Source organism: Sitophilus oryzae, unplaced genomic scaffold (genome assembly GCF_002938485.1).
Source record: "Sitophilus oryzae breed Bouriz unplaced genomic scaffold, Soryzae_2.0 scaffold_41_pilon_pilon, whole genome shotgun sequence".
NCBI lineage: Eukaryota > Metazoa > Arthropoda > Insecta > Coleoptera > Curculionidae > Sitophilus > Sitophilus oryzae.
In genome coordinates this window covers 1938045-2221887 of record NW_022146996.1, presented here as the reverse complement: position 1 = coordinate 2221887, position 283843 = coordinate 1938045, and the positions used below count along the sequence as shown (strand labels likewise).

Genomic DNA, 283843 nt, shown 5'->3' with positions numbered 1-283843 from the left:
TAAAAGAAAATGCATTCTCTACGAAAACTTGAAGGGATAGGTAAAAAATGGTATAATAGAATTTGATAGACAATTTAATTGTGCATCTGATTCTCCTAAAATATATAGGGCATTCCATTTAAATTAAAGAAGTTATTGCCGTTTGAAGCTAATAATTATTTAAAATAAATTTTAGACACTCTGTATAAGGTAGTATTATTTTTATTATTGCAACACAATAACTGATCAATAAATAAACTTCATTAAATATTTAGTATTAAAAACATTGATACCCTTGGAGAAATGAAGCTTTAAAATTTTTACTGCAATTTCACAAAATTGAAAATATTTCAAAAACGGTAAGGTTTAAGTATAATAAACCTTAATCAAATTTACCTTTATTTTAATCGTAGAAACTAAAAATGTAATAATATACAGGGTGTCCCATTTAAAAAAATACAACTTTGATATTTTTTATTTATTTGGGACACTCTGTATCTTGTAAAAATATTTTTAAATTGTAGCTCTAATAGTCCTTCAACGAACCCCAAACTTAGAATTTGTAAAAATATCATCGTTTAGCCACAATACTCCGTGTCGTATGTGGTGAACAACCCTGTATAGGAGTGGCCCGACCAAACGTGTTTTGCGCTTTTGTTCGATTGTATACACTCGATATTTTGTTTCTAGTTGCAAGAAAACGCTTTACACGCTAAAAACTTAAACGCTTTAAGCCGGGGCCCCATTAGGCCACACGCCACGCCCACATTTAACACGTCACGCCATCCCACGCTACCACACGTGTGATGGACGATTCGTCTTTCCTAGTTCTCATGTGTACAGGGTGTCCCATTTTAGTTGAAATCATACGGTATCTCCGTTATTCGTGAAGAAAGAAGGGTACGGTTTGCACAAACCTGTACCACTTTTTTGTCAAACGAAAGATGCCGTAAACAAAATTTTCATAGCCCTCTTCGTTTCTGAGCTACAGGGCCTTTTTAAAAATTTTGCAATTTGGGACACTCCCTGTATCTCTGTTAATTGTTAAAGGTTTTAAGAAGGTGAAAACTGTTTATTGTAGAACTTTTTACGTAGAATACAGTGGCGTAGTCTGTTATTCTACGAAAAGAATATTTTTAAAGATATGAACTAAAGTTATGCTTTCTTAAACGGAATACCCTATATATTTATAAATTATATGATCTGGCTTGCCATAAGGTTCTCAAAAATATATATCACTCTATATTTATTTTCACTATTTAGTGCAATATTTAAAAAAATATATTAAAAGATCAAATTTATTAGTAGGCCATGATTGATAATAAAAGAAACTAAAGAATTATTAAAAGTATACTGTTGTCTGTCTCTTGTTTTATTTTAGAGCCACTACTAAATTCTTTATATATTAGGGAAACTTAAATCTCTACCGCTGTTCCCAAAACTTGGAAGCTATCGTCACAAATTAACTATCGTATCGGGACTTTTAAATATTTCTTTAGCTAATTTATGTGAAATATACTTTCAGCAAGATGGGGCTTCCCCTCACAACTTAACTTACAATGAAAATATTAGAATTTTGTTAAATTATTATTTCTCAAATCAATGTATTGGAACCACTGGATCCATATGATGGCCTCCCTTATTCCCGGATTTGTCCGTTCCCGATTTCTGATTTTGGCGATTTTTGAAATATTAATTAAGTATATCATGGCAACTAACATAATGTCGAACACCTGGAAAATGTTTTAATAATGCGAGCTTAGAAAAACAGACTACGTCACTGTATTCTACGTAAAAAGTTCCACAAGAATCAGTTTTCATCTTCTCCATATCATCCAAAATAACGGAGATACGGGGGCTGTCCCAAATTGCAAAATTTTGGAAAAGACCGTGTAGCTCAGAAACGAAAAGGGCTATGAAAATTTTGTTTGGCAGCATCTTCCGTTTGACAAAAAACTGGGACAAGTTTGTGCAAACTGCATCCTCCTATCTTTACTAATAACGGAGATCGATACCGTATGATTTCAACCAAAATGTGACACCCTGTACTCTCTTTCCCACGTCGCAACACGTGGGCTCACGTGGGATAGCGTGGCGTCGCGTGGCGTGTGTGTCCCGGCCATTACTCGCTTTCTGTGTGGTCTGGACCATAGACTTCGGAAAACAAAGTTTGATAAAATCACAGAACTAGCAGAGTAACTAGATAAAATTTAAATAGATCGCAACTGGCAATCGGTTCGGAAGTAGTTAATTAAGATGTAATTTATCTGATTAACAACGTGTAGTTTTTCTGCAAAAACTATGTCTTTTCTTGTTCATTAACTACATCAAAACTACTTTAATAAACTACATTATTGTTATTACGATAAAAAAAAACAATCCTATATATAAAAATGTGGCAATGGTGTGGATCCGGTGGATGACCTTGAAACGAGTTTTTGCTCCATATAGTCACAGACACTACGCATGCGCACATCTTCGATGTTGGCAGATTGCAAGTTATTTTGGAATTATTTTCAGTTGAAAACAAATATGTGCTTTTCAGTGTTTTTTTTTATCAATATATACCGTACGATCGAAAAAACGGTGTTCAGTTGGCTGAGAAATGACGATTGAGGACATTTCCCATATAAAATGATAGCGATCTTCATTACATAGTCATCGCTGACACTATTTTTTTTCAATCATAGTACGCGGTATATTATTTATATTATTATTTTAATATTTCGCACAACACGTGAACGCTTTTGTATTATGTATTGTTATAGTCAATAAAATTAAATAGAAATAAAACTCTAGATTCCTATAATTAATCTAATTGCTATAGATTATTATGCTACGTTTAAAAAGGGCTTTATTAAAAATTCGGGAAATTAAAAGGGATGTGTCCAAGTTTTTTCTTTTTTTTACATTTTTAAATGCTGTAGCTCCATGTCATGTTGATAATAGATTTTTTTAACATTCCATCAAAACTACGGAGGCCTTAAAAGGCCTTTTAATCTCCGTAATTAAAATTGTAGAATCAGCTTCAGCAACATATTAACAGTTACCTTGTTTAATTCTGCTTATACATATATTGCATTAATTTTTCTGCTACCTTAAGATTTCTCTATTCTTACACCTAATTTATGTGATTTTCTTAGCATATATGCTTTACAAACCATATTTTTCCTAATGGAAGGATGGAATAGGATAGGCAAAATTAATATATTTTAACATTTATTTTCCAGACAAAGCATAATATAGTATTAAGATTAAGATATAACAAATATTATAAGAAAGATCTTAATCTAAGTCACAAACTAACTAAGTCTTAATCCAGTCTTGTATAAACACAGGTATAAAACTAATAAGATCAAAACTCATTAACCTTCGCCATATTGTCAAGATTTGGCATTATAGGAAACAAGAAATTACAGTAAATTAAGAAAAGAATATCAAAGTACACGATATTAAATACTGTAATGTATTCTACGATCAGTGGCGTAGCTAGCATTGAAAGGGCCCTATATCACGAATTTCGCCGGGGGCCCCTGAGACAGAACCAGGGGGGGGGGGGGTAAATAAAATAAAAAACTTACCGTCTGATCAGAATAGCTTATTATTTATTAATAACTTTTACTTACAGGAATAAAATAAACAATATTTCCAACAATAAACATAAATATCAAAACAAAGAACGTATGGTCTTTGGTAAAATTATAACTACAGAAATAAAATAAATATTCGTTCCAAAAACCAACAACAAACAAACATAAAAATAAAAACAAGAAAATATTATGAAACTAAAATCAAGAAGGGTAAAAATAATTATTAGGTATATAACAACTTTATTTTTTTATTTTTGGCAACCGTTTGATGTATACGGGGACAGGCAAATGCGTGATGGCCGCGTGCTCTGGCTGTAGTTGATACGGGGTTTTATTAAAGTATGACCAAAGTTTGCATAATTACGAAAAATGTTGATGCTAACATGATATTTTGATTTTTTTTTACTGCTCGGTGGGCCCTTCAGGTTAGTGGGCCCTGTATCATTGATACAGCTGATACAGCGGTTGCTACGCCACTGTCTACGATACAAACCATCTCCCTTCTAAAGAGAAAAAAATAAAACATAAAGCTTATTTCCAGAATTCCATCTTATCACCAGATCACCACACTCTTCGATAAAATATATGTCTAAAATTGCTATTAATCCACTAACTTGATATTTTTAAGAAATTATGATACAAACATTATAATCAAAATATATTATATTAGTAACATTATAGGTAAAATGTTACCTCTATCTCCCATTGACGTGTACTGTTCTATAAGACTCGTCATGGTAGTACTTCAATACATCAATACATATAATCAAAACTATTGTTGCCTGTAAATAACTAAAAATTAAATAACTTGAAAGAAATAAAATAATTCTAATAAGTTTAAAACCATTATGAAAAAATCCGTAAATGATAATTTTTAATTCTGATGTAAATATATAAATAAATGTTATTATTATTACAATTTTATATATCATTCCTTAATTTTGGATTTCAAGATAAATCTGAAATTATAAAATTAATTATAGAATTTGTATTATTATTGATTAACACTCAAAAAAAAATTTCAACTGCAAATAATTCGAAAATAAACTGCAATTTGGCAACATCGACGATGTGCGCTTGCGTAGTATCGATGATCAAATGCAGCAAATATGGGCTTCAAGGTCAGCCACCGGATCCACACCTTTACCAAAAATAACCAAAAAACTAGTTCTGGCATGTAGTAAATGTAGTTTATTAATTACTACGTGTAGTTTAACAAATCTGCTGCACATGCGTAGTACCTATGAGCAAGTAGTAAATAGACGCTCTCTGTGACGTTCGAGATTAGACAGCACATTTTTTTTAACACAAAACTATGGGAGGTAGAGGTTTTTCTTAAAGGTTTTCCCGTATAGGACCTTTACGCTCCATACACAAAACCAAAGTTTGCATAAAAAAGTACATTCTCATTATTAGTTCTTTTGAACCAGTTCGTTCGCGTCCGATACATCACTAGGTGTCACTAGTTTTAATGGAGGTCAGCCACTGCTCTCTTTAATAGAACAGCCACTGAGATTTTTGACGTCACGCTAGTTAGATATTAGGGATTAATAAATATGTTGTAGAATACATGGAAAACAAAGATGGAAAACATAATTATTGCTCAAAGTTTTTGTTTATATTTTAAAAATAATGTATTATAGTTTACATGAAATATACATAAATACATATACAGTTAATAATACAATATAGATACTTATTTATAGTAATAAATAGATTGGCAAATAAACTATGAACCATAAAAATTCAGAAAATGTATTACAATATACAAATAATGAATAGGTACACAAGTTCATATTATTATTTGCATTCAAATTAAAACAAAGAAATATAATTTTTTTATTATTTTTAGTACCAAACATCCTTATCAACCTTTATCCTAAAGATTTAGTATTGCAATTATACCAATTTTATTGTTATTTTATTAATATTGTATTCAGACTTATCACAGGAAGATCACTTAAATATGTGATATTGGTATTATAAATAATCAACTATTCATTAGAAGTTATTACTCAAAAAATATGTTATGCTTTACATATAATATCAAAAACAAAAACACGTTCTTCTTTTAAAATTTTACCATTCTTGTCTTAACAAAATTTTTTTTTAATTTTGAATTCAAAATGATAATTCTTTCCATGATCTTTAACAACATATCTTTATTTCATGGACTAGTTAAATTATTTCAATCTAGCACCAAAAACACACTCCACTTAAGCTGAGTCTTAAAAACACACACAAATATCATGATAAATAAAAAACTTATGGGCCTAAAAGTGTTAAATCGCTTACAAAACGTGTAATTTTTTTGATTTTTTTTTTCGGAGGAACAGAGAGTGACCATATGTATATCTGGTAGTAGTTTATGTTATTTAAGCACCACAGTAATTAGTTTTTTGCACTGCAATAATAAATAATGCTGAAAATCAACCGGCAAAAGTGAATACAAAATCTGACCGAATATGTAATGATGAACAGCTGATGACCAGGGTTCGGAAGTAGTTAATTAAGACGTAATTTACCTGATTATCTACGTGTAGTTTTTCTTCAAAAACTAGGTCTTTTCCCGTTCATTAACTACATGAAAACTACGTTAATAAACTATGTATTGATATTATAAATAATTTTCCTTTGTATGAGGTGTAATAGAGATAACATGATATAAATATTATATTTAAAGCCATATTTATTCTGTTTTCTTAAATACATTATGTGTTTTTAAAGCTTCAACTTATTATAACCTCACCTCAAACCTTTGATATTTGAAAGTTACATACATAGGTTACATAAGCTACACCCTCTACATAAACTACATTAACTACATGTAATGTAGTTTATGTAGTTTTTCAAAGTAACATGTAGTTTTCCGAACCCTGCTGATGACGTAAACAAGAGTCTGCCGTGGCTGTTCTATTAGGGTGCAGCCACACTATCCTAAAAACGGCGTATCGGCGTAACGGCGTAATGACCTTGAATAGATTTCCAGTAATTCTATTGGCTGAAATTTTTGACAGATGAATTTGACAGATAAAATTTCTGACAGATGAATGTTTCAGCCAATAGAATTACTGGAAATCGATTCAAGGTCGTTACGCCGTTACGCCGATACGCCGTTTTTAGGATAGTGTGGCTGCACCCTTAGAGAGAGCAGTGGGTCAGCCATTGACGTACGTCCACGGGCATCTGTCAGCTATAATGTCAAATCAGGAAATCAGCTGTGCTGTCAGCTGTTCAGCCGTTCAGCCTACAGCGATGGTGTCTGTTTTGTGTCTGTAAAGCATCATCTTTACAACGTCCAAAAATAATGTATTGTTAAACAGTATTAATTTTAAATAAAATGACAGATAAATGTCATAGTCGTGCTTTCGCTAGACAGGCTATGCTCTGGTCTGTTTAAAATTATTTGTGATGGAAGTTTTCTCAACTGCCTCAGACATTCCTTCGTCGTATTTATGTGCTTATTCAGTATTTAATCAAAATGTATCAGTATATAACTTTGGGGACGTATTAGTAACAAAAGATCACAAAACAACTGGTCAAGTAAAGATAATTTCTGGAGGAAAGACATCCTATATTGATTATGTTGGAAAAGGAATGCTTACAGCCACAGTACAAGGTACAATATATAAACTTCAGTTAATGTATATAACGTATTTTTATATGAAATAGTTCTTAAATTATTTAAACCTGGTAAAGTAAAATTCATTACCTCCTAGAAGACATTCAGGTGTCAATGAAGAATTCCACAATTTATTGTTTTTAATATATTCTTTAAGAATTGCTCATCAGCACATAATGCATTGCTGAATATTTGGGCATTTAAAAACAGAAAATCGTCCTCAATTAATTGATCTATTTGAACAAGCAGAAGTGCTTTTAAATTCAAAATCTGTATTGGGCATCAGTGTTAAGACTTGTGTAAAAAGAAACTATAGTCTGTCCAACAAGAGGGTCCATGACAGTGACAGTTTCGTCTATCGTTTTAATACATAGTTAATTTGCATTTTCTCTCATCAGAACTCCCCTGATTCATTGGACAGACTATTGTGAAATCAATGATATCTAAAAAATATATATTCATTATTCCATCGAGAAGCAGGTATTAAAGTAATAACACAATATAAGATTAAAACTGTGTTTAAATCTGGAATAACTCTAAGAAGTGGGTTACGAAAACCAAACTCAGAAATATCGAGACAAGAGAAAGAATGCATTGTAAATACAGTGATTTGTAATGGGCCAAGATATTGATAAAGGAACCATACCGCCAAATGATTAAAAACTGTTTGTCCTTAAGATGAAGTATACTACAGTATACCAAATGCAAAAAATATATTAGAAACAATTTAAAAATTAAAATAAGTAATTATTTAGTTTGTTAATGAAATATATTTTTTAAGTTAGTGTTTATGTATTTGATTATTACATTTCTTTCATTGTTTATTTTTTTTTATTTTATTTGTCTTGTTATGAGCTTTTCAAAAATATAGTATAATCTACAGTATGTCACCGGATTGTCTTTACAAGAGGGAAAACTTTTTTATTATTGAGATTTTGAGAAAAATGCATTCTTCATAAAAAAATTTGCTTGTTCTAAAATGGTTAATCCCGTTTAAACTTTTCCAAATGTCCATACCACTTTAGAGAAAATTAGAAAAAACATAGTTTTACGTGAGGATTCTCCTCACGTAAACTAACACCTTGTTGTATACCTATAGACCTTAAAAACTATTAAACCAAATGCACTGATTATTGCAATGGAAACTATATTACGCATTAACTTGGTAAAAAATATCTCCTATACTTTGTTCGGATTTGATTCACGCCCGATTAAAACAATGAGCGTTTGTTGGTAAAAGCTCGTGCGCTAAAAAAAAATATTTTTTTAAATTCAACCCCGAAAAGGGGTGAAATAAATGAATAAAATTATTTTTTCCAAATTTCGGATAAACAGTAACTAAAAAAAGTTGAAGAGCGTCTGATTTTACATAAAAATGGTCTCTATATTTTTATTGCTCAAATCAAAATTAACCGAGATAGTGTGGCTAGAAGCTAGGGGACAGCTTTTATTGCAATTTTTTCCTTACAGCAGTGGTTTCCAACCTCTTTGTTGTGCCCCCTTAATTTTTCTAACAATCTAATTTCATAAATACTCAACTGATATTATAATTTATTTAATGGGCTACAAAATAGTATACATTATTATGTAAAAAAATACATAAAATAGTATATTATTCAATGAGCATATAATGGTGGCTAGGTGAATAACTATAATAAATAATTATATGAGCGTAGAATACTTACACTTTATCCAGGTTTTATTTTTAATGTTTAAAAAAATATTGAACGAGTATAACGAGTAAGTAAGATAGAAAGAAAACATTGAAATTTTCTTTAACTAGGGAGCTAACTAATTTAGCTTTAACTAATTAAAACTGCGTACAATCGCATTCCAAGCTGGTTTGGATCGAGCACAGCTCTTGTTTGGTGTTTGGGTCGAGATATCCGTGGAAGCGGTGAATAATTGAAACCATTATTCACTAGTGAATAATGAATATTATTATCATTTCATAAACTCATGTATAATAATCAAATTATAGACTAGTCGTGGATAAAAATAATTATTTATTATAAGAAATAATCATTTTAAATGTAATAAAAACAAATCTTACAAAAATACTGGTAAATTTTTGGTTTGCATTCGAAAATGATATTTGGGAAACAGCTGCATGTCCCCCTTGTAACCGTCTCGCGCCCCACAGGTTGGAAACCACTGCCTTACGGTTTCTCCGAAATTTGAAAAAAACTTTATATTTTTCACCCCTTTTCGGGGTGAATTTAAAAAAATCTTATTTGAAATTTATAATTTTCCAAGCAAATTGAATAAAAATGTTAAATACCTATGTATATGAATTTTTCAGCAACTTAAATTTCTATCATCCCTTACCATCTAGCCACCATATTTCGGTTAATTTTGGTCTGAGCAAAAAAAGTATAGAAATAATTTCTATGTAAAATTCGGTTTCTCCGAAATTTCGAAAAAATAATTCTGTTTATTTATTTTACCCCTTCTCAGGGGTGACATAATATGAATTTGAAAAAAAAAATTCACAATTCGTTTTTAGATCTTTCAAAGTAACTCATCAAAAATTCAAGTTTTTACCAAAACTTCGTATTTGAAGGCCTATTTTCTTGGATCATTTAGAATACAATACACCTCATTTATACAGAGTGAGTCTTAAATAAGTGCAAATATTTTTAGGGGTAGTAGATATATTTCGACCTCAGAAACACGAATATGAGTTTTTTTTCGCGAAAAATAATTTGAAATTGTTTCAAAAAAACTTGAATATTTTTTAGTTAAAAAAACATAATTTGTTGGTAATATAGCAACATAGGTAGTAGCAAAGAATATTATAGTTTTAAGAACGCTCGTGTGGAAGCTTTAGCGATTTGTCACACGGTGGCGCTTTTGAAGATAATCGAAGCCTGAAAATGTTAATATTTTAAATTTTGAGGACTACGCGCGGCGATATTTCGTACGGTGTTGCCAAAATATATTTTATTTCTCGAAATTTAAAGAAATATGTATTGATTATATATTTCGTATTCCTTAGTACATGAGGCATCCTAAGGAAGGCTATAAAAACGTAGCTATCAAAATAAAATTTTAGATTTTTAATTTTTAGCCGACCATACCAATAGGTATGGTAGGCTATTAAGATCTATTAAGATCGGCAAAAAAAAGTTTTTTTAATTTCACTCAAAATGAGTTATTTGGGTCATAAATGACCTAAATACAAAATATTTTCATGGTGTCTGTCTGTCCGTCTGTAACACGATAACTCAAAAACCGCTAAACCGATTTTAACCAAATTTGGCACAAAAATACTGTGGCACCCGAGAATCTGGCCATTAGTTTTTGGTGGGTGTGGGGGGTTGGTAAGGGGGTACGGGAGGGGGTTAAAAATTTTAAAAAATCGCAACTCTAAAATTACAATTTTTTTGTATCTGCTAATATAAATTACTTCTATTCCAATAAAAAATTAACTAGTTTTAGGAAACTGGAGAAAATACGGAGAATAAAAATTCGTTCTCTAAGATGAGCACTACTAAGTAATTTTTTAAAATTCGATCCATAAGGGGGTGTAATTAGATAAAGGGGTGTAATTATACAAAAAACAAAATCTGTATTAGGAGTATGAACTTTTGAACAGAAGTAGCGCATTTGAACATTGATAAGCGATTTTTGGAAATTTATATCCTAAGGGTTGTGAAACTGGGGGTGAAATTGTGTACAAAAAATGTAGTTCTAGAAGTATGAAATTTTGTACAGAGTTTCCTTAAGTGACGAAAGTGAGTACCTAGAAGCTAATTTTTGACATTTATCCCCTAGAAATATGGGATGAAAATTTGTACAAAAATTTGTTACAATCGGTTTTAAAAGTATGAAATTCTGCACATACGTTCCTTATGCAACGTTATTTAGCACTAAGTAGGACTTTTTGGAAATTCGCCCTCTAAGGGTGTAAAATAAGGGGTGAACGTTCTGAAACAATAATTCTGTTGAAGGAATATGAAAATTTGCACAGAAGTTCCTTATGCAGCGTAATTTATTAATTAGAGTGATTTTTGAAATTCATTCCTTTAGGGGGGTAAAAATTTGTATAATTTTTATGTAAAATCCGTTCTAGGACTATAGGAGTATGCAATTTTGTACAGAGGTCCCTTATTAATAACCTGTATGCCAAATAAAAGATTATTTTTTTTTTCTTTTTAAAAATAAAAAAAGGGGGTGGGCTACCCTTATCACTTAAGGGTATAAGAATAAATAACAACCTATTTTCAGAGCTACTCAATATACATACAAAATTCCATCAAAATCGGCCAAGCCGTTTCGGAGATGGTAACAAAAGAATAAAAAAACAACCGCTATTAAAAAATAGGGGATGATGGTAGAACGGTAAAAATTTAGTGTTTTTTGTATTTTTAATGCCAAATAAAAAAAATAAAAATTTTTTTTTTTTTCAAAAAATAAAAAAAAAATGAGGGTGGGTTACCCTCTCGGCTACCCTTATCAGTTAAGGGTATAAAAAATAGAACAAGCTATTCTTAGACGTACTGAATATACATATAAAATTTTATCAAAATCGGTCAAGCCGTTTCGGAGATGGTAACAAAAAATTAAAAAAAAACAACCCCTATTAAAAAATAGGGGAAGGTGGTAGAACGGTGAAAATTTAGGGTTCTTTGTATTTTTTAATGCCAAATAATGTAAAAATAAAAACATTTTTTTCTTTTCAAAAAATAAAAAAATGAGGGTGGGTCCCAGCTACCCTTATCACTGAGGGTATAAAATATAACAATAAATAATAGATAACAACCTATTCTCAGACCTACTGAATATACATATAAAATTTCATCAAAATCGTTCAAGCTGTTTCGGAGGAGTACGGTAACTAAAAACTAAAACTGTAACACGGGAATTATATAGATATTATATGTATAAAAACTGCGAAGTGCGGAGAGCGGAGAGCGGAAAGACTGATTATAGCAATAGATGAAATTTAAAACTATTCAAGAAAGTACACACAAAACAAGGCAACGCCGCGCGTCTATTCGTTCAATTCCGAGCAAAATAGCAAGGCTCCACGAAGTTGGGGCCTCGCTCGCCAAAGCGAGGCCCCATCGACAGGTCGGATTTTGATGCGAGACGAGACTTCTAGGGTATTAAGATATTCTTTAGTAGTAGTTTAAATTTACAAGAAAGGAAATCCAGAAAATATCCAGTGATTTTCAAAATTTAAGCAAAAAAATATTTTTTTTTGGAAAGGGATAGCCGGATTAATATAGGAAATCTGCCCCCGCGTCTTTTTTGAAATTATTAATGGGTTAGTTGCAATGACTAAAGAATATAAGGACATGTAACGCCCATATACGGGCTGCATCAGAATTTGTGTCCTTAGACACCATTCTTTTGATGACAAACAATGATTCATCATCTGGTCACCAGCGACAATTTTAGCGATTTTTAATAGTTTGTATGTAGTGAACTTTTTATTAACTTTATTACAATGGTGATTAGTTGTTCAGCTTTCAAGTGACAAAGCAGCAGCTATAAGAAAGAGCCGGGAGTTACGTTTCATAGGTAAATAAACAGTCCACTCCACCTTTTTAGCGTTTTCTTATTGAATTCGATAATTATTTTTCTGATATTATACGTACTTGATGTGTACTATACATCGGTACTAGTTTTATACCTTTTGTTAACATTTTAATACGTTTTTTTCGTCATTAATTAGTATGATACCATCGTATACACCATAGGCATAGTCAAAACATTTATCAAAAAATATAAATATCTCTTCAAACAGCTAGGTTAAGAAAAATATGTGCCACGGCACTGTTTGATGACATCGTCACAATTTGCTCTCGGGTGTTATTTGTCCTTGGATTCTTTAGTCATTGATAGTTGCAATTTAATACATAAAATGACATCAACAATAAAATCTAGTTTATTGTTAGGTTACCTAAATAAGCGAAACTTTAGAGGAATACGATTGCTGGTTACAGAAAATCCCAGTAGATGCGTTATAATGCGTCAGCTTGTATCAGCTTGACGCGAATTTTTGAAAAACCCAGTCTTTACGTAATCATTGCGTAGCAATATGAATTGAAAAAACAGTTTTTTTTGAAAATCTCGAAAACCGTTTGAGATAAAGAGCAAAAAATTTAGGTGAATTATTTAGATTGAACACCAAATCGATCCCCTGAGTGCAAGTCAAAAAAGCCGCGGGGGCAGATTTCCTATATTAATCCGGCTATACCCTTTTCAAAGTAAAATAATTCGATTATTTTGGACTTATTTGAAAAACGGTAAAAAGAAAATATATTTCATTTATCGAGATTTACCAGCCCTGAAAATATTTGCCCTTATTTAAGACTCGCCCTGTATTATTGTTATTTAGAAGGATTACCCTTAAGTTACAGCGTAATTTTTATTTACAGGTCCAAATAGTGAGTCCCCGACGCCAAATGTAATTCTAAAAACAATAAGAGAGCTAAGTTTGAACCATATTAATGGAATTTTAGTAATTATATCGGCACATTCAAAAGATTCCTTAAGTTTCGGATTAGCCGTCGAGCGGGCTATTAACGATGACCTTCATGTCAAGTTTTTAAGTGTATCGGAAGACTGTGGCAAAAACGCATTAAGTAGGGAACAACAGAAGAGCTCAAATCAAAGCGGGATGGTTTTGATCTATAAAATTGCCGGTGCCCTTTCACAGTGTAATAAATCCTTATCCTATATATTCGAATACTGTACTAGAGCTGTGCAATTCCTCGTCAGCGACAGCAGTACCATGCGACAGGATTTATTTCCGAAGAAAATTAGTTACTGTCAAAAATCTTCTTCAGATATACACGGAAACAATTTTTTACCTACATCTGGTATGACTAAAGAAAATTTACAGGAGGTATTGACAGAATTACTTAGCAATTTGATCAAAAATAATAAATTCGTGCTTAGTCCTGGGGACATCTGCATATTATTAATTAATAACCTGGGAGCATTCAAAAGGCAAGAAGAGTTTGTAATCATGGGAATAGTAGCCGCCTTTTTTGAAGCTAAAAATTTACAGGTTGTCAGATTGTATATTGGGCGATATTTTCGTATTAATGATAATGTTGAACTAAATATTTCTTTGTTGAAGAATTTCGATGAAGACCTTGTGACATACTTAGATGCCTCGTGTAGTGTGCCAGGTAATTTTTAGTTTACAATTAAAATCATTGACACACTTTACAAAATTTCTGAAACTGAAAATTGAAATTGGTCAGAAGACATTGTTGAAATTAAAAGACCTTAAATAAAAAGTTAATAAAACGTTGTATTTTCACAGCGCGCAGCAATTGATTTTTTGACAATATTTTTAAATTTCTGTGTGACAAACTGCGACGAAAATGATATAAAAAAAATAAAAAAATGCAAATTTTAAGATTGATTTTAATAATACAAAAATGTTTCTGATATACCCCAAGTTATAACCCACTAAAATTTGGTGTGTATTCTATAATCACAACCAGAGATATAATACATATAATAAGCCGCTTACACATTATAAGAACTTTCAAAAATAATGTACAGGGTGGGTCAAATTCGACGCTTTTAAATGGAAACACCCTTTTCTATAGGAGATAGACAAAAACTAATATCGGTGTCTGGAGCTCAATTTTTGTCAAAAACATGATGGTGAAAACCGCTATCGATATCTGTTACCGTTTCGGAGTTACGGTTTTTCAAAAATATGCATTTTTAACAAATCGCTGTAACTTTTTTGCTATGGAAAATTTTTTTTTTTTTATGAAAACATTTTCAAAGCACCTTTTTACGTAGAATTTAATGGTTTAAGTATAATTTTCTTAAAATTAATAATTTAAGAATTATCAACAGAAAATTTGATTTTTTATATGGGGCACCCTGTATATTTTTAATTTATTGAAAATAATTTAAAATTACCTTTCCAAAAATATAACACACTTGATATTTTGCTCGATTCCTCTTCGAGATATAGAGTATATAAAAATTCGCCCGCTTTAAATAAGTAGGCTTTGAGCGGCACCGGCTGTAATGCAAAAAAATTCTAGCTGTGAGCATCAATTAAAACGAAAATAATATGTGCTATGAGAGATGCAGAATTTTATAACAATTTAAAATATATTTAACCAACATCAACACATTTAAACTATATCTAATAACAATAAAAATAAGTAGCAAACCAAGACATGAGATTTTGCCGTGTTTGAGTTCGAGAAATGTTCGACATATCGACCGGCTTCTGTTATGGACAGACGGGGTAGTTTTTGAACATTTCTCGCGGAATTCGTTAACTCAGTGGGGGTAAAAGATACCCTTTCATAACTGCTAAGTATTTTAATTCTTGTCTAGATTATACGAAATTATACGCAAATATATCCATAGGATTAGATCCATGGGCACTAAGTCAGGCGGCCTCGACGGCCAACGGCTGGGATCTTGGTTAGCTATCTAATTATTTTTGAAATTGGCTGCAAAAATTTGCTGATAACTTCAGCGATCAGAGGCGGTATGTCGTTTTGCATTGAAAAATATGTTTTCGAGTTCCATTAAGGGCATATCATCAATAAGGGGTCCAAAGCCTACTAATTAAAATGGCGAACTTTTAAAAATTCTGTATTTCGAAGGATAACAAAATATCAAGTGTGTTATATTTTTGGAAAGGTAATTTTAAATTCTTTTCAGTTAATTGAAAATATAGAGGGTGTCCCAAATAAAAAATCATTTTTTCTGTTGATAACACTTAAATTATTAATTTAAAAAAAATATTCTTAAACATATAAATTAAATTCTACGTAAAAAGGTGCTTTAGAAATGTTTTCATAGAAATACAAAATTTTCCATAGCAAAAAAGTTACAGCGATTTGTTAAAAATGCACATTTTTGAAAAACACCCCGTAACTCCGAAACGGTAACAGATATTGATTTGCGGTTTTCACCATCATGTTTTTGATGAAAATTGAGCTCCAGACGCCAATATTAGTTTTCGTCTATCTCCTATAGAAAAAGGTGTTTCCATTTAAAAGCGTCGAATTTGACCCACCCTGTACAAGGTGTCCCATTTTGGTTGAAATCATAGGGTATCTCCGTTATTAGTAAAGATAGAAGGATGCGGTTTGCACAAACTTTTTGTCTCATTTTTCGTCTCACTTTTTTGACAAACGGAAGATGCTGTTTTTATAGCCCTCTTCGTTTCTGAGCTACAGGGTCTTTTTGAAATTTTTTTCAATTTGGGACAGCTCCCGTATCTCCGTTATATTGTAGATGATATCGAGAAGGTGAAAACTGGTTCTTATAATAGGACTTTTTACGTAGAATACAGTGGCGTAGTTTGTTTTTCTACAAAAAAAATATTTTTGAAAATATAAACTAAAGTTATGTTTTTTAAATGGAACACCCTGTATATTTATAAATCATATGATCCGTCTTGATATGAGCTTCTCAAAAATATATATCATTCTATATTTATTTTCACTATTTACTGCAATATTTAAAATATACAATTTTCTTATTAGTAGGCCGTGATACATAACAAAAAAAAATCAAAATGGCATTTGCGAAAATAGTCATACACGTATTAAATTTTATTTGGGATTGAAATATTTTACTTTTGAACTGTTACCACTAAACACTGAACCTCTGAATATATTTTTATTTTTTTTGTAACGGGATAACGGGATAGGGTTTGGAAATATCTAAAAGATTGTTGTAGTTCCCACGTTATATTTCATATTTCAAAAATCCCGAAATACTCGAGAACGGACAAATCCGGGAATCAGGAAGGGCATCGTATGGTTCCAATTCATTGATTTTGGAAATAGTTATTTAACAGAATTCTAATATTTTTAAAGTTGTGACGGAGAGCCCCATCTTGCTGAAAGTATATTCTACGTAAATTAGCTAAAGAAATATTTAAAAGTTCCGGTACGATAGCTTCGAAGATCTACAAATAGCGGTAGAGAGTTAAGTTTCCCTGATATGTAAGTAATTTATTAGTGGCTTCTAAAATAAAACAAGAGACAGATAGAAGTATACTTTTAATAATTTTTTAGTTTCTTTTATTATCAACTAGCGTGTACCAGCGACTTCATTCGCGTCGAATTAATCATTTGTAATGGTGATGATAAAGCAAAGCAAGAATTTCCATTAACATACAAACTGGATAAAATTTTCTCACATTTATGTCAGCATGAGAAAAAACAATATGGCGATATTATTATATAATTTGGTAATTGAGGGGTAGTTTCATCTCGTTGGAATTTGACTTTCGAAAAATCCGTTTGCCAAAAATAAGCTTTTTACGTTAAGCAGTTTAAGCAGAATCGTGGTTAAGAAATTACCCAACTTTTTGGAACACCCTGTTTGATTTTTTAAAAAAATTCAAAATATGTAAAAAACCCATATAAATTATGCTTGTCCAAGCGTTTTCCCGAAAGACTAACCGTTTTTTAAATAACAAATATTGTAATATTTGAGGGGCGTTTTCACCTTCTTGGAATTTGAGATTCGAGAAACCCCTCCTTATCGAACCTCTACACCCCACAGTCAATCCGTTTGCCAAAAATCAGCTTTAAACGTCAAGCAGTTTAAGCAAAATCGTGATTACTCAATGGTCATATTTTATGAAACACCCTGTATAAATTTATAAAAAATCTTAAAATATGTAAAACAACAAAATAAAATATACGTGTTTAAGAGTTTTTTCCGAAAAACTCACCGGTTTTTAAATAAAAAATATTTTAATATTTGAGGAATAGTTTCACCCCCCTAGAATTCGAGTTTCGAAAAATCCCTTCTTATCGAACATATCTCTACACCCTAAAGTCAGTCTGTTTTCCAAAAATCAGCTTTTTACGTCAAGCGCTTTAAGCAGGATCGTGATTAATCAATGACCAGATTTTTCGAAACACCCTGTATACATTTTTAAAAAATCTTAAAATATGTAAAAAAAACAAAATAAAATATACGCGTTTAAGCGTTTTTTCGGAAACTTGACTGTTTTTTAAATAAAAAATATTGTAATATTTAAGGGGTGGTTTCACCCTCTTGGAACTGGAATTTCGAAAAATCCCTTCTTATCGAACCTCTACACCCTAGAATCAACCTGTATGCCAAAATTGAGCTTCTTACGTTGAGTGGTTTGAGCAGAATCGTGATTAATCAGTATGTCAGTCACTTAAGGATTTTATATATTAGTATAGATCATGGCCTACTAATAAAATTATCTTTTATTAAAATTTTAAATATTGCAGTAAATAATGAAAATAAATATAGAGTGATATATATATTTTTGAGAAGCTTATGACAAGCCAGATCATATAATTTATAAATATACAGGGTATTCCATTTAAGAAAACAAAACTTTAGTTCATATCTTTAAAAATATTCTTTTCATAGAATAACAGAGCACGCCACTGTATTCTACGTAAAAAGTTCTACTATAAACAGTTTTCATCTTCTCGATATATTGAACAATAACAGAGAAACGAAGAAAGCTATGAAAATTTTGTTTACGGCATCTTCCATTTGACAAAAAGGGGGACAGGTTTGTGCAAACCGCACCCTTTTATCTTCACTAATAACGCAGATACCGTATGATTTCAGCCAAAATGAGACACCCTGTACACTTCAAATGAATATTTTTTGTAGGTTGGTTTCCGGTTTATCAAGATGCTCCCATTTTAAAAGAAAGTGTAATTCAAAGCTGTCTTCGAAGAAAGTGCCGATTATCTCCACCAATCAAAGGACCGAAACTAAGAGATAGATTATCCAATGTGATTCAACTATGCCTTCAGTTTGCATGCGATGCTTTAATATCATGCGAAAAAATGCTTAATAAAATAGATTCTGAAATAGGTAAAAATATACTATTGCCGTGAGCACTATTGAGTCAACGGAAAAAATATTTAAGGAAATGGTGATACAGGTAGTAAAATGCGCTCGATAGCTGAAGTGCTGAATAAAAGGTCATGCAACCATAAACTTAACTTAAGTTACCCGTTTACATTTTTCTTAAGCTTAAGTAAGATTTTGGACCACACTGTAGGTGGAGATATAGGATGTGTGTATAGTATTTTATTTGAAGCTGTTGCAAATAAGTTTGGCGACTATAGGGAAGATGACGAAATCTCATTTAATATGTGGATTGAAGCGATGGAAAATGCCTGTAATGCTCTCAAAAAGTAAGAATATTGTAAATTTTTAGTAAAATTTTGAATTCAAATTATACATACTCATTCGCCACGGAGTATTGTAGCCACATGATTAGATTTTTAGAAATGGTGAGTGATGGGATCGTTGGAGAACTACCAAATCTACAATTTACAATTATTTCCAAAAGGTACAAAATGTCCCAAATAAATAAAAAAATTCAAAGTTAAAAGTACAGGGTGTTTCAAAAACATGTGCCATCTCTCGTTGGGAGATTCCCCACGTAAAAATAGGATTTATTTTTCATATTAACGTAGGTCCGATTCGGCTTTGTTTCTTAGCTACAGGGTGTTAAAGTCTTAATATTTTTTCGATTTATTTTAATTTTCTTTTATGTACATTTAGCGTTTCGAAGGAAATTTTGAGGGTAAAAGTTACTATAAATGCGACATATTTTAAAGCTGAAAAAGTGTCGACATATTCACCAGGGACGTGCATATGGGTTATCACTGGAATGTTTTTCTAAAAAAAGCATGTACGCCACTGACATTTTTCTCTCTTGTTAGCGAAATAGTGTAAGCAGTTTAATACCGATTAGAAGTTGTCTCTTGATATTTTGTCGATTTCGGCCTCATTGATAAGATAAACGCAATTTTATTAATTTGCCTTGATCCAAGTCTAATAACAGCCTTTAAAAAAATAATATCCTTAACTTGCCAAAGTTTTAAATAAGTACTCATTGACTCCTCATCAAAAAATATGGAAAAAAGTTCCTATAAACATGGGTATGGAAATGCATAGTTTTAGAGTTACAGGATGTTAGAACTTTTTAAAATTAGGTTTTTTGTAATTATTTTAAATACCATTATTTTTTTATTTGAAATTGATGTAGGTTGGGCTAATAGTATACTAATTAATAGTAATAATATTTAATAATAAATTAGTTAAAAGATATAATTTATTAATTTTATTTTTATTTTAATTTTAATAATTATGATTAATAAAATTGCATTTATCTCATCAAGGACGCTGAATTCGAGAAAATATCAAGATATAACTTTTAATTGGCATTTAACGGCCTACATAATTTTGATATCAAAAGAAAACAAGTCTGTGGTGCACATGTTTTCTTTTTGAAAAATATACCAGTGATAAACCATATGCACGTCCCTGATGAATTTATCGACATTTTTTAGCATTAAAATATGTAGCACTTATAGTAAATTTTACCTTTTTTCTTTAATCCTATCGTTTTTAAATATTTACGATATTGTGAAAATACAGTAACAATTTTAATTCTTCATTTCTCTACGAGCATTTCTCTACCAAGTTTTTAAAATCAAATATTATACTGAAGTTTTTCTATTTACTAAATTTTGTGTTGCAATAATAAAAATAATATCTTATACAGGGTGTCTAAAAATGTATTTTAAATAATTACTAGCTTTAGACGGCAATAACTTGTTTAACTTTAATGGAACACCCTTTATATTTTCCGAGAATCAGATGCACAATTTAATTGGCTATCAAATTGTATTATACCATTATTTACCTATCTCTTCAAGTTTTCATAGAAAATGCATTTTCTTATAATTTAGACCTCAATATCAATCAATATACCCATATACAGGGTGAGTTTCGTATGATGTTCTCTATGGGTATCTCGGAAACTATTGGAGATAGATAGTCGGTTAAATGGGGAAAGAATTGCAGTTTTGTGGGGTCATAAATATGCGCCTTTCAAATTTTTGAAAAAGTTCATGGCTTACTAGATATTTTGAAAAACCAAATTTTGGCGATTTTAAAAATTTACACTAATTCCATTATAATCTATTTTAGACAAACAGGTTTCAGATAAAAGTTGTAGATAATCACATCCCTAATGAGTTTGTGTTTTTTTTTTCTAAAGCCTATCATTTTTGACATATGACACAAATATATATGTTTTTTTAAATGGAAACCATAGTTGGCCATGACTTCATGAAATGCGCCATTTTTCAAGCTTTTCAGCGATATAAGCTATAATATGTTTTTCTCGAAAAATTATGAGTTATAGCCAATTCTTATAATTTTTAAACAATTTCACTTAGTTAGCCATGGAAACAAGTTTCATAGTCGTTGTTATCAGAAATGTCAAACTGTCAAATCCAAACTTTTTAAATTACAATAAACAAAAATTGTAAATATGAATTTTTCAAATGAAGAAAAGCATGTAGGATTATTAGTTACATTTTTCTTGGTCATACATTTTTGAGGATACGTTGACCGGTGAACGTTACTTACGCTTTTTAGGGAACGGTTTTCAAGACATGTATTGTTAGAAAAGTTAAATTTAGAGACTCACACATCAATAGAGTGGTTCCAACATGACTTTCATTATGACACTCCCCCCATAATGAAAGAAATGTTAAAAATTATTTATCATAATTATGCAAACTCAGGGATAGGAAGCGGTGGGTGGACCAATTGCATAGGCCTCCTCGATCATCTGACCTATCCATTTTCGATTTTTTATGCGGTAAGGTTAAAACACGGTTTACAAAAGAACTTATGAATTAGGAGAGGCACTCGAAGAAGCGGTACGAGAGAAGTTTAATAAAGTCGAATCGATAGGTACTATATTATTACACTTTTAGTTTCTACGATTAAAATAAAGGGAAATAAGGTTTGCTGCACTTTAATCTTACCTTTTTTGAAATATTTACATTTTGTGAAAATGCAGTAACACTTTTTATGCTTCGTAGGCAGTATATTACACAGTTTTAAAAAGATGCATTTATGTACTCAAAACAATGGCGGATTTTTTGAACATTTTCTAAAATAATTTAAAGTGTACTGTACGTCTGCTGGATCTGTGTCTATGAAAGGAATGCGGACAAAAAACAAATAAACAACAATATATTTGATACGTCGACTTGACGAGTACGTCACCGCAAAATCGCTCCGCCCACTCATTTTATTGGCGACTTGCAAATTTGTCGAATTTTTATTGATGGGACGCGTCGTCTAATTTTTTACGAAAAACATGGAGAGAATATCGTTTCCCCTCTCACGGATACCTCGTAGCTACAGAACGGACAGACGTACTGTATGTATATAGTGATGATAATTTTTAAGTTTTAGTTTGATGTAATGGAAATTGTAAAGAACTGATAGCTTATATCGCTGAAAAGCTTAAAAATGGCGCTTTTATGAAGTTATGGCCAACTAGGGTTTCCATTTAAAAAAAAACATATGTTTGTGTGATATGTCAAAAATGATAGGCTTTAGAGAAAAACGGAGAACACAATCTCATTAGGGATGTGATTATCTACAACTTTTATCTGAAAACTTTTTGTCTAACATAGATTATAATGGAATTAGGGTTAATTTTTAAAATACCTGAAATTTGATTTTTTCGAAATATCTAGTAGGTAAGCTGTAATGAACTTTTTCAAAAATCTGAAAGGCGCATATTTATGACCCCACAAAAGTGCAATTCTTTCCCCATTTAATTGACTCTCTATCTTCAGTAGTTTCCGAGATACCGATAGAGAACATCGTAGAAAACTCACCCTGTATGTTATGATATTTGTAACGTTATGGCCGTTTAAAGCTAGTAATTATTTCATATACATTTTTAGACACTCTGTATAAGGCAGTATCAATTATTTTATTACAACACCCAATTTAGTAAATAGAAAAACTGCAGTACAATATTTGGTTTTAAAAGCTTAAATACGCCTAGAGAAACGAAGCATTAAAAGTGTTACTGCATTTTCACAAAATCGTAAATATTTCAAAAAAGGTAAGATTAAAGTGCGGCAAACCTTATTTCCCTTTAGTTTAATCGTAGAAACTAAAAGTGTAATAATATACAGAGTATTCCATTTAAAAAAATACAACTTTGATATTTTTTATTTATTTGGGACATTCTGTACTTACTTTACTTTTTCGTATCCGGACCATATAGGTACATAATGTACAATTATAATTTAAAATTCTTTAGCCCAGTACCGGGCGACGTCTAGAGCATTTTCATCGGCGTTCCATAAATTTTCAAGGGTACATGTATGAGGGCATCTTATGCATGACAGCAGATGCTCCATATTTTGGATTTCGCCGCATTCACATTTTGTGTCTTCGTCCGTAACAAGTCCCCATTTCGCTTTGTTGGTTTTAACAGGCGCTACTCCTGTTCTGATGCGGTTTAGGGACTTCCACGTGACCCAATCAAGATGTTGGCCTGCAGAATGTTCTTCTTTAAGAGTATCAAGCGGTGGATCTTCTTGAACAGTTTTTAAAAAGTTTTTCCGAGATCGGAGTTTGCTTGATCCTTGGAACTCGCCAAAAAGTGGATGGTGCTCGTCGAACATCTGTTTAAACTTTTCAGTGTGTTCAGCCGCTTTGCGGCGCTGTGAAGGAGCTGCAAATCCGGAAGCGCTGTAAAGTTGAGATAAGCTTGTTGCTTTCATACACCCTGTTATTCGGCACGTTTCATTTAAAGCAACATCAACTTGTTTGGCTTGGCTCGACCTATTCCATACAGGACACGCATATTCTCCCGTGGAAAAACATCAAGCCCGTGCAGTTGTTTTTAAGACAGATGGATTTGCGCCAACTTGCTTCCAGTTAGCCTTCTTAAAATGTTATTTCTAGCGCTGACTTTCTGGCGAGTTTTCTGACAGTGATACCTATATGTTAGGTCCTGTCTAGTATCACTCCGAGATACTTCGGCTTTTCTGTATGCTCCAGTTAGCTACCTCTCCAGAAGATATTAAGTTTTGTTGCAGCGTCTCTATTGCGTAGGTGGAAAGCGGAAACCTGCGTCTTGGAAGGGTTGGGTTTAAGTGAGTTCTGGTCGTAGTAACTAGCCATTGTATTAAGTGCACCTTCCAGTTTTTGTTCGACGCTGTGAAAGCTGGTATCTTGTACAGCTATTGCCAGGTCGTCAGCATAAAGAAAATGTTTTGAGTATGCAGGGAGAGGTTGATCGTTGGTATATATGTTACGGTTAAGGTCCGATGTCCGGTTAATGTCGACATTACCCGGTTAATATCGAGAATAACACACAACAAAACAACCAAAAACATAACCTAACCCAAACATTAACATGTTAATGTCGACATTAACTGGACATCGGACTTTAACCGTAACATATATTAATATATATGTTACTGTTAAAATTTAATAATAGCATTTGCGCTAGAACGCTCCCTTGGGGCAGCTCATTCCTTTGAGTTCTCCATCTGCTCTTACTATTGTTCAGAGTGACATAAAAGCGTCGGTTCTGCATCATTGTCTCGACCACTTTTACCAGGTTATAATCCTTAATTGTAGCATATATTTTAGTTAGAAGGTGCTTATGGATGATGGTATCATATGCGGCGGTTAAATTGACAAGAGCTAAGACCCCCTGCCCAGTGCATGATTTTCCCGGTCTAAAGCCCGCTTGCTGAGGAATAAGTTTCGATTCTACGATTTTCTACATGCGTCTGAGAATCATTCGCTCGTAAAGTTTGTACAAATGACACAGCAGGGAGATCGGTCTATAGCTACTGGCCAGTTCTGGATCTTTAGCCGGTTTCAGGAGAGCTACAACTTTAGATTTTCGCCAAGATTTCGGGATTTTGTGGCTGTCGGTGCATTCTTGAAACAATTTCAAAACCCACATTTTTGTTGCTGGGCCGAAGTTCTTAATCTGCTCGGTACACAAATCATCTACGCCTGCTGCCTTCCCGTTTTTCATATTGTTTAAAGCGTAATTGAGTTCTTTTAAACTGTAGGGATTCTCCAGGATGTTAATCTCGCTTTCTCGATCTCTCTCTAATCTTGGTATTCTAGTTCTCTTTTCGAGCTTTCCATTCTTCAGCAGCTGGTGGGCAATCTGGTTAGGTTTGATGTTACAGATTTGTTTCCTTTCAATTGGGTCGCCATCAAGTTTTTTTAGGAAATTCCATGCGATCTTACTACTGTGAGTCATATCAATTTGCTCTATCTTGTCTATCTATCTTTGCTGTCTGGAATTACTCAGTTCTTGCATTAACATGGGGACACGGAAGGAGCCTCCCCGATTGCAATAGTGTATCAAAATTAGTAAACAAAAGTACTATTGTTGGCGTCCCCTGGAAACGTCTTGTTTTAAACGGCCAATCCTTCCACCACCGGATCGAAGTGTACGAACCAACGAAAATGATATTAATTTGTAGCTTTCGTAGTCCTCCAATGATTCCATCACTCACAATTTCTAAAATTCTAGTCATGTGGCTATAGTATTCCGTGTCGAATCAGGTGAATAACCCTGTATGCATTTCTAGGTATGGAGGTGCTAATATCGACCAGTACACAGTCTACAATCCTATATCTGCATGTTTAGATACAATGAAAGCACATTCAAACAAGGAGTGTAATCCGATCGATGTTTTCAATCTCGGTGTTTCTAAAGCAGAGGACGTTGCTTTACAATCTATTAAGCCAGGTTGTAAATACCCCAATGCAGAGGCGCATGCTGTTGGAATTTGGTTAAGAGCCACTTACGAAGGAGTAAAACTAAAGTGTTAAAATCCTGATTTATTCAATTTTTAAGTTGAAAATTAATTACAATTATTTTATTTGTATGTCAGCTGATTTACAGGAAGAATGTGATATATTGGTAATTATTTATTACAATAAAAATAATTATAAAGTTTATTTTAGAACGTTTGCAATAAATATTTTTTAGATTGTTATATTATGTTTTTTTATCTAACAGATAGACATACCTTTAAAGTAATACAATTCTATAATTATTACATATCCTGACACAATTAATTTTAATAGGCGATTACCAATTAAAATCAAAATAAACGTAAAATAATAACTTGACATGAATTCATTATTGGATAGTTAGTTACCGGTAGAGGCTAAACGCTTCCTTACAGCAAGATCCTACTGCAAACTCAAATTATGCGTCCAGTTCCAGAAGTGATTTATAAAATGCTGATAACTGTCCAGAGTCCAAAGCGTTATGTCTAAGATCCGGCTACATGATTATTACCCTCATCGTATTTTTAATCAAAACATAATTTTTACGAACATTTATGAATAGGAGAATACACTTTTCACAGGGTGCCTATCAAAAACTTGCCGCAAAAAGGGGTTGCCCCGGTTCAAAGTTTCTACTACGAGCTCAGTAACAGTGCATCGGGCATCTGTAGCTCCTATAATAAAAAAACTTATTTCATTATATTATACGTTTAATCATCATCAATCATACAGGATGTTTAAAATTCTACGTCAAACTTTCTAAAATATTGTTACGGATTCCGTGAGTCCACTAATTTAAACTCACGATAAAATACTTAATTAATTTATTTTCTCACTTTATACTAGTGATGGGATCACTCGAGCGAAAATTCGCTCGAGTACTCGATTATTGAAATAACCGACATCGCTCGATTATGAACGAGCGATGCAAGTGATGAGTACCAAGCGACGAACGCAAGCGATGCTAGAATGAAATAAATTAAAATCCGATTTTAATGTGACCTACTCGATAAAAATCCGAGCGAATTTTCTACATACATTGCAGGTAGCAAATTTATACGACGCCGTATATACCGGGTGCGTCTCAAAAGTGGCTCACCCCTATTACTTTTTTATTTTTTAGATAAAAAAAATGAGATTTGGTATGTTAGTATATGACATAAATTAGGATTGATTGACGTATTCAATTGTTTTCTGTCACTTCCTGTTTCATCGGAAATGACTACAATTTTTGATTTTTAAATGGTACCCTCGGTATTTTTTTTACTTTATTCGATAGAAAATTACATTCTAAATAGAATGACGTATCATATGTCAACTTTTGACATATTCGCTTAAAAACAAATTGTATTTTAAATTTCAATCTAGAGTGCCATGGCTGTGTTAAAAACACTAATTTTTAATCAAGGAGCCTTGGAAAAATAGATTTAATCATCTAATCTTTTTAGTGTCTTGCCCTGGCCGGTTAAAAGATGCCCAAATCGTATTTTTGATCATATCTCACTTTTTTTCAAATGGAACGAGGTAGATCATTAGCATATTTCGAAAAAGAATTTTTTTACGAATAATTTGGTACCACACACTTGGTACTTCCAGTCAAATTGTCGTTATGAACCGCATGTTACAATTTCAAATAAACCATATGCGAAAATGTCAAAAGTTGACATGTGATATGTCATTCTATTCAGAGTGTCATTTTCTACCGAATAAAGTAAAAAAATACCGAGGGTGCGATTTAAAAATCAAAAGTTGCAGTCATTTCCGATAAATTCATCCTCGTATATACTCTAAGTTTGCACAAAATTATCAAGTTTTTTATTCTAGGAGCTACAGATGCCCGAAGCACTATTGCCGGACCTGTATAGAGTATGACACTGTAATAAGAATAACTACTTGCTTACGAAGTTGCGCAAGGTTGATTGAGTTAGTGGACGGATTTACGTTGTCTCGTTCCTTTTCGCTTAGCACTGGGCAATTTCCGTTCCGTCTCGATTTTTGAGCCCAAGTCGGACTTGAATCTAGAGAGACATAAGTGTTGCGTGGTCACCTATTGCCGTTGCGTCGGTTTGATAAATTTAGTTGTTTGTGTAGCAAGCGGTTTTTATAATATTTTGACTTTTGGAACCTTTGGCGTTACAACAGCAAAATAAAACACTAAATCACCACTATACACCAAAACACTTTTACTTTTGCACTGGACGCGCGCTTCGCTAACCATGTTAGCATCATCACCAGATGATTAACACTAAATTAATATCTATAAATTGAATATTGTTATTGGGCAAACTAGAAGATCAATATTAACTAGATTTAGAGAACATATGGCTGAGATAAGATATGGTAGACCGGACAATTCTTGCGTTCCTGAACATATTGTTGATAAAGAACATTGTATAGATATTAATAATTTAAAATTAATTAAACAAGTCGCAAGTTAAAGGCAATCAGATGCATATGAGACTTATGAGAGCATCAAAATTAATAATTGTAAAGATAGTATGAAGAGAGACAATGGTCCATTCCATTTCTCGTTCCTACTGCTCTAGTTCGGTAATTAATTGTTAGGCTCGGTTGGTTTTGACACGCTTGACCATTTTTTTGGCACGCTTACTCGGAGCCAAAAGAACGAGTATATAAACGCTCAATTTGTAGATATTAGTTTATTTTTGATCATCTGCTGATGATGCTAACATGGTTAGCGAAACACGCGTCCAGTGCAAAAGCAAAAGTGTTTGGTGTATTGTGGTGATTTAGTGTTTTATTTTACAATCACTTTAGTTAAAATTTGACGAAAGAATAAAAACAATTAAGAGTCGAAAGTTTTGAAGCAGGTGGTTTCTATTTGGCAAGTAGACGACAAAAACACAGTCTTATCCATATATTTGATATGGGAAGTGCCAACAAAATTATTTACCATATGAAATATAATGGAAAGACTGATTTTGTTGTTTATTTGTCAATTGGAAAAATCTAAAGTATAGTACGTCTGTCCGTTCTGTAGCTACGGGGTATCCGTGAGAGGGGAAACGATATTCTCTCGATGTTTTTCGTAAAAAATTAGACGACGCGTCCCATCAACAAAAATTCGACAAATTTGCAAGTAGCCAATGAAATGAGTGGGCGGAGCGATTTGCGGTGACGTACTCGTCAAGTCGACGTATAAAATATATTGCTCTTTATTTAAATATTTTTTGTCTGCATTCCTTTCATAGACACAGATCCAGCAGACGTACTGTAACTGGGCTAATTTATTTCGTCTTCATAAGCTAAACGATTTTGATAAATTTTAAGAACTAAAATAATGACTTAGATATTATGTATATATACATATATAATCGAAATAAAAAAATAAATACATATTTAACAAAATAAAATACATAGAAAACATATATTAACATTAACAATAAATGCTGCACATATTGATTATCATTGTTTATTTAATCATTTGTCTAAAATCATCCAATTTATAAATACTTGTGGACAATCTTCCAATGGCATTTAAGAGCGAGACGATTTCATTCCTCTGGATCTGCATTTGTTTTTTGTTTAGTAATTTGTCGTCATAATCGAAGTGACCACTAAATAGTATTTTTAAAGCTGTACCCAAGCCCTGAGTTTGTAGTTTACCCCATAACCGACATTTGTCACAACCAACGCAATCCATTATTCTGGTAATATTCCTGAAGTGCTGCTTAAATTCGTATTTTAGTTTATTGGCTTCTTTGCTACCCCTGAACATCGTTGTTTCATCGAAATGATTTGGAAAGCTCTTTATTACTGATAGTAAATCTTTTACTGCCATTTTAGTGTCATAGTCTTCAGAGGTATTACCTACAATTAAATTGAAAATTAATTACAATATACCGTGCTGTCAACTCTTACTTTTGGGTCGTTATTTACATATACAGGGTGGCGCACCTCATTCGCCTCGGTTGATTATACGAAAACGGAAAGATGTAGAAACAAAATATTTTATGGGTATATGCGGGGAGGGAATGTGCACAATTTAAAATTATTTGAAAATGTACAGGGTGTTTCAGAACTAAGATCCATACCAAAGTTATATTTTTTCTTATGGAACACCCGGTATTTTATTTCATTTTTGGATTCTTGGGCCCAAAAAAAGGTATTTATTATAAAGGTTAAATATGTTTAAAATCTTTGGTTTTTGTCTGAAGATAGTCTGATGTCTGAAGTTTAATTGATAATACCGCGAAATACCGTTAGAGTAATAGTAGTTGCATAAATTGTGTTGTAAATAGTATAAGTTGTGTGTACAGAGTGAGACAAATAAATTCGTTAAGTATTTTATCGTGAGTTTAAATAGTGAACCCACGGAATTCGTAACAATATGTAAAAATGCATGCTACATTAGAATAGACTATTAACACCCTGTACATTGTTTTTCAGAACTAATTCCTGTGCTGACTTTTAAGCCAGAGAAATAAACTTTACTGAAAAATTTAATTCCTTCGTTTAATGTATACAGGGGTAATCAAGACGGCTGGTGTCTGCAATTTTCTGGCTAAAGTTAGTAACTTTTTTCAAAATCGACATTACTTTGTGGACATCATTATTTAGATTTATAACAGTTTACTTAAATTTAGCTACAATATTTTAATACTTATTAAACTTCATTATCCATTATTTTATCAAGAAAAATAGCGCAGTATCTGCTGGCGGAATGAATGGATATGTTACTAATGATTTTATTTTGTGAGGAAAATTGTTTCTTCGCCTCAAGAGCCTATGCTCAAAGATATCCAAATAGGAATCTTCCTGATAAGCGTTCCTTGAAAAAATACTTTTCTATTTGGCAGAGCTATGGTAGTGTGGTTTATAAAAAAGGCAGAAACCTGTCGTTGGAAGTAAAGAAAATGAATTTGCCGTAATTGGCTCTTTTATAGAAAATCCATATATCTACGAGTGATCATAAAATAAATGAGAGAACTATTTCTTCGTTTTTCTTGAAAGAATAATAAATACATATTTAATAAATATTATTTAGTAAACTACTGTAGGCAAATTAAATAAAAGTAAACTGCTATACATTTAAATAAAGTCCATAAACTAATTTCGATTTTGAAAATAGCTACTAACTGTCACTAGAAACTTGACATCAGCCATCTTGGTTCCCATTTTATTGAAAAATGGCTCTTTATTCAAAATCTGAGCTAGATAGGTATAGGAAACCCTATACCTTTTATTATAAATTTAAATCTGCTTCGATTTATTAAAAAAAATACAGGGTGTTGTATTTGAAATAACGAAGTTTTTATGTAAAATAAATATTTAAAATCGACCAGCAATTTTTGATACCCCTGTATACATTAAACAAAGCAATTCAATTTTTTAGTAAAGTTTATTCCTCTAGCTTACAAGTCAGCACAAGAATTAATTCTGAAAAGCAATGTACAGGGTGTTAATAATCTATTTTATTGTAGCATGCATTTTCAAATATCTTTAAATATCTCAAAAACCAAAGATTTTAAACATATTTAACCCTTATAATATATACCTTTTTTTGGGCCCAAGAATCCAAAAATGAAATAAAATACAAGGTGTTCCATAAGAAAAAATACAACTTTGGTATGGATCTTAGTTCTGAAACACCCTGTACATTTCAAAATAATTTTAAATTGTGCACATTGCCTTCCCACATATACCCATAAAATATTTCGTTTCTACATCTTTTCATTTTCGTATAATCAACCGAGGCGAATGAGGTGCGCCACCCTGTATATGGAAGTAAATCGCATATATGGAAGTAGATCTTATTAAGTTGGAGTGAGAGAAATACGACGGTGTGCTGTTGCGGCGTTGCCACATTTTCCGGACGCCTTTCCCTATCAAGTAAAGTAAAATCATGATCGCTAACCGCTTATTATTAAAACACTTTTTTTCGAAAAGATAACTAGATAAAATCATTAGATATGTTTCGCGAGCATCTGAAATGGAATTATAAGGATATCGTTAGGGTGTCCATTTTTTTGTCTGCCACATACTGTCTATAGCTAGGGTTACCAGATGAAAACTTATCCACCCCGGGCAAGCCTTTCGAAAAATCCGGACAAATTCGGACGTCATAATTTTTTAGCGATATAAGAGCAAAAATAGTTTATTGTTTTATTAGTAGTAAAAATGATACTTTTTGTGGTGAGTCTGTGGAGTGGACGTTTGATATACAGGCGAGGCACAAAAAATCATTTTTACTTCGAATAGAACATGCTATTTTTTTCAAACGCCACAAATAATTTTTTAAACACTTTCAAACGTTCGAAATAATATAAAAAGATTTAAAAGTAATACCTTGTAAGTAATTATACGTACATCAAGAAACTATGGTTACGCTCGTTGTGTGTGTGTGTGTGTGTGTGAATTTGATACTATGCATACTATGTCAGTTTTAATATATTTCGTACTTTTGTGCTTAGGCGTAAAAGTGATTTACTGTTATGCCTAGACGTTATAATTACTTTTTTATATTATCAATCACGTCTCAAGAATTAATACTTTTGTGACATTTGAAAAAAAAAATACATTTACAACTTTCAAAACTTAAAACTTACGAGGTAAAACAATGAATTTGCACTGCTGAATTTATTGACGATTTTTTAATTAACTAAATTTATTAAAACTAATATATTATTTTGCATTCTCGTGACATTTCTCAATGGAACATTAAAATCCGGACGCTTATGAGAAATCTGACCGAACTTAACCGGACATAGTAAAATCCGGATAAGTCCGGATTAATCCGGACGTCTGGTAATCCTATCTATGGCAAAAATATTAAGAAAGTTTTTGAAAACAACTACAAACAATTATTATTTCTAATGGATTTGGAGATATCGATTTTTGAATTCCGAGTTATAATAGCGCGAGCACTGTCGAACACCAACTCAATTCCACTTATTATAATTTAAGGTTTCTACTTGCACTTAAAATTTACTAGCTATGGGGAAAATTACAACGACTCGTTAATAAATAAACAAAGTACCACGAGACGTAATAAATCGTTAAGCTGAACTCTTGATGTACACTCTTCCCTAGAATTTTAAATACTGATTGGGTCCGTGGTTCGACCGGTTGACCGCGACGAATCTCTTTGTATTTTGTGATTTTTACTGTTCTCTTTCTTCAGTACGTTAATAACCGCATTGTACTCGTCTTACATATGGAAATCTCGACCCAAGACTAACCTTTGCCAGCCCGTAGTATAAAAGTATTATACTATATTACGAAAATATTAAAAACTATATTACGAAAATCACTAAATGGGTATCAAAACTGTAGTTGTTAAAACAACACAAGGAACTCTATAAGGTGGAGTAACCTCCCCCTACTCTGGAGCTTGGTAGTGGATCAACTACTAGACAAATTACCTCTAGCGGAAATACACTGTATGCATATGACGCAGTCATGATCGCTCTCAATGAGAGATGGTGCAGGATTGCAGGCCGAGTCATGACCGCTCGGGGGAAACATAAAGGCACCCTGATATTATCGAAAGATGACTCCAAAGATGATTGTCCAAAGATTACTCAAAGTATCACTGAGAGAAGGTGCAGGATTGTGCAGGCTGGGCATCAACTCAGACAAAACCACCAGAAAGTGAAGCATGAACCACTTTAAAAGAATCCATCTAGATGGAAAGAAAATACAGGGTTGCGCCTCTTATACGCCGCGGAAGCTCCAAGAAGAACGGTAGTTTATATCGAAATGAAATTTTGGCAGCATATGTAGGTTAACTGAAAGCATTTTATAAAAATATATAGAATTATACAGGGTGTCCCAAAAAAAGTTACATATCAAAGTTGTGTTTTTAACACCCTATAAATATTAATTGATTTTCGGATTCTAGGAAAAAAATAAAGGTGAGTTTTATTAAAGAAGCATATACCTAAAATCTAAGGATTTTGACATATACAGTGCTCGCTGTATATTATAACTATTATAACTCGGAATTCAAAAATCGATATCTCCAAATCCATTAGAAATAATAATTGTTTGTAGTTGTTTTCAAAAACTTTCTTAATATTTTTGCCATAGATAGGATTACCAGACGTCCGGATTAATCCGGACTTATCCGGATTTTACTACGTCCGGTTGAGTCCGGTCAGATTTCTCATAAGCGTCCGGATTTTAATGTTCCATTGAGAAATGTCACGATAATGCAAAATAATATATTAGTTTTAATAAATTTAGTTAATTAAAAAATCGTCAATAAATTCAGCAGTGCAAATTCATTGTTTTACCTCGTAAGTTTTAAGTTTTGAAAGTTGTAAATGTATTTTTTTTCAAACGTCACAAAAGTATTAATTTTTGAGACGTGATTGACAATATAAAAAAGTAATTATAACGTCTAGGCATAACAGTAAATCACTTTTACGCCTAAGCACAAAAGTACGAAATATATTAAAACTGACATAGTATCAAATTAAACGAGCGTAACCATAGTTTCTTGATGTACGTATAATTACTTACAAGGTATTACTTTTAAATCTTTTTATATTATTTCGAACGTTTGAAAGTGTTTAAAAAATTATTTGTGGCGTTTGAAAAATATAGCATGTTCTATTCGAAGTAAAAATGATTTTTTGTGCCTCGCCTGTATGTCAAACGTCCACTCCACAGACTCGCCAGAACATTTTTTTGTGGATTTAAATCATCATATTTCAGTTCATTTTCAGTTCTACCTCCTAAAGTAGCTACAATAATTTCCCTCATGTTGTTGACACCTTAGACTAAAACTTCTGTCTTACTCTAAGGTTGACACTAGTTGGTCGAATTTTGTAAACAGTCTTTAACATATCCTCAAAAAAAAAACAGACTAGATAAAATCAGGAGCTATTAATAAGTATTCTATTAACTGGTGAATGCACACTGCATTCACCGACTAACAGAATCATATCAATTCTCTCTGATGTAGGATAAGTTTGCATTTTCGGCAAATTTCTGAGAAATTTTTTTGTTTTAACTAATACAAAATGATAACTAGTTGTTAAAGTTGGACTAATTAGGTAGCTATGTTGAAGTAACGTCAGACATATCACAGTTGGATTTTATCACACCTAGATTTTATCAAATAATAAAGATCTACTCAGATCAAATCATTTAAATGAAAATATCTAGGAAAATCTTTGTTTGAGGGGTAGGCAACCTTAACAGTATTTTTAAGAGACACGAATTCTCCATTGAATATCGGAATAATATACTGGGTGTTCCATTTAAAATAAGAGAGTAACATGCTTTTAAAGATGACCAATGTTCAATATTAATTTTGTCTGACCCTGTATAACTTTTTGGATCAAGTTTTAATTTGATTTAAAGTACAATAGTTAATTTAACTACATATTAGTCTATACCAGGTAAATTCCAATTTAGGTAACTTTTATTGTAATTTAAAAATTGTTCTTTATTTCTAGAAAATGTTAAATATGTCAAAAACCTTACATTTTAGTCATGTACTTCTTTTATAAAACTCACTTTTATTTTTTCCCAGAATCCGAAAATCAATTAATATACAATATAGGGTGTTCCATTACAAAAAATACAGCTCGTGTGATATGTAACTTTTTTTGGGACACCCTGTAGAACTGCGTATATTTTTAAAAAGTGCTCTGAATTAATCTACATATGCTCACAAAATTTCATTTCAATACAAACTGTCGTTCTCCTTGGAGCCTCCGCGGCGCACGGTGGGGTATTAGCATGAAAAAGGTGATCGAAATTCGAAAAAGCAAATGTGTTTAAGATTTCCCAAAAAAAGATAAATGATAAGTTAAATCATCTCTGCCATGAATGGCGTTGCTATGGGTGTGTTTAGTTGCATTCATTTGTTTCAACGAAACGTCAAAGTTGTTACTTCTTACAGATAAGAGGTAAATGGCTAAATTTTATGTTTAAAATTATAAATTGTTGTTGTTCTTGTGCTCTTTTTACGTTTATATTATTGTTTTGAATGAAAATGGCTCAGCAAGCTGGAGGTATGTATTCTCCAAAAACGTATTATTTATTTTGATATTCTCTATACTAACGATTTTTTTTGCAACTAGAAGTTAGGCGTTCAGAAAATTTGATTAAATTTGTGACATTTTTATTATACTTAGAGATTTAGTTGCGCATTTCGAAGAAGATAAAATGAGAAAAACATTCTTGGTTTCCTCTAATTTGCCAATCAGTGATATACTAACGCAAGGTGTAAACCGCGATGGCATTGTTGTGTACAAAGCGATCGCATTAGTGCCATTAGCAGTATAGCACAATTTGGCATTAGTAGCGACTTTAGTGGCATGGGCATTGCTCGCGGATCAGTCGTAGCATTAGTAGTATTAGTTGCGATATTACTACTGGCATTAGTGGCATTGACCGTCGAAACACTGGAACAGTGATTTTTCTTTCTTTTTTTAGAATCGACGAATTATCCTCTATTTTGTTCATATTATTTCCTCTTTAATTGAAAATAGCTATAATTTATATAAGGTCTACATAAAAAAATTTCGATCAACTATATGTGTCAAATACCAAACTGTGCGGCGTATGAGAGGCGCCACCCTATACTGCCCTCACAGGAAGTCAAATTTCTGGGAATAACCCTGGACAGTAAACTTCCACGGAACAGGCATATTAAGAACATTACCAGCAAAACTACAAAGGCTCTCATGATATGCAGAAGACTGGCGGGAAATAGACTGGACGTTTTGCCCTGGATGTATACCATGATAGTAAGACATATGATTACCTATGGAGCAGTTGCTTACACTAGTTGGTACACAAAACTAGAGCAACGCACAGCAAGGCAAACCCTGTGCAAAGTACAAAAGACTGGCATGCACCTGTATCACAGGTGCCATGAGAACATGCCCAACAGCAGCAATGGAGGTGATTCTAGACCTAACACAACAATGATTAAGGTACATTCAGGCTGAGAGCGTTGAGCGTCGAGTCGCGTTTGCGTCGCGTCCGCGTGTCGAAATGGAATCAATTCACTTAAGTTAAATTAGACTGTTCAGGCAGACAGCGTCGCGTTTGGCGTTGCGCTAGCGTTCGCTGAGCGTCGGGGTTCGAGTTCAATGGGGCGGACGCGACGCAAATGCGACGCGACGCTCGACGCTCTCAGCCTGAATGTACCTTTAGAATTGTCATTAACGGAAACAGTACTAGGAGAATTGTTAGATCAGGGGCTAGGAACACCCTCCAAAAGAAACTCCCAGTGGATCATATACCAAGAATGTAAAACTTTGAGAAAGATTTCACTGTAGTATTGAGCAATAAAAAGGATTGGAAGAGAGAAACGTTTGCTCAGCATGTAAAAGATCATATACATAACATCATAACGTTGTATACTGATGCTTTCAAAACCAAAGCAGGGAAAGGGATAGGAGTATTTTTATGTCAGAGTTGGCTTGAAAATGAAGAACGCTGTCATTATATGGTAAATGTCACCGATCGTTATTTCCAAGGCAACCTGACGACGTTTTTTTCGATCATATGTTATTACGAGTAGTAAACCAGTTAATTATGAAATTCGTTTAAAGTTTATTAATCTGATTCTAGTCTTGCATTTTCGCATTTATTTACTATTATTTGTAAAAGATCATAAAACTCGTCAAAAATTAACACTAATTGTAGAAAGCTTAAAAAAGGATAAAACCTTTCGAGACAGAAATCTATTTCCAAAAATTATTTTTTTCAAATTTTAAAATACACCATTTAAAATAATTTGTACTCAATATAAAAATATTTTACAAACTTCTTAAGGTCAACTGGCAGTAAGCACCATTAAGAGATGAAGAAGAGTATAAACTAAGTAAATGATATCTAGGGCTTGACCTCCCCAAAATTATCATCGATTATCATTCCCCAGCCATTTTTGACACCCTTTTTTTCGATCGTATTTTATTTTACTTACCTGTATAATACTCATGCCTTTCCAAGTAAGGTGCTGCTTTTGATATAGCTCTAAGTTCAATCAGATATATAAAGTACAAATTGCGTAACCAATTAGGGCCTTCATTATTTGTGGTTTCTAGTGAAAATCTTCTTTTAAATTCTTCCAAATTAGGTCCCCATTCTCCATGTGGATTCTTCAAAGACAATCCATTATGACTGGATAATAAATAATTAGCAGATAAATGAACATTAATGCTAGCATGTAAACCTGATATAACTCTATAAAATACTCTTTCTTCCAAGCACATATCATTAAGTCGATCGCTTTGTATGTAAGAGTTAAAACTAAAACTCTTTTTAGGTCTAAAACAATTTTCTAAATAAATTGCTTTCCAGACTCTTTGTGCTGACAACCCAGCATATCCTGTATATCTTTCAGGATTTAAAAGTAAATCAACATATTCTGCTTCTTCATCCTTGTCATCTATTACACAAAAATTATCCTGTGCGTCATCATAAGCTGCCCACTTCTCCATATCATGCTGAGCCTTTTCACTTATGGTTTTATTTAAATAATCAAGATTCATAGACTGATCGGTACAATCGTGAGCTTCATTTTCACTATACTTAAAGGACATATGTTTTATATCACCCTTTAAACCGATAGGTATTTCGTCTTCTTCGCATGATTCTACATGACAATAGCGCATAGCACAACGATTATCATCTGCCCAATATGGACATGGCCTTTTCAAATTGACTTTAAAAAATCTGAAGAAATCCTTCTCTAATAAACTTCTTAGTCTAGGGAAAATCTTCACATTATTAAAACTATCTACTGTGTCGATGCTACATGAACACTCATCAATTTTTCCTTTTAATTGACAAAAACATTCATTGGAATTTAATTCTTGATGTTGATTAAAAAAACAGTAACACTGACTAAATACTCCCACATAAACTATCAATTTCAGTGTATACACATACATTTTTAATATCAATGAATCTCATCGCTCTCATTGCCTATATAATGATGAATTGACTAGATAAAAGTGATAAGTATAACAGTAAAAATACTAAAAATTGAAATCCCAAAATACACGTAAACCAATACATGACAAAATTGACAAACAGCTGATTGTTAGGAGCACGTGAACTACCAACTAGAGATGGGCAGAAGAGGAATAGCAGACGAACTGGGGGTATCGATATTTTATATTCACATTGATATTATGTAGATAATATCCTTGTGATATTTATTTTTGACTAAATATATAATAAAATTTCTAAAATATATAATAAAAACAGTTATTGGGCTAACGATATAGTTTATTAAAATAAACTTAGTTTGAATTGACCGCCAGAAAATATTTTGGCCTACGGTGTTTTTGCTCTACTCTGGACTGGACTTGACTTTTTTTCTGGAATTTCTTGGTTATGTGTTTGTGACATATTTTTATTTTTATATGTAGTTTTAAATGTAATCAATGGAGACTGTTGACATAATAGAAAACGAAAATATTTGTATTACCAGAGAAATTGAACCTAACGAAATACAAAGACTTGAGGTAGGGTTACAACAATACATTAAAATTGATAACACTATGCTAAATACAAATGTCGTCCCTGTTTGTAGGTTGTAGGCGAAGGAAGTTTTGGTGTTGTATACAAGGGACTATGGCAAAATAAATTGGTGGCTGTCAAAAATATAACTAGAGATGCCGAGAAAAAAGCGTTTCTGGTGGAAGTTAGACAACTTTCACGAGTTGACCATAAAAATATAGTAAAATTGCATGGAGCGTGTACGAAAGGACTGAATTTTTTCCTTGTAATGGAATATGCCGAGGGTGGTTCATTATTTAATGTATTACACAAATCAACTTTAGGATATTCCTTAGCCCATGCCATGTCATGGATATGCCAGTGTGCTAAAGTAAGTCATTGCAAAGACAGGCATTGTAAATATGTTAAATTGTTCATTGTGAGGTACTAAAGGTTCTGATTATCATAACTTAAATAACAACTTATAAATACGAACATAATTGTATTCTGTTTACTCGTTACCAGCATGAAGCGCTTTTCTCAGAACTATGTTCTGTTTTTGTGTGATCTTTGACACTTCAAACAACCATTGACAGCTGAGCTAAATTTAAAATTGACAGCTGTTTAACTTTTGTACTAATCTGATTGGTTCTTTTGACGTGTCGCTGGCGATAGTACAAAGTTTTGAGCTGAGAACAGGGATTGAGGGAGGACAACTCTATAAGGCCCTGTCTACACATAACTTTTTACCTGCCACTCTTACCTATTTAGTCAAAACGTATCGAGTAAATCCTTGTGTGTCAACGAGAAAATGAACCGTCTTACTTGAACTGAATTAAAGCAATATAAATTATTTTAAGTTAACGTCTCCTTTTTGCTGCTAAGGCTACTCTGGACGGGATAAATAAGGTAGATGGTACCATACAGTACATAAAGGTGTAGGTACCATACAGTACATCATTTTTGAGATTTTATTTCATTTTTATTTATTTACATAAACTAATAAATTGGTAAGTATATGCCGGGTGCGTCTCAAAAGTAGAATGTAGAATGAGTAATAGGGGGGGGGGTTAATCACTGCAACCTTAAAGATCTATTGTGCCCCCCTTCCTTGAGTCATCACAGTCTATAACCCATCATACCCCTGTTGTAGAGGGGTCAGGGTATTTCCCATCCTTCTCTGAAAACAGTTCTTTCTCCGAGGGTACACACTCTTCCACGGTTGGAGTTTGGTCCTCCGTGCCGCCCTTCACAGTCAAGGAGCTTGCCTCCGGCTGAGGAACCCGTGGGGTGGAGGCTGGAGGATCTGTCTCCATTTTCTCCACCTCTTTAACTTGGTCTCTCCTTAGACCTGATACCGGTGTTGTCCCGTATCTATAATAGAGGATATGTCCCTTTTTCTCTATTGCCTCCTTGGATTTGGGGTCAATTCCTATTGTGAGGACCTGACCATGACCCTTCTCCCTCGAGTTGATGACTCGCCAACTCGATGTTCTGACCCTGGATAAGGCTCAGCAGGTAGGTGGTGCCCTTGATCCTCGCCAGAAAGACCGTAATGGTCGCCCCTTTAGAGATGTTTTCTCCCTTCACTGCAACCAGTTCCGGCCCTTGCCAATTTTTAAGCTTAGGTGTGATTTCTACCAACCAATTCGCCGATTCTTGAGATACACAATCTATGAGAATTATGCCCACCCGAAAGTGTATCTCCGCAAAACGCAGCTAACCCACATTTTGTAGATCGTTGCGTTGCGATCCGATCGCCGCTACTTTGTCCAGTATAGCCTCTTCTACAGACGTTTGCTAGTCGGTGGTCAGAGCAACATCTGGGAAATCCTTTGACAGCACCGTCATTTTCACTTGTCCAGCAATCGCGGCAAAGCTGGTGATACGTCCCTGCTTGCCTCCCGGTGTTGGACGGCTTTCCATCCTGGCTTTTTTCTCTCCCTGCCGGAGAAGAAGTGAAAGGTTCTCGCTCCCTTTCTTGCCCTTTGATGGAGATGAGTCAGGTTGTTTCTTGGTTTCTTTACTCTAGAGGTAGGCTCTAGACCCTTGCTGGAGAAGGTGGTAGCTTGGGTGCCACTTGCGGAGGATGATCCCAAGCAAGTGTCACCCGCCCTTATTGTAGTTTCCTTTGGATTTGGTTCCTTGGAACTTTCATTTGTAATGTTCCCAGTGTCGCTAGGGGGCTCCCTCACAGCTTCACCGGTGGTGTTTTCAATACTAGATCTCATAGTGTTCCCACTAGTCGCTAGGGATCTCCGCATGTAGAAGTAAGGGGTAAATACAATGGGGTGCCCCTGATGCCCTAAGGTTTAGGCCAGTAATGGCTAGTCCTCTAGCTAGCCACGCATCCCTTTGACCTGGTCCCGCTATCGTAGGATTTAGGATTTTGGTGAGGTTGTCTCCTCTTTGTCCAGGCGGTTACACCCTCTACCCGCGAGACATGACCATAGTTAGTAGAGGATGCCTGGTATGACGGACAGGGGTAGCCCCGTCCGGTATCGTTATATGTCTTGGTGCAATTTCCTGGCCACGACACTACAGCCAGGGACAAGACGATGAGTGAGATGCTTGTTAGACCAAGCCAAGCGCTAGGGGGGATTCCCCCCAGCACCTGACCAGGAGCTTCTCCACCAACGATAAGGTCTTGCATCTCCGAGGGGAGAGAAAGTAACTCACCAATATAACTTTTATTTTTGCAGATAAAACAACGAGATTTGGTATGTTAGTATATTACATAAACTAGGATTGACTGACGTATTCAATTGTTTTTGGTCACTTCCTGTTTCACCGGAAATGACTACAACTTTTGATTTTTAAATGTCACCCTCGGTATATTTCTATTTTATTTGATAGAAAATTACACTCTCAATATAGAATGACATATCATATGTCAACTTTTGACATATGACTTTCGCATATGATTTATTTGAAATTGTAATATGCGGTTCATAGCGACAATCATTTGACTCTAACTACCAAGTGTGTGGTACCAAATTATTCGTAAAAAAATGTTTTTTTCCAAATATGCTAATGAGCCACCCTTGTTTCATTTGAAAAAAAAATGAGGTGTGATTAAAAATACGATTTGGGCATCTTTCAGCCGGCCAGGACAAGACACGAAAAACATTAGACGATCAAAACTATTTTTCCAAGGCTCCTTGATTAAGAATTAGTGTTTTTAAAACAGCCATGGTACTCTAGATTTAAATTTAAAATACGATTTGTTTTAAGTAAAAATGTCAAAAGTTGACATATGATATGTCATTCTATTCAGAGTGTAATTTTTTATTGAATAAAGTAGAAATATGTACACCGAGGGTGCCATTCAAAAATCAAAAGTTCTAGTCTCGGTTGTAGTCATATACTAACATACCAAATCTCGTTTTTTTATCTGAAAAAATAAAAAAGTTATAGGGGGTGAGCCACTTTTGAGACGCACCCGGTAGACAGTTAAATTTACAAAGAAAAACAGATTCTGTAATTCATGTACGTATACATGAATAATGTACGCCGTCTACCTTGCCTACCCTGATGAGCCCCCACTGATGGTCTTTTGTTTTAATTGATAGGTAAATCGTTATGTATAGATGGGGCTTTAGAGCAGTTTAATTATTTATTTTTATTTTTAATGTGTTTCTTGATATGTTTTATTAATTTTTAGGGAGTAGAATACCTGCATGATATGAAACCAAAACCATTAATCCACAGGGATTTAAAACCTCCAAATTTGTTGTTAATAAATGGCGGAGTTAATTTGAAAATTTGTGATTTTGGTACTGCTGCCGATAAGAATACTTATATGACAAATAATAAAGGATCGGCGGCTTGGATGGCCCCAGAGGTAAAATATTTATATTTGCATGTAAATAAAATAATTATTCTCTTTTCAGGTCTTTACATCCTCCCGTTATACGGAAAGCTGTGATGTATTTAGTTGGGGCATAATTTTGTGGGAAGTATTATCAAGAAAGAAACCATTTTACAATCATGCTAGCTCAGCTTTTAGTATTATGTGGGCGGTGCATAAAGGTAAGAGGCCACCATTAATTAGAAACTGTCCACCGTCGATAGAAAAACTGATGACAAGTAGCTGGGACCATGATCCTGAAAAACGGCCAAGTATGAAAGAGGTATAGTATATAAATTAATAGAAAAGACAATTATGTTTACTGGGTATTTTTCAAAAGTCGCTCAACTCTATAACTTTTTTTTTACATAAAAAAATGACATTTTGTATGTTATTATATTATATAAATCAGGATTAATTGACGTATTCAGTTAGTTTCAAAACCCGTTTTTCACCGGAAATTACTACGACTTTTGATTTTTAAATGGTACCATACGGTAATCATAAAATATTTTCCGATGTATGTCATCAATCATATCAAAATTGACATTAAAGCCTACAAACCTGACTAAATGAAATTTTATTTTTATAATGTGTTCTTTTTTTATAAATTGGATTAGGATCGAAAGAAATCAACAGAAGTCCTTTGTTTTAAATTTGTCAAATTTAAAAGATTTAAGATTATTTTAAGTTATTTGACAAATTTAAAACAAAGGACTTCTGTTGATTTCTTTCGATCCTAATCCAATTTATAAAAAAAGAACACATTATATATTATTGGATCGACAACAATAAAAATTATATTTATTTTTATTTTTTTATTTTATCTAAATAATTTTTAAACATAAAAATTATTTAGATTGGAAAACTGTATGTCAGCGTTTTTTATTGTGACACTTTCAAATGTTGTATTTAAAATTCTAACTATTGGGTTTGATTTTAAAACAATTGAACCAGCAATAAAAACTCCGTCGGCGATTTCAGTATTCAAAATAACAGAATCAGTCTTTAGTTGCGTGAATTTTTTAATATACCTAATGACCTCACGCCTAGGTGGGATTACCAAAGATTCCTCTTCTGGACTTGAAAATATTGGCAATGTTGTTTTTTCGTTAAAAATTTGTAGTGTTAATGTTCAGTTAGCATAATCTAATTGACATTGATATTTCGCAATAAAGTCTCGCCATAAAATTCCGTCAGCTGGTATTGGAAAATTTTGCCCAACTATATAAAACGAGTGATTTATTACATAATTATTATTAAAAATATAGGTGTTAGTTGTGCCTAAAGAACTTGACGAGCCATCTGTAATACCTTTAATATTGCTCATGTTATATTTATTAATAAATTGTTTAGGAGAAATTTTAAAATTTTTAAATCAAGATATATCTGCACCTGTATCAACTAATAAAGTAATTTTGCGATGCTGTAATGCTGGTTTCGACTACAACAAAGTTCGAAAGTGATAGGTCCATATGGAATATTTTTAAAGCGACCCCAGTGGACCTGTCTGGGGGTCCTGTATGTTTCCCGACTCTTTCTGAGTGTAATGCCTGACATATCTAGGAAACATTCCTCTATGATTAGGCCTAGAGTTTCCTCGACCTCTATTATATTGACCATGATGATTATGGTACTGATTTGCATTTAAATACCTCTGGGTTGGTCTATAGTCACTATTATTATTAGCATAGTTTCCTGAGTAGTGTCCTCTTTTGCGACTTTGATGCCCTCTATGATGCCTGTTTCCAGCTCTGTAACGCTGATACTTTCTTGTATAAAAGATTGTGCTAGTATCTGGCATAGTATCTCCACTAATAGTTATAAATTTAGAGATAGCTTCCTCGCAGTTGGTGAAATTACCAGCCTCCATTATTAGTTTTACTTTCTCCGAATCGCTGTTTTTTTCTTAGAGCTTTGACTGTCGTATTTGTCGTATAGGATTTAGCTACTGCTATGGGCACTCCTTCATTTATATATGCTCTTTTCAGGGTTTCTGCTAGAGCTTCAATCTCTGTGGCATATCTTGTGGAATCTTTATGTTGCTGTTTTAAAGAAAGTATTTTTGCCGTCACCATATGAGAACTTTCTGTTTTAATGCGTGTTCGTAGTTTATTAATTATGGTATCCAGATTATCGTTATCATCAATTAAATCACGTGCTTTTCCAACCAGTCTCGTTTTCACATAGGCCACCGCATTATTTTCGTGGTTTTCGCAATTTACGCGCAGTAAATTTAAGGTGTCTATAACGGACTGTAATTTACTTGGAGAACCGTCGAATTCGTTGGAAAACATTTTACTCGCAAAATTGAAAAATTTTGTTTTTGACATAGCCATGTTCTCAAGTTTTATTTTAGGAAGATTTTGTTCTGGGATTGCCTCTGATTCAGAGGACTCTTCTTTTTCTTCACTTTCCTCGAATTCTTCGTCAAATATTTCTGGATTTATATATTCCAAATACGAAATTGGAACTTTGTAGGGTACTTTTAAAACCTGATATGATCTTATGACTCTATCTCTCAACGAAGTAAAAAGTTTTTTAATGGTAATTTCCTGTTCTTTATTATGTGATGGATAAACAAATCGTACTAATTTAACAAAATTATTAAAGTGCTCCAATAAATTTGCTTGAACTTCATTTTTAATTGCATCAGTCTTAGGTATTTCTTTTTTAAGAACGCGTTTTGATTCGTTTCTAACGAGATTACTTACACTTAGTAGATTGGCAAGGATCCCTTCCCAATGATCAGACATAAATTATACAAAAGTAAGAAATAAAAAATTATACAAAAACAAAACACAATATCCCTTATTTAATATCAAAAACAAAAAAAAACTTCTTATCCTTCTAAACATAACAAAAAGTAATTAACTAATTTATAACTAATAGAATTTTTTTTTAATTAAAAAAATAAAAATGTACCTTTTTGTTTAAAATAGCGAAGTCTTTTTTTTGTGTAGGTAATAATTAAGTATACGTAAGAATTTTCATATTGTAATAAATTCATGTAATTTAGGTGTAAAAAATAAAAATAAAACGTTCACACCGAGTATAAATGTTAAGAAAAGGCTATAAAAACAACGCAAAAAATTGTATATTCACATACCATCAACACTGTCCATCAATAAGTACTGCTCGCACTAAACATCTACTGCTTGGGTTCGAAGGACCATACTTCTGGATAAATTCTTTCGGAGCCCCCTTCGGTACGCTTTATATAATTTTAGTAGAAGTAAAATTACCACAACTGCTACTACAATGTACAGTAGTACACGAACATCTGTTGGCACTTGTGTGCCCTCCTGTTCTAGGATGAAGTTGGAATTGACCACACCATTATCGGTTAGTTCCGAATGTTTAGAGTTAGTCTTTCCCATGGTAAATTAGTTTATTTTGTTTCACTATTTTCACTTTTTCACATTCACTTTTGACTATACTGTTTAACTAAACTTATTTAAATTATTTAAATTAAGGTCCTTAGACAGGATCGCCATGTGATGTCTCATTCCAATACGGGAAAAATCAAACACATGTTCACCCTTTGAATACATTTATTCGAATTAGCTAACCTAGTTACAAAAGATGGTATGCTATGCTTTTGTTGTTGCAATAATTAATGAAATATTAAACAAACAATTGGTCGCGCTACATTCTTTTAAGAATACATTTTCGAGTTTTTATATTGCATTTCTTGAAATTGTATGTTGAAAATATACCCAATCATTTAAACAGTTGAAGCAAAGCGCTCGTAGCTTTCTGATAAACTGTTTTGATCAAGAACATGATAATAAAGGTCCATTATTACCTTCGACTGCAGTCAGAGAAGTAAGTTTGATTGGTAAGCACATTATACCACTTTCAAAGTTATTTCTACTTATTTCGATTTGTAGCGAGCAGCTGCTGCCTTATGCCGGTTCCACATTCTCGCTGTTGCTCGGCGAGAAAGCTCGAGAACGAGTGTGTAGATGGGACCGCTCGCTATATCTCGCTTTGTCTTTCCCGGCATCGCCGGTGCTCCGTCGAAAGTCGGTTTTTTGGGCCCGAGTCAAAGGTGCTCGCGAGAATACCGAGGATGAGCGAGCACAATAGTGTACGTTCCCGGGTTCTCGCATTAATACGCATATTACCGCGAGATTTCGGTGGGTTCAGAGGTTGTGTTGTGTTGTGATATAAACAAAATGGGAGTGGAATAATGAAAAAGAATTAAATTGCAGCAACAGCAGCAGCAACTTCTGCGTCGGCTATCTTCTCGCGTTCTCGTACGGATGATGGATTTCCCGGGAGTTCACAACTGCAACTGAAACATTCGCTAATTTAGCGTGAATGTGTATGGTCGTACCGAGCACGAATTTCTTGGCCGAGAAGCTCGGCGAGACACAGCGAGCGTATTCGGACGAGAATGTGGAACCGGCATTTAAATATTTCTACTGTGAATGTTCAAAATCAAAATCAAGTTTATTGGTGACAATAATAAATATACACACACGTCAATAATATAAAAATACAAAATTTAGACAATCATTACACATTTGTCACTTAAACATTGATAATAAAAGGTAAACCTATATAGAAAATAAAAACTTATAAATTAAACATTGGAATCACTTTGACATACAGTATCAGATAAAAACAATTTAAAATAATAAAAGGCCTTTCCCAATAGGTAATTTTTTATCACTGTTTTGAATACGTTAGCCGGTAGAGTTCTAACCTGAAATGGTAGCTTGTTATAGAAGGCTGGCGCATAGTGCAGTGTCGCATTAAAAGATCTATTCTTCTTCTTCTTCCTTCTTCATACTAGGCGAATCGCCTGTTTGGTTTCGTCGTCTCTACCGGTCAGACTGACCAGTTGTCGCTCCATCGTTTTCGTGGACGTCCTAAGCTTCTGCGACCTAGCGGTGATTTGTCGCGTGCAACTCTCACTATCCTTCTGTTGTCCATTCTGCTAATATGCTCGTTCCATTCTTCCTTTCAGCTGAGTACCCACTCATTTACATTTCCCACCTTGCATACAGACCTCCTTCTCCACCAATTTTGCCAGATTTCGCAAAACAAAAGTTCCTGACGTCAATTTCCTAGCTATGAGGTTTACGTGATCATCAAAGCACAGTTTTGAATCTAAAGTGACCCCCAGGAAATTAGCTTCACCCTGGTGATCCCTGCAATCAAGTGGCCTTAAAGAAAAGATTATGTTCTTAGTCTTTTGGCGATTTAGGTTTAGGCGACTTGCCGCAAACCAGTCCCCAATGCCATCCAATTGTTCATTCTTCAGGTCTACCAGGGTTGCATAATCCTTAGATCTTAGAAGGAAACTAGTGTCATCAGCATATACAGTCATCTCAGGGTGTTGCACTGCACATTTAATGTCATTAATGTAAATCAGGTAGAGGACCCATAATGGAGCCCTGGGGAACACCAAACCTCATCACACGTTCCTCCGACATCCTACCTCCGACATACGTTACCTGTCGTCTTTCTGTCAGGTAACTTCCAATTAATTGACAACCATCTGAGTCAACACCATGCTAGTGCAGTTTCCGGACCAGTATATCATGAGAGACACCATCGAAGGCGCTAGAAAGGTCGCAGAAAGTGGCGCTCACAAACTCTCCCTCCTCAAACCCTCGCAGAATGCCCTCGCACAATCTACCCAGAGCCATCACTGTTGATATCTTCTTTCTAAAACCGAATTGCTCTGAGATGAATATGTTATTCGATTCAAAATAGTCACACAGTTCGTCTGTTAATAATACTTCAAACACCTTAGACAGAACTGGTATCAAAGAGATGGGTCTATAGTTGTCTGGTACATCTGGATTTCCTTTCTTGAATATTGGAATAGTCTTACTGATTTTAAATGAGTCTGGATAAGTGGAACTTTCTATTAATTTGTTGAAGAGTCTTGTTAGGGGGCTAATTAGAACGTTCTTCAGAGATTTAATGAGCACTGGCGTTAAGTTGTATATATATATATATATATATATATATATATATATATATATATATATATATATATATATATATATATATATATATATATATATATATATATATATATATCTATATCTACTATGTTTGCTTTTTAATTTATCAATTGCGGATCTGACATCATTGTGGCTACACTTTTGAAAAGCAAATTTAAGGTTGGGGTCTCTAAATTGGCGTCGAAGATATATATCAAAGGTGAGACTGGCCTACGACAAGCTGTTCAGCAATTTCTGCAAAAAAGTTGTTAAAAGTATTAGGATCTAAATTAGTTCTCTCATTGGTATTTTTAAGTTTTCTTTGGGTATTAATTACTTCCCATGCAGCCTTACCCATATTGTCGGCGTTTTTAATATCATTTGAGTAAGCGTTTTTTTTTGCTTCGATTATTGCATTTTTATATTGAAGCCGGTATTCTTTGAATTCTTCATGAAGAAGAGGGCAATTTGATTCCTGGCGCATCTCATCCAAAACTGCCAGCTCATCCCTCATAAAACTAATTTCCGTGGTGAACCAGCCTGTATTCTGACTCTTCCGATTCCCCGTTGCTCTAGGTCTTCTTTGTCGTTCGGGAAAAGACATATTGAAATATTTTACTATATGATTTAAAAGCAGGTTAGATTTCTCATTTACTGAAATATTGCGACCAAGGAATTGCCACTGTTCATTTTCCAACAAGTTATATAAATTAAAAATCCCTGCCTGAGTTATAGGGCGAAATAACATATTTTGTGAATCTAATTTGTGGCTGTCCCTAGTGGGCTCCGTTTGAAGACTTATATCGATCGCACAGTGATCGGAAAGTAGGGGATTAAATACCTTTACTTTAAAATTAGAATTATAATTTACACAAAAGTTGTCATTAAAATTAACAAAGACATTATCCAAGCAGTGATTTAATCTAGTATTAACAAAAACTGTCTGCTCAAATCCAAAGGAATTCATAACATCAATAAATTTAGTTTTATTGGAATATTCTTTTTCTAAGTGAATATTAAAATCTCCGTTTATAATTATCTTTCTATTAAAATCAAAAGTATGCTCAAGAATGCGAGACACCACCTCTAAAAACAAATCAAAGTCTCCAGAAGGAGGTCTGTATAAGGTTATTAAAATAACACCCCAGTCCAAGAGATCCACACCGCACACTTCACAATGTCTCTCCCTTGAGAATCCTTCAAAGCTATTAAGAGTCTTTACCACAACATCCGTACTAGTGAAGATTGCTGCACCTCCATGCCTATGCTTTTGACGACAGAAATGGGCTGCACATTGAAAACCCTGTATTCCCAGCTGCATGATCTCATCCTTTAAAAGACAGTGTTCTGTAAAGCAGAGTGCATTATACTTTGTGGGACAGTTGCACAAGAAAGCCTCAATTTCCCCCGTCTTGTTCCTAATTGACCATATATTTATATAGAAAATGTTAAAGCAAGGTTTCTGTAGTGTTATATTCCCATTGTCACATTGACTTAAATTATTTATAAAAAATGACCTGCACTGCTCAAAAAATCCTTGTGTTTATCAAAAAGAAATCTCTTTATTCCCACACCAAGGGGCCAGAACTTAACATCATATAGATTGTCCTTCAAATGGAGGGCGCTGTAACGACAAATGATTTATATGTGTTACGGTTACTTGGCAATTCCTTAACACTGACGTTAACATCAGTAAACCCTGGCTTGGCTTTTATGTAGTTCAGTATCATATCATCAGTTGCGTGTCTTTTAACACGGTTTATGTAGATCCACGCTCGTCTGTCAACTCCAGTAAAACCGGTGGAACAGTTCTCTTCCGAGACGGGGGCATTACCTATACGTTTTTTGTAAGTTTGTTTACTTTTTTGGGGTTTTTGTGATTCAAAAGCATCATCTTTAACCTTAAAATTAGTATAATCTCTGTCATATTCACCATCTTCTTTAGGATTAGTTGACCCTTTCTTAGAGATCACGCTGGTCTTCCCGGATAATCTGGCACTAGCTGCTATCTGGCTATAAGTCGCTGGACTTTTCTGCTGACTTGGGCCATCGGTTCCATCTAACTTCACACTTGTTTGGATTTCTGGTAGGATCTTTGGTGACAGTGTGCACTTGAGCAAGGCATGCGCACACTGGGTCTTAGAGAATTTGGCGGGTTTGACTGTTTGTTTACTTTTTTTTCTTGTAAACCTTTAAGTTCCTTTGAAAGATTTTCCATCTGATCCTCCATGTCATTCAATCTACCATGTAACAAATCTTGGTTTTCCATCATTTGCATGAGAAGTTTATTCAGCAAACTATTTTCCCGTATCAGGGTCTCTTTATCATTATCGGCATCGTTATTTTGGAAACACGTGGAGCAGATGATTAAATTATAACCCACCACTTTTGCACCCTTAACTCGCACTAAACATGCCGGGTGAAACTGTTTACCACATTCGGTACACTTTAATTCTCCTTTTAAGGACCTTTTACAGCCCGAACACACGTTATCCGAAATAATTCCGGGATCGTCAGATTGTTTATCATTATTGGACGCTATCAAACTGAAAATTAGTTAAAATGTTAGTGACTACTGTTAATAAATAAATTAATTACTAAAATATTAATTATTAAAATATAAAGAAACCGTGAAAATCTTTAAAAATTATATAATAAATATATTGTTTCCCAGTTTTACATTAGGATTCATTTCATAAATCCATCACACCTAGCAGCGCTGTTGCCATCGCTTGTCACTCAGAGTTGATCACGTGCATCGGAAATTGTTTTGTGATTACTTTAGGTATTTTTACTAACTAGGTGCCCGGTGGCGTAGAGGTACAGCAGTCTACCAATCTCAAGGTTCGAATCCTACACCCGGCATTTCATCAGCCGACTGTTTTTAATAAAATAAAAATAGTTTGGGTACCTAAGTCGACTCAGACTTAAATGAGTACTTGGGATTCACAATCCTGAGGTAATAATAGGCGGTTGAAGCGTAGTGCTAGCCACATTACCTTCCTTGTATACCGAACGGCTCTAGCATGGCAAGCTGTATCTTGCTACTCCCAAGGCGTTAAACGCTATATACGAGAGATATTATTATATTTTTTACTTTGTTTGATAGAAAATGACATAGTATATGTCAAATTTTGACATATTGAATTAAAAAAAAAATATTTGTAATTTCAATTCAGGAGCATTTTATCAAGGAGCGTTGGAAAAATAGATTTGATTTTATAATGTTTTTCGTGTCTTTTCCTGGCCGGTTAAAAAATGCCTAAATCGTATCTTTAATCATACTTTATTTTTTTTTCAAGTGGCACAGGGCGGCTCTTTAACATATTTGGAGAGATATTTTTTACGAATAATTTGGGAATACTTGGTATTTTGATTCAAATTGTCGTTATATCGGGTGCGTCTCAAAAGTGGCTCACCCCCTATAACTTTTTTATTTTTTCAGATAAAACAACGATATTTGGTATGTTAGTATATGACATAAATTGGGATTGATTGACGTATTCAATTGTTTTCGGTCACTTCCGGTTGCACCGGAAATGACTACAACTTTTGATTTTTAAATGGCACCCTCGGTATTTTTTTACTTTATTCCATAGAAAATGACACTCTGAATCGAATGACATATCAAATGACAATGAAAGCTATTTAAATTCTTTACAAAAAGTGTATTCACCGATTTCGTGCATCAACAGGTTAACGAGATACAGGCGCTTAAATACAAAGTATATATTTTCTAGTGGTTCATTTAATACGAGAAACTGATTCTATGTAAATTTGAATAATTTGTCAGTACAAATTTATGTTTTTCTTGTGCTCGTTTCCACACCACCTGGCGGTAGAGCACTCGGCGCACTTTTTTTTAAGTGGTTTTTCCTATAGGCCTAATCCTAATCATTGTGTCTTACTTCCTTAGGCCTATTTAAAACGACGTACCGACTGGCCTACTTGTTGAGAAGGCATTTTAGGCTTGGTCACCATGTTTCTGCGCTGAAAACTCGTAAAATGGTTTATTATCATTCCCTTTGGCCATAAATTGATATTTTTTCACAAATACAATCTTTACAATTATTTTTATTATTAAGGTATTCAATTATTTTTTCACTAGATATGTCAGGGGCTATACCCAGAGAGTCATCTCTAAGAAAAAAATTGTCTTCATTAGGCTCAGGTCGGCTTTTTTTGGTTGTGCGTTTTTGTTTTGTTTATTTTTAACTTTAGTCCAGTTTTTTTTGATTTTATTGTATTGGATTTGCAATTTTTTAGCATTTCATCTTACCTTTTGCCGCTCCTTCACTATACTATATTTGCCGCTCTCTGAAGCGGAGGAACCAGCTTGCCCTTCGATTTGGATTTCGGCTATATTTTAGTGCGGTCGTGGTGGTGAAATGTTAGTGTGCTGTAGGTTATTGTCGTTGTAAGTGTAGTGTAACCCCTGGTGTTCAAAGGACGCCGTAATTTTTGACACCGTAGAAACTCTTTAGCATTATCAAACGCTATAAAAGCGTACATCAAATTTACTCCGATGCGTTATCAAACGAAACGGCTTCCATAGGCAAAAAGTATTCACGCACTTTTTTCGATCGATTCCGAAATCAGCTAATGAGTCGCTCTGAGAACGAACAGCGCGTTGAGCCTTATTTTTATCGGTTTGCGCTACTTTGGATTTGACATTTTCTAGAATTCCCGCCTTGCATCGTTTTGTGTACCTATTTTGTTTACCACCCTCAGAGTTTTTCTTTTATGTAAAAAACTTTTTCTCTTAGTAGTAGTGCGTTTGGTTCAACTTTCGTTTAGCTGAAATCTGTTATATAAAAAATGACTTTATACAGGGTGCTACAAATTCGAGGTACGATCATTGGTATCTCGGAAACCGTAAGAGATACGAAGATGGTTAAATTGGGGCAAAGTTGCGCTTTACGATGTTCACCAAGATGCGATCAAAAAAGTTTTAAAAATTTCAAGAATTGCAAAGTTTTTTGGAAAAAACGGATTTTTTGAAAATCAGCATTAAATATTTAATCTATTCATCGTTACAATATTGATAAGCTTTCAAATTTAACAATGACGTGGAGTAAAACATTGAATATGGAAAATCAAATGCAATAAAATAATAACAAATAATATAAAATTATTAGGCATTACTTGACGTGATTTGTAAAAGTGAAATTAATTCATTTCAATATTTACAATTCATTTACAATAAAGAGTACAGAAGGCATTCGGAAGTATAAGAAGAAGATATGTTCAAAGAGCTATAAATATTGAACGAAAAATACATTTGTACATTAGGGGACGGTGGTAACCCTTTCGAACATGTAGAGCATTAGAAACTAGTTTGTAGAAGTTGATTTATTTATCACTATGATTAATATTATGCATATAATTAGATCGTACACTGAGATTTAAAATTCACAATAAAAAAAGTTAAAATTGCTGACCTGGATATTATTTATTTGGATCTTTCAATTGGCTCGATTTTCCTTATTCAATGTTAATTAGCGCTGATCCATATTGTTGCGATGAATATAATTAGATTAAACAATTTAAAAAAACAGAGTCAAACTTGAAAATATTTTAAATAATAATTAAATAGTTTTGTTATTGTTAAAGTAGCTAAAACAAAACAAAGTATTAAGTGTGGCATATCATTATACTCAGGAGACAGAGTTCTTTCAAAACTTGAAATAAAAAATGCAGGTCCGTATTTAAAAAAATTAAGTTGGCCCCCGTATCTCACAAATTATCAGTTAGTTTGAAAATATAAAAAATACTATCAGATAGCCCTAATAAAGTAGCCATGAGAATGTACAATTAGTTTTTTGATTTTCTAAACAGCAACGCCAGAAAAAAATTAAAATGATTTAAAAAAAACCGTTTTTTCCAAAAAACTCAGCAATTCTTGAAATTTTTAAAACTTTTTTGATGGTATCTGGGTGAACATCCTGAAGGCGCAACTTTGCCCCAATTTAACCATCTTCGTATCTCTTACGGTTGCCGAGATACCAATGCTCGTACCTCGAATTTGTAGCAACCTGTATAATGAGTTCTAGAAGGCGTTAGGAGTACAAATATACAAAAATTTTATGTGGAAATGCGACATTTTCTTTTTTCGGACTTTAGTATAGCCGAAATCTGTTACATCAAAACTAGTCTTCGGGGTGTGTTTTAGATATTTTTCTAAACATAAAAATACAAAAAAGTGTCTGCGGAAATTTTTTATTTTTATTTTACATAAAAAAATGCTTTGACTTTAGAATAGCCGAAATCAGTTACATGAAAAACGAACTTCTATTTGTTCTATACGAGCTTTTACGAGCAAAGAAATACAAAAAAATTCCTGCGGAAAGTGTCAATGTCATTTTGTGCACTTTGTTTTTCATACATTTTTTAGTTTAGAAGCTTACGGGACCCGGGAGCGATTAGGGGTGTTGGGTGGGGTAAAACATCTTTCGGAGGAATAACAATTCTTGTAGAATAGATAATATAGGTTCTTGTAAACCTATAAGTACCTCGGAATGTTGCACTTATTCTTGTTTTTTATTAAAGCTTTACGTAAATAGGGCTGATTCAAAACAAAAAATCATTGGATCATGCAGTTTTCTTTTATATTTTAATAATTAACTGTGATTTTGCAAAAATATTATTGGATTGGTTAGGATTTGGGTTGCTTTGGTTATCTTTTCTTTGTGGAGGGTGTTAAGCTGTGGTTTTTATATTTTAATAATTAACTGTGATTTTGTAAAAATGTTATTAGATTGGTTAGCATTTTAGACACTTAAAAGTTTTAAATGATTTTTTTTTGGTTCAAAAGTGCTTCATCCAAGGATTTTTTTCTTTTAAACTGTTCTATAAGCATAGGACTTTCTGCCAAAAAAAAATGCTAAATTCGTGGGTACTTATACTTTACAAGACCCGATAATATAATAAGGAACAAATGGAAAATGAAAATCAAGCATTTCCGTAGGAAATTTTTTATTTTCCTGAGTTTGGAAACGCTTCTAAAAGGCAAAAATATATTTATTTTTTATATAACTGATTTCAGCTATTCTAAAGTCTAATAAATTTCCTTAGAAAATGAAAACAGCTTATTTCCGCAGGAAAATTTTTGTGTTTATATGTTCAGAAAAATATTAAAAATAAAACGCAAAATGTATTTTTTTTATAGCAGATTTCAGATATTCTAAAGTGCGAAATTTGGAAATTACGCATTTCCGCAGGAAAATTTGCGATTTCCATGGTTCACAGTAGCTTTTTAAAGACAATTTTTTTTCTAGTAACTGATTTCAGCTAAACGAAAGTTGACCCGTGCATTTTCTTCCAAGGTTTTATTTTTACTTTGCATTTATTTTACCGGGATTCTGAGAGAGGATCTTGCTAATTAACACCACAAACTAAGGCTATTTCCTTGTTTTTTTTTCAATTATAGTCTGGTTTGGGTTATCTGGAGTCTTGGACATAATTACTGCGTTTTTGTTGGAAAACTGATTGCTTCAAACATGCTGGATGGAAAAGACAACCACGCTGTTTACATTTCTAATCATTTTTCAGTTTTTTATTACAGTGAAATCATACGTAAAAGTATCTGTACCTCTGTGGCCGAATCATCTCTTCAAAATAGTTCTCTGAGCATTTCGCTACTTGCACTCTTAGAAAATCAACAAAATAAAACAAAAACCAACTTGTTGAATAGTTGTATTTAGATATTTTAAATAGTTTTTTCTTTGTTCTTTGTGTTTTTTGCTTTCAACGACGGGTGGAGATATACTTCCCGAAACGTTAAGCATTTTTTGTCCGTGAGGCAAATGGTTTATTAGCAAATTACCGTTGACAAGTTGGTCTCTTCAACCAATTTTAGAAGCTGCAGTAATTCTCGGTAGTTTTTTAATTACCCTGTAAAAAATATTTCTTCTCTACTTGCAATAAATATTTTTTAGTTCACACTTCATTTTGGAAGAAAAACACTTTTTTATTTTGTGCTGATAATTATAAATTGTTTAAAAAGAAATAGGTACTTTTTTTTAAAAAAATGTATTTAATTTTTTAGGTATCTTTGAAGATGGATCAGATTTGTTCACTTTTGCCGGGAGGAAATGAACCGATAGAAGGCACGTATGACGAGTATGTAGATAGTGTAGATTATGAAGACGAAATTGAAGAAGTTTTTACCAATAGTAATATGACTACTTTAACAAGTGCTAATAATGTGAGAACTCTACCTCAACCAACTCCAAATATCGCCACTCCACTTACAGTGGAAGTAGATCCAGTATGTTTATTATTAAACTTTATGTTTTATTTATTATAATTATATTTTTTTAGATCTGCTGGGCTACGGAAATTAACAATCCAGATTTTCTTATTAAAACCGGCCCTGGTTTAGACACATGTATTCCCAAACCCAGTAAGTTTTAAAGAACTTTTTGGAAATAAAGAAATGCAAAATAAAGTCAATTATTGTTTTTGGAAAAAGAGTGTACTTTAATGTGTGGATAAAAACGTTTGTTTTTTACTACATCATTTCAAAATAAAGGGTGGACAAGAAAAACAAATACAGGGTGGACCAAATTGGACACTATCCTATATAGATAGACAAAACTAATATCGGTGTTTGGAGCTCAATTTGTATCAAAAACATAATGGCAACAACCGCACATCGATATCTGTTACCGTTTCGGAGTTACGGGGTGTTTTTCAAAAATGTGTATTTTTAACAAATTGCTGTAACTTTTTTACTATGGAAAATTTTATATTTGTACAAAAACATTTCCAAAGCACCTTTTTACGTAGAATTTAATGGTTTAAGTATATTTTTTTTAAATTAATTATTTAAGATATCATTATTTTTTTATCTGAGACACCCCGTATATTTTTAATTTACCGGAAAGAACTTAAAATTACCTTTTCAAAAATAAATATAGCTCACTTGATTTTTCGAAATACAGAATTTTTTGCCACTTTTAAAATTAAAATACCGGGTGCGTGTCAAAATTGGCTCACAGCTATAACTTTTTTATTTTCTCATATAAAAAACGAGATTTGGTATGTTGGTATATGGCATAAATTAGGAATGATTGACGTATTCATTGTTTTCGGTCACTTTCTGTTTCACCGGAAATGACTACAACTTTTGATTTTTAAATGGCACCCTAGGTATATTTTTATTTTATTCGATAGAAAATAACACTCTGAAGAGAATGACATATCATATGTCAACTTTTGATATTTTCGCATATGGTTTATTTGAAATTATAACTTGCGGTTCGTAACGAAAATTTGACTCAAAATATCAAGAGTGTGGTATCAAATTATTCGTAAAAAAATGCTTTTTCCAAATATGCTAATGAGCTACCCTCTTTTCATTTGAAAATATTGAGATATGATTAAAAATACCATTTGGACATCTTTTAACCGGCCAGGACAAGACACTAAAAACATTAGACGATCAAATCTATTTTTCCAAGGCTCCTTGAATAAGAATTAGTGTTTTTAACAGTGCCATATTTAAAATAATATTTTTTATTAAGCTAGAATGTCAAAAGCTGACATATGATATTTCATTTCTATTCAGAATATCATTTTCTATCAAATAAAGTAAAAAAATACTGAGGGTGCCATTTAAAAATTAAAAGTTGTAGTCATTTCCGGTGAAACAGGAAGTGACCAAAAACAATTGAATATATCAATTAATCCCAATTTATGTCATATAGTAACATACCAAATCTCGTTGTTTTATCTAAAAAAATAAAAAAGTTATAGAGGACACTTTTGAGACGCACCCGGTATAATATTGAAATTAGAAAAAAAATAGAAAAATATTGGCTTTAATATTCCAAAATGTGTTTATACATTTATCGAATTCAGGGATATACTAAGCCCGTGCTCTGACAGAAAATTTTTATTTGGTTATTTGGCTCTCACATTCAATCAAATAGTTGATGAGTGCGGTTCCATAAGAAAACATTGGTTACAAACTTGGAATTAAATAGTCGGCCGACTAAAAATTCTCCGTCAACTAACGGGCTAAAAGTTATTTTTTACAAAAAAAAAATATTTTAGATTCAGAAAATACAGTCCTTTTGGATTCATTAGATTCCCCATTAAGACCAGCTACACCAGACTTAACTAATCCCCTTTCCGTAGAAAAGTACGAAGAGCATAAAGGACTTGCTGAAGAGTATTGGAAGGTAAGTAACCTAAAAAATGAAAGTCACTAAATTATTTACTAAACATAATCTAGGTATATTAACCTAGATTATGTTTAGCTTGACAAAAATCCAAATTAATTCTTTTTCGTATGTTTATCCACACATTGTTTTTCTCATTACATTTGTAGGGCTAATTTTAAATAATATAAACTTTTCCATTCGACTAGAGTAGTACTGAAAATTGATAGTAGTTTGCACCTTTCGTGGAGCGCAAAAGAGTGTCATTTACTCTCATCACTGCCATTTGAATTTTTTTCTACTCTTAATAATATATGAAAAAAAAAAGCTTGTAATTAACTTAGAAATTTATAATTTAGAATATCTGTCTTCTTAAAACTAAAAAAAATCTTTCTTGATATTACAGGACTGGTATAGAAATCAGTGCGACTCACTGCAAATAAAGGGCTATTTCAAAAAAGGGCAATTTGGGAAAGGTGATTTTTTTATACCTGTATCAACATACATTAGGAATTTTAATTTTGATAAATTAAAAGCGGAACTCCGTGGAACTCAAATACGTTTAAAATAAAGTATATGGATATTGAAGGATGGCTATAGAATTTCAATGCATTTCCTACATAAGTCTATCCTTGGTTTGTAGGAGGGTTGACTAAACAAGGATGAACCTATGTCTTGAACATTCGACTCGATTTTCTGTCCTCCTTCAATACTGGGACGTAAATCCTCTCATTGCTCTTATGGGGAGGCCGTCGTATATTTTATTTAAACGTATTTGGTGGAACTCATTACTATAACCACAGAATATCTAGCTACGCAACAGAAGCCTCGTTACATGTATAAAATCGTAGGTCTCAAAAGGAGAAGGCTTTAAAAGCCTTTCTCCAAATCAGATATTTTGATGCGGTAGTTTCACTACTACATAACAGAGGGCGATAAATTTAAAAGAAAACAGTTTTCTACAAACGAAATTTAAAAGAATTTTATGCAGTGTTGCCATTGTGTAATTTATATTGTAATATTTCCTGATAAAGCCTAGCTTCAAATTTGCTACATCATTTAAACATATTAAAATAGATTAGAGCTCTTTTTTCAAACGTTTAAGTATTTAACTCGCCATGTTAGTTGGAGTTAAATCTTACGAGCTGAATTAAAATAACTTCCTGACGTTTGATTCTAACTGAATCCTGAATTTTGATTGTAATTCGGCGACAATATAATAATTATTGTTCTACTATTATGACACCACTTCTTGACGTTCGATTGTGTTCATGATCGGGAAAAAATGATGATGTATGATCGGGAAAAAACGGCGTTAGCGATGGCTATGAAATGAAAATCGCTGTCATTTTATGTGTAAATTTATATGGGAAATGTCATCGATCGTCTTTTCCCAGCCAACTGGACGCCGTTTTTTTCGGTATCATACGGTATTTGATATATACTTGCGTATTTTTCATGACATTGCAATATTATGGTACCATGAAGCATATCAAGTGATACCGTAATATAGTACCATATTACGATACATGGCGTTCGATTGGGCTTAAACTTGGTATATTACGTATCTTCAGTGACATTGTAATATTATGGTACCATGAAGAATATCAAGAGGAACCATAATAGTACATAGAGGTACCATATACGATACCATTTCCTGGCGTGCGATTGGACTTATACTTGGTATAGTAGGTATCTTCGGTGACATTGTAATATGATGGTACTATGATGCATATAAAGTGGTACCTTAATATAGTACCATATTACGATACCACTTCCTGATGTTCAATTGGGCTCATATTTGATTATACTTGCGTATTTTTGATGACATTGCAATATTATGGTAGCATGAAGCATATCAAGGGGTACCATAATGTAGTACCATATTGCGATACCATTTCCTGGCGTTCGATTGGGCCCAAATTTGATATACTTGTGTTTCTTTATAAAGATTTGTTTAATTAATAATTTTAATTTATTTTATGAATTTTAATTTATTGTACGATGTCGTGACGGCAACTTTTATGCCTAACTAATATATTATTAATTGTACCTGTGTCACTTTTTAAAATCTACCTAGGTCTATATAAATAACGTGGCAAACAGAAAAAAATTGTCATTATAGTATTTTTTTAGTCAATTAACATTTTTTGTACTGCATTTTAATAGATCATTTCCATTATTATTAAACGTATATTTCATTACTAACGTTTCAGCATTAATAAATATCACTATCAATCGCCCTGTATATTATTAATTTTAAAGGTGGTTAAAGTTATTTTCTTAGTTAACATAATAAAGTAGTGTATATTAAAAATGTATTTTGAGAGCATATGATTTCTAATAATATACTTAAAATTAAAACTATTTTAAAAGCCAAACGAATAATTAATATAAGTGTATCTGACAAGAAACGAAGAATAGAAAGGAATTATTATACACCAGAAAAAGATTGGGATGCCAATTAAAGTCTGTTTGAATATTGGCAACTGTGCATTTTTAGCCGAGCTTCAAGGCCGTCGACGTGCCGTCGATCTACGTCGATCCACGTCGATCCAAAACCGAAAGTTGAAAATTTCCAATTATATTCTGATTACTTTGAATAAGAAGACTAAGGAAGGAGCATATCAAAAATCTTAGGTACACCGCGATGGGCCTCAAATATGGCCGACTTAAATTTTATCAGTGTCGTTCTAATTTTATTTAGAAAATGTAAAACTATGATGTAGGGTAGACGTGGGGTAGACTCAATAATTTGTTGTTTTATTTTACGTTGTGAATAAATGTTGGTAGTTATTAAAATTGTTATAAAAATATATAATTCTAATAAAAATAGATAAGTTATAATAAGTATTTATTAACACAAACATCCGATACGCTACTGAAGCAGGTAAGTCAAATTAACGTATCTAAATTCTTTGACATCTAATCATGATCTAATCTTTGACAAGTAATAAATAAAAGCTAAAATTCAAGAAAAATATATAATTTAGTTAATTTAAGTGAATTTCATAAATGATCGGTTTACTACACGTATGTATATTATATAGTCACTTACTAGCGAAAAGTTGTTCCATTATTTCACTCAATTTTTGCCGAGATCTACCGCACGCTACACAACCAACTATTAGAGTCTTTTTCGATAAATCGCGATAGCGTTACTGTTAATTTAAGTTCTGCCACAATTTCCATCTAGATTTACTACCTTTATACAACTATCAGTAGTAGAATAAATAATAAATAACATAAAATAAGCTCCGTAAAGACTGACAAATCCACAAAATTTCAAATCAAATTCAAATGTGTCAAATGAATCGTCAAACAGAACTGTCAAGGATCCCCACCCTAGAGAGCTTTTATGGTGACTTTTCCGCCCACCATGCATGAATACATGGATAGCATTATGCTCCTTCCTTAGTCTTCTTATTCAAAGTCTGATTATGATATTGTCGCGCCATCTAGTATTTTATTTGTGCAATTTTAGCTCTTTCATTTCGAGTATTTTTCTGTTGCGTAGCTAGATATTCTGTGCTATAACTCATTATGAAAACAAAATTATAAAAAAAACACAAAATAGTGTGTTTAAAATACATTTTTTTGACAAAAATCGAAATTACAAATATTTTTTTGTATGTTCATCCACTCACTGTTGTTCTTATAAAATGTGTGGACCTAATTTTAAATGTTATATTTTTTTTCCGAGCAACTATAACGGTGCAAACGCTACCGATAGTTGATGGAGTCCGCACTTTCTGGGGAGAGCGTTGCAGAAACGTGGAGCGCAAAAGAGTGTCATTTACACCCAGCACAGCCATTTGAAAATTAATTATCATTATGGATAATATAGCTACAGACATGTGGTACAATTAAATAACATAACAATATAATAAATTTGAACTGTTTTGAATGTAGATAATTAGGAATTAAAATATGGCTCTAAAAATATTAAATTGGTATTAATAAGTCTTTAATAAATAGTATACAGGGTGCTATAAATTCGAGGTACGAGCATTGGTATCTCTGTAACTGTAATAGATACGAACATGGTTAAATTGGGGTAAAGTTGCGCTTTAGGATGTTCACCAAGATGCCATCAAAAAAGTTTTAAAAATTTTAAGGATTGCTGAGTTATTTAGAAAAAACGGATTTTTTTGAAAATAAATTTTATTTTTTCCTGTCGTTACTTTTTAGAAAATTAAAAAACTAATTGCACATTCTCATAGCCACTTTATTAGATCTATCTGATGGTGTTTTTAGATTTTCAAATTAGCTCATAATTTGTGAGATACAGAGGCCAACTTAATTTTTTTAAACACGGACCTGCATTTTTTATTTCAGATTTTGAAAGAACTCGTTCTCTTGAGTACAATGGTATGCCACACTTTATACTTTTTTTTGTTTTGTGTGCCTTAACAACAAAAAAACTATTTAATTATTATTTAAAATAATTTCAAGTCCGACTCTGTTTTTTTTTAATTATTTAATCTGATTATATTAATCGCAACAATATTGATCAGCTCTAATTAACGTTGAATAAGGAAAATCGAGCCAATTGGAAGATTCAAATAAATTATATCCAGGTCAGCAATTTAAATATATTATTTTTAACTTTTTTTATTGTGAATATGAAATCTCAGTGTGCGATCTAATTATATGCGTAATATTCATCGTAGTTATTATAAATAAATCAACTTCTGCAAACTATTTTCTAATCTTCTAAATGTTCGAAAGGGTTACCGCCTTCCCTATTGCACAAATTTATTTTTCATTCAATTTTATTTATAGCTCTTTGAACTTTCCTCTTATACTTCCGAAAGCATTTTGTACTCTTTATTGTAAATGTTGAAATGTATTGATTTCACTTTTACAAATGACATGAAGTAATGTATTCATTTATATTATATATATGTATTATTTGTATATTAGTTTTTATTATTTTAATGTTTACCCCACGTCATTGTTAAGTTTGAAAGCTTATCAATATTGTAACGATGAATAGATTAAATATTTAAAAAAAGCAGAGCTGCACTTGAAATTAGTTTAAATAAATTGTGTTCAAATGTTCGAAACAAAAAAGTATTAAGTGTGGCATATCATTGTACTCAGGAGACTGAGTTCTCTCAAAATCTGAAATAAAAATGCAGGTCCACATTTAAAAAAATTAAGTTGGCCTCAGTATCTCACAAATTATCAGCTAATTTGAAAATCTAAAAATACTATCAGATAGCCCTTATAAAGTGGCTATGTGAATGTGCAATTAGTTTTTTGATTTTCTTAAAAGTAACGACAGGAAAAAATAAAATTAATTTTCAAAAAAATCCGTTTTTCCCAAAAAACTCAGCAATCCTTGAAATTTTTAAAACGTTTTTAATGGCATCTTGGTGAACATCCCAAAACTCAACTTGGCCCCAATTTAACCATGTTCGTATCTATTACGGTTACCGAGATACCAATGCTCGTACCTCGAATTTGTAGCACCCTGTATATAAATTGGATTGGTAATTTAATATTATTGGGTAAAATAATCAGTCCAATTACGCCAGTGTCATAAAGTGTTGAAAAACAAATGAAAGAACTGTATATTTCTTTTTCTGGTCGCCGGTAGTGCCGGTTACGATTCTTGTTTTTATGAAACGTAAATTGTGCATGTGGTTCGTTCAAATGAACGAATCGCAGGAGTCGATTCAATATGAGAAATTAAAAAGAATCGTAATGCTAATCACTATTGGATAATGAAGATGCTTGTAAAGTTTGTCGCATCTTGTATATTTTATTTTACAGATGCAAACAGAGCTAGTGTTGCTTCAGCAAAAGAAGCAGGAGCTTCTACATTTGCAAGTAGAAGACGAACAAAGACGAAGAAAATTGGTTGAGTTACAAAACGAAAAGGAATCTCTACAATTGATCAGAGATTTATTTAGACAGCAGAACGAAAATGGTGATATGCCAAGTCAAGCACGAGACTCTGGAGATGGATGGGTTATAGTGCCTAATGCAGAGAGACAATCATAACTTTAAATGCTATTTGGAATAAGAATTTTTTTGGAGTATTCGGATTTTTTCAAGTTTGATTGTATAAACTCGCGTTGTTATTATAATTAAGAAGTTTTCTCTTACTTTTAATTTAATAAGTATTAATGTGATACGGATTGCTCTTAGTTATAGGTTTTTTTATTTTGACTTTTTTTATGAAAATTTTAAATTGGGTAGTATAGTTTTCAAAATATTGTTTATGACTGTTGCATTGACGATTAAACGTTAAAGTTAAGATTTAATTTAAGCAGTTTGATAAGGACAATTCAGTAGAATTATCTATAATTAATTGTATATACTTCTATTTTCACTCAATATTTAAATATATGAAAATATGATTAAGTTAAAATTATATTTGCAGGAAGTAGATCAATAATAGATAAATTAATTTTGTATACATGTGTTTATATTTGTTAAATAAAAAAACCTTTATTGTATATCTAACTTACTTATTTTTCATACTGATGAGTATGGTTTCCCTAGTACAGCGGCAGAGGTGCAAGCTCACAGAAAACTTAAGTCTTTTTGATTTAAATCATTTTAATGACTTAAGTCATTTGATTTTAAATCATTCATATATTTATAAAGTAACCAAATTGTCTCCAAACTACATTCTGTGAAGCCGAGCCGGTGAAATGGGTATGTAAATCCTCTGAAAGAATTTGTATATATGATATAAGTCGCTTAGTTAGGCCTGCTCAAGCGTAGTGCGCAAGCCTGGATTTTGAATTATCGATGGGAAAACTAGACCAATAAGAGACTAGCACACCAGCTGTTCATTCTTACGGCCTCCTCTATAAAACCGTCCCAGATACTGGCTTTTGTCAAAGCCCTGGGACTGTATGATGAGTTATGACTCAAGAAAGGGGGACACAATGGATCTGTAAGGTCGCAGTGATTAACCCCCCTCCCACTCATTCTAATTCTAATTCTACGGCTTCGTCCAACTTAGTACGACTTTCGTTTGAGCTCCCCTTCGACAATTGGCTAATCCTCAGAGTAAGGGCTAATCGATAGTCGGAATTTTGGAGTTGCGCTATTGCGCCAGTGTCTGCCTAACAAATGAATTTATGTGAAATATACATGGACCGGTTATCTAGTTGTCTCTAACTCGGCTTCAACACATTGCAGAGATAGGCGATAATCTGTATATCTATACTAATATATAAAATCCTTAAGTGACTGACATACTGATTAATCACGATCCTGCCCAAACCACTCAACGTAAGAAGCTCAGTTTTGGCATACAGGATGATTTTAGGGTGTAGGGTTCGATAAGAAGGGATTTTTCGAAATTCCGGTTCCAAGGGGGTGAAACCACCCCTCAAATATTACAATATTTTTTATTTAAAAAACGATCAAGTTTCCGAAAAAACGCTTAAACACGTAATTTTAGTTTGTTTTTTTTACATATTTTAAGATTTTTTAAAAATGTATAGGTACAATGTGTTTCGAAAAATCTGGTCATTGATTAATCACGATCCTGCTTAAAACGCTTGACGTAAAAAGCTGATTTTTGGAAAACGGATTGACTTTAGGGTGTAGAGGTTCGATAAGAGGGGATTTTTCGAAACTCAAATTCTAAAGGGGTGAAACCACCCCTCAAATATTAGAATATTTTTTATTTAAAAACCGGTGAGTTTTTCGGAAAAACTCTTAAACACGTATATTTTATTTTGTAGTTTTCCATATTTTAAGATTTTTTTGAGAGTTTCATAAAATATGACCATTGAGTAATCACGATTCTGTTTAAACTGCTTGACGTTTAAGCTGATTTTTGGCAAACGGCTTGGCGGTGGGGTGTAGAGGTTCGATAAGGAGGGGCTTATCGAATCTCAAATTCCAAGAGGGTGAAAACGCCCCTCAAATATTAAATATTTGTTATTTAAAAAACGGTTAGTCTTTCGGAAAAACGCTTGGACACGCATAATTTATTTTGTTTTTTACATATTTTGAAATTTTTAAAAAAATCACACAGGGTGTTCCAAAAAGTTGGGTAATTGATTAACCACGATTCTGCTTAAACTGCTTGACGTAAAAAGCTTATTTTTGGCAAACGGATTTTTCGAAAGTCAAATTCCAACGAGATGAAACTACCCCTCAATTACCAAATTATATAATAATATCGCCATATTCTTTTTTCTCATGCTGACATAAATGTGAGAAAATTTTATCCAGTTTGTATGTTAATGGAAATTCTCGCTTTGCTTTATCATCACCATTACAAATGATTAATTCGACACGAACGAAGTCGCTCGTACACGCTAGTAAAATATATAAAAAACTTAATGTGTTAAAGAAATTGGATCCAGTTCGTGTGATTTGCATTAAAAAAAAATACAATTTTATTGTCAATGATATACAGTGTGTCTACGAAATAAGTTGACACGAAGAGGAAAAAATAAGTTACTTTTATTTTAAGACAACAAGTCAAATAACCACCCGATGTAACCACCCGGTATAAGATCCGGCGCGGCGGCAATTCGCGGCAATTAATTTATATGCAATGTACTTTAAGCAACAAGTATTATTATGCCGTTTAAGAGGATTTGAAAGGGAAAGTAGTTAAAAGTCTTAAAGAGTGACAAGCAAAAATGTAAAAATACTATTTTTGTTGCCTTCAAATAAATTGCCATAAACTAATACTATGTATTGGCAACATTAATAGTAAGGTTTAATTAAGTGCAAAAAAGAAAAAACAGTTCTTTTTACCTTCCTTTCGAACGTCCATTACAGAAAAGGCAACATCTTTTATCAATTTTAATAAAATAAGTAATTAATTGGCGTTATCTGAAAACTGTTTACGTCAGCTTGATACCAGTAGCAAAAATGTGACATTTCTAATAAAAAAGCGCTACACTAGGCTTACTGGATTTTGTTATTTATTATGTATCGTTTACAGGGGAATATAAGAAAAGTAATTAGGAACAGTCGTTTCATGCAAACATTTTGAAATTAATATTTCTAAGTAATGACCTATCTGGGAACCACTGTGCGTTGTAGAGATAGGCGATGATCTATATATAGTTTATATGTATATGAAGTCATTTTTCGCAAGCTGACTTCAGTGGCGGCTCGTAACCCGTGTGACTGGGTAGGCGACAAAATTTTAGTTGCGTCTATTTGACCCCCCCTAATTTACATAATACCCCAGCCCAGTTTGTAAATATATGTTATCTCTGGGTTAAAAACATAGCTCAAAAATATTTAGGACAAAACTAAAGCAAAAATAACAGCATTCAACGTAATGACATAATGATTGACCTAATGTACAGGGTGGTCGGAATTGGTCTGTTTTAACAGAGAAAACCTATTTCCTGACTAGTTAGAGCAAAACCGACATATATGTCATGGGTTTGATTTCTGAGACACGTTTAATAACATAAACCGCCTGTTGATATTTTCACTGCCAACTGAGATACGGGGTGTTTTTGAATTTTTTACTATTTTGAAAATTGCCCATAATTTTTGTATTTCGCGCAATAATAACATTCTGTAAAGACGTTCTTAAGGCACTTTTTTAAGCACAATCCAGTAGCGTAGTCAGTTTTTTTCTATGCTTGCTCTTTTTGTCAGAAATAATAAAAAATATAATTTGTTAAATGGAAATCATAGTTGGCATCATGAACTTAAAAAAAATGCTGGCATTTAACCATTTCGAACGATATAAAGTTATGGATACCTATTTCTAAGAATGAAAGAAAATATTAGATTTTTATTTATTGTTATTAGGTTTTTCATATTTGTATCGAAGTGTGCCTTGATTTTCTGTTGACCTAGTTGTCTAATTATTTTTTATCGCAATTTAATATTGTATATTATTATTTATCTGCGTAATTAAAGACTTTTGAAAAGGTAAATTAACATGCGATATTAGTTTTAGTAGTTACAATTGAAATCTATACAATAAACAAAGAACAAAGCTAAAAAGCGTATTTTTTGAGCAACGAATATAGTTTTCTAAAAAAAATTATTAAGATTTTCAAACTGAGTACCTCTTTGTTGAATACATAATAAACATCTTTTGCGCACAGAGTTACAGCGATTTATTAGGCGAACTGTTGTAATAAGTCCAAAAGCTTGCCTCGTTCAATGATTCTCCTCTTATAATATAAGGTCTTTTAATTTCCCCCATAAAAAAGTCGAAAGAAGTTAAATCACAGGACCTAGCAGGTCAAGATATGGGGCCCTTTGTTCCAATCCGATTCTCTCTAAATTCTCCATTTAATGGCTTTTTAATTGTAATTGGTAAAACTAATATAGAATGTTGATTTTTCTTTTCAAAAGTCTTTAATTTTGCAGATAAATAATAATATAGAATATTAAATTGCGATAAAATATAATATTAGGCAACTAGATCAACATTAAATCAAGGCCCGCTTCGATACAAAGATAAAAAACCCTAATATTTCTCTCATTCTTAGAAATAAATACCCATAACTTTATATCGTTGGAAAGGGTTAAACATCAACATTTTTTTAAGTTCATAGCCAACTATGATTTCCATTTAAATAATTATATTTTTTATTATTTCGGACAAAAAGAGCAAGTATAGAAAAAAACTGACTACGCCACTGGATTGTGCTTAACTTAAAGTGCCTTAAGAAAGTCTTTACAGAATTTGATTATTCGGCAAAATAAGAAAATTATGGGCAATTTTCAAAATGGTAAAAAATTCAAAAAGACCCCGTATCTCAGTTGGCAGTGAGAATATCAACAGGCGGTTTATGACATTAAACGAGTCTCAGAAATCGAGCCCATGACATCTACGTCGGTTTTGCTCTATCTAGTCAGGAAATAGGTTTTCTCTGTTAAAACAGACCAATTTCGACCACTCTGTACAAGTATAGTTTTTATTAATCTATTTTATCTATTTTTTTATCTAGTACTCGGATCCGCAAGAGATAAATAAAAGTAATTATTGAGACATATGAGTACCTATCTGCAAACCTTATCTCTAAATGTATAACAATGATATCTAATATTTCATAAAATAAAATTCGAAAAGATATTTGACTTAGCCGCTTTTATTAACATATCGAATTGAAATAGCACAGATACTTTTCTGTAATATCTGTTGTATCGTCTTCTTGCACCGAATAAAATAACGCGCTTTTTTATTTCGGATTTTTTTATTTCTGTGGCATGTTCTGAAATACAACGGGTTATATCATTTTTAATAATCTCGAACAAACCCGAAAAATGTTTCCAATTTGCTTTAAACGTTTTTTGAATTTTCATATAAAAGTTTTAAATGCTACGTATAATCTTAGCGTATAATGAATCATATGAAATATCCCCTTAACGAAATGTGATATATCTTCTTATGAAATATCCGGAATATCCCCTCAACATCTCAGCCTACCGAGCCTCCACGACTTCATGCGAAGGCGATCGGAGATTTCGCCTAAGTCCCGCCTTAGTATGATACAACTCCGACTTACGTCGCGTCGCTACCGCACGATGAGTTAGACAGAGACAGAAGACTGCCGTACGCCGTGCATCGACTCTGATAGTAGGCGATGTAGAAATCGCCGAACAAAGGCACTCCAACGGTCAAAATTATTTTGTTTTCTAAGTGTGCGAACACAGTGCAAGCAGGTTTGCCGCTTACTGGTAGTCAGCGCCAATCTGGGCACCTATTCTTGACATCGTTCGCAACTTTGCGTATATGCATCACGTGTATTGTTATAAACAGGGTATCCCAGAAATAAGTGCAAGTATTTTAAAGGGTGGTAGATCTCAATAAAAGAAACATATTTTCTCTTTATCGTTTTTCAAATAAGTCCAAAATAATAGAGTTATTTTACTTTGAAAATTTCCAAAAAAAAATATTTTTTGCTAAAATTTTGAGAACCTTCTTCTTCATGTGCTTTCTCCTCATCGGAGGTTGGCGACTATATCAAACCATCTCCTATATCAAACCACTGGCGCAAATTCCGCAACCAGGAAAACCGTTTACGCCCGATGCCTCGTCGTCCTTCAATCTTTCCCTCAACGATCAGCTGTAGTAAACTATATTTGTTATTTCGAAAAATATGACCAAAATATGCTGCTTTCCGTTGTTTTATTGTAGTCAATAGTTCTTGGTCCTTAAACATTCTTTCCAATACTTCGAGATTTGTTTGAGAACCACTGGATCTTTTCTGGATTTTCTTTCTAGTAAATTTAATCTACTACCTATGTTGCCATATTATCAAGAAATTATTTTTTTTAAATAAAAACTAAAAAAATTGCAAAAAAATTCCAAAAATATTTTCAAAAAATTCCGAATTTTCAAAAAAAAATGATTTAGAAAAAAACCTCATAGGCGTGTTTCTGGGGTTGAACTATACTACCAGTTAAGTTAAAATACTTGCACTTATTTCTGGGACACCCTGTATATGGTTACATAGTAGCGCCGCGCCGCGCCGCCTCGCGCTTATAACCTTGAAAAATTAAAGCGTGTTATCAAATCGGCTAGTTCACAGTGAAAGCAGGCAGGCACCGTCAACCAGCGTTCATCGGCGTTCTCGCTTTTACCGGAACGAAAATTTATTTATTTCTGCTTTTGCACGCGCCGACGGCGCACAGGGGGTATTAAGAACTAAAAGTTGGCCAAAATTATGTTTTATGATTTTTTTGCTTTTTTGCTAGTAATATTAATTATTAATTAGAGGAGAGGTTGCTAATATGGAACCCCATTTTGTTTTTCCTACACAATATTTTTTCCTCTACTCTGAAACCCTTTCCACCGATCAAATAGGGCCATTCTGTGCAAAACCAAGCAATTGGATGAGGATGCTAGAACAAGAAAGTAATTTGTATATTATAGACGATATTTGAGCGAGGATGGGTGTTAATAGGGTAAAGACTATTTCCTTTAAGAATCTATTTAAATCAATGTTTTTTTGGCAGTGGCAAATATTGGCAAGATTTTTGTGCATATTCCAATGCTGGAGACTTTAAGCATTGAACGGATACTAATTTCCATGCGGAATATTGCCGAATAGTCTTACACCTTATAAAAATGCCACTGATTTTTTAAAACATTATAAAAAAATAGAATAGAAGGAAACGTTTCAAAATAAAAATATGGCATAAAACAGAACAGAGCAAACAAACAAAGCTGGCTCTGTATCCATCATGACAGTTATTATAAACAATTTGCAAAAAAAGCACTACAAACATTTTTATAATCTTAGAAATATTCAGAATACACTCAAGATAATTCATACATTTAACTGAAATATATTATTTATTTGACAGTCAACTTACGACTTAAAAAAGCTAATAACTAATAAACGTGCTTACATTTAGTATTTATAGATTTGTATTCAGTTAAGATAAAAAATGAAAATAAAAAAATATCATTTTTGGCCAGGTTTATAGACCAAATACACCTATGTGCGGCCCCGGCGAGGGGGGCGCGGCGTTTGAATATGGTTTGGTTAGGTTAGGTTAGTTAATCAGGTAAATTTCCTCTTAATTATCTACTTCCGAATCCTTCTCGCATCTCCGAAATAGCCATATACAATACACGTGATGCATATACGCAAAGTTACGCATCTGTGTATTGTTATATGGCTTTTTAGGAGATGCGAGATGCGAGCGATATTTGAAGATGCGAGTGGTCAAGAATAGGTCCCCAGAGACGGCGCTGGTTGCCGGAAAGCAGAAACCTGCCTCCACTATGTTCGTACCCTACGCAGCGGCACAGTCAGCCTACGCCAGCTGTAGTGAATATTTTAATATACAAGACCACAAATATTAAAATATTATTCCCATATAACACACAATATCCGCAGGATATTCATAGAATGTTGGAATGTCCCATTATAATATCATCTTGTAAAAACATCTATAGGATATCCTCCAGACATCCTGAAATCCTGTAGATGTCTCAGAATAGAATATTTTATGGATATTTTTGTTGTATATCTAATGTACATCCAGCTGAGATATCCAAACATGCTCATGATAATAAAATATCCTAACAATATCGTCTAGATATTTAGGAAAAATAAATAATGTACTACTTTTATATTACATAAAATGCAATAAACCATACAGATAGATATATATTACGTCAAGGCAACAAAATATCCTGTTGGTATCTTCAGGATAATCTGGATATTTATGAGCTTGGCCACTCCCAGTAATACAGAGAATTTAAAATGCCCGCGCAAAAAATTTCCCACAATCCATCTCGACAGTTGTTTTTGCATCTTGCATTATTCAGTTCTTTGATTTAGTGAAATTCTAGGTGAATTCGGTGGTTTGTCGATATAGGATGGGCTTAAAAATGACTGAAACTAACAAAACTGGTTGAGTTTGACTTAGTTTTTTCTTATACTCATAGTTCTAGCCTTGTTCTAGCAGAAATTCTATCCTAACCTCAACTAATGTCGAAAAACGACGAACGACTCGAGTCTCACAATGAAAAATTTGTGACGAAATTATAGGTAAAAATTTGTTGAAAAGCGCTTGTTCTTTATCCCTAAACCCATTTTCGTGTTTGATCTATTCGAACAGAAATCCTATTTTTGTGTTTAAATTGTGAGTTTCTGGAATGTGTGGTGTTAGAAATTATACCTATGTCCTGTGTGCTAACTTTGATGTAAACTGTTGCTGCTAGACATAAACTGCTAGACTCCATAAAGGGTAGTAGGTATAATCTGGTATAATACCTGATAAATACCATGTGATAATACCATACGATTGAAAAAAACCGATTTTCAAAATGACTTGTCATTTATTCCGAAATAGAAAAAGATTTATATAATAAATCATTAAAAAGATTTACGTGTTTTTTATAAAATGCTCATGGCAGATTTTCTATATATTTTTACGATTTCATATATTTTTACGATTATTATGATATTAAACTTTTTAGGCGGCGCCAATATAGCAGAATATATATATATATATATATATATATATATATATATATATATATATATATATATATATATATATATATATATATATATATATATATATATATATATATATATATATATATATATATATATATAATATATACCACTAGCAAATAAAACGTTAGTTTTTCGGAGCCGGGTTTGGTTATTTGTCGTGTTACGCGTGTGTAGTGGGTCTGCTGTCTTTCAAGTGAATACCCGACTCCGTTATGTAGCCCGAAAGACGAACGAAAAGACTTTTTCCGTACCATCTTTCACCGTACATGGTCAAAAACGAAAGAATATGGGGAATAATGGGATCAAATATCATCAAATCTACGATTGTTGATGATATTATAACCAAACAATTGATATGGTACGGACATGTACATTGTACATCAGACGATATCAGTCGACAGGCTCCCAAAACAACTGCTGAAATGGATGCTCCAAGGGAGAAGAGGAAGACCGAGAACAAGCTGAAGAGAAGGAATAAGTAAGGAAATGGAACAAAGACAGCTTGCTGATCACCTGTGGCAAGATAGAGAGAAGGGACGCGGTTAGGAACCGGTAAACGTCGTAGAACCGTTGATTGAAGAAATAAAAAGATGCGCAACCTTATGGGCGATTTCGTGGCACAAGACCTGTCCGAGATGTAGCTGGCGTTACCGTCAGCCTGTCCGAGAATTCCTTTAGCTCTGCGCCGCTGCGCGCTGATAGTCGTTTACAGCGCAGCGGATAAAGAATACTGCACCGTAGCAGACCGTAGTCGATAGAGTGAGTGGTGGCCGGAGACAGTGTTAAAACTACTGATTAATCTACAAATTTACGGATTTTGGGCATAGTACGTTAATAATACGGATTTTCTATCATTAAACAATTTAATATAATACTATATGATTAAGCAAAGAACGGCGTCAGAGTTGGCTTGGAAATGAAGATTGCTGTTATTTCATATGTAAAATATTATGATAAATGTCAATAATCGTCATTTCCAAGTTAACTAAACGAACTTTTTTCGATCATACGACATAATATTCAGTATCTAGAAAAGAATTTGTATTTTTGTTGTTTATTCTATGTTAAACACGAATAAATTTTCAATACATAAACGCGGATTCTTCATCTAAAGATATTTTCGTCAAACGTATTTCATATATTACACATTTAATATGGCAACACTGTCGCTTTCAGATCCACACCATCTTCGATATGCCTTCGCTAGCCGAATTAGAGAAAATAAGTTGTTTATGCGTTGACCGCAGCACGATTGGTGTCTCCACCCTCAGCATTTGAGAGGTAAGGGGAAATCAAATCAGCCTTGTCACGAATTCGTCCATTATGTTGCGTATTTTCCCAATTCTTTCAATCAACGGTAGAACGTTGTAAACCGAATGTATATTTACATCCCTGTACTGAGTATCTTAAATAATTAAAAAAATACTACTAAATAATAATTTGTATAATTATAATTAAAAAATCGACATAACAAAAGAATACGATAGTTTTAGATTGAATCATATAAATTTATACGAAATTTAAAAAAATATATATATACAAACATTTCATAATAAAAATTGAGCAAATTCTTCTTAAAGCTTACACATATACTTAAGTGGTATTAAATAAATAAGTGAATTTGTTTTATAATCTACAATAAGTCTTAAATACATTTTAAACACTATTTTTATAAGTTTCTAATTGTCTTTATTTAATGTTAAACTTAATATAGGATTAGTGGCGAAATATGAGAATGCATGATCTTCGTTTTATAGCCAATACAACATATTATCCACTTAAGTTATCATTCAAAGTAATGATACATATATGTGGGCCGATATGTTGTTTAAAAAATAAAAAGTACAATAAGATTTCTAAATCCGTCTTATGTATTATAAGGTTTTATGAGAAAAATATATACAAATGTATTTATATACAAAGTCTGGTCTCTATCATAAGCACATATACAAACACTAAATATTTAAAACACCTATTGCCTATTACATAATGTTTCTCGTCATTAGAAATATGCGATACTATTTTTTTAATATTTTCATAAAACATACTCTTATTGAATTACTAGTTTTCAAAAATAAAATAATTTACGTGTAATTTGGAATTTATTTAGAAACTAGAGAATGTTTTTTTATACACTCAGATGCAAAAAAAACGCAACAGAGAAATTTTTGGTCAAATTTAAAATGTAATTGTGTGTTTTAATTATTTTTGTTATTTTTAGCCATATTTTCATGAATTTTTTAGCAATCTGTGTACAGTACGTCTGTACGTTCTGTGGCTACGGGGTATCCGTGAGAGGGGAAACGATATTATCTCGATGTTTTTCATAAAAAATTAGACGACGCGTCCCGGAGAGCGATTTGCGGTGACGTACTCGTCAAGTCGACGTATAAAATATATTGCTGTTTATTTAAATGTTTTTTGTCCGCATTCCTTTCATAGACACAGATCCAGCAGACGAACTGTATAGTTATATCAATTTTAATTCGTAAACTAAGTTTCTTATAAACTTTAGTACTTGGCATATTATACAGGATTAATCGAGGGGTTGTTTTTTTACCTTAACTTTAAAACACCCTGTGCAATAATTTCGTGTGTAAATTTCCCTAAAATATGATTTTACGGTCAGAACCATGACTTCTGAACATTTTGTTTTTTGATTCATGTCAATACATCTTTGGTTAATTTTTAAGAGCGAAATGATCACGATGATTTTGCAATTTTTTCAATTATCATTACATTTTATAAAAAAAAACGTTAAAGACTAACGATACAGTCTTGGTTTTAATAAACATATTAATAACGTTAACAGAACTAAAGATATTAAAGAAAGCATCTGTAATACTTAAGTATACCTACAAACAGAAAAAAAATGTAAAAAATACCCTAATGCTTTGCGTTGCTTCCCTTGGCTGCTATACCTCACAGTGGTTCCCCTTAATTAGCTGCGCGGTCATAACTGTTAGATATCTAGATATAGCTTGACACAAAGAGCTTGACAGCACTTTTTTAATAGAAATTGATAACAAATCCTAAATAAATAATAAAAAACTAATGTAATATGTATTTAAAAAAAATGGGCTCAGTTCGTGTGATTTGCATTTTAAGTTCTAACTATTTGGAAAGGTATACAGATTATGTTTGCACATATGTACATGTTTTTTCATATTGAAGAGGTCAAATTTATTTTAAATGTTGAAAAAATAAAAGAGACAGTTGTTTCATTTTATAAATACAATTTTATTGTCAATTGATATGCAATGTGTCCACGAAATAAGTTGACACGAAGAGGAAAAAATATGTTACTTTTATTTTAAGGCAAAAAGTCAATCTTTAACCACCCGGTATAAGAACCGGCACGGCGGCAATTCACGGCAGCCAGTGGCAATTACTTTATATGCAATATACTTTAGGCAACAAGTATTATCATGCCGTTTAAGAGGATTTGAAAGGGAAAGTAGTTAAAAGTCTTAAAGAGTGACAAGCAAAAAAATTTTTTTTTGTTGCCTTCAAATAAATTGCCATAAACTAATATTACTTAGGTTTAATTAAGTGCAAAAAAGAAAAACAGTTCTTTTTACCTTCTTTTCGAACGTTTTCAACAGTTTTTATCAATTTTTATAAAATAAATAATTAATTGGCGTTATCTGAAAACTGTTTATGTCAGCTTGATACCAGTAGCAAAAATGTGACATTTCTAATAAAAAAAGCGCTACACTAGGCTTATTTGATTTTGTTATTTATTATGTATCGTTTACAAGGGAATATAAGAAAAGTATTAGCAACAGTTTCATACAAACATTTTGAAATTAATATTTCTAAGTAATGACCTATCTGGGAACCACTGTGTAACGGTCTGTAGTCCATACTGTCATTAAGGCTGCATATATCATATTGCGTTATGCTTTCCCATTCTTCTTTAAGAACCAATAAGCGAAGTTCATTTAATGAAGCTGGGACCGCTTCGCGACCTCTAACCCTCCTACCAAGCATGTTCCAAACGTCGAACATGATGGGCAGTTCATCGTAGTATATAGTTCACAATAATCACTAAAGCCGGCTTGTCATATTGAAAAATAACTTCAAAAAGAAATGATAATTGAAAAAATTGCAAATTGCTGGTGTCAAGTTCATTTCGCTATTAAAAATTAACCAAGGCATATATTGATATGATCCAAAAAACAAAATGCTCAGGAGACATGGTTCTAACCGTAAAATTATATTTTAAGAAAATTTACATACGAAATTATTGCACAGGGTATTTTAAAGTTAAGGTAAAAAAACAACTCCTCGATTAACCCTGTATAATATGCCAAATACTAAAGTTTATAAAAAACTGAGTTTAAAAATTAAAGTTGATATAATTATATACAGGATGCTAAAAAATTCATGAAAATAGGGCTAAAAATAATAAAAATATAACACTTTAAATTTGACCAAACATTTTTCCGTAGCGTTTTTTTTTGCATCTGTATTTATACAGCATAAAGGAAATGACCAAAAAATTCATTGAAAACTAAGTAGCATTAGAGACGTATATCTAAGAAGTTTTCAAATTACTGCTACTCCCTACTATTAGTATCTATAGATAAGTTATTTAGCTCAAAATTAAAAGCATTTTCTTTTATGTTGTTTGAAATAGCTTATATTGAGATCATATTTTTTCTAACTTCCAACTTCTTTTCTAACTTCAAACACTTTCAATTCGCCTGTGATAAACAGAAATATCAATTGGTATTCACTAAAAAATCATATTAAAGTTAATTCAACTTCGAAACACAATATAACTTCGGTCTGAAAGTTTTCAAGAAACACCACCAGAATCCGATGTATGTCCTCCATTTCCAGCTATCATTTCTGAACTGTTGCTAGAGTTGTGACAATGGGTACAATGCAAACATACGTTACATGCACCAAGTTTCTTTGCTAGAATTGATCGAAACTTGAGGGCGGGTCCTAATTTCATTCCCATAGTGTTGGTAAGATGCTCTTCCGTTAGTAGGGGTAGCCCGCTACCATCAATGCTTTGATCACGGAAATTCTGAAAAAAAAACATAGTACGTTTAGTATAAATATACAGGGTGTAAACGAACCAGGGCGTAAAAATCAGGAGGTGATCGGTTTTACAAAAATAATGGCGACTTTTCCATAAGTCCGCATTTTTATAATTTAAACGAATTATAACCAGATGCTGTTGGACGGTGGATGGTAATATCGTTGATTGAAGAAATAAGAAGATGCACAACCTTATGGGCGATTTCGTGGCACAAAACCTGTCCGAGATGCACCTGGCGATACCGTTGTCGCTAGTCAACCTGTCCGAGATTTAGTTAGCTCTGCGCAACGTATAAAGAATTTTTTACCCTGTACTTACTTTCAGTCGACAGAGTGGTCGGCTGCCGAAAAGTGTTGCCAGAACTACGGATTAATCCGTAGATTTACCGATTTTGGGTACAGTACGTTAATAATACGGATTTTCTATCATTAAACAATTTAATATAATATTATATGATTAAACAAAGATATATTATTGCAAAAAATAGGGCCAACTAAACGACTCTTACTGAAGAAATGCAAGATATTAGATTGCATTGTCAAGGAAGGAAGAATATGTAACATTTCTGTTCCATACGTAACATTCCATTTGCTGTTCCAAGATTCAATATTACAGAGGTTAAAAAATCAAATAATGAGCTTTGTAGTGAAATGGTACCAAGAACGAATAAAAAAATCAAACCATGTACGAAATAAAAAAAGTAAATGAACTTAAAGAGAAAAATAATTTGTGTGTAATGTGACTGAAGAGTATAGGCAGAGACGAACAAACGTAGAGAACAGGGCCATGTAAGTGAAATATTCAAAATGGTTCCAGCAAAAGTTTCCCAATTATGACGGGTGATGGCGCTGATCGTCAAGATTTTTGGACAGGGATTTTGCTTACCGACAATACGACGTGAGCTACGACCAGACCGGACCAATCAGAATGATCAGTCTTTCTTGGATATTTGCCGCGGAAGTGTGTGTTAATTTCTGTTGTGATAAGTGTGGTTGTGTTTGCAGTTTGATTTTTCGGTTTTGATATTATGTTAAAATTAATTTTGAAGTATTGTATCACCTGTTTTTATGTAATAGTACTTTTTTTAGTTCTATGATCTGATATGTTATGATTTGTTAATGTTTGTTTAACAATGTTATACCAAAGAGGTTATACTCAATACCAATTTGCATAGCCTAACTTTTTTTATCAATAAACTTTGTAGATTTTCAGATTATTTAATTCCTTTTGTTTCCGTTTGTAATTTTATTTTTAAGACATATTATGTGATTGTTTCAGATAATATGTTTTAAAAATAAAATAGCAAATAGCGAATAAAAATAATTAAAATAAAAAAGTGTATTTTACAATTCTCCCCGGCACCGCACCCCTTTGGCTAACCTGTAAATGTCAGCTTTGTCGAGAGATGGCGTTACGAAAATGGAACCGATTTATTACAAGGAACTTGGTCTTCTTTTTCGTTAGTATATTCTGTGGTAGAGAAGCGACAAATACCGTCGGCACTACTGAAGTAGGGGGGACCAAGTTTTGTGACCTTCAAATTGGCGTACCTGACAGATAGCATGTTTATAGTAGTTTATGTTTCTAGCTACACTGAGAGAAATTCAATGAAGGCAAAAGAAATAAGAAAAGTTGTACACTGAAAAAAACATGTGTTCAGTAAAAAGTATATTAGAAATATTTAGGAATCATATTGAATAGTAACTCTTTTTTAAGATTTAACGGTTTTCCGCGATTTATGGATTTACTGCGTTCTAACCATTTTCTAACATATTCCTTTTAGAGAGACATTTTCAAATCATATCTGATAATATTGTTTGTTTCGAAATTAATATTTGAAAGTGTGTTTTTAAGTAAAACAATTTTAAGAAAAATTCGAATATTTATCAGCTGTTATCACAAGCGTTAAACCAAACTAAAAAGTAAATAACATGATACAGTTGAGGGTTGGAACTGGGGTATTAAAACAGCAAAATAAAACACCAATTCTCCATAATACAATAAAACACTTTACATCAGTGCATCAGCAGATGATTAAAAAACATAATATCTTTATAATATGAGAACAGAGGTGGTAGATTAAATTTGCAAGAAAGAAAACCCAGTAAAGATTCAGCGGTAACCAAAATTGTTTTTTTTTAATTTTCAAAGTATCTCGGTTATTCTGGACTTGTTTGAAAAACGATAAAGAGAAAATATGCTTTATTTATCGAGGTCTACCAGCCCTGAAAATATTTGCACTTATTTAAAACTCACTCTATATATTAAAAAATCATATTTTACATAAAATCCATATTACATTTAAAGATAACACAACTCAAATCAGGGCCGTATCTAGACCAAAATTTCGGGGGGGGGGGTACAAAACTGCTAGGAAAAAAGCATAATAAAAAAATCGCTTTGGGCTACACTCAAATCTTAATTGAAAATAAAATGTTAAAAAAGGAACAGGCAAAAATTATTAATTTTAAAGGATAAACTGGTCTTTTCACTGGAAAAACGATTGACTCGATATCGATATTTATTTCTCTATGTACGCTTAATAGAGCAAGTCCTGTCAATCGCTCCTGACCTGTAGAGTTACGTAGAAAGTCCTTCAATCGTCTTATGCCGCAACCGCACATGCAGCATTTAGCGAACTCCGAGCGCTCGTCAACTACCGAACGCTCGTGATCGGACTTCGCCTTTCCATCCACACATGCGGGCTCTGATAGCAACAACATAGAGACGAGCGCTCGTTCTCGTCGCCGAACTCCGACTTCCTCATCCACACACATAGGAAATCGGCGAAACCCCGATCGGAGATCGCCGAATACCGCATGTGCGGTTGCGGCATTAGGGTTGAAAAAGACCTTTCTGGTGTAGCTGTTGACACTGGTAGAGTTGCTAAGATCATTAATAAAATGTATATATTTGGAAATATACACTGGTTACACTCCGATTATCGTTTCGATGGCGTTTTTAGGTCGGTCGACTGCAGGTAGTTGCTTCCATTTTTGCCGCCACAAGTCTAGTTCTGCCGCTAAAGTGTCATAGTCCAAGAATTCTTTGTCTAATAGCAGAACAATAACAAACGTTAATCACGTTAATGACCAGCAAAACACACAATATTCAAAATCTTGTCCTTGTCAAACTTTTGCTGTTTTAAACACTTGAATGTTGAAAGTCGAAAATCGAAAATGGCATTTGCTTTCAAAGTGGAAAAGTGAGGTTAGGGTGTATAATGTATATTCATCAATGACTAAAGAATACAAGGACAAATAGCACCCGAGACCAAACTGTGACCATTCTTCCAAACAGTGCCGTGGCACATATTTTACTTAACATTGCCGCTTGAAGGGATATTTATATATTTGATATTATATGTTTTCACTACGCCTATGGTGTATCGAGTAGTATCATACTAATTAATTACGAAAAAAAACGTATTCAAATGTTGACAAAAGGTACATAACTAGTATCGACGCATAGTACATATCAAGTACATATAATATCAGAAAAATAATTATCGAATTCAATAAAAAAACGCTAAAAAGGTGTAGGGGACTATTTATTTCCCTATAAAACGTAACTTCTGGCTCTTTCTTACATTGCGCCTTTTACACTTGAAAGCTGAACAAATTACCATTGTAATAAAGTTTATACAAAGTTCACTACACACAACCAACTATTAAAAATCGCTAAAATTGTCGCTGATGACCAGCTGATGATGTCGTTATGTCTAAAAAGTTGGCGTCTAAGGTCACAAATTCTGCTGCAGCCCGTATATGGACGTTACATGTCCTGGTATTCTTTAGTCATTGATATTCATCCATCTTCTTATTCTTCTTTTTTGTTTGGTTCTTACTTACTTACTCAATGATCATTACTTTTTAAAAATTTTCGGCCATAATTTCGGGGGGGGGGGGGTTTGAACCCCCAAAACACCCCCCCAGATACGGCCCTGACTCAAATTAGCGCCGCTATTAAATTATATATGCGATAAAATATTTAATTTTCTAATAGTTTTCTTATCTTTTTGTTTTATTTTGAGGTCCCTATTCGTATATTTTATAGTATAGAATATTTTCAGCCAGATAAAGAGTTTTAGAGCATAGTCTTTTGGAAATTGAGGACATGGGTGTTCCAAATGTTCTTTGTTTATTATACTATACAGTTTTTGTGAAATTGATGGCCCAGTACGAATATTCTCAAAATTAGAATTAAGTAAATATTTTTTCTAATTCATTTATCCATTTATATAACAAGGCTTTTAATTTAAGCCCCCTTTTCACAAGGGGGCAATTTATTAATTTTGCAAAAGGCAGTTTTTAATAATTAAACCCTAAAAACCTGCATCTATTTTAAGTTTTAATAATATTTAGTCCTGAAAGTTAGTTTCTTTCTTTAAGTACTATTATAAGATAAGGTAAGGATAAAATATAGATTAATTAATTCAAAAAAAGATTATTTACACAAATAAAAAAATAGTAAGATTTCAGGACTTATCATTAACAATGGCAACGCTGGTCGTATTCCGAAAACACGTTGAGATGACAGTTAGCATGTTTACCTCCCACTCCAAATTTTTAGGCGGGATTCGTTTTGTAGAAGTGTCTAGCCCTAGCAGTCAACTTGAGTCAACTATTAACCTTGACCAATCAGGTTGGTTAGCGTGGTTATGTGGAGTGTGTTAATTCATTTGTGTTTGTCAAAAACTCTAACGTGATTGGTCGGGCTTAATAGTTGCCTGCTAGGGCTAGACACAAGTCGTTTTGTCGCTTCTCAACGTTTGTTCTTCTCTGGTATAGGCTTGGTGCATTCTCCGCCGGTGCTGCCACCATCGGAGAATATCGTAAATAACTAGTATATACAAATACACCGGTTTAAATAGCGAGTAGGTATACGAAAAAAATATATTATATAGTTATTTTAAAAGTATTAGGAAGTACCGTATGATCGAAAAAAAAACGGCGTCCAGTTGGCTTGGAAATGAACATCGTTGACATTCCCCATATAATTTTGCAAATAAAATGACAGCGATCTTCATTTCATAGCCATCGCTGACGCCGTTTTTATTCGATCATACGGTATAATTTGTGAAAATTCTAAAAATAAAAAAGTAACTTGTATTATAATTAATTATTCCAGTTAAAAAAACTTTTTAGATGAGTTCAACTGCGGTAGCCAGCATAGTTTTCATCACCGGTTTTGATAGTGGAGCATAATCGGGGCTATTTAGGCTATAACGAAATTTTTTAAAGGTATATAATTATAATTTTAGAAGATGTTCATAAAGCATTTAATCAATAGTTGGTTATGTATGTCTATTTAATTTTTTGAATATGTAACGAGCACTTTGTTTACTCACTTGTTTCGTCGAACTGCTTGAATCCATTTTTGCTTTTGATCAAATTGGGGCCGGTGTGAGAAACTATGAAGCTATAAAATGTTGTTTCGGGAGAGTTGAATACATGTTGAATATTCGGGAGAGTTGAGTTATTGAATGTTGTTGCATCCAACAACGCCCTCATTACGCTCTCCTTTACGCGTTAACATTGGAAATTTTATTAACATTTTAGTGTTAATGAGTGTTTTATAGTCTCAATAACTGCACTAGCAAAAAACTAAAATACTTAAATAATATGACAAAACCACGATTTCAATATTATTTTAATGCGATCAACGGACGGCGGACATGATAATTTAAGGTTTTTGCCGTTGTAGCGTTGTGGTCCAAATTTGTTGAAATCAACTGAAATGCACCAAGCCTATAAGCCAGAGACAAATTGAAGAAAAAACACTTCACAAGTAGGCATATAACGTGTCGAACACGTTAAGACTTGAACGGTTATAAAAATATGACAAAATAGAGGGGGTTCCCCCGAAAATGGTGTTGAAACGTTCTATACTTTTTTAATCTTTCTATAATTAATAGTAATTTTTGACATGCTTTATGTCATTTAATAGTACATGACATCTATAAAGATTGATCTCGCCAAAAGTTATCATTAATGTCATTTCCCAGCCGTCTTTGACAGCGTTTTTTTTTCAATAATACGGTATTTATAAAAATTACATACCAAAAAAAAAATGTATGCACATATATGTTAGCATACATTATTTACAATAAGATGAATATCCTTTTTTAAACATTCAAGAAAATCTGTAGCGTGGGCTGCTTCAGTGAACATTGACGTGCACGCGATGGCCAGGTAGAAGTATAATTAGGAACCCTCGGGCACGTGCTTGCTACTTGGATGCCTTGCATTCGACTTTTAGCTTCTCGGTTATTTTCTATACCACTTTGTACCACATCATTCACTATTTAATTTGTAAGGTACAGTGTTTGATATAACGTTTTACAACTATACAAGTAATACTTTACAAAATTAAAGATTGGATTATATTTTAATTTATGTTTTGTCGTATTTATAATTGTTAATTGAAATATTATACCATACTATTAAAAAAATGGCGTCATAGTATTCTTTGACAGGAACAGGACTATCGATTAAAATTGATATAAAAGATCATAAGAGCGAAAATCAAAAATTAATAGTTAATGATAATAAAAATTTGTTATTTTAATGCAAGAAGGTAATTGTTTCTTGATATGTCAATCATTCACACGCAGATGGAGAAAGGGGTGAAAAAATATTTTCACATCTTTCTCCATTCAACCAAACCAAACCAAAGCTAACCTAACCGAAATTATTATCGATTGTTGTTTCAAATGCAACTCTGACGTCGTTTTTTTTTTCGATTCTGATCTACTAATAAATAAATAAAATATTATGTTGATATTGCAATATAACGATAAGATCGAAAAAAAAACGGCGTCAAAGCTGTCTTGGAAATGAAGATCCTTGATTTTATATGTAAAATTATATAAGGACTAGGGTTGCTACTTTTGTCCTTTTTTGAAAGGGATAGACCTTTTTTAGAGCAAATTGTCCTTTTAATTTTTTTTATCTAAAAAGCCCTTTTTATTTACGTATTTTCCCTGAAAAAAATTAATACAAAAGTATTAATTTTTGCGACGTGATTGCAATATAAAAAAGTCATTTTAACGCCTAGGCATAAAAGTACGAAATTATATTATTAGACTGACATAAAGTATGCATAAACCTATGGCATAAACATTGCATAAAGTGTCTAATTCAACCAGTGTAAACATAATTTTTCGATCTATAATTACTTACAGGGTATTACTTTTAAATATTTTTATATTATTTGCAACGTTTGAAATTGTTTAAAAAATTATTTGTGAACGTTTGAAAAAAATAGTATATTCTATATTTATTCGGAGTAAAAATTGCTTCTGTGCCTCACCTGCAGGAGCGCAACTAGACACATACATTTAGGGGGACTCAAGAGTAGAGGGAATAGGCCGATTCTAGCGCAGAATATATGCGCAGAAGATACAGATACACCCCTCCCCACCCCTCATTCTCTGGTTGCAAAATCCCCCTACCCACGATCGTCACTCTATCCTGACCCGAAACGTTTTAAAAGTATTATTTTTTGTCATTTTAACGACTATAGGCATAAAAGTAAAGCATTGTTACGCCTAAGCACAAAAGTACAAAAATATATTATTAATCTGATATTAGGTGTCAAATTCAACGAGTGTACAAATCGTTTCTCGATTACTGTTTGTATTATTTGCAATGTTTGAAATTGATTCAAAAATTATTTGTAACGTTTTAAAAAAATAGTGTTTTATTCGGAGTAAAAATGTACTTTTTGAGCCTCTTTGTAACGTCCGAAAAGTTTACGATGGTATAGCTTTACGATAATCCTTCAAATGTACAGCATCGTCAAAAAAAGTATAATTTCTACTCTTAATAAAACATTACACTATTGTTCGGAAATTGTCTTAAGTCGAGAATCAAAATAGTATTATCTAATGTCAAAATGTCATGTGTAAAGTACTTACTACAAATCAAAATGTCGGTATGAATTTGGAAACATACCAACGTTTCAAAAAAAAAAACAACATATTTTCTGACAACGATTATAGATTTTCGAGAATGAAGATATAGTCTCTATATCAGAAGAACCTAGTTCTGCACTAGTCGGCGAATGATATGTACTCGAAAAGCGAATTTTTGTCACTTATAAATAAATTTTAAAATAAATTCCTGCGTTTAGCGGTCTTATGGATGCACACGAAATTACTTCAAAAATCGGTTCAACATTTAAGTTGATGAATAGATATTTTTATATAGTTATATAAAATTTACAACTATTTTTCGATTTATTATCTGTTATAGAAATATTTTTGATAGTTTTCTAGAATAGATTTTTATAACTTTTACAGTTATTTTTTGATTTATTATAAAGTTTCAATAAAATTAATTTTTTGATTTAAATCACATGATTAAAATTAAAAAAATCACTTGATTTAAATCATGCCAACCCTGGTATAAATATAGACTTTTATGTTTAATGTTGGATCCTGAATACGTACCTGAAGTATTGACATTTTCACATGAATCGCTTCGTATGTACGGTGAGTCAGTTTTTCTGCAGTATTTCAAATCGAATACCCTGTATTCATTAGACAGATTTTTTATTCAAATTAATATTTCATAAAGTACTTTCTAAATCTGAAATGGATATTTATTGAATAATCTTGAAATTAAAAAAAAATTAAACGACAGTGTTTGTCTGCCTTTGTTTTTATTAGGTGTTTTTATAGTGCAAGAAATCCGGGAGGTGTTTTTATAGTGCACCAAACCCCATAGTGCAAGAAGTGCCCACCGGCAAGAAAAATCAAGATTTTGTTGAAGATGTCTTTATTAAGTTCAAAATATTTCATTTTACTTGGCGGATAAGTAACTACATATATTTGATATCAATTTCAACTTTTAGTTACGTAATCGAGGGCGCAATTTTTAAATTCATTGTTGCCAACCATGAACGTAGTCGGCGCCATGTTGACTAACTGGAATATAAATTTCACGCCGGAGATTCAGGTGGTAGCTCTGCTATAAAAAATGTCAAGTTGCCGCATTTATTTATTTATTTCATGACATTGTCATACGTTTTGACACTTTAGTTTTCTATTACGAGTTTTTGATTTAAATAAAGTGTTGTGATAATTTAAGTTTAAAAATGTTTACTAGCAGACTTTGCAGTCGGACAATGTTCTTTTTAGAACTCCTTTTAGTGCGAAGTGGTACAAGATAGCTTAATATCCGTAAAAAACTCAACGCAACTTTATTAGAATATTTTGAACGAGAAAGCGGTAGTAATGGCCCTTTATGTCCCTGAAGTGCGGTGAAGAAGGTCAGTTTTGTTGATGCAAATAATAACTGTTTATATATTTATAATTAATTTATTTTTGTTTCCTAAACTATTTTGATTAAAAGAAAATATATAAAAGTGGGCAACGCTGTGCCAGTCAAGCTTAACCACGTGACTAAAAGTACTGTAATGTACTGTAGATTATACAGGGTCCGGCAATAGTGCGTCGGGCATCTGTAGCTCCTAGAATAAAAAACTTGAGAATTTTGTTTAAGTGCAAACCTAAAGTATGTACCAGGATGTATTTCAGGAAAATATTTTAACTTCTATAGGGTGGCTCAAAAAAGTATGAGTGGACCTGGATGATTTTTTTTAAATGGAACACCCTGTATATTATTGCATTTTTGGCTTCCTTTCAGATCACGTTACATAACCCTAAGATATGAATAAATATATTTCGATAGTTTCAGAGATATTAAAAAATAAATCAAAAATATATATTTTTCAGCCCTTCTTAAAAAAATTATTAAAAATACAAGAACTTTTCTGAAATCAAATTTACATTAGGTATTTACATTAGATGGTCTGTTCTTACTTTGCTATAAATATGAAAATCTTAAATTATACAGGATGTTCAAAATTCTACGCCAAACTTACTAAAATATAAAATAATTTTTCTTCGTTTTTTTAAATGGAACACCCTGTATATTATTATTTCAATAGACGGAGAATTAAAAAATGAACATTTTTTTGTATTTAGAGTATTTCAAAATTTTGAACGGTTTCGCAGATATTTGCGGTTTTATATTTCATATGGCATTTTCCACAGTAAATTTTTATCAAAGCCAACCAATGATTTTTCTCTCATATTTTACCATTGAAAGCGCCATATGAAATAATAACTGCGTGTATTTGCGAAATCGTTAAGAATTTTGAAATACTCTAAATATAAAAAAATGTTCATTTTTTTACTCTCCATCTAATAAAAAAATAATATACAGGGTGTTCCATTTAAAAACACAAAGAAAAAATATTTTATATTTTAGAAAGTTTGGCGTAGAATATTCATATACATCCTGTATGATTTACGATTATCATATTTATAGCAAAGTGAGACCAGACCATCTAAAGTAAATACCTCATATAGTTTTGATTTCAGGACAGTTTTTGTATTTGTAATAATTTTTTTAAGAAGGGCTGAAAAATATATATTTTTGATTTATTTTTAATATCTCTGAAACTATCGAAATATATTTATTCATATCTTAGGGTTATGTAAAGTGATCTGAAAGGAAGCCAAAAATGCAATAATATACAGGGTGTTCCATTTAAAAAAATTATCCAGTTCCACTCACACTTTTTTGAGCCACCTTATAGAAGTTAAAATATTTTCCCGAAATACATCCTGGTACATACTCTAGGTCTGCACTTAAACAAAATTCTCAAGTTTTTTATTTTAGGAGCTACAGATGCCCGACGCACTATTGCCGGACCCTGTATTATTAGAATAATATATTAACACCGATTTTGGGTACAAAAATTATTTATGAAAACCTAAGTTTGGTTACGTTCATTTATGTTATAAAATAGAAGGCGTTCCATTTGAAGTTGTAAACAAATCTAGTTATATATTACTTAGTTTATAAACTATATAACCGGGTGTTTCTCAAAAGTGGCTCACCACAATATCTCTTATTTTTTTCAAATAAAAAAGGGTTTTGGTGTGTTAGTATATGACATAAATTAGGATCGCCTGACTGACTGACGTATTCAAATTGTTTTCGGTCACTTCCTGTTTCACCGGAAATGACTACAACTTTTTAAATGACACCCTCGATATTTTTTACTTCATTTGATAAAAAATGAAATTCTGAATAGAATGACTTATCATAAGTCAATTCTTGATATTTTTAATTAAAAAAATAGCATTTTAAATTTCAATTTAGAGTGCCATGCCCATAAATGTAACGACAATTTGACTCAAAGTACCAAGTGTGTGGCACCAAATTATTCGTAAAAATGTGTTTCCCAAATATGCTACTGAGCCACCCTCGTTTCATTTGAAACAATTGAGTTATGAAGACGATTAAAAAAAAAGGATTTAGTAACTTTTTAACAGGCCAGGACAAGACACGAAAAACATTAGACGATCAAATCTATTTTTCCAAGGCTCCTTGATTATAAGTTTGGCACTCTAGATTGAAATTTAAAATGCAAGCGAAAATGTCAAAAGTTGATAATATGATGTGTCATTCTATTCAGAGTGTCTTTTTCTATCAAATAATGCATAAAAAAATATCGATGAGACCATTTAAAAATCACATGTTGTATTCATTTCCGGTGAAGCAGGAAGTAACTGAAAACAATTAACACGTCAGTCAATCCTCATTTATCTCATATACTAACGTAAAAAAAAATAAAAAAGTTCTAGGGGTGAGCCACTTTTGAGAAACACCCGGTAGGTATAGTGTTTTATAATATTTTAGAGGAGAGATTTCAATATTTAGAATATTTAGTCTTAAAATGGCCATATTTGAAACAACTCTGTATATAGCATTCATTGTGGTATTTTTGGGTTTGAAATTTTATGGCAATCCAACTTTAGTTCAGAAATATACTTATTTGAATCACTCTGTATATCTAGAAAAAAATATGTGCGCTACTATTCAGCCCATATTTTATAAAAATGACTAAAGTGAAAAAGTTAAAACAGAAATCTTGGCAAGGAGCATTTTTGGGGTATCGAGATTGACCTCGGTATTTTTTGGGGTATTGTGATTGCCCTCTGTATTAATGTACGTTAATTATGTGAGTCAAAATGTACCATACGATCGAAAAAAAAAACAGCGTCAGAGATGGCTTGGAAATGACGATGATGTTATTTTATCTCTAACAATCACCATAAAAAATCATTGCTTGTCATTTTTTTACGATCATACATTATCTCATTTTGGTTCAAATTTCTCCCACATGTATTTAAAGTCTTTCTGATTTTAATGAATAAGTTTTAGTTTTATAATTCCTCAATTTGGATTCTTTTTCTTAATTCATGGCCATTGTAAAAGTGAGTGACGCTCAATTTAACAAGCTTTTAATAACAAAAAAAATGTATGTTATATGTAACAACTGTTATTATGGCAAAATTGGCAAACTAATATACATTAAACAATATTTATGTTCAATCACGTAAAAAGCGGCCAAGAAGATGTCGGAATCGGAAGGTATTAAAGAGAAGAATTGTGCATTGCACAGAAATATTACAGTTATGTTACATTTTATCATGTATTCAATAATACTAAATAATTTAACTGAATATTCATCAATTTCACGCTCCAAAATTGTATGAAATTGATCACGAAAATGATTTACTTTAAATGAAACGTACGTGCGATCAGGGCACTTTTGTCTTGGTAATTTATCCGGCGAACGATGCAAATAAATGCATACATTTTCTTTTAAAATAACTTTTCATAAAAGTAAAACAAATATACAGAGTGGTCCGAATTGTATTCCGGAAACTTTGGCAACATATTCTGCACATAAAAATAAGTAAAAAAGTTCGTATAAATGTATGTCCTAAAATGCTTAGTTTCGGAGATACAGGGTGTAGAAGTTTCATTTTTATTTCGATTTTCTCCAAATAATTTCTAAAAAAACGTCAATATTTGGATGAAAATTGGTGTCTGGGAGGTTTTTGACATGAGAAATTTGATTTTGATGTCAATATGACTCCTATTTGTAGGGGGCGCCACCTACATGTGTTTTAACTGGTTTGAAGAGTTATAATTTTTCATCCGTACCTGTATAAAACTACTGAGTGAAAAAATGTACATTTCCGTGATTTTTTACGTAAAAAATGTCTCTTGGTAAAAATCGCTATGAGCAGCCGTTCTCAAGATATTTAGAATGGAAATATAGTCAATACATGTCATTATTGACAAAAAAATAAACACGTTGAGTAGATAATTATTTGACTGAAATAATAAATTTGTGAAATTTTTATTTTTTTAAATTAATCATAAATTTTTCTGCGAAAAAATGATGATAAAATAGTTTCTGTTGCACTTTTGGCACACAAACATTTTAAATTTTTGATTTCAGTCTGATATACAGGGTGGTCCGAACTGTATTCCGGAAACTTCGGCAGCATATTTTACAGATCAAAATAAGTAAAAAAGTTCGTATAAATGTATGTCCTAAAATGCTTAGTTTCGGAGATACAGGGTATAGAAATTTTATTTTTATTTCGATTTTTTCCAAATAATTTCTGAAGTAACGTCAATATTTGGATGAAAATTGGTATTTGGGAATATTGTGACACGAGAAATTTGATTTTAATGTCAAAATTACTTCTATTTGTAGGGGGCGCCACCTACATGTGTTTTAACTGTTTTGAAGAGTAATAACTTTTCGACCGTACCTGTATAAAACCACTGACTAAAAAAATATACATTTGTATGACTTTTTATGTATTAATATGTTAAATGTCTTTTGGTAAAAATCGCTAAATAGTCAATACATGTCATTATTTACAAAAAATAAGCACACGTTGAGTATAGTTATTTGACTGAAATAATACATTTTAATTTTTTTAAATTAATCAAAAGTTTTCCTGCGAAAAAATGATGATTAAACAGTTTCTTTTGAACTTTTGACACAAAAAGATTTGAAATTTATGATTTCAGTCTAATAACTATTTAGTCAACATGTGTAATTTATGTCAATGATGACAGGTATTGATAATTTCGATTCCAAATATCTCGAGAACCATTAATCGTAGCGATTTTTACCAAGAGACCTTTTTTATGTAAAAAAAGTCGTAAATATATATTATATATATATATATAAGGTCGTTTTATACAGGTACCGACGAAAAGTTATTACTCTTCAAAACAGTTAAAATACATGTAGGTGGCGCCACCTACAAATGGGAGTCATATTGACATCAAAATCAAATTTCTCATATCAAAAAACACCCATCTACCAATTTTCATCTAAATATTGACGTTACTTCAGAAATATATAGGAATATTTGGAAAAAATCGAAATAAAAATGAAACTTCTACACCCTGTATCTCCAAAACTAAGCATTTTAAGACATACATTTATACGGACTTTTTTACTTATTTTTATCTGCAGAATATGCTGCCGAAGTTTTTGGAATACAGTTCGGACCACCCTGTATATACGCCACAAATTCCAGTATTCAAATAATCGAATTATAATTATTTACATTTTTCTAATTTTTATTAAATTTATTTTTGGAGTGGTAGATTATTATTATTATTATTATTTCATTCCATTCTCTTCTCGCCTTCTTAATTGGCGGTAATAGGTGAATCCGGGTCTCAACAAGAGACCTTATTTTATTATTATTATTATTATTAGAAAAATCAACAGTAGGCGGGTAAAACCCGATGAGACTATTGAATCACATAATCACATTTATCTATCACAGATCTGGTCAAAAGAGACATATTTTCTTTTTACCGCTTTAACAAATAAATACAAAATAAGGCAGATATTTTACTTTAAAAATTTGGAAAAATGACTTGGCTTAAATTTTGTGGACCCCTGGATTGTTTCCATATTATTAAGATAATATGTTTTTTTTGGTATATTGGCACAATCAATATATTTTTACTTTATTCGATAGAAAATGACACTCTCAATAAGATGATATTGTCAACTTTTGACATTTTCGCTATAAAAAAATCGTATTTTAAATTTCAATCTAAAGTGCTCCATGGCTGCGTTAAAAACACTAATTTTTAATCAAGGAACCTTGAAAAAATAGATTTGATCGTCTAATGTTTTTCGTGTCTTGTCCTGGCCGGTTAAAAGATGCCCATAACGTATTTTTTATTAATATCCCAATATCTTCAAATGAAACAAGGGTGGCTTATTAGCATATTTGGAAAAATCATTTTTTACGAATAATTTGATACCACTCACTTGGTATTTTAAGTAAAATTGTCGTTATGAACCGCACGTTACAATTTCAAATAAATGTCAAAAGTTGACATATGATATGTTATTCTATTCAGAGTGTCATTTTCTACCGAATAAAATAAAAAAATACCGAGGGTGGCATTAAAAATCAAAAGTTGTAGTCATTTCCGGTGAAACAGGAAGGGACCAAAAACAATTGAATACGTCAATCAATCCTATTTTATGTCATATATACTAACATACAAAATCCAAATCCAAATCTCGTTTTTTTATCTAAAAAAATTAAAAAGTTATAGGGGTGAGACACTTTTGAGACGCACCTGGTATACCTACTATACCTAAAACATTTCCACTTATTTAACGCGCACCCTGTATAAAGCCAGACTGCAGAAACTTTTTTTACAAATTTACAGAACATTTTTGCAGGAGAGCTGTCCCGTGTGATTAAAAACTTTTAGGATCCAGCCGGCCCTGATATTTAAAAAATAAAAAAAAATCTAATGTAATTTCCCATACGTGGATATTGAAAATCTGCAAACTTTTTGATCGCATTACATATAATAGCAAAAATACTCGATCAAGCAACCGTCATGGCTTACTGCTTGCGGATGTCGACTAAACAATTGAATATCTACCGCAAAAGCGTTCCGGTCAACGCAGCGCGATCCGATTCCTAGATACTTATGACGTTTTTTTTTCGCCGCCGAACAGAGGCGAACAACGCCTTTGAACAATTCCACCTTTACTAGTAACACAACTTAAAAAAAGAGATCGACCGATTAATCGGCTTCGGCCACATTCAGCCATTATTTAAGCCTTCGGCTAAAATTCGACTTCGGCAAGAATTAAGCAAAAGTTTTTGATCATCATCATCATAATTCAGCTTATTTGGTTCACTGCTGAAGCCTCCCTTAACTCTAGCCATTTCTTTCTATTTTGTGCCACTTGAATCCAGTTTCCAGCCACTCTCATAATATCATCTGTCCATCAACTAGGAGGTCGCCTCTGCTTCTATAGGCCTCGTGTCTTGGTCTCCATTCCACAAGTCTCTTTGTCCACCGTCCTATCTGTTATCCTAGCCACATGTCCTGCCCAATTCCGTTTAAGATGTAAGACAGATATCACCGCTATCATAGCTATCTGAAACAATCCGATTATATCCGAAAATGTATGGGAAACCCCGAATTTTCCTAATTCCTTTCTTTTTCCACTTATTTAAAAATATAAACAATACAACAATAATAGTTGCCAATGACAAAGATGATGTGCAATATATGCTAAGAAAACTTATTGAAGAATACGAAGAATGGGGCTTGACAGTTAACATAGCCAAAACAAAATATCTATCACAAGAAGGAAACTTGAACTTGGACAACGGTCACGAAATTAAGCAGTGTCAAGAGTATGAGTACCTGGGAATTACATTTGATAACACTGACGGCAGAGAAATAGAGAAAAGGATTTTCAACGCGAAAAAAATAATCGGATGTCTAAATGAAATCTTATGGAGCAAATCAATAACAAAGCAAAGAAAATTCAATATATATGAAACCATGATAAAGAGCAACCTCCTGTATGGAGCAGAAACATGGAGAATAACTGAGAGATACAAGAAGAGGATAGAGGCCGTAGAAATGGATGTCATTCGAAGATCAATGGAAATTTCAAGACAACAACGAATAAGAAATAATACCATAACACAACAAATGGGTATAGAAGGTACGATAACACAGGATATAGAGAAAAAGCAGCTGATCTGGTACGGACATGTAGAGCGAATGAAGGACACTAGATGGCCCAAGAAAATAACCAATTGGCAACCAAAGGGCAGAAGAAAACAGGGAAGACCGAAACTGGAATGGCAAAAAAGCGTACACAAAGGTATGAGTGAAAGAAACCTGTCAACAGAGGATTGTACGAATAGAACAGGCTGGAAATTGAGTGTCGGACAACGTAGAAAAACGTTCTAAACCGACTAATATATATATATATATATATATATATATATATATATATATATATATATATATATATATATATATATATATATATATATATATATATATATATATATAAACAATACAAATACATATACCCATTGCTACTTTACCTGCTCAACAAGTCTGTGATGTTAGATTTGCTATGTGACGTTTTTCGCAACTATCAATATTTTTTTTTTAAATACGGACCCGAATTCTTTATCTCCATTAACTACTCTTACTCCTGTTTGATTTCGTATGATTGGGTATTTTATCTCTAAGTGTGTTTCTCAACATGGACCTTTCCATTTTCCATACCTGTATTCTATGTATGTTCTTTTTGGTCAAAGTAAGTGTTTCAGCTCCATACGTGAAGACAGGCAACACACTGGTTAAAAACTTTGCTTTTTAAACATATTGGAAGATCAGATCTCAGTATATGATTTAGTTTACCGAATGCCGCCCACGACAAACCTATTCTTCGTAGAATTTCGTGTGTCTTATTATCTCTTCTAATACCAATCTCATAAATATCCTCTGTATATAAAGTATTTATATACAGGGTGGTCCGAACTGTATTGCGGAAACTTTGGCAGCATATTCTGCAGATATAAATAAGTAAAAAAGTTCTTATAAATGTATGTCCTAAAATGCTCAGTTTTGGAGATAGGGTGTAGAAGTTTCATTTTTATTATTCTTCAAAACAGTTAAAACACATGTAGGTGGCGCTCCCTGCAAATAGGAGGCATATTGACATCAAAATAAAATTTCTCATGTCAAAAAACTCCCAGATACTAATTTTCAACCAAATATTGACGAAATTATATGGAAAAACCCGAAATAAAAATGAAATTTCCACACCCTGCATCTCCAAAACTAAGCATTTCAGGATATACATTTATACGAACTTTTTACTTATTTTAATCTGTAGAATATGCTGCCGAAGTTTCCGGAAGACAATTCGGACCACCCTGTATATGCACTTGTTCCAAAAGTATGTTATTAATGTTTAAATTTCCACTCAGTACTAGGTTTGTCATGTATTGTGTCTTTGTCAAAAAAAGTTTTTGCCGAAGAAGTTTGAATATGAATTTTATTGCGCCATATACAGGGTGTCCCAGTAAGAATAATAAATTGTAATTGGTAATACTAATACGAAATGTTGATTTACCTTTTCAAAAGCCTGTAATTATGCAGATAAATAATAATATAGAATATTAAATTGTCATAAAAAATATTAGGCAACTAAGTCAACACCAAATCAAGGGCCGCTTCGATACAAAGATAAAAAACCTAATATTTCTCTCATTCTTAGAAATAAATACCCATAACTTTATATCGTGCGAAAGGGTTAAACGCCAGCATTCTTTTTAAGTTCATAGCCAACTATGATTTCCATTTAAAAAATTATGTATTTTATTATTTCTGACAAAAAGAGCAAGCATAGAAAAAACCGACTACGCCACTGGATTGTGCTTAAAAAAGTGCTTTAAGAACGTTTTTACAGAATTTTATTATTCCGCGAAATACAAAAGTTATGGGCAATTTTCCAAATGGTAAAAAAATCAAAAATACCCCGTATCTCAGTTGGCAGTCAACAGGAGGCGGTTTAAGCCATTTAACGTGCCTCAGAAATCGAGCCCATGACATATATGTCGGTTTTGCTCTATCTAATCAGGAAATAGGTTTTCTCTGTTAAAACAAACCAATTTCGACCACCCTGTACACCGCACGAATGAATATCAGTGATATACATACAGGGTGGCACCTCTCATACGCCGCTGAAGCTCCAAGGATAACGGTAGTTTATATCGAAATTAAATTTTGGTTGCTTATGTAGGTTAACTGAAAGCATTTTATAAAAATATATAGAATTATACAGGGTATCCGCAAAAAAATACACATCAAAGTTGTGTTTTTTCTAATGGAACACCCTATATATTAATTGATTTTCGGATTCTAGGAAAAAAAATAAAGGTGAGTTTTATTAAAGAACCATATTATACCTAAAATCTAAGGATTAGGATTTTGATATATTTCACATTTTATGAGAATTTTAGTTGACCATGTATAGCCTGATATTTAATTACAGTAACCATTGTATGTTAAACAAAATTGATATTTGACCCGAAAAGTTATACAGGGTGAGACAAAATTAATATGGAACATTAGTCACTTTTAAAAGCAAGTTATTCCTTTATTCTAGGAAAATCTTTGTTTGAGGGGTAGGCAACTTTAATAGTATTTTGAAGAGACATGAATTCCCCTTGAATATCGGAATAATATACTGGGTGTTCCATTTAAAATAAAAGATATAAAGGCGACCAATGTTCAATATTAATTTTGTCTCACTCTGTATAACTTTTCGGGTCAAATTTCAATTTTGTTTAACATACAGTGGTTATTGTAATTAAATATCAGGCTATACAAGGTCAACTAAAATTCTCACAAAATGTGAAATATATCAAAATCCTTAGATTATAGGTATATGCTTCTTTAATAAAACTCACCTTTATTTTTTTCCTAGAATCCGAAAATCAATTAATATATAGGGTGTTCCATTACAAAAACACAACTTTAATATATAACTTTTTTGGGGGACACCCTGTAGAACTCTATATAATTTTAAAAAGTGTTCTGAATTAACCTACATATGCTCACAAAATTTCATTTCAATAGAAACTGTCGTCCTCCGCGGCGTATGAGAGGCGCCACCCTGTACATATTATACGATATCGGGAAGGAGTCTGTTCTAATTCAAACTCAATCCAAAATTATAACCTGTGTTGAATTTAAAATTATTTTTTTCAGTCACTTAGTATACATTGTCAAACGATAGCAGACTACCGGTCTTTTAAAACGTATAAAATTAGCACAAACCTGCGACCTTTTCTATAACACCATGTGTGCTACCTGTTGACATTTTTAGTTATTTATGAACCTATGATATTTCCTTCACAGTTGATTTAAAGATCAAATATATTCACCCAGTAAATTATTTCTATCGGCTTAAAAAAGAGAAAGATGTTTAAGAACTTTTCGTTCTTCCAAGGACAACAAATAGCCCATGATCTAGAGGCAATCTAGATTAGAACAGTAGTTGTTTGATTTCCAATTAGGTCTACTTATGACAAATTCAGCAAAAGGTTAAATTCAATTCAAATATCAGAGAGATGATTTTTATCATTTAATTAGAATTACATCTTTTTGTATGTTAACGACATAATATTCTTATGCGTTATTTGTACAGGGTGGCGCACAGGGCCGGCGGAAGGGAAATATTGAGACCGGGCGAGTACCCTACCTAGCGCCCCCCAATACACTACTCAAAACAATTATTGCATATTTGGATAAAAGTGATTATTACATATTTCTAAATGAAACATGCATTTTTCTGCCTTTCACTTGTGATTTTTTTAGAATAATTAGGGTACGTACTGATATGTAATTTTTAGTCGGCCGACTGGGGTGCGTCTCGAAAGTGACTCACCCGTATAATTTTTTTATTTCTTTAGATAAAAAACGAGATTTGGTATGTTAATATATGACATAAATTAGAATTGATTGGACCACTTTCTGTTTCACCGGAAATGACTAAAATTTTTGATTTTTAAATCTCGGTATATTTCTACTTTATTCGATAGAAAATGACACTGAGTAGAATGAAATATGTCAACTTTGGGCATTTTCTTTCAAAAAATATTATATTTTAAATTTCCATCTACAGTGCCATGGTTCTGTTAAAAATATCTACTAATTTTTAAACAAGGAGCCTTGGAAAAATAGATTTGATCGTCTAATGTTTTTCGTGTTTTGTCCTGGCCGGTTAAAAGATGCCAAAATCGTATTTTTAATCGAAAATGTCAAAAGTTGACATATGTCATAAAGTAGAGGGTGCTATTTAAATACCGAGGGTGCCATTTAAAAATCAAAAGTTGTAGTCATTTCCGGTGAAACAGGAAGTTACCAAAAACAATTGAATAGGTCAATTAATCCTAACTTCTGTCGTATACTAACTTACCATTTCGTTTTTTCATCTGAAAAAATAAACAAGTTATAGGGGATGAGCCACTTTTGAAACGCATCCCGTATAATATAGAGTTATAAGAAATAGAATTCCAACTTCGGCAGTCTCGTCTGGTATAAGTGATCTTTGAAAATATTAGTATTCAGTTTCAAGCAGTTGCATTATTTTTCTATAAGAATTTAAGAAAAATTTCTTTTCTTTTTCACAATCAATTATTTCGTGCAGAATCAGTTTATGATCAGATATAGTTTTGTCGGCTTCAAAATGAGGTTACTCATTTTGAAGTGAAAGATGCATTCTTTTGTCGTGCCCTAATCAGAAAATTCTACGATTCTGCTACCATTTTCCGTGTATTACTACACATTCAATTCGGAACAACCAAAACCACCAAAAGATTGATATCTTTTCCCACTACTGTTAATAAATTAATTTAATTAATGAGGCAAACTTATTAGCTTTATTTTATAATAAGGATATCGGGATCTCTTTAGCTTCTTGCGAATAAATATTTACCTCATATAATTTTAGGGTATATCAGCCATTAATAACAAATAAAAGGTGAGGGTAGTAGAAAAAGTGCGATTTTGAGCAGTCAGTCTAAAACTATCAATTTTGCTGGCTCTTGACCCAAAATAGTTCGTTTAGAGAAAATGTATAAAAACAAGAATTATAGAAAGAAAGGTTATTTATAAAAAGTTGATAGCTTTTGAGTTATAAGTAAAATAACACGAACAAATCAGATTTATATTTTTTTATTTTATTTTAAGATTTTTCCACGAAAATGGATTCGCAAATCGAAAAAACATATAGAATAGAAGAAATCAAAACTATCCGGAAGCCTTTGTGCTAAGGATTTTTTGAGCATAATTTCAGTAAATTATAATAGGATACGTCTAGGATATAGTAGTGTTTATAATGTTTAATCAGATATTCTTCCCTATGTGGTGTGGCAATTGCTAATATTTTAATGTGGAAATTAATAGTACCGATTAATTATTGATCTGATTATCCATTACTGTTTGTTTAGATTACTTTTTTTAAATATTTTAGTTGCTGTCGTGGCGCCCCTCAAATACGGCGCCCGGGGCGGCCGCCCGGGTCGCCCGGCCCTTCCGCCGGCCCTGGTGGCGCATCTCATACGCCGCGGAAGCTCCAAGGAGAACGGTGGTTTATATCGAAATGAAATTTTGGCAGCATATGTAGGTTAACTGAAAGTATTTTATAAAGTTGTGTTTTTTCTAATATAACACCCTATATATTAATTGATTTTCGGATTATAAGAAAAAAATAAAGGTGAGTTTTATTAAAGAAGCATATACCTAAAATCTAAGGATTTTGACATATTTCACATTTTGTGAAAATAAGGAGTAAATTTTAAATTTCGATAATAATAGCTACCTTAATTTTAGTTGACCTTGTACAGCCTGATATTTAATTACAGTAACTATTGTATGTTAAATCAAATTGAAATTTGACCCGAAAAGTCAAAATTAATATGGAACATTAGTCACTTTTAAAAGCAAGTTATTCCTTTATTTTAAATGGAACACCTAGTATATGTTTCCGGTGTTCAATGGGATATTTATATATCTTCAAAATATTATTAAGGTTGCCCCTCTACAAATATTTTCCTAGATATTTTAATTTTTATGATTTTGCGTCAGTAGATCTTTATTATTTGAAAAATCTAGGGTGGCTATGTGATATACCTTTTGTTAATTTAACAAAAATTAAAGATTGTAGAGTAAAATACTCAACGGTAATAAAAAGATACACGTTTAAAACATATCTTAATTATTACAGAATTAAAACTAGATATAAACCTATAATTATGTGACAAAAATTAGCTAGATGACATCAAATGCTCAAAATGCTTCTTTCCTGTTAACTCCATAAAATGATTGTCTTCTCAAAAGGATCTTTTCATTTTAAAAGGCATTATGTGGAGGTCTACCTCAAAGAGCAGCTACAATAATTTCTTTTTCTATATATATTAGACTATCAAAATGTTGATCTAATAACAATTTGACGTTTATACTATTACGCGAAAAGCAACTTTTTTCCAAGCCTACCATGACTTCACTGAATCATCGTTTCTTGTTCACTATTATTAATATCTTAATTATTAGATATTAATACATCTGGTATTATGGTATTCTGGTATTTCGTCGATTTTAAAATAAACTAATTGTTTCTATCTTATTTTTTTGTTAGAATGGGCCTAATCAAGTGGGCTACTGATACTGTCTTGTAAAAATAAGGTAATTAAGGGCTTATATTTTGGTATTTATTATAATTTTGCTAATATCTTCGGTTTGAAAGAAGATATCAAGATGCGGTTTTCGCTGACTTTCTAAGCTTTTACTACTCTTTACTATCAGCTAAAATAACACATACTATCGTATTTAATTTTTTTGAAAAAACGCGCTGTTTGTAAAATTGTAAGCAAGCGCCCACTAGCGTCTACGTTCAAAACACTATTATTATTATTTTTATGGTTTAATATAGAATAAGAAACACTCTTTTAAACGAGCCCTCGTTTGTTGGATTTTAATCGTCCAGAGTCCGGAGTTATTAACATTTAAATAAAGATAGATCTAACCTTCCCCCACCACTTCATTTTAGCAAATAGGAGAAAATGGTTTAAACAAAAAAAAATCCAAAATTTACTGAAGATTATGAAACATATATATTATTTATAGTACCTATTATCTAGGCAAAATTATGTAAAAAATCTATTTTCTTATTTTCCATAGCAGTTGCGCCACCTAGCGGCCGTTTTACAAACTTGAAAATAATTTTCAGCAATTTCTCATAGCCCCTTTAGATATAAATATTTTTTTTCCGTAAGCACTACGGCTAATACTTTCCGAGATATAGCCGAGAGCTATTCTTATTGGGACACCCGGTACAATAGTTAATTTAACTACATATTAGGCTTGAGTATATAGTATATAGTAGGCTTTCAGTATAGTATAGTAGGCTTTCAAAGTATTTACATACTTTGGAACTTATCGTATGGCATACTAGATATATAGATCTAAGATTCGCTATTTATTTTATTCAAAATAATCAACATTTAAATTTTTTGCATTTTTTTTAACTTCTATTCAAAAATACCTTCATTTCCTCTATTATTAAAAAATACGTAGAAATAATATTTTTTCTATTAGACAAATTTCATGTAGGACAAATTCATATACCAAAATATTTCTAACCTGAGTATATTCGGAGCAAATGTCTATTCCATTAACAAAATTTGCCACGTCTTCAACTGTCCAACTACTGATATCTTCCTGTAATTTGGGACTTTCACTTTCAGATCTCTTCTGTAGGCTCGGTGAAGTAGCTGGGTGGGCATTACAAGGACTGCCCAACGACGGCGTTTTAATCCGTGCTCGTTTTGGGGGCGGCGCGGCGGAAGATAAGTCCAACGGAGACGCACTGTCTTGTCGTTTGACATTTTTAAGCAAACCCTAATATGAAAAAAAAAGTATTAATTTTATTGTAACAGAGAATTTGCACATTTTTTAAAATTACGAATAATTAATTCGTCGTGTCTCGAAACAAATGAAGGGTTAATCGGAACCTATGTTGATATGAAAAATCAATCTTATTTTTACGTGAGGAATCTCCCCACGAGAGATGGCACATGTTTTTTGAAACACCCGGTATATTTTTATTTTCAGAACCATGACATAGAAATAAAACTAAAAACCTATATTTCAAACAAAAATATTTTATAACAACAAATAATGATATATAGAAGGGGCATTAAAAATATGAAAGTACATTATTAAATTAAACGATGAATTTGCTTTTGCCAGATATTTTTTGTGCGAGAAAATCTAAAAACAAAGATCTTAAGACAAAAAAACCTATAGCGGAGGACGACATTGTTGATGGTTGTTTTCATTTTGAAATCCACACACAGAGAAAGGCTATTTTAATTTGGTATTTTGTTTCTTCACATCTAGAAACAGTGGCTGCTGAAAACGGGGACATCTTGGACACAAATTGCAGAAAATGTTTCGAAACATTTTCTCTAAAAGTTTTGAATTCGCATCGAAACATTTACGGCATGAAACGGCTAGTGCCACCACATTGGAAACAGATGTAATAAACCTATATAAAATATAAAAGTTTCGAAAATGTTTCTTATTTGTGGCATACCATTTCCATTTTGTGTCAAGAAACAGACCTTATTATTAGAAACATTACCTAAAATGTGTCCGAAAATGCTACTTGGGATATTTACTTAATATGGATATTGTTAGTAAGTAGTAAGGTGAGTTATTTTAGTGGTGCATATAGAATACATGTAGGTACAATATGTATAACAAAGTTTTATACAATACTCCAGTAATCCGGATACCTCATTAATTCGGCTGTAGCTGTTCCGATATTATATGTCCAAATTATGTGATATGTGTCATTATACAGGGTGTCCCAGTTCAAACGAAACAAAGCAATTTAAAGGCATTTCTGGTGTGAAAAGGACAAAACGGTGAAACACGTCAACTTTATTTTTGAAGGGGAAATAGATGCGACTATTTTTGAAGCCCCTAATTCAAACCCCACGCGGGGGTGACATTCACCCTTAAAATCTTAAATGTAATGCGGGGTCGAGTAGCACATCATTTGAAAGGTTATTAAAGCCTCTTTTCAGCGCCGTTTCATTTTTGGAGTTTTTGTCACATTTGTTAATCGGGCTGAAAAATAAACTTTTCATAAATTGATGATGCTTTGATATTTGATTAATTGTACAGAAATCGAAATGGTGTCTAAAATAAGAAATTTAGATTAAATCAACAAGATTTTGCTTAATGAATAATACACAAAAAGTAGTACAATGCTTTGAAACAATTGTGGCGATTTACTGTTCCGTAGATGAAAAATGTACATTCATCCGAAAAGCACATGTTGAAAAGAAGACGTGTACTAGCCGATAAGAAACAAAAATGTAAAGAAGTTTTTGGTAGGTAAAAAATTGTTTTTATTAATATCTTATCTTCTTTTGAGGCAGTACTGCTAAATATTTTTCATCCTGTCATTCAGTTTGGAAGTATTCTTAATATTTCGTACGACTTACTATTCTTAGTATTATCGTAAGAGTATTTAGTATTATTGTGAATTGACGTGATGGTTTATTCTACTGCAGATAAAGTTGAGATAATTGAAACTTTCTTTAGTCATGACGGATGTGGCGATAGAAGGCACAGTTATAGAATGACCGACCATCCAGATAAACATTCAGTCAATAGAAAGTACGTGGTGGAATTAGTAGCTAAATTTACAGAAACTGGAAGTGTTCTTACAAAGAAGCGAGAAGTTCCACCTGGTGTAGTTAACAATGAGGCGATGCAAATAGTAGTGGGGCAAATCCATGCCGAACCAAGAATAAGTGTTAGACAATTGGCAACAGCCACAGGTATAAGTAAGAGTAGTGTTCACAAGATACTAAAGTTCCACAAATTCCATCCTTACAAATTTCATCTGGTCCAAGAATTGAACGAAGATAATTACGACAGACGATTAAAATTCTGTGAAGAATTAAGTGAAATGCTCATTGCTACTCCACGTCTTTTTTTCAACATGTGCTTTTCGGATGAATGTATATTTTTCCTCAATGGAACAGTAAATCGCCACAATTGTCGCTACTGGTCTGATACCAATCCTAGGCAATTTTGTGAGGTTCATACTCAGTACTCTGAAAAAATTAATGTGTGGGCTGGAATCTTTGGCGACTCTTTAGTTAGCCCGTTCTTTGTGGATGGAAATCTAAATGGAAATATGTATCTGGATCTTTTGGAAAATGCCATAAATCCCAGCATTCCACAAATAATTGAGAATAAAGATCATCTATGACGAAAATCAACGTGTTTGAAAAAGATGGAGCTCCTCCACACTATGCTGTACGTGTGCGGCTGTATCTTGATGAAACATTTCCCGGTCGGTGGATTGGAAGAAAGGGACCCTTTCTTGAATGGCCAGCTAGGTCACCGGATTTGTCTCCGCTGGATTTTTTTATGGTGATCTCACAACAGAAGTATTCGCCACGCAACCGGAGACAGTAGAAGTATTACGTCAAAGAATTGTACACGAGTGCGCGGTTATAACACCCGAAATATTACAACACGTTCGAGAACGCTTTGAACAGAACCTGTATTCGTGCATGGAAGCAGGGGGTGCTCAATTCGAACATTTAATCAAGTAATTGTTTCAAAGCAGGGTACTACTTTTTGTGTATTATTCCTTAGGCAAAATCTTGTTGATTTAAACTAAATTTCTTATTTTAGACCCCATTTCGATTCCTGTACAATTAATGAAATATCAAAGCATCATCAATTTATGAAAAGTCTGTTTTTCAGCCCGATTGAACCAAATGTGACAAAAACTCAAAAAATAAGACGGCGCTGAAAAGAGGCTTTAATTACCTTTCAAATCATGTGCTACTTGACCCCGCATTACATTTAATATTTTAAGGGTGGATGTCACCCCCGCGTGGGGTTTGAATTAGGGGCTTCAAAAATAGTCGCATCTTATTTCCTCTTCGAAAATAAAGTTGACGTGTTTCACCCTTTTGTCCTTTTCACACCAGAAATGCCTTTAAATTGCCTTGTTTCGTTTGAACTGGGACACCCTGTATGTGTCCTTATATGACATGTGAGCGAAGATCGACTATTAAAAATCATGCAAATTGTCTATCATTGTCTATCTGCTGCATGCAAAATGGTTCACCTACTTGTAGTTCCGCTTCCTTAGCTGTTCGAACCATTGCTAGTAGAGTTTGAGTCGTTGACATGTCTATTAGAGGAGGAAACATAGCTGTTGCCGCTCCAGAAAATGGACTGAGGGAGGAGGCGAAATCAGATTTCTTGTTTGCTATGTCTGCATCTTTCAATGTGGGTGTGGTGTTTAAGTTCGATAACAGTGCAGTTGGGAACGTGATGGAGGGAACAGAAGATTTAAACCGCGGATCTACAGGCGGTGGAAACCCATTCCTGGTAGTACTAAAAAAACTGAAAATTTCAAAAGCATACATTACTACAATATGATCGAAAAAAACGGCGTCAGCGATGGCTATGAAATGAAGATCGCTGTCATTTTATATGTAAAACTATATTGGGAATGTCATTGACCGTTATTTTCAAGTCAACTGGGCGCCGTTTTTTTCCGATCATACGGTACATTAATCGCCCATTTTGTAAAAATAGTCATATTGAATCGAATTTTTGGGAACCTTTCGATTTTAAAGGGTTTATTTAATTTTAGGTTTCAATTTCAAATTATGTAGTGTCAAGTAGTGTAAAAATGATAATAGTTAAATAAAATGATTTTAGTTTTTTTGTTTTTTTTTCTAACTTACAACCGTTTAAATACAAAAGCATTTCTTCTATAGTATGTTCCTAAATTTTTCTTATTGACATTTTGAGAAAAATGCATCATAAAAAATTTTTTGCTTGTTCTAAAATGGTTAATCGCGTTTAAACTTTTCCAAATTTTCATTCCGTTTTAGAGAAAATTAAAGTCGTTTCTATGGTGATCTCATTTCGATTTCATTATTTGATAGACTGTTATTGATAGAATTTATAGCTTTGCATATTAACAAAATAATAATAAACAAAATATATAATTGTTTTGGGTCGCGACCGTTGTAAGCGATCTGGCGCTGCTATAGCGGTTGCTAAGAGCATCCGCAAACAATAACAAAAATAATTTTCTCTTGCCAAAGTCAGAATCCTCAAAAATTATAGAATCTTTTAAAATTTAAACCACCCTCATTGAAAAAATACCGAAAAGTGTTTACAGCGTCCATTCTCAAAGTAATTATTGCTATCTTGTGAGTTTAATTTAAATTTACTTACTTAAACCCGTGATAATTGTGAAAAAGTGACATTAAAAACTAAAAAAATGTTTTGTGAACTGTGTACTGCAAAAACCATCGCGGATCGTGTTGGTTTCCAATGTTTCATAGGTATTTCCATAGATTTAGGAAGAACAGATATCACATTATGCATTTTAACCCGATCAAACATTCGGAGGTTGACTACGTACTGTAAAAATCAACTGAGATAGAGAAGGCGACATTGCCACATATCAAATTTGCGCCTATCTACTTACTTTGATTTGCAGAAAAGGTGACTTTAAAACCTTCACCGGATATCAATAAATCTCAATTTCTTAATTAAATTAATAGTTTATTTTTAAAGAAGCATGCGTAATAATATGGTTATTAACCAGAGGATATATGCGTTACTATTAAAAGACATGTTTACTGTTTAATGTGCTGAAACGTCTAGAACTACTGGCAACGTCGCTGCTAGTCTTGCAGAATGAAATGAGCCGTCCGTCCCACCACCCCTCGCGACGGCCATTGGTCCGTTATAGCGTACTACGTTTAGCTTACGGTGTGTTTGAAGTCGGAATCAAGTCCGAAGTGAACTTTTCAGTGTTTTTCAGTAGTTTTTGTTTAATGTACTTTTGAATCTGCGAATTTTCAATATGGTACGACAGTGCCAAATGTGTGGACAAATAAGCTCAAATTACCCGAATTTGTCTTTTCACAGGTAGGTATTGTTTCCGCCGCGCCGTAATCGTACATAGGCGTCCCACAAGGGAGCCTTTCACAATTAAAATAATTTCTAATTATATTTGTTGAATTTTGATCTATTAAAACAAGAACGTAGTAGCCGGTAATTGAATTATAATTCGTCTCAATTACTACCTAACTGTTGTAGATCATAAAAAATTTGAATATAAACGTTACATTTGAAACTTTATTATAAGCCAGAAAGTGACATTTTTTTCTTAAAATTGCGTCTTATTTTGGTCATTATATACGATATTCTAAAGGAATTTTGCTTAATAAATAAACAAAGGTGTTTACCCGACCTTTTTTACATTTTATTAGCTTTATTATATCTGCCCCTTCGGCCTTGTTTAGACAATTTTTTACCACCGTACAAATACATCTTCCTAGAGTTATTTGTACGGTGTGTTTAACTTTTTTTAGAATGGGACGAACTGTAAATAATTCTTAGGCTACTAGTTTTATACATACCTATATCAAAAAAAAGCTTTTTACCTATTACGTTTTTGGTTTGTGATTTTTATTTCAATTTTTTACATAAGATGGGGGCCATTGTAACGCACATTTTCAAAATTTTCTTGTCAACATACAGGGTGATTCAAACCGCAATACATATGCTTAATACAGTTCATGAAGATTAGGACATTTAACTAAAATTTGAATATCTGATGAAGCTACCTTTAAAAGTAATGGATTTGTAAATAAACGTAATAGGTATTTATTATTATGCGACAGAAATCCCATACTGTAGCACATAGATTTTATAATTTTAATGATAAGTGCCTTCTATTGCGAGACTAAAAGGCAATTGCCTCGTATCAGAGCCATCATAATACAAGAAGAAGACCGAAAGTCAAATATTGTCTTATATTTAAAAAAAAACACAATTTTCTCATTAAATATTGATTTTAGGTATAGGAAGTTATTAATAATACAAGATTAAACAACTATTACACAGTACTTCACAGGAAGCTATCGATTGCGAACTAACTAAATCGTTACTAATTAGGTACTAATTTTGAAAAGTTCTTTTTAAGATAAAAAAGGTAAAACTAAAACCTAAACGATCATTTGAGATTAAACGGGAAGTTCTAAATAATGTTGCCTATTCTAAACAAGAAAAATTTATTTATAAGTTAAGTTTTATAACATTCCTAATTAAATTTGGGCGAAAAGAATATTTCTGTTTGCTGTAGGTAATTTTCTCAGGGAAAATACGTAAATAAAAATGACTTTTTAAGTTAAAAAAGTCAAAAGGATAAGTTATTCCAAAAGGACTGTCCTTTTCAAAAAGGACAAGTGGCAACCCTAGGTATTTCTGGAATGGAAATTTAATGGCAAATCTACAACTTTGGTTTGAAAATATGTTCCGGCCACCTATGTTTACAAAAATGTCTAAAATGTGCCTAAATGCCTCCATATTCTGAAAAAAAATTGAAAGAAAAGTCACCAACCACAAACCTAATATAGAACTGTTTCGGAAGCCTGAGTCACCCTGTAAATATTCAAAAGTAACTGAAAGTTTATATAGAAGTAACTGAAAGTTTAAATTAAAAATCGACGTAGGAGTGATTTTCGAAAACTACTAGCGTTTCAACATAAGTATATGTGGGATATTAATTGTATTATTATATTAGACCTTATAACAAAACTCATCTGACGAAAAAGTGTTAATGTAGTATATTAATATGGGTAAAAAATTTTACTAATTACTTTACTTTTACTTTACTAATTAAATTCGTTCCAAAAAACGATACTCCACTGGCCATTAGAACAATCCCAAATGCGCCTAGTTGCCGGGGTCGGAAATTTTAGACTTCTCTGTCTCTTCTGTCCTTGTTTGACACATTGGAATGTTTGATACACTACCAACGAGTATTTATGAATGAGATGTTCGGTCTATCTTTATAATATCTTTGGGTATTTCACATACATGTCCTTATATAAAATAAAGTTTCTTGTATGCAACACACTCTATTTTATTTATAAAATTAAAAGAAAATAATAATAAATCTGAATAAAAATAATATTTGGTTAGGTTAGGTTAGGTTAGGTTAAAATAATAATAAATTTGAATAAAAATAATATTTGGCGACATAGTTCCGGAAAAAGCCGAACCGATCCGAAATTATGAAAAGCGAAAAAATGTTTACATTGTCCTTTAGGCACTTTCCAATCTAAACTTGTTTCATTTATCTGTGGATATTAATTACCGTCATATTATTTGCTGTTTTAAAATGTTAAAGAAGCACAAAATTTATTTAGTTCAATACTACTGGAAGGGTGATAATAGTTATCGGAAAATGTGATAGTTTAACAGCAGCAAAAAATATGGCGTTAATCAAAATTAATAAGAACCGTGTATGTAAGAATGAAATCGAATTGATTTTACCTTCTGATTTTTAAGATAAACGGGATTAACCATTTTAGAACAAGCAAATTATTTTATGAAGAATGCCTTTTCCTTTAAATATCAATAATAAAAAAAAAATTCCTCTTGTAAAGACAGTCCGGGGACATACTGAATAAAAGGCATTTGATGGCAACGAAACTATTACAAAAGTAAAAATATAATAAAAGTATCCCTAAAAAAGTCAGTATGTAGAAAAGAGAGAGAGTCAAATATGTCAAAAATGAGAGAGTCACAAAAACAACGTTTAAAGGCTCTGCTATCGTTTATATAAAATATGCGGAATTCATTACATTTTATTTTGTTACTTTTGAGTTGTGACTAAAATTAAAAATATACATGCTATTAAGTTGTCTCATATTTATCTCTACTTTTTTCTCATTATTACCTTTGTGAGTGTTTCAAATCTACTCCTCTAAAAAATAGCTTCTGATACCAACAGGACTTCATTTAAACGGATATGCACGCGATGACACGGGGCCGAACGCTTACTACTTCATATTGAAGTCACCTGACAAAAATTAATAGCCAGTTTCAAAAGTTTTAGACCTCGAAACCTGACAATGGATTTGAAATTTCTGTTTTTCTATGATTTATCAAAAAAAGATTAAACAAATTATGGGGATGATCTGTGTTAAATATTTCTAACAAGAAAACCAACTGAATATAAGTTTTCAGTAGCTTTATTGGAATGTCTCATTTTATATCTAAATATGGCGTGTCTCATTTTTATATTACTTGACCCTATACAGGGTCCGGTAAAAGTGCGTCGGGCATCTGTAATTCTATAGTATAAAATTAATAAAGAACTTGGGAATTTTGTTTAAGTGCAAACCTAAAATATGTACTAGAATGTATTTCAGGAAAATATTTAACTTCTACAGGGTGCCTCAAAAAAGTGTGAGAGGATTTTAAATGTTACACTCGAGGGGTAAACAGCTGACCCAAATTCTGTACACTAAACCTCCTAATAGCTAAATAATTCCTGAATACCTCCTGGGAATTCCTAAATACCTCCTGGGAAATCCCATATATATTTTTTGGGAATTCCTGGTACTATTGAGCATATGAAATTTGTAATTAGTTTCAAACTTTACAGAAAGTTGAAAAAAGTATCCAAAATCGACTCGATAAAAAAGAGTTTGGTTTGGTTTGGTTTGCTCATTAGTTTTTTTTTTACAACAAGGGGCCGTCCTCTGCCGGAAACACTGCGACCTGTAAGGCCTATTGTGTTTTTGCTTTGGTCATTAGTTTGGTCGATTCCTATTTTTAAATCATCTATCTCTTCCTCTTGATTTTGAAAAATACATTCTTCGGCTATTTGCGAATCATCAATGACAGATTCATTTTCATCACTTACTGCAGATTGTTCTTTTGAATTTTTTGGTATAGTGGTCGAGTTCCATGAAAAATTTTCAACTTGCATTCTCAGCTTTTCAGTTACAGCAAGTGCTTCCTGCAAAGAGTCCATCACAATATTCTCAATGTATTGATCAGTTTTGAAAGACATTTTCAATATCTTTCACCTCATTATTTGCACTCTGCGCTTCAATTTGTGCATCGTTTTGGCCCTTAGAACGAACTCTCTCAAATTTTTTCTGCTCTCTTGGGAAACACATTATAGCTCTTAAATCAGTAATATTATTAATCGATCTAATTCTATCCAATCGTTGCAGTATGTCTTTAATACTATAATTTACTACCGTAGATTGCGTTGTTGTCATGGACCTTGGGGCTCGGAATATTTTCTCACAGCTTTGACTGCTAAACAGCAAAGGAAGCAACATATCCTCCGTGAGGTTTGGATTTTCTCGAAAATGTATAATTAAATTAATCAGAGCATGAGCGTTCAACTCGATGCATGTGTAACAGTTACTTGAAATAAAATGTTCTCTAATTTTCTTATTATTCATCATTAGCCATTTACACCAAATAAGTAAAAAAACACACAATACCATAAATTATATAACCTTCTTTTTAAATCCAAATTTTCTTCCAAATAGGAACATATAACTAAATTCATCATTCTTAAATTTATTGTTATTTTATTTATTCCTTGGTTCCTACACCATCAGCAACAGTATTAAATAATTCAAGGACTTCAATGGAACATATTTTTTGAGCTGCCTTAAAATTCATTTTATCTTCCAATTTTAAATCAGTCCTAGTCCGTAGCAGTTCAGTCGAGAGTTCAGTGTTATTTTGCTTTCAGATAATAAGCTTCTTAATTTATGTGTTTTTTTATAAAAAAAACAATACACCGAGCAATATACCAAATATTGTAATCCTCGCCAAACTAATTCAAACAGAAACAAAAGCGCGGGAACCATTATGACGTCACTGGATACTAATGGCATCTGTTATATGTCATTATTATTAATGAAATGTCTATGTCAACTTTGATTTTAGAACCCACCGACGCGACGCGACGTCATCAAATAATGACAGGAAAACGACGCGTTTGCAGTAAAAACATGAATTTTTAATCGCTTATGTTTCCGATAGATCTAAAAAATTTCTTCTTGTCTGTGGGGCTTCTATAATTAATTATTTGTAAGCTTCATTCAGAACTTCGCAATTAGTGGAATAAATTAGTAGTTTCAATTAGCGTAGAAGTTTATTCCTTTAATTTGAATGTAATCATTCAGAACGTCAAAATTAGTGGTAGACATTTTCAATTAGTAGGAAAAGTTATCAAACTTTTTACTTTTCCACTAATTATACTTCAAAATTTGCGAGAAATGTCATTTTGGTCTTTCATAATCTTCCATCAAGAGAAATTGTTATAGTCTGTGAAACGATTAACTTTGAATTTGATAGTTCCCGCGGGCTTTCCTAGTGCTAATTTTATTAAGTTAGCAACTTGCGGCCATGATGATGCAATGCCGTCTCTAATAGAACAGCCACGAATTTTATGACGTCACTCTAGTTGGATACTACGGATTAATAAATATGTTGTAGAATACATGGAAAACATAATTATTCCTCGTATATGTAATTTTATGGATTATATGACCAATAAAATAAATAATCATATGACACAACACTGATGAAGGCTATAAACGTTAGCTATAACGTTTTTTTTTAAACCAAAAAAAATTATGAAAACTTAATCAGCGTTTTTCCCGAACCTAAATCCCAAGAAAATCAAAAATTTTAGAATAATTTTACATATAAAATGACAGCGATCTTTATTTCATAGCCATCGCTGACGCCTTTTTCATGATATTGTATTATTTGCAAATATAAATTTTTCAAACATTGATGCTTTCAAAATATACATATAAATTTTGTGAATGCAAATAATAATATATCACTATTAGTAGATATTGAATGTTTTTTGTTAAATTGGATCGATTTTCAAATCCCAAAATTTAAAATATATTTTACATTTTACCCATTATCTTATGTACCTATTCATTATTTGTATATTGTAAAACATTTACTGCATTTGTATGGTTCATAGTTTATTTGCCAAAGTATTTATTACTATAAATAGGTATATATATATATTGTATTTATTAACTGTATATTATGTATATTTCATGTAAACTATATCATTTTTAAAATACAAACCAAAAATACGAGGAATAATTATGTTTTCCATGGATTCTACAACATATTTATTAATCCGTGGTATCTAACTAGCGTGACGTCATAAATCTCGCTCCGAGACTGTTCTATTAGAGACGGCATTGGGCTGATATTTAGAAATGTCAAAAGCTGATGACATTTTAGTTTTGTCAATTATGACATTTCGCGTCAATTTTTGCAAGAAGAGGAAGAACTGTCACTTGTTTTATTATTTTCCTTTTCTATTTCATGAAAGTAAAAAGAGTTACCTATCTGATTCGTTCAGGCACTCATTTTAAAGAATATCAGTAACTGTTTGGACAGAGGGATTTGGTATTTGCCATGTTGGTAAAAAATAACGGTCAAAATTCAAAGTTATTCATTTTATAGACTATAGAAAAGCTAAATATTAGGCTTTCTCTATGGATACAACTGACTAACGAAAGCTGTTGCTAGGATATTCTATTAATTTTAATTGTGTTTTTAAACATTGTGAATGATCGTAAACTAAAAAGTATAAAGTGTAATTGAAACCACTAATTTATTCCACTAATTGCGAGGTTCTGAATGAAGCTTTAAGTGTTTTAATTCAAATTTATTTGTTATGCACTGAGCCTATTGTGTGATTTTAATTTAAACGAGGTCAATATTCGTGATTTAATGTGTATTTCTTCGAGCTATCTCATCCTAGATCTCCTCCATACCTCCTGGAATTCCATCATAAATCCTGGGAAATCCTGTATACTTCCTGGGAAATCCTGTATACCTCCTGGGAAATCCACATACTTCTTAGGAAATCCTATATACTTCCTGGTACTTCCTAGGAATTCCTGCGTACTTCCTTTCGAATGTACACCTACCTCCTGCAGCTGTTCACCTCTCGGTGTTCACCTCCTGCAGCTGTTCACCTCTGTTCACCATCCTAAAATATGAGTAAACATATTTCGATAGTTTCAGAGATACATAATAATTAATAAAAAAAATTATATAATTTTCAACATTCTTTAAAAAAAATTATTACAAATACAAGAACTGTCCTGATATCTAAACTATATTAGTTATTTACTTTAGATGGTTGGGGCACCGGGGGGCACCCCATTGTATTTTACCCCTTACTTCTACATGCGGGGCTCTGTAGAAGTGGACCGACTGTCCCTAGCGAGTCATAGGAACACTATGAGATCTGGTAATAATAGTAATAAAAACATCACCGGTGAAGCTGTGAGGAAACCCCCTAGCGACACTGGGAACAGTAACAATGAAAGTTCCAAGGGGCCAAACCCAAAGAGAACTACAGGAGAGGTGGCTGACACTTGCGTGAGACCATCCTCCGCAAGTGGCATACAAGCTACCACCTCCTCCAAGGGTCGGGAGCCTACCTCCTACCTCTAAACCCAACAGGCGACACAAGCTACCGTTTCGTCTACCCGGCCTGGCTCGTAGCTCCTCGACTGTGAGGGACACGGGTCTCCGTAGGAAGTCCTGGGACTGTATGATGAGTTATAACTCAAGAAAGGGGGACACAATAGATCTCTGAGGTTGCAGAGATTAACCCCCCTCCCACTTATTCTAATTCTAATTCTACTTTAGATGGTCTGTACTTACATTACTATAAATATCGTAATCTTAAATCATACAGGTTGTTCAAAATTTTACGCCAAACTTTCTAATGTATAAAATATTTTTTCTTTGTTCTTTTTTTAAATAGAACACCCTGTAGATTATTTTTTTATTGAGAGCTAAAAAATTATAATTTTTTGTATTTAAAGTATTTCAAAATTTTTAATGGTTTCGCAGATACACGCAGTATTATTTCATATGGCTCTTTCAACGGCAAAATACGAGACAAAAATCACTGGGTGGCTTTCATAAAAATTTACTGTGGAAAATACCATATGAAATATAAAACCGCGAATATCTGCAAAACCGTTAAAAATTTTGAAATACTCTAAATACAAAAAATGTTCATTATTTAATTCTCCTTGTGTTGAAAAAATAATATACAGGGTGTTCCATTTAAAAAAAACGAAGCAAAATTATTTTACATTTTAGAAAGTTTGGCGTAGAATTTTAAACATCCTGTATGATTTACAATTATCATATTTACAGCGAAGTTAAGTACAGACCATCTAAAGTAAATACCTAATATTGTTTTGATTTCAGGACAGTTCAAATAATTTGTTTAAGACTGAAAAATATAAATATTTATTTATTTAATAATATCTCTGAAACTACCGAAATATATTTACTCGTATCTTAGGATTATGTAAAGTGATCGAAAATAAAGCCAAAAATGCAATAGTATACAGTGGTTCAATTTAAAAAAAATCATCCCGATACACTCACACTTTTTTGAGCCACTCTACAGAAGTCAAAATATTTTCCTGAAATACATCCTAGTACTAGTACATGCTTTAAATTTGCACTTAAAGAAAATTCCCAATTTTTTATTCTAGGAGCTATAGGTAGATGCCCGGCGCACTATTGCCGGACCCTGTATATTATATTGCTTGTTACATTATTGTAATTGTGCCAATAAGATTACTTACTCGTTGGGATTAGTATGGTTGTATTTTGCAGCAAGGCACCTCATAAAATCACTATAGTTCCTCCCTGTCATAGCACCAACCAGTGGGTAATCTAGAGCCGGAGATGTGTCGGAGTGAGTTGCTGAACTTGGAGTTCCGCTACGGGATTGTGAAAAAGTATCGGGTGTACTTGGACTCAGTCTGTAACAAATGTATAATTGCTCATAATTTATAACATTAAAAAGTTTTCTTAAACGGCCTCTACATTACCCGCGAAGTAAGCCAAAGTTGGCAGAAATCGAAAGTAGTATAGCTAGTGGGATACTACGCCAATTTTTGCTCTATGGCATGTTTTCCATCAGCATCGATCCATGAGCCGAAGAAGTATTGAACTTAATTAATTTGAAGGTTATATACGGGGTGGTTCAAATTGTATTCCGGAAATTTCGGCAGCATATTTTGCAGATAAAATTAAGTAAAAAATGTATAGTATGTCCTAAATGTTTAGTTTCGGAGATACAGGGTGTAGAAGCTTCATTTTTATTTCGATTTTTTCCAAACAATTACTGAAGTAACGTCAATATTTGGAGGAAAATTTGTGTCTGGGAGTTTTTTGACATGAGAAATTTGATTTTGACGTCAATATGACTCGGGGGCGCCACCTACATGTGTTTTAAATGTTTTGAAGAGTAATAACTTTTCTTCCGTACCCGTATAAAACTACTGAGTAAAAAAATGTACATTTCAGTGATTTTTTACGTAAAAAATTCCTCTGTGAAAATCGCTACTAGTAACCGTTCTCAAGATATTTAGAATGGAAATAATCAATACATGTCATTATTGACAAAAAATAAACATGTTGAGCAGATATGTAGTTATTTTACTGAAATGATAAATTTGGAAACTTTTATTTTTTTAAAATTAATCATAAATAAATATATAATATATAATATAATATAATAAAATCAATCAAAATCAAATTTCTCATGTCAAAAAACTCCCAGACACAAATTTTCATCCAAATATTGACGTTACTTCAGAAATTATTTGGAAAAAATTCGAAATATAGATGAAACTCCAACACCCTGTAAAATCTCCGAAATAAAGTATTTTAGGACATACATTTATGAACATGCTGCCGAAATTTCCGGAATACAGTTCGAACTACTCTGAATAATAAAATATATTTTGTGTTGGTAGGTCTTGTAAATTTACCAGAGGCTGTTGAAAAAAACCTTAATGTAAAGGTTCGGGTGATGTAGGTCTTCTAAATAGTTTTTAAGGGTAGTAAAAGGAAAATGGAGGGTAAAACACTCCAAACGCGACGTTGTCAAATATATAAAAATCAGTAGATTTAGGGAATTTACATATATCCCATGTTATAAGATTTATAGGTTGGGGTACTAAACGAGAAATTTCTATCGAAAAATTCATCGAAAAACTAATAAAGAAATAACCTAATTTAGAACAGTTCATAAATACACAAATTATTATTTTTGTATTATTTATCTAATTCTTCATCTGAGTTACTGTCTTCCATAGCTGAATCATAAACGTGTAGTAGGCTCTAGTATTTACTACAATTTTTGCCCCTTGTAAAAAAAAACGCTACGTCGCATAATTTTTGTGAAAAAATTTTTTGGAGAATTTATTTTTCCAAAGCAGACCTACAAGGAGTTCCAATATTCCGTAGACATAGAACAACTACGTATTTTTTGAATCAAAATAAGTTAATTGCACATCATTTATCTTTATACAAAAGTGTTTCGTTTGTCCGTTAGAGGACATCAATCAAAATAAACCCCAACGTTAATTAATTTAAAAAATATTATTTTTATAAGCTTTTTTGAAGCTTATTGCTAAATATAATTTGCGATAATAATAATAAAAATAGCTCCCGTATATAGCGTTTAACGCCTTAAAAAGGTACAGCTTGCCATACTAGAGCCGTTCGGTATACAAGGAAGGTAATGTGGCTAGCACTACGCTTCAACCGCCTATTATTACCAGGATTGTGAATCCCAAGTACTCATTTAAGGCTGAGTTGACCTAGGTACCCAAACTATTTTTATTTTAATAAAAATAATCGGCTGATGAAATGCGGAGTGTGGGATTCGAACCCACTACCTTCAGATTGGTAGACGAGAGCCTGTACCTCTACGCCACCGGGCACCTTAATTTGCGATACTAACATAAAATTCCATATATTCACCAACTAGATTATTAGAGCATAATATATTTTATGCGCCTCCATAGAAAAAAATATTTTTTGGAAATCAGCTTTGGGAAAATAATTTTTTCCTCGAAAAGTATGCATGGTGGCGTTTTTTACATAAGACAAAAATGTAGTAAATACTAGAGGGACCATTTTATGAAAAGAAAATAAGCCGTCGGTGTTGGAAAATATTTATACTAAATTTTATGTAGGGGTGGGGTTAGTTTTCACCCTTCCCGTACTTGTTCTTGATTTTTGTGAAAGTAAAATGTTAGAGCACTTATCAAAACATAGACACCCAAAATCTCATTCAAATCGGAATATCGGTTCTTAAAATATCTGAAAAAATGTATTTTTTTAAAATTTGAGACCCTCTAACGGACAAACGAAGCACTTTTGTATAGAGATAAATTGTGTCAAATGAACTTATTTTGATTCCAAAAATACCTAGCAGTTCTATGTCCACGGAATATTGGGACACCCTGTATATATAATATAATATGAAGGTATTTTGTCAGAACTTAAATTACAGTGAGATTACTGTGAATATTAGAAGGATAATTCAAAAATGGTTTGTTTTATAGCGTGGGTTCATTCGCAGACTAAAAATATGAAGAACCTTTTAACTAGTAGTCATAGTAACATGAGTATTAAACCAATAAATTAAAAAATTCGTTTAAAATTAACTCATTATGTTATTATGGTCGAATTTATTATCTGCTACTTAATAATTTTACATATAAGCACTAGCGTGTCCGTTGTTTAAAAAGTTGATCATTTCTCTCACGACGCCCTCTAAATTTTTAGTTTACTGTCTAAATAAAATAACAGACCATTGTAAACCCTTAATATTCACAATAAACCTTGCCCCAAAGACGATTTATTTCCCAATTAAATTACATAGCAATTTGCCACTTTTCGCAAATAATTATTTTTCTCTCGATCTTGTTCTCTCGTAGCCATGACAATCACACATTCTTGTACAGAATTGAACGCTCTCCAAAAAAGGTCTCTAAAAAAGGTACTGTTCGGGTCGCCCTCAGGGGTCGGGTAGGACGGGTGTGTGGCCGAAGGAAATATATTGTTACGGATTCCGTGGGTCCACTATTTAAACTCACGATAAAATACTTAACGAATTTATTTTCTCACTTTATACACAATTACTAACTTATAACACACAACAAACTAACTATTTATAAGATTCCTTCACCAAATTGTCCGATTTTCAATTTCCACGCGGTATATTCAAATTTCAAAAACTCTCTCAGTTGTCGATGGCTCCGGCTTATATACTCTATTGATCTTCTTCTCGAAATTTCCCAATTCTCGGAAAGCGTAACTTCTTCATACCAGACAATTCCATTGTCTGATTCCTTACTTCTCGACTTGACTAAAAAGATGGCGTCTGAAAAAAAGTCTTTTTAATTTCTGGCGTTGCGGTTGGTGCACGCAACCAGTAATACATTTTTAATTTTCTGGCGGATACGCCATTTTTCTTTGACACATTGCGGTTGTGCATGGCAACCAGTAATACATTCTAGCCCTTGACATGACATTGCCCCCTTCTCAAATTTGATCGTCCCGATCAAGGTTTCCTGTCAGGTATCTCTTCAATCGATCCAGATGAACTACTTTCATCTTACTTCTAGGGCTGCGCTGAATCCATTTTCATCATTTATCCTCTTGATGACTTATAAGGACCTTCCCATGCTGAGTTAACTTTGGGGACCTTCCTTTCTTGCGCTGTGGGTTATATAACCGCTACCTATCGTCCTGTTGAAATCCCGTAGAATTAGCTCTGAGGTCGTAACGAAGCTTTCATCCGGTCACTGGCTAGCGTAATCTTACTTCTCGGCCTTGAATTCCCAATAACCTTTCGCTTCAGTTCATCGCGTAGTCCTCTACATTTGGCGTTGCCCGTCGTCTGGTGATCCGAACACCAAGTCACAAGGCAACCGTAATTCTCGACCGAAATAAAATCTTCGATGGTGAAAGTCCGGTGGTGTTGTGAACTGCGCTTCTATACGCCATTAAGGAACAGCGGTATGTGTTGATCCCAATCTCTTTGTTCGGCCACCATTTTCGAGAGAGAGAGGTGTTCTTCAATGGTCTTATTGAATCTTTCAGACTGCGGATGTAAAGCTGTTGTCCCTAGTCTTGTGAATACTCAAGCAGATCACACATCTTCTGGAACAGTCTTGACTCGAAGTTCCTTCTTTGGTCAGTGTGAAGCTCTAAAAGGAATTCCAAATCTACTGAAGACATTATTGACTAATACTTCAGCTACAGTCGATGCTTCTTGGTTTTGGAATGGCAAAAACTTCTGGCCATTTACTGAAATAATCCATCGCCACTAAAACGTACTTGTTGCCCTTGTGCGTTTCAGGGAATGTGCCTGCAATGTCAACAGCGATTCTTTCGAATGGCAGTCCAACGTTATATTGTTTCATTTTTCCCCTAGAGCGAGTGCTTGGTCCTTTGGCTGGCTGCACAAGTTTTACATTGTCGACACCATTTCTTGACATCTTCGCAATAGTCCACTCCAGTAAAAAACGATCTCTCAGCTTGCTCAAGGTCTTGTTTACTCCAAGATGGGCTCCAGTTTTACCACCGCTTGATTTCTTCCAATACCTGGGTAACTTTCTTTCTTGGTACCACAGTAACTGAGTTGTTACTGTCCCTGCCATCCGCACTTTCCACGTGCGCTTTAACAATCCATTCTCAATAACTGTGTGAATTCCACTGAGCCCAGAGAGCTTTGAAACGAGCCCTGTTTGCAATATCCTGCCACGGTGGTCTCTCGCCGTTACAGCTTCCTTGAGCCGTAGTATTGCTCCGATGTCTGGATCTTCCATTTGGTCGTTCCTCAATTGTTGTCGTCGTCCACTGTTCATCGGTTCCAAGCTTAAAACTCCTTATCATGACAGTAATTTTACGTTGTTCCGTTTTACTGCAGTGCTTACAATCGGTTTGACAGGGTCTTCTGGATAAACCGTCTGCGTTCTCATGCATTTTTTCCAGCACGATGTTGGATGGTAAAGTGATACTGCTGGAGCTTCTCGAGAGCCATCGTGCTATTTGGCCTTCAGGTTGTTCTAAGCATCTCCATAAGCCACTTGAGAGCCGCATGATCTGTCTGTCAATTAAAAAATTCTTGGCCATACAGATATTTATGAAAATGATCAACTGCCTTCACAATTGCTGCGCAGCTCCTTCCGGGTAACGCAGTAATTCCTTTCCGGTTTGGATAGAACTCGACTGTAATATTCTATCACTCGTTCTTCGCCATCTTGCACTTGTGATAGCACTGCACCTATGCCGATGTTGCTGGCGTCTAGTGTCCAGAATATACCTCCCTTGTTGTTGTGGGTAGGCTAGAATAGGACTTAAAAGCAAAGCCGTCTTAAGTCTTCCAAAGGCTACATCACAGTCAGTGTTCCATTCGTAGCCGACTTCATCACCTGTAAGTCTATGTAAGGGTGCAGCTATATTAGCCAAACTCCTTGACAGTGCTTCTGTAATAGGTGCATAAACCCAGAAAACTTCTAAGTTCATGTTTGTCGCGAGGGTTGGAGGCCAATCCTTGATTGCAGCGATTTTCCTTCTGGTCAGTGTAAATTCCGTCTGCTGAGACTACATGGCCCAAAAATTCCACTTGTCGCTGGAATAAGCTACACTTCTTCGGGTTCAAGTACAGGTGAGCATTCCGTATGCGGCCGAAGACTTCTTCTAAATTTCGCAAATGCTCCTCAAAAGTTCTTCCCATAACCAATAGATCGTCGAGGTAAACCAAGCACGTTTTCCAAGTTAATCCTCTTAACACCACCTCCATGAGACGTTCGAAAGTGGCTGGAGCATTGCATAATCCAAACGGCATGACCTTGAATTGATATAGTCCGTTTCCTGTAGAAAAAGCCGTCTTTTCTTTGTCTTCCTCGTCTAGACCAACTTGCCAGTATCCACTCTTTAGGTCGAGAGGAGAACCAGCACCTGAACCTGCCAGTGTGGTTAACGTGTCGTCTATACGTGGCAGTGGGTAGCTGTCCTTCTTAGTGACGTCATTGAGCTTCCGATAGTCCACGCAGAATCGTGTACTACCATCTTTCTTCGTCACCAAAACAACAGGAGATGACCATGGACTTGATGATTCTTCGATTACTCCATCTTCTAACATCTTATCTACCATTGTCTCCATTTCTTGTTGTTTGAAAGGGCACCTATACAGGACGTTGTCGAATCGGCTGAGCATGACCAGTATTAATCCGGTGCTTCACAAAATCCGTTCTTCCACTGCTGTTCTTCTCAAAAATACTGCCATGCTTTAGCAGGAACTCCTTAGCCTTCTGTTTCTCCTCAGATGTTAGGTGATCCATGGCTGCTCTAGATGTTTTTAGTGTTTCTTGGGATGCCTTTGTGTAACAGCTGACGACACTTCATCACATCGGGTGACACTTCTTACAGGTTCGCAGATGGCTATCTTGTCACCTTTTGGATCTTGACACAATTCGCGGAAAAACATTCGCAATTCTGGATCGGTATATTCTTGTCGGTGTTCACCAATGATTTTCCTACTAAGTACCTATCTTGTTTCTTGTCGCTACTGTACCAGTCCAACACAGCACTCCAGCGATTTCTCCACTTTACCGAATACGATCTTCTCGGTATTACCAGGTATCACCACAGTTTCCATGATCTTACATCCATTCTTCTTCCTGGTCCCTCGTCAGTCTGGAGATAACATAAACTCTTCATTTCCGATATTCAGGATATTTCTTTGGTGATCGAGCAGAAAACCATGTTGACGAATCACATCCATGCCCAAGATAAAGTCATCTTCCAATATCAGCCACCAAGACGCTATGCTTAAACTTCCAAATTTCCTAACTTCAGTTCGACGATAGCCTCTCCCCGTACAACAGCCATTTCCCGTAACTGTACTGCGTAAACATACTCTTCTTCTCAGAGGCATCAGCTTCATAATCCTTGCACTGAGTGGCAGCACCGCACCAACAGAAACCATAGCGCCAGTGTCCACTGTCATTCGGATTCCTTTTCATTGACTTTCCCGTCGATCACCAAACTGTCAGCGGTTCTTCCCTAGACTTCTAATGGAAAAAAATCACAGGGGCTCTCATTCTCCCCCAGTCAATACTCGCCCCTTAGTATTTCGACTGATTTTAGTTTTCCTGGTGCCTACGTTCTGGATGGTGGTGAACGGGATCGCATTTGAACGCGGCAATCCCGTTTAATGTGGCCATTCCTGCCACATCTAAAAGCACCTTATGTCCTGGAATCTTCTGGTTCTCTGTCTGGGTGTTGTTGACTCCCTTGTTTATTAGTAGTAGCTCACATAGTTTGTCGACTTTCTGCCCACATCTCCTCCAAACCTCTGCTTGAGTGCTCGGGCTGTTCCTCGACCATTACCGATCTTATCTCCGGTCTAGGGATGGCGCTAAAGAAAGCAACTTCGATTTCCAGCGCCCTGACCAGTGCTTCGCTGGTAGAAAATCCCGGGATATTGCAGCGCCCTCTACAATTCGTTGTCCCTCCAGTCCGCTGATAAAGCACTGAGCAGCAGTTCCTCTAAAATCCTTCCGGTACTTCTGGATATGCCAGATCGCTACAAGCCTGACAGTCTTAACCAAATTCCTGCAGACTCTCTCGGACCTCTGCAGGCGTGTCTTGATCTGGGCCTGGTAAAGATTGGCGTCGATGTTGGTCGCCACTATCTTCTGTCCAGTGCAGCGACCAAAGTTTGGTATTCCTCGCTGTTGGGCTGCAGGAATAGTTTGCAACTGGTTCCAAGAGCAGGGCCACGCAGCGCGATGAAAAGTGCCGCTGCTTTCTCCTGGTCAGTCCATCCGTTGGCGGCGGCGTGGCTGTAAGCCTAAACTGACGGTGGTACATTGTCCATGTCGTTTGTCCATCATAGGTCAGGGCCTTAAGGTTCGCTGTTCCTTGAACGCCAGGTGTCTTTGCACTTGTACCTTGGTCTTCTGTGGGTCCATCTCCAACCTTTCTCTTCTGCTCTAGAAGGCGCTCCTCCAGATCTTCTACGGCTTCTTTGAAGTGGTTCTGCTGTTCCTGGCAACGTTACTTCCAACGTTGTTTGTTGCTGTTCCCCCAAGCTTTTCTGAAGTCGAATTTCTTGATTTTCTAAAGTTTTCTTAAGACGGTCCTGATCTTCTTGTCTTTCTTTCTGGCGGCGCGTTTCTATATCTTCTAAAATTTCCCTCCATTCATTCTTCTGACGAATTTCTAAATTGCCTAAAATTTTCTTGAATTGAATTTCTAAATTGCCTAAAAATTTCAATTGTGTCGTCGTCCACTGTTCATCGGTTCCAAGCTTAAAACTCCTTATCATGACAGTAATTTCACGTTGTTCCGTTTTACTGCAGTGCTTACAATCGGTTTGACAGGGTCTTCTGGATAAACCGTCTGCGTTACCATGCATTTTTCCAGCACGATGTTGGATGGTAAAGTGATACTGCTGGAGCTTCTCGAGCCATCGTGCTATTTGGCCTTCAGGTTGTTTTCATCTCCATAAGCCACTTGAGAGCCGCGCATGATCTGGTCCTAATTAAAAATTCTTGGCCATACAGATATTTATGAAATGAGATCAACTGCCTTCACAATTGCTAGCAGCTCCCTTCCGGGTAACGCAGTAATTTCCTTTCCGGTTTGGATAGAACTCGACGTGTAATATTCTATCACTCGTTCTTCGCCATCTTGCACTTGTGATAGCACTGCACCTATGCCGATGTTGCTGATACATCATCCAGGATATACCTCCCTTGTTGTTGTGGGTGAGCTAGAATAGGACTTAAACATAAAACAGTCTTAGTCTTCCAAAGGCTAAGCATCACAGTCAGTGTTCCATTCGTAGCCGACTTCATCACCTGTAAGTCTATGTAAGGGTGCAGCTAACTATTGGCAAATCCCTTGACAAATCTTTCTGTAATAGGTGCATAAAACCCAGAAAACTTCTAAGTTCATGTTTGTCGCGAGGTTTGTGGCCAATCCTTGATTGCAGCGATTTTCTTCTGGTCGGTGTAAATTCCGTCTACTGAGACTACATGGCCCCAAAATTCCACCTTGTCGCTGGAATAAGCTACACTTCTTCAAGGTTCAAGTACAGGTGAGATTTCCGTGTATGCGGCCGAAGACTTCTTCTAAATTTCGCAAATGCTCAAAGTTCTTCCCATAACCAATAGATCGTCGGGGTAAACCAAGCACGTTTTCCAAGTTAAGTTGTCTTAACACCCACCTCCGCGAGACGTTCGAAAGTGGCTGGAGCATTGCATAATCCAAACAGCATGACCTTGAATTGATATAGTCCGTTTCCTGTAGAAAAAGCCGTCTTTTCTTTGTCTTCCTCGTCTAGACCAACTTCATGAGCGTATCCACTCTTTAAGTCGAGTGGAGAACCAGCACGGAACCTGCCAGTGTGGATTTAACGTGTCGTCCATACGGTGGCAGTGGGTAGCTGTCCTTCTTAGTGACGTCATTGAGCTCCGATAGTCACGCAGAATCGTGTACTACCATCTTTCTTCGTCACCAAAACAACAGGAGATGACCATGGACTTGATGATTCTTCGATTACTCCATCTTCTAACATCTTATCTACCATTGTCTCCATTTCTTGTTGTTTGAAGGGCACCCTTCTAAGACGTTGTCGAATCGGCTGAGCATGACCAGTATTAATCCGGTGCTTCACAAAATCCGTTCTTCCACTGTTGTTCTTCAAAAAATACTGCCATGCTTTTGAAGGAACTCCCTTAGCCTTCTGTTTCCTCCCTCAGATGTTAGGTGATCCCATGGCTGCTCTAGATGTTTAGTGTTTCTTGGGATGCCTTTTGTGTAACAGCTGACGACACTTCCATCACATCGGGTGACACTTCTTACAGGTTCGCAGATGGCTATCTTGTCACCTTTTGGATCTTGACACAATTCAGGGAAAACATTCGCAATTTTGATCAGTATATTCTTGTCGGTCAGTTCACCAATGATTTTCCTACTAAGTACCTATCTTGTTTCTTGTCGCTACTTTGTACCAGTCCAACACAGCACCCAGCGATTTTCTCCACTTTACAGAATACGATCTTCTCGGTATTACCAGGTATCACCACAGTTTCCGCTGATCTTACATCCATTCTTCCTGGTCCCTCGTCTGGAGATAACATAAACTCTTTCTCATTTCCGATATTCAGGATATTTCTTTGGTAGATCGAACGAAAATCCATGTTGACGAATCAGCATCATGCCCAAGATAAAGTCATCTTCAATATCAGCCACTAAAGACGCTATGCTTAAACTTCAAATTTCCTGAACTTCAGTTCGACGATAGCCTCTCCCGTACCAGCAGCCATTTCCCCGTAACTGTACGTAAACACACTCTTCTCTCAGAGGCATCAGCTTCAATCCTTGCACTGAGTTAGCCCGCACCAACGAAACCATAGCGCCAGTGTCCACTGTCATTCAGTTCCCCTTTCCATTGACTTTCCTTCCGATCACCAAACTGTCAGTGGTTCTTCCTAGACTTCTAATGGAAAAAATGGGGCTCTGTTGCTCCCCCAGTCAATACTCTCGGCCCTTTAGTATTGACTGATTTTAGATTTTCCTGGTGCCTACGTTCTCTCTGGATGAAAGGTGAACGGGATCGCATTTGAACGCGGTATCCCGTTTAATGTGGCCATTCCTGCCACATCTAAAAGCACCTATATGTCCTGGAATCTTCTCTGGTTCTCTGTCTGGGTGTTGTTGACTCGCATTTTGTTTATTAGTAACTCACATAGTTTGTCGACTTTCTCTTTACACATCTCCCAAACCTGTGAGTGCTTTCGGGCTGTTCCTCGACCGTTACCGATCTTATCTTCGGTCTAGGGATGGCGCTAAAAGCGCTTCGATTTCCAGCGCCCTGACCAGTGCTTCTGCTGCTGGTAGAAAAATCGGGATATTTGCAGCGCCCTCTGTAATTCGTTGTCCCTCAGTCCGCTGATAAAGCACTGAGCAGCGAGTTCCCTCCTAAATCCGCCGGTGCTTCTGGATATGCCAGGTGTACCAGCCGACGTAAGTCTGCTTTCAAATTCCTGCAGACTCTCTCCGGACCTCTGCAGGCGTGTCTTGATCTGGGCCTGCAGTAAAGTTGGATGTCGATGTTGGTCGCCATATCTTCTGTCCAGTGCAGCGACCAAAGTTTGGTATTCCTGCTGTTGGGCTGCAGGAATAGTTTGCAACAGTTCCAAGAGCAGGGCCACGCAGCGCGATGAAAGATGCGCTGCTTTCTCCTGGTCACATCCATCGTTGGCAGCGGCGGCTGCTTCAAACTGACGGTGGTACATTGTCCATGTCGTTTGTCCATCGTAGGTCGGGGCCTTAAGGTTCGCTGTTCCTTGAACGCCAGGTGTCTTTACTTGTACCTGGTCTTCACAGGTCATCTCCAACCTTTTCTATCTTCTGCTGAAGGCGCTCCTCCAGATCTTCTACGGCTTCTTTGAGAGTGGTTCTGCTGTTCCTGGCAACGTACTTCCAACATTGCTTGAATGCTGTTCCCCAAGCTTTTCTGGAAGTCGAATTTCTTGATTTTCTAAAGTTTTCTTAAGACGGTCCTGATCTTCTTGTCTTTCTTTCTGGCAGCGCGTTTCTATATCTTCTAAAATTTCCCTCCATTCATTCTTCTGACGAATTTCTAAAAGTGCCTAAAAATTTTCTCAAGCCGGTCCTGTTCTTCCTTCTTCTTTGTCTTCGTTGTCGTTGAATTTCTCAAATCTTGGAAAATTTTTTCAAACCAGGTCCTGTTCTTTCTCTGTTTTTCTTTCTGGCGACGCACTTCTACAGATTTTCTACAATTTTCTCTCAACCGTTCTTGTCTGATTTTGTTGATTCTCCATAAGCATTTTCTGTAGTTGGTCTTGTTCTTCTTGGACGTCGTAATTTTTCCTCTTTTCTCTTCTCTCAATCGGGCTCGTTCTTCTTCTCGTTCTTTACGGAGTCTTTCTTGATCTTCTGCTTTTTCTTTTCGCAGCCTCCTCTTGTTCGTCTTGCCTTTTTCTCTTCTCATATTCTCCATAAAATCGCCCAATAATTTGCTTACTTCTCCATTTTTCTTCGCTTGCTGTCTCGTACCAACCATAAAAATTCCCAAATTCGGTGTAAAAATCGTCCAATCCACTTTATTTCTTAAAATCCTCTTGAATCCACTTCTGACACCAATTGTTACGGATTCCGTGGGTCCACTATTTTAAACTCACGATAAAATACTTAACGAATTTATTTTCTCACTCTTTATACACAATTACTAACTTATAACACACAACAAACTAACTATTTATAAGATTCCTTCACCAAATTGTCCGATTTTCAATTTCCACGCGGTATATTCAAATTTCAAAAACTCTCTCCAGTTGTCGATGGCTCCGGCTTATATACTCTATTGACTGCTTCTCGAAATTTCCCAATTCTCGGAAAGCGTACTTCTTCATACCAGACACATTCCATTGTCTGATTCCTTACTTCTCGACTTGACTAAAAGATGGCGTCTGAAAAAGTCTTTTAATTTCTGGCGTTGCGGTTGTGCACGCAACCAGTAATACATTTTTAATTTCTGGCGGATACGCCATTTTTCTTGACACATTGCGGTTGTGCAGGCAACCAGTAATACATTCTAGCCCTTGACCTTGACAATATATTATATTTCAGAAATCTGCCTAAGGCTTAGCCCGATCTTGTCGTTTTAGGCCATTCCTAAAATTCCACACATACCTGCTTTGATTAAAGCTTGATTAGGATTTGCAGAGCTTCAGCATTTGCCATAAAATAGAGAGCAATTTCTTACAAAACCATATAAATTATATATCACTGTAATCACAAAACTTCAATCTATTTCCGTATTGTAACGGAATTTTAAATTATGACTTTATTTTCGAGAAAATTTAGTCCAAACATAACGATTTAGTTGAAATTTGACCATCAAAATCTCAAAAATAAAGAAGTTGTCTAAAAATGTGCTACTATACGGATATAGTATAATCCTTTATCTTTAATTTCCTTCTTCATTTGTGTAAAAATACCTAGTCAGTTTTACATAAAACGTTAAATGCCGAACGCTTATTTTGCTACTTTTTCGGACTAGTGAAATGGACTCTTAATGTATTCTTCTGACAATTTAACAGCTCTTTCTGCAGTATCATTAACTACTCTCAAATTTAACTACTCTCTTTTTTTTTCTAAGCCTCTCATATATTCAGGATCCTTTAACCATTCCGTACTGTCTAACTGCAGAAAACTTGTATCAAATTAAACCGTGTAAAAAATTGTAACAAATTTGAATTTATGAAATAATCAATGTTTTGGTTTATAAACCATTTAAAATCATCCTGATTAAGCGTTTAGAATAACCGAACTCTTCGTCATTATTCACTTTTAAAACTTCAACCATTTTCTACTATAATAAGTATTAGAATTAACTACCTGTCATGCCTTCAGTTGTTTTCCATGATTTAAAATTGTTTATCATGCAGGGCCGTATCTGGGGGGGTGTTTTGGGGGTTCAAACCCCCCCTCCGAAATTATGGCCGAAAATTTTTAAAAAGTAATGATCATTAAGTAAGTAAGAACGAAACAAAAAAGAAGAAGAAGAAGATGGACGAATATCAATGACTAAAGAATATTAAGGACATGTAACGCCCATATATACGGGCTGCAGCAGAATTTGTGACCTTTAGACGCCAACTTTTTAGACATAACGAATGAATCATCAGCTGGTCATCAGCGACAATTTTAGCGATTTTAATAGTTGGTTGTGTGTAGTGAAGTTTGTATAAACTTTATTACAATGGTAATTTGTTCAGCTTTCAAGTGTAAAAGGCGCAATGATAAGAAAGAGCCAGAAGTTACGTTTTATAAGGGAAATAAACAGTCCCCTACACCTTTTTAGCGTTTTTTTGTTGAATTCGATAATTATTTTTCTGATATTATATGTACTTGATATGTACTATACGTCGATACTAGTTATGTAACTTTTGTTAACATTTTAATACGTTTTTTTCGTAATTAATTAGTATGATACCACCCGATACACCATAGGCGTAGTGAAAACATGTTAAGTAAAATATGTGCCACGGCACTGTCTGGAAGAATGGTCACAGTCTGGTCTCGGGTGCTATTTGTCCTTGTATTTTTTAGTCATTGATGAATATACATTATACACCCTAACCTCACTTTTCCACTTTGAAAGCAAATGTCATTTTCGATTTTCGACTTTCAACGTTCAAGTTAGTGTTTAAAACAGCAAAAGTTTGACAAGGACAAGATTTTGAATGTTGTGTGTTTTGCTTGTCATTAACGTGATTAACGTTTGTTATTGTTCTGCTATTAGACAAAGAATTCTTGGACTATGACACTTTAGCGGCAGAACTAGACTTGTGGCGGCAAAAATGGAAGCAGCTACCTGCAGTCGACCGACCTAAAAACGCCATCGAAACGATAATCGGAGTGTAACCAGTGTATATTTCCAAATATATACATTTTATTAGTGATCCTAGCAACTCTACCAGCGTCAACAGCTACACCAGAAAGGTCTTTTACAAACCTAATGCCGCAACCGTGCATGCGGTATTCGGCGATCTCCGATCGGGGCTTCGCCGATTTCCTATGTGTGTAGATGAGGAAGTCGGAGTTCGGCGACTCGATCGGCGACGAGAACGAGCGCTCATCTCTATGTTGTTGCTATCAGAGCCCGCATGTGTGGATGGAAAGGCGAAGTCCGATCACGAGCGTTCGGTAGTTGACGAGCGCTCGGAGTTCGCTAAATGCCGCATGTGCTGTTGCGGCATAAGACGATTGAAGGAGTTCCTACGTAACTCTAGAGGTCAGGAGCGATTGACAGGACTTGCTCTATAAAGCGTACATAGAGAAATAAATATCGATATCGAAGAGGTACTCAATCGTTTTTCCAGGGAAAAGACCAGTTTATCCTTTAAGATTAAGAATTTTTACCTGTTACTTTTTTAAAATTTTATTTTCAATTAAGATTTGAGTGTAGCCCAAAGCGATTTTTTTATTATGCTTTTTTCCTAGCAGCTTTTGTACCCCCCCCCCTTCAAGCCAAACCCCCTCCGAAATTTTGGTCTAGATACGGTCCTGTTATCATGGTATCATGAAAATTGCTTTTTTTTTTCAAATAATAGATTAAATTTTTCAAAAATAAGCATAATTTTGTGAAAAAAGTTGAAAAATTTAGGAATTTGTAAGGTTAACTTTAACCCTGAGTAGGTTTTTTGAAGGAGTAGGTTTATCGATAAATTGTAAGAGACCATTTTTGTAGAGCGTTCAATTCTGTACAAGAATGTGTGATTGTCATGGCTGCGAGAGAACAAGACAGAGAGAAAAAAATGATTTGCAAAAAGTGGCAAATTCCCATGTAATTTAAATCGGAAATAAATCGTCGTTGAGGCAAGGTTTATTGTAAATATTAAGTGTGTACAATGATCAGTTATTTTTTTTAGACAATAAACTAAAAATTTAGAGGGCGTCGTGAGAGAAATGATCAACTTTGTAAATAACGGACACCCTAATAAGCAGCTTCTCTCAGTAGCGTAAGTATGAATATTTTTATTAAAGAAAGATACCTTAAAAAATGTAGATATAATATGTTTTATGCGTTTTGAATACAAACCTTTCATTTTTGATGTCGTTGTTATTATTGTGCAGAGCGTATTCTGTAGAACTCAGCGATGTCGTTAACATTTCGTTGTTATTGGATGAAGTTTTATCTATTCGTTTCTTTCTTAACGTTTTTGAGGGTGCTAGAGAATGATCCATTTTTTCGGTAGGACTCGTTGCATTCCCTGAAAAAGAAAATATTGCATGTATTACTACATTCCAGAAATTCAAGTATTATCAAATCAAGTCATTATAGAAATTTAATTATAACATATATCTATGAAAATCGGAATACGTAGAGGTAGTTTAACTGACCAAGACTCTCATGGTCTTGGTCTTGCAGTTTATAAGTAGTCTTGGTCTTGGTCTTGCGCAAGACTGTTGCAAGTCTTGCATTTTTGACTAGGTGCACTTTCTATATAGAAAATTTTTAAATTAATTCCGTACCCAAAGGGTAAAAACGGGAACCCTATTACTAAGACTCCGCTGTCCGTCCGTCTGTTATAAAGGTCTATCTTATGAACCGTTATAGCTAGACAGGTGAAATTTTTACAGATAATGTATCTATGTTGCCGCTATAAGAACAAATACTAAAAACAGAATTAAATAAATGTTTATAAATAAAAAAGTACTTTCACTAAACATTATCTTTTAAGTAAGAATTTTACATAGAATCAAGTCCTCTCGGTGGCCGCGTGGTTAAAGCGTTAGGACTTTACGCTGCTATGACGTTGGAGCCGTAGTAAGGCAGGTTCGAATCCTAGTCAAGGCGACTTTGTTTTAATCGTTTTTTTTTTAAATTTTTACATATTTTTACATATTTATTTTTACTTTTTACATATTTATTATTGATTAATACAATTTTTAGTAATGTGTTTCTTCATTTTTTTTAAATTACTTATACGCGCATTCAAAATTTCAGCTAAATCGGAAAAAGTTTATAATAATATAGTGTCTAATGTTGCATAGATAATGAATGGTACGGAACCCTTCGTGCGCGAGTCCAACTCGCACTTGACCAATTTTTATTTTTTATAATTTAATGCAAATCAAACTTAAAGGAATGAAATTATTTGTATATTTGTCTGACAATTTTTTTTTCGATATACAGGGTGGTCCGAACTGTATTCCGGAAACTTCGGCAGCATATTCTGCAGATAAAAATAAGTAAAAAAGTCCGTATAAATTTATGTTCTAAAATGCTTTGTTTCGGAGATACAGGGTGTAGAAGTTTTATTTTTGTATCGATTTTTTCCAAATAATTTTGTATATAATTAAGTAAGGTCAATATTTGGATGAAAATTGGTATTTGAGAGTTTATTGACATGAGAAATTTGATTTTGATGTCCTACTTGTAGAAATCGCCACTTACATATTTTTTAACTGGTTTGAAGACTACTTTTCGTATCTACCTGTATAAAACTACTGGAGTAAAAAAATATACATTTACGACGTTTTTTACGTAAAAAAGGTATCTTGTTAAAAATCGTTACGATTAATGATTCTCGGGATATTTGGAATCTAAATTATCAATACCCTGTCATCATTGACATAAATTAAACATGTTGACTAAATAGTTATTAGACTGAAATCATAAATTTTAAATGTTTTTGTGCCAAAGTTCAACAGAAACTGTTTTATGATAATTTTTTCGAAAAAAAATTATAATTAATTTAAAAAAATAAATTCCCAAATTTATCATTTCATCAATCAAACACTATCTACCAAAAAACTCATCCTTAGTATGCCAAATAGGCTCAGAGCTGTAATACGCAGTGGTGGACAAATACCTGGTATATTGAAATTTGGACAAATACGCAAGGTCTTGCACCCGGTATATCCCCAATGGGTCATTGAATTGAATAAATATTATGCCCGATATATCCCAGTATACTTACTTTGTTAATTTTAACTATTTGTTGTTAAATTTGACATTATTAAACATCTAAAAGGTCAGAAAATCACCAGTTGAAAGAATGCACAGAAGCCAATAAATTATAGCAAAAAACACGATAGCACAACGCCGACGCGACGGGGTATTCACCGACGATTCGATTGTAAATACCCGGTATAATATCAAGAATATACCAGTGCATACCGGGTATATATCTACAATATTTCTCAATAATTGAATCTTAGGAATACTTCTCAATAACTGAATTAGGATTGATTGACGTATTTAATTGCTTTTTCTTCCTGTTTCGCCGGAAATTACTACAACTTTTGATTTTTAAGTAGCACCTACGGTATATTTCTACTTTATTCGATAGAAAATGACATTCTGAGTAGAATGACATATCACATGTCAACTTTTGACATTTTCGCTTAAAAAAAATCGTATTTTAAACTTAAATCTAGAGCGCCATGGCTGTCTTAAAAACATTAATTTTTAATCAAGGAGTCTTGGAAAAATAGATTTGCTCTTCTAATGTTTTTCGTGTCTTGCTCTGGCCGGTTAAAAGATACCTAAAACGTATTTTTAATCATATCTCAATTTTTTCAAATGGATCTAGTGTGGCTCATTGTCAAGTAATATGTATGGAAATTTTCTTTACGTTGTTTTGTTGAAAATTTAACTAATTTTAGGTTATTTCGATAATAAACTAGTACTTCGAGTTGTTGCTTATTTATTTATCATAAAGCAAGATAATATGAGATTTAAATATAGCTTTTTCATTTAATTAATACATCCAAACATTGAAAAAGCTTATGTATTTAACAAAAATAGTATGTGTATGGAGACGTTTTTGATAGACCTTAGGTGCAACATTAAAGTGAGTTCAATCTTTCAAATATATTAATAAATTTGTACGCGTATTCGAAAATGACTTTCGTGTTTTTCAGAGGAGCTGCTGAAGATGCAACAATCAGCAATTCTTTTAATCTTCGGCAAGAAGCTTTAATAGACTCTTTTTATGGAAAAATGCCTTGTCATCTTTTGGTAATTCTCGTAACAAAAACTGTTGATGGCCGCTAGGCTCTCCGATGAGAGCAATAACCAATGAATGAGTAATGCAGCAAATTCAAACTTTAGGGCAAATATAAAATCATCTAAAGATAATTTTTTCATAAAAGATGAATTTCTTTTTTAGAGAGATTTCTTAGCAAAGTAATTTTAGATATCTATTTATAATAACAATACAGGGTTGTTCACCACATACGACACGGAGTATTGTAGCTAAACGATGATATTTTTACAAATTGTAAGTTTTGGGTTCGATGAAGGACTATTAGAGGTACAATTTAAAAATAATTTTACAAGATACAGAGTGTCCCAAATAAGTAAAAAATATCAAAGTTGTATTTTTTAAATGGAACACCCTGTATATTATTACATTTTTAGTTTCTACGATTGAAATAAAGGTCAATTTGATTAAGGTTTATTATACTTAAACCTTACCGTTTTTGAAATATTTTCAATTTTGTGAAATTGCAGTAAAAATTTTAAGGCTTCATTTCTCCAAGGGTATCAAAGTTTTTAATACTAAATATTTACTGAAGTTTATTTACTGATCAGTTATTGTGTTGCAATAATAAAAATAATACTACCTTATACAGAGTGTCTAAAAATTTATTTTAAATAATTATTAGCTTCAAACGGCAATAACTTGTTTAATATAAATGAAACACCCTGTATATTTTACGAGAATCAGATGCACAATTTAATTGTCTATCAAATTACATTATACCATTTTTTACTTATCTCTTTAAGTTTCCGTAGAAAATGCATTTTCTTGTAATTTAGAACTTATTTATCAATATACCCATGGACTATTGACATTTTAGATTATTTTTAAAGATGTACCAAATTTTTAAAGAGTACAGATACTAATATTGTCGATATAATTCGTTTATTTCATTAAAAAATAAAAAAAAACTGTTTAAATATTTCTTAAAGGGGACCAATTAATATGATTCCAGTATTCAAACTACATTAACTGACTGTTTGCGTTGATTAATAATAATTGCTCCAAATACTAAAAAGCTGAATTTTGTATGGGCATTAGACAGTGTGATAAAAAGTAACACCTTAAAAATGATATTTCAAAAATCCACATTTATTTATAATAATTTATTAACGAACACAATTAAGTATGTCATTAATTAGTATATGGGCGGAAATAATGGTTATATTTAATTAATGGTATACTCTTTTATAAAGATTTAAATAGTTTTCTTTTTGCATACAAATGGGCTAGTAATATTATCGTTTTGCTAAAAACGATAATATTACTAGTCTGTACATTTTGTACATTTGTTGCTTTAAAAACAATCTAAAATGTCAATATTCCATGGATATATTGATAAATGAGATCTAAATTATAAGAAAATGCATTTTCTACGAAAACTTGAAGAGATAGGTAAAAATGGTATAATACAATTTGATAGACAATTTAATTGTGCATCTGATTCTCCTAAAATATACGGGGCATTCTATTTAAATTAAAGAAGTTATTGCCGTTTGAAGCAAATAATTATTTAAAATAAATTTTTAGACACTCTGTATAAGGTAGTATTATTTTATTATTGCAACACAATAACTGATCAATAAATAAACTTCATTAAATATTTAGTATTAAAAACATTGATACCCTTGGAGAAGTGAAGCTTTAAAATTTTTCTGCAATTTCACAAAATTGAAAATATTTCAAAAACGGTAAGGTTTAAGTATAATAAACCTCAATCAAATTTACCTTTATTTTAATCGTAGAAAATAAAAATGTAATAATATACAGGGTGTTCCATTTAAAAAAATACAACTTTGATATTTTTTATTTATTTGGGACACTCTGTATCTTGTAAAAATATTTTTAAATTGTAGCTCTAATAGTCCTTCAACGAACCCCAAACTTACAATTTGTAAAATCTCATCGTTTAGCTACAATACTCCGTGTCGTATGTGGTGAACAACCCTGTATACAGGGTGTCTCAGATTTTAATCGGGAAAATTTAATAGAACATAGAACTTGCAAAAATAAAACAAAAAGTTCATATCAACTTGTAAGATTTAAAACTTCCTTTTCGAGATGCAGGGTGTTAAAGTTACTTAAAAAATAAAAAAAAATAAGATATTTGAAAAACTATTTAATCGATTTTGATATAACTTGACCCGTTTATATTACTTACTATGGGACTTAATTTGATGTAATTAGATTTAAGTTTAATGGCCAGGGGCGGCAGTGGCGCATCACTGTCAAATTATTTTAAAGGAAAAAATAGGCACGCCACTGCTTTTTTAGAAGTTTAATATTATTTTTGGATTTAGTAATTAAAAATATTATTTTTTTGTCTCCTGACTTTTTTGTCTATCTTGCTTACTTCTTGCGAAAAAAAATAAATTCTATTTGGTAATTAATATTATAATTGGTATTCTAATGGTACCCTGTATCTCGAAAAGGAAGCTTTAAATCTTACAAGTTGATATGAACTTTTTGTTTTATTTTTGCAAGTTCTATCGTCTATTAAATTTTCCCGATTAAAATCTGAGACACCCTGTATATTGGGTTTAGAGGTATTAATAATGGAACATTATTTTGTGTAAAAATCGTTTTTGTGTATCGCTGTTCTTATTTGGGGGCACGGGCCAAGTCGAGCACAGCCGTACCATCCTTTTCTCGAAGGTATTAGCGGCACTTTTGACCACCCTGTAACTTCGTTGTGGATAAAGCAAGAATATTAATACTTACTACACATGAGGACATACTATAGCTAGCTAAATTACCAAAATATCTAGTAATTATACCTCATAGTTTATGAATTATCGCTTGTCAAATTTCTTTAATTTCGACATTGACTCACTGACAAAAATAGACTCAGAATTCTAAGGCACTTCTAGAAGAGTTACAAACTTCAAATTTCAAATTTTAGGTAGCTTTAAGCTTATAACCAAAGGAAAAAATGAAAAATCTCGAAATATCTTTATGGATTAAAAGTTAGCTGTCCAGCCGCTACCGGTTACTGACTTTCCAGTCGAGAAAGAGCTAGAAAACTGGAATGAATCGAAGCCGTCTCTTCTGATTTTATTTGTATATAAATGTACCAACAATAATTATGATTATTTAAATTAATTAATTTAATCAATTTAAGGATTATGATTTTTTTCTAAAACCAAAAGATAAAATTAAAATATTATATCTGACATTTCACCTGACAGTTCAAGTAACATAAAATAAAAAAACATGTTGATGTTTTAGAGTCGAAATTTGAAAATAAACTTATTTTAGATCTTTATAAAACATTGATAAATGTAGATAGATATCTGTAGGTATCATTCATCGATCCACACTAAAATTGTAAAAAATATATGAGATACATTTTTTAGTTAATGCTAATAAGTCTATTGCTTCTTTGATTTCTTCCAACATCACATAACGTAAATTTTAATAAAAAAATATATCAAACACTGGCATTTTATACACCCTCTACACTATGCGGAAAACAGTCGGAAGCAAGTCAAGGTTGTGTTTCATCGCCTAACTTTTTCTCGTCTCGGCTTATATTTGGTTATCTCGGCTTATCTCCGCTTGTCGTGATATAAAATTTATGTAAATGTATTTTTTGTGAAAGTAAAATGTTAAAACGCTTAATAAAACATATGCACCCTAAATCTCATTCAAATTGGAATATCGTTTTTTAAAATATCTTAAAAAATATGTTACCGGAAGTTGACAGCAACTTTCTTATTTTAAATCGATACCCCCATTTTTTATTACATGATTAAATCCTCTGTAAAATTTTATGAATTTTGATATTAAACACACTATATCTAACATTAACCAGTTTTGAGAAAAAAAAATATTTAAAATTTTTGAACGAAAATAACTGCGTGTCAAAAAAAATTGTATAAAATTGTAGCTCTGTGGCATAAAGAGAAGACATGTGAGTATCCATTTCAAAAATTAAATTGTTCGAATGTCATATAATAATGTCGATAGCTGTCATGGAATTGAGCAATTAAAAAATGATCATAAATATTTTTTTTTTCAAATGGAAATCCCCTTTTTTATTTCACAAGTGAAAAGGTTTTCCAAAATGCACGCGTTAAAACTAAATCTTAAATAACTTAAAAACGATTTATTTTGGATATAGAAACATGTATAGGTAATCAAAAAGTAACAAATTTGAAAACTTTTTCATTAGAAAAATAAAAAATGGGTTTCCATTTGAAAAAAACTATTTGTGATAATAAAATTTCTTCATCGCTCAATTCCATGACAGCTGCGACCATTATTATATGACATTCGAGCAATTTAATTGTTGAAATAGATAGCCACATGTTTTCTCTTTATGTCACAGTGGCTGTGGTAATCACTAAATTTGACTTTTAGGCTATACCATGGCTATACACATTTTTTTGACAGGCAGTTTTTTTCGTCCAAAAATTTTAAATAACTTTTATCTCATAAATGGTTAATGTTAGGTACAGAGTGTTAATATCAGAATTCATAAAATTTTACAGAGAATTTAATCATGTAATAAAAAATGGGGAATACCAATTGTAAATTTTAAACAAAAAAATTTCTGCATAGAAAACTTCGACTATCGAAAAAGCGGAAAAAGACTCAAATGATAATCGATAATAATTTTAGCGAGGTCAAGCACTGGACATTATTTACTTGGCCGTACTCTACTGTATTTTTTAATGGCGCTTACTGCCAGTGGATCTTAGGAGGGTTGTAATTTATTTTTATATTGAGTAAAAATGATTTTTAAATGGTGTAGTTTAAAATTCGAAAAAAAATTGGAAATAGTATAACGAAAAGGTAACCTATAATTAGTGTTAATTTTTGTCAAGTTTAATGTTGATTTTTAATAAATGACATCTAGGTATTGATCTCGCCAAAATTATCATCGATTTCCAGGGGCGCAGCTAGACTTGTAGGGGGACTCAAGCCTTTTGGGGGGGAGGCTTAGGTCACTATCAGATAATATTGATTTGAGGTTAAAACCAGTTTTATATTACCCGCACCCGCCAACGGGGGGCGTCTGCCCCCCTAGCCAACCCCCCTATTTGAGCCTCTGTCGATTACCCCTTCCCAGCCGTCTTTGATGCCGTTTATTTTCGATCATATACGGTATTTTTATTTTACCTTTATAACGATAAAATCGTCCCATTGCTGCCAAAAGTCACTAACTTACTTTTTATTACTTCCGAGAAAAATGCGTCTAAAGATGAATTGCATTGCATAAAAATGTTATAGTTAGTAACTATTCGGTATTAAAATAAAACATAAATAGCCAGAAATCGTAGTTAATGACTTTTGCAATCGATTCTCCGCTTCAAAACATAGTTAGTGATTGAATTTGGTTGTTCGGAATAATGTTAGTTAGTGACTTTTGGCAGCAATAGGACGAAATAATCTCATTTGTACCATAAAAATTAGAAAGATAAACTTTATAGGCTAACACTCGTATATTTTTTTGTCTTATACATCTATATGTATAAGATTATCTTTTAATCGAAAGATATCGTTGTGAAACAATGATGTGCAAAAAATCTCCGATCTAGATATTGTAGTTCTCTAGAAACTTTTAATGCACGCTCAGCCAGGGACAACCTGTATACGGTGCCGTAATACCAAGGCTTTTCTAAAGAAAGAAATTTTATATTTTTAGTTTGAACCATTTTTGAATAATTCATAGTCGATTTTTTCAAACAAACCCCTTAATTCTCAAGAATACAATTACTTTCCCATCAATTCTTTTCACAGTAGTACACCTAACACCCTGTATATTATAATATTTATTTCGACTTATTATCGAATGAATTGATGCCGTGCACGTCCAGCTACGTTTGATTTCAACTTTGTGTAGTCGTTCGTGACCTCTAAGGTGCACCTTCTGGGAAATGAACAATTATCGACAAACACAGTCAGTGGCCAACCGCAGGTCAAAAAAATCTCTCTGTATAACCTATGATGACCTTGTCGACTACTCGCCCATAAGGTAAAAGGTAAGATCTGTTGGCTATTTTCAAATAAAATATTAATACTTTAAAAAACTAAGTCTATTTTCCACGTTATAGTTCAATCTGGTGCAAAAACCTCTTTTTTGGCCTTTAACTATTATTGAATTTTTCAATTTTTATTCGGATTTTAAATGTTCAAAGTATTTTTTTATGAATTTAATTTATTAGGTATAATATTTTATTTCATATTATTTTGTAATATTATCAGAACTTGCCAGCTTTTCTACTACCAATTCTCAGTTGTAAGTACTATGAAACTTTTTTTTCATCAGTCGAAAATTATAGTTAGCTTACGATGAAGGAGAAGAAGAAAGAAGGATTTTGTATAACCCGCATCAGCTGCGGCCTTTTAGCGGCATTAACCAAATAGTACAGGATTCTGATGTGTGGTTGTTGATTCTGCTGTACAATATGGTTGTTACGCTCATCATACTTTTAATCAAGACATAATTTTTACGTATATTTATGAATAGGAGAATAAACTTTTCACAGGGTTTCTGTCAAAAACCTGTCGCAACTAGCGGTTGCCACATTTCAAAGTTTTTCCTACGAGCCCGGCAACAGTGATTCGGGCATCTGTAGTTCTTATAATAAGAAACTTAGACATTTTTGACCAAGTCTTGACCAAGTGATTGTCTTAAGTTAATGAAGAAAGGACATTCTATAAAGAGATGGTGCACTGTTAATTGGTTAGCACGCTGAGAGCAGAGTTAGGCGCGGGGTCCCCTTAAAAAAAATTTGAACAGCAATGACCCAATTCTGGCAATGGCCGATTCCAATTGACTTTTTCATTTCTGGATATAGACCGAACTATAGAAGCTTGCAGTTTACATTTAAATAGAATTGCAGTTTACATTTATATAGTTTATTTGGGTTTCCAGTTGCTTCTCACTTTGCCTGAATACCACTTTTCATTATGGATAGATGTAAAAATCATAGTTCAGCGATATACATAGAATGCGAGTGTTATAAAATCTCTATCATTCGCTGCAGTTTTAACAATCTTATCAGCATTTTATTACCTCTAATGCCCATATGGGAATATCGAGAATCGAGGTATCGAGACTAGGATCTACACTTGAGCCTTTAGATATAGAGGAGTGAAGCAAGTCGAGCGATTTGACGCAAAGGCTCTCCTGATATGCAGAAGACTGGCGCGAAATAGGTGGGGCTGCGCCTCTAATGTTTTGCGCTGGATATAAGTATACCATGATAGTACGACCCATGATTACCTATGGAGCAGTTGTTTGGTACACAAAACTAGAGCAACGTACAACAAGGTAAAACCTGTGCAAAGTACAGAGACTGGCATGTATCTGCATCACAGGTGCCATGAGAACATGCCCAACAGCAGCAATTGAGGTCATTCTAGACCTAATACCACATATTGTCGTCGGTAGTTATGCCAATGCGACAATGATTAGAATGGTCATTGACGGAAACAGTACTGGGAGAATTTTCAGGCCAGTGTCTTGGAACACCCTCAAAAAGAAAATTCTACTTCTCCAACTCTCAGTGGATGACATACCAATTCGTGGTATACTGATGCTTCAAAAACCAAAGCAGCGACAGGGATAGGAGTTTTCGGTCGTATTTAGGTAGGTACCTATTGGTACCTGATTTAAGTAAAAACAATCTTCATATTATTGTCACGGGGTTTCTAACAGGACAGTCTCCTCAACGAACACCTCAGTAGGCTGAAACGGAGAAACAACGGCGAATGCAGATTCTGTGGGGAAAATGGGGAAACACCAGAACGCCTTATCACTGAGTGCGCTGAGTCGACGACCATTCAGTGAGAGCTGACCTTTGTGGAGCCGTCTCAGATACTACTTTTGTTAAAGCCCTGAGACTGTATGATAAGTTATAGAATATATATAAGAAAGGGGAACACACAATAGATCTGTAAGGTCGCGGTGATTACCTCCCCTCCTAAACATCTTACATTTTACGAGCGATTTGATGGCTAGAGGGTGTTTTGATGATAATTAGTTAAGCCATTGTAATGAATTTGAAATCTGAACATATAATCCATTTGGAAAGATTATTATTATCTGGATTTATTGCTTGCCGTATCGGTGAGGACAGCCCACCTGATGAAGGGTAGGTCCAGAAACTCGTTGTGGGAGTGGAGCTTGGTTTCCCCCCTTTACGACAAGCAAAACAATTTTCTGTTTACTTTTTATTTATTTTTTCTCTACTTTCGTTTTTTCGAAATTAGAAAAAATACACAGCTAAAGGCAAGTACATATTATTTATTAACATACACTAAAGCTGTAAGAATTTTGTTCATTTCATTATTATTATCTGGATTTGAAATGTTATCTGGCATAATATGATTTGATCAAAGATAAAGGAGTGCATTTTTTGTCCAATTTGATGAGTGAATTATTCATTGATGTTGGTTAGGCTAAGGTCATGTTTAGAGTATGTCGGTTGGTTAAACTACGAAATATGGATAGTCTACTCTTTTCGAGAACTCTGAATATTGTTTATTTTCTAAAAAAGGTACTAATTTGAACTAATTATTCTAAATCATTATTCAATTCACTAAATATGTGTATCAGTTCTCATTAGGAATTAATAGTTAATAGGACTAACAACATAATATTAATTTAAGACAGAATTTATTTAAAAAAACATGGATCGGCTACCATTCCTGAGAACTCTGGGTATTGTTTATTTTCTACAAAAAGTGACTAATTTTATCTAATTATTCTAATTCATGGTTCAATCCACTAAACATTTGCACAATATATCGTTAGAAATTCATAATTAATAGGACAAAAACATTTAATTTAAGATGTACTAAGATTTTTCTGAAGAAATATCTACTATGTTTGACAATCATGTATATTGTTTATTTTCTCAATAAATGTATTTCTTCTTCTTACAGTGCCATACACTATACAGAGCGTCGTCGGCTACCTCTCGCATGCAGGTACTTGTGATGTGTGTCATCAGTGTTTCACAAGTACACGGGACCTACAGTTTATTGCCGAATCCAAACGGCACTATTTGAGAGGCTGTACAAGGCAAATATACTCAAGCTGGCTTGTCATTGCCTTGCTTGAGGTGGCGGCTCGCTGGTCGCTCTATTTAGATAAATCAATATTTTTATTTAAATAAATAAAGCGACTGTACTGACTGAGGATCGAACCCAGTACCACCCCATCTCTCGCACCGCAGATCGACACATTAACTGCTTGCGCTACGGCCGGCCACAATAAATGTACTAATTTAAGTACTAATTTGAACTTATTATTCTAATTCATTATTCAATTAACTAAACATTTGTACCTATTGTTCTTATTATAAATTAATAGTTAATAGGACTAAAAACATAATATTAATTTAAAATAAACTAGAATTTATTTGGATTATTTAAATGGATAGCAATAATATAGAATCCCAAAAATACAGAGTGTTTGGAATTAATATATTATTTGGCGTAGCGGACAAAAACTAGAATCGATCCGTTTTCAAATAAATGCCAGCTAAATAATTATTACTCGAAACAAAGAAAAAAAATCAAAATCGTTACTATCTCCTGAATTAGAGCGTAAATATACATAGTAAGATAATTACATAAATAAGAATAATAATATAGGAGACCGGTTTATTATAAGATCTGCAACGGCTACCTCCGGAGCTGGACTTAATCATACCTTCTTACCGTTCTGGGCTGCTGTCGACCCGCAGGCTGTGGACAACTTGATTTATTTTAGTCGGGCATTACAAAATGAAAGCTTGTGCTTGATAGGGGAGTTTTAGCTTGCCGTTATCCACTTCGCTATAATATATTTTACTTTATTCGACAAGGAGAGCGAAAGAGTTGGGTAGACTGAGCACTAGGGTGCACCAATTTTTTTTTATTTTTATTACCGTGTAGTTTACGTGGTATCTCATCGTGATTTTCTATTTCCCATATATAATATAGAATGTAGAATGTTTGTTGAGGAGGGGAGTTAATCACCGCGACCTTACAGATCTATTGTGTTGCCCTTTCTTGAGTTATAACGAGTTATAACTCATCATACAGTCTCAGGGCTTTAACAAGGGTTAGTATCTGAGGCGGCACTACAGAGGCCAGCTCTCGATCCTCGACATCAGCCGTACCAAAGTTCATGGTACGAACGGTCGTCGTCTCGGTGCACTCAGTGATAAGGTGTTCTGGTGTTTCCCCATTTTCCTAACAGGATCTGCTTTCGCCGATATTTCTCAGCTTCAGCCTATTGAGGTGTTCGTTGAGCTTGTAGTCAATTTGGTTCTAAGATTTGACTTTTATTGTTCGTAGTATCGTTGATTGAAATAATTGGAAAGATACGCAAACTCATGGGAGAATTCGTGACAAAGCTGATTTGATTTCTCCTTACGTCTCAAGTGCCTTACGGTGGAGACACCAATCGTTCTGCGGTCAACATATAAAACACTTATTTTCTCTAATTCGGCCAGCGAAGGCATATCGAAGACGGTGTGGATCTGAAAGCGACAGTTTTGTCATATTAAAATCTGTAATATACCGGGTGCGTCTCAAAAGTGGCTTACCCCTATAACTTTTTTATTTTTTCAGTTAAAAAACGAGATTTGGTGTGTTAGTATGTGACATAAATTAGGATTGATTGACGTATTCAATTTTTTTCGGCCACTTCCTGTTTCACCGGAAATGACTATAACTTTTGATTTTTAAATGGCACCCTCGGTATTTTTTTACTTTACTCGATAGAAAATAACATTCTGAATAGAATGACATATCATATGTCAACTTTTGACATTTTTGCATATGGTTTATTTAACATTATAACTTGCCGTTCGTAACGAAAATTTTTTTGACTTGAAATGTGTGTGGTATCAAATTATTCGTAAAAAAATGCTTTTTCCAAATATGCTAATGAGCCACCCTCGTTCCATTTGAAAAAACTGAGATGTGATTAAAAATACGATTTGAGCATTTTCTAACTGGCCAGGACAAGACACTAAAAACATTAGACGATCAAATCTATTGTTCTAAGGCTCCTTGATTAAGAATTAGTGTTTTTAACATAGTCATGGCACGCTAGAATGAATTTTAAAATACGATTTTTTACTAAGCGATAATGTAAAAAGTTGACATATGATATGTCATTCTATTCAGAATGTCATTTTCTATAGAATAAAGTAAAAAAAAATAAAAAAAAATACCGAGGGTGCCATTTAAAAATCAAAAGTTGTAATAATTTCCGGTGAAACAGGAAGTGACCAAAAACAATTGAATACGTCAATCAATTCTAATTTATGTCATATACTAACATACCAAATCTCGTTTTTTTATCTGAAAAAATAAAAAAGTTATAGGGGTGAGCCACTTTTGAGACGCACCCGGTATATAATACGTTTGGCAAAAATATCTTTGGATGAAAAATCAGAGTTTATGTGTTGAAAAAAATTATTCGTGTTAAACATAGAATAAACAGCAAAAATAAAAATCTTTTATAGGTACTGAATATGTATGATCGAAAAAAATCGTTCAGTAGGCTTAGAAATGACGATTATTGACATTTACCATTATATTTTACATATTAAATAACAGCGATCATCATTTCCAAGCCAAATCTGACGCCGTTCTTTGTTTAATTATATAATATTATATTAAATTGTTTAATGAAAGAAAATCCGTTTTATTAACGTATTGTACCCGAAATCTGTAAATCTACGGATTAATCAGTAGTTCTGGCAACACTATCCCCAGCAACCACTCACTCTGTCGACTAAAAAAACTACGGTCTGCAACGGTACAGTATTCTTTATCCGCTGCATTGTAAACAACTATCAGCGCGCAGCGGCGTAGAACTAAACTAAATCTCGGAATTCTCGGACAGGATGACGGTAACGCCAGCTACATCTCAGACAGGTTTTGTGTCACTAAATCGCCCATAAGGTTGTGCATCTTCTTATTTCTCCAATCAACGGTAGTATTGTTAATCACCGCGACCTTATAGATCTATTGTGTCCCCTTTCTCGAGTTATAACTCATCATACAGTCTCAGGGCTTTGACAAAAGCCAGTATCCAGGACGGTATTACAGAGGGTAGTTCTCCATCTCCGATATCAGTCCTAGCAAAGTTTATGGCACAAATGATTGTCGTCTCACATAATCTGAGTTCGCCGTTGTTTCTTAGCTTCAATCTACTGAGATGGCGTCCTGTTAAAAACCCCGTGACAATTCGAAATATTGTTCGAGATAAGATTGTTCTTACTTAAATCAAGGAAAATCTTTCATCAGGATTTATTTTTCTCGGTCGTAAGAGAAACTTCTTCGAGTGTCTAAGACCGTTGCAGGATTCCCATTCCGGGTTATGGATGGAGTCTTCCAGGTTCTTGAGTTCCGCTTAAAATTGGTTTCCACTTGGAACACAGAACGGCTCTGGTTCAGTTAGTGGAGTGTTCGCTCCTTTTCTAGCAGGATCGTTTGCTTTCTCATTACCCATTACAAGATTGTTTGCTTCTATCTCTTGGTGGGCTGGCATCTATAGTTGGAGGACTTTATTTTCTTGGCCTAATTTGTTCAGTTTCTCTAAACCGAGCGATGATAATGATATGTTAAATTCAAGAGCGTCTTTCTCTCTCTATCTTCGAAATGGCTATACCATTTTAGTTTTTCGATTGCTATTTTAAGAAGTATACAATATGTAAAAAACACAATTTGTTTCAACCGTCCCAGAGGCGTTTGAAACAGCAATTGAGGTCCATTGAAACGTATGTAAGCAATACAAAATATAATATTCAAACATATTTTATTCAACGTTAATTTTAATTATTGTAAGAACAATTATTGCAAATTAATCCGTCTTCAATATTTCAATATCCATAAAGATAATTCTAATTAGTTTTTGACAAGTAAAAAACATTAAAGTACGTAAGTGGAAAAAGCAAGTAAGAAAATTAAAAAACGTCTATACCTCTGTGGCGTATTCATCTCTTCAAGAAAGTCCTATGGATATTTCGCCACTGTAAAAGACCTTAAATGTTCGAATTGAAGAAGATAAAGATTAAGAAAGGGCGATTTTCAAGTCTAAGATTTGTCAGCATTCATGGGTTACAGAGCACAGAGTAGATATTAACAACGCAAACATTTTGAAAAAAGCGACAGCTTCTAAACGAAAAATAAAGGACGTTTTTTAATACACTCTAATAAAAATAAATGTATTGCTCGTGCATCTGTAGAGGTTAATAATGTATGGCAATTGCTTCTTTGATTTTTAGAGAACATAACATAAATAAACATAACATAAGTAAAAATTAATAACAAATTAAAAATAATCATACAGAAAGTTTGAGGTTTTTGGTTTAACCCCATTAAGTAATTTTTATCAGGTAGTAATTATTAATTTTGAAGTTTAACTTGATATAATGTCATTTTAACAGAACGTCAACGGTTTCTTGCCGACGTATCTGTTTTAAAAAAGTAAAGATTTTACTTAGTGTTCTCGAATAGTTGAATTTAAATATTTTAAATAGTTTTTTTCTTTATTCTTTGTGTTTTTTGCTTCCGACGACGGGAAGAGATATACTTCCCGAAACGTTAGGCATTTTTTTGTCTGTAAGGCAAATTTGTTTATTAGTAAATCACTGCTGACAGGCGAGAGGCGAGTCTCCGTTTGGATTAACGTAGCAGTGTTTATACAAAAATAAGTTTGTTATTTTGTAGATTTTCTTACAGTGGCGAAATACCCATAGGACTTTTTTGATAAGAAATTTAAGTAAAACAAGTAAAAAAAATGGCGAAAATCTAATATTGTTTAAGACAAACCTGCTACATGAAACTAACTTGAAATTAAACTATGTAATAGGAAACATTTCAATAATCAAACAGAAATCACTACTATTTACTATTTCAACCGTACCTACAAAAAATATTTCAACCGTCCCTTAACCCTCCTTTGGTATTGTCAAGACTTCAATTTAAACCAACTTGGGTCTATATCATTTAAAATATAATTCTAATAAACCAATTTGATGTAGACCCAAGGGATCAGTTACCTGCATGGCGTCGACCCAGATATGTTTTTAAATAACATTAATAATTAAACAATTAAAATACACAACAATCTCAGGTCGACAGTCAAACGCAGGTCACCGAAGTTCGTTAATACAGTTTATAGTAATTGTTGTAACAACAACACATTAAAACTAACCTTAATTTTGTATTCTACAAGCTTCACTTAAATGACAAATACACGCTCAATATTGTCTCTTAACTAGATCACATGATAATGATAAATAGAAAAATAGTTACTTTTACGTGTCAAAATATGATATGGCTTTCTATACAAAAAAAACAGTAAGCGCCAAGCGGAAAAAAAAATTGGAAATTTTTTTAGTTTTGAGTTAAAAAACATAATTTCTTGATAATATGGCAACATAGGTAATAGATTAAATTTACAAGAAAGAAAATCCAGAAAAGACTCTGTGGTTCTCAAAATTAGAGCAAAAAATCATTTTTTGGAAATTTTCAAAGTAAAATAACTCCGTTATTTTGGACTTATTTGAAAAAAAGAGAAAATATGTTTCTTTTATCGAGATCTACCACCCCTTAAAATACTTGCACTCATTTCTGGGACACCCTGTATAACTGGATATAAGTCCATGAAGCTTGGTGTAACTCCAGACTCCTCTCTTTTAAAATATCGGATCTTCCCATATCTAATTCAAACACAGATTCGTGTTGTCATCCACTTCACACTTCACCACCCGCTATCCCTTTAACCCTTCACCACCTAGGTAACCGTTCGATATTTGTTTTCGTTCAACCGTACCCAGTCTACCCTATTGAATCTACCATATATGGTCGAAAGCAAACGGCCTGCAGTTGGCTCGAAATGACGATCGATGACATTCCCCATATAATTTTACGTATAAAATGACAGCGATTTTTATTTCATAGCCGTCGCTGACGCTGTATTTTTTTCGATCATATTGTATTTCCGATTTGTTACCATGTTTATAAACGGAAAATTGAAATTACGTAACTTTTACAAATCACTGTTTAATTTCTTTTGAATAATGTCGCGGTAATTATATTACAGTTGTAACGGATCGAAGACGAGACCAGTTGGAAAACGGGTAACCTCTTAACGGAAGCATTTTATGGCACTGGAGGCTAAAAAGATCTCCAAGGTTTGATGTAAAACTTTTATGCTCAGATTTATTTTGTATTTGGTATTTAAGAAATACAAGTTGATTATTCCATAAATAAATTGTTGAAACAATCGCAATAACAGATTCGACATTGTCAGTAAGAGCTGATGTATATATGGAATAACTATATGATAAAAAAAACGGTTTCAAAGACGGCTCGTGAATGACAATCGATGATAAATTTGGTGAGGTCAAGCCCTAGACGTCATTTACTTGGGCAGTACTCTTTTTATTTTTTCATGGCGTTTACTGCCAGTTGGCCTTAAGAAGGTTGTAATTATTTTTATACCGGGTGCATCTTAAAAGTGGCTCACCGCTATAAGTTTTTTATTTTATCGGTTCAAAAAAACGAGATTTGGTATGTTAGTATATAACATAAATTAGGATTGATTGACGTATTCAATTGTTTTCGGCCTCTTCCTGTTTCACCGGAAATGACTACAACTTCTGATGTTTATATTGCAACTTCGGTATTTTTTTACTTTACTCTATAGAAAATAACATTCTGAATAGAATGACATATCATATGTCAGCTTTTGATATTTTCGCATATGGTTTATTTGAAATTATAACATTCGGTTCATAACGAAAATTTGACTCAAATATCAAGTGTCTGGTATCAAATTATTCACAAAAAAATTATTTTTCCAAATATGCTCATGAGTCATGAGCCACCCTCGGACCGTTTGAAAAAAATTAGATATAATTAAAAATACGATTTGGTCATCCTTTATCTGACCAGGACAAGATACTAAAAACACTAGACGACTAGACTATCAAATCTATTTTTTCAAGGCTTCTTGATTATAAATTAGTGTTTTTAACATAGCCATGGCACTCTAAATTGAAATTTAAGATACGATTTTTTATTAAGCAAAAATGCCAAAATTGACATATGATATGTCAATTTTGACTATTCAGAATGTCACTTTCTATCGAATAAAGTGAAAAAATACCGAGGGTGCCATTTAAAAATCAAAAGTTGTAGTCATTTCCGGTGAAACAGAAAAGTGGCCAAAAACAATTGAATACGTCAGTCAATCCTAATTTATGAAATATACTAATACATCAAATCTCGTTTTTTTATCTGAAAAAATAAAAAAATTATAGGGGTGAGCCACTTTTGAGATGCACCCGGTATTGAATAAAATTATTTTTAAACGGTGTTATATGTCTGGAAACGGTTCTGTTCTTTTTTAACCTTTCTATAATTAGTGTTAATATTCGACAAGTTTCATGTCAATTTTTAGTAAACGGCGTCTAGAGATTGACCTCGCCAAAATTATCCTCGATCGTCATTTTCCAGCCGTCTTTGACGCCGTTTATTTTCGATCATACGGTACTATTGATATTTTGCACAGTACGGTATCTAATTTCCAAACTAACATTACCGTACTTGAATTTCTATATCCAAATGGTACTATATGTACAGTGTATCCTCCAGTGTTGCCACCTGTCCCGATTTTGTCGGGACAGTCCCGATTTTGATCCAAAAGTTCTGCGTCCCCATGCAAAGCCCTAATGTCCCGATTTTTATTTGTTTAATAGCCACATTTTTATTAAACAATAAAATTGTATAATTTATTATTAAAAATACATGTTGATTAATTTCTGGAAATTGAAAAAAGTTCTTTTCCACGAATTAATTAAAATCTTAGCAATTTTAGAATTTAAAGGAAAATATATAAAAAGGAAAAAAAAGGTAGATATTGATTGATAATAAAAACTTGTGTAAAGGAAATTGAAAATTGAATATAAAAATTACAGTTGGGGGTTTGAACTTTTGGTGTTACACAGCCAAATAAAAATTATAGATAAAAAAATAAAGTATTTTTAAAACTAGAGTAAATTATATGCCTTCATTGTTTAAGGGGTTGTTATTTATATATTTTCACGTATGATGTTGAAGTAGACAGACAGCTAGAAATAAATGTTCATTAGAACGGAACTTCAAATCCCAATTAATTTTAATATATCGCATATAAAAATTTCTGGATTTTACGTTTCGCTAATCATAAATTTGAAGCTAACCATCAGTTTTCATCATCTGCTGATGATGCTGCTGATCAACGACGTCCAGTGTTAAAAGTAAAGTGTTTAATGGAAATTAGCGCACTTGTAGGGGTTAGGGCTTTTTTATGCTTGTGTATACTAAGTATGTTATATTTTAAAGTATTTTGGTGTATTGTGAGGAATTAGTGGTTTTATTTTGCTAAAAAATGTTTATTTAAAAATAATTAAATAAACTAATGAATCCATTTATAGAGATTATACAGTTGAAACTTTTGATTTTGTTTAGGTTTTGTTCTAGTTATTTTAGATTTAATTAATTGTTTAATAATTTTGTTTTCAGCTTTTCATTTTTTATTTTTACATAATTATTTATATATTTCGAATATTTTTTTAAGTTAACGTAAAAAGGCATAAAATATTGTTTCAAAATACGATGGGCGCATAAAATTTTTCATTTAAGAGAAAAGGTTGCACCAGTGCTATCCCGATTTTTGAAATACGAAAGATGGTATCCCTGGTATCCTCTTTAACACGGACGTATGTTAAGCAGAACATCCAGTAATAAGGACGGATTAAGTGATTGTCTGGGCTCGAATTCTGTAACTTAGAAAACGCTAAGCGCTTTTAGACGCTCAGAGTATATGACGTTAATTTTCGCTTACCTCGCACTTTATCCATTGCGCTAAGCGATTTGAAAACGGCTACCTTATAGACGGAGAGCTGGCTACATAAAAGTAAAGAAAAATAAAAATAAGTAAAAAAAATAAAAATAGTCATGTCTGCTAGCGCAATCCCGGTGCTTAAAGCGGGGGCGGCCAATCGAAAGGGTGAAATTTTGATACTAAAAATATTATAAGGTACACGAGTTATAATTACCAAATAGATTTTATTTATAATCAAGAAACGTGAAACATTGTTGGCAAATATTTTTCTCGTGGCTAAAATGCCGGCAGACAACACGAAAGAGGCATGAACTTTTTTCCAAAGGCCATAATTTTTAAAACAAATTAAGGCATACATGTATGCCGATTGGTGGAATGTCATATTTATTTATTTTAAAAGCCGTATACAAAAGGGCAAACAAAAAGATCGTGGCTCAATCAGCGACAGACAGTTATCAAAAGCGCGATATTACTCTAGCGCAGATTCACCCTGTAGAGAGTAATATCGCACTTTTGATAACTGTCTGTCGCTGATTTAGCCACGATCTTTTTGTCTACCCTTTTGTATACGGCTTTTAAAATAAATAAATATGACATTCCACCAAGCGGCAGGCATGTATGCCATAATTTTTTTTTTAAATGTAGCCTCCGGAAAAAAATTTCACACCTCTTTCGTGTTGTCTGTCGGCATTTTAGCCACGAGAAAAATGTCTCCCAAGAATTTTTCACGTTTTTTTAATAATAAATAAAAGCTATTTGGTAATTATAACTCGTGTACCTTATAGTATTCTTATTGTTAAAATTTCATTCTTTCAATTGGCCGCCCCTGCTTTAAGCCCCGGGATCGCGCTGGCAGACATGACAATTTCATAATGGCAACACAAAAGGATACAGTTCGTCTGCTGGATCTGTGTCTATGAAAGGAATGTGGACAAAACACATTTAAATAAACAGCAATATATTTTATACGTCGACTTGACGAGTACGTCACCGCAAATCGTGCCGCCCACTCACTTTATTGGCTACTTGCAAATTTGTCGAATTTTTATTGATGGGACGCGTCTTCTAATTTTTTACGAAGAACATCGAGAGAAAATCGTTTGCCCTCTCACGGATACCCCGTAGCTACAGAATGGACAGACGTACTGTACTTCACAAGAAAAATTAGCCATGCAACGATGATAAGGTTTTTTTATGTAGCTTAGACTATTAAAGGATAGATTTGCTTGTCGAACTGTCAGTAAAAATAGAAAAAAAAACTGTGATTTTGTGCGATCTCTTGCTCCTTAGTGAAAACTATTTCTTCTTCTATAAATTCCTCAATAAGTAATTGATAATTTACAACTTAGTAGCTATTAAATATTGTTCAAAACATCAAAAATTCTGAGAAGCGTTTATCTGTTTAAAAAACATATCCCTAAAAATATTTTCATAAACAAAATCCTATGGAACGATATCTCTAAAAACAAATTCCATTAGCAGTAATGGAATTATTATATATTATATTGTCTTCTCTATGAAGACAATATAACTATTATACTGAACCGCATTCTATTTGAACTTATAAAACGGGAAGAATATGAAAAGACCTTCGAAAACCTTAATCATTGAAACAAATAGGAGTAATATTTTTCAAACTAGGTAAATTAATTTCGGAAAGTATCATATGAAAATAAGATTGCAGGTATGTAAGTATAATATAATCGAAATAAACGTCAGCATCGCATCGTCAGCGATGGCTATGAAATGACGCTGTGAAGATGGCGCACTTCCAAACCAACTGGACGCCGGTTTTTTTCGATCATACGGTAGTTTGCCCAACATATTTTTGATTAAAATCCTTACATAAAATTTCAGAAATATCCGACCTGTATTATTTATTATTCCGAAAGTGGAGGTTTTATCTTTAAGGATAATAAATAAAAAAGGTAAAATGTTTTGGTGTATTGTGATGAATTAGTGATTAATTTTGCCAACATAGTATTGGTAAAAACTGAAAAGGAGAGTAATGTATTGATATCTGTGGTTCTTATGGAATTTACTTCTTAGAGAGCTACTGGTTTTCTACTACACTATCAGGAACATATACAGACTTGTACTATTCGTGCCGGAAAGTTCTCAAAAGGAAAAAATTAATAAAATCAATATATTTTTTATCAAAAAATATATTTCTTTTTAAACGAGAACTTTTAAACATCTTAGTCTCCACCCTACATGTTCTGTGCGTTTAAATGACAAACGCATTGGTCAAGTTAAAAAATAAATTCAACAATACAATCAGGTAAGTATCAAGGTTTCCTTCGGAATATTTAGTCGCCAATACTGGTTGATCATGTCAAGCACGTAGTAGTTGATAGTTGGAATCGATAGAGGCCCGTGGATTTCTTGAAAGAAAATCTTTAAAAGAAATTGAAAGTCGTGACTTCTTTTATTAACCATAGAATGTCGTTTGATTTAATTCAAAGCTTATCAAAAGACGACCTTACATAACTCACATTAGCCGTTAGATTTTTATTTAAATAGTGTGCTTGTGTTGAAAAAACCATTAACAGATTAAAATAATAGTTATTTTTATTTATCTACAACCGTTTAGTTATAACGTTTTTACATTAAATCACTATTTTTTAAGTATTTCAGTTACGTTATGAGATTCATAACACAACTAGTGGGGTTATGAATCTATAACACAACTAGTTTTTATAATAATGAAAAACAACTACGAACATCTTTCGTCGATTCCGTGGCACGTACTGCGGCAACTTCTACTTCTTCTATCTGAAGGGAGACTTTCGGAATCGCTCATCGTAATTTTTAAAATGATTTTTCTGGGCAAAAAGTGCTCCCGTTTACTTGACAGGGCAAACTGACTTTTTAGAAAAAAAAACCTCTCTACTTAACGTTTGTAACTATAGTCTGTAGCAGGTAACAATTCCCCACAATTATAATTAAAAAAATGTGACAAATGTCATAGTTAAAGGTGGGCGACTAATAAACGAAAATTAAAACAGCATTTTCTTATTTTTCGGTTGTAGATAAAACGTTGTACATGACGCGTGCATTTAATTAATTAGTCGCCCACCTTTAACACCTTTGACTATGACATTTGTCACATTTTTTTAATTATAATTGTGGGGAATTGTTACCTGCTTCAGACTATAGTTACAAACGTTGTTTATCAAGTAGAGAGATTTTTTTCTGAAGAGTCAGTTTGCCCTGTCAAGAAAACGCGAGCACTTTTTGCCCAGAAAAATAATTTTAAAAATTACGATGAGCGATTCCGAAAGTCTCCCTTCAGATGTAGAAGCTGCCGCAGTACGTGCCACGGAATCATTATTGCCGGAAAAGTCGCGATCAAAATATGAAAAAATATACAACCAGTTTTTGACATGGTGTGATGACAAAAAGGTAAAAAATCAATGCAACGAAAAAGTAATTGTAGCATATTTTGAAAATCTTGCATGGAAATACAGCGCATCAAGTCTATGGACGTTTTATTCTATGTTGCGAGCCACAATATCCCTGAAGAAGAACGTCGATATTAGGAATTGTTTTGAAGAAGTATAACAAATGTCTTATTAATATTTATAATAATTAGTAGTAGGAATTTGAATCAAAAATTAATATATTTAGATGTTCGTAGTTGTTTTTCATTATTATAAAACTAGTTGTGTTATAGATTTGGTTGTGACCACTAGTTGTGTTATGAATCTCATAACGTAACTGAAATACTAAAAAAATAGTGATGTAAACACGTTATAACTAAACGGTTGTAGATAAATAAATTTACTGTTCTGTCAGTTTCGAAAACTTTGAAGTTTTATAAGATGAACTATACAGGGTGTTCTAATATTCCATGGACTACTACGTGTTTTTGACATACATACATCGCATAGCTTTTAAGAAAAATAAATTTGGAATTCTTTTCTCAAAAAGACCTACAAAATATACAGGGAGTTCCAATATTCCGTGGACATAGAACAACTACGTATTTCTTGAATGAATAGTTTATTGGACACAAATTACCTCTAAATGTGCTTCGTTTGTCCGTTAGAGGGCATCAAACATTAAAAAAAATAAACACTTTTTTCAGATACATATGAACTGAACTGTTATTCCGATAGTTTATACATATGAACAGAACTGTTATTCAGAACTGTCATTCCGATTTAAATGAGATGGGTGTCTATGTTCAAAATGTGGGTGTCACTTTCACAAAATTCAAGAAAAAGTATGGGAAGGGTGAAAACTATCCCCACCCCTACATAAACTTTAGTATAAGTCTTTTCCAACTCCACCGACAGCCGATTTTCTTTTTGTAAAATGGTCTCCCTAGTATTTACTACATTTTTTGTCTCTCATCAATAACCCATCGTGCATACTGTTTGAGGGAAAAAAATATTTTTCAGCTGACTTTTTTGATCACAAATTATATTTGACGATAAGCTTCATAAAAAGCTTAAAAAAATAATAATTTTTAAATTAATTAACGTTCGGGTTTATCTTTGATTGATGCCATCTAACGGACAAACGAAGTACTTTTGTATAAAGGTAAATTATGTGTAATTAACTTATTCTGATCCAAAAAATACGTAGTTGTTCTATGCCCATGAAATATTGGAACTCCCTGTATATTTTGTAGGTCTACTTTGGAAAAAACAATTAAAAAAAAAATTTAAAGGGGCAATTTTACGAAAAGAAAATCTGTTGTCTGTGGAGAGGAAAATATTTATACTTAAATTTATGTAGGGGTGGGGGTAGTTTTCACCCTTCCAGTACTTTTTCTTGATTTTTGTGAAAGCCAAATGTTAAAGCACTTAGCAATACGTAGACAGCCAAAATCTTATTCAAATCGGAATAACGGTTCTTAAAATATCTGACAAATGTGTTTATTTTTTTAAAGTTTGATGCCCTCTAGCAGACAAACGAAGTACTATCGTATAGAGGTAAATTGTGTCCAATGAACTTATTTTGATACCAAAACTACGTAGTAGTTTTATGTCCTCGGACCTGTGCAAAGTACAGAGACTGGCATGTATCTGCATCACAGGTGACATGAGAACATATCCAACAGCAGTAATGGAGGTCATTCTAGACCTAACACCACTGCACATTGTCGTCGGTAGTTATACCAATACCACAATGATTAGAATGATCATTGACGGAAACAGTACTGGGAGAATTTTCAGGTCAGAGGCTTGGAACACCGCACATCAAAAAGAAAATTTCACTTCTCCAGTGGATGACATACCAAGAATTTACAACTTTGAAAAACACCTCACTCGCCTTTATTACTCAAGTACTACAGTACTGAGTAATAAAAAGGATTGAAAGGAATAAACGCTCGCTCAGTCTGTAAAAGACCATACCATAACGTGGTATACTGATGCTTCCAAAACCAAAGCAAGGACAGGGATAGGAGTATTTAGGCCGAAAATTAAATACTCCGAACCAATGGGCACATACCCCAGCATTTTTCAGGCAGAAATTTACGCTATCGAAAGATGCGTACAATTTATCTTAGATAGGAACTATCGAAAACAGGAATTGTCATCCTATCCGATAGTCAAGGAGCACTAAACGCGATCAACTCAGTAACCATCAATTCGAAGTTGGTCAAAGAATGCCTAGAGAAGCTCAACAAGTTAGGGAAAGAAAATAAAGTCCTCCTACTCTAGGTACCCGCTCACCAAGAGATAGAAGGCAATGAAAAAGCAAATGATCTAGCTAGAAAAGGAGCGAACACCACTAACTGGACAAGAACCGTTCTGTTTTCCAAGTGGAAACCAACTGAAAGCGGAACTGAAGAATCTGGAAGACTCCATCCGTAACCTCGAATGGGTGTCCTCCAACGGTCTAAGACACTCGAAAAAGTTTCTCAGAACTTACAACCGAGAAAAATCAAAGGTTTTCCTTGATTTAAGTAAAAACAATCTTGGGATTGTCACGGGGTTTCTAACACGACACTTTCTCCTCAACGAACACTTCAGTAGACTGAGGCTGAGAAACAACGGTGAATGCAGATTCTGTGGGGAAAGTGGGGAAACACCAGAACACCTTATCACTGAGTGCGCCGAGACGACGACCATTCGTGCGATGAACTTTGGTACGGTTGATGTCGAGGACGGAGAGCTGGCCTTTGTGGAGCCGTCTCAGATACTGGCTTTTGTTAAAGCCCTGGGACGGTATGATGAGTTATAACTCGTTATAACTCCCCTCCTAAACATTCTACATTCTACATTCATGTTCACGGAATATTAGGACTCCGTGTATATGATTCCATACCTGTCCATCTTAAATATGCATCGTATACACCTTTTTTATAAAATAAAAATTGTGTTTACATCCGTTGAATTACCCCAAAACGCCCCAAAATATCCTTTGAAAAATATCAAACGGCCGCAGCGCTCATAATTCTAGAGTGAATAAATCCATTATATTATGTAATACTAACTCTCTCAGAAATAACCCTCAGAGTATGGCAGTATTGAGCAATTTTAGTAGCAACATAATCAACATGTATTTTCCAATCCCAATCGCTATAATATAATCTCTTAGTAAAAAACAACACATTATCAAAGAAGCTCTTAAGTAAGAATATTACTATTACCGTACAGTGATCTAATATCATTATTTACAGTTACCTGCGAATACCTAATAGATATTCTCGGTAGTTTTACATAATTACAATTTAAAAATGGCCACCATGTTAACCACATGGCTTTTTACGAACTTACAACTTTAAAACAAAATAAATGTTAGACAGATGGAAAGCGCTGGTTTTATTGATTCTTTAAAACTCAACAGTTTCGCTGCTGCTTAAATAATGCGACTTGTTTGAGGATGATTACTTAACTCAAAAGGTTTTTGAATCGGGAAAGTATGTGTGAGCAGAGGTTCTGGTGTGTCATTTCGTTTTTTGTTTATTTATTTAAAATAGACATGGAATATACCGGGTGATAAAGAAATCGTTGTTCACAACTCTGTTTCATATGGCTTTAACGTGATATATTTAAAATTTGGTTCCAAAATACAGTTAAGAGCTAAAAGCTATTTTAAAATAAAAAAAATAGATATCTATGTGATGTAGGTATAGTCGAAGTAAACAATTTTAAATGGCACTTTAAACAGAGTGGTCCGAATTGTGTTCGTGGAACTTCGGCAGCATATTCTGCAGAAAAAAAATAAGTAACATTTAGAGAGAGAGCGTAACAAGACTTAGGGACACGATTTCATTTTATAGATCATTCTCAATCCATTAACTGTAACAAATCATGAATTTGAATATATACAAAATATAACTACATACCAAAAAACCGATAAGATGAAGTAGTTTTTTCTAACAAACCGCATATTAGATTATTTCACTTCATTGATTACTATTTCACCTCATTAAAAGCTTTGTCACAACCTAAATAGCCTTTTTAAAATATATTTGTACCTGTTTAGGTATTCCCAACTAAAGTCACATAATTCAACCACCTACCTGAAGTTGAAGGGTACTTTACGACCTAGATGGAGGGCAGAGAGAGAGACTACAGAAAACTATGGATATTTGGAGACTCTAAAGAGAGAAAATATTTTGAAATACGTATGTAAATGCACAGTTGGTACAGACATATTGAATAAAATAGTTCTAGAAAAAAATCTTCATTTCACAACCTGTAATGCAGAGATCTAATTGTACCATGATCAAGTTTTTTATATATAAAAAGTTTTATACAAACTAAACGATAGAACGGTATCAAGATTTAAATTGTATTTTTAAATAATTCTAGAACGGATAAATAATTGATCACAAATACAGTTAAATGTAGTCATGGGCTAGGTTTTTACATAGGGCAAAGCCAAAGAATGTAAAAGTCAGTACCAAGATCTGCTTACTGCTTAACCTAGTCAACTGAACATTACCCAAAAAACAGTAACTTCATTTTAAAAAAATCTGCGAAAATTTCGATTTCAAATTCATTATTTGCTTTTTGAACCAATCTGCTTTTTTGGAGTTGTGATAAATGATAAAAGCAAGGGTATGAAGAAACTAAATAATGTGTTTCCATGAAAGTGTTTGAAGTGATGATTAGATTCTAGAACTCCTTTTTGTAGACCAGTAATAAAAGCAGCTAGGACCAAATATTTATACTTCTATGTTTTTATCGTCTAAATTTTTAATAAGCACAAGGCTCTTTCATTTGCTCCGGATATCTTGTATAACAAGTAATGACAGGGCCGGGCCCAAGGGGGGGGGGGCTACCCCCCCTCCCAAAGTCGAGCCAGTTGGTTCCAAATGCAGTTGGCAAAATCTACCTACCAAGCTACTAATCGTAATAAAAAATAGAATATAATTATTAACTAACTAAAATTACTAAAAATCAAAAAATAAAATAAAACTTTCAATTCAAAAATCCTAATTTAGTTTGCATTAAAAAAAAAGTTTGATTTGACATTGGTCTTATCATGCAAACGTGCAAACGTCTTTAAAAAATATTATTAAAATTCGTAAAAAACATGTTACGTACCACCATGGCTAATGATCGATTAAATTTCTTAATGCCTGAAAAGCGAGCGCGACAGATAATATAGAATTGACAGATGTGATTGAGTCTTGGACTAAGTTAAAAGATAGGAGACTGGGGGTTCAAACTAAGTAGTATTATTAGTAGGTAAATTTAATCAAGTATCATTCTTACTTGGAACCTAAACCTAAAAAGTACCTAGTCTTGTCAAAGAGTAAGGACTTATATTCTATTTTTATTTTTTATTATGGGATCGGTGTAGGTACAAATACATCATTTTCTTTTTTAGTTCTAGTGGTATTTTGATATTGTCTGTTTGTCTAATGTTAGTCTAATGTCAGTTATCTGTCTGTCTGTCTAATGTTAGTATGTGAACAAATACCTATTTCTGTTTAATTGTTTATATTTTTCGGTTAAGTATGATTTCGGATTTCATTATGATTTTTTAATTATTATATTTTTTGAGAGAGTGCATAGTACTGCATAGGGTTGATTTTTTAGATTTTGTAGATTACATTTTTAAAATTTTAAATCCTGTTTTTATAATAGGAATAAATATTCGCCATACTTATATTATACAGGGTGACAATTTGAAAACGAACGGTGACATTTTGAAACGTCAATTTATATATCAAAGGGGACAATTTTTGAGGCATTTGTTGTCGTGTTACTTTCAACCCCTTGACCCCCAGGGCACCTACTCCTAAAATTTTAAATAGCAACCCCTATTTTTTTACCATTTTTTTTTACCTGTTTCTTATAGAATTCTACATAAACTGCATTATTTTTTTTGAGAATTTTATAAGGAACACAAAAATGATAAAAGAAATAGGGGTTGCCATTTAAAACTTTAGGGGTAGGTGCCCTGGGGGTCAAAGGGTTGAAAGTAACACGACAACAAATGCCTCAAAAATTGTCCCCCTTGATATGTAAATTGACGTATATCGTCAAATTTTCATACTATTATCGGTAGAGGTAATATAAAATACTGTTCGTTTTCAAATTGTCACCCTGTATATAATATACTAAATAGGTATCTATTCTATAAAAAAAAAGTTGTTTTTTTTACCCCCCCCCCCCCGCGCAAAAAAAAGTAGCCTTCGGTACGGCCCTGAGTAATGAATAGTTGCCGGTTTTATGTGCCTGTTGGACTCCTAAATTACTTAAATGTTGATTATCGATTTTATCGTTGTTGGCTGTCGTTTTAAAATACCATACTGCAGAATTTGAAGATGAGTTTTAAAAATTCTTCTCCAGAATCACGTATATTGTGTGTTCCCCTTTCTTGATGAGTTATAACTCGTTATAACTCATCATGCAGTCACGGGGCTTTGACAAAAGCCAGTATCTGAGACGGCTTCACAGAGGCCAGCTCTTCATCTTTTGATCAGCCGCGCCAAAGTTTATGGCACGAATGGTTGTCGTCTCGGCGCACTCAGTGATGAGGTGTTCTGGTGTTTCTCCATTTTCCCCACAGAATCTACATTCGCTGTTGTTTCTTAGCTTCAAGCTACTGAGGTTTTCGTTGAGGACAGAGTGTCCTGTTAAAAACCCAGTGACAACCCGAATATTTTTCTTACGTAATTCCGATTCCAGGTTAATGGAGTCTTCCATGTTCTTGAGTTCTTTTTTAAGTTGGTTTCCACTGGGAAAGCAGAACGGCTCTGGTCCAGTTAGTGAAATGTTCGCTCCTTTTCTAGCTAGATCGTTTGCGTTCTTATTGCATTCTATCTTTTTGTTAGCTGGCACCCAGTGTAGGAAGACTTTATTTTCTTCGACAACTTCGAATTGATAGTTACTGAGTTGATCGCTTTTAATGCTGCTTGACTATCGGATAAGATGGCTATTTCCTGTTTCCGATAGTTCCTATCTGATATAAATTGTAAGCATTTTGCGATAGCGTAGATTTCTGGTTCCCATTTGTTCGGAGTATATTTAATTTTCGAAATGTACAGCCGATGTACTTAACGTAACACTTGCATTTTACTTCGTTGCTTCTCTAGTAGGTATGTATGTTTCCTTTTATATTACAGCTCCCCTATTAACTGCCTTACTATACAGGATGAGTCTTAAATAAGCGTAAATATTCTTAAGGGTAGTATATTTCGACCCCAGAAACACGATTATGAGTTTTTTGCGAGATATTTTTGGAAATTTGGAATTTTTTGAAGAAAATTTTGGAATTTTTTTAGTTTTTAGTTAAAAAACATAATTTGTTGATAATAGGGCAACATAGGTAGTAGAGTAAATTTACAAGAAAGAAAATCCAGAAAAGATCCCGTGGTTCTCAAAATTTTAGCAAAAAATATTTATATAAGTAAAATAACTCGGTTATTTTGGATTTCTTTGAAAAATGGTTAAGAGAACATATGTTTCTTTAATCGAGATCTACCAGCCCTGAAATTATTTGCACTTATTTAAGACTCACCCTGTATAGTATAGCCTTACTCTTTCAACTTTCAATGTCAACTTTTTCACGGTATCTTAAATATGTCTATTATTCTTTTTAAAGTCAATAATAATGTGCTCAATTCCATTTAATATTATCGCATGGATATTGATAGACATAAAAATTATGTTAGTTTTAGTATTAATATTTCGGTTCAATTGAATATTAATTTAAACTACAGAAATTATGCATGAGCCAGGCTGCTAGAATAGGGCAACTGCCCCACATTGGCCCACTGTAGCTAATCCTGTGAATGTAGTATTCCCCCTTGGATTGATTTTCAACCTTTAATCAAATTATAAGAAACTGGTTGCTTTGTTCAAATAAATTTCTACATTAAGGAAGTCTGTGAATTTGAGGACTTTCAAATTGTATTTTAACATTAACATTGGCTGTAACCAGATTTTTTAAATATACAGAACGTCAAAAACACAAAGTTCCTATGAACATTTTATATGCCCAAGACGCTTTCCGACGAAGTTACAACCTTTAAAAGAGTAAATAAAAATAATATATTTTGTTTATTTTTAAGAACATTGGTGAACACTTTCTTGAAATTTTGTATTCTTACACACATTTTATTGGCAAATCAAATGACGATAGGGTAAAGAGGGTAGTACTTTTTTTTTCAAAAAAGGAAATAAAAATCTAGAACTTTTTAAGGAAGAAAGGTGCTCTTCATTTAGTTTGACGGTGACCGTTTTCAAGATATTTATTATTACGTAAAATTTACGATGCGTCGATTTCAATATTAGCGAAATCGTGAGATGTAAGGTAATTAGTATAGGAATTTGAATGCAGTGTAGATTGTAGAATATAGTTCAATACCAGATATGATCTAAAAGATTACAAGATGTTTCAATTGAGGGCTGTAATGGCTGTAAATACTATCAATGGCTGTAACTTCCTCAAGAAGCATTTTAGGGCATATTAGGTTCATTCATAGGAACTTTATATTTTATCGAGGGGTAAACCGCTGACAAATTTCTGTACACTAATACCACGAATAATGCCAAAAATGCCAACTAATACCACGATTAATACCTACCACTAATACCAAATAATGCCAACATCTTGTACACCAAAATACACTAGCGGTTTACCCCTCGTGTTTTATTTTTACCTGTAGAATCACTAATAGTAGAACACAACTGAAGTTTGGCGCACAATTTTTTGACAACCTGTATACAGGGTGTTTTAAAAAAACATGTGCCATCTCTCGTGGGGAGATTCCTCACGTAAAAATAAAATTTATTTTTCATATATCAACATAGGTCCGGTTCTGCTTTGTTTCGTAGCTACAGGGTGTTAAAGTCTTAATATTTTTTCGATTTATATTATAATTTTCTTCCAAGTACTTACTTTTAGCGTTTCGAATAAAATTTTGAGTGTAAAAGTTACTATCAATGCGACATATTTTAAAGCTAAAAAAGTGTTGACATATTCACCAGGGACGTGCATATGGGCTATTACTGGAATATTTTTCTAAAAAAAGCATGTACGCCACTGACTTTTTTTCTCTTATTAGCGAAATAGTATAAGCAGTTTAATGCCGATTAAAAGTTGTCATTCAATGTTTTGTCGATTTCGGTCTTCTTGATGAGATAAACGCAATTTTATTAATTTGCCTTGATCCAAGTCTAATAGCAACCTTTAAAAAATTTTAATATCATTAACTTGCGAAAGTTTTAAATAAGTACTCATTGATTCCTCATCAAAATATATGAAAAAAAGTTCCTATAAACATTGGTATGAAAATGCATAGTTTTAGAGTTACAGGATGTTTATCTTTTTAAAATTAGTTTTTTTGCAATTATTATCTTAAATACCATTATTGTTTATTTGAAATTGCTGTAGGTTGGACTAATAGTAATAATAACTAAAAGTAATAATATTTAATAATAAATTAGGAAAAATATATAATTTATTAATTTTATTTTTATTTTAATTTTATTAGTTGTGATGTGTGTGAAACGTGTGTGATAGTGAAAAATTGCGTTTATCTCATCAAGGAGGCCGAATTCGACAAAATACCAAGAGATAACTTTTAATTGGCATTAAACGGCCTATACAATTTTAATATGAAAAGAAAAAACTCAGTGGCGCACATGTTTACTTTTTTTGAAAAATATTCCAGTGATAACCCAAATGCACGTCCCTGCTTTTATTATATAATTTATCGATACTTTTTTAGCATTAAAATATGTAGGTAGTACGTATGGTAACTTTTACACTCAAAATTTCATTCGAATCACTGAAAGTTATTGGAAGAAAATTATAATAAATCGAGAGATTCTTACGACTTTGACAGCCTGTAGCTACGAAACAAAGCAGAATCTCCCCACGAGAGATGGCACATGTTTTTTGAAAGACCCTGTATTATTTTAACTAACTACATTAACATTATTTTATATTCTCACCTGTATAACACCACGCTGGCCAAACGACGGGACTTTCGGTATCCATAACTTTAAACAAGAGTCAAAAACATCACTCATAAAAATATTATTTTTGCACTATATCAACATGTAAGTTAACTTAATGTCAAAATCCTCGTACACTTTAACACATTAACGTCAAATAAAAACACTGTCAGTATTTAAGTATTATGAGTTTATGAGGAACCACTAGAGTTTAGATGAAAATACCTGAATAGAATAATGTCATTACTTAAATGTATTTATTAATGTTCAAACATTAAAAATAATATCCAGGCATTAATATATTACTTACAAATTATTAGTTTGATGCTTTAATATTTTCTACTGGATTTCTTTCTATGGTTTATAGTACAAAAAAAGTTTAAAGATTATTATTATGTCTATTTAACAGTATTTTTTTTATTTAAAAAAATATACCTACAATAGGGAATATATCTTAGACAAAAAACAATTATAAAGTAGATGTGGACACGACATCATCTTATAGCAAAATTTTAAATTGAACATCAGTTTAATATTAGTTTAAGAAATATTTGTGTTTAAAAGACATCTATGAAAACTGTTTTATAAAGGTTTCAAATACATATCGCAGAAATCAATGTATACCTCTTCAATCTTTCGCTATGTATTTGAGATCTTCTCTATCCTGGTATTATTTTTTTATCTAAGATATATTTCCGATCGCTACTTTTCATATTGTCACCCTGTACATGGTTTTTAGAGATATTTCGTACGATACCTGCAGCTTACCTATTGAAGGTAGTGAAACGCTTTCAATGTAGGAGTTGTATGGTTTTACCTGAACCGCCAGAAAATGAAATATAAATGAACAAAAAATAGTTTTAGAAAAATTCACAACGTTACATTTTTAATGGAACCCGCTGTATAATTAAAGTTTTTTTTTAAGATTATTTTTTCGAATTTCAAACATATTATTTGCTTGAACTGTATTTGAATTATTTTGGTTTAAATCCATAGAAGTAGGGTTTCTGAAACCGGAGCTGTTTTTCGGAACCTGGAAATTCGGTACCGCGCCTCTTAGGAACCGCGATTTCCCGTTTTTTTTTCGGTACTTTCGGTACTGACTGATTTTTATTCAATGGTGGTGCAGTTCATCAATCAGAAAGCAAGGGATGTTTTTTAAAGTAAAATTGATAAAAAATTGAGATTTTTAATGAAAATAATATCAAATTATTAAGTAATCAGTGATGAAAAAATTAACATGAACACAAACATGAACACAAGTAAACAAAAAAGTATATAGGTAACTTGAATTTCACATCAAACAACATAAACCAACCTGAATTACCTTACAACCTGAATTTGAGACCAAAGTCCTAAAATATTAAATTAAAAATGCAAATAGTATGTATTAAAACATAACATAATAAATATTATAGGAACTTCAAAAGAAAAAAGAAGCAAGAACAATAAGAAATAGTATCATTACTTATTTGGAAGTATTTGATTTCGACCGCTAGAAGGTTCTCAAAAGTAAAAACGATAAAAAAATGAGTTTCAAATGAAAATAATATCAAATTATTAAGTCATGAGAAAGTAAATATGAACACAAGCTTAAGCCATGAGTAAATATGAACACAAATATTGAACACAAGCGAAAAAAAAAAGACATAGATAGCTTAAAAATTACATCAAACATCAACCAACCTCGAAACCAATTTAACTAAATTTGGAAAAAACTTAACATTTTCAATTAAATATGCAAATGTCTATAAAAACATAACACAAAAAAACATAACAATACATTCAGCAATATTATAGTAAATAATAAAATAATATAGTTAAACTTCAATAATTGCTAATAAACATTATAGAAACTTCAAAATAACTTCAAATAAGAACAGTAAGAGATAACTAACCAATCACTACTTATTTAGAAGAGTTTGATTTCGACCGCTAGAGAGTATCAAAAGTTTTTCGCACGTAACAAAAAATATGTTTTTAATTATTATTACCGAGTCCCGAAAGTACCGGAAGAACCGGGAATTAATAATTTCGAGTCCCGGTTCTTTGATGTCTCAAAAGAACCGGGAGTCCCTGGTACTTTCGGTACCGGGATTCTGAACCCTACATGGAACCGTTATTACATAAAATGCATAGGAAAGATATAGAACAGAGTTTCCGGAACCAGTGTTGTTTCGGAACCAGGAATTTCGGTTTCGTTCTTTACGTACCTACTTTCGGTACAGTTGATTTTTGTTCAATGATGGTGCAGTTCGTCAATCAGAAAGCAAGCGATGGCTTCCCAAAGCAAACTCGATAAAAAATGCAAGGGATGTTTTTTAAAGTAAAATTGATAAAAAATTGAGTTTTTAATAAAAATTATATCAAATTATTAAGTAACCATTTATGAGAAAATTAATATGAACAGAAATGAACACAAGCGAAGAAAAAAACATAGGTAATTTAAAATTCACACCAAACGACACAAACCAACTAACGTAAATTTGAAACATCACTAAAATAAAATATAACTAATACACCAAAACAAATTATAGGAACTTCAAAAGAGAAAAAAAGTAAGAACAATAAGAAATACCCTCACTACTTATTTAGAAAAGTTTGATTTCGTCCGCTAGAAAGCCTAAGAGGATTTTTACACGTAATAAAAAATGATTTTATAATTATTGTTACCGAGTTCCGAAAGAACCGGGAATTAATTTCGAGTCCCGGTTCTATGGGATAAAAAAGAACCGGGAATTCCCGGTACTTTCGAGTCTGGGACTTCCCGGTTCTGAACTCTATTATAGAGACGATAATTATAAATAATGCCCTTTATGAATCTCTTATGTAGTAGCGATTGCATTGATTAAACCAATATAATGCAAAAACTGTTCACGCAAATATAGACAAACGCTGTATATTTGAAACTAGAAGAAAAAGATCTTTCAAAAAACTTAAACCATATTTTGATTATTTTCATTTCACTTTCTGGTGGTTCACGTAAAACCATATAACTCCCTACACTAAATTTTTTTTTACTACCTCCAATAGCTTAACCTGCAAGTATCTCACTAAATATCTCTGAAAACACTGTACATGCATTATAAACACCAATTATATCTTTAATTAATAAGAGTTTCAATCTGATATGTTGTAAATGAAAAATGAGAGTTTCTTTAATATAATGATCATAAGAAAACGTTAAGACGTCACCAGTTGATAAGGATCAAACATTTAAATCCTTTAATTCCCTATTTATGAAAATTTAGAGACTAATAATATCGAATCTGGCACTTCAGTACACTGGAAAATAAAACACTAATTCACCATAAAACACTTTAGTTTTAAACACGGGACGCGCGTTTCGCTAACTATGTCAGTATCATCAGCAGACGATTAAGACTGTTTTAGTTTTAATCATCTGCTGATGAAGCTAACGTCAGCAAAACGCGCGTTCAGTATTTAAAATTAAAGTGTTTTGGTGTATTGTGGTGAATTAGTGTTTTATTTTGCTGTTAAAAGTAAATTAAAAAAAAGATTTGCTGTTAAAAAGTAACCCGAAATGTTCCAACCCCCAACTATAATTTAAGTATACTAATTATTATTAGTGCACTTAATTTCTTAATATTAATTTATTGATATATCAAATTTTTTGACGATTTTAAAGCCTCTAAATAAGAAATTTTCTAAGTCTATTATTTTTATTACTGTATCAAATTATAATATAGTCAAGTTCTTTGCTAGGTGGTGACTTTATAACTAATACTTTTTCCAGTGTCAAATAAGCTTTAGAACAGACCATTTTAGCTGCTCTAGGAATCTCGATAGACCAGAAATTAGAACTACACAACTACAAAAATATTAACAGAAATTTTAGTACTTTTTCCAAAATACATTCCATTATGAAACATTAATGACTGATGGTTAGTGTTGAGCAAAAAGTAATAGATTAACACCCAAGTACATCGATACTGAATATTTACAGATCAGTTAATTTATTGTTATTGTAAAAAAATCTTAATTTATGAATTAATTAATACAGTCAAAGATTACAGAATAATACTGTAAACTTTGATACAGTATTTGACACTTTAAGCTATTTAACAATATATGAAAACATTCATTGTAAATAGAAGGTTTTTGTAGATGAATATTAAAAAATACAGAATGAAAAATAAAAGACGGGTGAAGTTTTTTTTTACTTGAAATCACTTATAAAAGAAACAACAAAACATCCAGTATATAGAAGCCTCCCCAAAAGAAACACAAAATCATAAAAATTTCTCTACGGAAATGCTTCATTCTCTTTTTTCCAACTTTAGAATAACTGAAATTAGTTACATGAAAACGTGTTCCCTTTACATTTTAAACACTTTGCTTGTGTAGTTATGAGCTTAACCTAGTAGATACTGTAATTTAGACATCAATTACGTACCAAGAAAAAATGAAAATTGACAAAAATGAGCCAACAAACCATACCAAACAAAAACAAACCTAACCAAAGCAATCAAAACACGCTGTAAGCTAAAACGCGTCTGCTTACGAATTCCAATTGCCGAGTACTTTTCAAATCTTGCTATATTTTACAATATTTTATCAATAAATGAAAATGGTACTACTTCCGCAAGAAGTTCTTTTGCGTGTCTATGTTTAGAAAAATTTTTAGAATGAAAAACAGAAACGTGTTTTCATGTAACTGGTTTTAGCTATTCTAAAGATGAAAAACTGAAAATGATGCATTTTCGCAAAAAAAATTCGTGGCTATATGGAAAGGCGTCCAAGTACTAAATAAACAAATATTTCTTATATAACTGATTTAAGATAAACTTGATTTCAGCCCTGATTTCAGCAATTTTAAAGTTGAGAAAAAATGATGCATTTCCGCAGAAAAAAAATTGTCACATACTATTCAAAAAAGCTTCCAAAATAAACAAATATTTCTTACATAGCTGAAACGAAACTTGAGCCTAAAAGACCCTTAATTACATTTATCGATATCAAAAAAATCTTGATGTTATATGCATTACCTAAAAGTATGACTTTCACTGAATTGTCTTCATAATATACCTATTAAATCATCAGGTGACATCTATTAAATGACAGTATATTATGCTTTAATAAAAATAAGATAAGGGTTCCTAATGGCAACTGGCGCCACCCTTAAGATCAAAACAAACAAGAACCACTCGGTAGCGCGCACCCGTTTCTTTTCGCCAATTTGAACCGATCGCTGACTACTCTGCCCCGGCCTACCGCGATCGCACTGAGCGACTTATCAAAGGTGGCAGGTGCACGAGGTGCGATAGGTGCCGACCAAGGTCTTTCGGGTCGCAGAGTGCTCTGATTTTAGTGGTGGGGAGGCGCGGTACCATTCCATGGGTGAGTCGAGGCGAGAGATACCTACAGTTCATTGTTGAAATGTAAGATTCCTAAGTTAAGAGAATATTTTAATATCGACCAATTTAGTAGGTAGGCCTGTTGAAAATATTTGCGCAGGTTGCGCATCTCTAATTAATCATTTACATATCGTGTATAGTGTGTACATACGGTAGAAGAAAAGAAATCATTCGTCGTTCGCAGCTCCCACTCATTATGGTGTTTTAATCTACTAAAAACAAAGTAAAATCTTGATCTGCTCTGACCTAGATATACCAATTATGATTCGGACTTCTAGCCGGTAGCAAATTAAACGACCTTTATGTAAAGGTCGTATATTTTTTGCTATTCTATGTATGAATTGGCCAAATTCATCTCTATTTAAGAGTTTATACAGGGTACATAAAACAACAAGGTACAGATTCAACATAAAAAGACTTAGGGCAAAAATACGTATAAAATTCATCACAGAACTTCAATACGCTGATGACTGCGCTCTAGTTGCAAAAACGTTACAGCAATTACAAGAAATGCTGCTGAACAGATATACCTGGGCATACGAGGCTTTGGTCCTTAAGCTGGATATCGATAAAACTAAAATCATGTGCACTCCCCGGGAAAATCATAACATTGCTATAAAAATCGGAGAACTACTGGAATATGTAGCGGAATTCAATTACCTCGGCAGCTTGATTTCGGAAAAGGCCAATATCGACACTGAAATTCAGCACAGAATTAGCAGCGCCTCAAGAGCATACTGGAACTTAAAAAACAGGGTTTTCTACAATCATGATTTGAGCACACCCCCCCGCCCCCACTCCCGTGTACCCATAGGAATAATAATTCCCACCATGTTATATGGAAGTGAACCCAGGTTTCGGGGTGCAGTACCGCCGGTACACGAACGCATTAAACAAGTTGCAACACAGACACCTTAGACAACTGTTAAGAATCAAATGGTACCACCATGTCTCAAACGTATCAGTCCTTGAAAATACCAGCTTGCGAGAGCGTTGAAGTCATGATTACCAAATCCTGCTTAAGATGGGCTGGCCACGTATGCAGGATGCAAGACAAGCGCCTAAGAAAAAGAAAAGAAAAGCGCCTACCATTTCGGTAGGCGCCTACTATTTCGGAAGAGATTTCTCTTCTTTACGGTGAGCTTGTAGAGGGTAAGAGGAGACCGGGTGGACAACTCAAAACATACTAGGATATTTTCCATGAAAACTTAAAGGGTAAGCATGCAGAATCAGTGGGAGGAAGCAGCGCACAATAGAACGCAATGGAGAAGAATTGTAAACTCAGTTAACAACAGGGCCGGCGGAAGGGCCCTGTTGTTAACAGGGGGCCTGTTGTTAAGGGCGAACCGGGCGGCCGCCCGGGGCTCCGCTTGCGAGGGGCGCCACGACGGCAATTAAAATATTTAAAAACAGTAATATAAACAAATAGTAATGAAAAACCAGATCAATAATTAATCGATACTATCAATTTCCACATTAAAATATTAGCAATTACCATACCCACATAGGGAAGAAATATCTGACTAAACATTATAAACACTATTATATCCTAGACGTATCCTATTATAGTTTACTGAAATTATGCTCAAAAAAATCCTTAGCACGAAAGCTTTGGGATAGTTTTGATTTCTTCTTTTCTATATGTTTTTTGGATGCTCTATTCGAAACTGGGATTTGCGAATTCATATTTGTGGAAGAATCTTAAACAAAATAATATAAAAAATATAAATTTGATTTGTTCGTGGTATTTTACTTATAACTCAAAAACTAACAACTTTTTGTAAATAACCCTTCTTTCTACCTATAATTCTCGTTTTTATAAATTTCTAACTGTTTTTGGGTCAAGGGACAGCAAAATTGACAGTTTTAGACTGACCGCTCAAAGTCGCATAATCACTTTTCTACTACACACAACCTTTATTTGTTATTAATGGCTGATGCCCTAAAATTATATGAATGATATTCATTCGCAAGAAGCTGAAGATTATCCCGATATCCTTATTATCAAAAAAGCTTATAAGTTTGCCTCATTAATTAAATATATTTATTAACAGTAGTGGGAAAAGATATCAATTTTTTGGTGGTTTTGATTGTTCTGGATTGAATATGTAGTAATACACGGAAAATGGTACCAGGATCGTAGAATTTTCTCATTAGAGAAATTACAGAAAGAAAAATTTCTCACAAAGAAATGCGTCTTAAACACTGGCTGATCCTCATTTTCCTCAGCCGACAAAACTGTCTAATCATATACTGATGCACGAAATAATTGTGTATTTCTGCACGAAATAATTGATTGTGAAAAAGAAACGAACATTTTCTTAAATTCATATAGAAAAATAATGCAACTGCTTGTAACTAAATACTAATGTTTTCAAAGATCACTTATACCAGAACGAGACTGCCGAAGTTGGAATTCTATTTCTTATAGCTCTATATACCGGGTGCCTCTCAAAAGTGGCTCACCCTATAACTTTTTTCAGATGAAAAAACGAGATTTGGTATGTTAGTATACGACATAAATTAGGATTAATTGACGTATTCAATTGTTTTTGGTTACTTCCTGTTTCACCGGAAATTACTACAACTTTTTATTTTTAAATAGCACCCTTGGTATATTTCTACTTTATGCGATAGAAAATGACACTTTGAATAGAATAACAAATCATATGTCAACTTTTGACACTTTCGCATATGATTAATTTGAAATTTTAACATGCGGTTCATAACGGATAACAATGTGTAACAATTTGACTCGAAATACCATGTGTGTGGTTTCAAATTATTCGTAAAAAATGCTTTTTCCAAATTTACAAATGAGCCACCCTTGTTCCATTTGAAAAAATTAAGATATGATTAAAAATACGATTTGGGCATGTTTTAACCGGCCTGGACATGACACGAAAAACATACCAAATCTCGATTTTTTATCTAAAAAAATAAAAAAGTTATAGGGATGAGTCATTTTTGAGACGCACCCGGTGTAGAAAAAACAACAACCGTAGACTAAGATTGAACCAAGAGAAGAATAATTTTGAAGTATCTTTAAGTAAAAATTTATTGTTAAAGTAGCATAAATATGCTTAGTTGTAGTTAAAGTATAGTATTGAAGGAAAAAGGGATAACTAATAGGGGGGAGGGGCGCCGGATATGGTACAAGCCCGGGCTCAATATTTTCCTTCCGCCGGCCCTGGTTAACAACGACAACCAAAAAGCAAAGAGGCAACAAAGTAATGAGATTTTTGAATGTCCGGAGTGCGGAAGAGAGATAACATTACGTATCGGGCTTTTCAGTCACAGAAAAGCTCATGAAAGAAAACGCCTTGCGTAACCATCTTCTGATGCGTGTCAAATACTCGTCAGCTAGTAATGGCAGTAAGTAAGTAAGTATACACTATACAGTGTAACTTTTAATATGGACTGAAAACTAAATATTCCGATCCAACGGGCACCTACCCCAGCATTCTTTAGGCTGAAAGCAGAAATCTACGCTATCGAAAGATGCGTACAATTTATCTTAGATAGGAACCATCGGAAAAAAGAAATAGCCATTTTATCCGATAGTCAAGCAGCATTAAAAGCGATCAACTAAGTGCCGATCAATTCGAAGTTGGTCAAAGAATGCCTAGAGAAACTTAACAAATTAGGCAAAGAAAATAAAGTCCCCCTACTCTGGGTGCCCGCTCCCAAAGGGTTAGTAGGCAATGAAAAAGTATATTTAAAAAGGCGTCCATTAATCCCAAAGAGACCTGGTTTATAAATATAAAAGACAAAGGAAACCGAGACTTTGAGGCTTTTTGCTTTTTCTTTTGTATTTAATGAAAAAGTAAATGATCTAGCATGAAAAGGAGCGAACACTTCACTAACTGGACCAGAACCGTTTTGCTTTTCAAGCGGAAACCAGCTTAAAGTGGCACTGAAGAACCTGGAGGACTCCATCCGTAACCTGGAATGGGAATTCTCCAACGATCACTCGAAAAAGTTTCTCAGAACTTACGACCGAGAAAGATCTAAGATTTTCCTTGATTTAAGTAAGAACAGTCTTCGGATTGTCACGGGCTTTCTAACAGGACACTGTCTCCTCAACGAACACCTCAGTAGATTGAAGCTGAACAATAACTGTGAATGCAGATTCTGTGGGGAAAATGGGGAAACACCAAAACACCTCATCACTGAGTGCGCCGAGACGACAGCCGTTTGTGCCATAAACTTTGGTACGGCTGGTGTCGAAGATGGAGAGTTGGCCTCTGTGGAGCCGTCTCAGATACTGGCTTTTGTCAAAGCCCTGAGACTGTATGATGAGTTATAACCTTAAGTAAGTACAGGTACAACATAAAAAAAGAATTTTCTTCTGTACTATTACAACTTTTAAAACTTACTATTACAACTTTCAAAAGTATTGCATATATGATACTTCTGGTATTAAGGCAGGCATTTTATTGAATCATTTAATAATAAGTAGTACTTTGTTTTATTTGCCCTTCAGTGTGAATCTACACTGAGAAAACTAAATTTATTAAGTAGCCCTATAAATATAAATTTAGTGTATTAAGATCTGGTAATCATGCTGGTCAAATTTGTTTGAATTGACTTCCTATTCAAAGCTTCACAAACTTGGTGTACATAAAGAACTTAAGAAAGTCTAGGAACTAGTGGAGTCTAGTAAAGAACTTAATATATATCGAGTTATATATCTAATATGTACCTATATCTTAAAAATCTTACTTCTTGGTAAATGGTAACATAAATTAATGAGATGCAGTCTCCTTAAGTCACATTCACTCATCTTCAATCAATGAATGTTTATTTCATTGTTCTTTGATTAAACACATTCGTCAAAAAAATTTCCTGCGAGCAACTCAGGGGAAGAAACGGATAAAAAAATACTTTGGGGTTTTAAAATATGGATTCGGCAAATCCTTTTGCTTCCAATTTTCTCAAAAAATATTGGTTCAAGGATCCTCAAATGAAAAAAAAATATGTGAAAAAATATTTATTTTTTGTAATCAGTTCAGACTAAGGTCTCTGCTCTTTAGTCGCGACGGGAAAAAACATCGAGAACTCGAGATATCAATTCCGTGTGGATAATCGATTTTATCCAAACTGAGAAATTTCAGTTAAACCAGAGTTTCTGATAAGGCATACCACGAGAATGAAGAGGACCTCAAAATAAGCATAAATAATTATCTTTTGTGTTTGTGAAAGCTTATTTTGCAAGGAAAAAGATTTGAATTAAAATTTGATTTCTTGGTTAATGATTAATCAACAAAATCACTGGTTTAATTTTAATTGACATACTATGATCAAGTATACCCTACATATACAGAAAAAAATTGTATTGAAAGTTAGTTATGATTTGTTCGAAAGACTGTAATGTTATTAATTTAATAATTTATAAACACACAGAGAATTTTTCATTTAAGTTGGCAACAACATTTTTCTTCTATAATTATCTATTTCGTCCCATTGCTGCCAAAAGTCACTAACTTACTTTTTATTACTTCCGAGAAAAATGCGTCTAAAGATGAATTGCATTGCATAAAGATGTTATAGTTAGTAACTATTCGGTATTAAAATGAAACATAAATAGCCAGAAATCGTAGTTAATGACTTTTGCAATCGATTCTCCGCTTCATAAACCTAGTTAGTGATTGAATTTGGTTGTTCGGAAAAATGTTAGTTAGTGACTTTTGGCAGCAATAGGACGATATATAATAATGTTACTAGTAATTTTGCTGATTTAATTTTACTAAAAATTTTTTGTTTAATTAAAGTCTGTAGTTATTATATCATCTGGAAATTACTAGCGACTCAATAATTATTAAGAAGTTGAGTACTATCCCAATTTTTACCTTCTGTATCGACCAGACGGGTATAGTTTGTTTAATTTATTGTTGATTTGTTAGTTAATAAGTGCAATTAAGTAACTATTAATTGATCTCATCTATCAGTCTAATTTGTATAAAGGAAAACCTTAAAAATATTATGGTGTTTTATTAAAAATTTAAAAATTTCTCGAGATACTCGGCAAACGACAAACTGAAAATCTGAAATTCTGGTCGGGAATTCTCGTGCCACGAGAAATAAAAAAGGTCGTGAAACCAGAAACTCTAGCTCAGTCTAGGGTTCAGAACCGGGAAATCCCGGTACTGAAAATACCGGGAATTCCCGGTTCTTTTGAGACGTCAAAGAACTGGGACTCGAAATTAATTATTCCCGGTTCTTTCGGTACTTTCCGGACTCGGTAATAATAATTAAAAACATTTTTTATTGCCTGCGAAAGACTTTTGATACTTTCTAGCGGTCGAAATCAAACTCTTCTAGATAAGTAGTGATGCTATCTCTTACTGTTCTTAGTTCTGAAGTTATTTTGAAGTTTCTATAATGTTTATTAGCAATTATTGACGTTTAAATATATTTTTTTATTACTTAGTATAATATTCCTAAATGTATTAGTTATATTTTTTTGTGTTGTGTTTTTATAGGCATTTACATCTTTAATTGAAAATGTTTTCATTTTCAAATTTAGTTAAGTTGGTTTCGACGTTGGTTGATGTTTGATGTAATTTTTAAGCTACCTATGTGTTTTCGTTTTTTTTCGCCTGTGTTCATTATTTGTGGTCATGTTTACTTTCTCATGCATGACTTAACAACTTGATATTTATTCATTTGAAACTCAATTTTTTATCGGTTTTACTTTTGAGAACCATCCCTTGCTTGCTAATTGACGAACTCCACAATCATTGAACGAAAATATTTTAGTATGGTTCCGGAAACTCTAATTAATACTACCAATTACTAGGGTTCAGATCCTTTTGGCCATCACAAAACCGGGTCTCGGTAACAATAATTAAAAAAATATTTTTTTGTTACGTGAGAAAGCCCTTTGATACTTTCTAGCGGTCGAAATCAAACTCTTCTAAATATGTAATGATGCTATTTCTTATTGTTTTTGCTTCTTTTCTCTTCCTTAGTTATTATAGTTCCTATATATATATATATATAATATTTATTATGTTATATTTTAATAGATATTTGCATTTTTAGTTCAATATTTTAGGGCTTTTGTCTCAAGTTCAGTTAAGTTGGTTTATGCTGTTTGATGTGAAATTTAAGTTACCTATACTTTTTTCTTTACTTGTGGTCATGTTAGTGTCCATGTTAATTTTCTCATGACTTATTACTTAATAATTTGATATTATTTTCATTATAAATCTCAATTTTTTATCCATTTTACTTTGAAAAACCCATCCCTTGCTTTCTGATTGATGAATTGTACCACCATTGAACAAAAATTAGTCAGTATCGAAAATACCGAAAAAATCGGGAAATCCCGGTTCCTAAGAGGCGCGGTACCGAACCCTAGCTCAGACCATTGTATTGTATTTGACTAAGAGTGGGTCCCAAGGGGGACCCTCCACTGAGGCCGCGAGGGCCTATTGTGGCTCAGTTTCTACAAGCTCTAATTTACAAGAGCGTCAAAGTTCATCCTCAAGACCCAGCCTCTTAATATAGGCCGTTATGTCTGAGGGCGATATGTCTCCTAGGTCTGATAGGTCTAGCATGGGTTTGCCAAACATCTCAAACCTGGTCCTGCTCCCAGCGGGGCAGGTACACATAACGTGCTTCATTGTTTCATCATCTTCCATACAGAGTCGGCATTCGGCGTCTTCCACCAGTCCTGTCCTCTGCAGGTGAGATCTCAGCCGGCAGTGGCCTCGTGTACACTGCAGTGAGCACACGCGTTCCATTCCTACCGGCCTTAAGAGTTCTCCTGTTCTATGTTTGGATGGCCCTGCTAGGATCTTCTTGGCATGTTCCATTCCGGGACTGTCATTCCAGTCCCGGAACGTCGCACCCGTAACCCATTCACAGAGCCTGTGACTTGCGAGATTTTTAGGAACGCTAAGTGTCGGTTCTGGGCCCACGAATGGCGAGCCTGCACCAATTTTGGCGAGGGAATCAGCACGTTCATTTCCCTCTAGGCCGACATGTCCCGGTATCCATATTAGCGACACTTTATTCCTATCTCCCAGTATATTGAGTAGTTTCTTACAATGAAGAATCGTCATAGACGTGCTTTTCGTTGCCTCAAGTGCTTTCAGCGCGGCTTGACTATCGGAAAATATGCATATTGTTTTCCCGGTGTATTGCTGTTCTACCAGCAGTTGCACACAGGTTTCAATAGCATATAGCTCAGCTTGGAAAATCGTGGTGTGTTTTCCAAGACTGTGGTAGATCTCAGTCTTTGGACTGCTGCAGTAAATTTCTGCGCCAGATCCTTTTTCGTTTTTGGATCCGTCCGTGTACCAACACATTTCCGCATGTAATAAACCGTTTCCCGGCTTATCCCACTCGTTCCTATTCGGAAACAGGACGTTGTAGGTGCGCGTCAAGAGTTGGACTGGTGGTGTGAGATCCGAGACCATTCCCAGAATCCCATCCGACTGTAGTTCTTCTACTAGCCGGTTTTGTATGAACATGATTGTTCCTTGGCTTCCTCGTGCTATACTTAGAAACCTATATGTAGCCCATCTCGCCTCTCTTTCCAAAAGAATTTGAAGAGGAGGTAGGTCGAGTAGGGTTTCCATAGCTTTTGACGGCGTGGAATGGAAGGCACCAGTCACCGCTAAGCAGCTTGTCGTTGTAGTTTCGACAATTTATTCTTTGCCGTTATTTGGTTGGCTTTCTGCCACCAGGCAACTGCACCATACGTGATAATAGGTCTGATGGCCGTCACGTATAGCCAGTACATATTTTTGGGGTTTAATCCCCAGTTTCTACCACAAATTCGGCGGCATGCCCATAGAGCATAGCAAGCCTTTTTTGATGTTTTTTCCAGATGAGAGGTCCAGCTAAGTTTTTTGTCCAGGTTTAATCCCAGATACTTAACTTCCTCCGCAAACGGAATTGTCTCACCAAGAAGAATGGGCGGTTTCAGTTTGTCTGTTTTCCTTCTTCTGGTGAATGGTATGATCACGGTTTTCTGTGGGTTTACACTTAATTGTTCCAGTGTGCACCAGCCGTGAATTGCATCTAGGATTTCCTGTATTTTTGAGGAGATGTCCTCCTCTTTGTGTCCTTTTACTAGGATCACCAGGTCGTCCGCATATGCCTGTGCTTCAACCTCGTATGCATCGATGATTGCCATCAGGTCGTCCGCTAACAGGGTCCACAGAAGAGGAGAGAGAACTCCTCCTTGCGGGCATCCCCTGCCCGGAACAAACCTAACGGACTCACCACTGAGCGAGGTCGTTGCTACTCGATTTTTGAGCATTTGCTCAATCCATTCAGTTATGGTAGCTTCGACTCCTCGTGCTTTCACAGCGCCTAGGAGCGATTGAGGGGTGACATTGTTGAATGCTCCCTCAATATCTAGGAATATCCCTACCGCAATTTCTTTGCGATCAAAGGTACTCTTAATTTCCCCTACCAAATTGTTGAGGGCCAGTTCTGTTGATTTTCCCTGTTGATAAGCATATTGCCGGACATTCAGGGGATTAGACGTAAGAATCCTCCCCCTAATGTGTCCATCCAATATCTTCTCCAGAGTCTTCAGCAGAAATGATGTAAGGCTTATTGGTCGATATGAGCTAGGTTGTAGGTTTTGTTTCCCCACTTCGGTATGTATACCACCTTTGCTCTCGTCCAGTCAGCTGGCAGGTGTGACCATGCCAGACTTGCCCTAAAAATTCTTAATAAGCGAGGGACGATAATGTTCTCAGCCTTCTGCAATAAGGCCGGAAACACTCCGTCCTCTCCTGGGGATTTTAATGGGTCGAAACTTTCGATCGCCCCTTTAGTCTCCCTATAGGTGATTACTTTCTTCGCTATCTCCCAATCCCCTTTTTTTAGCTCAGACCATGCTCTTATATTCTGATTTACTGGAAATATAATGTCTCTTTATCCATTACTCCATTTAAAGTAAAATATTCACTTAAGCCCGGTTTGGATAAACTCAATTTGGATAAAACAAATAATACGAAACAACTGAGACGCGCACATCATCCATATAAAGTATACTTATATGACAGCATCCAAGTGTACTTTGTCCAAAAACACATGGACCGTGTAAACCCGCCTTTAAATTAAGATAACCAATCCAGTAAAAAATGTGGAATTTTCTATAATATCTACGCCAAAATTCTGAATAACAGTAACATGTCAAATATCTAATGAAATATATAAATTAAAGAATACAAAACAAACAACCAATTTAATAATAATTATTGCTATAATTTTACTTGCTGTATAGTAAAATATTTCAATTTAATGACTTGCCTCCAGTAGCCCTTCCTTACTTTTATCTTTTACCTTTTTCGAAATTTCAAAACTCGATTTTCAAGCTCCCAAAACCAACAGGTCACTGCCTTGAACTCTGCGTTCAGTCTGTGACCCAGAGACATTTTCTTTAATTGGCGGCCCCACCGCTTTTCAACCATCTTTGGTTCAGTGGTTCCTATCGTGAAAGGATCTCGAAGAGAATTCGGCTTCTTCTGCTCGATGACCACCAGATACGTCTCCGTTAGCTTCGTAAAAAACAAAGTAGAATGAAGAAGCAATCGACCGATCACTCAGGGCTCGGTTTGTTTTCCAAAGTTGAACAAGAAGCAAAACCATTCTTGGTTTTTTTACACAAGATTCAAAGAAATAAAATGTAGAATCTGTGGTTTATTATCATTATTCTTTTAAATATTTGATTTTCCCATCTGTTAATCTAGTGTATAATAAATTCCATCAAAAACGCCCGATTTAAATGAAATTTGGTATGTCGATAGATTGGACCAAAGCCAACTAGACTGTCTCTGTGGCAGTTAGTTTTGACGTAAAAAATGTCAAAATTTGATGGTATCCGTCGCGACCAAATTTGGAGGGTAGCCAATATGAGTGACGTACTGTGATGCCGAAAACGCGAAAAAGTGGCAAAAACAAATTTCTCAACTTACTACTACATTTTTAAAAATTAGCCCCAAAAGTGGCTCACCCCTATAACCCCATTTTATTTTTTCTGATAAAAATCGAGATTTGGTATATTAATATATAACATAAATAAGATTGAATACGTCAGTATTCAATCCTAATACGTCAGTAACTGAATACGTCAGTACTCAGTTGTTTTCTGTCACTTCGCGTTTCACCGGAAATGACTATACCTTTTGATTTTTAAATGGTACCCACGGTGATTTGTTGCTTTATTCGATAGAAAATGACACTCTGAATAGAATGACATATCATATGTCAACTATTGACATTTTCAAATATGGTTTATTTAAAATTGCAACATGCGATTCATAACGACAATTAGACTCGAAATACCAAGTGTGTGATACCAAATTATTCGTAAAAAATTCTTTTTCCAAATATGCTAATGAGCCACCGTCGTTTCATTTGAAAAGAATGAAATATGACTAAAAATACGATTTGGGTATCTTTTAACTGGCCAGGACAAGACACGAATAAAATTAGACGATCATATCTATTTGTTCAAGGCTCCTTAATTAAAAATTAATGTTTATAACACAGCCATGGCACTCTAGATTGAAATTTAAAATTCAATTCTGTTTTAAGCGAAAATGTCAAAAGTTGACATATGATATGCCATTCTGCTCAAAATGTTATTTTCTATCGAATAAAGTAAAAAAAAATACCGAGGGTGCCATTTAAAAATCAAAAGTTCTAGTCATTTCCGGTGAAACAGGAAGTGACAGAAAACAATTGGATACGTCAATGAATCCTAATTTATGTCATATATTAACATACCAAATCTCGTTTTTTTATCTGAAAAAAATAAAAAACTTATAGGGGTGAGCCACTTTTGAGACGCACCCGGTACAAGTGATGTTTTGAATTCAGAAAATTAAATTATCTATACAGAGTGTACTTAAATTAGCTGTAAAAAATAAAAAATGTATTCTAAAGAAAATAATTATATTACTTTCTCTTTAATAGCATATTAATTTAATACTCTATTCTTTGTAAAGTTTAAAAAATTAGAGAAAATTGTGTATACACCTGAATAAATATACCTACAGAATTTTATTTTCAGCCCCTTAGATCTCTATTTTCACCTCTCAGATCAATAAAATTAGAATTTCGTTATTAAATAATTAATTCTTTTTTTCAGAACTAGTTACCAATAAGTATTACTGAAATACAATTTATATAAAAAATATATTTATATTCATATCCATGAAAAAAAAAAGAACTATGTAGTTACCTATTAATGAAAGTAACACCAAGACATCTAAAGACTGAGCGCTCTTTTCGCATTAGATGTAAACAGTTGTTCACTTACAACCATTTAATTTTAGTTATATTTTTACATGTTCTATAATTTAGAAATATCTGTAATTACCTCTGGTAAAAATATTATACTTAGATTATAATTAGAACTTAGTTACAAGAACTTAATGCGTAAGAAAAAGAAACAAAAAATTATCCTAAAGCTTCTAGATAACATAAGAAGTATGTACAGGGTGGGTCAAATTCGACGCTTTTAAATGGAAACACCCTTTTCTATAGGAGATAGACGAAAACTAATATCGGTGTCTGGAGCTCAATTTTTGTCAGAAACATGACAGTGAAAACCGCATATCTATATCTGTTACCGTTTCGGAGTTACGGGGTGTTTTTCAAAAATATGCACTTTTAACAAATCGCTGTAACTTTTTTGTTATGGAAAATTTTGTATTTTTATGACAACCTACACCTACCAGCATGAAGAAACATTTCCAACGCATCTTTTTACGTAGAATTTAATGATTTAAGTATAATTTTTTTAAAATTAATAATTTAAGAATTATCAACAGAAAATTTGATTTTAACATTGAAAATGTTTCTGTTATCCTATATAAGGGAGCCCAAATCGAATTAAAATGCTACATTTGCCACACCATGACGTCATATATACAAGGGTATAGGAAATCTCGGCGCAACGACGGCAGTCGGCCAGCGCGCGCAAAAACCATTACATCGCTAGTTGTTTATTGATATATCTTTATTAGTTTAAAAGCAAAAAATATGGGGTTTGCTTTGATACCTTGTCAAGACATAAGCGAAACTTTTAAATTGTTCCTTTTTTTCATTTAAGCCTTCGTTTTTCGTTAAATGAAAGTTATATTAAAAAAAATCTTTTTTAAACCAAATTTTCGCATGATTGAAATGATTATTCATGTTTAAAGTTTTTTTTTGGTCATAAGCGCTAATGGAAATGTTTTTTTGTAAATAATTATAAAAAATTACTCCCTACGAAGACTTTATTCTGTACTGGATCAAAAAATAAGTATTTGTTTTCTCTATACGGTGGTATTAATATATCGATTTTTGATGATAGTGCCTTTTTACCCTGTTTAATTTTGTACTACTTTCGGAATAAGGGTCCCCATATCATGTACTGTGATGTACTGTACTTCCATCCCTGAAAAATTCAGCTTGTGACACCGAAGTGAGAGGTAACGTCAAAATAAGCTTTAATCTACCTACATCATCATAGGTAGGTGTAGGTACTCTAGGTAAATTCTACCTAGACAGTAGCTGAACTAGCTGACAGTAGTAATTAATTTGTTATCCGATAAGTAGTTGTCATTATATAAGTTTAATCGTCTTATACCTCCTATAACGGTAGGTTTTGGATTTTTCCTGATTGGTTTGTTAAACAAAAATATACTGGGCATATAAATGTCTGTTACAGGTTAATTCGTTAAAGAAATATGTTACACACATATTATTTTAATAATAATAGTATAATAGTAATGGCTATATTATGTTATAACACATTATTGAATTAACAATTGAAAACAGTATTGAATGTACTTATTTTAACCAATGCATTGTTTTGTTTTTTTAATCTCACAAATAAGAAATATTTTATAGTTTTTATTATAAAAAACAGTGATTATACAATTTATTTACACCCCTTACACTGTTTTCTGTAAGGGGTGTAACCAGGAGTATATTTCGTAACCTTTTACGATATAAGAGGGCACAAAGTGTTTTATTACTTAATGCTTAAAATTTAATAATATATTTGTACATAAAATAAAATAGACTAGAAAGTCAATTAATTAATATTGACGTAATTACTAAATAAGTACAAGATTTTTTTTCTAATTATTTTAGTGTATTTTTAGTCACCGAATTATAAAGGAGAGATATCCAACCATTGCATTATTTTACTCACAAATAAATGTTTTATGGTTTTTATTATAAAACAACGATTAATTTATTATACACCCCTTAACCCAAACACTCCAAGGAGGATATTTCGTGACCCCGTATTTAAAGTGGACAAGGTTTATTAGTCAATGTTTTAATTACCCAGCGTCTTTAATAAAAATCTAATGTAATTTTTCATAGAAATGATCTGACATGAAAAGCAAATTTTATCAAAAAACTTTTTGATTATCTACAAGGAGTAAACCGCTGACAAATGTCTGTATACTAATGCCAAAGTAATGCCAAAAATACAAATTAAATACCAAATTTCTCATATAATGCCCCACTAATGCCAAGCTGATTCCAATATAATACCACTAATACCACGAATAATATGTAACACATTTGTTTCACGAATTAACCTGTAACAATACTGGTAGGTACGTGCACAGATTTTTTCCTAGGTAACTTAAAAGTCGTTAAAAAGTCTAATTATATTTAAAGAAGATATAATTCCAACAAATTACATTATAAGGCCAATAATGCACAAGTAATACCATTAAAATTTTAGCGTTTTTAACTTGTGTAACATATTTCTTTAACGAATTAACCTGTAACAATAGTGGTAGGTACGCGCACAGATTTTTTCGCTAGGTAACTTATTAAGTCGTTAAACAGGCCTATAAAAGCTATAACAACATAGGTAACTAATATTTATAATTTAATTCGAGTTTTAATCTCAAATAATAAATGTTTTTACTGGTGTATTTCTGAAGTGTTCATTATTAAAAGTAGATATTCTTCAAGTTATGCGAAGTAATAAGTAATGTTTCCGGTGAGACCGCGTATATGTCACCGGATTCTGGTTAGTATAAAGACTTTTTCTATAGAAAGAGTTTTTTCTATATTTTCCTTTCAAAATAAGACTAATTTCTTCTTATTCTTTTAAATATTACAGTGTTTCTTTTTCCTAAAATGTTATACTTAATTTTCGCTTAAAATTAAAAAATCACAAATGGAGGAAAATATACGTTATTGAATAAAGTTTATACAAATCACTTTACCATAACAAAAAAGTAAAAACATGTCATGGCGGAAGATATTCAGGTGGCATTTCACACATTTATCTATTAAAATCGAGATTAAAATAATAAACTTGCGTAACATGTTATACACGAGATAGAAAGTTTCAGAATCGATTAATACGCAATACGCTACGCAGTCAACTTATTCCTATGCGCGGATGAGCGTCTTCAAGACTCTTCCTTCGGCCAGGGTCACGACGCCGCCGAAGAGGAATCGGCCTACGTTTGGCTAAACAGGCTGGACACGGTGGAGTACGATATTGGCGAGTCTGAATATTTATAAAAATTTGCAAAGTAAAATATGTTGGAAAAATAATTAGTCCATACATATATAAAAGCTCAAAGGGTTTTTTTGTTGCATCCATCCCGCCGAAAGCGCTTTACCAATCTTGATGATTCTTTTTTTAAATGAAAGGTATATATGTGTAGATTTGTTATGAAGTATTTTTATAGTGCTTAATGGCTATTTCTTTGTGTAAAACGACTAAATACTAAAACATACCTGAAAACACCTACACACAATACCTCCAGAAATAAATTAGTTGTCATTGTCAGTGGTGTGTCAGTTAGATTATATATTACGTTTTTAGATATTTTAGAGTGAGTTGATGCCGCCAGCTTTAGATACATAAATATTAGCACAAAGGTTCGTTTAAACGACATTAGTGAATTAGCTACACAAAGCGATTTTAGGAAATTCATCCTCTTAGAGAGTAAAATTATCTCGGAACAGTTTGTTGTATGAAAATTCCTTACTATTTCGTCTAGAAGAATGAAATCCTACAAAAAGAATTAGAAGAAATTTTTGAAATTCATCAACCAAATGGGTAAAGTTAGTAAAAATTTATATAAAACTTGGTGACGTCTGGATTATACACATAAAAATTGGCACAAAGGTAAAGCGAATTTATGAAATTTATACCCTTAGGGAGTAAAATAGGGAATGAAAGTTTGCTGTACGAAAATGCAATACTATAACATTATAAACCAGACAGTATAAAATTTTATACAAGGGTTTATTTAGTGACATCATAACGAAATATATCTTCCTCAATTATCCTTCAAAGAATAAAAAATAACCTATAAAGAGAGTATTAGTGCTCTTAATAAATAAAAAAAAGATGAAAAATAAAAAACATCTATATGCTCACTAGCTCTCTATAAAGAAGTAAAAAATCATTTAAATCAATGCATAAACGATTCGAGGTGTAACGCGAACGTAGTCGCGAGAAAAAGCTAGTAATTTATTAAATTATTTTATTTAACTCATTAATTTTCATTGAAAAGGAATTTTTGTAATTCGCCACTATATTAGTTAAAAACTAAGAAACTCATATCAAATTTAAGTTTTGCGATTTTGACTTATATTTTTTACAAAATCTGAACACATTTTAAAAGGAAAAAAGTTTTTGATAATATTTGTGTAGATTGACTACAAGTTGTATAACATAAATTTCTACGACCGTTCTACCTAGTGGTCTGCAGCATCGCCTTGTGGTGCAAACGTGGGCCTGTTAATCTGTGACGTGACGCACAACAGCCAAGAAAAACAGAAGCGTGGCTATGAATTTAGTAATTTAAAAAAAAGTCTTTTAGATACAGTAGTAGGTATTAAAAAGTTTTGTGTTTAAATGGGGTTTGCCTTTAACAGTTAAAAAATTATATCGTAAAGTGTAACTTTCCATAAGAATTCTTTATCTGTCATTGATCATGATCTGTCATCATGTTAACCTGATGTTTTGTATGTTGTTTTGTTTTTTTTCGAGGTTTTTTTGCTTGCTTGTTTTACGGATAGGTGCGATCGCATAATTATTATTGATAATGTTTTATTTAATGTTAACACTGCTACTTTTTCAGTGAATCTTTAAATCTGTTGTTTTTTGTTAAGTTCGTTATTTAAACATATGTATGTAATACACTCATATTAACACTAATCATTTTTACGTTTTTATTCATCATTTTCAATGCATCCCCGGTTACATCTTTGTAAAGACTGTGAATTTTTTTATATATACACACATGTTATAATATATATATATATATATATATGGATATATATATTATATATATATATATATATATATATATATATATATATATATATATATATATATATATATATATATATATATATATATATATATATATATATTGTGGATTTTTGGCGACGTTCGTCGTTTCGCTTCTCAACTTCCACAGATTTCTGTCTGTCCAGTCTTCTTCCTGAGGCCCCTAGAATTCATAGCGTCAACTACGCCCTGCTTCCATCTTCGAGGTGGTCTTCCACGTTTCCGCCTTTCGCTTGGTGTCCATGAATGAATTCTTTTCGGCCATCGGTTATCATCCATTCGTTGGAGGTGTCCGTACCAACTTAGTATTTTGCCGTCAATGGCGTCGAGAATAGTTTCTTTTTCTCCTATAATTTCTCGTAGTCTTTGATTTGAGATGTGTTCCAATCTTGAAATGCGACAACTTCTTCGCCAAAAATCCATTTCAAGAGACAGCAACTTATTTTTCTCTAATTTGTTTAGCTCCCACGTTTCAGCGCCATAAGTGGTAATGCTCTCTACAATGGCTTTATAAAGTAGAATTTTTGTTTTTTGGGAAATTTTGTCACTCCACAACAACCGATAACTCTTTTTCCTTGACCAACTTTATTTGCAATATCTTGAGTGCTTTTTCCATTTGTTGTAAAAGTGACGCCCAAGTATTTAAATGTACAGACATTTTTGATTGTGCCGATTCCTACATCCAAATCCTCACGTTCGTCATCACCCACTACCATATACTCCGTCTTCTTTGTGTTTATTGTTAGGCCCCATTTCGAATATTCCTCATGCAGTTTTCTAAACATATAACTGGAGTCGTCTCTGTCTCCCGCTATCAAGACCTGGTCGTCGGCAAAGAGTAAGGTATATAAAGTGTCTTTTCCTACTGGGATTCCCATTCCACGGCATTGCATCTTCCAACACTTCAGTACTTCCTCCAAATATACTTTAAATAAAGTTGGTATTTTTAATTTATTGAAAATGTGTATTTTTAATTTATTGTGTATTTTTAATTTATTGAAAATAATTTAAAATTACCTTTCCAAAAATATAACACACTTGATATTTTGCTCGATTCCTCTTCGAGATATAGAGTATATAAAAATTCGCCCGCTTTAAATGAGTAGGCTTTGAACGGCACCGGCTGTAATGCAAAAAAATCTAGCTATGAGCATCAATTAAAACGAAAATAATATTTGCTATGAGAGATGCAGAATTTTATAACAATTTAAAATATATTTAATCAACATCAACACATTTAAACTATATCTAATAACAAGAAAAATAAATAGCAAACCAAGACATGAGATTTTGCTATAGGTATTCGACATATCAACCGTCTTCTGTTATGGACAGACGGGGCAGTTTTTGAACATTTCTCGCGGAATTCATTAACTCAGTGGGGGTGAAAGATACCCTCTCATAACTGCTAAGTATTTCTAATTCTTGTCTAGATTATACGGAAAAATAAGGAACCTTATTCTTCCGCAAATATATCCATAGGATTAGATCCATGGGCACTAAGTCAGGCGGCCTCGACGGCCAACGGCTGGAATCTTGGTTGGCTATTCAATTATTCTTGAAATTGGATGCAAAAATTTGCTGATAACTTCAGCGATCAGAGGCGGTGCGTCGTCTTGCTGGAAAATATGTTTTCGAGTTCCATTAAGGGCATATCATCAATAAAGGGTCCAAAGCCTACTAGTTAAAAGTGGCGAACTTTTAAAAATTCTGTATTTCGAAGGGGATTATAACAAAATATCAAGTGTGCTATATTTTTGGAAAGGTAATTTTAAATTCTTTTCAGTTAATTAAAAATATAGAAGGTGTCCCAAATAAAAAATCAATTTTTCTGTTGATAACTCTTAAATTATTAATTTTAAAAAAATTATACTTAAATCATTAAATTCTACGTAAAAAGGTGCTTTGGAAATGTTTTTATAGAAATAGAAAATTTTCGATAGCAAAAAAGTTACAGCGATTTGTTAAAAATGCACATTTTTGAAAAACACCCTGTAACTCCTAAACGGTAACAGATATTGATGTGCGGTTTTCACCATCATGTTTTTGATGAAAATTGAGCTCCGGACACCGATATTAGTTTTCGTCTATCTCCTATAGAAAAGGGTGTTTCCATTTAAAAGCGGCGAATTTGCAATTGGATAAAAGCAAATGGATAAAAAAAATAGAATAATTTAATCTATAATAAGTTTTAGAGCCTCAGGATGGTGTTTTTCTATTTTTCTTGACAGAAAGACGTCTTAGTGATCTTTTGCTGTATCCGAGGAAATTAGTAGAAGGTGCATGACATTCTTGATAAAAGTTGTTGTCTGAGTGTTGATACATCATAGACACATTGACAATTTATATTAACAATAAGTATTCAAAATTAATCAGATTTCTAATAATATTAAATTTAACGTCATATAAGCGCAAAACGAATAAAAACTTAGGCTAAGCTGGGAAAAGCTAGTTAAAGTTACACATTAAAAAAGTATTTTTAAATTTGAATACCTTGTATATCGAAAATTAAATTGAATAAGAGAAACTATATTACAGTTTCCTTTTCAAAACTAATTTAAAACTACCGACAACCATATTTTACAGCACCTAATAAACACCCAATAATATACTGTAACACGTAATTTATTTTGGGAAACTAAATGATTTGGTTTGATTGTTTTCGGGAGAGTTAGGCAACCTAAAGCGTATTTGTGGGAAAAATTTGATCGTCAAAATTGGTGTTAAATATGGCAAATTTTAATGTCTTGGGAAGACCAAACGGTGTTAGAAGGCGTTTAAATACTTGTATACTGCAACTATACGGGGTCGCAGCTTTATCATCGGTCATTTCCAGGCTATGGAATGACACAGAGAATATGGTTTTGTTGTCCGCAGACCATATCCTCAACGAGTAAAGCGGACTAGGCGGGAAGACCGGTATCTTGTTCAAACCGCTCTTCCTGAAAGGACACTTATGGCAAGAAACCTACAAAATCATCTTACGATAGCCAGAGAAACTCAAACTTCAATTCAGACTATAAGAAATAGGCTGCATGAAGTTAACATTCAACCAAGGCGAGCAGTTGTTGTGCCGCATTTAAGTGCTAATCAGCGTAGGGCACGAAGGATATTTGCTCAAGAACATCTTCACTGGGGCGAGGATCAGTAGAAGCACGTCTATTTTACGGACGTCATAATGATGGCCCGCGAAGAGTTTACAGAAGACCGAATGAACGGTATCCAGAGATAACAGTCAGAGAAGCGAATCATTTTGGCGGAGGTTCCGTCATGGTATGGGGCGGTATAACTTTAAATGGGCGTACGGACTTGCATGTGTTTCTAGACGGCATAATAATTAATCCTGAGCGATACAGAGATGAGATTCTTGAACTATAAGTTATTCCATTTGCTGTTCTACATGGTCTAGAATTTATCGTACAACAGGATAATGCCAGGCCTCATACTGCAACAGTATGGTTACTCGTGATATTGTGACAACTTGGCTAAGGTATCGAGTAACTACTTAATTATGGATTGGCCTGCTAATAGGCCTTATCTCAATTCTTTGAGCACCTTTGGGACCAACTAAAGAGAAGACTACAGAGTCGTCAACAAGCATCAGATCTTCGAACTTTGGGTGAAAATCTTCGAGGGAGAAAATCTTCGAGGTGTGGAACAACTTTCCTCTAGATATTATTCGGAGCCTCATTCAGTCTATGACAAATCGGTGTGCAAAAAAGTACATAGAAACCGCGGAGGACACACACATTATTAGGAAAAAAATATTTCCATTGACAATTATGATAAAAATTGTTTAGCATTATTTTCGATACATGTTGTAATCATTCATAACGTAATAAAAATACAATTTTCATACATTTCATTCAAACTTAATTCCTAAGGAACATATTGCTAAATTTATGTGTTTAAATCAATATATTTTCTTTGTTTAGACGAAATTTATCAAAGTGATCCTTAATTCGTTTTGACTAATTTAGATAGTACTAAATAGAGTCGATCTTGAAATGGAGTAGTTCTGAAGGGATATATAAAGTTTGACCAAGAATATTGTAAAGGGTATCGGAATGGAATTAGTATCCAGCAAAAGAAAATATATCATCAAAATACACCAAAACACTTTGCTTTTAAGCTATGAGTTTTACTCATCTGAACAAGTCATCAAATAATGACAGCGGCTACAAAAGATATGAATATCACAGCTTTCCGGGAAGAATAATACAAGAATGCATAATATGACCAGTGCATTTAACTCAGAAAAATCAGACAAGCAGAAATTACTTTACTTTATGGTTTTTCTATAAATTTATATGCTATTAATTATTAATTTGTAATAAGTAGTCCTCAAGGCTGTAGTTAGTACGTTTATAATATTAGACTGGATAGAGTTGCCTTGCTATCAAAAATACCACTCTTAAAATTGTACATTTTAAATCACATTACAACTTTATGTTCTCCCCGAGGTTCTCTCTTAAAACGTTTCAATGTTCTATTCTTTTAATTTTAAATATATTTTTTTATAAAAATAATATGGGGCATTTATGTTATTATTAAGTAGGTAAAGCATTTTTTTAAGAAATTATTCGGTTATAGCTCAAATGACCCTGTGGGTGTGGACTGTAACATCGTCAAAATGGTTGATTTATACTACAATTTCAATTTCTCCGAAACCACCAGAACGCTACATACTTTACAATTCATGATTAAGGCAGCAACAGAGTCATTGAAGAACTAGGTTTCACATTTTATGGGGACTACAATGGTAATCTATGCATTACCAGATTGACAACTGGTTGGATGAAATTGCAAGTCAAAACGGCATAACAACGGCAAATTTTTTAATCACTATGTTTTGGAATAGTCGAGGTCTCCGAGACCTGACGTTTGCGATAATATACCGCTAGTAAACATATTATTTACTATGCTTTTCTCTTATTATGGGGACTTTTCGAGTCGTATGCTCTGTCAAGACTTGAACAGTGGGCCTAAAATATTATTCAAGCAGAAATTACTTTGCTTTATGGCTTTTCTATAAGTTTATATGCTTTTAATTTATAATAATCCTCAAGGCTGTAGTTAGTACCTTTACAATCAGGCCTGGTGCTCAGATGGGTAGCGCCCTGGTGCAAATTTTTTTTGGCGTCCCATACAGAAGCTATCAATTATTATCGACGAGGAAAGAGATCCACTGAGAAATAGCTTGTATTTTTTAACATATACATTTCTGATTAATGTATGATCTGATCTTCCAATATGTTTAAAAAGAAAGGTCTTTAACTAGTGTGTCTTGCCTGTCTTCACGTATGGAGCTGAAACACTTACTTTGACAAAAAAGAACATACATAGAATACAGGTCATGCAACGGAAAATGGAAAGGTCTATTGTTGGGAGTTACACATAGAAATAAAATACCCAATCATACCATACGAAATCGAACAGGAGTAAGAGATGCGGTGATATCTGTCTTACATCTTAAATGGAGTTGGGCAGGACATGTGGCTATGATAACAGATGGACGGTGGACAAAGATATTTGTGGAATGGAGACCAAGACCAGAGGCCTATAGAAGCAGAAGACGCAGAAGCAGAAGACTCCTAGTCAATGGACAGATGATATTAAGAGAGTGGCTGGAAACTGGGTTCAAGTGGCACAAAACAGAAAGAAATGGCTAGAGTTAAGGGAGATTTTTGTTCAGCAGTGAACGGAATGAGTTAAATGATGATGATGATGATGATGATGATGATGATGATGATGATGATGATGATGATGATGATGATGATGACATGTCTACGGATTTACTATGTTTCTACTTGTGTAAACATTATAAATTATACAGGGGCCTGCTACGTCGAGCATCTATTAAGGTCCCATAAAAAAGAAGTTATGAAGTTTATTTAAATGTAGACCGTAACTATTCACTCTGAAAATTTAGTCATTAACTAAGGTTGTCTCAGAAAAGTGCCAGCCACAGTGTGAAGCATTATTTTATTGGAACACCCAGTGATATATTTGGCTTCTTTTGCGAATTCTAGTCTAAATACATTTAGTATAAAACCTCCTGTATGTCTATAAAGTAAAAACAATACCAATATTTAACTAACTATTAACATTGCGTAGCCTTGCGGCCAAAATTTAATTACATCGTGCAGCCTTAGGCTATGCGCCGACAGGCAATTTTTAATCGGCCGACTATTTAGTTGCATATGTCTAACCGATATATCCTTATGGAGCCGCGCTTGCATGCAATCAAATAGTCGGTCCATCGACTTCATAAGTATGTATTGTTTTTACTTTTGCAACCAAATAGCCGGCCAACTAAAAATTACAGGTTACCGCATAGGCACAAATTTGTGGCATTAGGTAATTTGTGGCATAGGCTTATTGTATCGAATTTCCCTTCCCAGTGTCCATACTATTTAAAATCGTAAAAATAATAAAAGGAATAAAAACAAATTATTATATAAATAATAAGTCAGGGAATTCAAAGCGTCTCGTTTTTCAAATTGATATTTTTTTAGAAAATATGCGATAATTGTTTTCAATAGTTTATTATTTGAAATATGGACATAAGAAAGATAAAAATTTTCCATCTTTGGCCTGCTACCGAATCCAAATGATATAACTAGCTCAGATTTTCATAGAATATCGACTAACACTAACTACCAATTCAATCCTTGGCTTCAGCTTAATTTTACCCTTGCGATAAGATTAGTATCATTCGATAGATTATAAAAAAGTGAGGTGTAAGCAACATGTAAGCTGTTTCACTGTGTTGTATCGTTTGGATTCCGGAACTCAAGAACTTGGAAGACTCCATCTGTAACCTGGAATGGAAATTCTGCAACGGTCTGAGACACTCGAATGACTCGAAGAAGTTTCTCAGGACTCACAACTAAGAAAAGTCCTCCCATAGTTTTCCGACCATAGTTTAGGTGACCATATAGTTTATTTAGGTGACCACACTCTGGACTTAAATGGAATTTTTAACTTATTCTATTTATGTAATAATATATGCCAAAAAATAAAATAGGGACTAAATGAAATTGTATCTCTATAGAGATTAAAGCTAGGTTATTGAACCGTTTCTGATGCATAATGGTACTCAAATAGTTTTTGATAAATTTATTTTTTTAAAATTTGAAAATTAGCGTTCTCCACTCGCCAATGTCCCCGGTAGATTTATTCTTATTAAAATTACCATATTAGACCATATTAGGAAAAGCAGAGTTTGATTATTATAAACATACTCCAAGATTGTGCTTCAAGGCATCTCCTGGCTACTTAATGCGATTCATTTAATATTTAATGATCTGGATAATATATTTTTTTAATTCTGTATATTACGATGGCAAACAACTTGATCTGGTGCCCTTTGGGCTTTGCGCCCTGGTGCCTTGTACCCCTTGTACCACTTGCACCCCTGTACACGGCACGGCCATGTTTACAATAGACTGGATAGAGTTGCTTTTTTTCAAAAATGCCATATAGACTATGTGATGACTCAAGGAAGGGGGGCACAATAGATCTTTAAGGTCGCAGTGATTAACCCCCCCCCTCTTACTCATTCTACATTCTACATCAAAAATGCCACTCTTAAAACTGAACATTTTAAATAACATTACAATTTTACGTGCTCTCTTAAAACGTTTTAATGTCCTATTCTTTTAATTGTAATTTTTTTTTATAAAAGTAATATGCCTTTATGTTATTATAAAGTAGGTGAAGCAATTATATTTTAACAAGTGATGGTTAAAAGTAACATCCTCTTACAAAATTATCGCCAATAGGTCGACTTTCCTTCCTCTCGTTATACTTTCAACGCGTCTTTGACCACCATCGATCTGTAAACGGTAACAGTGCATAGACCAATTAATTTTATTGAGAGCAGTGGAAAGCTTAAGTTCACTGATATGGGAATCATAATATTTAATAATTTTTATATAACCAATAAATATTAATTCGAGTATTATATTACATAAATGGAAATTATATTACAATTTGTTTTAATTTCAAAATATCCCGGTACATTTTCAGATAATTTATGCAAAAATATATATTTTTTGTAGTAATGATACTAAGTGACGGCTGATGCAAAAGGACACAGGACTACGTGCCTATTCAACCGCCAAGATAAAAGGAAAGGAACAAGTATATAATTGAAATGAAATCGGACCAAATGACTCCCCTTTATCACCACTACAACCCATTCGAGGTGAATAAAATAGATCGAGGAATGTGGACTGATACAACATTCCTTCAGGACGGAGTAACCTGGTATAGAGACGGGTCAAAGACCGCTGATGGAACAGGAGCTGGAGTATTTGGAGAAAGACCAAGGGCAAGCTTATCACTTTCCTTATGTAAATACTCAACCGTATACCATACAGATATCTTCGTCATTTTTCAATGCGTGAGAAAAAACAACAGAAGAGCTTACTCAAGTAAGCTCATCAATATATGCAGTCGGGCGACATTCAGGGCATTTATGAGGTCATATCTATCGTCGAGACTGGTCTGGGAATGCCTGGATGAACTGGGATTCAAGCGACATCCAAGGCAACGAAAAATCCGATGAACTAGCAAAGCAAGGATCATCGGACTACTACCTTGATTCAGACCCCAAAAAATAACCCAAATTCTAACCTAACCCGTAATGCAGTAAAATTCTGGATAAGGGAAAAGCAGAATGCCAAATGGAGAAACAGATAGGGGTACAGACATAGTAAGGCCTTTATCCAAAGAAATAATTCTAAAACCACAAAAGAACTTAGCTTAGCTTAGCAAGAATAAAGTGCGGATTATGTCAGGTCTCTTGATAGGACATATGGCTGACAAGTACTACCTGAATAAGCTCAACCTTAATCGAAGAAGTCTTTGCTGCACATTCCGCGATAAAGATTCTGAAACAGCGGATATAGTAAAGTTTTAAATATTTGTTTTTTTTTTGAATCACTAGAATTATTTAATACTTTACTATCAGAATATAAACGAAAATAAAATAAAAAAGTTTTTGCCCTGACTCGAACTCTTACTCCTCGCTTGATAGGCATAGTAAACGATATATTAAAGAGCCAAAGAATAAACCAGAGGTTTAAAACCAAAGGCACTAAGATTTTAAGCACATTGAAGTGTGAAGGCAAAAATAATTGAACAGGAAAAAAATAATTTGAATATTCTTCATGTTGAAGAAAAGTAAAACACCAACCCCTGTCTATTGGCGATACAGTAGGAAAAGACCACAGGATCGAACGGCTTCTTCCTGTGGAGCACACTCAAAAACTGTATTTATGGGCATATTAAATACTGAAATTTAGATGGACTGAAAACGACATCTCTGTTGAATGCTTAAGATTCTAGCCTTAACGCAGCTTTGTATTGTTTTCTTTGGCTGTGAATGGGGAATTATGTAAACATTTGATTAGTTAGTATAGTTTAATAAAGTCCCTTTATTTACAAATATTTTTTTATATGTTAAATTATTGTGGATATATGTGACATTAACGAGGCCCGCGAGTAATCGAGTAATGAACAGCAAACAAGTCATACATCGCAAACATTACTACTCAGTTAAACTAATTCTTTTGTAGATGATCATTCCAATTCAGAAAAACATTAACCACCCTATTCAAACCACATAAATTCCTGTAAACAATAAAAAATGTGATATCGAATTTGACAATGACAAAATCATATTTTTGCTTGTATTTTATTGTAGTATATAGTATTGTAGCTTTATCTGGGCCGTATTATAAATTTTTAGTAATTTGAAGGTAGATTTTTGCAAATAACTGTTAGATGCCTATTCCAAATAAAACGAAATTCTAGATGACAGTACAGCTTTAAAACCTGTTCAAAAAAGTTTCATACAATTTTTGCGTAAAATCATCTGGGGAGATAATATACATAATATATAACCTTTTCAAAATTTACATGGAGTTTTCTATATCCCGTGTGCATCTTTTAACCGGCCAAAAAAAGACACGAAAAACATTAGAGCAAATATATTTTTCCAAAATTCCTTGATTAAAAATTAATGGTTTTAACACAGCCATGGCAATCTTAGATTTAAATTTAAAATGCTATTTTTTTTGACACACCCTGTACATTTGAAAATAATTTTAAATTATGCACATTGCCTCTCTACATATAACCATAAAAAAATTGTTTCTATATCTTTCCGCTTTCGTGTAATCAACCGAGGCAAATGAGGTGCGCCACCCTGTATAACGTATATACCGTCATTATATTAAATACCGTCAAAAATCACAATATATTTTTCTCATACCCTCAAATATCAGAAATATTAGTAAATACGGTTCCATTATGAACTACATGATGCGATTTTTTCAATGAAACACGCAGTTTAGCGGAAACGGCGCATTATATCAAGCGGTCACTCTCCGCTGCCGGACACGCAGGATGCACCAGCTTTTACTGACCGGTTAGTTAAACTGAGGAGAAGAGAAAGGTGAAGACCTAAGTTATATTTAAATAACAGGGTTGCTTTTCTGTACGCTCATTTTCGATCGTACGGTATATGATATTCACTTGGAAATATCGATGGAGCTCGATTTTCACCTTTTCGATAAGTTATAATAGCCGAGATATAAGGGGAGTTGAAAAATGCAACAATTGCAATTTCACCTTGTATTTCATAAACTAAGAGGGCTAGTACTTCTAGTGTACCATTTTTAGTTTCATAAAAAAAGTAGCATAGTAATGTGAAAACCGCATCTTTGTACTTCTACTCATAAACGGAGAAACCCTGTAAAACACGCGAAAATGGATCATCCTGTACAAAGTACCACAAAATTTCATTTAATATAAGTTTTGTTTTTATGTTTTATATGCTTTTAGTTTTATGTTGATTATATTATCGTTACCTAGTTATTCTGAAGATAAATCGTTTTGTTTTAAGTGGTTTTATTCTCATCTATACCTACAATAAATTAATAATATGATTCTTAGTAAGAAAATCGCCCCTAATTGGTAATACAAGAAAATTAATGCTAACATTTAAAAAAAGGTTGTCTTGACTTGAGGGTAATTATATTGATTTATAGGCCAGTAAGCGAGGATAAAAATAGGGTATTACCACAGTTCTTTCAATCAACGGTATTACCTCCGAATTCTTGACACCCGCACCGATTGACGTGAACTTTTAACAGTGAATAGAGATATATGTAAGGAACAAAAGTTACCCCTTCTCGGGGGTGAAAAATAAATCACACATTTTAATTACAAAAATCAATAAAGGGATGAACTCTAAGCAAAAAATGTTCTATATATAATATTTTCCGAGTTATTTAGGTGGTTGTTTTTTTTCACATGGTCACCTCATTTTTTCGGAAAAAATTAACAATAATTTTTTTCATAACTCCGCGAGTTTTTGAGCTACGAACTTGGAAAGACCTTTAAAAAAGACATTTAAAAGGTCTTTTCAAGCACTTTAAAAATGGTCATATCCATTTTCTTCGAAAAATTTGTTCTTTCGCGATTATTTTACGGTAAAATGTTGCAATTCAGTTTTCGAAAAATAAAAAATCACGTTTACAGAATGATAACTCAGCTATTATTACACCTACGGTAGTCAACAAAAAATGGATCGTGTAGCTATTCCAAAAGCTTCATTTGCTTGTTGCTTTATATGAGTTTTGCGATAAAACGCAAGGTTTTCGAGTTATTTATAAAAAATGGCAAAAAATATGCAGTCGATTTCGAGTTATTTATAAAAATTGGCAAAAAATATGCTGTTTTTAGATGAAAAATCAACATTTTCAATCCTAAATAACTAGGAAAGTATTATTTTCTGAAAAAATGTTATAGAACGTTTTTTGCATCCCTTTATTGATTTTTGTAATTAAAATGGGTGGTTTATTTTTCACCCCCGGAAAGGGGTGGTACTCTCCCCCAGGGTGAAAACACACATCGCTACTATGTAACTTTTGTTTCTTATATATATCTTCATAACTACTCACTGTTAAAATTTCACGTCAATCGGTGCAGATGTTCAGAACTTAAGTCTTTTTAAAATTAACTTGTTGCAGCTCTGGATCTGATACCGGTGTTGTCCCGAATTTATAATAGACGATATATCTCTTTTTCTCTATTTCCTCCTTGGATTTGAGGTTAAATCCTATTGTAAAAACCTCACTATTATAGCCCTCATTCCTCAAGCTCATGACTCGCCTACTTGATGTTCTTACATTGGAGTTCTGAACCATCTCGTGAACCATATACGTATTATTTACAAATATACTCAGGTTTCCCTATTTAACCCCGTGTGCAGTTTCTGTGCCGTAAGAAAAAGACAACATAACCCAGCTCCATATTAAAACTGCATAAGTCTATTTCACCCGGATATGGATTGAACGGCGATTGCGCCAAACTCCGATTGATTGTTATTTTAGTTCTGTTTGGATTACTTTTTAATTGTGCGCGTAAAAGAGTGATTTTGTTTAGTTTATTGTTTCCAACTATTTGTTGGTATTTTTCCAACTCCATGATAATGTGTTATAAATAATAAAAATATAAATAAAATTGAAGGTTAGGTGAAATGTCAGTCAACCACTTCCCTTTAAAAACATCGACCAATGAAAACTTCTTCAGGTGAGGCATGCGCAGTTAAATGAATATCCGGGTGAAATAGACTTATGCAGAATTCCATATTGTTCTTTCACTGTTTGGGCTTCACTTTTTGGAGATTAGGCTGAGTATATTTGTAAATAATACGTATATGTTCTGAACCTGGATAAGGCTCAGCACGTAGGTGGTGTCTTTCCCACTGTTCTGTATTTATTGCTTTATAATAAAACGTTTATAATTTGTATAATTTAGATTTAAAATTACTTATTTATAAAGTAAAGTAAAAGTAAAGATTTCAGTTAACGTCTCCTTTTTGCTGCCAGGGCTAATCTGGACGGGGCCTACTTTGTTTACGCGGAATCCGAACCGCGGTCCTCGTCCATATCATGGTCAGTGGCCTACCGACTTAGGAAGTGTCTAAATTAACTCTTACTCATGAGATATCCGATCTCATCCGGCCTCGAACCGGCGTGAATGAGCAGTGTGTATCAATAGATTTTACACTTTTCCCTTGAACAACAGCACGATACAGAGTTTCGAACCGGTCACCCGTCCATCGGAACCGGTGTTTCAACGTAGCTAGGCCGTTGCCACTTATTTATATCTATTATTCCAATGTTTTATATGCTGATAATTTTGTAAGTAAAATTATACGGTGTATATTCGAGGTTAGGAATGAACGGAATGGAATTTGAACGAGTATGAAAATGAATCGTGAGATTCGATTCATTGCTTGCAATCCCGTTTATTCAACTGAATCGTGGCCAACACGGATCCATAACATTTGTACGATGAGCCGTAAAAAAGAATCGTGAGAATTGATCCATTGCTTACAATGGGTTTGTTCAACTGAATCGTGGCCAGCACGGATTTATAAGATTTAAACGATGAGCCGTAAAAAAGAATCGGATCACAATGAATCGTGGCCAGCACGGATCCATAAAATTTGAACGCTGAGCCGTAAAAAAGAATCGTGAGAATTGAATCGGATCACAATGCGATCGTTCGTTTCTACGGCACGGCGCCGGCGGGGATATATGCAAGCATACCAATATTTAGACTTGAACAAAAGCATCATGGGCATAAAATGCAAACGATAAGAAAGTTATTTACAAGAAATAAACTTATTTATACTGTGCTTAGTACGGGAGCATCTGTAAGGTATTTAATTTTTATGTTAATATTTTTGTTAAAATAATATTACCGACTATTAAATGTCGGACTAAAAGACGAAATCGTGTTTTTATACAAATAAATATTTTTGGCCACTGCTCAATGTTATAAAAAAAAACACGGCGTCAGTGATGATTGTAAAATGAAGATCGCTGTCATTTTATATGTAAAATTAGATGGGGAATATCATCAATGTTTATTTCTACTATTTATTATGATTACTCGGAATTAATCGGAATTAAAATATGACTCTAAAAATATTAAATTTGTATTAAAATGTCTTTAATAAATAGTATATATAAATTGGATTGACAATTAATATTATTGGTAAAATAATGAATCCTATTACGCCAGTGTCATAAAGTGTTGAAAAACAAATGAAAGTACTGTATATTTCTTTTTCTGGTCCCTTAAGTAATTGTCCTACCAAATTATCGCAGGTAGTGCTGGTTGCAATCTTGTTTCCATGAAACGTAAATTGTGCATGTGGTTCGGTCAAATGAACGGATCGTAGGAGTCGATTCAATATGAGAAATTGAATCGTGTGATTCGATTCACTAAAAAGAATCGTAATGCCCATCACTAGTGTATATTATCGACCGCCATTTATACCTAAGGTTAATTGGAGCAGTTTTTTTGGTCACACGGTATATACTCATTAGTTTATTATGACTGTTGCAAATGAACTCTGTTTATTGTTTGCTTATAATTATTATGAATTTTAATATCTTATTTAGTTTTAATTTTAACATTTAAGGAAAGGTGCAGTAACGATCTCAACTGATACAACCATTCCTTTCATTGACAGACTTTCAAATCCGCCTTATTTCTTACGCTGGAATTGACAATTTTCTACTTAAGTTCCATTACTTTCTTTTGATTAACGGTAACGGACATTAAGGTAATGAAGGATGATGCATATTATTTTAATGTTTATAAAATCAAGATCAATAATAAAAATTTAAATAATACAGGGTGACTTACTGTTCTGAAAATGTTCTATATTAGGTTTTCACTTTGAGATTTTTCTTGCAAAGAAACCATAGTATTTAAATTAAAAATATATCTTTTTATATACAGAGTCTATTTCCAAACTAAAGGTATAGTGGTGTGTGTTAAAGGGTTATATTGTTTCATCGAGCAGACTATACACTTACTTGAATATAGAGAAACATTTTAAGAGGGATCCATTTTTATAATTTTACACTCTCTACAAAATGTCTTAAATATATGTAAGTTGCATGTCGATATAATAATTAATATTTTTCAGAAAATATGTACAGGGTGGGTCAAATTCGACGCTTTTAAATGGAAACACCCTTTCATTAAAAACATGATGGTGAGAACCGCACATCAATATCTGTTACCGTTTCGGAGTTACGGGGTGTTTTTCAAAAATGTGCATTTTTAACAAGTCCCTGTAACTTTTTTGCTATGGAAAATTTTGTATTTCTATGAAAACATTTCCAAAGCACCTTTTTACGTAGAATTTAATGGTTTAAGTATAATTTTTTTAAAATTAATAATTTAAGAGTTGTCAACAGAAAAAATGATTTTTTATTTGGGACACCATCTATATTTTTAATTAACTGAAAAGGATTTAAAATTACCTTTGCAAAAATATAGCACACTTGATATTTCGTTATAATTCCCTTCGAAATACAGAATTTTTAAAAGTTCGCCATTTTTAACAAGTAGGCTTTGGACCCCTTAATGATGATATGCCCTTAATGGAACTCGAAAACATATTTTTCCAGCAAAACGACGCACCGCCTCTGAACGATGAAGTTATCAGTAAATTTTTGCAGCCAATTTCAAAAATAATTGGATAGCTAACCAAGATCCCAGTCGTTGGCCGTCGAGGCCCCCTGACTTAGTGCCCATGGATCTAATCCTATGGATATATTTGCGGAAGAATAAAGGTTCCTTATTCTTCCGTATATTCTAGACAAGAATTAAAAGTACTTAGCAGTTATGAGAGGGTATCTTTCACCCCCACTGAGTTAATGAATTCCGCGAGAAATTTTCAAAAACTGCCCCGTCTGTCCATAACAGAAGACGGTTGATATGTTGAACACCTGTAGCAGAATCTCATATGTCTTGGTTTGCTATTTATTTTTATTGTTATTAGATATAGTTTAAATGTGTTGATGTTGGTTAAATATATTTTAAATTGTTATAAAATTCTGCATCTCTCATAGCAAATATTTTCGTTTTAAATGATGCTCACAGCTAGAATTTTTTTGCATTACAGCCGGTGCCGTTCAAAGCCTATTTATTTAAAGCGGGCGAATTTTTATATACTCTATATCTCGAAGAGGATTCGAGCAAAATATCAAGTGTGTTATATTTTTGGAAAGGTAATTTTAAATTCTTTTCAATAAGTTAAAAATATACAGGATGTCCCATATAAAAAATCAAATTTTCTGTTGATAATTCTTAAATTATTAATTTAAAAAAAATTATACTTAAACCATTCAATTCTACGTAAAAACGTGCTTTGGAAATGTTTTCATAGAAATACAAAATTTTACATAGCAAAAAAGTTACAGTGATTTGTTAAAAATACATATTTTTGAAAAACACCCCGTAACTCCGAAACGGTAACACATATCGATATGCGGTTTTCACCATCATGTTTTTGATAAAAATTGAGCTCCAGACACTGATATTAGTTTTCGTCTATCTCCTACAGAAAAGGGTGTTTCCCTTTAAAAGCGTCGAATTTGACCCACCCTGTACATTAAGCAGACTATGGTTGTGACGGTTAAAGCATGTAATGTAATTTACCATAAGATTGTTGTATACGTATTTTAATTATTCTTAACTCTTAGCTTCATAGCAACTTACTAAATTACCAAAAAAATATGAGTAGGATTTTTAATATCATCTTTATAAATACAGGGTCCGGCAAATAGAGGGTGCGTCGGGATCTGTAGCTCCTATAATAAAAACGTAGGAATTTTGTTGAAGTGCAAACCTAAAGTATGTATTAGGATGTATCTTAATATAATCTTAAAGGAATATATTTTAATCTTCAGGAATATATTTTAACTTACAACAACAGAGTCTCTGAAAAAAAATGGGTACGGATCGTGATGATTTTTTTAAACAAAACACGCTCTATTTTATTGCATTTTTAAGATATTATTAAACATGTTTTCATAGTTTCAGAGATATTAATAAATATAATAAAAAAATCAGCCTTTTAAAAAAATATTAAAAATACAAGAAATGTCCTGAAATCCAAACTATACTTGATATTTACTATAGTATTACTATTGTAACGTTTTTAGTTCGTTACATGTCTTTTATATATGATATATGATGTCTGGCGTATTATCACCGGATTCCGTATCGTTCAGGCTTGATAATTTATTTGACACGCTTGGCGTAATTTTTACGTTCTCTAGTCGACAACCCTGTTATCGTTTCACTGCTTCTGTGGAGGGCTGTCAACATCGTTTCAAGGCGCCTCTCTGCGCTTTAACCTCACTTTTGATTTGCCGGCTATCGTCATCAGCAACCCGGCTTTTAGAAATGGTACTTATTTAAATCTTGTTGCATAACCTGAATCAGCTGCTATTTCGAAGCTACAGGTAAAGGTGATATATTGTTCTTTTTAGATTCGTTATTATTACTGAGTATTTTTAGGGTAGAGTTTTGGATTGGCCCAACTCAACTCGTATTTGGTATTTGCTGGCACGTTGGCGTTTTGCTTTTGTCCTCCAGAATGTTGAATAGAAGACAGGACAATTGCCTTATTGAGCCCTCGGAAGTATTTCAAGGTAGGTTTATTTTGACCTTGTTTGGTTTTAAAAAAGAGTTTGGTATTTTTAGGGTCCAAGGTACGGACATTATCCTATGTACGGGTAGTGATTCCTATGGACAGGTGTCCTATGGACGGATGTTCTATGTAGGGGCGTAGTTCCCATGTACGGATAGTTTATCCTATGTTTAGATTGCCTCAGTATGGACGTAGCGTAAGCCTCATGCTGCTTTGATCCTGTTTTAAGCCTAGTCGATAGTTACAGCTATATTGGTTCATGGTGTACTCATTCTGGTCCCTTTCCTTGTATTGGCTAACGGTGAAGCCGAGAGGGAGTGCAGAGATACAAGTCCCACAGTCACGCTGTACTGTTTGAAGCAGGATTGCCTCAAGAACCAACAGCTAAGTTTAGATTTAAGTTCTGCTTTTATGTTTTACGTTTTCAACATTTTCAGTCTTGAATAATATCGTCCAGACATTATGTTTAGTGGTTAAATTACTTATGTCAGATTAGTATTTGAAATACGATTTAGATTTTAGTTTCATTGCGAACATGTCTTGTAATGGTATTACTTTCTATGTATATTATTATTTCGTGATTTTAAAGATGAATTACCGGACATAGGTTCTAGAATCTACGGCTTTCAACATCTCAGATTTAGTATCGTATAAAAGATGACAAATTAAATAAAGTAATGCTCCCTTTTGTATATTTTCTATAGCTTTATCTATATTATATTTTTCCGTAGTCTTTTTCATAGAACATATTTAATATTATTTTTAACATAACTTTCTTCGACATATAACCACTAACTAGAGTTCAACAATGTCATTTACTATCAACAGAGTCCATAAATAAATATAGTTATTAGTTTTAAGTAATATACAACTGTGTTTTCTTTCTCTGTTCATGCCTGGCGCCCAATATTTATATTTTTTATTTTTTATTGTTAATTAGTTTTTCTCCAGTGAAATAGGTACCTTATGCACGACTGCTCTACCGATGAAAAGGTGCCGTTTGCAGTGGTAATGTTTGAAAAACGTTATACTATAGTTGGTCTGCATTTTGCTATAAACATCGTAATTTTAAACCATAGATTCGGGATATTTAAAATTATGTGCCAAATTTTCTAAAATATAAAATAGTTTTTCTTCATTTTTTTAATGAAACACTCTGTATATGATTCCTTTGTTAGATGGAGAATTAAAAAATGACATTTTTAAATAACATTTTGTGTATTTAAAGTTAAAGTATTTTATATTTTTTTAGCGGTTTTGCAAAAAATATTCGTGGTTTAATTACATATGGTTCTTTGAACGGTAAAATACCAGACCAAAATCATTAGATGGCTTTGATAAAAATTACTGTTTGAAAAATTCATATGTAATATGATATCGTATGATCGAAAAAAAACGGCGGATCCACGAATATCCTCAAAACCGGCAACAATTTTAAAATACTTTAAATGCAAAAACTGTTCACTTTTTAATTCTCCATCTAACAAAGGAATAATATATAAGGTGTTTCATTAAAAAAAAACGATGAAAAACTGTTTTATATTTTATAAAGTTTGGCATATAATTTTATATACCCTGTATGGTTTAAGATTACGGTATTTATAGCAAAGTAAGTACAGGCCAACTATAGTAAATACCTAGTATAATTGTGATTTCAGGACAATCCTTGTATGTTCAATAATTTTTTTAAGAAAGGCTGAAAAAAATATTTTTTTGTTTATTTATTAATATCTCTGAAACTATCAAAATATTATAATACCTTATATTAGGATTATGTAAAATGATTAGAAAAGAAGTAGAAAAATGCAATAATATACAAAGTGTCCAATTTAAAAAAAAACCATCCGGATCAATTCACACTTTTTTGAAGACCATGTAGAACTTAAAATATTTTCCTGAAATACATCCTAAATAATACATACCGTAAAATGGGGTTACTTGGGACAAATTCACTATAATTTTTTTAGTCATGTGGTAATTTATAAATGTTTTTGTGAAGACAAAGCAACAATTTATGTGTAGAAAATTTCCTTCACATGTATTTAACCTATAAAGCATCATAAATGGCTCCTAATGTAAGAATATTTATAAAAAAAAACTAACATATTTACTGTCCCAAGTTTCCCCGCATTGGGGTTAAATGGGACTGTAACGGTTTTATACCAAAAATGCATGTTAAACTACTCACGGGTTACATGGGACAGCTGAAAAAATAAAAAAATACACTAACACACATCATGAGTTGAAATTTTTTTCTCAGATAATTATTTAGAGGAAAGAAAAACTCGATTTAGCGTAAACTTATTAGAAATATTTATTTATTCATTAGAAAATGTAAAATTTCTTCAATAAACATAATAGGAACAAAGTCACGATTTGAATCGTAAGGACAAAAGGGAACTAAAAAAAACATTTTGTAAACACAAGAAAAATAGATCGATTGCATTCTCTTTATTGTAGCCAACGAGTATTTTTTAATCCATTAAATGTATGGCGGCCTCTAGTAATGCTCACGTCCTCTGCTTTTAACACTCTCACAATTTTATCCTCTGTGATATCGTACTCATGAGCTAAATCTGGGAACACAAAATGTTTGTTGTTTTTCGTAGATTTTCTCATAAAACTGCCTCTGATAAGTTCGTCTTCTTCCTCTTTTTTCAAAACTGTAGGTCTTCCTTATCTTTTTAAATTCTGATTTTTACATTGCTCTGTAAAGTTGATTTGGTTCCATTTGTCTGCCGCTGTTCTATAGGACATTACAGATTGTATGTCTTCTATGGCACTTTCCATATTTTTTTTCTTCAAAGTCGTGATATTTTTAGAGCCTACTTTGCGAATATATTTTCTTGGCATGTGGAGAGCACTGAAAACAAAATCGATTAAATAACATGGGGTAACTTGGGCCAACGGCTAACTTGGGACAATTGTTGACCCAAGTTACCCCAAACCATGACTTTTTTAAAAAAATATATTTTACAATCTAAAAAATTATCTAAACGCGAGCAATACATTGGTATTATTTATGAAACATAAAACTAACTAAGAAATGTAATTGGACTTACCTGTTTACTTTTTGACTGCCTCTTACAGATAAAGTTTTCGACCACTTATTTTAGCTTGCTTCCCGCCACCCATTTATTTTTTTTTATATAAGTAAAATACTATCACTTTATATAGAATTCGTTTAATTAAATCATCAACACATTGTTCTTTAACGAACCAAAACATTAAATTAAGGGTTTGTTTATATTTGCGTTGTTCCCGCCAGTTAAATTAGAAAAACCTAAGTTGCGTCCCAAGTAACCCCGACGTCCCAAGTAACCCCATTTTACGGTACTTGAGGTTTACAAATTTCTAAGTTTTTTATTATAGGAGCTACAGATACCCGACGCACTATTGAAGGACCCTGATCTATATTAATAAATGTATTTTTATTTTTTTTCTTAAATAATATCTAAATGTTAAAAAATAAATAATTGAGAAATTAACTAGTTCTCGCACTCCCTGTATATTAAAAATGATGTCTTGGTAGAAAAAGAGTAGTACACATTTTAATTTTTTTTATAATTAAAAATAAAATAAATAAAAATATAAAACCAACAAAAATAAACTATAAAATTAAAAATAAATTTTCAATATGAATAGTTTATATTTTTATACTATAGAATCTTCTCTTTAATTAAAATAACAGTCAACTGTTACTGTCATATCTCTGGCTGGACAGACTATATATACTCATTGAAATAAACAACACTGTGACAGACAATCAACCTTTTAATTTTCTACTCCGCATAATATGTTCTAACCTTAGATTAACAATAAAAAGTTCTAACTATGTGCAACCTATCATGTTGATCCAATCATTATTTTTTTCAGAAAACACTTTAATTTATACAGTATGATGAAAAAGTATCAAGATTAAGCGGGCTTCAAATCCAACTTATAATGCAAACTTACTTTTTTGTAAGATATTTTGATTATATACTGTGAGTCTTAAATAAGTGCAAATATCTTTAGGGGATATTCTTCTTTTCTTCTTTCTTTTTTTGAAAATTTTGAATTTTTTGAATTTCCAGTTAAAGAAAACTCAGAATGGATCCAGTGGATCTCAAAACTTTAAATTTTTTCTTTTAATTTTCAAAGTAAAATAACTCGATTGTTTTGGACTTATTTGAAAAACGGTAATGAGAAAATATGATTCTTTTATTGAGATCTACCAGCCCTGAAAATATTTGCAATTATTTAAGATTCGCCCTGTATATTTACCTTTAAAAATAATTAAATAAAAATTTAATATGTTAAAGAATGTAAAATACAGGGTGATCGGAACTGTATTCCGGAAATTTCGGCAGCATATTATGAAAATCAAAATATTTTAAAGTTCGTATAATAATGTCCTAAAATGCTTAGTTTCGGACATACAGGGTGTAGAAGTTTTATTTTTATTTAGATTTTTTCCAAATAATTTCTGAAGTAACGTCAATATTTACATGAAATTTGGTGTCTGGGAGTTCTTTGACATGAGAAATTTGATTTTGATGTCAATATGACTCCTATGTGTAGTCGACGCCACCTACATGTGTTTTAACTGTTTTGAAGAGTAATAACTTTTCGTCCGTACCTGTATAAAACTGAGTGAAAATATATACATTTCTGTGATTTTTTGCATAAAAGATGTCTCTTGGTAATACAAATCGCTACGACCGACCGTTCACAAGATATTTAAAATGGAAATAGTTAATACATGTCATTATTGACAAAAAATAACCATGTTGAGTAGATAGATATTTGACTGAAATGATAAATTTGGGCAATTCTTAATTTTTTTAAATTAATCAGTGATTTTTCTTTGATGATAATAAAACAGTTACTGTTGAACTTGCTGCACAAAAACATTTTAAATTTATGATTTCAATCTAATAACTATTTAGTCAACATGTTTAATTAATATCAATGATGACAAGCATTGATAATTTCGGTTCCCAATACTTCGAGAACTACTCGTAACGATTTTTAAAAAGAAACCTTTTTATGTGAAAAACGTCGTAAATGTATATTTTTTACTCAGTAGTTTTATACAGGTACGGACGAAAAGTTATTACTCTTCAAACCAGTTAAAAAATATGTAGGTGGTGCCCTCTACAAATAGGAGTCATATTGACATAAAAATCATTTTTCTCATGTCAAAACACTCCCAGACACCAATTTTCATCCCAATATTGACATTACTTCACAAATTATTTGGAAAAAAAGCGAAATATAAATGAAACTTCTACACCCTGTATCTCCGCATTTTAGGACATACATTTGTACAAACTTTTTTACTTATTTTTATGTACAGAATATGCTGACAAAGTTTCCGGAATACAATTGGGACCACCCTGTATAGCAATACTTTAATTTAATGAGAGGAAATTACATACATACTTATTGTTTTTTAATATTTTTTAGTAGAAAGGAAGTCGTAATAAAGTTTAATATTTTATCGTAATTTAATTAAACCAACAAAAAAGGAATATATACAGCAAATTAAGAAAAATCTCTGAATATCAAGTTAATACGTAGGTATATTAATTATGGGATAACTCTTAGAAATTACTAAAAGAAATTTACTGGTAGGATTTTTTAATTAACTATTATTAAAATAATGTAACTAATCAAGACTTACCATTTTTAAACATTTCTACTTCAAATGACAGCATTTTTATCATTCTCTACACTTGGTAATATAGATTTTTTTATCTTTATAATTTGATTATATAAGGGTATTATTATATTACATACTATTTTTATTTTTTGGTGTCATAACTCTATTGCACAAACAGTATATGTACACTAACTGCAACAAATAACATCGTGGGTTGTCTATAAAGAAGGGCTCAGAGGTCACGGCCGGGTCGGGACCTTTCCTCCGAAAGACCTTTCTGACATTTTGACCTCTTCGAGCTGCCTTGAACAGTTTACTTTTACTTGTTTTATGAAGCGCGTTGGTGACTTGATGGGAAAGGCCAGCGTGCACGATTGGCAAAATTTTTGACGTTATATTACGCTCACCATCTTACTGATATTATGTTGTATATGAATGATTATTTCTCACTTCGCTTTAAATTTTTATTTTCAAAATATCTAAATTTTTATTATTTATTGGTGATTATAAAATACAAGGCCCGGCAATAGTGCGTCGGGCATCTCCCAAGTAACATTTTTAGACACAAAATCGAAACAAAATTTCTGCTGAGAAACATTACGAAACAGTTTCGTCACATTTTTGATACATATGTTTCGTAACATAAATCGGTTTTTGATTCGAAACATTTTACCAAAATATGGTTTCGCTACATAAGCTATAACAATAAAGACCTTAGTGTCACAAATTTTTCGAAACTTTTAAGAAACACATGTGGCTCACATTTACAGATGTTGTACCCGTTTTGTGTTTGAAAAGTTTCCATAATTTATTTGATATTCTGTCAAATGTGAGAACATAACCTTACTTTAATGTTTAGATTTTGTTCTGCAGTTCTTGCATTTTAGCATTCTTCAAGTTTTTATAGTACTATAATTAAAAAAGCAGAAGGAAGGACATATATGGTGAGTACAAATACAGATATTTTTCTTATGCGATTTTATAATATTTTGTTATATGCATTACAGAGATGATTTTTTTAGGAATAAATGTAATAACAGGCACTACCCATACCCAACAGGAGACTGAAGAAAAATGCTTTTTTTTTAGAATAGGTTTTTTTCTCTTTTTTCTAAAATGGAATACATGTTTTGATGTTATTATTTTGACCAGAAGTTTTGATTGGCGTTGTTGACAGGTGAATAGTTCAAACTTTCTACACAGATAGGGCTAAATCGAAATATTTTGGAAACAAGGTTTCCATTTATTGTCGATTCGTTTTCCATAAACACGAGATTTTCTCTTTTTAGACACAAATATGATATAATGTAGATGATTTGTATCCGACTCCATGTCAATTTTATAAAATAATGAATTAAAATTCCGCCATGTTGGCTAGTCATAGCGTTGTTAACTAAAAATATATGTTTTTATCAGCTGTTGAGCTTTTAAACTCATAAGAACGCGTTCTACTTACACTAATTTACATATTTTATTTTCAGAACCATGATAGAGATTTCAAACAAAAATATTTTGTAGCAACAAATAATGGTATATAGAAGGGGCACTAAAAATATAAAAGTACCTACATTTTTAAATTAAACGATGAATTTGCTTTTGCCAGACATTTTTTGTACAAGAAAACCTAAAAACAGAGATTTTAAGGCAAACAAATTATGGCGGAGGTTAACATTGTTGATGGTTGTTTCCATTTTAAAATCCACACACAGACATAGACTATTTTAATTTGGTATTTTGTTTCTTGACATTTAGAAACAGTGGCTACTGAAAACGGGAACATCTTGGAAACAAATTGCGGAAAATGTTTCGAAACATTTCAGGAAACAGCTAGTGCCACCACATTGGAAACACATGTATCTATTAAAGCCATATAAAATATGTAGGTTTCGAAAATGTTTTCTATTTGTGGCATACCGTTTCCATTTTGTGTCAAAAAACAGACACGATTATTAGAAACATTACCTAAAATGTGTCCAAAAATGCTACTTGGGCTGTAGCTCCTAGTGTAAAAGACTTGGGAATTTTGTTCAAGTGCAAAAAAGTTCCGTCTGTTGTTCTAGGATATATTTCAGAAAAATGTTTTAACTTCTATAGGATGGCTCAAAAAAGTGTGAGTGGATTGGGATGATATTTTTTCAATGAAACACCCTGTATATTATTGCATTTTTGGTTTCCTTTCAGACTACTTTGCATAATCCTAAGATATGAGTAAATATATTTCGATAGTTTGAGATATATTAATACGTAAATAATTAAGAGTAAATTTTTAATGGTTTCGCAGATATTTGCGGTTTCATATTTTATATGGCATTTTCGATTCCGCACAGTAAATTTTTATCAAAGCCACCCAATTTTTCTCTCGTATTTTACCGTTGAGAGAGCCATATGGCATAATACTGCGTGTATCTGCGAAACCATTAAAAAATTTAAATACTTAGAATACAAAAAATGTTCATTTTTTAATTCTCCATCTAACACAAAAATAATATACAGGGCGTTCCATTAAAAAAACAAAGAAAAATTATTTTATATTTTAGAAAGTTTGGCGTAGAAATTTAAACATCATGTATGATTTAAGATTGCGATATTTACAGAAAAGTTAAGTTTAGACCATCTAAAGTATATACCTAGTATAGTTTTGATTTCAGGGAAGTTCTTGTATTTTTAATATATTTTTTTAAGAAAGGCTGAAAAATATATATTTATTTATTAATATCTCTGAAACTATAGAAAAATATTTACTCATATCTTAAAGGAAGCTAAAAATGCAATAATACACGGCGTGTTCCGTTTAAAAAAATTATCCCGATCCACCCACGCCACTTTTTGAGTCATCCTGTAGATAAAATATTTTTCTAAAATACATCCTCGTACATACTTTAGGTTTACAACTTTTTTTGGGGTAGGTGAAATCTGACTTCGGCGAGAGTCTCTGCTTTGGCTTAGATTAAAACTGACATAAGAAAATATAGCATGTTGCTCTCGAGTATCTATCAAGTTTGTCATTTAAGAGGCTATTACCACAGAACAGACCTGTTCTGTGCTATTACGCTGTACTGTTGGGGCGCTCTGAGGGGTCGGATAAAGCGGGTGTGTGGCCGAAGGAAATATAATATATTATATTTCAGAAATCTGCTTAAGGCTTAGTCCGATACTGTCGTGTTAAGCCACATTCAAGATTCCAAACACACGTGCTTTAATTAAGGCTTCATTAAGGTCTGCAGAGCTTCAGCATTTGCCATAAAATAGTGAGCAATTTGTTACAAAACCATATAAATTATATATCACTGTAATCACAAAACTTTAATCTATTTCCGTATAGTAACGAAATTTTAAATTATATCTTTATTTTCGAGAAAATTTAGTCCAAACATAAGGAATATTTTGTTGACGTTTGACTAACAAAATCTTAAAAATAAAGAAGTTGTCTAAAAATGTGTTACAATACGGATATAGTATAATCCTTTATCTTTAATTTCCTTCTTCATTTGTGTAAAAATACCTAGCCAGTTTTACATAAAACGTTAAATGCCACACGCTTATTTTGCTACTTTTTCCGGACTAGTGAAATGGTCTCTTAAAGTAATAAATATCTAAAAAGTGGGGTTTCTGGTCGAATTTGTTAAAACTTTAATTGAACAAAGTTGTTCCCTTTTAAATTTTACATAAGTGTACCATCTAAATGATTTCTGATGAAAAAGCCATCTAAATGATTTTTTTTTCATCATTTTCAACCAGTAGTAGTCATTATATTTTATCAATTCTTCTTGATTTTTTTTAATAGCATTATTATAAGTCAAAAGTATCAATAGAACCAACATATAATCAGTTCGTAACGTTCTTCGCTGTTTTCTGATTTCCAGTCTCCATTGGTCTCTGTTTGTCCAGAGGTTTTCGTCTATTCCTCTTGTTCTGATGTCCCCGTCTATTCCTTCTTTCCAACTCCGTCTAGGTCTCCCTCTCTTTCTTTTACATTTTAGTGTCCATTTGAGTACTTTCTCTGAGATTCTGCTCTCTTCCATTCTTTGTACGTTCCCGTACCACCTGAGTTGGTTAATTTTGATGTCTTCTGTTATTCTGTGTTTAACGCCCATGATGTTCTGAATTATCTCATTTTTTATTTTTTTTATCTCATTTTTTATTTTATTATTTCTTTTACATTTCTCTCATAAATCTTTTATCTACTCTGATCGGAAAATGGAAAAACATGCTAATGTCGCAGATGGAGAGCTGGCCTCTGATGAGCCCTCAGATACTGGCTTTCGTCTAAGCTCTGAGGCTGTATGATGAGTTAAACCCAATTGGAGCCGTTTAGTGATGAGCGAGATTGGTTCTTTGTCTTAGACAAAAAGCTAAACCAAGAGTAGCATTTAACCTGCATGGACAAGAACAAAGCCGACCAAGGTAAGACCAAGAAGGTTGCAAGACTAAGACCAAGACCAAGACTCAGCATGCAAGACTCTTGCGCCTTGCATTTTTTTCAAGCTTTTCGTTTACATCTCATTTATCATAATATATAAAATTTACTAAATATAAAATCATAAAAAAGACCCATTCACGCTAAAAAAGACTCATTCAAGCTGAAGTAATTTGATATACAGATGGCTTCGGGATATCAAAAGGTGTAAGGAGCTGGATTAGTAGGATTGAGCTTTCCCTATTCTATCCAGGATGTTAGAATTTTCCAGACAGAAATATCGGCAATCCATTTTTGTGTGGAAAAAACAGTAAGGAAGGGGAGAACACACCATCTAATTGTCAACTTGGAATGGGTCTTTATTAAATATGTCTTTTTGCGGACAACACTAGCTTCACTTGGTGCGATTCGAACCTCCTGAGTCTCAACATTTCTAAAATTAAAGCTTTGTCGTATAAAAACTCGCTGCTGCCTTTTGTACTTAACAACACCACCATTGATTGACGTCGTAAAATCTGTAAAATTCTTAGGGCTTGTTGTAGACAATTCTCTAAAATGGGACATGTTTTGCATTAAAATCTGTTTCTAAGGAACTTAACTTGTCAGTGGCTAGAACTGTTTATTATGCACCTTTTGAGTGGCACCTCAGATATGCCCTTCCATTCTGGAGTAGGTACGTGTTGTGCCACTCAATTTGACCGCATTTTCAAGCTCCAGAAGAGAGCTGTTCGATATTCACTGGGACTAAACAGCAGAACTCACTGCCAGGACTTTTTTAAAATATTTATTATTATAAATATTAACTCTTCCTTCCTTGTTGGTTTAGACAGATCGAATTTTACACATGTTTTATTTATTATCTTAAAAACAAGTAGAGATAGGTATAGGTTAGTATAATATAAAAATTATGAGATATAAAGTAGTTTCTAAAAATGTAATAAAATACCGGGTGTTCCCTTTAAAATAAGAAAGAGACTACCACTTTTGCAGCCTTTATCTAAAAACAGGTGACTTTATCTAAAAATTCAAGTTCTCAAAAAAATTCTATCCATAAACGTCTAACGTGCCATCGCCGTTAATCACCCTATATATTTCCCCGTAATAATGTAGTCTGCTATAAAGATTTTCCATCAACTCTATATAACCACAATATTTGTACAGTAACTGACTTTTCTTTAATATGGGAGTATTTTGGAAACAAAAATGTATTACAGAAATTTATATTTTGTAATCCATTTGATATTATAAAATATGTGTTTATACAGAAAATTATAATAAAAATGCACCTCGTCATTTTATACTGCAACCTTAGAAGATAGAATACAATGAAGAGAAATTTAATGTTTTCAGCCTGCCTTATTTTTTCACAGTATAATTATAAAAATTAATTCCCTCGGCGGATGTTTGGCTCGTGCTACCCATCAGATTGAGCAGCGACCATGACGAATTTTACTCACCCTATTTCAACAATGGTACCTTCATTAATATGTACTTTAAGGTTATAATCAACTGTTTTTCTCATCTAATATCATAACTATTTAACTACTGGTATATAATTTTTAATTTATTCGTACTGATAGTACATATAAAATAATTCCGGCAACATAGCGCTATTTGCAATGGTAATTATGGCAACGCAGCAATTAGAGTTCCCTTAATTAGAAGAGAAGTTACCGCACGAGCCACTAGATAATTAACGGGTGCGATGCTCGATTGTTTTCTGTGAATTTTAATTAGTAAAGTTCTTATTTCTCTAAATAATGGATGTAATTATTAGTTTGTTTAGTGCGATTTTTTATTAATGGTTAACTTATTTAGATACAATTATTAGGTTTAGTTAAAATATCGTATATAATCTTTTTGTATAATTAGGTGTCAAAAAAACTGCTTTTTAATTTTATTATTAACATACACATTCAAGGAAAAAATCAGTGTATTATTGTCAATATACCGTCTGACTGCCATATCATTTACTTTTATTGTATAATTTTGAAATGTGGATATGTCGCAGTCTCATAGTGTATTCCGTCTTTTCATGAAGAGCATCATAGTCACTTAATGAAAAAAAATAACCTAATAACATAACTAAACTGCTAACCTAACCGACGCGCAACGCTTCATGAAGTGACCTAGGATCTTCATGAAAAGACGGAATACACTATGTGACTATGATAGATACAATATACAGGGTGAATCTTAAATAAGCGTAAGAATTTTTAGTGATAGTATACCGATTAGGTCATCGAAATTGTGCGGTCTGGATTTTAACGTGTAAGACAGTGATGTAGACAGCTTAATGGAAAATCAAATGTATTAAAATTAGATAAAAACTGGGTCGATACATTTTTTCTATGCGGTATTGCCACATTTTTCATCAAAAATTCAAACCGCACAAGTAGATGTTTACGAAAAATCTTGCATCTAGATTTGGAGCTTTATTTTAAACTATTAGTTACTCATTTTACTACAGCTGTAATATATTATATTTAGCTTAGATATACCATCTTCATTTCAGTTTTAAAATAGGTGTTCTACGCACATTTTCTTAGCGGATTTTATTAAAGCGGCATATAATACTGTATGCCGCTTTTTATTTTGTCTCTCTGTCTGTCAACCGGCCATTTATATTATTCTCTGCCACACGCATTAAAATCCAGACCAAACAGTTTCGATAAACAGCAGGGTATTTCGACTCGTGAAACACGTTTGTGAGGTTTTTTCGCAAAAGAATAAAAATTTGTAATTTTTAAAACTTTTAGTTAAAAAACATAATATAGATCATATTGTTGCGAACCGTAAGAACCTGCAGCTTTGATCCTCCTGATTCGGAGATGTCCTTAGACAACTTCATGGCCCGATACAACAACAGTGAGAAGGCTCGCTATGGTGTGACCAAAGAAGAACAACGAGACCTCTTTTCCGTGCCTCCTGATTATTCGCTCGCTCACTGTGTGGCCCGAGTTTTGCGAATGTCCAGAGGAATAGCTGCGACGTTCAATGAGAAGTTTGGGCGTGTCGGAGAACTACGCCGACAGGATCCAGAGGTTGGAAGCGTCTTGAGGCTAACCGACAATGCGCATGGCCAAGCAAGACACGTCTTCTACCTAGTTACCAAGGAATGGTCCCCGAGTAAGCCGACTTATCTCAATCTATGGAAGACCCTGATCCCTGATTGAACTGAGAGAAGCCCTGCTAAACAACAACATTACACGATTAGCCATTCCAAAGCTGGCGTGTGGACTCGAGGGTTTGAGTTGGCGTACAATCCGGAACATGATTGAAGTCTTGTTTAGATTTACGGGAATCGAGATCTTCGTTTGCTGCTACAATCCAAAGCTGAGATCGGGAGAGAAAACTGTAGACTGCTATTTCTACCAGACTTCTCAATGTATCTGGGGCCAGCTTTGCAAATACCTTCATTCACCGTGTACATCTCGGAACGAGACTCGACCTAACCTAACTATATGTCAAGCACCAGATGACCTTAACATCGCATTAAAGAATAGACACCGTAATGATTTATTCGAACGTTCGAGAAGAATCGAGTTCTACTGGAATGAAGTAGTACATACGAGAACATTCGAAACCTTCTCTATGCACCTAATGATTTATGGATTATTCGAGAAACTCTTTAGCTGTGGGTATAAAATCCGACGGCTGGGGCTTGAGAAGGACAGAAATAAATAGACGAGTACAGTTGACGCGCTAAAATTCAAAATAAATTCTTTTTAGATAAATAGTTTGTAGCGTTTTTTTATAAATATTACCACTGCGAACGGCAGCTTTTCATCGGAGAGCAGTCGTGGATGAGGTATTTCACTGGAAAGAAAACTAATGAATAACAATAAACAAAAAAAATAGATATTGGGCGCCAGGCATGTACAGAGAAACAAAACACAGTTGTATATTACTTAAAACTAATGACTATATTTATTCATGATGTTCTTTGCTGGTACATGACATTGTAGAGTTCCAGTAAATATATAGTGGTTATATTATGTCAAAGAAAATGGTGTTAAGAGTTGTACTAAATATATATGAAAGTAATACCATTACAAAACGTAATGTAATGAAACCTAAGATCTAAATCATATTTTAAATATTAAATCGACATGAATGTTCTTAACAATCTAACCACTAAACTTACTCTGTACGATATTACTTAAGATGTACGTTATTGTTTAAGACTGAAAATATAGAAAATCTAAAACATAAAAACTAGAACGTAAATCTACACTTGGCTGTTCTTTATGTAATCTTGCTTCAAACAGTAACAGCGTGAGGTGGGCTCGCATCTCTGTACTGTCTGTCGGCGATCCTGTTGGCCAAAACAACAAAAGGGGCCAGAATGAGGACACCATGAATCAATACAGCCGTAGCTACTGACTAGGCTTAGAAATGGGTGCGAAGCAGCATGGGGCTTACGCTGTATCCATACCGTGGCAATATGGGGACACTACCCGTGCTTTAGAACACTACTAGGACCTTGGATAAAGTCCGTAACTTGGACCATAACCTTGGACACAGTCCGTCCATAAGATAACGGTACAGGGGAACACTACCCGTATCTTGGAACACTACTAGGACCTTGGATAATGCCCGTACCTTGGACACAATCCGTCCATAAGACCCTAAAAATACGAAACTCTTGTTTAAAATCAAACAAAGTCTAATAAACAAAATGAACCTACCTCGAATTACTTCCGAGGGCTCAATAATAAACAAAGAAACTGTCCTTTCTTCCATGTAACATTCTGGAGGACAAAAGCAAAAGAACACCAATGTGCCAGCAAAATACAAATACGAGTTAAGGTGGGTCAATCCAAAACTCTACCCTAAAAATATTCAATAATAATAACGAATCTAATAAAGATAATATCTCATATTTACCTGTTGCTTCGAAATGGCAGCTGATTCAGATTTTGCAGCAAGATTTAAATTATTACCATTTCTAAAAGCCGGGATACAACAGAGCGGCAAAACAAAGTGAGGTTAAGCACGGAGAGAGTTGACAGAAGCGATGTTGACAGCGCCTCAACAGAGCGATAACAGGGTTGTGTCAAACGATAACAGGGTTGTGGACTAGAGAACGTAAAAATTACGCCAAGCGCGTCAAATAAATTATCCGGCCTGAACGATAGGGAATCCGGTGATGATACGCCAGACATCATATATCATAATCAAAGACATGTAACGAACTAAAAACGTTACAAGTTATAAATCGTTTGTAAATAGTTCTTTAAGTATTTTATCGTTATTGTTTTTGTTAATTAGTGTTAAATAAATTGTGACTTTCTATCCACACGGAACCGACGAAAAACGTAACAATATCAAATAAACTTTTAGTCACGTGATTAAGCTTGACCGGCGCAGCGTTGACCACTTTTACATATTTTCTTTTAATTAAAATACTGGAACTGGAACAGAGAACTGGAAGGAATTGGACCATTATCTCTGTTCATATTATCTTTACATTTATTAATTTTGACGCTTTTATATGCATCTAATTGCCTGAAATTTGAAACTTGTTTAATTAATTTAAAAATATTAATATCTATACAATTATTTTTAACAATAGTATGTTGAGCAATTCAAGATTTATCCGATCTAACATATCTGAGCCATATGTTCTTTAAATATAGTTAATATTGATCTTCTAGTTTGCCCAACATATTTCTTTTCATCTTTCTTTAGCCTTCATATTTTGTAATCAGAAATATGTTGGGAAAATTAGAAGATCAATATTAATCAAATTTAAAGAAGATATGGCCCAGGTAAGATATTTTATGGTAGTTGGGTAGTTGTATGCTATACAACATATTGTTGATAAAGATCCTTGTTTATACAGGGTGGCCCATCGAAAACGTTCCGCAAGGCATAACGGCCAGGGTATTCTTTTTTTCAAAAATCCAAAAACACGTCAATTTTGTTTGTGAGGGGGACAACTTTTGCCCCAAGAATGATTGCGAAACCTTCAACCCTCTGAGCGGGGATGTCATTCCCCAACTTTTTTAAAATGGGAAGGGGGTCAAGTGGCGCCGCAGTGAAAAGAGCTTTCTATTCTCTATATTTCCCCGCTTCGTTTTTGAAAATCGGTCGAGTCATTGAGGCAACATGTAGGATTGAAATTTGAAAAGTTTATTTAAACATTTACCAGAGTAAATGATAAGGATAAATTTCTTTAACCAATTTGAGGTTTTTTCTTATTATTTCTAGATGTTTACGCATTTTTTTACTTGCCACAAGGTTGAACGATCAGGTGCGGTAGTTGCTAGATAGCTGTTCTGTAACTTGTGCGTTGAAGTTCTGGTCCCACAATAGAATTTCCAAAAATACCAGCCCACACATTCAGTTTCTGAGGGTTTTGTGTGTACACCTCGTGAAAAACCCTGCGGTTGTCTTCAGCCCAGTACCGACAGTTGTGCCGATTAACTACACCGTTCAAAAAGAAAGTACACTCATCCAAAAAACACACATTAAATAGGAAATTATTATCATTCCCCACTCGTTCACTCATAGTTTCACAAAATTGCAAGCGACGATCAAAATCGTCTTCGTTGAGTTCTTGTACCAACTGAATTTTCTACGGGTGGAACTTGCGTTTTTTAATATCCTTTGGACACGTGTATGTTTGGACACGCCGGTCTCATTGGCTAATTTTCTTGTACTCAGCGTACTATCCATAGCAACTTGGCCCAATACGAATACCTCCATAGCTTCATTTACTACAGGATTTTCCCTCTGCCTCCTTTTATTCATAACGGAACCAGTTTCACGAAATTTTGCTACTAACTGGCGAACAATTTTGCCATAAAGGTGGTTGTCAGGATGGCGTTCATTGAATATCTGCGCAACCCGATTTCCATATTCATTATTTTTAAAATAAAGTTGGATTATTTCTACTTTTTCTGCAAGTGAGTATACCATAATAATTGTCAAAAAAATTAACGATATTGAGAAGAACTTCAACGCATAAGTCACAGAACAGCTATATAGCAATTACCGCACCTGATCGTTCAACCTTGTGGCAAGTGAAAAAATGCGTAAATATCTAGAAATAAAAAGAAAAAACAGCAAATTGGTCGAAGGAATTTATCATTATTATTTACTCTGATAAATGTTTAAATAAACTTTTCAAATTTCAATCCTTCATATTTTCTCAGTGACTCGACCGATTTTCATAAAAACGAAGCCGGAATGTATAGAGAATAGAAAGTTCTTTTTATTGCGGTACCACTTGACCCCCCTTCCTATTTGAAAAAAAAATGGGGGATGACACCCCCGCTTAGTGGGTTGAAGATTTTGCAGTCATTTTTGGGGCAAAAGTTGCCCCGCTCACAAACAAAATTGACGTGTTTTTGAATTTTCTGAAAAAAAAATTACTCTGGTCGTTATGCCTTGCGGAACGTTTTCGATGGGCCACCCTGTATATTAATAATTAAAAATTATTTAAACAAGTCTCAAATTACAAGCAATTAGATGCATATGAGAGCGTCAAAAATTTATAAATGTAAAGAAAATATATGAACAAAGATAATGGTCCAGTTTCTTCTAGTTTTCTGTGTCTATTGCTCTTGTCCCGGTAATTATTACGCTCCGTTGATATAAACGCTTAATTTCTATATCAGGTGAGTCTTAAATAAGTGCAAATATAATTATACAGGGCTGGTAGATCTCGAAAAAAGAAACATATTTTCTCTTTACCGTTTTTCAAATAAATCTAAAATAACCGAGATATTTTAAAAATATTTTTTGCTAAAATTTTGAGAACCACTGGATCTTTTCTAAATTTTCTTTCTTGTAAATTTAATCTACTACCAATATTAGATCTATAATTATGAGTTATTAAGTAGTCCTACCTAGTCTTAAGAGGCCTTGTAAACCCAGAGGCCTGAGCCTGAGCCCTTAATATTAATATTAAGACTGCCCATATAACGTTTTTCTATTTTCCATAAGAATACCATCGAAACATTTTCTTCTGCACCTTATGAATTTTATTGCTAGCCTGTCGTGTGTTATAAAAAAGATCCTTTTACTTATTTTTAGAGAATTAATAATTTTTTAGAAATCGCCCAAAAAATTCATGTTTATCTTAAATTTAGTTTCTTAGACAGTAATTAATTGTCAATAATTTTCGGCAGTCGTCCAAAGAAAAATCGAATAGTTTGAAGATTTATTATAATTTTTTTTATGAAAACAAAAATCGTGTTAAAAAAATCACTATCCCCTTACCGTTGCCACGTTGTTTCAGATACGTTTGTCAGACTGTACTTTATCTACAACTTATTACAGTTGAGGTTTGGAACCTTTGGTGTTACACAGCAAAATAAAAACACTAAATCACCACAATACACCAAAACACTTTTACTTTTACACTGGACGCGCGTTTCGCTAACCATGTTAGCATCATCAGCAGATGATTATAAACTAAACTACTAAACTAGTTTATAATCATCTGCTGATGATGCTAACATGGTTAGCGAAACGCGCGTCCAGTGTAAAAGTAAAAGTGTTTTGGTGAATTGTGGTGATTTAGTGTTTTTATTTTGTTATCTACAACTCTATTTATAGTAGAGAATTATGTTACCGACAAAATCTAAAAAAAATCTTTTTTCCATAGCGAGGATCTTCTCGCACGTTTTTTAATTGCTTCCATTTTTGAAAATTTTTGTATTCTTTTTTATAAGTTATTAGGGATTTAAATGGAAGTAGTTTTGATATAGCGTTTGTCGCCTCAGCCTGAATATCTGTTGGTAATTTACTTATTTCGTTTTGAGCGATTTCTGGCTCCAATTCAATCAGTAATCGACACGAATGAGAATTAAAAAATATTGACCATAGACCAATGTCACGTACTATTGACTCAAAACTGTCAACTAAAGAGACAGCTTTATTTATTTGTCAAATTACATAGAAACCAACGCCAACCCAGCACAATATTTTTTCTACTCGTAATAAATTCCTTGAAATAATAATTTCTGAATATTTTTTAAAACGTAACTCGCTATGGAAAAACTATTGTTTTATAAACGACGATAAAATTGCATTATCGTCTTTACAGTTGACGGTTGGAACCTTTGGTGTTACACAGCAAAATAAAACACTAAATCACCACAATACACCAAAACACTTTTACTTTTACACTAAATCACCACAATACACCAAAACACTTTTATTTTTACACTGGACGCGCGTTTCGCTAACCATGTTAGCATCATTCAACAGAATTCAAATTAATTGTAATGACTATTAAAACATTGTAATGACTATTAAAACAAGACTATTGGATGAATAGAAAAATAATTTAACGTGATTTTTGTTTTCATAAAATAAATTTATAATAAATTTTCAAACTATTCGATTTTTCTTTTGACAGCTAGTGAAAATTATTAACAATTATTCTCTAAGAAACTAAATTTGAGATAAACACGAATTTTTTGGGTGATTTGTTCCTATAAAACCATAAAATTTGCTGTAATGCATCAAAAACCTTAAAAATAAGTAAAATGATCTTTTTTATGCCACACGACAGGCTAGCAATAAAATTCATAAGCTGCAGAACAAATTTTTTCCATGGTATTCTTATGGAAAATAGAAAAACGTAATGTGGGCAGTCTTAATATTACTATTAAGGGCCCAAATTTTAACTGGTATCTTTTTACGTCTAATTGAAACTTTTAAACCTGTTTGCAAGAAAGATTTTTTTTAATCACCCTAGTGTTTATTTTACTCCATATCAGCTGAAAACAAATATATAATTTAAACGCACGTTTTTGATATTACTATTATTATGCCCATGGAAGAAAGAGTTTAAAATGAAGACACGCACCGCTCATCCGCAACCGGAAGCCCGTGTTCCTCGACCGGAACCGTGCACTATGCTCCGGGGAACATCATTGACCGTAAACAACGGAGCAGTACCTGCAATCGTGATAATTTTTTATGCTTATGACTTGTAATGTCGGTAATTGTTTGCTCTTGACCGGATGTCTTAATAATGATTTCCTGATACTGAAATTTAGAATCCCCATCTCCCCGTAGAAGAAGGAAAACCATCGTAAATATATATGGTTTTATTTAATGGTTTGTATCAATATAATTTTGTATTATCACAGGAGATAACATTGTATATGTTATCTTTAGTATTATGTATAGAGGGTGTTATTAAAATGGGGAAAAATCGACAGGGAATATAACAAATATATTAAAAAATGTCTATAGATACCTATGTGGCCGATTCATCTCTCCAAAAAACTTCTGGGTATTTTGCCCAGTGCCGGACTTAGACATCCAGGGTCCCAAGGCACTTGATATTTTGGGCCCCCCATGTCATAGCCAATTTGGAGCTTATATATAAAAGTTGCGCGCCACTCATTGCATGGGGCCCCTAGGCTGGCTGGACCCCTCGGCCCGGGCCTTGCAGGCTTAGGCGAAAATCCGGCCCTGATTTTGCCATTGCAAGAAAATCTCAAAATAAAATAGTTACACTGCTGCGTTAATCCAACGGAGATTAATTGTCAGCAGTTAGGTTTATTGATAAACAAATTTGCCTAACGAACAAACAAATGCTTAACGTTTGGAAAGTTTATCTTTTTCCGTCGTCGGAAGCAAAAAAATACAAAGAATAAAGAAAAAAACTATTTAAAATATTTAAATGCAACTATTCTGATATATATCTGATAGTATTTTTAGATTTTCAAATTAGCTGATAATTTGTGAGATACAGAGGCCAACTTAATTTTTTTAAATACGGATCTGCATTTTTTATTTCAGATTTTGAAAGAACTCAGTCTGCTGAGTACAATGATATGCCACACTTAATATTTTTTTGTTTCGGACATTTGAATACAATTTAATTAAACTAATTTCAAGTCCGACTCTGTTTTTTTTAATATTTAATCTTTTCATCGTTACAATATTGGTAAGCTTTCAAACTTAACAATGACGTGGGGTAAAACATTGAATACCGAAAATCAAATGCAATCAAATAATAAAAATAATATAAAATTATTGGGCATTACTTGACGTCATTTTTAAAAGTGAAATACAACAAGTGACAATACGTTTCAACATTTACAATAAAGAGTACAGAATGCATTCGGAAGTATAAGAAGAAGATATGTTCAAAGAGCTATAAATAAAATTGAACGAAAAATACATTTGTGCATTAGGGACGGTGGTAACCCTTTCGAACATGTAGAGCATTTATTTACTAGTTTTAGAAACTAGTTTGTAGAAGTTGATTTATGATTAATATTATGCATATTATTAGATCGTACACTGAGATTTCAAATTCACAATAAAAAAAAATAAAAATAATATTTTTAAATTGCTGACCTGGGTATTATTTATTTGAATCTTCAATGTTAATTAACGCTGATCCATATTGTTGCGATGAATATAATCAGATTAAATAATTTAAAAAACCAGAGTCGGACTTGAAATTATTTTAAATACTAATTAAATAGTTTTGTTATTGTTAAGGTACCTAAAACAAAAAAAAGTATCAAGTGTGGCATATCATTGTACTCAGGAGACCGAGTTCTTTCAAAACTTTAAATAAAAAATGCAGGTCCGTATTTTTTATTAAGTTGGCCTCTGTATCTCACAAATTATCAGCTAATTTGAAAATCTAAAAATACTATCAGATAGCCCTAATAAAGTAGCCATGAGAATGTGCAATTAGTTTTTTGATTTTCTAAAAACTAACGCCAAGAAAAAATAAAATTGATTTTCAAAAAAATTCGTTTTTTCCAAAAAACTCAGCAATCCTTGAAATTTTTAAAACTTTTTTGATGGCATCTTGGTGAACATTCTAAAGCGCAACTTTGCCCCAATTTAACCATCTTCGTATCTCTTACGCTTTCCGAGATACCAATGCTCGTACCTCGAATTTGTAGCACCCTGTATACAGGGTGGTCCGAACTGTATTCCGGAAACTTTAGCAGCATATTCTGCAGATAAAAAAGTTCATATAAAAGTATGTCCGAAAATGCTTAGTTTCAGAGATACAGGGTGTAGAGGTTTCATTTTTATTTCGATTTTTTCCAAATAATTTTTGAAGTAAAGTCAATATTTGGATGAAAATTGGTGTCTAGGAGTTTTTTTACATGAGAAATTTGATTTTGATGTCAATATGGCTCCTACTGGTAGAGGACGCCACCTACATGTGTTTTAACTGTTCTGAGGCGTAATAACTTTTTGTCTGTACCTGTATAAAACTACCGAGGAAAAAAATATACATCCCTGTGACTTTTTACGTAAAAAATATCTCTTTGTAAAAATCGCTACGAGCAACCATTCTCAACATATTTCGAATGGAAATAGTCAATACATGTCATTGACGAAAAAATAAATAAACACTTTAAGTAGATAGTTATTTCACTGAAATAATAAATTCGGAAAATTTTTATTTTTTTTTAACTAATAATAAATTTTTCTGCAAAAAATTATGATAAAACAGTTTCTGTTGAACTTTTGACAGAAAAACTTTCAAATTTATGATTTGAGTCTTATAACTATTTAGCCAACATGTTTAATTTATGTCAATGATGACAGGTATGGATAATTTCTATTCCAAGAAACCTTTTTCACGTTAAAAGCGTCGTAAATGTATATTTTTTTACTCAGTAGTTTGATACAGGTACAGACGAAAAGTTATTACTCTTCAAACCAGTTAAAAAATATGTAGGTGGCGCCCTCTACTAGTAGGAGTCAAATTGATATCAAAATCAAATTTATCATGTCAAAAAACTCCCAGACACCAATTTTCACCCAAATATTGACGTTACTTCAGAAATTATTTGAAAAAAATGGAAATAAAAATGAAACTTCTACACCCTGTATCTCCGAAACTAAGCATTTTAGGACATACATTTATACGAACTTTTTTACTTATTTTTATCTGCAGAATATGTTGCCGAAGTTTTCGGAATACAGTTCGGACCACCCTGTATATATTAATAAATAAATCAAAAATATGTATTTTTCAGCCCTTCTTAAAAAAATATTAAAACTACAAGAACTGTTCGAAAATCGAAACTGTATTAGGTATAGGTATTTACTTTAGATGGTCTGTCCTTACTTTGCTATAAAATGGTAATCGCAAATCATACAGGACGTTCAAAATCCTACACCAAACTTTCTAAAATATAAAATCATTTTTCTTTGTTTTTGGAACAACAATATATTATTTTTTTATTAGATGCAGTGTTAAAAAATGAGCAAGTTTTGTATTTAAAGTATTTCCAAATTTTTAATAGTTTCGCAGATACACGCAGTATTATTTCATATGGCGCTTTCAATGGTAAAATACGAGAGAAAAATCATTGGGTAGTTTTGATAAAAATTTACTGTAGAAAATGCCATATAAAATATGAAATCAGGAATATCTGCGAAACCGTACTCAAAATACAAAAAAATTTTCATTTTTAAAATCTCCATCTATTTTAAAAATAATATACATACTATTTAAAAAAATTGAGAAAAAATAGTTTTTATTTTAAAAAACTAAAATATAAAATAATATACAAAAAAAAAGTATAAAGGGTGTTCCATTAAAAAAAAACAAAGAAAATTGATTTTTTATTTTAGAAAGGTTGGCGTAGAATTTCGAACACCCTGTATGATTTACGATTTCCATATTTATAGCAAAGTAAGTGCAGACCATCTAAATTAAATACCTAATATAGTTTTGATTTCAGGACAGTTCTTTTATTTTTAATAATTTTATTAAGAAAGGCTGAAAAATATAAATTATTTACTTATTTTTTAATATCTCTGAAATTATCCAAATATATTTACTCATGTTTTAGGATTATGTAAAGTGATCTGAAGGGCAGCCGAAAATGCAATAATACACAGGGCGTTCCATTTAAAAAAATCAATCGACTCACACTTTTTTGAGCCACCCTATAGAAGTTAAAATATTTTCCTGAAACACATCCTTGTACATACTTTAGGTTTGCACTTAAATAAAATTCCCAAGTTTTTTTATTCTAGGAGCTACAAATGCCTGACGTACTATTGTAGGACCCTGTATACAAACATGTAACGAATACAAATATCTAGGCGTTACTTTTGATAAATCCGGGAAAGACGACAACGAAATAAGCTCCAGAATAGTCAAGGCCAGAAATGCTAAAGCATATCTTAATAATATACTCTGTATATATGAGTATGAAACGAGACAATCAGGGACAAAATGGGTAGACAAAAAACTATAGTGGAGGAAATAGAGAGTGCCCAATTGAAGTGGTATGGACATGTGAGAAGGATGGACAACACGTTACTGCCTCAGAAGGTACTAAACTGGCTTCCGCAAAAGAGAAGGAAACGGGGAAGACCAAGGACAAACTGGATGGAGGGTGTCAAGAAGGCGATGAGATCAAAGGATCTGCGTGACGGAGACTTTGATGACCGAAACCAATGGCGACTAGGCATCGTACAAAATACTATATTGGATGAAACAGAGAGTGCCCAACTGAAGTGGTATTGACATGTGAGAAGGATGGACAACATGTGACTGCCTGATGAGATCAGAACTGGCTTCGGTTAGGTTAGGTTAGGACCTAACGTGACGAAGACTTTGATGACCGAAACCAATGGCGACTAGGCATCGCATAACGTCGAAGGACGTTTTAAAAACGATTCTTTTTTTTATATAATCTATGAGTTTTTAACATTAAGCCAATAGGAAACGGACCGCTATATCGATCTCATCACAATTATATTAATACACGACCCACATCGTACGCCGCGCCGGCCGCCGCGCCGTACCAAAACAATAAGTACTCGAATCGGCTAAGGAACGACTTGTAGCGCATTATTTGCCTCCGGGCCGTTGTCGAATAAATCAAGAACAAGTGGGCGGCGCCTTTGGGTACCACCATTCTGACCGCCGTCGCTTCTGCACCAGGAACCTGGTTTACCTTTTGTCGGTGCCCGGTCCGGTTGCCAGAGTAATCGGCTTGTTGTATTCTCCATTCTAAATTAGAATTCTAATCAGATTAATTCAATTTACTGGCTTAGAAATTTTGTAGAAATATACAAAGCGATCCAAAATCATTGCAATAGTTGGCTAGTCCAATTTTGTTAGTGATGAGCAAATGCAGGGCTCACTTGGTCTTGGTCTTGGTCTTGCCGTCTAATAGTAGTCTAGGTCGTGGTCTTGCGGAGTCCAGTCTTGGTCTAGTTCTTGCTGCAAGACTCTGGTAAGTCTTGGACTTTTTAATGGATTTTTACTAAAGGCACTTTGGAGAAAATCTTTAAGTAAATAGTAATCCAATCAAAAACATGGAATGTAAAAAAATGTCAAGTCTCGTAACACAATTCTTCCACTATAAAAAGTTGTGAGATAGCATGTAAAACAAGTCATTTTATTCTATTTAGTTTCTCGTTCCAACTAGAACCCTGAACCGCATCGAGGATTTCGAAATATGGACTTTCCGGAGACTCTTATGTGTACCATGGACCGCACATGCCACCAACGAAGAAGTTTTAAGAACTGCAGGCTATGAACGAGAAATGCTTAATATAGTTAAAGAAAGAAAAGTTTCATACCTCGGCCTATACTTTCATATCGTTAGAGGAGACAAATATTACATTCCTAAGCTGATTTTACAAGGAAAAATAGAGGGACGGCGAGGCCGAGGAAGAAAACAACATTCCTGGCTAAGAAACATACGGGATTGGTGTAACATCAGCGACGCAGCCACCATATTTCGAAGAGCCGAAAACGGCACTCTACACATTGTATGAAGAGTACAGACAATCGCCAACGTGCGGCTAAGCACAAGGCACAGGAAGAAGAAGTTTCTCTTTAAGCATCTATACAACAATTTTGTTACAAAGTGTTAGTATCAATATATGAATCATCTTTATTTTTGTAATAATTATAATGACTTGGTAAATGTACGATATTGTTAAGGACAGGCACTGTTTAGATTTACTTAGTAATTGAAATGGTAGATTATTACGCCTTTTCTTTTCGTGGATCTAGTTGCGTTCAGTCACAGTTTTCGTGGGTTGTGGGTTCCTTCTCCTTTTACTTTTGCGACAAACTGCTAGTTTTTCTTCACTTCTAATAGGTTTTTGGTATTGCACTCCTTACCTGTAATGTCTATTTTTATTAGTTCATACACTTCAAAAAACTGTCTCCTATTTAATCGAAAAGACTCTTTAAATAGGCTGTCTGGAACTTTGCTAGACAATCTAAACTCTCCGTGGCTTGCTCTTTTTCGCAAATATGAGTTTCTTTTACGTTCTTTTCTCTTTTTATTAAGCAAATGACGTAAAACAAGTCCTTCTTCGTTCTCGGATTCTGGTTCTAAATCAAGAAGTTGCTCGTTCTCAGTCATGATCGACACTAAAAACTTGGGTCTGGGCTGTGTTCAATATGCGGTACTAAGGAAAACGTGTGCGTGTAATTAAGAATGGGTTGGGCGTGTGCTGTGCGTGGGCTGGGTACAATTTTCGGCGGGCCTTAGGTAAGGCGCACATTGGGGGGTATGCCCCGCAACCCATGCAAGGCATTTCTCGAGGCGACCCACGCAATGTGACCATGTGCTGTGTCAGAAGCACATACAGCCGCACAAGCCAGACGCTCACACGCACAAATCTTATTAGATTATTTCTTAGGTTGAGTTTGTTTCTGGGAAAGGCAAAGTGTGTGTGCACAATGTCGGCAGTTTGTGAAATAGAATATTTACTAGATCTTAATTCTGAGTTAGATTCGGAGGAAGAGTGGGAAACAGAAGTTCTGCTATACGATGTGAAAAAATGCCGAAAATCTTTTTACTTCCGGTTAAAATAGAGAGCAATTTTGTGAAGTCCACAGTATCATAGAGCCTATTATTTTTTCCTGCATCTTGAAAACTGCATGTAAATGTGCCGCACGCACAAGGGAATCTGTGTCTCGACTACAAAGTGACGCACGACTAACTCAACACATTCGTTGCCTGTGTTGCGCTGCGTCTCAATTTGCGGACAGGTATTAACTTGCTTGTGTTACAAAAACTTGCCTTGCGCTGCTTTGCGTGGGTTGCGTGGCATGCGTCCCAATGTGCGCCTTACCTTACCATCGCCGGAAAGTCAGTTACCGGGAACGGCTAGGCAGCTAACTTTTAATCCATTAGGATATTTAGAGATTTTTCATTTTTTCCTTTGGTTATAACCTTAAAGCTACCTAAAATTTAAAATTTGAAGTTTATAGTTTATAGTTTGTGACACTTCTAGAAGTACCTTAGAATTTTGATGGCGGTTTGACTTCTTTAACTCATAATATAATTCTATGTATTAAAAAAATAATATACAGGGTGTTCCATGTAAAAAAACAAAGAAAATTCATTTTATATTTTAGAGAATTTGGCGTAGAAATTTGAACACCCTGTATGATTTAAGAATAGATTATGATATTTATTAATATCTCTGAAATTCTATTAATATCTCTGAAACTATTGAAATATATTTACTCATATATCTTTGGACTATTTTGGACTATGTAAAATGATCTGAAAGGAAGCCAAAAATGCAATAATATACAGGTTGTTCCAATTAAAAAAAAATATCCCGATCCACTTAAACTTTTTTGAGCCACCCTGTAAAAGTTAAAATATTTTCCTGAAATACCTTCTAGTACATTCTTTAGGTTTGCACTTAAACAAAATTCACAAGTTTTTTATTCTAGTAGCTACAGATGCCCGACGCACTATTGCCGGACCCTGTATACATATGTAGATCTAAGGCAGGATATTTATTTTTATCAAAATAATCAACACTTACATTGTTTTCATTTTTTTTTGAAAGTAACGACTATTCTAAAATACCTTCACCTCCTCTACTATTATTGAGTACATAAAAAAATAAAACGTAGACTTAAATTGGATATTAGAAGGTATAAGATGGTGCGAATACCCTTTTAATCAAATTCAATTTCTTTTGGTTGAAATATTTGCACTTAATCATAGTTGTCAACATGTTGGTTGCAGTCCCACATACAATTATTCTCAATGGGATCGGCTTGACCAGTCGCTGGTCAACGGCGGATAGCAAGTAAAAAATATGGCAAACTGGTTCTGTTCGAGATAGATAACGCAGCGACGTATGGGGTCATTTTCTTAAGAAACTCGAACCGGACCAATGACGGAACAAACTGGATTGCCGTATACCTAAAACTATATTAAATAAAAAAATGTGCATAGAGTGAATAGTAACTATTGAAAAAAATACGTTTTTTAAATGTCACAGGATAAGGTTATCGATCAATAAACCTACGCAAAAAGTGATTTAGTAACTCGACAAAGTTTTGGATACAAATTATTGAATTTATATTTCATATCTTAATGATAGATGATTACTAAATCAAGGCGGTAGAAAATATTTCATTTAAAAAAAATTGTGTGTGCACTATGTGCGCATATTTGAAGTGAACCTTCTTACTAGCAGCTATTAAATTGAAGGATTTGAAGGATATATATATATATTTTTTATTAGAGTAAGTATAAAACCGTATATTATTTTTACTTTATAATTTTATAATCTTTTTTTTTATTTTTATTAAAAAACGATTATTCTATTACCCGGCCGGATAGCTGTGGCCATTAAACCAAAATACTACTACATCTATATCTCTGACTACTACTTGTTGCTACTCTCCAACAATTTGTTTTGTGTAGTCCGTGATCTGTTTTTGTTTAAATGTTTTGTTCTAATGACTAAAGAATCCAAGGACAAATAACACCCGAGAGCAAATTGTGCCGATGTCACCAAACAGTGCCGTGGCACATATTTTTCTTAACCTAGCTGCTTAAAGCAATATTTATATTTTTTGATAATTGTTTTGACTACGCCTATGGTGTATCATACTAATTAATTACGAAAAAAAACGTATTAAAGTGTTAACAAAAGGTACAAAACTAGTACGTATAGCACATATCAAGTATATATAGATGTACTTGATACTTATAATATCGATGTACTTGATAATTATTATCGAATTCAATAAGAAAACGCTAAAAAGTTGGAGTGGACTGTTTATTTACCTATGAAACGTAACTCCTGGCTCTTTCTTATCACTGCTGCTTTTATACTTGAAAACTGAACAAATAATCACCATTGTAATAAAGTTTATACAAAGTTTACTACACACAAACTATTAAAAATCGCTAAAATTGTCGCTGGTGACCAAATGATGACTCATTGTTTGCCACCAAAAGAATGGCCTCTGAGATCACAGATTCTATATGTATCTATTCTATATGTATTCTATCGTATATGGGCGTTACATGTCCTTATATTCTTTAGTCATTGTTTTGTTCATTATTCATATTGGGGATTTATTTTTAAATTACTGTTAATTGTTAGGCAACCAGTATTTCTTTTGCCTAATCAAAATTGTCACTTTAAATTTTACATAACCAAATTGTCACTCTAAATCGCTGTCTCTTTTAGAGAGATGTCACTTGTCTTGCCATTATTCAATTCATTATTCGAACACTATTCGATTTCTCAGAGTGTTGTTAACAAAAGTTTTATCTTAAAATAAAATTTTAATCAATCACAATTGTTTATCTTTATCATTTACCGGATTAATAATACAGAAATCACAGCTCAATTTCAAACAATTTATTATTTATAGTGATTTACAGTAATTTTATTAAATTGTACGAATATATTCGTTGATTATTGGTTTGAAATAAATATAATGCTAAAACGAAAGTGTGGAGTAATTAATGAAATGCTCAAAGTTTTCTAAGTACTGCTCACAACGGCAAAAGAGGATCCTTAACACTGTTTCAACTGCCTTTAACTTGCTCTTTAAAGTAAATCTGTCTGTCCAGCAAGTTCGAGAAGGACATATTATTAGTATATGGGGTCTTCAACAGTTTCTTGAGTGATAAAAATCGCTATCCGCGCATCTTTTATTTGACAGCGGGGGACAAGAAAATGCCATTGGGGATAAATCGGGTGAATACGGGCAATAAGACATTAATTCAATGCTTTTCTCCTCCAAATATTCAGCTGTTTGACGTGCTTTATGGGAGCTGGCATTGTCGTGGTGAAGGATGATGCGACGTTTTTTGTTCTTTTTTCTTATTTCATCGAAGAGCGTTGGCAAGACCAAGTCCCTCCAAAGATCAAGTCCAAGGATCTCTTTTGGATTACATGATCATGATAGATATACATCAAGGCCCCCAGGTTAACTCTCTTAGGATTACTCTCTATCAAACGGTATTGAAAAATATTTTGACGTATCTTTCTCCACTTGAAAAGTCGAATTTTCAGACATCATTAACCTATACCTAGGTTTTCTAATTATTTTATCAACTAGCGAAGGAGAATATCTATTACGCTCAGCTACATTCCTAATGTAATCTCTTTCTATTTCATATCTTTCATTGGTAAGTGGAACACTAAGTAATCTATAAACTAAGAAATTTAAACTAGCCATTTTATGTTCAACACTATCATATGATTCATTAGGAATATATCTGCGTGTAGTGGTATTTTTCCTATAGATATCAAATTCCATGTGTAAATTTAATGGAAGGAAAACGATTATTTAACTTAGAAATAAAATTATCTATGACGTTTGAATGTGTGTCAAAAACAGCAAATATATCATCCACATACCTAAACCATACTCTTGGAAAATACTCAAACCGATTCTTAGCCTCCACTTCAAACCTGCTCATGAATAAATTAGCCAAAAATGGAGACAATGGATTACCCGTTGCTGTACCTTGAAACCAATTTTGTTTCATACATAACGATGTAAGCTCAATAAATTCAATCACAGTTTTGTTGTCGAGACCATTTGCGTTCAGTAATTCCTTCAAGTAGCCTAAAGTATGTAGAATTGGAACACTTGGGAACAACGAAGATAAATCAAAGGAGATCAAAATTTCACCTTCATGTAATGTTATATTTTTAATTTTGTTAATGAATTCAATATAATTTTTAACTGAGAAAGAGGGTTCATGATTAGGTAAATTTTCGAGCTCCCTTGATAACCATTTTGCCTAATTATAAGTCGGAGAACCTACAGCCGAAACAATTGGGCGCATAGACTTATCCGGTTTATGAATTTTTGGCAACGCATACAATTTTGGTAATGAGGGATTGGATTCTTGCAATTTTCTCTTTAAAGAAAGATCAATAAGATTGTTACATTCTTTTAGAGTTTTTTTTAACGTCTGCTACCATCTTAGACAAAGGATTCTTTTATGTAGGAACCATTATCGATTAAGTGTATAAATACCAAACCTTATCGTAATAGTCTTTTTTAACTAATATAACAACCTTATTTCCCTTATCAGCTTTTAGGTAGAAACAATCTTTGTTACGCAAATTCTTGACAATATTGTGCTCCTTGTTAGATTTTCTTACAGTAGTGAATTTTTTTCTTTTACATTAACATTACGCACTAAGAAAGAAAAAAACTTACCCTAGACGATAAATATATTATTGTTTATTAAAATATATTATGGTTTATAGATAACTATTCTATTAATATAATCTTTTACACATTAAATATATATTAAACATTTTTTACTAACGTACTACAAAATTGTATAATTTTTAAACAGAGAAGATTGTAGAGAAATGATACATCGGCTTGCATCCTCGATGGACAATATATAGGGTCATTTTCTTTAGTTCGACCGCTATAGACGACAGGACAGCAGATGAGGTATAGAGCAGCTACCACATAATGTACTACAAACTAGTTGTTTTATTTATTCATGCCTTTAGAATGGCAAAGAGATACCTACTATTATAAAAATATTCTGGTTTATGTAGAACTAAGATAGGTTAAGATACTTTTTAAATAGTTATCGATAGCCATGTGCTCTTCATACAGAAGCCTATTAAACACACTTATCTATGTTGGTAAATTATTAATAAAAATTTACAGATCTATAAACTTAGTAGTCTAAAAACTTTGATTTAAGGACTTCCTGTTTCTCGAGTTGTTTGAGGTGCAATTTATTTTTAATATAATCTTTGATTTTCTGGCATTTATGGTTTAACTGAAAGTGGCTGCGTAATTGTTTATTTTAAATAGAAGCACATACAGTCTGTCCACGGATTGCCTGTACAAGAGGAGAAACTTTTTTATTATTGAAATTTTGACAAAAATGCATTCTTCATAAAAAAATTTGCTTGTGTTAAAATGATTAATTCCGTTTATACTTTTCCAAATTTACATGCCGCTTTAGAGAAAATAAAAAAAAAAACATGAAAATATGGTTTAATTTTCCTATGTTCTAAAATTAAAACGGGTTTCTATGGAATTTCGTTTTTATTCCTTGATATATTTTTTTGATAAAATATTAATTAACGTTATATTTTTTGGCGTTTTAAAATGTTAAAGAAGCACAAAATTTATTTAGTTCAATGCTACGAAAAGGGCGATAATAGTTATCTGAATATGATACTTTAATAACAGCAAAAGACAGGGTGCTACAAATTCGAGGTACGAGCATTTGTATCCCGGTCCCGGTAACCGTATAATAGATACGAACATGGTTAAATTGAGGCAAAGTTTCGCTTTAGGATGTTCAGTTGACAATAATTATTATATGGGACAAAAAATAGAAAAAAACCGTGATTTGGCATAAAAAAATCTCATCTATATTGCAAAATGCAGAGCATATTTAGGGTGCTACAAATTCGAGGTACGAGCGTATCTCGGTAACCGTAATAGATACGAATATGGTTAAATTGGGGCAAAGTTGCGCTTTAGGATGTTCAGCAAGATGCCATCAAAAAATATTTAAAAATTTCAAGGATTGCTGAGTTTTTTGGAAAAAACGGATTTTTTTGAAAATCGATTTTATTTTTTCCTGTCGTTACTATTTAGAAAATCAAAAAACTAATTGTACATTCTCATAGCCACTTTATTAGGGATATCTGATTAGATTTTCAAACTAGCTGATAAGTTGTGAGATACAGAGGGCAACTTAATTATTTTAAATACGGACCTGCATTTTTTAATTCGGGTTTTGAAAGAACTCGCTCTCCTCAGTACCGGGTGGCCAACTAAGAATGGATGGCGGCTGTATATCACAAACTACTTACCGTATAACTTGGGAAAAAAATTCTAAAAAGTAAATCGACCAAGAGAAATCGCTGGAAATTATTTTCAAGTTCGAAAAATGTCCGCTAGGGGGGGTTTCTCTGATAGCCAATTAGAAAACAGGGTTTTTCTCAAAAATATGCAGGTTTACAAGTATTTTAAATATTACTATTGTAATCATCGAGAAATTTGTAATTTTTATGATTTAGAGTATTTTGCTCTATCTTATAAAATAAAGTGGTGGGGGAAGTTTAAACTTGCTTTTATTAAAATAAGGATAACTCTTGTTTAGGTTACCCGATTTAAACAAACTAGGGATCGTTTAAAAGAGCTTTTCTTCCTTAATGATCTTCAGGATAAATTTTGTTTCCATAATTTTTTTCGTGGTAGCTAGAGGCCGCTGTTTGACATCATAACAGATATTGCGCTTTTGCATAAAAAAATTAAATAGGAGGCTATATTTCTCTTAGCACAGTTAAATAGACCACAAAATTTCCAAAATATCAGCGCAGACCGCAACTTTCTATCTTCTCTCTAACCGGAGATATTAAGAGAATAAATCATGTTAGGCTGCCGCTTAGGATTATATAGTCTAAAAATTATAGTAGTAGGCTAGGAAACAAAAAGAGGTAAATTAGTTACATCAAAATATCAAAACGTTTAAGTTCAGTTTTCATGCATCCGAATTTCGGGCGCTTTCTTATAAAAATCACGTCATAAATATTTAAACTTGTTTATGTAAACGTTATCATCCATCCATATAATTTTTACTAATTTATTGATTAATTATACGTCGGTAGTTCTCAGATTAAAATGTCCGAAAGTTGGACAATCAATAATTTTATTAAAATTTCTAGGAATTTTGTGCCGCCATATTGCTTTTAACAGAGAACGGCCGAATTTCGTATGACCGAAAACTAGGGGTTTATTTAATGTAACGTCATTACAGTTATATTAGTTATTAATCCAAGTTCGTTCTTGATTTCACTTGTTTTCGTGTTTTACCTGTTGTTTGTGTTATTTATTATTATATTATAAAGTTTATGTCGTTTGGGTCACTTTTCATATATAGCACCGAAAGTGCGAATCTTAACAATATGCACTATACTGGTCCAAATCTACCCTTGATACAAGTAGTTCAGCACCAAGCCCGTTGGTCGGTAAATGTTTAGGCAGGAAGTCTAGGATGGCAAATGATTGGACTTTTTTAATTATCTGAATGAAATGAACTGTCTATAATTTCTAAGAAATGAATTGCCAATTTTGTTAGGGGATCCATTATGATGAAATTGCATTTGTTTCATCAGCATGAATGCAGTTGGTGCAGTTGTGTGTCGCTTATTTTGCTATGAATGTGTGGGGATCTTGGATACCACTTACTTTAGTAGATAGATACGCTGGAGCGGCATATTTCCATGGCCAGCTAGGTCATCAGATTCAATATGCATGGGTTTTAATTTATGGGGTTCAATCAAAAACGAACATGGATAAATAACAATTAAATGGTATTAAAATTAAATTAAAATATATGTTTTGATATTTTATTAACAGGATTTGTTCTCTTAATATCTCCGTTAGAGAGAAGATAGAAAGTTGCGGTTTGCACTGATATTTTGGAAATTTTGTGCTCTATTTAACTGTGCTAAGAGAAATATAGCCTCCTATTTAATTTTTTTAAGCAAAATTAAGCGCAATATGATGTTAAACAGCGCCCTCTAGCTACCACGAAAAAAATTATAGAAACAAAATTTATACTGGAGATCGTTAAGGAAGAAAAGCTCTTTTAAACGAGCCCTAGTTTGTTTAAATCGGGTAACCTAAACCAGAGTTATCCTTATTTTAATAAAAGCAAATTTAACCTTCCCCCACCACTTTATTTTACGAGATTTTACGAGCAAAACACTCTATATCAAAAAAATTACAAATTTCTCGATGATTACAATAGTAATATTTATAATACCTGTTCACGTACATATTTTTTAGAAAAACCCTGTTTTCTGATTGGCTATCAGAGAAACGCCCCCTAGCGGACATTTTTCGAACTTGAAAATAATTTCCAGCGATTTCTCTTGGTCGATTTATTTATTATAATTTTTTTCCCAAAGTTATATGATAGGTAAGCAGTTTGTGATATTACAGCCGGCGTCCATTCTTAGTTGGCCACCCGGTACAATGATATTTCATGCTTAATATTTTTTTGTTTCGGACATTTGAACACAATTTATTTAAACTAATTTCAAGTCCGGCCTTGTTTTTTTAAATGTTTAATCTATTCATCGTTACAATATTGATAGGTAAGCTTTTAAACTTAACAATGACGTGGGATAAAACGTTGAATACGGAAAATCATGTGTAATAAAATATAAAATAAATAATATAATATAAACAATCAAATCATTTCCCCGGAAGATGGATTGGAAATGGTAGAGCAGTATAATGACCAGCGAGGTTTCTGGAACTGTCGCACAGTGGGCAAAAATCCAGAAGTATGTTGCAAAAATTCTTTTATTGTACGATTTCATTCAAATTTGGTAAAAACATTCTATGCCAGTAGCCCGTGAACCCAGTTAGTTTTGGCTGACTTGAGATTGGCTGGGGGTGGTGGGGGGGATTCATAAAATGGAAAAATCATCTTTTGACTAATACAGCTATCAAAATGCGGTAAGAATATTTTACATTTCACTAAATTTTACGATTTTTTGATGAACAGATGAAACAGACAAATATTGAGCAATTATTACTCCTCCAGCATATACAGGGTTTGTTAGGTTAGGCATATATATTGACATCCTCTGTATCTTTTTTATTCGACGTTTTCGAAAAAAGTGTCTTGAATAAAAGTTTAATGGTCTGGAATACATTTTTCAAAACAGTCTTCTTTGCATATACCGGGTGCCTTAGAAATCCTGTGCGTGGCCCAACTTTCTTATTTCAAATTAGTACCCAATTTTTTATTTATTTTTTTTTTATTTTCTTCTAAAAATCCTAAGTACTTTTATGTAGCATATCCTATATCTAATTTCAAATAAGATAGTTGAACCACGCCCAGATTTTTTGAAGCACTTTGGAAATGCGAAATAGGTAGATTTTTTAGAAAATTTATTCAGAACCACTTTCATTTGAGACAGTTTTCGGAAACGTCAAATAAAAAAGATAAAGGGGGTGTCAATGTATAAAAGAAAACCCTAAGTATACTAATCCAATCGAACTTTTATTCAAGATTGTTTGTAATTTGAATAAGTTGGGTCTCTAATAATACCAGACAATTTGTGAACAATATTTTATTATTATATTTTAAATAAGTAACAATATTCTGAGACTTAAACAATGACGATTTCGAAAATAACAGAACTTATACCTATTAAAAATATCTAAATTTTATTTTACCACCTACTATTTACTGATATTTTGTTTTATAATAGCTGGAAGCAATGGTCACGAAGTGCACATTTTTAAATCTGAAAGAAAAATCCATTTCATTTATTTTAAAAAATTAGGTACTGTCAAAATTTGTCAATTTGTCAAAAAATGTCATTTGACATTTATGACATACATCTTCGGAAATCTTGAGAAAAATTACGTAACTTTATATTTCAAGTTCTTCTCTAGTTACTAACTATAACAATTAAGAGACTCCGAATATGTTTTTTCGTTAGTTTTATGTGGTTTTCTCTTAACTAATATGTTTCCAATCTAATGTTATTGCCATAAATGCTAACTGTGGATGTAATTTTTTGCAACTTTGTTTGGACATATTGCCTACTGTGTGTCACCAAGAGGCGGGGGGGGGTGGTTAGGTTAGGTTGTAAATCAATACATCTCAACATTTACAATAAAGAGTACAAAATACATTCGGAAGTATAAGAAGAAAGTTCAAAGAGCTATAAATAAATTAGAACAAAATATAATTTTCTGCAATAGGGAAGGTGGTAACCCTTTCGAACATGTAGAGCATTAGAAGCTAGTTTGTAGAAGTTGATTTATTTATAATAACTACGATTAATATTATGCATATTATCAGATCGCACACTGAGAATTTCAAATTCACCATAAAATGTCGACATTAACCGGACATCGGACTTTAACCGTAACATATACATTGAACAACATTATACCCTTATTTTAGATACTAAATAAAAAATAACATATAATATTTAAATTTTAATAATTATTGCTAATAAACATTATAGACACTTCAAAAGAGAAAAGAAGTAAGAACTATTTATTTGTTTATTTTATTTATTTATTTATTGATATTCGTATTGTTATACAGGGTGGTCGAAATTGGTCTGTTTTAACAGAGAAACCCTATTTACTGACTAGATAGAGCAAAACCGACATAGATATCATGGGCTCGATTTCTGAGACACGTTTAATGGCGTAAATGGCCTGTTGATATTTTCACTGCCAACGGGGTCTTTTTGAATTTTTTATCATTTTGAAAATTGCACATAACTTTTTTATTTCGTGGAATAATAAAATTCTATAAAAACGTTCTTAAGGCATTTTTTAAGCAAAATCCAGTGGCGTAGTCAGTTTTTTTCTATGCTTGCTCTTTTTACCAGAAATAATGAAAAATATAATTTTTTAAATGGAAATCATAGTTGGCTATAAAAGATAAAAAAACGTAATATTTCTCTCACTTTTAGAAATAAATACACATAACTTTATATCGTTGGAAAGGGTTAAACGCCAGCATTTTTTTAAGTTCTTAGCCAACTACGATTTCTATTTAAAAAATTATAATTTTTATTATTTCTGACAAAAGGAGCAAGTATAGAAAAAAACTGACTACGCCACTGGATTGTGCTTAAAAAAGTGCCTTAAGAACGTTTTCACGGAATTTTATTATTCCGTGAAATACAAAAGTTATGGGCAATTTTTCAAATGGTAAAAAATTAAAAAGACCCCGTATCTCAGTCGGCAGTGAAAATATCAACAGGCGGTTTACGCCATTAGACTTGTCTCAGAAATCGAGCCCTTGATATCTATATCGGTTTTACTCTATCTAGTCAGGAAATAGATTTTCTCTGTTAAAATAGACCGATTTCGACCACCCTGTACAGTTGAATAAAGCTGTAATATACTATTACAGTTGAGGGTTGGAACCTTTGGTGTTACACAGCAAAATAAAATTACACTAAATCACCACAATACACCAAAACACTTTTACTTTTACACTGGACGCGCGTTTCGCTAACCATGTTAGCATCATCAGCAGATAATTATAAACTCAAATTAGTTTAACTAGTTTATAATCTAATTAGTTAACTAGTTTATAATCATCTGCTGATGATGCTAACATGGTTAGCGAAACGCGCGTCCAGTGTAAAAGTAAAAGTGTTTTGGTGTATTGTGGTGATTTAGTGTAATTTTATTTTGCTGTAATATACTACTTGATATTTTCTAAATATTATTCTTATTATAATATTATCTATAAGATAAAGTACCTATTTTAGATGTGTAACATCTGTATATATATATGTGATGTGTAAAATCTGTATATGTTCTGTAGCTATAAGAATATATTTTTGTTTATTATGTATATCCTTCCTAATCTAATCTTCCAGGATCATAGATTAATTTTGATATTTTATATTTTATAAAAAAACGAGAAGTGCTTTTATTTAATAAAAATATATTATGACAACTGAATGAAAAATCAATTAAAGTATACAATATTTTATCAGACCTTGGCAAGAATTTTAAATTGCCAATTTCTTTGCCAAGTGTCTCAAACATTTCTACAGAATTAATGCACTGCTTATTTTTTATTATGTAGACTAATGCGGTAGCACTGCTAGTGATGATTTCTGCTTATTCTGTTACAGATAATGCCAATCAATACTCAACCTATGTATAAGCAAATCATATACATATTTTAATTAAATACCAAGGCGAAGTTTAAGATGCCAAATCAAAAATAAATACCACGAGAGAAGATATTTATTTACCCGTTATATAAATTATGTTTCCTTTGTATTAACTGTGTAACTAGTCTTTTAGATATTTTAACTACACAAACATTCTTTCATTGTTAAAACATCAACAGAACAACAAACGGTATTTTAAATCAGTAATTATTTTAGTTTTATAAATAATATTATAAAGTAAAAAAGTTTGTTAGAGCACAGCAATGACAGAATGAGTTAATTCCTCGTGTTAAATACATATATACCGGGTGGTGCATCGTTGGAAACATATGAAATCCCTTGCAAATTTTTAGCTGTCCAAATATTGGATCCCCTATTAATTTTACAGCTAAGTCGTGAATAGGGTTTTTAAAGGTCTGCCTATGCTGAATACACATGCCAAATGCCAAATTTGAACAATTTTACAAGATTGGTCATTGGTTTTGTTTTTGAGTAATTTATGCGTAGTCCAATTTGATCTGACGCCCGTTTAAGTGTTTCTAGCATATTTTGTGCTTCGTGTATTTGGTCTGTAATCAGCACTAAGTCAACGGAAAAACGTAGGTTATTGAGCATTTATCCATTAATATTAATACTCATTTCCTCCCAGTTTAGTCTTTTGAACATAATATAATCTAATATATATAGAATTTGGGGGAAATGCCTTGTCGTACTCCTTTTTTTTTGCTGAAATGATGAAAAAGTGCCGGGAAGAGAAAGAGATCTGGATGTCAACAAAATGTCAAGAAATAGAGCTACTACAAGCAAAGTATGACACCTTCAATGTTCATAAGTGAAAGAATTTACAAACAGATACAGAAAACACCAAGAAGCAATCCTAAGAGACGATAACAACGAGATAATTCTAGGAGTAAAGGCTAAGCTTGCGAGATGGAAATAATATATGGAAATACTTTTTAATGATAACAGACCTTGCTCCCCACCACCGATAATTCACATACTGAATGAAAAGGCTCCAGCAATAACCAAAGACAAAGTAGTTCATGCAATAAAAGCTCAGAAAGGCGGAAAAGCTACCGGCCCCGATAAAATAAACGTTGAAATACTTAAACTCGTTGCAGATAACGAAAGCAGAAGTCTAGATTTGATAACAGCATTATTTAACAAATTATATAGCTCAAGCAAAATACCGTCAGATTGGCTTAAATCAACATTCGTAACCCTGCCAAAGAAACCCAACGCCTCACAATGTGATGACTATCGGATGATAAGTCGTATGTCCCATGTCCTGAAAACCTTTCTTAGAATCATTCACACGCGAATCTACAAGAAGTGCGAAAATCAGATGGGCAACACCCAGTTTGGCTTCAGAAACGGACTCGGAATGCGTCAAGCACTTTTCTCCCTAAATGTAATGACACAGAGGTGTACAGACATGAATGTGAATGTATTTGCATGCTTCATCGACTATCGTGAAGCATTCGACTGTGTTAATCATCAGAAGATGATCGAAATTCTAAGAACAACCGGATTTGACAAACAAGACCTACGTTTCATATCAGAACTTTATTGGCATCAAACGGCGGTAGCTGAGATGAAGCAATCAACATCGGAAGATATACAAATCAGACGGGGTGTTCGGCAAGGTGGCGTCTTGTCTCCGCTTCTGTTTAACCTGTATTGGGAGACTATATTTAGAGAAGCACTCGATCGAATCCAGGGTGGAATCAAGTTCAATGGAATCCCAATAAACAATATCAGATATGCCGATGATACGGTTATAATAGCCAACGATATACAAGAACTGTAAAGCATTATAGATTCCGTAGTCCACTATAGTGAGATGTTTGGCCTATATCTCAATGTTTCCAAGACCAAACTATTGGTCTTTTCTAAGACTCCAATAAATACACACCTGCGTGTCAAGGGACAAACAATCGAACAAGTGACCTCAATAAAGTATTTAGATGCTAACATCAATAGTCAGTGCGACCCGAAAAGAGAAATATTTTCAAGAATTGAGCAAGCGAGAAAAATCTTCGTAAGAATGAAATCATTTTTTACAAGACGAGACCTCAGTGCGGAACTCAGAACGCGAATGGCCAGATGCTACGTCTTCTCTGTGTTACTCTATGGATGTGAGAGCTGGACACTGGATTCACAGACCGAAAAGAGAATAGAAGCCTTCGAAATGTATGTGTACAGACGGATGCTGCGAATCTCATGGGTACAAAGGATCATCAACGATGAAATACTCCAGCGCCTGCAGAAACAGAAAGTGATACTGACACCATCAAGGAAAGAAAAATGCAATACCTGGGTCATGTGATGAGAGGTGGTAGATACGAAATACTGCGCTTCATAATTAGCCTCATAATAGCCTCATAATTAGCCTAAAATTAGCCTCATAATTAGCCTAAAATTAGCCTCATAATAGAGGGCAAAGTGCTAGGGTAACGATCAGTAGGAAGACGCCAGAACTCATGGCTAAAGGATTTAAGAAGATGGTTTGAACGCTCGTCTGCGCAAATCTTCCGGGCTGCAGTTTCCAGAGCTACAATTGCCATTTGGATCGCCAACATTCGGCAGGAGAGGGCGTGATAAGAAGAAGAACTCCTCTTTTAATACGGAATTTGTTTGTGTTTTTATGTAGCGATACAGATGCTGTTGCATGGTCGTATATATATTTTAAAAGGTTAGTATAACGGGTGTCTATACGACATTCGGCTAGGGCCTTCAACAATTTGTGTTGATCGATAGAGTCGAATCCCTTTTCGTAGTCGAGAGACAAATATTAAAAAAAAATGTGGGGTTTATTATTAACAAGTAACACATTACTCAATACATTTTTCTGTTAGGGCCTTTACTACCAACAGATAGTCATTTAATTATTAATTATTCATTTTAATTTTATTAATTTATTTTATTAACTAATAGTTTATTATTATAAATATACCGGGTGGCGTCTCAAAAGTGGCCCATCCCTATAACTTTTATATATACTATTTATACTTTATTTTTTTAAATAAAAAAAAACTAGATTTGGTATAGTAAACGCCACGAACGTTTGGGAGTGATTCATCGGTCGCTACCATGTGAACTAATCTGTTCAAGGTTAAATAAAACTTAATTCCAGTGCCGTGGTCTTTCAAGTCATATAATAATCAATATATAAGCTGTTGTAATTTGTTGTTTTAACTGTCAAAGTCTTGTCAAAACATATATTTGGTTATAAATATAAAATGGAATGCCCCATTGGTCGCACTCCAAACACACCACTGAACTGACGCACAAAAATGAATCAATCAAAGAAACGCGATATAGTATCGTCTTTGTCAATCACGCTAACATTTTAGAATAAGTAGGAGGAGCGCAGGCAGATGATTAGACCGGACCTTTAAAAACCTACGTCTGCGGTAAAAATTTACGTTTTTAATGTAAAAATTATAGCGCGCGTGTCGATTCTAACTTCATTAAGCGATGAATCACTCCCAAACATTCGTGGCGTTTACTCTATGTTAGTTTATGACATAAATTAGGATTGATTGACGTATTCAATAATTGTTTTCGGTCACTTCCTGTTTCACCGGAAATGACTACAACCTTTGATTTTTAAATGGCACCCTCGGTATTTTTTTACTTTATTCGATAGAAAATGACACTCTGAATCGAATGATATATCATATGTTAACTTTTGACATACCACACACATGGTATTTCAAATCAAATTGTCGTTATGAACTGCATGTTACAATTTCAAATAAACCATATGCGAAAATGTCAAAAGTTGACATATGATATGTCAAAAATAGGGAAGGTGCCATTTAAAAATCAAAAGTTGTAGTAATTTTCGGTGAAACCGGAAGTGACGAAAACAATTGAATATATCAATCAATCCTAATTTTTATTATATACTAACATACCAAATCTCGTTGTTTTATCTGAAAAAATAAAATAGTTCTAGGGGTGAGCCACTTTTGAGACGCACCCGGTATAAATATATTTTAATGATAATTTTTTCTTATTAATTTTTATTAACGTCATATAGTCATATTTTTTGCTGTTGTTAAGCTATCCAAAAATACGACGTTAATTAAAATTTTATCAATAACAATCTATCAAAGAATGAAATAGGAATGATATTACCATAGAAACGCCCTTTGATTTTTAGGACTTGAAATATTCAACTATATTTTCATGTTTTTTAAAATTTTCTCTAAAACGGTATGGAAGTTTGGAAAAGTATAAACGAGATTAACCGTTTAAAAACAAGCAAAAATTTTTATGAAGCATTTTTCTCAAAATGTCAATATAATAAAGTTTTTCCTATTGTAAAGACAATTCCGGGATATTTTGTTTCGCTCAAAATTTGATGGACAATTGATGGACAATTGATGGACAATTTCCTATACCTATATTTAATTGTTTCAGAGATGTTAGTTGGCTTAGCAAATTATTGTCTGACTGCAAGACAATAGTTGGAATATAGTCGTTGATAATGTAATCGTAATTTTAAAAAAAATATGCGCGCATGTATGCACCACAATCGGAAAACCAGCAAGAACATGTAGATTTTCTACCATATTGTAGTAAAACTAATAAAGTTCACACCAAATTAAAATTTTAGTCACGTGATTAAGCTTGACCGGCACAGCGTTGCCCACTTTTATATATTTTATTTTAATCAAAATATTTTAGGAAACAAAAATAAATTAATTATAAATATATAAACAATTATTATTTACATCAACAAAACTCACCTACTTATCAGCACTTAAGGGACATAACTTACCATTATTCACCGCTTTGTCGTTCAGAATATTCTAATAAAGTTGAGATGATTTTTTTACTGTTATTAAGGTATCTTGTACACTTCGCACTAAAAGAGGTTCTAAAAAGAACAATGTTCGACTGCAAGGTCTGCTAGTAAACACTTTTAAGCTTAAAGCATCACAACACTATTTATTTAAACTAAAAACTCATAATAAAAAACTACAGTGTGAAAACGAATAACAATGTCAGGATATAAATAAATAAATGCGGCAACTTGACACTTTTTACAGCAGAGCTGCCACCTGAATCCCCAGTAGATGGTAATTTTAAAAAAATACGATTTATGGTTTGCGGCTGAAAATAATCATTACAAAACATAAAATTATTCAGTTGGAGATTTCTTCTTCTTTACGTGCCGTCTCTTTCGTGGAGGTTGACGATCACATTGGCAAAATCTTCACGATTCTCGGTTTTCCTTATGAGTTCTTCAAAAGTTAGGTGAGTTCAGTTTCTGATATTTCTCAACCAAGATAGTTTCTTCCTGCCGAGACCTCTTTTTCCTTCAATTTTACCCTTAACTATTAATTGTATGACGTGGTATTTTCCATTTCTCAATATATGCCCTGCCCTAAGCATGATGTTTTTCTTATTTTCTATTATATTGAGCAATTCTCTTTCTCTGCATGCCTATTCTGTTGTAGACTTCGGTATTTATGCCATTGACCAAACATAACACTTAACGAGGCTAGTTCTCAACTTAAGGTCCAATCTGGGGTTCTGGAAGACGTTCTTTATTTTTAAAAATGCATTTCTTGCTTGTTCTATTCTGGTTTTTATTTCCACGTCGTTGTTCAAGGTGTTAACTATCCAGGACCCCAAATATTTGAACTTGTAGACCTGTTCTAAGGTTTTGCCCTCTATTTTAGTAGGAATTGGTACATTTTGGCTTTTTCCAAATACCACTTTAGTTTTAGATGAATTAATCTTTATTCTGTATTTCTTACAGGAGCCTTCAAGTCGTTCCACTAAACTCTGGAGACCAGTAGCTTTAGAAGAACTTAAAACCAATATGAAGGTTTTTTATAACACAACATATATTATTGTTTATAAAATGTTACTGATTTATCATTTGCAGTAGGAAAATTGCTTAAAAATACAATTACATATATAACATCAGAAAGTGTCAGAAGACTTTTCCATATCTTCCAATTACATTGGTAAAAATACGATACAGTTAAATTAACGCTGTTTGAACGATAAATATCTCTATAGCAAAAACCATTGCTCTGTATGACCTTCTTGTCTTAGGTGCGAACGAAATAATAGCGCCGTATTTCTTTATCTGATTCGAAGTACTTTTAATCAATAGCTAACAGTACCGTCGTGATTTCTCAGCAAAAATGATTGAAACTTAAGTACAGTTACGTACTAACGGACATAATTTGTAGTACTAAGAAGCTCCGACTAAAAAGCGCGTACGATATAAAATTACTTTAATAAAGTATTTTATTAACGTGGGGATGCTCAGTTGGAATTAAGGGTATTTAAGTATCTCTCATTTCTCAATTTATGTATGTAATATTACAGTATACGATCGAAGAAAAAACGGCATCAGCGATGGCCATGGAATGAAGATCCCTGGCAGTCTATATGGAAAATTATATATGGAATGTCATCGATCGTCAATTTTAAAACTAACCAGCAATTTTGGATCAAAATGGAATACCCTGTATATTATTTTTTTATTAGAAAGAGAATTAAAAAATTAATATATTTTGTATTTATAGTATTTCAAAATTTTTAATGGTTTGGCAGACACCCGCAGTATTATTTCATATGGCTCTTTCAACGGTAAAATATGACTGCCAAACCGTCAAAAAATTTGAAATACTCTAAATACGAAAAATGGTAATTTTTTAATTCTCCATCTATTGAAAAAATAATATACAGATTGTTCCAAATAAAAAAAATGAAGAAAAACTATTTTATATTTTAGAAAGTTTGGCGTAGAATTTTCAGCATGGCTCTTAGCATAAGACATGGATCAAAGCAAATTAATAAAATTGCGTTTATCTCATCAAGGAGGTAGAAATCAACAAAATACCAAGAGACAAGTTTTAATCGGCATTAAACTGCTTACAATATTTCGCTAACAAGAGAAAAAAAAGTCAGTGGCGTACATGCTTTTTTTAGAAAAATATTCCAGTGATAACCCATATGCACGTCCCTGGTGAATATGTCGACCATTAGCGTAACTGGAAATTTATCCTGGGGGGCCTGGGGTTCGCCTAGGGGGGGGGGCCTAGTGCTTTTGTTTTTTTTTTTAAAAGTGAAGAATAATTTTAAAAAAACACATTTTTTGAATAAAACGTTTACATGAATTTCTCTATCATAGACTTGGTTATCAAACCGTGTTCCCGTAGATTACTTAAATACCTACAAATTTTCTAAAAAAAAATTAACACATTTTTTGAACACAACAAAATAATGTTAACTAAACAAAACTAGAGGTATGGGGAAGCACTAATACTAACACTAGAGGTGAGTGTTTACTAGAATTCCTCTTAGCATACAATCTTGAAGTTCTCAATATAGAGAACACCCCCACGTTTGTGACAAAAACGCGGGCGGAAGTATTAGATTTAATCGGGAGTGCTAGTGTAACTAGTTACGTGAAAGATTGGAGGGTCTCAACGGAACCTTCCCTATCAGATCACAGAATCATCGAGTTCAAATTAGGAGGAACCACACTCCAAACTGAAATTCGAAGGAATCCAAGAAAAACCGATTGGGAACTATACCACACCAATCTGGACCAAATAGATGCAGGTAGGGCTAGGACTCTTTCTCTGGGGGGTGCCCAGCAGTAGCTGGGGAGGGGGTGCGCCCCCGGGCGCCACTGGAGTTACGCCAATGATGTCGACACCTTTTTCGCTTTAAAATATGTCGCATTTGTAGTAATTTTTACCCTCAATTTCATTCAAATTGCTAAAAGTACTCATTAGAAAAAAATTATAATAAATCGAAAAAATATTAAGTGTTTAACACCCTGTAGCTACGAAACAAAGCAGAATCGGATCCTATGTTGATATGAAAAATAAATTTTATTTTTACGCGAGGAATCTCCCCACGAGAGATGGCACATGTTTTTTGAAACACCCTGTATATATTCTTGGCATTTTCGCTTTCATTTACTACTTGTCAAAAATAATTACGGTACGTCAATTTGACTTAGGTGTTTCAGCAGCGTATCTGATATTTGTGTTATTACATTAAATATTTAATATATCCTATTAGTTTTTATTAGAAATGTATTATTTAACAATTTTAGTAACTAATAACATTTATTGACAACATAAATCAAAACCAGCAAATTTTTCTGTCTTCCGTACATTATATTTTTACACGTATTAAATAAAATTAAAATGACACTGTTTAACCGGAATTTAAGTCAGCCAAATTTCTTGATGTTCTTCTTTCTTAATCTTTTTATACGACCACTTATACAAAAAGCGTATTTTGAACATTTTGTTTTAAAATTATATTACATATTTAAGTATATTAAAATACGTACATTAAACTTATTGTTAAATATTTTTGTTTTTGTTTACTACAAAAGAATTTTAAAATATTATTGTATAAATCGCACCCTTCGCCAAATTGTCATGAAAATAAACTACATACATCGTGTTCTTTCGTTATTTATTCACGTATAACAACTAACGCAACAGTGTTTATAAAAAATAACTATTTTATTTTGTAGATTATCTTACAGTGGCGAAATATCCATACGACTTTTTTTGGACATGAAGCCGCCTCAGAGGTATAGACTTTTTTTAATAACAACTAAGTTTACCCACCCAACCCAACCCAACCCAACCCTACCCAAACCAACTTTTTGGAAATTCCGGTCAAGCAAGATCCGAAATCTGGAATCAAAGTACTCTAATTCGTATTAAGATTAAGAAAAAAACAGATGTGCGTTAAACAGAGGAAATTGAAAAAAAAAACAAAAGAGTGAAACCAAAGCAATCAAAACACGCGTAAAAACGACGTATTCATTTATTTTTGGTCACTTCTGTCTCACCCGAAATTACTGCGACTTTTTATTTTTAAATGATGCCCTCGAGATTTCTTTACTTTATTCGATAGAAAATGACATTCTGATGAGAATAACATCTCGTATGTCAACTTTTGTTTCTCGTTGTCAACGTTTTTTCGCTTAATAAAAATCTGATGAAAATAGTATTTTAAATTTCAATTTAAAGTGTTCACAACGAAAAAAAAGTGAATACAAGTAGTAGGTATATTATATATTACAAAGTGAACTTTTGTAATATACAGGGTGTTTCAAAAAGCATGTACCATTTCTCGTGGGGAGATTCCTCACGTAAAAATAAGATTTATTTTTCATATCAACATAGGTCCGATTCTACTTTGTTTCGTAGCTTTATTACTTTATTTTTAAACGCTTTATTACTTTATTTTTTCGTAGCTTTATCATTTTAAATCTTAATATTTTTTCGATGTAATATAATTTTCTTCCAAGTACTTTTAGCGTCTCGAATGAAATTTTGATGGTAAAAGTTACTATAAATGCGACATATTTTAAAGCTAAAAAAGTGTCGACATATTCACCAGGGACGGGAATATGAGTTATTACTGCTGGAATCTTTTTCTAAAAAAGTATGTACAACACTGACTTATTTTCTCTTGTTAACGAAATAGTGGAAGCAGTTTAAGCCTTGACCCACGTGTAATAGGGACTTAAAAAAATATCATTAACTTGCGTAAAGGTTTAAATAAGTAAAATGTCAAAAAAATGTGAAAAAAGTTCCTAGAAATATGTGCATGGAAATGTATAGTTTTAGAGTTACAGGATGTTAAAACTTTTTAAAATTATACTTTTTTTTAATTATCCTAAATACCAATATTTTTTTTATTTGAAATTGCTGTAGATTGGACTAATAGTAATAATAACTAGTAATAATAAATTTTATTAATTGTGTAAAATTGCCTTTATTTCATCAAGAAGGCCGAATTCGACAACATAGGCATTAAACGGCCTACATAATTTTAATTTTGATATCAAAAAAAAAGTCAGTGGCGAACATGTTTTTTTTTTGAAAAATATTCGAGTGACAACCCATACGTCTCTGACGAATTTATCGATACTTTTTTAGGATTAAAATATGTAGCACTTATATTCACTTTTACCCTCAAAATTTCATTCATATCTCTAAAAGTGCTTGGAAGAAAATTATAATAAATCGAAAGAATAATTAATTAAGACCTTAACATCCTGTAGCTAAGAAACAAAGCAGAATCGGACCTATGTTGATATGAAATAAATCTTATTTTTACGTAAGGAATCTCCTCACGAGAGATGGCACATGTTTTTTGAAACACCCTGTATAATATACTACTTGGAATAGCACTTAGTAAGAAAATATACTACTTGGAACAGATACTTTCTAAATCAAATTTAATGAGACAATTTTGTGTAATTAAAATAACCAAAATTTATTGATCATTTACATTTTTATTTGTGATTAAATCCATAAATTTAAACGTGCGCTACTTTTAAAAATACAGTAAAATAAGTTATAATAATTATTTTTGTATCGAATAATATCAGTGCCTATGCACAAGCCTGGAATGATGTTTTCTTTCGGGAGAAGAATCTTCGCAATAGCTACCATTTTTCCATATATCTTCTCCATAACCATCTGCCACCATGGACAGTTTACGACCTCCTATATTTATTACTGAATTTAGCATTGAATACCTTCGACTTGCATCAGCTGTAACGGACATTTTCCTAGAAGGACTATTTAGCCCGCTTCTACATAAATCATTTGAAGGAAAATTAACTGGAAATGAGCATCTACGGTGAAGCGGAGATGGTGTGGATCCTGAAAGTATATAATTGTAAGATAGGACATATTTATGTCATAAGATTATTGCATAGAGATTTAAAAATATCACAAGAATACTACAAAAAACACAGAGATGCAAACAAGAGTAACATCAAATTACAAGTAGGTAAATAAAATTTACTGTTTATTAATAAAATCAGTTACCAAACCTCTGATAATGCCATTTCAGTCATTTTTATCAATTGTTTTCGAAACACACTATACAGGGTGGCGCCTCTCATACGACGTAGAGGCTTGAGCTGTCTTATAAAGTTTTTCTAACTGTCAAAATAAACCCGTAAAAAAATAAAAACAAAGACCGACTATTTCAGTTTTCCCGCCATATTTCGAGAAATGATAAAGATAAGTTCAATTACTAATCGGATTACCATTGGGCTTACTAACAGGCAACTTTGCGCCAATTTTAGCCAATCCGTATTGTTTATCTTTTCTCAGATCCCAATCGTGCGAGCCAAATTTGTAACCCGGTAGAAGGTATCAATTTAAACAATTTTTCTTTAGGGAAAAAATATACAGGTTGTCCCAGTTCAAACGAAACAAGGCAATTTAAAGGCATTTCTGCTGTGAAAATTGTGGCGATTGTGGCAATAATTGTGGCGATTTACTGTTCCGTAGACGAAAAATGCACATTCATCCGAAAAGCACATGTTGAAAAGAAGACGTGTATTAGCCGATAAGAAACAAAAATGCAAACAAGTTTTTGGTAGGTAAAAATTGATTTTATTAATATCTTATCTTCTTTTGAGGCAGTACTGCTAAATCTTTTTCATCTTGTCATTCAGTTTGAAAGTATTCTTAATATTTTGTACGGTTTACTGTTCTTAGTATTATCGTAAGAGTATTTAGTATATTGACGTGAATTGACGTGATGGTTTATTCTACTGCAGATAAAGTTGAGATAATTGAAACTTTCCTTAGTCATGACGGATGTGGCAATAGAACGGCACAGTTATTTAATGACCGACATCCAGATAAACATGCCAATAGAAACTACGTGCTGGAATTAGTAGCTAAATTTAGAGAAACCGGAAATGTTCCTACAATGAAGCGAGAAGTTCCACCTGGTGTAGTTAACAATGAGGCGATATAAATAGTAGTTATGGGACAAATCCATGTCGAACCAAGAGAATGAGTGTTAGACAATTGGCAACAGACACAGGAATAAGTAAGAGTAGTGTTCACAGGATACTAAAGTTCCACAAATTCCATCCTTACAAACTTCATCTGGTCCAAGAATTGAACTAAGATGATAACAACAGACGATTACAATTCTGTGAAGAACTAAGTGAAATGTTCATTGCTACTCCGCGTCTTCTTTTCAACATGTGCTTTTCGAATGAATGTACATTTTTCCTTAATGGAACAGTAAATCGCCACAATTGTCGCTACTGGTCTGATACAAATCCTAGAGAATTCCGTGAGGTTCATACTTAGTACCCTGAAAAAATTAATATGTGAGCTGGAATCTTTATATAGCGACTGTCTAGTTGGCCCGTTCTTTCTGGATGGAAATTTAAAAGAAAATATGTATCTGAATCTTTTGGAAAATGTAATAAATCCCAGCATTACACAAATAACTGAGAATGAAGATCACTATGACGAAAATCAACTTGTGTTTCAACAAGATGGAGCTTCTCCACGCTATGCTATACGTGTGCGGCAGTATCTTGATGAAACATTTCCCGGTCAGTGGATTGAAAGAAGGGGACCCTTTCTTGAATGGCCAGCTAGGTCACCGGATTTGTATCCGCTGGATTTTTTTTATGGAAGTATTATGTTAAATGTACACGAGTGCGCGGTTATAACACCCGAAATATTACAACACGTCCGAGAACCCTTTGAGCAGAACCTGTATTCGTGCATGAAAGCAGGGGGTGCTCAATTCGAACATTTAATCAAGTAATTGTTTCAAAGCAGGGTACTGCTTTTTGTGTATTATTCCTTAAGCAAAATCTTGTTGATTTAAATTAAATTTTATATTTTAAACCCCATTTCGAATCCTGTACAATTAATCAAATATCAAAGCATCATCAATTTATGAAAAGTTTATTTTTCAGCCCGATTCCACCAAATGTGACAAAAACTCTAAAAATGAGACGGCGCGGAAAAGAGGCATTAATGACCTTTCAAATGATGTGCTACTTTAAGGGTGGATGTCACCCCGCGTGGGGTTTGAATTAGGGGCTTCAAAAATAATCGCATCTTATTTCCCCTTCGAAAATAAAGTTGACGTGTTTCACCGTTTTGTCGTTTTCACACCAGAAATGCCTTTAAATTGCCTTGTTTCGTTTGAACTGGGACACCCTGTATAAGTAAGTGTATCACTGTAAAGAAGATGAAGAAGAATTGTAAAGAATATTAAGAAATAATACATGAAATTATTGTGTAAAAAATATGTGTAAAGTGTACAAATAAAATGTGGGGGTATCGAAAAATTAAGACATAGTTACACCACCAAATAGACAAAACATTGAAAGGTACAAAATCACCCGCTAGCTGCGCCCCTTAACTACCTTAGTCAAGTCGCAGTTGCGGGCGGGTGGAGTTCCCCCTACCCTGGAACTTCATTGTTGTCAAATCTTCATCTTTACTTTCAAAATGGTGTTCCAGTATGCTTTCTCGTCTTACCAACTCTTTTCTGTGATGCTTTAGGACAGTGAGGTCGGCTAAGGAGCACTTTCTATTTAAAGGAGGTTTCAAGCCTTTGCGTCCATTTTGTGCAGGAGTGTAAATTTTTGCTCTGTAAAACTCTAATATGGCTGCTCCTAATGACGTTATAATAAGAGCTGCTATTATGTAATTTACAATTGTATCTGTAATTAAAAAAAGTCTGTAAGTAAAGAGACATTGTCAATAGTGTTCGTGAAATGTTAAAAAAATAATACTGCATGTAAAAAATGGAAGTTTTAGTTTTATCCGGATTAATGTCTAGTGACTAACATTTTGCATGTTTTAGTATAAATTAAATCCATGTCCATACAATTATTACTATTATCCAAAAGTGATAAAAATATGATAAAAATAGAGATGGGGCTGCTTCGAAAATGGTGGGTGGGTCATTTTACATAGGAATCAGAACTTCACCTAGGAGATGCAAGACCTTGTCCTTGGTGGGGAAGCTCATAGTCAGGTGCTGGAGGAATCTCCTCTAGCACTTTAGCTCGGTCTAAGAAGCATCTCACTGTCTTTTCCCAGGCTGTAGTGTGAATTGTACCTGTGTGAATTGTGCCAAGACATATAACGATAGAGGCTATCCTGTCCGCCATACCAGGCATCCTCCACTATCTGTGGTTATGCCTCACGGGTAGAGGGTGTGGGGGACCTTTGGAAACCGCCCGGACCAAGAGGAGACAACCTCACCAAAAATCTAAATCCTACAATGGCGGGATCAGGGCAAAGGGATGCGTGGCTAGATAGAAGACTAACCTTTACTGGTCTTAACATTGGGGCACCAGGGGGCACCCCATTGTATTTACCCCTTCCTTCTACATACGGGGTTCTGTACTATGAGATATAGTATTAAAAACACCCCGCTGGCGCTGTTAAGCTGTGGGAAAACCCCTTAGCGACACTGGGAACATTAACAATGAAAATTCCAAGGGACCAAACCCAAAGGGAACTACTAAAGAGGCGGCTGACACATGCGTGAGATCATCTTCCACAAATGGCACAAAAACTATCACCACCTCCAGCAAATATGTCAGGAGTCTACCTCTAGATACAAGCTACCGTTTCGTCTACTCGGCCTGGGTCAATCCGGCGGGCTAGACGATCCTTTGGAGTAGGTCTTAGCGCAGCAGAAGCACGGAGATACTTCCGACTGCTCCAGGAAGGACTTGCTCCAGAGGAAACAAAAACGAAAACACTCCTCGGAAAAGACGAGAGTAAAGGAAACAAGAAACAGCTTGGCGCATTTCCACCAAAGAGCAAGAGAGGGAGCGAAAACCTCTCACTTCTGCTTTGGCAAAGAGAGAAAAAAGCCAGGATGGAAAGCCGTCCAACACCGGGAGGCAAGCAGGAACGTATCACAAGCTTTGGCGCTATTGCTGGACAAGAAAAAATGGCGGTGCTGCCAAAGGATTACCCAGAGGTTGCACTGACCACCGACCAGTAAACGGCTCTAGAAGAGTATTACTGAATGAAGTAATGGCGACAGGAGCGCAACACAACGATCTACAAAATGTGGGTCAGCTGCGTTTTGCGGGGATACACTTTCAGGTGGGCATGATCCTCATTGATTGTGTGATCTTACGAATTGGCGGATTGGTTGGTGGAAAACGCACCTATAAGCTTAAAAAATTGGCAAGGGCCGGAACTGGTTGCAGTTAAGGGAGAAAACATCTCAAAAGGGGCGGCCATCACGGTCTTTTTGACGAGAAGCAAAGGGAAAGACACCACCTACCTGCTGAGTCTTATCCAGGCTCAGAACTCCAATGTTAGGACATCGAGTTGGCGAGTCATCGACTCGAGGAAGTAAGGTCATGGCCAGGTCCTCACAATAGGCATTGACCTCGAATCCAAGGAGGGAATAGAGAAAGAGGGATATATCCTCTATTATAGATACGAGACAACACCGATATCAGGTCTAAGGAGAGACCAAGTTAAAGAGATGGAGAAAGTGGAGACAGATCCTCCAGCCTCCACCTCACGGGTACCTCAGCCGGAGGCAAGCTCCTCGATTGTGATGGGCACGGAGGGCCAAACTCCAACTGCGAGAGGGTGTATACCCTCGGAGGAAGTATATCTGTTGTCAGAGGAGAATGGGACATACCCTGTCCCCCCTGAACCGGAAAATGCATGCTGGGTTATGGACTGGAGTAGTAAGTTATAACTCAAGGAAGGGGGGCGCAATAGATCTTTAAGGTTGCAGTGATTAACCCTCTCTCTCGTTCATTCTACATTCTACATTCTAGAAATCGAAACGTGCCAGAGCTCGAAAAAAAATGCTTTTGCAAACCAGCATAATATTAACCAATACTTACTTTGAGTGTCATTTGACGAATTTTTGAGTCCATGTTTGTAATATTTTGGTAGTTTATGCATGGCCGGATTTAAAATGTCTTGTGGCTTACATGTTAATCTTTTCTTCATATACTCTTTACAGATATTATCTAATTCAGCTGATTTATCTTTTTCTCTGCAAGTTATTTGTGAAATGTTCGTTAGATGCACCTATAATTTACGTATTATTATGGGATTCTCAATAACTGACAAAAAACTAAGAAACACATAGGGTCCGGAAATAGTGCGTCGGGTGTCTGTAGCTCCAAGAATAAAAAACATGAGAATTTTGTTTAAGTGCAGACCTGAAATATGTATGAGGATGTATTTCAGGAAAATAGTTTAACTTCTATAGGGTGGCTCAAAAAAGTATGAGTGGATCGGTGGATCGGGATGCTTTTTTTTAATGGAACGCCCTGTACATTATTTCATTTTTGGCATCCTTTTAAATCACTTTACATAATCCTAAGATATGAGTAAATATATTTCGGTAAGTTAAGAGATATTAATAAGTAAATAAAAAAAAATATATTTTTCAACCTTCCGTAAAAAATATTACAAATACAAGAACTTCTCTGAAATGAAAACTATATTAGGTATTTACTTTAGATGATCTATACTTATTTTGCTATAAATATCGTAATCTTAAATCATACAAGGTGTTCAAAATTCTACGCCAAAATTTCTAAAATATGAAATAATTTTCCTTGTTTTTTTTTAAATGGAAAACCCTATATATTATTTTTTTATAGATAATATAGGAGAATTAAAAAAGGAACATTTTTTGTAATTAAAGTATTTCAAAACTTTTATGGTTTCGCACATAGAGGCAGTAATATTTCATATGACTCTTTCAATGGTAATACGAGAGAAAAATCACTGGATAGCTTTGATAAAAATTTACTGAGAAAAATGCCACATGAAATAGAAAACCGCGAATATCAAGTATATGCAAAACTGTTAAAAATTTTGAAATATTCTAAATACAGAAAATGTTCATTTTATAATTCTCCATCTATCTCCATATCTATCTATTCAAAAATAATATAAAGGGTATTCCATTTAAAATAACGAAGAAAAATTATTTTATATTTTAGAAAGTTTCGCGTAGAATTTTCAACATCCTGTATGATTTACGATTACCATATTTATAGTAAAGTAAGTACAGACCATCTAAAGTAAATATCTAATATAGTTTTGATGTCAGGACAGTTCTTTTGTATTTTTAATATTTTTTTTTAAAGCAGGCTTAAAAAATATATTTTTTATTTATTAATTAATATCTCTAAAACTATCTAAATATATTTACTCATATCTTAGGATTATGTAAAGTAGTGTAAAGTTTTTTTATTCTAGGAGCTACAGATGCCCGACGCACTAATGCCGGGCCCTGTATTAACACAAAAATGATGAAAGTCTGAGAACCCTGAAATCAGTCTATCAAATGCAATTATTATCTTCAAACTGATGAATTTCATTCAATGAATGAAATCAATTGCAATTATTTATTCAGTTAATAAAATAAAATAAAAACTGTTTTGAATCAAAACAAACAATTATAACAACACATCAACAATTTAAATAAAAATGATTAAAAAATTAAATAATCTAAAAATAATAATAATAATGAGGCTACATTTATATGCATTTGTTTTACAAAGTTTAAAGGTTTTAAAGCTCATTTGATATTTTACATACTATAATGAAAATGAACCATAAAAATATTGGTATTTAAGTGGTATTTAAAGTTTCATTAATATATGTTATTAATATATATTTAAAAACTAGTGAGGTTTTGTAGAAGCTTTTAACGCTCAAGCAAAAAAGTTCGTATTTAAAATAGTAAAATAATCAACTAAAACACAAATTTAACGAAATCAAATAAATAAGTTGTAAACAAACAATAGCTTACCTTTTTGACACTCGTACTTCCATGGGATATGTTTCCTTTGTCGGTTTCAGTACTGTAAAGGACATTTTTGTTTGAATCATTTAAGTTGTTTTCAAATGTTTCATTTATAACTTCTGGATAATATATTTTATAATAAACCATACCAAGAACTAGTATCCCCATAAAACAGACGATTGATAAAACGCCATTATTTTCGTTGATAACTATGGGCATGGTGATTTTATTTATGTTTTATTATACTTAAATTATTATGAAAATAAGAGTTATGATGTATATTATTAAATATGTTGAATATATGTCGTTGCGCAATCAGGTAAAGAAATATTTTTAAACACTTTTAGTTTTTTCACAACTTTTTTTATAACAAAGTAAATAAACTTTTTGTTTTTAATAATTATCACAATTCGTTTCTGTTGTATTGAAGATGCCTCTGCATTTCTCTTTACAACGCTACATTACGCCGAATAAACTGTCAAGTTGGCCAGGAGAAATCAATACTGGCTAGAGGTCCTGCGAAATAATCAGGATAAGATAAAGTATATTTTTCCAGAAATAATGGTTTGGCTAACTCGTAGATTATATAATTAGATTATATTTTTAGTACCTGTAGGTGATAAAAAATCTTTCAAATTTAATATTGATATTGTTTGAAGAGTTTTGTTAATATAATTATATTTATATACAGGGTGGCGCTGGGGCAGCTAATACGACGCGGAGGCTCTAGGGAGAACGACAGTTTATATTGAAATTAAATTTTGTGAGCATATGTAAGTTAATTCAGATTCAGATTAAAAATATAGAGAGTTCTACAGGGTGTCCCCTAAAAAATACATATCAAAGTTGTATTTTTTGTAATGGAACACTCCATACAGGGTGCTACAAATTCGAGGTACGAGCATGGGTATCTCGGAAACCGTAATAGATACGAAGATGGTTAAATTGGAGCAAAGTTGCGCCTTGGGATGTTTGCCAACATGCTATCAAAAAAGTTTCAAAAGTTTCAAATCCAGGTCAGCAATTTAAAATATATTAATTTTAATTTTTTTTTTGTTAATTTGAAATCTCAATGTATGATCTAATAATATGCATAATATTAATCCTAGTTATTATAAATATATCAACTTCTACAAACAAATTTCTAATGCTCTACATGTTCGAAATGGTTTATTTAATACCACCCTCCCTATTGCACACATTTATTTTTCGTTCAATTTTATGTATAGCCCTTTCAACAGATCTTCTTATACTTCCGAATGCATTTTGTACTCTGTTGTAAATGTTGAGGCCCATATAACACACAATATCCGCAGGATATTCATAGAATGTCGGAATGTCCCATTATAAGATCATCTTAAAAAGACATTTATAGGATATCCTCCAGACATCCTGAAATCCTGTAGATGTCTCAGAATAGAATATCCTATGGATATCTCTGTCGTATATCTAATGTATATCCAGCTGAGATATCCAAACATGCTCATGATAATAAAATATCCTAACAATATCGTCTAGATATTTGGGAAAAATAAATAATGTACTACTTTTTATAATTACATAAAATGCAATAAACCATACAGATAGATATATATTACGTCAAGGCAACAAAATATCCTGTTGGTATCTTCTGGATAATCTGGATATTTATGAGCTTGGCCACTCCCAGTAATACAGAGAATTTAAAACGCCCGCGCAAAAAAATTCCCACAATCCATCTCGACAGTTGTTTGTTTTTGCCTTTTGCATCGTGTATTATCACAGTGTATTATTCAGTTCTTTGATTTAGTGAAATTCGAGGTGAATTCGGTCGTTTGTCGTTATTGAATGGGCTTAAAAATGACTGAAACTAACAAAACTGGTTGAGTTTGACTTAGTTTTTTCTTATACTCATAGTTCTAGCCTTTTTCTAGCAGAAATTCTATCCCATATAACACAACACAATCCTATAGATATCTTGAGGATATCCACCAAGGATACAGTAAATATCTTAGGGATATCCAAAAACCAGAGGAGGATATGTATGGGATATCCAAGTGGGACAAAAAAAGTCATCTTCAAGACATCCCTAGGCAAGCCTTTTACGATTATTTAGAATATTTCTAGGATAATACAAGGATGATGTTGGGGGCATTATAGAATATTTTTAGGACATTATATGAGGACTGTTATTTGACAATACTTACTTCATCCTTAGTTTATAGTAAAAACGTTCGCGATTTAGTTTTATTTAGCCACATTTTGACGTTATTCATTGGATATTTGTATTAACAGCTCGAAAATATACCTACATAAATATGTCAATGAATTTTGCGTCAAAATTTATAAGTTTATTTGTGTCAGTTAAGAGCTTTCAATTTATACTGTACCATCGAAAAAAAACGACGTTCAATTGGCTTGAAAATTACGATCGATGACATTCCCCATATAATTTTACGTACAAAATAACAGCTATCTTCATTTCCAAGCCACCTCTGACGCCGTTTTTTTCAATCGTATGGTATTATACCAGATTATACTACCCCATGGTACAAAGCATAGGTACAAAGAAAACAGGGTATGATCGATAGCGGCTCCAATTTCGTTAAGTTTCCGCATACCACCTGTGACGTCATACGCCACACAAAAAAATATCCATATTGTACAATTGCCACTAATAAAAAATTAAGACCTAAAATAGGGAAGAATTAGGACATAATCCCAAAAGTTATGTCAAATCATCGAGCTTGACATTTGAAAAATTATTTTCACATTTTGACACAATCAAATTTCACAGATGACACAATCTGTTTGACAATTTGAAATTGGCGCGCAGAGCTTGTCGACCAATGGTGCTGTTTATCACCTGTGACGTAGTGACCAACGATCTTTTTTTGGGGTAGTAATTTCCTGGGGCGCTAGATGGCGTATTTTTTATTTTAATTTTTCTAGTTGCCTAACAATTGCGTACAAAATTGTTTATATAGTTGCCTAAATAAGCCTATTAATTATGTTCTGTCATTGTTCTGTATGTCAAATCAGTTTTCCGTTTCCGGCTTCCTCCTCTTCAGTTGTGTTTGCAGTTGAACGGAGATGCGTTTCGCTGTTTTCTGGTTGTTTGGCTGTGTTTTTTGCAATCTTCATTTTACAATCGTGATTTTATTTCTTTTGAACTTTGTTTTGTGTTTGATTTTTAAGATCTTTATTAAAGGTAAGGTTTAGTTAAAGGTCTTTTGATTTATCTAACAATTTTATTTAATCCGGGAGGAGGTGAGGTAACCTAACCAAGTCCAAATGTTCGTGAATTTTATTTTTAATGTATTTACAACGCCATATATTTTTACAAAAAAATTGATCAACTCCATATTTTGTACATAAACTCCAATGATATTACACAATTGTTCAAGTCCATATGTAAAAAATACACGTAAATAAAACATTGTTTCTAATGGACGTCACTTTCTCTTGTATTCCAACGATATTTGTTGTGTTCTTAAATCTGGTACTATAATAAATATTATACTTTTTAATCTGTTGTTTTATTTGTTTGTAAAATGTTTCATGGTATAATTTTCTGTAGGTTAGGTTAGGTTAGGTTGCTGGGGTTTGGGATCATATTTGATCCCTCACTCGGAGGCCTTGGGCCCATTGCGATACCCCTGTATTGTTTTACCAAACCTTCCTCTCATTCTTTCTTTGCGTTAAAGCACTTCCAGCTCTTTGCAAAGTTCCCGATGTCGCTGATGTTGGCTTCTGCTGCTTCCTCTAGTCCCTCCAAAAAACCTTGCCCTAAAGTTTTAATGCGTCGGTATTCCAGTGCCGGACAGTGGCACAGCAGGTGCTCTATGGTTTCTTCTTCCTCTCCGCATTCTCTGCAGTAGTCGTCGTCGGAAACTTTCCATCTTACGAGGTTTACCCCCGTGGAACAGTTTCCAGTGACGACACCTACAATTATGCGTACTAGGTCCTTTTTATGCTCTAGTAGCTGTTTTGTCTTTTTGCTATCTACCACTGGCCATAGTCTTCGAGCTGTAGCACAGTCCTCACGGTGTTGCCACGTCTCTTGCTGCTTGGCCTTGATGGCAGTTCCTATAGCCTCCTTCAGTGTGTTGATCGTCAAAAGTGGTGGGTCATCTGCCACGGCCTCTCCCCTGGCCCCGTCTTTGGCGAGTCTGTCTGCTTCCTGATTGCCCACCACATTGCTGTGGCCTGGCACCCAGCACAGAGTAGCCCCACCCCGACGCAGCCAGGACAGTGCTTCTCGGCATTCCATCACAGTTTTCGATCTCACTGATTGCATGGTGATGCTTCTTAATGCGGGCAAGCTGTCAGAGTATATCACTATATCCCCTATTGGTCTATCAGCAATTTTCTCTCGTATACAACTAGCCGCTTCCTTTATGGCGTAAACCTCTGCTTGTAGAACATTACAGCCATCCGATAGCCTCAAAGATCGTCGGATGTCTAGTTTCTCTGAGAAGATGCCCACACCTGTGCCCCCTGAATTTGCGGAAGCATCTGTGTAGACTGCTATCTCTTGAGTGTTCATTACTCGGTTGCTTTCCCATTCTTCTCTTGTCGGAATGCGAATTCTTATCTTTTCTCCAAAATCATGTTTGGTGAGCATATAGTCCGTTTTCTGGTCTAGCAGATGTGGACTCGTGTTCACCATGATTTTCCCTGTTATCACTGGCAATATCCTCGAGTGACCGTAGTTGGTCTGGTTCCACAGATTGGATTCCCTTAATCTTAGGGCACCCTTACGGCTGTGATCCTTTACGAGCCAGTCGATTGATTGCAAGTCCAGAATTGCTTTAGCGCAGCTTGTGCTGTGTTGCCAATTCTTTTGCCCAGTTGTACCTAGAGCCGCTAATCGCTGTACTTTTTGTGAGGCTTTTTCTTATTAGTCTCTTTTAAGTACCGCTTCCCACCATACTAGTGCTCCATAAGTGATGATTGGTCGAACTATAGCAGTGTACATCCAGTGTATAATGCACGGTTGCAGACCCCATCTCTTTCCAAATAAGTTTTTTACATGCATGAATGCATTTATTCCCTTTATCATCCTTTTCCTCCGTGTTCCTTTCCAGGAAAGCTTCGAGTCCAGAATGACTTCCTAAATATTTTGTCTCCTTAGCAAGTTGGCCAAGTGTCTTCCCTTCCAGCTTTGCAGCGTGAACTTGGGTATTTGTATTTTCTTTGTAAACAGAATGAGCTTCGGTTTTGTCTGGGTTGATGCCCAAACCATTCCTTTTGCCCATTCCGTTAACTTCTTTCAGAGCAGATCTCCATGATGTCACTGACGTCTGCAAAAGTCTTTGCCAACGATCAATATTACCACTCGTCTGCATATGCCTTTATCCTAATTCCCTTCATTGTCAGAGAGGTCAGGATCGGGTTCATTACAATCAGCCACAGCAGAGGTGATAATACCCCTCCTTGTGGCGTGCCTCTTGTTGCACACTTTTTGGCTGAGCTGTTTCCCATCTCCGATGTGATAGTCCTGTTCTCTAGCATTTCTAACACCCAGTTGATGGTTAATTGCTCTACCTTTAGTTCCTCCATGGCTTTTTTGATCGCCTCTGTCTTTACATTATTGAAAGCACCCTCTATGTCTAAGAAAGCCACTAATGTGTATTCCTTATCCCTGAGGGATTTTTCAATTGTACCTACTACCGAATGCAGAGCACTTTCGACTGACTTACCTTTAAGGTATGCGTGTTGCGCAGCACATTGCTTCTCAATATCTGTAGTCTCCTTAATATGTAGATCTATCAGCCTCTCTAGTGTTTTCAGTAGAAACGATGATAGGCTAATAGGTCTGAAGTCCTTGGGTAAAGAGTGGCTTGGTTTACCCGCCTTAGGTATGAAGACCACTTTTACCTCTCTCCACTTCTTTGGAATATGCCCCAAATATAGGCATTCCCGGAAGATCCTGGTTAGTAGGGTATTGATGCTCCTTGGAGCTTTTTGCAGCATGATTGGTGTTATTTCGTCCACTCCTGCCGACTTGTATGGGCTAAATGAACGAATTGCCCATGCTACCCTCTCCTCTGTGATGGTCCTGCTGATCTTCTCCCTCTTCTCTGCTTCGTCCCCTGATCCATTGTCGTCTCTCGGCTCTTGCCGATCGATTTCGTTTGGTTCAGGGTCCTTGCAGCCAGGGAAGTGGGTCTCCATTAGAAGATTGAGGGTCTCGGCGTTGGATTCAGTCCACGAATCGTCTGGTCTCCTGATGTTGCTTGGTACCATCGGTTCTTTGGACAGTACCTTCCTCAGTCTGGCCGCCTCGTTGGTGTCCCTGATGGACTCACTGAATTCCTTTACCGATACCCATTTAGCCTCTCTTATTTTCTTTTTATATTCGTTGAAACACTTTCTATAAACGTCCCAACTTTCTTCCGTTTTCTCCTTTTGTGCTTTATTGTATAGCTTCTTTATTCCTGTCCTAGTCTGCCGTAACTCCGCGTTCCACCACGGTTTGGTGTTTTTACGGGGTCGGCTAACAGGGCATGAATTTTTAAAAGCTCTAATAAGCACTTCTCCTAATTTCTCAACCGTATTGTCTATATAGTCGCGATTCGATTTCTCCGGCATATGGGTTAGTTCCCCTTCGCTAGAATACCTATTCACGAGTTTTTCATATTTACTCCAGTCCGTCTTTCTAGGATTCCTATAGGGTTTAACAAGCGGGACTTCTCGTTTAATCCTAAAGAGTATTCTCCTATGGTCGGAGAAGGATCTCTCCAGATCAACCCTCCAATCCTCGACTATCAAACCCCGTCCCTCCGTGGTCAAGGTTAGATCTAAAACTTCCTGCCTAATTTTATTTGCAAACGTTGGCACGTTGCCTCTGTTGCATATAGTAAGGTTATTAGAAAGTATAAAATCCATTATTGACTCACCTCTTTCATTGATATCCTTGCTTCCCCATTGGACGTGATGGCCGTTGGCGTCACATCCTATCACCAGCTGTTGGCCCATTCTTCTGGCTTCTCGAACCAGATTTCGGACCGCTTCCGGCGGGGGATTCTCTTCGTCGTATGGCATGTATGCTGAGACCAGTAGAAGTTTGAACCCCTTTTGGTCCTCGCACGTGGCCACGCTCAGATCGTTTGTGCTGTAATGGGATAGCAATGTAAGCTTTAGTGCTCTTCTTGCTACTATACACGCTCTCTTTTTACCTGTAATCTGTGGGTGAAGTAGAATGTATTCTTTTGACCTCAGTCCCTGGATTTTGTCTCTTGCGATCCATGGTTCCTGGACTAAGGCCACGTCCACCTTCTTTTCACTCATGAACAGCATCAAATCCTCCGTCGCGGCCTCACAGTGGTTCAGATTAATCTGAACCACCCGCAGCCCTGGTTGACTTGGTGCCATTCTTGTCGTTAGGAAGCCTCGCCTTTAGAGCCCCGAGACCAAATTTGATGCTTCCTTCCGATTTCCTCAAGCGATCTAGTGATGCCTCGTCAATGGCGATCACTATATCCCTTCCTTTTCCGTTTGGACTGGCGACTGATGAGACTACCCTCCAGTCCTGTGTCCATAGGTTCTTATTTTGTCTCGCCAAGATCTTCATCGTTGTCTCATCCTTCTCCGGTACTGGAGGAGGGATCCATAATGAGATCGTTTTTCTTAGGGGCAGTTGCGATCTGGGAATGACCTCTAGTCGGGCTCCTGGCCAGATGTCGTTGCAGTTGCGGATTACTTGCGTTAGGAAGTCTCGCGACAACCTGTTGCTGCAACCCACAACTTTGACACCTTTCTGCCATCCAGCCCCGTCGAAGATCACTTCCTCGTCGCTGCCTCCCTCCTTTTCGGCGATAGCCATCAGGATCCTCGACTCAACCGCCATCCACCTTTCGGGCGTCATTTTGCCATCTAGATCAGCTCGATCAATGACAGCGACCTGACATTCGTCCGGCGAATCGAAGCTAGTCGAGGGTTTAGCCCTTTTTGCTACGTTTCCTTCTCCCTCGCCAGACCGACCCCTTTTAACCGGTATCTTTTCAGATTTTGGTTTTTTGGGGTCTGCTGACTTTGGAGATTCCACAATAGCGTCGGACCTCTGAAGCCTTCTCACCGATTTGGAGGACGGCTTCTCCCCTTCCTCAGGAATCACCTCCATTTTCTTTGACTGTTGGTCAGCCTCGAATTTGGAGATTTTTCTCTCGTTGAGCTTGATGAGGTTTCTTTCCCGTTCGGTCAAGTCTTCCTTCTTCTTCAAGCTCATCTTTTTCAAAAAAGTCTGAGCGTTCCGGTAGACTTTTTTGGCCTTTTGGAACGCCGTTAGACTTTTCCTCTTGATGCTTTTCCCTTGGCCTGCGTCGGCTTCCGGATTGAGCAGCCCCTCCTCGGAGTCGGAGTCTATGGAGAGATCATCATCGGTTGTCCCTCCGATCTCCATATTCTCCAGTCGAGAGGAGATACTCCCGGCGCCTTTGCTGCCTTGGGTAGCATTCTCCTGTGCACTTGTGGCTTGGGAAGATCCAGCAGCCAAGTGTACCACTGCTGGATCACTGTCGTCGTGTGAAAATGAGCCCCCCCCAGAATCCGAATGGGGCTCGGCCACCTCAGTGGAGGTGGGAGGATTTCCCAAAGTTGGGCTACCTCCTGGGGTAAAATGTTCCTTTTCACACCCTTCCATATCGCCGGTTTGGTTGAGATGTTGTTGCACTCAGCTGCTCGAGTTCGGATCGCATGCCGCGAGCTCGATGATGATGCAGTATGAGCTCTATTACCCAGCAGGCCATCTCTCCTACCCGCTGGGCACCATTGCTGCCGTTAGCCTACTGAGACGCGTCTATGTGCAATGACGCCATTCAGCGCCTCATCTACGAACGAGGACGCCTACAGCCGGTACTCTAGGAACATAATTTTCTGTAAATTAAAATAAATTATTTATTTGTGGTTTTGGCAACATAAAACATATGCCAAAACCATTAACACTTTACAATAGTTTAACCTGGTTTTAACCTTTATGGTTATGTCCTTGTTTTTTACCATTTGGACTTGTTTGTTATCTTTGGGACCAATCAGATGACTACACATTTTCTTGTAGAAATCTGATTGGCTCTAACTGGCGAACAAGTCATACGTCTTGCTTAAAAATAAGTTGCATCTATTTAAATTTGCCGCCACATTTTCCCAAGTGCTAGATGTCACCAAGCAGATTACAGATTTCACACTTGAACCTGTTTTGAAACTAAAAATGCATGGGAGTCAGCGTTCTTCTTTGTGTTCCAGGTATTGCCACTTTATGAGAACTGAAATGGTTGAAAACTTGACTACAAGCGATTTTCTAGAATCTTCCTCTACCGATAAATTATTGGACAAGAGTGACAGATAAAACCTTGACATTCTCAGCACCTGTTCATCTCTTTTCTTTCTTAAAGTGTAAGTGTTGAAAGGAGACAAAAACAATTTTTTGTAACCCATATACTGTTAACACCACTTTTTCTCCTCTTGTCGGGTCGTTGACGTTGGATTGTCGCTTGTCGCCATTTTATTTCTTTGTTTACAAGCTGCAGTTTGCTTTTTAAATTGAATACATAAATTATTTAGGCAAACATAGGTTTTTGATGAAACCCTTGACCATGTAGGTTTGGTGTAGGTAAGTGTTGATAAATAAGTTTTTTTCATCTTAACAGGTCCATTGTCAGCCTCCTGATTTAGCACAGAAAAGGAATTACCTAAATCAAATTGAATTTATTTTTTCATCCTAGTAACCGATAATAAAATATATATTTTATGGATACCTTCCTAAACATCACCCAGAGATGAGCCATCGGAAAAGAAGGACCATAGTACAAAAACAGAAGGGTGATCTTTCTTTCCACTTAGGATATTGAAATTATTATATGTTTGTGAAGTCTGTTTGGGCATGCTCTGAGAGAGGGAGATAAACAGCAACTGGGTCAGATCCTGAGGAAAAGAGAGTAATACCTGTACTCTCTCTCTGATATCATAGAAAAGATGGTAAAGTATTGTTGTAAATGTCATCTTTTAACGACCTGAAAACCCTGAGCAAAAAAGATGACACTTTCAACAATACCTTGACAGATACTGAGACGATACAGGTTCTTCCTCTTTTCCCTCTGAATACTTTTAATTTATGATATTTCGTTTATCTAGATTTAAGAGCACTAAGAACTGAACTCAGCTTGTATGTTTGAAATAATCGTCCAGTTGGCTTAAAATGATGATCGATGCCATTATTAATAATATAACAATATATATACAATAACCTATAGATATATAGATGAGTCATTCTCTAAGCCATCTATGACGCCATTTTTTTTCAGTTTTGTTTATAATTAATTTTGTTTTTGATCTACTTGTAACATTTTATTCTTTTAATTTTATTACTTATTTTGTTGAAATTAATTTTTGTTGTATATTTGATAATGATATTAAACATATTTTTTAAAATGGTGTATTTTTTGTGTTTTTATGTATGTCATAATTAAAAATAAATGAAGAATTACATTTTTATTTTTTAAACTTCCCGCCATGCGTTACAATCTAGTCCGTAGTTCCTACAAGCGATATTGGGGGCGCTAGTAGCAGTAGACTTGTCAACAGTGTCAAATTTAAACGTCAATTTCACTTTCCAATATTTAGCAAGGCGCTCGCACTTCTCCTTGTGTATGTGTTTTGTGGTGTGTTCTGTGTATGGAGTCTAGCAGCAACAGTGAGCAACAGTTTACATCAAAGTTAGCACACAGGATACAGGTATAATTTCTAACACCACACATTCCAGAAACTCACAATTTAAACCCAAAAATAGGATTTCTGTTTGAATAGATCAAACACGAAAATGGGTTTAGGATTAAGAAACGTTGACAACAAATTTTCACCTATAATTTTATCACAAATTCTTTATTATGAGATTTCTGGTGCAGCCACACCATCCTAAAACGGCGTATTGAGTATCGTAATGACGCTTGGAATAGATTTCAGTAATTTATTGGCTGAAACATTCATCTGTCAGAAATTTTATCTGTCAAATTCATCTGTCAGAAATTTCAGCCAATAGAATTACTGGAAATCGATTCAAGGTCGTTACGCCGTTTTTAGGATAGTGTGGCTGCACCAGAGAAATAGAAGGGATAGAGAATGAGCTTCAACATGCGCGGAAGGTCTAATCAAGTTGGGCGCCATATTCCAGGTCTCCGTGTCATTTTGTATATAGGTGGTAATCTATGGGCACTTCAAATATCAATTTGCTGCTTTCAACCATACGGGGGCAATTTAAATTTAGTGAAATTCTATCATTTATTGTGGTTAGTTAACATTATTATGATTTATTTAATTTATCAGTTTCAAAACTGCGTACAATATTGGTATATAATACACTAAATGCACTAAATATACGAATATTCCTGGACAAAAGACGTGCTACGGACAGATGAGACCTTTTCGTCGTTAAACACTGAAATGCTTACTAAATAAGTAAATTATTTCATTTATTTGCACAGAATTACGTTTCAATTTCTTTTAAAATTTTTGCAAATTTGGTAAAAATTGTTCTCAACAACTTTTGTTCAAGTTGTATATTCATAAAACATTTGCATAATTTATTTTTGATGATTACTTACCTTGTATTTTTAATATAAACCTAGAAAAAATATGTTTTTGTTTTTATTTTTTTATTCGTCCCATCACCCGTTACAAAAACGTTACATAACATGTTCTAACAAATATTTTCATAATACATAAACATCATTGATTTTATTATGGGTATTATTATTAGTATTTATCCTGGTTTTATCGACAAAAAAACTCAGTCTTGTAATAGAACATCAATTTTAGAGGTTTCTGTAAAATTATTTTATACAAATTCAATTTGTCAAAAATTCAAGTCATTAATATATTATTAAACAACCCAAATTATTCTCAAATATTTTATTATAAAAAAACTGTTACCGGTAAGTTGTAAACACATTATCGTTTGTCTTAATACTTCGCCAAAATAATTTATTTTTTTTAACAAAAGAAGCCGGTCGATCCTGTTTGTCCATACCAAAATTCTGTGCGTACAACATACATATACCTAATTTGTTATTAAGAAAATTAGATTTATATGATCTCAGAATTTTAAGAAATTTTTTAAGATAAAACAGTTTCTTCTCAACTGTAATATTGTCAACTTACCTGTATTTTTATCTATTTAAAAACATGATTGACAATCCCTGATTAAGTTTCATTGCATCAAATACCTTGCTATAAATCCTGGTTCACACGGCCATTGCAAAATGCTTTTGAGCTTCATCATAGATTTTACAAGAATAAAAGTGTAATATTGAAACAAAGTAACATTGTAAGCTTCATGACTACACAATCTCTTCATTTTTAACACTCTTTAAATATTTCGTTAACAATTATGAATATTATATGATTTTCTGCATTTGTGGCACAGATACAAATTAATATATGCCCCATAACAAAGTTTTTAAATAAGAAACTGCCTACAGATTTAATTCTTATTGGCATAATACCCCTTTCTTCCTATATAAATTCATTTTTTAAGTCCAATGTTCCTTGTTTTACAGTTGCAGGAATACTAAAAATGTTGACTATAGAACTCGATACTATGTTTGAAAAGCCTTCATACCTGTAACTGTGCATAAATCTAATTAACTGAATTCCCTTCCTCCTCTTGACACTCTTGAACACGGCTGCTGCCACGTAGAAATATTTAGCACAAAACTACAACTACCTACAACAAACTTTTACAATAAAAGTGTTAAATTTTCGCTGTTCGATTAAACTTACCCTATCTTATGTTTTCTTTTCCTCCAAATAATCTTTCTTGTCAAGTATGACCAATCTTATTTTTCGATATATTGGTCATTTGAACTTGTGCTTTCATGGACACTATAAGAGTGCACTGTTTTACAGAAGCACGAACATTGATTCCAAGTATCTTCTTCCTCCACACGTAATAAAAACATCCTCTTTAAATGGCAACATCATACACTTATTTTTGACCATTCCCAATTACAATCACGATTTCATTTCAATCATTATTCCCGGCGTATTAGCTTTCTTAGAATGACTATGAATATACAACAAGCCTTTTTGAATTAGTGTTTAGAATAATTGAGATAATAATTATAGATAACAACACAAACGAAAAACAAAACAAAACAAACCGATGTCAATTAAAGAGGGGAAGTGACAGCGAGACCTGGAAGATGTATGCCATCTTGCCGTCGACAAAAATTTGGATGCGCACTCGTCGAAGCTCATTCTCCCACTTCCATATCTCTGGATTTTTCCTAGAGATGGGCAAAAGTAACCGGTTTTTTGAATAACCGGTATTTTCCTCTAAAATAACCGGTTATTTAAAGGTAGTTTTTTTTTCAGCAATTAACCTAATAACCTTGCATTACGTTGAATAACCTATAGCCGGTTATTTTTTAAAAATCGTACTTGTTTAAAAACAACTAACAATTAAATATTAGCTGTTGAATCGTACCCTGAAGAAGCTGAACGGCACGGATCTTCCCGATATTATTTATCCATAACGGGAGATCCTGCCCTGCCCCAAAACGAAAAATATATGACACATCAAATGTCAAATTAAATCAGGCATCAGGCGAACCCTGATGATAATAATCAAAACACGAGCCGAATGGCCCTGACAGGTCAGCAAAAGCAAAGTGTACTAATGCCATAGACTACTACTAGCCACCAGCTAGCCAAGTGATACAAACCTAAATTTCAAATAGATTCTCTAAATTCTGTATTTAAATTTTAACCGACTTTAACGGATTTTTCAATGGTTCTTCTCAAAAGTTTTCCATGGTTTCGCCCAGTTTCACCCACGTTTCAATCGTAAATATATTTCATTTGTAGTTTGAAGTCTCTCTCTGAAGCTTAGAGTAAGAATACAAAAATTGAAGTTCAACATAGAAGTTCAAGTAATGAATGAAGATAATCTCTCATTATTTATTCATTCAGTCTCCTTATTTTTCTTGGTCTATTTTTCTCTTGTGGTCTACTTTTCTCCGTATTTGGATTAAAATAACTTGGTTGTAGATTGTAGAACTTGTGAGTTGTGTGGTTTATTTGAACGTTAAGTAATTACTAGTTTTACTATCCATGTCTACCAAAAAAGTGAGGTTAGCATTTTTATTTAAATTCATTTTGTACATATAACATACTTACATTGCTACAATCCTATTTAATCATGCGATTTTTAACTAAGTTTATTATCTAAATTTGAAGTAGACGTATGGAGTGTAGAGGACACAATTAGATTTTATTACTAAATATTTAGTTTTGCTAGGTTAGGGTTATTTGAATAACCGGTTATTTTGTGTCGGTTAATTTTGTCAAGTTATTATTTTTAAAGATAATCTTGGCCAACCTATAACCGGTTTTTTACCACAACCGCCCATATCTTCTAATTTTTCCCCACAAAATCTAATCAATGCCGTCTCTAATAGAACAGCCTTTGGGGCGAGATTTAAGACGTCACGCTAGATACTACGGATAATAAATATGTTAGAATATGGAAAACACAATTATGCCTCAGATTTTTGTTTGTATTTAAAAATGATATAGTTATGAAATATACATAATATACAAGTTAATAACTACAACATATATACCTATTTATAGTAATAAATACTTTGGCAAATAAACTATGAACCATACAATGCAGCAAATGTTTTACAATATACAAACAATGTATTACATAAGATATTGGGGTAAATGTAAATATATTTTAAATTTTGGGGTTTGAAAATCGATCTAATTTAACTAAAAAACATTCAATATCTACTAATAGTGATGTATTATTATTTGTATTCACAAAATTATATGTATATTTTGGTATCAATGTTCGAAAATTATATTTACAAATAATACAATATCATCTAAAAAAGGCGTCAGCGATGGCTATGAAATGAAGATCGCTGGCATTTTATATGCAAAATTCAGGTTATAATTTTTGATTTTCTTGGGATGTTGAAAAATGTTGATTATTTGATTTTCATTATTTTGTTTGTTTAAAAAACGTTTCGCCATAATTTCATCAGTGTTGTGTTTCATATAATAGTGTTTATATCCAAAAATTACATATAAAATATTCACACCACAATGTTTACTGCAATTAATAAACTAATATAAACTTATCAAAAGATGACCACATATTTTTTAGAATTATTATTCTTTAACACTTAAAACCTGGCCCACATTGACTATGGAGTACGCAGTAAACATATGTGGTGCGTGGTGAATATATGTAATTTTTGGATTATATTCGACACTATTTTTTTCAGCGACACAACACTGGATGAAGGCTATTTAGCTAAAACGTTTTTTTTAAACTAAATAAAAAATAATGAAAACCAAATGAAAACTTAATCAGCGTTTTTTCCCGAACCTAAATCCCAAGAAAATCGTACTTAGAATATTTAGAAACAAGGTTCTGAATATCAAATTTTCCAAGATTGTAAAATTCTAGTTAATTATTTTTATGTGTACAATTATTTAGGGAATGTCATCGATGTTCATTTCCCAGCCAACTAGACGCCGATTTTTTTCGATGATACGGTATATTCTACATAAAATGTAAATAACATCGACCCATTAAACAAAAAAAATATGAATTTCTTAGCATTTTTAGTAACACCTTTATTCTTAAACTTAATTTTGTATTGCAAATATACCAATTTTATTGTTATTTTATTCATGTTGTATCTAGCCATCACTTAAATATTTGATATTAATTTATTATCAATAATCAACACTATTCAGTAAAAATTGATTGAACAAAGAGCAGCAGGCGTTTACATGCATTATATTATCAAAACAAAAACACATTCATCTGTAAACTTTATCATTCTTACCCTACAAAATCTTTTAATTTTGAACTCAAAATAATAATCTTTTCATGATCTTTTTAATACACATATTTCTTTATTTTTCCCCAGATCATAATGCCTACTACGTGTTTATCTTACGTGTTTGAATCTATCGATGCTGAACCCTAACAACACTTGGAGTGGAGATTCCACAATATGAATAAAATAAACATAATTGTCCAGTTTTCTTTACCATCCTGGGAGAATATTATTTTTAAATTTATTAAAGATATTTTCAATAGAATTGTCTTGATTTATAACTCGTACCCACTTTCTTGCTCTTCCGGATACCTTTAAGCTGCCTAGTATAATCCAATCCTTTCCACCAGGAACACAACAAAGATGAGGCATAGCACCAAAAACACACTCCACTTAAGCTTTATTGATGAATTGTTAGAGTCTTAAAAAACACACACAAAAGTCACGATAAATAAAAATTTATGGGCACTTTTAGGTTAAAGCACTTAACAAAACGTGTAATATTTCGTGTTTTTTCATGAGAAACAGAGTGACCATCATAGTGACCATATATCTAGTAGGTAGTACTTTATGTCACTGTAGTACTTTATGTCACTTAAACACCAAAATAATTAGTTTTTTGCACTACAATAACAAATAATACCAAAAATCAACCAACAAAATATGAATACAGAATTTAACCCAATATCTAAGTATGTACAGCTGATGAAGTAAACAAAAGTCCGCCCGTAGGCTGATCTTTTATAGAGGGCATTGATCTAATTTTCTTAGGGTGCAGCCATAAAATAATAAATACAAGAAGAAGTGTCAAGTCAATGTTAAATTATGGAAACAGCGTGGCTGCCTGGGTAACTAATTTTCAGATATGGCGGCTGGGACATTTGACATGACATAGATATGACAATTTCAATTTTATGAAATTTATTTCCTGTTTCCGGTTTTTAATGGCGGGCTGTTCAGAGGTTTAAATGAGTATTAATACTTTTACTCTTTCTAGTAAATAATACAACAAAATTACTCAAAATGTTTATTTGGAATTTAGAGCAATGTAAATATGCAAATCAACACAATTAAAGAGAAGAGCTATAATCCACAATAAACTACTTGTATCAATATCAAATATTTAAATAATATCAGAGATGCTGTGTTAAAACTTAGAATTAGTAAAGTAACAGTGCATTGACTTCTACAGAAACTTGAAGATAAATAAATGTTTTCACAGCTTCACGGGCATAAAACTAAATAACTGAAGCAGGAAAAGGCAAACTGAACCCACACAAAACCTGAATCAAAAAAAATATGTAAAAACATAAATATAGGTACATAAGACTTTGTGAATTAAATCAAACAGGACTTGAATGAAAATAAAATTAATAAAAATATAATACATATACATCTAATACCTCATTTGTATTTTAAAATAATTCATATACATAGATTTATAGCATTATTGCTATGAAAATACATAATAGGTACCTTATATGATGTAATTACGCATTTCTGTCTTGTAGAAAATTAATATAGGCTAATAATAGTTCAATAAATCATAATTTACCTTGTATAACTTGCTTTCAATTGCTTTCAAATCACCGATCAGTCTTTAAAGTAGAGATACGGAAAATATCCTGGCAAAGAATATCCCAAGAGTTCTTGGCAGTTAAAAAATATAAAAAACAGTTAACATATTCATTTACATAATATGGCTCCATACCTACTACACGCAGAAACGTCGATTTCATAATTTTCTTCATGTAATTAATATCATATATACTTTATTAAAGTGTTAACAAGGAACTTTATACCAAAAAACATCTTTTGTACTTATACTAGCCGAAATATCAGAAACAAACTTCCAATCAAATCTAAACGGCAAAAATTAAAATGGTGCCCGACCTTGCTAGAGGCTCCTGGGAGCTGACGCTGACACACAGATAAAAGACAAAAGAACAGGACGCCGACGTGCATAAAAATGTTCCGTAGCAGAAATTGACAGAAATCATATAGAAATATTCAGATTTTTGTCTAGGACAGTCTAGAAGGCCATGCTTTCTGCCTGTAGACCGCGCCAGAACTGTTTCCACTTTCTGGGTTTACTGTCACCCCCTGGGTAGCCAGCCATTATTATTTGTAATTATGTGAGTGTATGTAATGAGCCTGAATATTTCTCTCAGTAATTTATTGACTGAAACATTCATCTGTCAGAAGTTTTATCTGTCAAATTCATCTGTCAAAAATTTCAGCCAATAGAATTACTGGAAATCGATTCAAGGTCATTACGCCGTTACGCCGATACGCCGTTTTTAGGCCTTCTATTTCTCTGGAAAAATCGTATATCTTATGTCAAATTCTCTTCTGTCATCCGTTAGGGATGGGCACTATCGCCAGTTTCGATATTGTAGGGATGGTCGGTTACAATCATAGATTTAGGAAGAACAGATATCACATTATGCATTTTAACCCGATCAAACATTCGGAGGTTGACTACGTACTGTAAAAATCAACTGAGATAGAGAAGGCGACGTTGCCACATATCAAATTTGCGCTTCATTCACTTTGTTTGATTTGCAGAAAAGGTGACTTTAAAACCTTCACCTGATATCAATAAATTTCAATTTCTTAATTAAATTAATAGTTTATTTTTGTGCTACGCGTAATAATATGGTTATTAACCAGAGGATATATGCGTTACTATTAAAAGACATGTTTACTGTTTAATGCTGTTCGTCTAGAACTGCTGGCAACGTCGCTGCTAGTCTTCCATAGAATGAAAGAGCCGTCCGTCCCACCACTCCCTCGCGACGGCCTATGGTCCGTTATAGCGTACTACGTTTAGCTTATGGTGTGTTTGAGTCGGAATCAAGTCCGAAGTGAACTTTTGCAGTGTTTTTCAGTAGTTTTTGCTTTTTGCTTAATGCACTTTTGAATCTGCGAATTTTCAATATGGTACGACAGTGCCAAATGTGTGGACAAATAAGCTCAAATTACCCGAATTTGTCTTTTTCACAGGTAGTATTGTTTCCGCCAAGTGCTTGGTCGGTACATAGTTCCACAAGGAGCCTCTCTCAATAATTAAATTACACTTCTAATTGTTTTGTTGAATTTTGATCTATTAAACAAGAACGTAGTGCCTTTGTAATTTGAACAGTAATTCTGTCTCACTACTACCTAACTGTTGTAGATCATAAAAAAATTGAATATAAACGTTACATTTGAAACTTTATTATAAGCCAGAAAGTGACATTTTTTCTTAAAATTGCGTACTATTTTGGTCATTATATACGATATTCTAAAAGGAATTTTGCTCACAATAAACAAAGGTGTTTACCCGACCTTACATTTTATTGCTTTTTATTATATTCGCCCCTTCTCGGCATTGTTTAGACAGTTTTTTACCACCGTACAAATATCTTCCTTAGAAAGTTACTAATTAGGTACTAATTTGAAAAGTTCTTTTAAGATAAAAAAAGGTAAAACTAAACCTAAACTATCATTTGATTAAACGGAAGTTCTAAATG

General features: G+C 33.4%; 5 protein-coding genes across 11 annotated transcripts; 2 read left to right on the top strand and 3 right to left on the bottom strand.

Annotated features, from left to right (window-relative positions):
- Positions 1 to 6772: 6772 nt before the first annotated feature.
- On the top strand, positions 6773 to 26017 carry LOC115885751 (PTS-dependent dihydroxyacetone kinase, dihydroxyacetone-binding subunit DhaK-like). The gene is made up of 5 exons (XM_030904759.1): positions 6773 to 7188; positions 13581 to 14339; positions 18820 to 19026; positions 19082 to 19352; positions 25617 to 26017. Exons 1-5 carry the CDS (start codon positions 6981 to 6983, stop codon positions 25858 to 25860), a joined length of 1689 nt encoding a protein of 562 aa, XP_030760619.1. The 5' UTR covers positions 6773 to 6980; the 3' UTR covers positions 25861 to 26017.
- Positions 26018 to 29201: 3184 nt separating this feature from the next.
- On the bottom strand, positions 29202 to 38855 carry LOC115885736 (ero1-like protein). Its single transcript, XM_030904736.1, has 2 exons — positions 37739 to 38855; positions 29202 to 29655 (listed from the first exon to the last, which is right to left on the bottom strand). Exons 1-2 carry the CDS (start codon positions 38706 to 38708, stop codon positions 29258 to 29260), a joined length of 1368 nt encoding a protein of 455 aa, XP_030760596.1. The 5' UTR covers positions 38709 to 38855; the 3' UTR covers positions 29202 to 29257.
- Positions 38856 to 39112: 257 nt separating this feature from the next.
- LOC115885735 (mitogen-activated protein kinase kinase kinase 7-like) lies at positions 39113 to 65668 on the top strand. Its single transcript, XM_030904735.1, has 8 exons — positions 39113 to 39287; positions 39356 to 39652; positions 42926 to 43105; positions 43155 to 43394; positions 57125 to 57346; positions 57400 to 57481; positions 59137 to 59264; positions 65025 to 65668. The coding sequence occupies exons 1-8, from the start codon at positions 39207 to 39209 to the stop codon at positions 65253 to 65255; spliced, it is 1461 nt and encodes a 486-aa protein (XP_030760595.1). The 5' UTR covers positions 39113 to 39206; the 3' UTR covers positions 65256 to 65668.
- A 12955-nt stretch (positions 65669 to 78623) lies between these two features.
- On the bottom strand, positions 78624 to 213657 carry LOC115885775. 4 transcript variants are annotated; one of them, XM_030904786.1, is made up of 7 exons: positions 172635 to 172857; positions 167623 to 167850; positions 133437 to 133608; positions 117568 to 117747; positions 107188 to 107464; positions 103661 to 103918; positions 78624 to 79235 (listed from the first exon to the last, which is right to left on the bottom strand). In XM_030904786.1, exons 2-7 carry the CDS (start codon positions 167666 to 167668, stop codon positions 78999 to 79001), a joined length of 1170 nt encoding a protein of 389 aa, XP_030760646.1. In that variant the 5' UTR covers positions 167669 to 167850; positions 172635 to 172857; the 3' UTR covers positions 78624 to 78998. The 4 variants fall into 4 exon arrangements, with proteins under 4 accessions (XP_030760646.1, XP_030760649.1, XP_030760647.1 ...); XM_030904789.1 differs by having other exon boundaries at positions 107188 to 107455; XM_030904787.1 differs by having other exon boundaries at positions 172675 to 172857.
- A 43515-nt stretch (positions 213658 to 257172) lies between these two features.
- Positions 257173 to 266690, bottom strand: LOC115885785. Of its 4 annotated transcripts, XM_030904805.1 has the most exons (5): positions 266679 to 266690; positions 264499 to 264550; positions 262568 to 262757; positions 260141 to 260398; positions 257173 to 257561 (listed from the first exon to the last, which is right to left on the bottom strand). In XM_030904805.1, the coding sequence occupies exons 1-5, from the start codon at positions 266681 to 266683 to the stop codon at positions 257281 to 257283; spliced, it is 786 nt and encodes a 261-aa protein (XP_030760665.1). In that variant the 5' UTR covers positions 266684 to 266690; the 3' UTR covers positions 257173 to 257280. The 4 variants fall into 4 exon arrangements, with proteins under 4 accessions (XP_030760665.1, XP_030760664.1, XP_030760666.1 ...); XM_030904804.1 differs by lacking the exon at positions 266679 to 266690 and having other exon boundaries at positions 264499 to 264999; XM_030904806.1 differs by lacking the exon at positions 266679 to 266690 and having other exon boundaries at positions 257324 to 257561; positions 260099 to 260398; positions 264499 to 264998.
- Between the last annotated feature and the right edge of the window lie 17153 nt (positions 266691 to 283843).

Excerpts from the sequence above, each read along its gene's own strand:
- LOC115885751 (XM_030904759.1), top strand. The coding sequence starts at position 6,981 with ATGGAAGTTTTCTCAACTGCCTCAGACATTCCTTCGTCGTATTTATGT. Across the intron at positions 19,027-19,081 it reads TAAAATAGATTCTGAAATAG|GAAATGGTGATACAGGTAGT; the intron begins GTAAAAATATAC and ends AAAATATTTAAG. Across the intron at positions 19,353-25,616 it reads GCCTGTAATGCTCTCAAAAA|GTATGGAGGTGCTAATATCG; the intron begins GTAAGAATATTG and ends ATGCATTTCTAG.
- LOC115885736 (XM_030904736.1), bottom strand. The coding sequence starts at position 38,708 with ATGTATGTGTATACACTGAAATTGATAGTTTATGTGGGAGTATTTAGT. Across the intron at positions 29,656-37,738 it reads AAGGCATGAGTATTATACAG|GTAATACCTCTGAAGACTAT; the intron begins GTAAGTAAAATA and ends ATTTAATTGTAG.
- LOC115885735 (XM_030904735.1), top strand. The coding sequence starts at position 39,207 with ATGGAGACTGTTGACATAATAGAAAACGAAAATATTTGTATTACCAGA. Across the intron at positions 43,395-57,124 it reads AACGGCCAAGTATGAAAGAG|GTATCTTTGAAGATGGATCA; the intron begins GTATAGTATATA and ends TTAATTTTTTAG. Across the intron at positions 59,265-65,024 it reads TTGCTGAAGAGTATTGGAAG|ATGCAAACAGAGCTAGTGTT; the intron begins GTAAGTAACCTA and ends TTTATTTTACAG.
- LOC115885775 (XM_030904786.1), bottom strand. The coding sequence starts at position 167,668 with ATGGATACCGAAAGTCCCGTCGTTTGGCCAGCGTGGTGTTATACAG. Across the intron at positions 107,465-117,567 it reads AACCATACTAATCCCAACGA|TTTTTTTAGTACTACCAGGA; the intron begins GTAAGTAATCTT and ends TGAAATTTTCAG. Across the intron at positions 79,236-103,660 it reads TTTGCTCCGAATATACTCAG|AATTTCCGTGATCAAAGCAT; the intron begins GTTAGAAATATT and ends TTTTTTTTTCAG.
- LOC115885785 (XM_030904804.1), bottom strand. The coding sequence starts at position 264,711 with ATGCCCATAGTTATCAACGAAAATAATGGCGTTTTATCAATCGTCTGT. Across the intron at positions 262,758-264,498 it reads GAAGTACGAGTGTCAAAAAG|GTGCATCTAACGAACATTTC; the intron begins GTAAGCTATTGT and ends CGTAAATTATAG. Across the intron at positions 257,562-260,140 it reads GACAACAATGAAGTTCCAGG|GATCCACACCATCTCCGCTT; the intron begins GTAGGGGGAACT and ends ATATACTTTCAG.